This window comes from Triturus cristatus, chromosome 1_1 (assembly GCF_964204655.1).
Source record: "Triturus cristatus chromosome 1_1, aTriCri1.1, whole genome shotgun sequence".
Lineage (NCBI taxonomy): Eukaryota > Metazoa > Chordata > Amphibia > Caudata > Salamandridae > Triturus > Triturus cristatus.
The window spans coordinates 1,267,807,837-1,268,096,194 of record NC_140579.1 but is presented as its reverse complement, the minus strand read 5'-3'; positions in this window follow the sequence as shown (position 1 = coordinate 1,268,096,194).

Here is a 288,358-nt window from a genome sequence, read left to right as displayed (position 1 = left end):
AGTCTGTGGGTTCTCTATCGGTTTCATTCTCCTGCATGATGTCAGCCCCACAAACACATTGCAACAAAGTAGAAGAATTCCAACTGACTTCTGCTGTGCACCTTCCAGAACAATTTCGAATTTTGAACTTGGTCTCCATGACAACCAGCATGCATGTAGGCCTTAATACTTGTCCCCTATGTAATTTGGAGCATCACACACAGGTACGGTGCGTTTCGGGGCCCTAGGGCACCCCAAATGCATGGCAACGGCCCGTACATGCATGCCTACGCTCTCCATCACTATGGGTCTGCACGCGTATGCGTACCCGTAGTGGTACGGACCGTACACACGCATGTACGCTCACTATCACTATGGGTCTGCACGCGTATGCGTACTCCTAGTGATAGTGAGCGTACATGCGAGTGTACGGTCCGTAACACTACGGGTACGCATACGCGTGCAGACCCATAGTGATAGTGAGCGTACATGCGTGTGTACGGTCCGTAACACTACGGGTACGCATACGCGTGCAGACCCATAGTGATAGTGAGCGTAGATGCGAGTGTACGGTCCGTACCCCTACGGGTACGCATACGCGTGCAGACCCATAGTGATAGGGCCGTACACACGCATCTACGCTCACTATCACTATGGGTCTGCACGCGTATGCGTACCCGTAGTGCTACGGACCGTACACACGCATCTACGCTCACTATCACTATGGGTCTGCACGCGTATGCGTACCCGTAGTGTTACGGACCGTACACACGCATGTACGCTCACTATCACTATGGGTCTGCACGCGTATGCGTACTCCTAGTGATAGTGAGCGTACATGCGAGTGTACGGTCCGTAACACTACGGGTACGCATACGCGTGCAGACCCATAGTGATAGTGAGCGTACATGCGTGTGTACGGTCCGTAACACTACGGGTACGCATACGCGTGCAGACCCATAGTGATAGTGAGCGTAGATGCGAGTGTACGGTCCGTACCACTACGGGTACGCATACGCGTGCAGACCCATAGTGATAGGGCCGTACACACGCATCTACGCTCACTATCACTATGGGTCTGCACGCGTATGCGTACCCGTAGTGGTACGGACCGTACACACGCATCTACGCTCACTATCACTATGGGTCTGCACGCGTATGCGTACCCGTAGTGTTACGGACCGTACACACGCATGTACGCTCACTATCACTATGGGTCTGCACGCGTATGCGTACTCCTAGTGATAGTGAGCGTACATGCGAGTGTACGGTCCGTAACACTACGGGTACGCATACGCGTGCAGACCCATAGTGATAGTGAGCGTAGATGCGAGTGTACGGTCCGTACCACTACGGGTACGCATACGCGTGCAGACCCATAGTGATAGGGCCGTACACACGCATCTACGCTCACTATCACTATGGGTCTGCACGCGTATGCGTACCCGTAGTGCTACGGACCGTACAAATGCCTGTACGCTCGCCATCACGATGGGTACACATACGGCAGCACTCCCACAGTGATTTGGGAACATGCACAGGCCCTCTCAGCAGCAGTACGGCAGTTTTTACACATCACTGTGGTGATAGGCGACACACATGTAGGAATAGGGCGGACATACTTGTCCATGGATGGACATACTTGTCCAGGAATGGACATCAAGGCATCGTCTGTGCATTACTACATGTGTGGGGCACAGGTGTCACAGGCTGTGATGTGGAACATGCCTCCTGAGTGGAGAAGGCACCAGATGTATGATGAGATGTGTACATGTGTACTGTGTGAGGGTGCAATGTGTGCCAGGCATGCCCTTGACTCCTTTGACATGTGTGCATGTGGGACTGCGCACTTGGGGTGAACGTCACTGGCATGGCACGGACACCAACACACGGAAGTGTCCCATGATGCCCGGTACAGGGGTCATGACACATGACTTGTCACTACCCACAGTGCACAATGTGACTATGTCATATATGTGTCCGGGATTTACATCAGGTTGATGTTGTAGCACCCTCAAAAGCTGCAGCCGTTGCAGCAACCAACATGTGGCTGTGTGTAGATTGTCATTGCACACTGTTCCCAACACCATGCCACATGTGTTATCGGATGTGAGGTGCACATGTATGCATGGGACACGGAGTAGCGTGACAAGGCCATGTCAGCAAACTCACAAGGAATGTGTGGTGAGTCATGACATGTGCACCTTCATGGCAAGGTGTGTGGGCTGGACTAGTGTAATGTCATGTGACCTGTGGCTCCAGTGTTCCGCTACCAGTCTCTGCAATCGGCATCACACTTCTGCTGATGTGTGGGTGTATGTCACTCCTGTCTTGCGTCGGGCAGTGCACTTGCACTGGGACACAGCTATTTCCATGGCGTGGCATGGGGAGGTTCTCAATCACCGTGTGTAGCTGGGTCTTGGAAGGAGTGTCACCTTGCATCCATACGTGTCCTGGGCATGTAGCACATGCCTGACTCCCTATGTGGCATGTGTGTATTGCCAGATTTACATGTGCTCAGTAGACATGAGTTGTTCTCGTAGTGCACTCACTCTTCCTTGTCACTTCCAAATTACTGCAGAGCGCCTCCTGTTGCCCGAAGAATTCCAGACTTGGCTACCATGCAGGAGAATGACAGGATCCGGCTCTACCGCTTCACCCAACCGTTGATTCTGGAGCTGACGGCGAGACTGGCACCACACCTGCAACCGCAGCACAGGTATCCTACGGCACTGACACCCCAGCTGAAGGTAATGGCTGCCCTACATTTTCTGGCCACGGGTACCTTCCAAAATACCATAGCTCATGTTGGTGGCATGTCCCAGAGCATGTTCAGCGGTGTGCTGCATGATTTCTTGGAGGCCATGTTGATTCACCTGGATGACTTCATCAAGTTCCCAACCCCTGAACAGATGACTGAGGTCAAGCGTGGATTCTATGCCCTGGGAGGGATGCCCCATGTCATTGGGTCCATAGATGGGACACATGTAGGTTTGGTACCACCACACGCACGGGAGGTGGCGTACCGCAATCGGAAGCACTACCACTCCATCAATGCCCTTGTGGTGTGTCTGTCCAATATGGTGATTTCACATGTCTGTGCTCGTTTCCCAGGATCAGCACACGATGCCTACATCATGAGGCGTAGCGGGATGCCTGATATGATGATGCAGCTGCGCAACGAACGGGCATGTGTTGTTGGTGGGTACAGTCTGTCTGTCCTGTATTCTGTATAGCCGACCAGCACGACCGCTACACCAGTTCTAACGATGTCCATGTGCTTCCCATGTAGGGGACGCTGGCTATCCCAACATGCCTTGGCTGCTGACACCTCTCCGCAACCCCATCACGCCGGCCCAGCTCCGCTATAACACCGCCCATGGCCGGACAAGGCGAGTGATAGAGAGGACGTTTGGCATGCTGAAGAGCCGATTCCGGTGCCTCCACAAGACCGGCGGTGCACTCCCTTATGCCCCGGCGAAGGTCTGCAAGATCTTCATGGTCTGCTGCATGCTGCACAACATGGCAGTTGAAAGAGCTGTGCCACTCATCCTGAATCAACATGACGAGGACCATCCACCCGTGGAGGACGAAGGGCTTGGCAATGGGGCTAGTGATGTGGAGGATGTGGAGCCGCAAGAGGACATCCGGACTCGGCTCATACGCGACTTCTTTGCTTAGTGGTGAGTACCAGGGTCTGAGTGTGCACGCATTGGTCCCCGTGTGGCATGCGTTGTGATGTGTGTCTCCACCTGCATGTATGGCACGTGGGTCAGAGGTGTGTGTGGGTGTGTCACTGGAGTGATGGTGGCAGTGATGGTAGTATTTCCCCAGTCATAATTGTGACCTAGCATGTTGTCATCCATACATGTGTCGAGTAACTGCACATGCAAGTGGCTGTGCTTTTTGTGGCTGACTTCTTGTGTGTCTCTCTTCCCCAGGTACCTGCGCATGCCGTTTGCTGGTTGCATTGTTGTGGCACTGCTATTCCTCATGGACATGACATCGTGGGCTGACTCAGCGTTACAGGCACGGACACGTTTGGAAGTCTCCATGGGGTAAGGGATGCATCTGGGGTGTATTGGGTGTGGCAGTTGTTCACGATGTGTGCACACTGCCCCGGTCGGGGTTTGGTTCCTCTGCAGACATGTGGCATCCCCATGGGACACGACATGCAGCTGGGTACACCTGAATAGATGGGCTGCCTGGTTGTCAGTCATCAGTGATGGGATAGTGGATTGTGATGATGGCATCAATGTGTGTGACACTGCCCTCGGACACATACGGTTAACATTGTCTTGACATGGCGTGGGACTTCCACATCAGCGGATGTATGGTGTATGGCAGGCTCTCCGTGAGCAGCTGTGGGTGTTTAGCTGTTAGCCGACGCTTGTGTGCCAGTTCCATGGCTATCACGCATTTGTGCTGCAGAAGGGGGGTGCCAGTGTTGGAGCCACATGTTACTCCACATGATGTGTTCATGTGTACTTCAAGTTGCCTCTGCAATCCCAAAAACATGACTAATAAAGGTGTCCCTATGCCTCCAAGGTGCCTCTTCTCAGTCAATGCTGGTGTGTTGGCACGGTGCATCCTGCATGTCTGGCATGGTATTCCCTGATTGTGGCTATGTGTCAATGTGTCGAGTGGCAAGATGCAAGCTGTGTGTGTGTGCTGAGACTGTGTATTGGGCATGATGTCCATGACTGTGTGGGTATTGTGACATGTGCCATCCCCATGCATCCAACGTTGTCCATGACCCCATTCTCTGCATCCACCGGACTCAAGCTTGCAGGACATGGTTCTGCCACCTGTCTACACATACCTGGGTGCCCCCCAGGACACGGGCCAGGATCCCTGACCTCTGCGCATGACTGTTGCTGTACTCAATGTGTCTGTCAGCACGGTTGTTCGGCCACCCCCTCAGCTGGTTCTGACCATCACGGGTGTGTATGGTGCTCCATGTCTGTCTTGCCTAATAAACTGTGACCCATGTGTCCTGTGCCAGACTCAGGCACCAGGGTGTGGATGGTTGAAGTGAACAGATGACTCAGGCATGTTTAGACTGTACAAGACACATGTTAGGTAATAATGCTACCAGCAGGCATCTACTCTTAATAGTGTAATTTATTATTGGGGGGGGGGGGACAAAGTGAGGGGCTTTCCGGGATTAAGGAATCCAAAGTTCAGTAGGGGAGTTGGTGTCCTTGCCATTGGAAATCCTCAGAGTCCATGCCACAGTCTTTGTCAACATTGGTCAGCCAGTGACCAGCAGGGCCATGTGGCAGAGAATGTCTCTTGATGCTGTGATGCTGTTGCTCCAGTGGGCCAGGTGCCAGGCCAGGTGTCCTGGGAGATGGTGATGTAGCAGCCACCCTCACGGTCCTTTCCGTGGACGACCCGGCTTCCTGCGGGGAACCTCAGCAGCAGGCCGTGACGACGTCTGGGATGCTCCGTCGGATGTTTCCTCCTCCTCCTCATGATCCCTCCCTGTGGGTGGTGATGTTCTCCGCCTTCTGGCACAGGGAGGGTCGGCCATGGTGTCGGCCATCCGACGGAGTTCAGCGTGAATCCCCTGGGACGCCGTCACTTGCTCAGCCTGTCTGTCCTCCATCCTCCGTTGGTGTACCTGTAGACAGGCTATTAGCTCCGCATGTTGCTGGGCCTGCTGGACCTTGATCCCCTCGAGGACGGACACAACCTGGGCCATGCCCGTGGTGTCCTGCCGGTATGAGTCCAGGATGTTACGGACATGGGAAAATACCGGATCCCCAGCCAACTGGTCAGGCTCGCGCCTCCGCCGTCCTCCACTCCCACCACCCCTGCCCACTTGCGTCTGGCCTGCACTTGTGGGAACATCGGGTCTCCGGGACCCCTGAGGGGTGGCATTGGCGTTGTCGACTGCCTCCTCCTGGGTGCCCGGGACACCGTGTCCCTCCTGGCGAGCCTGGCTGCATTGTGGTGTTGGGGCAGGGATCCTGGGTGTCTCCTGGGATGTGGCAGGAGTGGGGGTGGTGGTTGGCACGGTTGTACCTGATGCAGGTGCTGCAGGTGGTTGGACACCAGAGGGGCCAGGTCAGTCGGGGTCGTCCGCAGAGTGGTGAGAGTGGTCGCTGCCGGTGGGATCGGTCTCCTGCAGATCCGGGTCCTGTGAGTGTTCCCCCCCAGTGTTGGGGGGTGCAGCACGACGTTGACCTGTGTGTGAGAGAGAAAATGTTAATTTTGATCCATGCAACATCCATGTTTCATCCGTTACAAAGTTGGCACATTTCCTCTTGGAATTAGGATCTGTCTTGCATTCCACTCACAGTGCACTTGTGCATGGGTGTGTCCCTTGGGCACCAATTTGGCCCCTTTAACTATGTGTGGCACAGTCTTACTTGCTGCGTCAAGTGTGACTGCAGTCAGCAGTGGAGTGTGCATGTGTGGCGAGCCATGCATTTGCGCCTTCCTTGTAGCACTGTACATGTGCACATGGAGTGGATCCACACACTTATATGATGCAGGTGGCTGTCCTTGTGCTCGTGTACAGGTTGTGACATGGCCCTGCGTTTTGCCATGATGAAGAGGGGGGGTTCTGGCACTGGCCACTCTTGTCTACATGCACGCAGTCCACCTGCTGACGAGCAGACATTCCCACACACCAAAGGACTGATTTGCTCTCCCTGTGTCTCCCTCCTTCTCTGTCCCCCTCTCCCTCCCTCTCTGTCCCCCTCTCCCTCCCTCTGTGTGTCAGCCTCCTCCCTCTGTCCATCTTCCTGTGTCTCCCTCCCTCTCTGTCCCCCTCTCCCTCCCTCTCTGTCCCCCTCTCCCTCACTCTGTGTGTCAGCCTCCTCCCTCTGTCCGTCTCCCTCCCTCTCAGTCCCCCTCTCCCTCCCTCTGTGTCCCCCTCTCCCTCCCTCCGTGTGTCACCCTCTGTCACCTTGGCCCAGCTTCCTGGGCACACACTGTTAGCAGATCTTTGAGTGGCCCTTGGCCTGTTGATGTGAGTTTGTTTCTGATCTCCAGGCACCCATTTTGTCTGCTGTGTGTCTGTGCGCTGCTGCTGTGGTGGTGTGTGCTGCCACTCTTTCACAATGTTGGCTGTTCATTAGCTGCTGTCATGTGCAAAACAGTGCCTTCACCCCCATGTGTTGATGCAAGGCGTCCGCCATTTGCTGGCAAGTCATTCCTGTGTTGGGACACAGTGTTTGTCTGGCTGTGACCTAGGCCATATGGGCAGAGGGCATTGTTGTCTGCTTTGGAGTCGCACTATGTGATTCTTGGTGCCCAGCCTCCCGCCATCCGGGTTACCGTGTCATGTGTTGTTGTCTTCTGTGGCCTGTGACTTGACATTGTCCAGCTGGGTGCATGGGGCATGGTGGCAGCAGTGGCATGTGCCTGCTCATGGAGTGTGGTTGAGTCATGCGATGGCTTGTGGTGGTTGCGTGCCTGTTATTAATTTTGGTTGTGGTTGCAGTTCCCCCCATGTGAGGTGCGTTGTTTGTGTACTCACCCGGGTCTCGGAGTCCTTCTACTCCTTCAACTGCCTCCACCGGCAGTATGGCCATCACCCTCTCCTCCCAGGGATGGTACTGTACGGGTCTGCGGGAGGGCCCTCCTCCGGTGGCGTTGGCCTGGTCGTGTTCCTCCTGCCTCTTGGCTCTGACCCTCCTCCGCAGATTGTACCACCTGTTCTGGCAATCCTGCTTGGTCCTCCTGGTGTCCGCAACAGCATTCACAGCATCGACGATGGTCTGCCACATGGCTGTTTTGGCTGCCTGGCTGGTGCTTCTGACCAATGTTCCAAAGATCTGTGGCTCGACTCTGAGGATTTGATCAACAAGGACCTCCAACTCTCGGTGACTGAACTTTGGATTCTTGGTAGTGGGCATGGTGAGGGGTGTGGGTGGGGATGGTGTGGGTGTGGGGGGTGTGTGGATGTTGGGGGGGTGTGGATGGTTGTGTGTGTGTGTGAATGTGATGAGAGGGTGTTTGTGAGGGTGGTCGTGTGAAGGTGTGCAAGTGTAAGATGTGGTGTAGCTTGTAGTCTGGTTCTGTGGTGTCTGGCAGCAGTGAGTCTGTTGCAAAGGCTCATGGTTTGTGTGTGTGGGCCCTTTTCATTGGTCCATGGGTGGGTGTGGCAGTGTTTGAATTTTGGGTGGGTGTGTTATAAGGAGTGGTGGTGTATTGGTCCTCTGTTTGTTTTTGACAGTTGCAGGTCAGTGATTGTGTTATTTTAGTGGTTGTTGGCCATGTTTAGTGGCTGTGTGCCTTTCGAATGGTGTATTCTTGTGTTGTTTTGTTTTGTCCTTGTTGTGTACATGCGTTTTGAGCGTGTGTACGGTGTGTACATGGGCCATTTGGTTGTACGATTATGTCCTTGTGTGTGGCTTTGTACGACTCGTACATGCGGTTGTGATGTTGGGGCATGGGGTGCGCTCCGTACTTAGGAGGTTGTGTTGGGGGTGCGCCAGGAACGTACTGGGGTTTAGGTACACGGGGGGTATGACACGTACTGGGGTGGGGGTGGGGCGCGAACGTACTGGGGTGTACATAGACGGTGGTACGACACGTACAGGGGTGGGGGGGTGTACATTGACGGTGGTACGACACGTACAGGGGTGGGGGGGTGTACATTGACGGTGGTACGACACGTACTGGGGTGGGGGTACGACTGGAACGTACTGGGGTGTAGGTACACGGGGGGTATGACACGTACTGGGGTGGGGGTGGGGCTCGAACGTACTGGGGTGTAGGTTCACGGTGGTACGACACGTACTGGGGTGGGGGTACGACTGGAACGTACTGGGGTGTACATAGACGGTGGTACGACACGTACAGGGGTGGGGGGGTGTACATTGATGGTGGTACGACACGTACTGGGGTGGGGGTACGACTGGAACGTACTGGGGTGTGGGTAGACGGGGCTATGACACGTACTGGGGTGGGGGTGGGGCTCGAACGTACTGGGGTGTAGGTTCACGGTGGTACGACACGTACTGGGGTGGGGGTACGACTGGAACGTACTGGGGTGTACATAGACGGTGGTACGACACGTACAGGGGTGGGGGGGTGTACATTGACGGTGGTACGACACGTACTGGGGTGGGGGTACGACTGGAACGTACTGGGGTGTGGGTAGACGGGGCTATGACACGTACTGGGGTGGGGGTGTGGCTCGAACGTACTGGGGTGTAGGTACACGGGGGGTATGACACGTACTGGGGTGGGGGTGGGGCTCGAACGTACTGGGGTGTAGGTTCACGGTGGTACGACACGTACTGGGGTGGGGGGGTGTACATTGACGGTGGTACGACACGTACTGGGGTGGGGGGGTGTACATTGACGGTGGTACGACACGTACTGGGGTGGGGGTACGACTGGAACGTACTGGGGTGTACATGGACGGTGGTACGACACGTACAGGGGTGGGGGGTGTACATTGACGGTGGTACGACACGTACTGGGGTGGGGGGGTGTACATTGACGGTGGTACGACACGTACTGGGGTGGGGGTACGACTCGAACGTACTGGGGTGTAGGTTCACGGTGGTACGACACGTCCAGGGGTGGGGGTACGACTGGAACGTACTGGGGTGTAGGTACACGGGGGGTACGACACGTACTGGGGTGGGGGGGTGTACATTGACGGTGGTACGACACGTACTGGGGTGGGGGGGTGTACATTGACGGTGGTACGACACGTACAGGGGTGGGGGGGTGTACATTGACGGTGGTACGACACGTACTGGGGTGGGGGTACGACTGGAACGTACTGGGGTGTGGGTAGACGGGGCTATGACACGTACTGGGGTGGGGCTCGAATGTACTGGGGTGTAGGTTCACGGTGGTACGACACGTACTGGGGTGGGGGGTGTACATTGACGGTGGTACGACACGTACTGGGGTGGGGGTACGACTGGAACGTACTGGGGTGTGGGTAGACGGGGCTATGACACGTACTGGGGTGGGGGTGGGGCTCGAACGTACTGGGGTGTAGGTTCACGGTGGTACGACACGTACTGGGGTGGGGGTACGACTGGAACGTACTGGGGTGTACATAGACGGTGGTACGACACGTGCAGGGGTGGGGGGGTGTACATTGACGGTGGTACGACACGTACTGGGGTGGGGGTACGACTGGAACGTACTGGGGTGTGGGTAGACGGGGCTATGACATGTACTGGGGTGGGGGTGTGGCTCGAACGTACTGGGGTGTAGGTACACGGGGGGGTATGACACGTACTGGGGTGGGGGTGGGGCTCGAACGTACTGGGGTGTAGGTTCACGGTGGTACGACACGTACTGGGGTGGGGGGTGTACATTGACGGTGGTACGACACGTACTGGGGTGGGGGGGTGTACATTGACGGTGGTATGACACGTACTGGGGTGGGGGTACGACTGGAACGTACTGGGGTGTACATGGACGGTGGTACGACACGTACAGGGGTGGGGGGTGTACATTGACGGTGGTACGACACGTACTGGGGTGGGGGGGTGTACATTGACGGTGGTACGACACGTACTGGGGTGGGGGTACGACTCGAACGTACTGGGGTGTAGGTTCACGGTGGTACGACACGTCCAGGGGTGGGGGTACGACTGGAACGTACTGGGGTGTAGGTACACGGGGGTACGACACGTACTGGGGTGGGGGGGTGTACATTGACGGTGGTACGACACGTACTGGGGTGGGGGGGTGTACATTGACGGTGGTACGACACGTACTGGGGTGGGGGTACGACTGGAACGTACTGGGGTGTACATGGACGGTGGTACGACACGTACAGGGGTGGGGGGTGTACATTGACGGTGGTACGACACGTACTGGGGTGGGGGGGTGTACATTGACGGTGGTACGACACGTACTGGGGTGGGGGTACGACTCGAACGTACTGGGGTGTAGGTTCACGGTGGTACGACACGTCCAGGGGTGGGGGTACGACTGGAACGTACTGGGGTGTACATAGACGGTGGTACGACACGTACTGGGGTGGGGGGGTGTACATTGATGGTGGTACGACACGTACTGGGGTGGGGGTACGACTGGAACGTACTGGGGTGTACATGGACGGTGGTACGACACGTACAGGGGTGGGGGGTGTACATTGACGGTGGTACGACACGTACTGGGGTGGGGGGGTGTACATTGACGGTGGTACGACACGTACTGGGGTGGGGGTACGACTCGAACGTACTGGGGTGTAGGTTCACGGTGGTACGACACGTCCAGGGGTGGGGGTACGACTGGAACGTACTGGGGTGTAGGTACACGGGGGGTATGACACGTACTGGGGTGGGGGTGGGGCTCGAACGTACTGGGGTGTAGGTTCACGGTGGTACGACACGTACTGGGGTGGTGGTACGACTGGAACGTACTGGGGTGTAGGTACACGGGGGGTATGACACGTACTGGGGTGGGGGTGGGGCTCGAACGTACTGGGGTGTAGGTTCACGGTGGTATGACACGTACTGGGGTGGGGGTACGACTGGAACGTACTGGGGTGTACATAGACGGTGGTACGACACGTACAGGGGTGGGGGGGTGTACATTGACGGTGGTACGACACGTACTGGGGTGGGGGTACGACTGGAACGTACTGGGGTGTACATAGACGGTGGTACGACACGTACAGGGGTGGGGGGGTGTACATTGACGGTGGTACGACACGTACTGGGGTGGGGGTACGACTGGAACGTACTGGGGTGTGGGTAGACGGGGCTATGACACGTACTGGGGTGGGGGTGTGGCTCAAACGTACTGGGGTGTAGGTACACGGGGGTACGACACGTACTGGGGTGGGGGTACGACTGGAACGTACTGGGGTGTGGGTGGACGGGGCTATGACACGTACTGGGGTGGGGGTGTGGCTCGAACGTACTGGGGTGTAGGTACACGGGGGTACGACACGTACTGGGGTGGGGGTACGACTGGAACGTACTGGGGTGTAGGTAGACGGGGCTATGACACGTACTGGGGTGGGGGTTCGACTGGAACGTACTGGGGTGTACCTAGACGGGTGGGGGTATACATATACGGGGGGTACGTGTCGGACGTACGGGGGCTGGGGGGAGTGTTGGGCGCGTATGCGGGCACATGTCTCCATGGTTGCTGTAGGAGTTCGGTGCGGACGGTGTTTTTTCCATACGGTTGTAACCTCGGACGCACGGGATGGATCGTGATTCCTCGGTCGGACTTGGATTTTCACGTTTGTAAGGTAAATCGTCCGAGGACGTGTCGGACACATTTTCTGACCCGAGGACGTGTGGGGAATGATTCCCAGTGCGGTTCGTATGGACTTTTTACCATGCGAATCGTGATTGCCAGTTCGTACGGCACTTGTACGATTCGTACGGTAAAAAGACCCGATACGAGTCGCACGGGGGAATTTTTTACCGGATCGTGATCGGCACCAGTGTCTTTTCCAAACCAGCAGTTTTAGATATTTTTTTTTCTAAACAATCTAGTTTTGATCTCAACTTACCCGTTAAAATAATAGCGATTCCTTCAAGTAGTATTTTATCGATGGTTTCCATTTTGACAATTTCTTCATTTTCCAATTTTAATAATTCTTCGTTGAATATTGAACACTCACGCAGTGTTGGCATTAAGCAAATCACTGACTTATTTTTAGCAATTTCCACGTACACTTTTGCAGCAACTGCATTTTCATTTGGAAAGACATTGCAAAGTAATCGACTCTCCAAAGCTTCTTTCCCTTTTTTTGAAAGAATTCCAATTCTTATATCTTGAAGAATACTTCCATATTCAGCATCATTTGCCTGTCGCATATTTGTTGTCAGTTCTTTGTATTCAAAATTACTCCAAATGTTCACATTACCAACACTGCCTAGAGACTTTCTGGTATCTTCATGGGCAAGTGTTTTAAATACCGGTTGTCCTTTTACCGGTGTCAGTTGCAGTAGATCTCCAAAAACTATGACGTGTTTTCCTCCAAATAACACGTCATAGTCTGTTTTAAGAATTTGCTGCATTCTTAAATGCACAAAGGCAAGCATCAAGTTTGAGACCATGCTCACCTCATCAATAATGAGAAGTTTCATTTTCTTCAGGACTCTTGAAACTTCACAACAAGCTTCTCCAGATAGCTTGTGGTATTCCAATTTGTTCTCATGCTCTACTGGCAGCATTAGTAAACGATGTAAAGTAATTCCTTTAATGTGATGTGCTGCCAACCCAGTTGGAGCAGTGACAACACAAGACAAATGCGACTCAGTTTTTTTTTGCAGATAACTTGTAATTACTTTAATTAAGAAACTCTTTCCTGTTCCAGCTTGACCACTCACATACATTCGGATAGGTTGAAATGATGTACATGAGCAGTCTTTCTTTTCACGAAGTAATCCATGGTCAATCTGCTCTTTCACTTGTTGATATATTTGTTTCTGTTCAACATTTAGTTGCTCTTCCAAGCTTCCTAACTGTATTGCATTTTCTTGTGCTTGATACATTGCTGTTTCCACCTCATTCATGGCAATCGCTGCTTCATTTTCAACAATTGGTTGTCCAAGTGGATCTTGACTCAGTGCAGCAGAACTTTGACTATCTTGAGAACTGTCTCTAGCAATCTCAGCTGCAATTGTAGCTTCTTGATCAATTTCATCATTCAACATTTTCACATAATTTGCGAAAGCACTGCATTGTATGCTATCTTTATAAGCATTAAATGAATCTTCATAGCTGGGAAAGTCTCCAAGTAATTCCAGTTCAGAACGCCATGGTTTGAACATTTGCAAAAGGGCTAAAAATAAAATTCCCTTTTGTCAACAGTGTCGCAAATCAGTTTTCTGTGATTAATTAAATTTCCTTTCCTTTGCTTCACCAGACATCCTTCAGAACCAATCACTCCATATTTTCCATCGTTGATGTTCTCTGTAATATTCCGTTTAAAAGTGTAGTTTTGCAGCACTTCATAGAGACACATGTTCTCAAGATGATGACTTCTCTTTGGATAGTATGTGTCCAACATATTGGTTTTCAAAATATCTGTACTTTCAGGGTAATTTTCTGCTAAATATTCAATTTCTTGAACAGATTTCAGTACCCGATTTCGCATTCCTGCAAGACCTAGATGCACCCAAATGATTCTTCTACTTTTGGAATATAGACTTGCAGATGATAACCGATCTGAACATTCATATGCTCCAATTTCACGATGCGATAACATTTTCAAACTGAAACTGTATAATTTCTTACTTAGACTCTTCTCGTGCGAAATCTCTTCCCACATTTCTAACAATTCAGTCTTTTCTGATTTAGTAATGCAAGACGTTACATATCGAGCAACAGCAATAGAATTGTCCGCAACATACTGAATATCCATGTTAGCGTTCCACATGGATAAAATAACTGGGTTGTAGTCATTTATGTATTTCGATTCTTTGCTTCTTCTTAAGTTGTAGGTGTTTTTCGGAGACTTTCTTGTGATGGTATGTCGTACAGCTGACATGAAACTGTCCACTCTTCCTTTGGCTAATACAGGACGTGGAAATCCAAAACGACATTTGGTATAGAACTTATCCTTTGACTTGTACTTTCGTCGACAGTATTTTCCACACCTATGGCTTTGAAATCGTAAGACTTGTTCTTTTAAGTTTTTGTCTTCTCTGCTATTTGGTACAGCACATGTAGCATAATCTTCAATGAAAGACAAAACACTTTCATCTGAATCTGTTCCAAATTTGGGGGCATCCTTGACCCATAGCAACATATGTATGTGAGGAGCACCTCTTGCTTGATACTCCTTTCTCCAAAAGAAATCCACAACTTCTCCAAGAGGAGGATTCTTTTTATTGCAGATGAAAGACATCATAGCTTCAAATCTATGATTGAAATATCTGCATACATTGACAGGATCCAAAGAGCACAATTCTCCAGGTGTCTTGTATTCAATATTATTTATATTGGAATTTGCCTCTCGAAGAAATTCAAGTAAATCATCCCAAGCATACTCAGCACAGCTTATTGTAACAAACCATGTAGGAGTTCCCAAGTTCCGTAGCATGCATTTCAGTTCTCCATGTCGACGGTACCAATATTCATTAGTCCCACGCTGACATGCCATCAGATTAATCAACTGAGATTCTATATGATCATCTCTCTGATGCACTTTATCCATAAAATCCTTTGCAGTTACATTTTGCAGATGCATTCCAGTTTTTAAAATGTGATTTACTGCATATGAAAGTTCAGACAAGTCACTTTCAAACAGAAGATGAAACATATAAGGGATACATTGTCGAAATATTGGATCTTCTGCACATAATCTTGTTGTCCGATATTCAGATGCAGGAATCTGCACAGGACGTTTATCATATCGTCCACATTTTCCTGTTGGAAACAACTGCGGGAAACAACGAGCTTCCAAACTCTCTTCCCATACACTCATGGGACTTCCTCTTGCTTTTTTCATTTGAAACAACTCAATTGTATTCCCCATCACCTCTTTGGAATGAAGTGGATGTACACTGTAATGTTCATAGATCTCTTCACATCTGGACATGTCCACTTTTTCAATTTGTCCACTTAATGTTTCACTATCTTCTGCTAAATATATTTCTTCTTCTCCAACAAACACATTTCTATAGTACTCATTATTTTTTATCAGATACAATGATGCCTTTTGCACTTTTCTAACATCCACTAACTCTTGCCAGATTTTCTTATTCTTAGTAGGAACACCATTAACTAGAATGACTAGTGGCTCATTTTCTGCATGATCTACACCAATAGTTTCAACATTTTTCCTTAAATCTAATGGTAAATACACAACTCTTCCTTTCAATCTTCTTTGCAATTCTGATGGAGGTAATTTACTTGTTTTGGGCTCCATACGAACAATAGCCTGAAACGGGTGAACACATTGTATGAGAATAGACTCGTACGTATTTAAATCTATCAGCTCTGGAGGAATAGTAACCAACCCTAGATTATTATGAACAGCTCTAGCAGGCATTTTATTCTCATCTAATTTATTATAACAATATTTGCAAATACGCTGCTCACATCCCAAATCAAAACAATCCTCTACCAACAAATAAGTTGCAAATTCCATCCACTTATCATTATCTTCTATTTCACTTTTTAAATACAGATTGACACCCCTAGTCTGATTTTTATAGTGACTTCGCCGACAACAAATACAAGAAACATTTGGTCTTTCACCTGAAATTACCTTAAACTTTGTCATTTTATCCTGAAATTTTTCTGTAATGACAGGTTCTACATTGTCTTCAACAGTTTCTTCACTCTCTTGCTGAGGCCCAAAGTAACAAAACTCAATATCCTCACAGACCTGCTTCACATCTGAAACTGACCCACGCAAAAGAGCACTGTTCAACTCACTTAACTTTAGTGCTGGACTTTTTGCATAATACAACCTTCTCACTAACTTCCGCATTTGAGTATGATGTACTGCCAGCATTCTGAAATGGTGAAAAACACTTTCACAAACTTTCCTAGAAAGACAAGCCAGAGAATGACCTTGCAAACCAGTATGTTTTCTCACTCTGCAAGGGTCTAGTCCTTGCAACAGCTTAATCTTTTGTTTTACACTTTTTTTAGTATAGACTCGTAAAAAACTACATAATTTTTCAATAGATTCCTGTCGTACACTACAAACACTACTGCAATCCCAAGTGTACACAGGGTTTTTAGCACGTCTCCCTGAAACTTCATCAGCTATCACTTCTTCTGCATTTCTTTCAACCATTTTCTCTTTCTCCATTGGACAACCATCACTAACCTCATAACCTCTACCACTGGTGTCAACTGCGTACAATAATTTTTCACTTAGTGAATAACTCTCTTCATTAAAAAAAGGCTCTGAACTAGAACTGTGTTCCCATTCTCCCAAAAAAATCACAATTTTTTTTATTTTTTATTAATAACTCTTTTCCTCCTACTTTTAGCCTTCATTACATATATTGATTTATCTAGTGATCGAATTCTGTTCAACACTAAAATAAACAGTTTCCTTTTTACTTCAAAAGCCTTTTCCACAATGCTTTCAATATGCTTCTTCTTTTTATAAAATAAAGCTCTCTTTTTATATTTCTTTACATCTTTCAGCAAATTATGCACTACTCTCTTGTAAAATATTTTTTTGCGTAATTCCTTATACTGATTTTGTCTTCTTTTACCATACTTTATCTCCTTTGACTGAACGTTTGCTTTTTTACTTTTCCTCTTATTTTGCTTTTTTTTCTTACTCAAAAAAATATTTGAAGTTGCAGCATTCTCTACATTCTGTTTGCTCCTACAAACATTTTTAATAAATTGCTTTGTGATTGTTAGAATTGGGAATCTCTAGTTGGCGCAGGTATGCACTTGCGACAAGCAGGGACTCTCAATTCTAAGTCAGGATAAGGGGATCACCCTTTCAAATAACCCCTGCTCACCCTTTAGGTAGTGTGGCGCAAGCAGTCAAGACTATTCTCAGGGCGTCATAGGTTAAGCATTTGTGACCACATACAGTAATACAATGACACACCACAAATGGACACCAGTCAAGGTTATATCAAAAATAGTTCTCTTTATATAAGGCTTAGCAAAAGACCAGAATAACGATTCAAATGACCACAGTATTATTTTAAAGTTCAATGTTCTTGTAAAAAAGCTTAAAATGCAAAAATAGGCTTCTTTTACTCAATTCAATTTACTCAAAAACAAGGAAAGTACGAGTCAAACAATCGGTGCGGACTCTGGGGTCCGTGACGCGCAAGCTGCGGTGTGAACAGAACAAAGTACCTTAAGTTTGTGGGGTCCGCGACGGACAGTGCGGGACAAGTTGATGGGTCCGGGTCGTAGTTCGGCAGCGTATTCAGGTGCAGGTCGGGTCGCGGCGTCGGGACGCGGCGTTGGTACACGACCTTCAGGGATACGTGCGGATGGCCCGGATCAGCTTGCAGAGTCCATGGCGTTCGGCGTTCGAGCAGTACCTTCGGTGCAGATGGGCGGCGACACTTCTCGGCGCCGTACAGCGTACGGGGAGGATCAGCGTACTGCGGCTTCTCGGCTCTGAGTACGGCACGGTGCAGTACGTTAGCAGCGTACGGACCGTACCTGCGGGATGATGGAACTTGGGTCCGGCGTACAGGGTTCGGCAGCCAGTGATGTACATCTCGAATCGGCGGGGAAGGTTAGGTGCAATGCGGCCGGGAGGGATACGGCGCGTACTAACGCTTTTCGATCAGCGTAGACGCACGGTGCCGGGCGGCAAAGACACGGCTTCACGGCGGATGGTGTACGAGGTGTACTGGGGCCAAATCCACCGGGAGACAAGCACAGATCGTCCAGGCAACTCAATTTTTGAAGGCAGATGAGTCCAATGGTCCTGGGACTCAGTTCAGGGGGCAAGCTCTTCTTCCAAGCCCTTGGAGATAGTTGAAAAACAAAGTGCAAAATCTCTTTCAGTCTTTTCCTCTCATTTCTCAGCAAGGCACCAACTGCAGGCCAATCCCTCAGGTCAGGGAAAGTTACTCCTCCTTCAGCTTCTTCCAGGTCCTTCTAGTCAGGCAGAGTTCCTTCGTGGTTCAATCAGGATCTGATTTCTTAGGAGCAGGGCTCCTACATTTATACTAAGTTTCTTTTGTCTTTACAGGCCAGGGGGGCCTTTGCATAATCCCAGTCCAGTTCTTTTCAGTGAGGAGCACTTTGTTGTTGGGACTCTGGCTTCTTCTTTCAGCAGGCAGGGCAGAGACATCAGACGCTCCCCAGGGGGTGGAGCCAGCAATGTGGAGGCAGAGCACTGCCCTATTCAGAGTCAAGGTGCACTCCTCCCACCCATCCTGGTGTAATCTTTCTATTCACCACCTGGCAGCCCCAGCCTGTCTCCTGGAACTTCCCAGCCCTGTCACTCAAGCTACACACAAAGAAAACAGCCCTCCCCTCCAGAGGCGGACTGAAATGGTTAGGCACGCAAAGGCTAACTTTCTAAAAGTAGCATTTGCAAACCCAGGATATTAAAATAACCTTTACTAAAAGATGTATTTTATTATTCTGAGTTCAGGCATACTAAACATGAATTTCTACCATGCTTCCTGAGCCTGCTAGGATTATAGAGTGTTATAATCTAGCAGCCCATTCTGGCCTATGGAGAGCACGTAGCCTTGCAATAGTGAAAAACGAAAATGGCTCTAATTCACTATTAGGACATGCCACACAACTCAGGGCATGTCCTACCTTATCCTTACAATGCACCCTGCCCTAGGGCCTACCATAGGGGTGACTAATATGAAGGTAAGGGAAGGTTTAGGGACTGGCAAGTGGGGACACTTTCCCAGTCAGCATGACAGTACCAGACTGCATGCAGGTTCTGCAGTGGCAGACCTTAGATACATTTTACCAGGCTGCTTCTGTGGGTGGCACAACCAGTACTGCAAGCCCACTAGCAGCATTTGGATATACAAGCCCTTGGCACCCCTGGTGCACTCTACTAGGGACTGATAGTAAACCAAATAGCCAAACATGGAAGTCAATTCACATAATACATTTTACCATAGGGAGAGCATATGCACCTTAGCACTGATCAGCAGTGGTAAGGTGCCCAGAGTCATAAAACAGCCAACGTCGGGTCAGAAAAAATACAGGAGGAAGGCAAAAAGTTTAGGGATGACCCTGCAAAAAGGGCCAAGTCCAACAGTGATCTTACCAGAAGATTTTTTCCTTTTAGCCACATTATATTTTTCATTCAATACTTGTGGTTGATGTTTCTTCAAATAATCCTCCTATCTCTGTTCTTTTCTTTTTCTGGCATACTTTCTCGATTTTAACGTTGAAAAACAGTATCTGCAAAAAAGAGTCACAAATAAATGTATATTAATAACTTTCAAATTTACAATATTCCATTACTGTACAAACACATTTTATATAAAAACAGACTAAAAAACGATAGCCCTGAACCACAAGTGTGACGATGATTAAACCACTACATACATAATGCATACTACTTTGAAGCAGTTCATGCCCTAAAGCCTACCTCACAAAAAGACTACATGCTAACTAACTGAATGATTACAGTACTAAAAAGAGACACACTGGGTGAGTAACAGGGTGTTTGCTAGAAGTGTATGAATACTAACTGGGGAATTGAAGCTGCGAAAGACAACTGTGTAGCTCATTAGAGAACTGAATGCATACTGGATAGGCATTTAAAGCAGTCCATGTGCTAAGGCCCGGCTCACTGCATGAGTACTTGGGTACTGACTGAATGATTAGACTACAGCAAGGAGACTGCCTGGATGAATTTAAAAGTGGTAGACTTTTCGCACAGGGAATGAATTAGTACTTGGTACTAAAAAGGTCACTAAAAGACTGCAAAGGGAGTGACAAGATGTTTGCTGGACTATATGGATATTGACTAGGGAATTGAAAGTATAAAAGTGAAATCTCTAGGTGGTTAAAAGACTGCATGCATAGTGCATAGGGGTTTGAAGCAGTCCATGTGCTAAGTCCTGGCTCAGTGCATGAATAGACAGTAACTGAATCATTAGAGTACTGGAAAGAGAGTGTCTTGGTGAATTTATAAATGTTTGGGTTTTGGCACAGTGAATGAATTACTACATGGTGCTGAATGGGTCACTATAAGACTACAAAGAGAGTGATAGGGTGTTTCCTGGAAGTGTATGGAAACTGTCTAGAGATTTGAAGGTGTGAAAAACAACTGTGTAGGTGGTTAGAGAACTACATGCATACTGCATGGACATTTGAAGCAGTCTATTTGGTAATGAATGGTTTACAACTTAAGTACTTAGAAACTGACTAAATCATCAGACTACTTCTAGGACAGTGCCTGGGTAAAAATATTAAAATTTCTGTTCTGGGGCAGTAAAGACAATACTACATGGTACTGTACTTTAATGTCAAGGCATGACTCATTTAATCAGCACATAAGCAAAGACTGGCTTCTAATGCTACTAAAACTTTACAACATGACAGGTTTCAAAACAGTTTTCGGTCAGCAAAAGCACGATGTTACCAAACGCTTCTCTGACAGTGGTTCCCAAATGTACACATACTCACAGTGTGATTCTAGACAAGCCCACTATCCCTAGGAGTTTACCAAACCTCATTCACTACACTGGAACTGGTAAAGGAACTGCACACAATCTACATATTACACGACTGCACTTTAGTGTCAATGCCTGACTCATTTAATCAACACATAATCAACGTATAAGCAATGACTGGCTTCTAATGCTACTAAAACTTGACAACATGACAGGTTTAAAAACAGTTTTCTGTCAGCAAATTCACGATGTTACCAAACGCTTTTCTCACAGTGGTTCCCAAATGCACACAGACTCACTGTGTGATTCTAGACAAACAACACTATCCCTTGCACTACATCAAAACACATTTCTTCATCTAGAAGTAGTACTATATTTTAGTATAGAAACATAACATAACTCATTTCACAAATTCATAAACAATGCCTGGTTTCTAATTCTACCAAAATATAAAAACTGCACAGTTATCCCTCTACAAACACATGAAAAACACAAATGCTTATCACAGAATGGTTTCTACATGCACACACACTGTCAATAAGATTGTAGAGAAAAAAAAATACTCCCTACACTTTAGCAGAAAAAATACATTAGTCTGACTAAAATAAAAATAGTCTACATACATCCCCTCACAATTAAATAACTCACCTTTCAAGATGTTTTGTAGATTAAGAAGCATATCAGTCAGACACCAGATATCAGTCACACATCAGATTTTCTTATACAGAATCTCTGCACTGTGCACCTGTCAGCAAAACCAAAGAATGGCAAAGTTTCCCTCTCATTTTCCACACATATACATGTAAACATCAAATCACATTCCTTCCCACATAAATTCAAAAGCAAACACACATTTCTATTGGTTAAACATTTCAACCCTTTCCAAATGACATAAACTTCAACCCTTCCCCAATCTGCCTTCTGCCCGTTACCATAGAAACAGGTCATGGAAAACTGTACTGAGCACACAGGTCACAAGTTCAGCACACACAATGTTGCTAATCAAAACAGCAAGTGTGCTTGACTTCTCAACATATCAGCTTATCATATATAATGTTCCTTACAATCTGTTTTTGTTAACCAATAAGTATCAAGCGTTTAAAAAACAGAAATAAGCACCCTACCTTTCAGTGTAGAAGGTTGTCAAACAACCAATGATTTCTTGTCTTTTTTCAAAATTGCATCTTAGCCACCATTTTAGAAACATCTTACTTTCCAAACTGCCATTTCATTTACAGAGACCAACAGAGTGCATCCAGACCTCCTTACAAGATGCTTACAGTGTGGATTGTGGGACACAGCTATATTTTCTGGAGCCAAAGGTATGCAGAAAACAAAGGCATTCACAAAGACCTAGGTTTGCCAAATGTAGACATTAAATGGATTGGACAGAGAGGGTTAAAGTGGCACCAATGATGCCATTGGTGAAATCCTTCATGCAAATCCAACACCCTGACCTCATAATAGTGAACTGTGGTGGCAATGACCTAGGCACATTGACTGGGGTAGGTCTGGAAATGCTTATGAAGGACACCTTTGCACAACTGATTTCACTTTTCCCTAAAACTGCCTTTGTGTATTCTAACATATGCCAAAGGCAGAAATGGAACTGGTCCGATCATTTTTGTCCACAGATTGAGAAAGCTAGGAAACATGTGAATAAATCTGTTTCTTCTTTTCTCCGAGACTACAGAATGGGGTCCATTTACAATAACAATCTGCGCTTTCATATGCTAGAGATGTATAGGAGAGATGGAGTACACTTTTCTGATGAAGGAAACAGAGTCTTCCTCAACAACTTTAGACTCTGTATAGGTACTTACTTATAAGTACCAAAAACTCTCAATGAACACAACGGCTCTTTTTAGAGCCACTCAAGAACTAAACACTTAAGCTTAATCTTTATCTCCCAACAATTTCATTTTTTTTCCCTTGGATCCGCGCACCCACCGCGAGAGGATCCGTGCATCCAACGCGATAGGATGCACGCACCGTGCACGCATTTTGCCGCTTTAAAAAAAAAAAAAAAGGGGGGCCCAGGGGGTCCTTCTGGGACCCCCTAAGCACCTCTAGAGGGTCAGAGTATTTCTGCCCCCTTTATATGTTTTACGCACTTATTCCCCTTGCTTCTTCAGCCTCGCTTCTACCGAGGCAGAAAATGGCTGCCAACAGTTCCTGGTTTCGAATGTAGAGAGACGCTCGACAGCCAATTAGCATTCAGCGCGCGATCGGGAGGGTGTGCGCTCCGTTCGGGGAGGGTTTGCTTACGGTGCGGGTACGGTCCGCGGATCCTCCGCGGCCATAGATATCACTAACTTTTTTACCCTAATTTTCTCAGGAACTACTGAACAGATTCACACCAAATATGCAAAAGGCACGAGTCCGAACTGAGGACTACCTCTTTGCCAAATTTGGTGTCATTCCGTTCAGCGGTTCGGGCTGTAGCTGCAACAACAGATCCTATGGGAAATTGCATGGGGAAAACGCGTTTTGGGACCCCCCTTTTTTCTCGGCCCCTGCTTGACGAATCACCACGAAACTTTCAGGGAAGGAGCGGAGCTGGCCAAAAGTTTGGAGAATTTCGCGAAGATTCGTCAATCGGCGCCAAAGAAATTCCCAATAGAATGTTGCGGATTTCCTATGGAAAATAGGTCCTAACTATAACTATCTACTGGCGACCGCCAGTAGATAATATATATTCACAGAGAAAACCATAGGTTTCAGGGGTGTTATAGTTAGCTGGACATTTCACTCATACAAAACCATAGAAATTCCTTTGTTATAGTTAGTTCAGCTAACTATAACTCGCGCGCCCGCAATGCACTGCTGATGATGTCACATATTACATCATTCATGACATGGTCAGTGGCATCACTGATGACATCACTGATGACATCTCAAATGACATCACTGATGACATCATCCAGTGAATGTGGTTTAGTTTGAAATTGAAATATGTATTATATATATACCAATCTGTATTGAAGATTGAGTGGATATATAACTGTCTGGATGGAGGATTTAGTAGCTGCCTGACTGTCTGTTTAAGTGAGTAATTAAAAGTGTCTCACTTAATACATGGATTAGTAACTAAACTATGTGAATGTGTGCATCACAGTCTCTGTTGTTGCATAACATGCTGCATCAGTTGGTCACTAACTACATGAGTGTGTATATTAGTTATTGATTAGTTGGGTGAGTATTTGTATGGGACACTGAGTTTGTGTGTGGTTGTATGGGGCGTGTGTAACTCTATGCATAGATGTGTGAATGGTTGACTGACTAGGTGTATAGTTTTAAGAGTGCAAGTGGAAACAGTTGTTTGGGTGACTGAGTGTATTTATTTGTGTGTTGGTGAGCGAATATATGTTTTAGTTGTACATCTTCAACAAAGTAAAAAAATAAAAGGCATTGTATGTGAGAGTTGGTGTATATAAATAAGTATATATAAGAGTCAGTGATTGGGAGAGTAACTATATGAATGAGTGTATAATTGTAATGCTGATTTTTTAACATATTAACTATGAGTTACTATGTGTTTGAATAAATGAGGTGTTGTGTGTATAATTGTGTAAGTGAGTAAATGTAAGTGTGATTCATTTTTTTCATGAGTGAGTAGGATGACTGCATACCCGACTAAGATGACTGCTGATGTATCAATGTCTATATATGTGTATAAGTGCATTTGATAGTGTTCTATTAATTAGTGACTGCATGTATAAGTGATTCTGTTGTTAAACGGGTAGTTGTGTGTGTAGACTTAGGAATCACTGAGTGGGTATGTAGTAACTGGTATTGGTGTGTCAATGGTTTCAAATATGGTACTCTGTATTTTACAGTGAGTGATGAAAGGTTATACTAGTGTATGATGAGGTGTATCAGATTGTCACGTGGATGATGTCATCAGTGATGTCATCAGTGATGTCATTTGAGATGTCATCAGTGATGTCACTGACCATGTCATGAATGATGTAATATGTGACATCATCAGCAGTGCATTGCAGGCGCGCAAGTAATAGTTAGCAGAACTAACTATAATGGAGGAATTTCTGTGGTTTTGTATGAGTGAAATGTCCAGCTAACTATAACACCCCTGTTGGAAAACGAGGCAGCATCTGTGAGGCCTGCACAAATAACATGACTACATTTGTCCTTCACTGGGAACCATCACCCAATTGTAGCGCCTGACTCTCAGAGGGTAGCGTTGCAGAGCAGTCTGAGGCTTACTCAAGGGAGGTGGTGTGGGCTAGTAATCACCATTTGCAGGTGCAAAAAATATAACACTCAATAATTGATTGTCCAGTCTGTACTTTGCTTTATAAAAGTAAGAGTACATTTATTAAACACACACACTACTCAATACTATGCACCAATTTACAAATATACATAAGCTGTTGGAATTACTTTGTGACATTGCATAACATATCCACCCCTCCCGCAAAGGGGGGGTGGGGTCTAGTACCACCACTCCCATGTATGCACATCAACTTGCGCCCAATGCAGATAGTTGAACAAAACCTGGAGCGAGGGCCCTGCGCACTGGCACCATCCCAGTGGCGACCCACCCCATTACCTCAACAAGCATTAAAAAGGGGTAAGCTTGGTGACACATGACCCTGACTGAGCATTTCCTACCGACCATAAAGTATGCACCTCTATATCTTAAGGGCTAGCAGTCTGGGGACTTCACCTAAGCGCAGCAGCAGGAATTCATGTTTACGCACACTTTAGAATGACAGTACTCATCACCTTGGTTGATCATTTGAATGCATTTCAATTACAGCCCCTAAGGGCATCACAGGATTGCGCATATACAGCCAGACACCCTAGCAGGACTGTCTGGCAACATAGCCCCCCTTGGCTTATGACATCTCCTTACACATGTGACTTACAGTCCCTTCAAAAGAAGTACTCCTGGCAACTACACTTCTCCTGCAGTGCGCCTCTTCACTTTAAAAGGAATCACAGGTAAAAGCATGGGATTACGTAAATACAGCCAGACCCCCTAGCAGGAAGGTCCAGCAACATAACTCCATTTAGCTTAACATCACCTTACACAGGTACTTCACTTTACACGTGTGACTTTCAGTCCACCTAAAAAGAAATAACCAATAGTAAATGCATTTCGGTGCAATTACACCACTTCACCTCCAGTGGATGCCCTTCTCCAGACATCCCCAACTCAGCCCTTCACTCCATGATGCACTTCATAGTACACCCTCAGCTGTAGAACATAAGTTACAGCCTAGAAGGTGTTAAAGGCTGACTGAGCCCATGAGGGGTTATTCTTTCAGATGCCCTATGAAGCTTATGGTTGGACTGTTCTTCTTTATGCTGGGGGAGGCTGCGGTGCTCCTGCAGCCCCCCTGCACCCCTTTTCACACATGAGGGTGACCCCCTCCTCTGGGGGCCACCAGGCACCAAAATGGCAGATTTGCTCGTGCTGGGGGGGGGGGGGAAGACTGCGCTTCTCCAGCAGCTCCTCCAGCACCTTTTCACAAGTGAGGGTGACCCCCCTCCTCTGGGGGCCACAAAGCACCAAGACGGCAGATTTCCGAATGCCTGGCGAGGCATTATGGGGCGCTGCATGCTCCTCTTTACCAGCCCCAGCCACTGGGAACACTCTCCTCCGCCCTCGGGGTCTCTGATTCAGCGGGGTGCTGTCTTCACTGGCTCCCTGCGCCAGCCTTTCGCCTGGCTCTCCGCCGTGGCCTCTCTTCTCTCTGCGCAGAGACCACACCCCAGAGAGAGCTTCTCTTCCTGTGCAAGCACTTTTTAAAAGTTGAGTAGGGGGCTGGCAGGAAGTCTCTGTTGGTCCTATCAAACAGCGACACATCATGTCCCTGCCCCTGCTCCCTCCTTCTTGTCCAGCCTCTGGGTTTGTTCAAAATGGCGTTGTCTAGTGTCTCTGGCCACATGTCTCTGAAGCCTCATCCCCCACGCTGCCTTCCCTCCTTGGTGCAGCCTGGTGCCTGGCACCCAGTGACAGCTGCTAATGGATGAGCCTGTAGCCCCACCCATCTTCTCTTCGTGGAGAGGAGGCCCTAGCTTGTGGAAGAAAGGTTATCAATCCATCCAGCTGAGGTCAGCCCTCAGCCTGGCTCTGGTTATGGCTGGCTCAGAGAAATATGACAGTTCTGGATGACCCAAAAGCAGTGCAAATATGACTTTGGACTCTGCAGAATACTTCTTTTCACATTTGCCACATTGGACTTAAGTGCGTGTCTGGAATCTGTAGGCCTAATGGAAGTTAATCTAGCCCCTGGCTCATTCCCATAGAGGAATAATGAAGTGAAAAAACAGTAAGACACACTGACTTTTCCTGGCATGCTTCATTCCAGTGTATAAAGCCTATTCCATGTCACCACCCAATACTGCATAAGTCCTGCCACACCATTCACTTTGTAGTTGCTCTTGGACTGCGCACGCTAGGAATCTCCCCTGCGCAGCCCGTACACGTGTGCACACGCATGTACACATGTGTCTGCATGTAACCAGCTTGGTGTCCCTTACTCCAGCTGCTGAACAGTGGCCTGGTCAAGCCAGGGGAACACCAGTAAAATCCCCATGCAGTCTCTTACATCCTGAGTTCACTGTTGGGGACTCCCAAATTATGAGGCTCCCCCACAGTAAAAGTTCAAAAATTAGGTGCTCAAAAAGCAAAAAAATCCGGGTGGCCCTTAGTGTCAGAACCACCTTCTAACAACCCCTGAAACCTATGTTTTTTTCTGTGAATTTCTAAGATTTTGAAATGCTAATTTCGAACTATAACATCTCTGAAACCTATTGTTGCTTCAGTGAATTTCAAAGGTTTTTTAAATGCTAATTTTTAAGTGTAATAGTAGTTATACCTATTTTTGGTACTGATTTTCTACAGTTTTTTTAACTGTTTATTTATAAATATTTTATTCATTAAATAACATTATATATTTCTCTGAAAATTGCAAAAAAAAAAAAAAATTAAAACAGAAATATTGTTTCATTGTTTGGTTTTATTTTTTTATTTTAATATATTTATATTATTTTCTTTTTACATTTTTTTTTCCAAACTTTTTTTGGAGTTGCGCACCCAAAGCGTACACATCACGGTGGGTGCGCGGATTCTACCCGCCATTTTAGAAACGTCATAAAGGATCTGCGTACGGTGTGCGACGGCTGCGTGTTTTTCCGTTACATCATTGTGGACTAAACACGAGGAGGCCAGAGAGGGAGAGGCAAGTTCACAATAATTTTTATTGGATCCCAAGGGTACACAAAGCGCAATAGTTAGATATGTCTTTAGCTCCTTAACGTCAGGGACCCAGGGGGAAGTTGCACGTGTGAATCTTCCTGTTCTTCTGTCAGGTGAAGGCCGTTTCCTCCCAAGCACGAAAGAAGAAAAAAAAGAAAGAAAAAAAACGATGTTTAGAACGGGACCTCGTTTTGTTTCAGCAGTGCACTGGGAAAAGGGAGTGAGGAAGAATCACCCGGACCGCCACCATGTGGAGTGTGGAACCGGGTAAGGGTTCCTGGAGTTAACGGAGCCCTCCCTCCACCCTTGATGGGCCGGCTGGCGAGGTACTAATGGGCTTTTTGGTAGTAAACCACCCACGAACCCTGGTACGTACCTTGGGGAGCCACTCACCTCCTGGGGTATGGTTGGTGTTGTCGCGGTACCGGAAAAGATCCGGTTCCTTCTCTTGTGGCTGTCCCTGGTTCCCTCGCTTTGCGGCCGCTTCTTCTTCGTGATGGTGCCTCCAGGCTCTGTTGCGTCTCTCCTGGTCAGGCGCTTCGATCTTGGACGCTCTTCGTTGTGCGGCAACTGAGCTCCTCCGATAGCTGTCGAGGTCTGTGACGTCCTCTTCAGTCTGGACCTCCGGCGTAGCAGCAGCCTCTCCTTAGGTCCCGTACCGGTCTCAAAAAGCGTCTCTTCCTCGTACGTCACCCTGGTGCGATCAGGTGACGAGGTCACATGGGAGATCACGTCATCGGAGAGATGACCGGAATTAAAGGGGCCGCTGGCTTCCCAGTACTGCGATGTTCCTGGGGACTGTGAACAAAAAACAGGAGAAAGGTAAGGGGATATTTGTCCGTCGTCTTCTCCCTGAAGGGGCGTCTCGTGACAATCATATACATCTAATATTACGTGATGTGCGCGATTGGTATGCGACCAGTCCGCGCCATATGCACATTATAGTACGCAATGCTTGCGCGGTGGCGGGTTTCGCGTGACGTCATATACGTGCTGGGGCGCGCTGGGTGCACGACTCCCACAAATTTTTTTTATGTTCTAAAATGATATGTATGTGTGTTTAATATACATATTAGGGCAAGAGACTATCTAAGATATTGATAAAAATAATATATTTGTACTTACAATAAACTTATATTATTTTTGTGACCTAAAAAAAAAAGATTTAATTGGTTCATAACATTTCCCACTGTAACTATTGAAGGACCACACCCATTTTAATCATTCTTGTTGGAGCATCTTTAGAGAGACATCGCTTTTCCTACAAGAACCCTTTGTGTTTGTTTTTTTTGGTGTTTTTCAAAAAATATCAAACAAAATGGCATCTGGACAGCAGCAGCAGGAGGAAGTATCTTCTGAAGAAGAATTCTTGCAGGAGGCACCACGTCCACAGAGGCCGGAATCTGTTGTGTGGAAATTATTCACTTTTCCACCTGGAGAGAAGAAAGTAAATGCGAGAAAGGTGACGTGCAAAATTTGTGACCGAGTCCTGTCAAGAGGCAGTGAAAAAAAATACTCGTGGCACTGCTCTATGCACAAGCATCTCCGGATAACACATCCTCTCAATCTTTCTCGGGAGGAAATGAGGCGAGCTGCTTTGAACCCCTCACCTGCTGTGGCAAGTACATGTGGAGCGTCCTCAGGAACACCTGCAATGGGCATTAGGTCAGAATTTGCCTTTCTCGAGCAACACTGCGTGAAGTGTAAGAAACTTATATGCTTCGGTGAGCAGTCGGTGGATGCAGTTTGTGCTGCACAACGCAAGCATCGTTGTTAATTTTTTTGTTTTTGGAATGATAAGTAATTCCAAATGTTTCCTGTTTTATTTGTTCTTTTTTTTGTTCATTTTTTGAAAAAAAAAAAATACAAAATTGTTCAAAAAAATAAAAAAAAATACAACATAAAAAAGAAGAAAAAAAAAGTTCTTATCAGAACTACCATATCTGGTTAAAGAAAGAACTATAATTGCAAGGTAATGTGCAAAGGTTTGGTTGAATATATGTATACAGCATGATTGACTGAAAGAATGCATTAGTAGTGTATGGTGAATTTATAGGTGAAGATTTATGAGGAAGTACTGCAGCGTGACACTGCAAGCTCTTTAGCTGCACTGCGGCACTTCCGAAGCACGGGGATGTGACATATGTACATGAATATGTTGCAACTCTGTGCTTCCCTCTGCACTGCTGCACAAACTGCAGCCATGCAGTGACACAGGCACCCTTGCACCATGGTGCAAGGATGTCTGTGTCGGGTGGAGATTGTTTTTGTGCAGGAAGGGACACTTTCCTGCACAAAAACAATCAGTAAAGGCATTTTCCTCTTTCAATGTACGCTGTGGAATGCAGCATGCATTGAAAGAGGAAAAAATGAGGAGAAATGAAAACAATTCTCCTTGTTGCGCCTTGCTACACCAACTCTAGGATGGCGCAGCATTCACACACATCTCCAGATTTACGATTTCTCATAAATCTGGAGATGTGTCTTGTTCTATGGGTGTTGCGTGGGAACACCCACAGCAACACCTATGGGACGCCCCTTCAACGCAAAGTTCTGTGAATGAAGGGGTCATACTTACAAGGAGAGGAAAAACCACACAGGGTGGCTTTTCCTCTCCTTGTAAATACGACCCCTTCATTCACAGAACTGGCGCCATCACTACGTTACAAAAAGTGACGTACTGGTGGTGCAGGGTGCTTGTAAATCTGGCCCATAAGTGCTTAGGTATTGGCAGACTGATACAATGAAGAATTGCACGAGACTGACAGGAGGTATCCTACGCTGCATGGGTACTACTTCAGTATTTAATGGAGTGGACTAATAGTATGTATCTGCTTAGAGATTGGTAGGGATTATGCACAGAATATTTTATGTGTACTTGTGTTGGTGCCTAGGTCATTTTATAAGTATACCACTAGTAACTGGAATGATGACAGTGCTGCAAACAGAGTGAACACATAATTTATAAGTACTTACGTATTGGTGGAGTGATAGGATAAGTAGATAGTGGTAGATAAGTGATTAAAGAAGTGCATGGGACATACTGGACGATTCATACACTGCATGAGTACTAACTGGGTATTTAGAAGAGTGTATCAATAGTATGTAGCTAGTTAGAGGTCTGCTTGGATAGTGCACAAAATATTATAGATGTACTTGTGTTAGTAGCTCGGCCATTCCATAAGTTCATGACTAGTAACTAGAATAATTACAGTTTTACAGAGTGTATAGTGAATTTATAAGTGCTTAGGTATTGGTGGAGTAATATGATAAGTAGATAGTGCTGGATGGGTGATTGGAGAAATGCATGGGACAGACAGGAGGATTCCTACACTGCATAGGTACTAACTGGGTATTTAGAAGAGCGTATCAATAGTTTGTAGCTGGTTAGAGGTGTGCATGCATAGTGTACAAAATATTGTACCTGCAGTTGTGTTTTTGACTACGCCATTCCTTAAGTATACGACTAATAACTGGAGTAATTTCAGTGTTGCAAAGAAAGTGCGTGCTGAATTTATAAGTGCTTAGGTATTGGTGGAGTGATAGGATACGTAGATAGTGCTGGATGGGTGAATGGAGACGTGCATGGGACAGACATATGGATTCCTAGACTGCATAGGTACTAACTGGGTATTTAGAAGAGCGTATCAATAGTATGTAGCTGGTTAGAGGTCTGCATGCATAGTGTACAAAATATTGTACCTGCACTTATGTTAGTGGCTAGGCCATTCCTTAAGTATATGACTAATAACTGGAGTAATTTCAGTGCTGCAAAGAGAGTGCATGCTAAATTTATTAGTTCTTAGGTATTGGCAGAGTGATAGGATACGTAGATAGTGCTGGATGGTTGAATGGAGAAGTGCATGGGACAGACAGAAGGATTCCTAGACTGCATAGGTACTAACTGAGTATTTAAAAGACTGTATCAAAGCTATGTAGCTGATTAGAGGTCTGCATGCATAGTGCACAGAATATTGTAGCTGTACTAGTATTGGTATGTCTATGGTTTCGAGAATAGTAGTCTGTATTTTAGGGTGTGAGGAGGTGCATCAGATGATCACGTAGATGATGTCATCAGTGATGTCATTTGCGATGTCATCAGTGATGTCACTGACCATGTCATGAATGATGTAATATGTGACGTCATCAGCAGTGCATTACTTTAATCCAAAAAGCTGGCGGCCATATTGGCCTGCTCACGATGCGACAATTCACGAATTGATACAATAAAGAAAAGAAAACAAGTATTAATATGCACATAATGTCATTTCAGCATATCTTGCCCCGTGACCGCCATACCTGTATGTTCGTCAACGTGACTTATTCATCATAAACATACTTAGAATTGCAAACATCAACATAAACAATGGACTACACATTACTTTAACCCCTTCAGTGCCCATGACGAGCTGGACTCGTCATGGGCTGCGGTGGCGCTGTGCCCATGACGAGTCCAGCTCGTCATGAACTCCGCCCGCTAATGGAAGGCACGGCACTGGGCGGGGAAAGGGGCGGGCATGCAAGGGGTTAAAGTGAAAGGCTATCCGCCATATTAATCTGAGCACGTTGCTTATTATAATGGTTCTTACATGAAAGAAAAGGAAAAAAAGGGGTGTTAATATACACACACTATCCCTAAATAAAGTTCTAGCGATGATAGTATCATTCCATTCACAGCTCATTTGTGATGTCATGAGTGATGTCATGAGTGATGTAACTGACCATGTCATGAATGATGTAATGTCTGAGGTTATTAGCAGTACATCGCTGGGGCGTAAGTTATAGTTAGCTCAGGTAACTATAACTGCTGAATTTCACTGATTGTGTATGAGTGAAATCCGAGTCTAACTATACAGTCCCTGTAATCTTTGTTTTTTTCAGCAAATTTCTAGGGTTTTTTTTAACGTTAAGTAAGATGCATATCACAATGGATGGTGGGGGGTTGGAAGCAGGGCCTGGCATTGTGCTGCCCCCACCCAAGCTTGCTGCTCCTGCCTTCCCTCCTCCTAGCCATCCATTGTCCAAGTCCATGTCCCTGCTCCCTTATTACAGCCCTGTGTGGCCGTTGTTCTGCCACTGGCCTTTCTGCCTTCTCTGAACAGTTAGCTTGCTGCCCCATCCACCTCCTCCCTATCCTCTGTTGTCTGAATCCAGGGACCAGCCTCCTCCCTCCTGCCATGCATGGTCTGATGTGCTGCCACTGCCCTCCATTTAGCATGATGTACCAGTCCACTCCTCCTGCCCTCCATTGCCCAATTCTATGCCCCATCATTGACCTCCTGCTTAGCCTCTGTGCTTAGCTTGCTGCCCCTATTCTCCTTCCCCCTGCCCTCCGATATCTTTGTGCATGCACCTGCTCCATCCTTATTGCCCACCATATTCCATGGACCTGCCACTCCTATCTACTCTGAGTGTTCTGTTGAGCTGCCACTCCCCTCCCACCTGCCTAGCATTGTCAGATGACTGTAACCCGTCCCTGCCACCTCCACCCTGCCTGTCCACATTCCATGACCCTATCCCCTTCCTCCTGTCCTCCATGGTCCATTTTACTGCCACACCCTTCTGCCCTCCCTGGTCTGTTGTGCTGCAGCTGCTCCTCCTGCCTGCCCCGCGTGGTCTGTTGTGAGGCCCCTTCCGGTGAACTCTCTTGTCTGTGCCCAGGTCCTGACCCTCCCTTCTATCCTCCATGGTCCTTTGTGCATGCCCCTGCACCCTCCTTCTTGCCCATCATAGCCATTGTGCTGCCACTAACCATCCCGCTTGCCATGCATGGTCTTCTGTGCTGCCACGGCCCCTCCCACCTTCCCTTTGTAGTCAGCTAGCTGCCCCTGACCTCCTCCCACCTTCCCTCCATGGTCTGAGTGTATGCCATCATAGTCTCACTATTGCTCTCCATGGTGTGTCTTGCTTCTAGTGCCCATCCCGCCTGACCTCCATGGTCATCTTGCTGCTCCTGCCCTGCCCCCTTGCCCCCAGCCCTCTGTTTCCATGTGCAGACACCTATTCCCTCCTCCTGGCTTGTCTGTTCTATTGTAATGCCCCTGACCCGTTCCTCCTGCCCTTTATGGTCTGTTATGCTGCAGCTTTCTCTCCTGTCTGTCCATTATGGTCAGCTAGCTACCATTGCCTCTTTCCCCTCTGTTCTCTGTTGTCCACGTGCATGGTCCTGTCCCCTCCCTATTGCTTTCTATGGATTGTTGTGCTGCACTCCCGTCCCGCATGCCCTTTGTGGTGTATTGTGCTGCTGCAAACCCTGATGCCTGCCCTGTAGGGTCAGTGTGGTGCACCTCTCCATGTCCCTCATGACCTCTGTTATGCAAGTCCATGTCCCTACCCCAATTCCTCCTGCCTTCCATGATCCAATGTACCATACTTGCGAACATTTTGAACTTGGTAAGAGGGAGATTTTGAAAAAAAAACGGGGTATTGATTTTCCCCTTTGATTTACATTGAAAAAGAGGAGATTGTAGACAGGAGACAGATCAAATAAAGCCCATTTGAGCATTAAAACATTGGACGTTTCCTGGCTGAATCGGGTCTGTTGGCATGTATGGTTGTACTACCACTGCCTCTTCCTTCTGCCCACAATGGTCTATTATATTGCCACAGCCTCTCTTGCCAGTCCTGTATTGTTGGTTTGTTGCCCCTGCCCCCCTGCCCCCCTTTCCACTGCCCTCCATAGTCTGTTGTGCTGCCACTGCCCTTCCTGCCTGCCCAGTGTGGTCAAATTGTTGCCTCTACACCCGCCTACTTGCCTTCAATTTTCAGAGTCCGTGCCCCTGGCCTCTGCAGTATCCTAATGAACAACTAGATTGCTAACATTCTATATTTATTACAGAAGTGTGGAACGCCTGACATCATCTTGTAATCAAAACTGTAATACCTAGAGCATTTCCTTTAGAAATTACATTTATACACAGCAATCTAAGTTAAGGGTGTTGGTGAAGGGAAAGTTTCATATGTTCTCACGAATAGATGAGGCACAGGATTTACTGAAAGAAATTTCTGTTCTAAAGTGAGTTTGTGCCGCCATGTTTTTTTTGCATGTTGAGCGGAGCGGAGCACTGTTCTCCATTCTTTTTTCGTTTATAACAATTTGGGGGGAGGGCCAGATGATCTGGGGTGCAGGAACAGGGCACCTATCTTAGCGAAGGAGGGAGGGTATGTGGCTAGCGGGGTCCTAGGGGAGGACAACATTCCTGGGTTGGGTTGTAGGGGTGGGATTGAGGCTGGGGTAGAATTAGGATTACTAAAAAATGAACAGGAAAAATTTGAACTGATTATGATTAGAATTGTTTTTTATGGAAATTTTGCGAGCTATGGAGGAAATCAAATAAAATGGGGCCAAAAATGCAGAATATAAAAATTGTCACTTGTAATGTTAATGGGTTACTTAATCCCCGGAAAAGTGGGGCTATCTTAAATGGGATAAGTACTCTCTCGCCTGAAATTATATTTTTACAGGAGACACATTTTAGGACAAATACTCCTAGGATGTTACTTCCAAAGAAATATCAGTTAGCATATTTTTCTTCTGCTAATGCAGCTGTGCGTGGAGTAGGTATTGTGTTATCCAATGTCTATGACTGGCAGGTCAAGGAGGTGCGACGAGATGGGAAAGGCAGATGGCTATGGGTTCAAGTTAAGTTACAGGAAATAGTTCTTGATTTGCTAAATGATTACGGTCCTATCGAGGATGATACTGAAGCTCTGGGTCAAATATATCAGTTAGTGGCACAAATGGAAGGGATATTAATTCTAGGAGGGGATTTAAATTTTATTCAGAAGTTGTCTTTAGACACATCTAATAAAACATAGCGACAACTTAAGCCCCAATCGGCAAAAATAATAAATAATCTCATAAAAGATTTCTCGTTAGTAGATCCCTGGAGACAGAGCCATCCCAGTCTTTTACAATATACTTGGTATTCAGCAAGATATAGATCAGCCTCCCGACTCGATTATTTTTTAGTAGATAAATCTGTTGCCAATGGTCCGGCAGAAATAGTGGTCAACTCCTTTTCAGATCATTCTCTTGTTTCATTTACGTTGAGGTTAGATATAGCCAGATGGCAATTTGATAAATCTTTATTACACGATATTATTTGGATGACAGAAACCAAAGGGTTTATTAAGGAGTTTTTTCAGTTTAATTTAGATACTGCACCTTTGTTTATGGTCTGGGAGGCATTTAAATCCACTCTTAGAGGTCGAATTATATCTTATAAGGCAAGGATAGGTAACCAAAGGAATTGTGCAATTACAGACTGCCGTTTAAGATGCTAGATTAAAAGCAACCTTAACGGATACTCCAGAATTTATTAGAAAAGAACAACTTCAAGAATTAGTTAGAGCTAAGGAAAATCTAAAGGATTTTTTTTTATTAGAGGAAATAGCAGGGAGTAAGGCTTATCAACAAAAAATATATGAGGAAAGTCAACAGATTGGTAGGTTTCTGGCTTGGGCCACGAAATCTCAGAAAGCTGCACAAATAATTAGCCAAATCAAAAATACAACAACCGGTATATTAGTAGACGATAAGTCAATAATCGCTGAGGTTTTTTTTAGCATATTTTAATCAAATTTACGGAGAGGTACAGGCTATACATCAGGAAGAATTTTTGAATTATTTTGAAGCAATAGAGCTACCATTATTGTCACAACAACTTCAGGAAAGATTAAATGCTAAAATAGACATTGTCGAAATTCAATCTGTATTAAAAAGTATGCCCAATGCAAAGGCTAGTGGAGCGGATGGGTTTCCCGTGGAAATAAATAAGGCATTTCAAGAAGAATTATTACCCTTTTTGGTTGAACTTTTTAATAAGATTAAAGAAGGTATAGATATTCCACTAAGTTTTAAGGAATCGATATTAGTAGTTTTCCTTAAAAAAGATAAAAGACCCTACTAATCTTAGTTTCTACCGTCCGATTAGCCTGTTAAATACAGATTATAAACTGCTTATGAAAACATGGGCGAGAAGGATAGCCCCCTGTGCAGAACAATTGGTGCATATTGACCAAAATGGTTTTATTCCGGGACGTGTTTGGCATCTAATACATATTATTTAGCTCAAGCTATTGATTATTTTTCTATTAATAAATCTAACATGGTAATAATGATGATGGATGCCAAAAAGGCTTTTGATTTGGTTGATTGGATGGCTTTATTTTTTATTTTGGAAAAATTTGGTTTTCCGTTAAAAGATATATATAGCCATGCAGAGGCTAAACTCATTATTAACGGTTTAGAAGCAGGAAGAATTAAGATTAAACGTGGCACACGTCAGGGATGTCCATTATCCCCTCTCCTGTTTTCACTGTTTATTGAGCCTCTTGCTATAAAAATCCGTGCAAATCTGACGATTTTGCCTCCAATTGAGGGGATGTCAAAAATTAAGCTTTATGCTGATGATATTATTCTATATTTAAAAGCCGGGGCTCCTAATATACAGAATGGTTTAGATGAGATTCAGAGGTTCACTCAGGTCGGTGGATATGAAATCAATCAAGCGAAAACGGAAATGTTAACTTTCAATGTGATTCCCTCGGATATTCCATTATCCATTCAGTTAAAACCATCGTGTCCAGTAAGATACTTGGGGTTATACGTTACAAGTGACTTTGGGCAATTATTTATATTAAACTATACTAGTACACTGATGAAAGTAAAAAAATTATTAGATAAATGGTCCCTGCTGCAATTAACTTTAATTGGGAGGATATCGATGATTAAAATGTCAGTGCTCCCATTGTTTTTGTTTCTTTTTATTAATCTTCCTTTGAAAATTCCGATTCATTATTTTAAGGAATTAGATCAAATAATTAGAAAATTTGTCTGGAGTGGTAAACATCCTCGGATTAAAATGGCTATATTACAATTAGATGTTACATCAGGCGGATTGGCACTCCCACATTTTTCAACTTATTACCAGGCTTCGCTAGTTAACTTACTTTCTCAAATGGGTCAGGATAAATCGGTTTTTGATAATTTTTTGAGAAACAAAATGCTGAATGAGAGTGCTATAAGACTACCTGTGTTTTTACGCCTCGCAAAACTTCCCAAGAAGTCCAGATATAAGGTAATATTGACTCTAGTTGAAAGAATACAGTTATTTTTTAAATCTCGAGCTATTCTGGCATTCCATGCATATACCGTTATTCAGGACTCCGAAGTAGGTGGTCTGAAACTCTCTAAAGGGCTTTATCGGATCCGGCAAGAATCAGGTTTTAGACAGCTCGGGGATTTTTATAATCATGAAACATTAATTTCTTGGGATATAGTTCAAATGAGAATCACTACAATGACCACTGCTCTTTCTCTGAGTTTCTACAATTAGTAAATTTTCTTAAAATTAATTATTCAATGCTCGGCGAATCCATATATCAAATTGTTAAACAAATGACAAACAGAATGGTGGGGGTTGGCAACTGGTATCGCCTACTCCATGAAAAGGCACATTCTGATGAGATTATCACAAATGAGTTACAAAAAATTTATTCTGAGACAGGTTGCAGGTTTAATGTTAAAGAATGGCAACAGCTTCGCGAATTAGCAAATAAATCACTAAGAGGCGCAAATTTTAAGGGAATTAATTTTTTTCAAGATGGTTATTGTATTATACACCTCAGAGATTATCTAACATGTTTTCAACATGCCCCAATCGATGTTTCAGATGTAGTAAACAGGGTGAGGACAGATGGGTACATATTTTCTATGAATGTAATGATTTACAACAATTTTGGCATGGGGTTTTTGCTGAGATGGCTCAGATTTTATCTGTAACAATTGAGCCATCCGTCACCCTGGTGCTATTCGGTTCCTCAGGATAAAAGGTTTATCAAAAAACCAGCAGTATTTTGTATTGATTTCAATTGCTGTAGCCAGGTCATTGGTTCTGCAGAATTGGAGAACCGTTAAACAACCGTCCTTAGAGCATTGGTTTAATAAGATGGTTCGGACCTTCAGATTCGAGGAGGCCTATGCTAAACGTGTAGGAGCAACTGCGAAATTTAGGAGGATCTGGGAAAAAATTTCTCCTAAATAATACAATTTTTTTTAAATTACATAACGACTTTAGGAAATGTTGTATTATTTACAAACTACTAGAGATATTTGTCGTTCCTAGAATCATATGGACTCGTTATTATTTTGTTTTTCTTAATTATGATCATGATCAGATCAGTCATAATATAAGATCTAGGGATTATTATCAGATAATTCATAACTGGTAATTTGTTGTTTTATACCAGACAGATTGTATTTTATTATAATTGATTATGTAAAAGTTTTTCTCTTGAATTATAATTAACTTCCATTGATTTTATTAGAATCCTTTGCTATTCTGTTGAAAGGAATGTTATTCTCTTCTAATTATTTGATTACATGTGTTTTATTGGAGTTATTAATTGGATGAGTACATCTATTTTTGTTTTTTCCTGTTCTCAATAAAAATATTTTAAAAAAATAATAAATTACATATATGAGAAGGTCTTATTTGCATCAAACTTATGGTTAGTGCTCTAAAAAGCTAAAATGAGGACATATTTTTTGAGTTTTCAAATAGCGGCAAAGCACTTTTAAATTATTTGTTATCTTTATGTTTTTTTATCCAGTTGACCACTTGATTAAATGTTGCACTTAGGGGAGAGGATGTGGTGTTCCTTCCAGAGCTGCAGACGTTGCAACTGGGGAACCAGGTTGGAGTTTCTGCTTCAGCTAGACATTCTGTGATTCTGGTCAAATCACTTAATCTCTCCATGTCTACAACCAAAATGAATGTGTTCTTGTGTGATGTAACCAATGCTCATGTAAAGCACTACAATACCTGACAAGTCTGCACTACATAAAACTGCAAAAACACAAAAAATAAAAAGTGTTTTGCACACTTCTGTCATTGGGCTACATGTGGGCTATATCTGGGTGATATTTGTGCTACATTTGGGCTCTTTTGTCTCTGGTGGCCATCTTGGGAGACTTATTTGTTATGAAGTTTCCTAATTTCCTCATTTACTGCAGTCTCCTCAGTAGGAAATACTTTCAGTTTTTTTACTTTGGTTCCATCAAGAAGGCATTCAGATGTGTCACACATTTGCCATAAATTCTGAATGTTAGCACTCATTAGATCACTGTAGTAAAGCTACTGCTCACCAGGGAAGTCTGCTGCTGGTATTCAAATTGCATGTTTCAGTCTGCATGTCAGAATTGTTTAATGGAATAGAAGAGGATTTGAGAAGTCACTCAAAATGTGCCCTAATTTTTCTTTCTGCATCACTAATCATACTTTTTAGAGTTACCACTTTATTACAATCAAGATGGCTTCAGGTGTGCAATACGTTTGTCATAAGTAGGACTGTTAGCGCTCTAGTTGTTCTTTAGAACACTCTGGGAAGCTGCAGTAGAACACAAAGGAATCAACTGACAGTCTCTGCCCTTGTTGGATGTACATGTTTTACTGAGAATGTCTGACTTCATTCTCACATGACTGAGAAAGATAATGTGAATTTACATAAAATACGCTCTCAGTTTAGCTTATAGATCACCTTCCAAACCTCTTTGGGAAAAGTATGAGAAAATAGTTTTCTCTCAAACTTATTCATGATATCCCAGCAGAAGGCTTTTTCACATGGTAAAATCACCTTGGAACACGCCACAATTCCTAAAATGAGTATGGTACCATCAACAAATGATTTATAATGTAACTAAAGTCTTAAAACCTTCTATTAACTGCAATGCTTTTTAATGAGGTGCTATCATGTATATTGGTCCCAAGATGGCTTCCAACACTTCTTGGATGAAGTGCTGACAGCCAATTAGATCTCACGATGAGATGTGTGGTTAGGCTCCGCCCAGATATATATGTGATTTTACTTTTGATTTTCTCAGAAACTACTGAATGGATTTACACCATTTAACCAAAAGGCATGACTCTGAACCAAGGGCTACCTTTTTGCCAAATTTGGTGTAATTCCGTTCAGCAGTTCGGGCTGTAGCTGCGACTAAAGGTTCCTATGAAAAATTGCATGGGGAAAACACGTTTTGGGACCCCCCTTTTTTCTCGGCCCCCGCTTGACAAATCACCCAGAGACAATTAGGATAGGAGCGGACCGGAGCTGGGCAAAAGTTTTGAAAATTTCGCGAAGATTCGTCAACCGGCGCCAAAGTTATTGGGAATAGAATGCTGCGGATTTCCTGTGGAAAATAGGTCCTAACTATAACTTCTTACTGGCGACCACCAGTAGGTAATATATCTATCTATCTATCTATATATATATATATATATATATATATATATATATATATATATATATATATATATATATACATATACATATATAAGAAACGAAGGATGCCATCGATTGGACCGCACACCAAGGTAGGTTAAGCACAGTTTTAATGCAGGTAGCAGCGTGGATACAAGAAAGTCAGGAAACATTTGCTGAAGCTACCTGACGCGTTTCGGGCTGGACGCCCTTGTTCACAGGTCTTCAGGTTAACAGTTCAAAAATCAAAGCGCCCTTTTTAAACACAGAAAGTTCCGCCTTCTCAAGTGGAGTGCATCATGGGCTTCGCAGTGCTGCACACCCTAGTGGGTCTAACTGGGAACCCGCTTCCTGCATTTTCTCCCCCATGTGGGTTGCCTCTCTGATCAACCTCGCGTCGACACTGCAAAATCCTTCCCCACATCACAGGCCCTCCTTGCAAGCCGATCACTCCTCTGCGTCGGCTCAAGTCCGCTTTCGCGGCTGTGCAGGTATATATATATATATATATATATATATATATATATATATATATATATATATATTCCTTCCACTCCTTTCTCTTGCACTCGTTATCGCTGCAAACAGGAGCCCAGACCACGGTTCAGTGCTTCAAAGGAATCTTTATTCGTCCGCTCTCAGGTAGTTAGACAGCCATTACGCGTTTCGAGCCCGTGGGCCCTTGATCACTTGACGCTGTTATCACTCACACCTGGGCTTTTTAAATTTTTTTTTCAAAAGTGCATTTTTTTCTTTTTAAAGCGACAAGGTGCTTACTAGAGTTACCAAAGGGATAGTGCAATATACAGGTAATAGACATAGAAGATATATTCATATCTTTTGTGTTTGACATACATAAATACCACAATGTTAATATTTAAAATTCACTTCATTGTTGACAATAAATATATAAATAAATATATAAATATAATTTCATATATGTACAATTGTGTAAATAAAGGGGAAAACGCTTTTGATAAAATGTCATCTAAAAGCAGCCAATAATAAATTCGTGCGAAGAGTTTTTTTCCCGCTGAAACATGTTATTGTATTCAATAATCATTTTAGTTGTAATGACATAGTGTCTTAGTTTCAATAGATATTGGCAATTCAGTTTATAACATTAAGGTTATTAGAGAACCCAATTATGTCAAACCTGGAGATGTTTTTTGCTAAAACCCATAATACATGTTGTTTTTTTGGTAACATTTGGCGTGTGAAAGTGTCAAGTGCTTATTGTGTTTTTTCCTACCTCGTCCCTACCCAAAACGTGTGACAGTGATAAAGAACAGAGAGGCAGTTTGCAGATTACTTCTATATAAAATATACTATAGATATTTAGTAATTTGCAACTTATTTTTAAAATAGATTTAAAGGGCGCATATTTTGGAAAAGTTGGGTCTAAAGGCAAGTGTATAGATCCTCCGTGCTATTTAGGCCTACAGGTTGTTTGCTGTCCAGTTGAAGAATGTATCTAGTTTCCAATAATCTTAGGGCTTTCTCCCTGTTGCCTCCTCTCTTGTTGTGTGGCACATTGTCAATCAAAAAGTATTTTAAACCTTTGGGATCTCCATTATGGGATTCTTCAAAGTGCCGTGCCACAGGGTATGTGTGATCTTTGTTCTTGATGGCTCTCATGTGTTGAAGTATACGTTTGTGGCCTTGGAGAACTGTGCTCCCAACATATTGAAGGCCACAAGGACACTCCAGCACGTAGATCACAAATTCTGTCTTGCATGTCAGAAATCTGTGTATGGGGAATTCTTTGTCACTAAAAGGTGTTTTATAGGACCGTTTGTTTTCTCCATATTGACATGCTTTACATACCGTGCATTTAAAAAAACCCGTGCGTTGTTCTAGCCAGGTGGTTTTTTTACATACGAAAGGGTCATTATGGACCAACTCGTCCCTCATCGAGGGTCCTTTGCTGTATGTGATTGCTGGTTTACTCGCTAGACAATGGCCAATGATGGGATCACCTAGTATGAGTGGCCAATTGTCTTTAATGATTTTACTGATGGCCCTCGATTGTTTGTTGTATTCCAATATAAAACGGAATGTTTCTAAATTGGAAGCAGTTTCATTGGTGGGACTAGCATTAATGCTGTTATTATCTGTCTGTGGTGTCAAAAGACAGTCCCTACTGATTTTGCTGCATCTTTTTATGGCCATATCTATAGTTTTTCTGGAGTATCCCCTCTCAAGAAATCGTTTGGTGCTTGCCACCTGGGCACTAAACAAATCGTTTTCATTGCTACTTATACGCTTCAATCTTAACATCTCCCCATACGGTATACTCTGTATAAGATGTCTAGGGTGGGAGCTAGTGGCGTGTAGTATGGCATTTCCCGCAGTTTTCTTGCGGTGAAGTTTAGTGGCAATTGACCCATCTTTTATGTATACCTCAACATCAAGAAATTCTGCCCTTTGCTCACTGATATTGGCTGTGAATTCCAGATTTAAGTTATTGGAATTAAGTTTATTGACGAACATCTCTGCCTCTGACCGGGTCCCCTTCCAGACGATAAAGAGGTCGTCAATATATCTAAGCCAAAGTTTTACATGTGTGTTTATAGTTTGTTCATGTTCTTTATGGAGGACCAACTCCTCCCACCAGCCCATGTGTAAACATGCATAGCTAGGGGAGAAGCTGGCCCCCATCGCAACGCCCCGTAGTTGTTGGTATAGAGTATTTCTATACATGAAAATGTTGTTGTTGAGACAGAACTCAGTCATGTCTTTGAGCATTTTGTTATGATTTGAATAATGTGAGGGTCTTTGGTTGAGGTAATGTAATAATGCCCTGATGCCATCTTGATGATTAATAGACGTATAAAGTGAGGAGACATCTAAAGTAATTAATAAATAGTCATCATTCCAACTGAAGTCTTTGATTTTGGATAAAAAGTCACCAGTGTCACGTATATATGATGGTAGCTGATGCACAAAGTTCTGGAGAAAAAAGTCAACATATTTGGATGTTCTTTCTAGCAGGCTGTTCCTCGCCGAAATAATAGGTCTCCCTGGTGGATTCGTGGGATCCTTGTGTATTTTGGGGATGAAGTATATAATTGGGGTTGTTGGATGGTCATTGCGGAGATAGAGGTATTCATCCTGTGTGAGCAATCCTGCATTTTTCCAAGTGATCAGCTTCATCCTGTAAGTGTTGTAAGTGTTCCTCAGGGTTAACTGATCACTTTTGCGGTAGCATACTTTGTCTTGTAGTTGTTTCATGGCTTCATCATCGTACTCGGATTTTTTCCATAGGACTAGATTACCACCCTTGTCTGAATTTCGAATGACAACATCAGAATTGTTTTTTAATCTTTTCATCAATATGTGATATTGAATCTCAGTCTTATTCTTCTTGGTTCTGGCAATTCTTCGTGTCCTGTGATTGAGTTTTTTTATTTGACTGACCACATGTTCATGGAAGATTTCGATTCCATCTCGAGGCATAATGGGATTAAAGGTTGAAGTAGGTTTAAATCCCGTTTCAATCATTTGGGTGATAGGCACTTGTCGTTCCTTCTCATATTGTGTAGATGTCATGTTTTCATCAAGCAAAGCTTGCATTGTATTGAGCATGGATACATCTGCATTGGTGGCATCAATGGATGGTGATTTTGATGGCCCAGATATTTGTTTTAAACTGTCTTCTGTCCCTGATGTTTTCTGTGACATGAAGTGTTTTTTCAGTTTTAGTTTGCGTATACTGCGATAGATATCCATGCGTGTTGAGTCATAGTCAAAAGTACTCTCAGGGCAATAAGATAGTCCTAGCGAAAGTAATTGTTCTTCAGCTTTGGTCAAATCAATGTTCGCCAAATTGATTATTGTTGGACTTATTGCCGGTTTTGTCGTCTCCAATTTCTGCGGGTCATCCCCCTCTTTCTGGGAGCGTTTGCGTTTTGCTGCTCGCCTCTCTCTGCGTTTGATGGTTGGTGTTTTACGTAAGCATTTACTTGATTTCTGGGGCGCAGTGTTTCTCTGCGTTCTCTGCATAAAAAATCCACTTCATCAACCAGAGAGATTTGGGTGTGTGCTGGTCTCGTAGTGCGCCCGCCAGCTTCAGGTTCCGATTCACTTTCTATGGCGGAGCTAAGATCCGAATTGGAGAAAGTTGCTGTTCTGTTAGCACTGGTTCCTATGTTTGCTTGTGTTGTGCCATATTTAGATGCCTTGATGGAGTCGAATTTCCTTGCAAATGTGAAGATGCGGCCGCATTCGTAATCCATGCGGTCTCTGTGAAACTTGAACGCCTTTCTTTCACGGATGATTTCCTCCTCTTTTTTCAGTCTTTTTGTCATCTCCTCTTTTAATTTGCTTAATTCTTCATTTTGTCCCATTGTATTGAGTTCTCCATTGAGTAAAACAATTTCTTCTTGTAACTTTATGCGGTCTTTTTCGGCATATTTTACCAAAATCGTGACTAATTTTCTAGAGGATTCTAAGTTGGTCTCGGCCCACTCCCTCATCATTTCAGGGTCGGGGTTCTCATAACTGGGAGCTGTTAAAATCCGTAGGCCTCTCGGTATTCTCCCAACATCCAAATAGCGCTGCAATGATTTCGCCTCCCACCATTTACTTTGCTCTGATTTCATTTTCTTCTCCAAGATTTTTACTTTTTCTTTCAAGCTGGTATTTTTAATGCTGTCAGTTGCATGCTGGGAGATTGAGTGCATGGTGGGTGCTTTCAAATCATCAAAGATATCTGCTGCTGCTGCCTCTCTGTCTTTGAGCGCGTCTGCTGACATGATAGATGTTGCCTTCGAGCTTGGACTAATTAAATACTATTAGTTAGGCGGGTAGCGTACACTTGACAATGCTCCTTATGGTTTAATTGCCCTTTCCGCTTAGCCGCCTCGCACACCTCTGACCCAGCGTTTTGTGAACAAATACGGGCCGCTATATCGCTATCACTCGCTGGTATGCTGGATTGTCACATCAGCCGATGTGAGTTCTCCTACCTGCGAGAGTTTCCGCGATCGCGTGTCCGCTTCTGCTGTTGCTGGGGGGCCGCTGTTCTTTAATCCTCCCGGATTACTTCGTTTTCGGCTTGGAAGGCCACGTCTCCCTTGAGAACAGCTTAGCCGCTTGCACAGAGGGGGTCCAGGTTACGCCGGAGGAGACAAAACCGGCAGCTTTATATTCCTTCCACTCCTTTCTCTTGCACTCGTTATCGCTGCAAACAGGAGCCCAGACCACGGTTCAGTGCTTCAAAGGAATCTTTATTCGTCCGCTCTCAGGTAGTTAGACAGCCATTACGCGTTTCGAGCCCGTGGGGCCTTGATCACATGACGCTGTTATCACTCACACCTGGGCTTTTTAAACATTTTTTTCAAAAGTGCATTTTTTTCTTTTTAAAGTGACAAGGTGCTTACTAGAGTTACCAAAGGGATAGTGCAATATACAGGTAATAGACATAGAAGATATATTCATATCTTTTGTGTTTGACATACATAAATACCACAATGTTAATATTTAAAATTCACTTCATTGTTGACAATAAATATATAAATAAATATATAAATATAATTTCATATAAGTACAATTGTGTAAAAAAAGGGGAAAACGCTTTTGATAAAATGTCATCTAAAAGCAGCCAATAATAAATTCGTGCGAAGAGTTTTTTTCCCGCTGAAACATGTTATTGTATTCAATAATCATTTTAGTTGTAATGACATAGTGTCTTAGTTTCAATAGATATTGGCAATTCAGTTTATAACATTAATGTTATTAGAGAACCCAATTATGTCAAACCTGGAGATGTTTTTTGCTAAAACCCATAATACATGTTGTTTTTTTGGTAACATTTGGCGTGTGAAAGTGTCAAGTGCTTATTGTGTTTTTTCCTACCTCGTCCCTACCCAAAACGTGTGACAGTGATAAAGAACAGAGAGGCAGTTTGCAGATTACTTCTATATAAAATATACTATAGATATTTAGTAATTTGCAACTTATTTTTAAAATAGATTTAAAGGGCGCATATTTTGGAAAAGTTGGGTCTAAAGGCAAGTGTATAGATCCTCCGTGCTATTTAGGCCTACAGGTTGTTTGCTGTCCAGTTGAAGAATGTATCTAGTTTCCAATAATCTTAGGGCTTTCTCCCTGTTGCCTCCTCTCTTGTTGTGTGGCACATTGTCAATCAAAAAGTATTTTAAACCTTTGGGATCTCCATTATGGGATTCTTCAAAGTGCCGTGCCACAGGGTATGTGTGATCTTTGTTCTTGATGGCTCTCATGTGTTGAAGTATACGTTTGTGGCCTTGGAGAACTGTGCTCCCAACATATTGAAGGCCACAATATATATATATATTATCTACTGGCGGTCGCCAGTAGATAGTTATAGTTAGGACCTGTTTTCCATAGGAAATCCGCAACATTCTATTGGGAATATCTTTGGCGCCGAGTGACGAATCTTCGCAAAATTTTCCAAATGTTTGGCCATCTCCGCTCCGCTCCTACCCTGAAAGTTTCGCGGTGATTCGTCAAGCGGGGGCTGAGAAAAAAGGGGGTCCCAAAACGCGTTTTCCCCATGCAATTTCCCATAGGATCTGTTGTCGCAGCTACAGCCCGAACCGCTGAACGGAATGACACCAAATTTGGCACAGAGGTAGTCCTCAGTTCGGACTCGTGCCTTTTGCATATATGGTGTGAATCTGTTCAGTAGTTCCTGAGAAAATTAGGGTAAAAAAGTTAGTGATATCTATGGCCGCAGAGGATCCGCGGACCGTACCCGCACCGTAAGCGCACCCTCCCCGAACCGAGCGCGCACCCTCCCGACCGCGCTCTGAATGCTAATTGGCGATCGAGTGTGTCTCTACATTCGAAACCAGGAACTGGTGGCGGCCATTTTCTGCCTCGGTAGAAGCGAGGCTGATTAAGTAAGGGGAATAAGTGTGTAAAACATATAAAGGGGGCAGAGTGGAAATACTCTGACCCTCTAGAGGTGCTTAGGAGGTCCCAGAAGGACCCCCAGGGGCCCCCCTTTTTTTTTTTTTTTTTAAACGGCGAAATGCGCGCATGGTGCGCGCATCCTATCGCATTGGATGCACGGATCCTCTCGCGGTGGGTTCGCGGATCCAAGGGAAAAAAAGTGAAATTGTTGGGAGATAAAGATTAAGCTTAAGTGTTTTGTTCTTGAGTGGCTCTAAAAAGAGCCGTTGTGTTCATTGAGAGTTTTTGGTACTTATAAGTAAGTACCTATACAGAGTCTAAAGTTGTTGAGGAAGACTCTGTTTCCTTCATCAGTAAAGTGTACTCCATCTCTCCTATACATCTCTTGCATATGAAAGCGCGGATTGTTATTGTAAATGGACCCCATTCTGTAGTCTCGGAGAAAAGCAGAAACAGATTTATTCACATGCTTCCTAGCTTTCTCAATCTGTGGACAAAAATGATCGGACCAGTTCCATTTCTGCCTTTGGCATATGTTAGAATACACACAGGCAGTTTTAGGGAAAAGTGAAATCAGTTGTGCAAAGGTGTCCATCATAAGCATTTCCAGACCTACCCCAGTCAAAGTGCCTAGGTCATTGCCACCACAGTGCACTATTATGAGGTCAGGGTGTTGGATTTGCATGAAGGATTTCACCAATGGCATCAATTGGTGCCACTTTAACCCTCTCTGTCCAATCCATTTAATGTCTACATTTGGCAAACCTAGGTCTTTGTGAATGCCTTTGTTTTCTGCATACCTTTGGCTCCAGAAAATGTAGCATCTTGTAAGGAGGTCTGGATGCACTCAGATGGTCTCTCAAAATGAAATGGCAGTTTGGAAAGTAAGATGTTTCTAAAATGGTGGCTAAGATGCAATTTTGAAAAAAGACAAGAACTCATTGGTTGTTTGACAACCTTCTACACTGAAAGGTAGGGTGCATATTTCTGTTTTTTAAACACATGATTCTTATTGGTTAACAAAAACTGATTGTAAGGAACATTATATATCATAAACTGATATGTTGAGAAGTCAAGCACACTTGCTGTTTTGATTAGCAACATTGTGTGTGCTGAACTTGTGACCTGTGTGCTCAGTACTGTGTTCCATGACCTGTTTCTATGGTAACGGGCAGAAGGCAGATTGGGGGAAGGGTTGAAGTTTATGTCATTTGGAAAGGGTTGAAATGTTTAACCAATAGAAATGTGTGTTTGCTTTTGAATGTATGTGGGAAGGAATGTTATTTGATGTTTACATGTATATGTGTGGAAAATGAGAGGGAAACTTCTTTGGCTCTGCTGACAGGTGCACAGTGCAGAGATTCTGTATAAGAAAATCTGGTGTGTGTGACTGATATACTTCTTAATCTACAAATCAACTTGAAAGGAGAGTTATTTAATTGTGAGGGGATGTATGTAGACTATTTTTATTTTAATCAGACTAATGTATTTCTTCTGCTAAAGTGTAGGGAGTACTTTTTTTTCTCTACAATGTTATTGACAGTGTGTGTGCATGTAGAAACCATTTTGTGATAAGGATTTGTTTTTTTCATGTGTTTGTAGACAGATAACTATGCAGTTTTTATATTTTGGTAGAATTAGAAACCAGTCATTGTTTATGAATTTGTGAAATGAGTTATGTTTCTGCAGTAAAATGTAATACTCCTTGTAGATGAAGAAATGTGTTTTGGTATAGTGCAAGGGATAGTGTTGTTTGTCTAGAATCACACTGTGAGTCTGTGTGCATTTGGGAACCACTGTGAGAGAAGCATTTGGTAACATCGTGTATTTGCTGACCGATAACTGTTTTAAAACATGTCATGTTGTCAAGTTTTAGTAGCATTAGAAGCCAGTCTTTGCTTATGCGTTGATTAAATGAGTCAGGCATTGACACTAAAGTGCACTTTTGAAATATGCACATTGTGTGCAGTTCTCTTACCACTTCCAGTGTAGTGAATGAGTTTTGGTAAACTCCTAGGGATAGTGGTGCTTGTCTAGAATCACACTGAGTCTGTGTGCATTTGGGAACCACTGTGAGAGAAGCATTTGGTAACATTGTGTATTTGCTGACAGATAACTGTTTTAAAACATGTCATGTTGTCAAGTTTTAGTAGCATTAGAAGTCAGTCTTTGCTTATGCGTTGATTAAATTAGTCAGGCATTGACATTAAAGTGCAGTCGTGAAATATGTAGATTGTGTGCAGTTCCCTTATCTCTTCCACTGCAGCGAATGAGTTTTGGTAAACTCTTAGGGATAGTGGTGCTTGTCTAGAATCACACTGTGAGTCTGTGTACATTTGGGAACCTCTGTGAGAGAAGCGTTTGGTAACATTGTGTATTTGCTGACAGATAACTGTTTTAAAACATGTCATGTTCTCAAGTTTTAGTAGCATTAGAAGACAGTTATGGGTTATGCTTCCATTAAATGAGTTAGGTATTGACAGTAAAGTGTAGTCGTGAAATATGTAGATTGTGTGCAGTTCCCTTACCACTTCCAGTGTAGTGAATGAGTTTTGGTAAACTCCTAGGGATAGTGGTGCTTGTCTAGAATCACACTGTTAGTCTGTGTACATTTAGGAACCACTGTGAGAGAAGCGTTTGGTTAGATCGTGTATTTGCTGAATGATAACTGTTATAAAACCTGTCATGTTGTCAAATTTTAGTAGCATTAGAAGACCGTCTTTGCTTATGTGTTGATAAAATGAGTCATGATTTGACACAAAAGTGCAGTACCATGTAGTATTGTCTTCACTGCACCAGAGCTGAAAATTTAAAATTTTTACCCAGGCACTGTCCTAGAAGTAGTCTGATGATTTAGTCAGTTTCTAAGTACTTATGTTGTGAACCAACCATTACCAAATAGACTGCTTCAAATGTCTATGCAGTATGCATGTAGTTCTCTAACCACCCATACAGTTGTTTTCACACCTTCAATTCCCTAGTCAGTATCCATACACTTCTAGGAAACACCCTGTCAGTCCCTTTGCAGTCTTCTAGTGACCCATTCAGCACCATTCACTGTGCCAAAACGCAAACATTTATAAATTCACTAAGACACTCTGGGGCAGATTTATGATAACTGGCGCATCCCTGCATATCAGCAGGGATGTGCCAGTTATTATGCACCACCATGGATGCGCCGCATTTATAATGCGGCGCACCATGGGGCAAAAACGGCACAGATGCGTGACGCATCTGTGCCGTAAAAGTGGCGCATTGCTGGAGTTGCGTCGCAAGCGCGACGCAGCTCCAGCAATGCTCTGGGGGGCCCTATCTGTACAATGCTGCGTCAATCCTTACGCCTGCTTCAAGCAGGCGCAGGGTTTTGACGCAGCATGGGCCTAAAAGTGACTGAGTGAAATCTTGTAGATTTCACTCAGCCACTTTTAGGAGGCGTTCCTGCGCCGGAACAAAAGTGACGCAACGGCGGCGCAAAAGTGGCGCAAGTGCAACATAAATCTGCCCCTCTGTTTACAGTACTGTAATGATTCAGTCACTGTCTAAGTATTCATGCACTGAGCCAGGCCTTAGCACATGGAGTGCCTCACACCCCTATGCACTACGCATGTAGTTTTCTAACCACCTACAGACTTGTCTTTTACACTTTCAATTCTCTAGTCAGTATCCATATAGTCCAGCAAACATCCTGTCACTCCCTTTGCACTCTTCTAGTGACCCATTCAGTACCAAGTACTAATCCATTCCCTGTGCGAAAACCCAACCACTTTTAAATTCATCCAGGCAGTCTCCTTGCTGTAGTCTAATCCTTCAGTCAGTACCGAAGTACTCATGCAGTGAGCCGGGCCTTAGCACATGGACTGCTTTAAATGCGTATGCAGTATGCATTCAGTTCTCTAATCAGCTACACAGTTGTCTTTTGCACCTTCAATTCCCCAGTTAGTATTCATATACTTCTAGCAAACACCCTGGTACTCACCCAGTTTGTCTCCTTTTAGTAGTGTAATCATTCAGTCACTTAGCATGTAGTCTTTTAGTGAGGTAGGCTTTAGGGCATGAACTGCTAGTAGTATGCACTATGTATGTAGTGTTTTAATCATCGTCACACTTGTGGCTCAGGGTATAGTTTATTAGTCTGTTTTTATATAAAATGTGTTTGTACAGTAATGGAATACTGTAAATTTGAAAGTTATTAATATACATTTATTTGTGATTCTTTTTTGCAGATACTGTTTTTCAACGTTAAAATTGAGAAATTATGCCAGAAAAAAAAGAAAAAGAAAAGAACAGAGACAGGAGGATTATTTGAAGAAACATCAACCACAAGTATTGAATTGAATGAACAAGATAATCTGGCTAAAAGAAAAAAAAATTCTGGTAAGATCACGAAGCAATTTATTAAAAATGTTTGTAGGAGCAAACAGAATGTAGAGAATGCTGCAACTTCAGAAATTTTTTTTAAGTAAGAAAAAAAATCAAAATAAGAGGAAAAGTAGAAAAGCAAATGTTCAGTCAAAGGAGATAAAGTATGGTAAAAGAAGACAAAATCAGTATAAGGAATTACGCAAAAAAATATTTTACAAGAGAGTAGTGCATAATTTGCTGAAAGATGTGAAGAAATATAAAAAGAGAGCTTTATTTTATAAAAAAGAAGAAGCATATTGAAAGCATTGTGGAAAAGGCTTTTGAAGTAAAAAGGAAACTGTTTATTTTACTGTTAAACAGAATTCGATCACTAGATAAACCAATATTTGTAATGAAGGCCAAAAGTAGGAGGAAAAGAGTTATTAATAAAAAAAAAAATTGTGATGAAGAGAGTTATTCACTAAGTGAAAAATTATTGTATGCAGTTGACACCAGTGGTACAGGTTATGAGGTTAGTGATGGTTGTCCAATGGAGAAAGAGAAAATGATTGAAAGAAATGCAGAAGAAGTGATAGCTGATGAAGTTTTAGGTAGAAGTGCTAAAAACCCTGTGTACACTTGGGATTGCAGTAGTGTTTGTAGTGTACGACAGGAATCTATTGAAAAATTATATAGTTTTTTACGAGTCTATACTAAACAAAGTGTAAAACAAAAGATTAAGCTGTTGCAAGGACTAGACCCTTGCAGAGTGAGAAAACATACTGGTTTGCAAGGTCATTCTCTGGCTTGTCTTTCTAGGAAAGTTTGTGAAAGTGTTTTTCACCATTTCAGAATGCTGGCAGTCCATCATACTCAAATGCGGAAGTTAGTGAGAAGGTTGTATTATGCAAAAAGTCCAGCACTAAAGTTAAGTGAGTTGAATAGTGCTCTTTTACGTGGGTCAGTTTCAGATGTGAAGCAGGTTTGTGAGGATATTAAGTTTTGTTACTTTGAGAGTGAAGAAACTGACACATTCGTAGAACAAAATGTTGAAGACAATGTAGAACCTGTAATTACAGAAAAATTTGAGGATAAAATCACAAAGTTTAAGGTAATTTCAGGTGAAAGACCAAATGTTTCTTGTATTTGTTGTCGGCGAAATCACTATAAAAATCAGACTAGGGGTGTCAATCTGTATTTAAAAAGTGAAATAGAAGATAATGATAAGTGGATGGAATTTGCAACTTATTTGTTGGTAGAGGATTGTTTTGATTTGGGATGTGAGCAGCGTATTTGCAAATATTGTTATAATGAATTAGATGAGAATAAAATGCCTGCTAGAGCTGTTCATAATAATCTAGAGTTGGTTGCTATTCCTCCAGAGCTGATTGATTTAAATACGTATGAGTCTACTCTGATACAATGTGTTCACCCGTTTCAGGCTATTGTTCGTATGGAGCCCAAAACAAGTAAATTACCTCCATCAGAGTTGCAAAGAGGATTGAAAGGAAGAGTTGTGTATTTACCATTAGATTTAAGGAAAAATGTTGAAACTATTGGTGTAGATCATGCAGAAAATGAGCCACTAGTCATTCTAGTTAATGGTGTTCCTACTAAGAATAAGAAAGAGTTAGTGGATGTTAGAAAAGTGCAAAAGGCATCATTGTATCTGATAAAAAATAATGAGTACTATAGAAATGTGTTTGTTGGAGAAGAAGAAATAGATTTAGCAGAAGATAGTGAAACATTAAGTGGACAAATTGAAAAAGTGGACATGTCCAGATGTAAAGAGATCTATGAACATTACAGTGTACATCCACTTCATTCCAAAGAGGTGATGGGGAATACAATTGAGTTGTTTCAAATGAAAAAAGCAACAGGAAGTCCCATGAGTGTATGGGAAGAGAGCTTGGAAGCTCTTTGTTTCCCGCAGTTGTTTCCAACAGGAAAAGGTGGACGATATGATGAACGTCCTGTGCAGATTCCTGCATCTGAATATCGGACAACAAGATTATATGCAGAAGATCCAAGATTTCGACAATGTATCCCTTATATGTTTCATCTTTTGTTTGAAAGTGACTTGTCTGGACTTTCATATGCAGTAAATCACATTTTAAAAACTGGAATGCATCTGCAAAATGTAACTACAAAGGATTTTATGGATAAAGTGCATCAGAGAGATGATCATTTAGAATCTCAGTTGATTAATCTGATGGCATGTCAGCGTGGGACTAATGAATATTGGTACCGTTGACATGGAGAACTGAAATGTATGCTACGGAACTTGGTAACTCCTACGTGGTTTCTTACCCTAAGCTGTGCTGAGTACGCTTGGGATGATTTACTTGAATTTCTTCGAGAGGCAAATTCCAATATAAAAAATATTGAATACAAGACACCTGGAGAATTGTGCTCCTTGGATCCTGTCAATGTATGCAGATATTTCAATCATAGATTTGAAGCTATGATGTCTTTCATCTGCAATAAAAAGAATCCTCCTCTTGGAGAAGTTGTGGATTTCTTTTGGAGAAAGGAGAATCAAGCAAGAGGTGCTCCTCACATACATATGTTGTTATGGGTCAAGGACGCCCCCAAATTTGGAACAGATTCAGATTAAACTGTTTTGTCTTTCATTGAAGATTATGCTACATGTGCTCTTCCAAATAGCAGAGAAGAGAAAAACTTAAAACAACAAGTCTTACGATTTCAAAGCCACAGGTGTGGAAAATACTGTCGACGAAAGTACAAGTCAAAGGATAAGTTCTATACCAAATGTCGATTTGGATTTCCACGTCCTGTATTAGCCAAAGGAAGAGTGAACAGTTTCATGTCAGCTGTACGACATACCATCACAAGAAAGTCTCCGAAAAACACCTACAACTTAAGAAGAAGCGAAGAATCGAAATACATAAATGACTACAATCCAGTTATTTTATCCATGTGGAACGCTAACATGGATATTCAGTTTGTTGCGGACAATTCCATTGCTGTTGCTCGATATGTAACGTCTTACATTACTAAATCAGAAAAGACTGAATTGAAAGAAATGTGGGAAGAGATTTCTCACGAGAAGAGTCTAAGTAAGAAATTATACAGTTTCAGTTTGAAGATGTAATCGCATCGTGAAATTGGAGCATATGAATGTTCAGATCGGTTATCATCTGCAAGTCTATATTCCGAAAGTAGAAGAATCATTTGGGTGAGTCTAGGTCTTGCAGGAATGCGGAATCGGGTACTGAAATCTGTTCAAGAAATTGAATATTTAGCAGAAAATGACCCTGAAAGTACAGATATTTTGAAAACCAATATGTTGGACACATACTATCCAACGAGAAGTCATCATCTTGAGAACATGTGTCTCTATGAAGTGCTGCAAAACTACACTTTTAAACGGAATATTACAGAGAACATCAACGATGGAAAATATGGAGTGATTGGTTCTGAAGGATGTCTGGTGAAACAAAGGAAAGGAAATTTAATTAATCACAGAAAACTGAGTTGCGACACTGCTGACAAAAGGTCTTATCAGCGCCCGTTAATAAGGTTATGGATAGTAGGCTCTGTATGAAATCTCCATAAGTGGCTCAATCATCTATAAGGAGTTATTTTTTTAAGTACCATCAAAACCAGTCTGACAAATACATAAGTAATATCACCGAAAAGGAAAAGGGTGAGTTTAGTGGGGATACTAGTGATGGTAAGGTGTCCTTAATCTCACCGCTATCATCGTGTAAAAAGGGGGAAAAGAGTTGTGATTTGATCTGTTTAAAGATGCCTGAAAACCTGAATATTATAATTGATAGTCAACGTAGTCAGGATAGGAATACAACTGATGAAGGGATAGGAGTAGGAGTGGGAAAGGTGCCGTTATCTTTGTCCCAGCCGACATCATCTTTAGCTGGCCAGCAAAGGGCGCAGGTTCAGGCACAGATTCACGTGTGCGTCCCTATTGCTGACCAGGTAGAAATTCAAACAGATGATGACCTTCATATCATCAGTCATGCGAAGAGTAATAGATCACCAGATGGATGTAGAAAAGGATTGGAAGTAAGGTGTGATATGTCTTCTTGTAAGACATTGAATGATAAAAAAAATATCGAAGATGTTATTGTGTTCGATTCGGAAGTCGAGGAAGGAATGTCTGGTTCAACATGGCACACAAACACACAATGGATTCACATGCGGCACAGTGGCCGTCGTGGAGACTGACATGCCACAAAACCTACACAGCCATGGACATCATGCACAATACAGAATCTAATCCCTGACAAACAGCTTGCATCTTGCTACTCTACACATAGACTCACATTCACCATCTCTGAGAACAATGCCAGACATGCCGCATGCACAGTGGCAACAGACCACCATTGAGAGAGATGAGGCACCTTGGAGGCAGAGGGACACCTTTATTACTCATGTGTGTCGGAATGCTAATGCAACTCTGTCAACACATACACAGGTCATGTGGATGAACACGTGGGACCAACACTGGCACCCCCCTTACCACCACAGATGCTGGAAATCCATGGCACTGGCACACAAGTGACGGGTTACAGCTAAACACCCCCTGCTGCTCACGGAGAGCCTGCTATACACCATTGAGCCCCTAATGGGGAATTCACACACCATGTCAACCCGGTGCAATCCGTATGTTTCCGAGGCCAGTGTTACACACATTGATGGCTCCATCACAATCCCATTACAGATGACTGTCACCAAGTCTGACCATCAATTCAGGCGAATTCTGCTCCAGGTCATGTGCCCCATGGTGATTCTACATGTATGCTAAGTAACCAAACATGAACAAGACCAGTGCACACACATTCAAAACAAATACCACTCCCAAAAAGCCGTGCTGCATCCCTTACCCGAAGGATATTTTCACATGTTACTGTGTTCATTAGGAATAGCAGGAGCACAACGATGCCACCAGCAGACAGCATGCGCAAGTACCTGTGGATGGGAGACACACCAGAAGTCAGCCAAAAGAAGTACATCCGCATGCATGTGCATGTACTCGACACGTATTAGGTTGTCAACATGCTAGGTGACAATGATGACTCTGGAAAAACATTCTTCTATTGCACCATCACTCGAGTGACACATCCAAACACACCTCAGACTCACTTGGAAGACATGCAGATGGACACACACATTGCAACACATGCCACACACAGCCCAATGCGTGCACACTCAGACACTGGAACTCACCACTAAGCAAAGAAGTTGCGTATGAGCCGACTCCGCATGTCCTCTGCCGCATCCTCCTCCTCCACATCACTTGCCTCGTGCCCAAGCCCTTCATCCTCCACGGGTCCTCCATGGTCCTGCTCATCTGGATCCAGGATGAGTGGCACAGCTTTCTCCACTGCCATGTTGTGCAGCATGCAGCACACGAGGAATATCTTGCAGACCTTCACCGGTGCATATGGGAGTGCGCCACCGGTCTTGTGAAGGCAACGGAATCGGCTCTTCAGGAGGCCAAACGTCCTCTCTATCACTCGCCTGGTCCGCCTATGGGCGTTGTTGTAGCGGTGATCGGCAGCCGTGCGGGGGTTGCGGAGAGGCGTGATCAGCCATGGCATGTTGGGATAGCCTGCGTCCCCTACATGGAAACATCATGGACAAGAGTGGGTCAGGAGAAGCAGTAAGACAGGAAGATGACGTTAAATACAGGACTGCCAGAGTATACCCACCAACAATACATGCTCGTTCGTTGCGCAGCTGCAGCATCATTTCAGGCACCCTGCTACGCCTCATGATGTATGCATCGTGTGCTGATCCTGGAAAACGAGCACAGACATGTGAAATCACCATGTTGGCAAGACACACCGCAAGGGCATTAATGGAGTGGTAATGCTTGCGGTTACAGAAGGCTACCTCCTGTGCCTGTGGTGGTACCAAAGCCACATGTGTTCCATCTATGGACCCAATGACATGGGGCATCCCTCCCAGGGCATAGAACTCACGCTTGACAGCTGTCAACTGCTCAGGAGTTGGGAATTTTATGAACTCATCAAGGTGCTCCAACATGGCCTCTAAAAAATCATGCAGAACACGGCTTAACATGGTTTGGGACATCCCACCGACATGGGCAATGGTATGTTGAAAGGTACCCGTGGCCAAGAAATGTAGGGCTGCCATCACCTTCACCTTGGGTGTCAGTGCACCAGGATACATGTGTAGCGGTTGGAGGTGTGCTGCCAGCCGTGTCGTCAAGTCCTCAATCAAACGTTGGGGGAAACGGTAGCGGCGTATACAGTCATTTTCCCGCATGTCAGCCAAGTCCGGAATTGCTCGAGGGAGAGGCGGAGCCCTGCAGTGAATTAGAAGGGACAACGAAGAGTGGGTACAGTACACCACCAATGTCAATGTACTGAGCACATGGTCAACAGGCCATACACATATGCTACATACAGAGTCAGGTCTGTGCAATATGCCCTGGACACGTATGCCAGCCATGTGACACTCCTACCAAGAGACAGCTCCTAACGTTTATTCTCAACCTCATAATGCCATGCCATGAAACTAGCTGTGGGCCAGTGTAAGTGAGCAGGCAGACGCATTGCAGGAGTTACAGACAACCAAATATGTGCAGAGGAAGGATGTTTATTGTACAGACAGGTTGCGGAACACTAGAGGCACAGGTCACATGTAATAGAAAAAGGACAGACCACACACCTTGCCATGAAGGATTACATTTCAAGAATGATCCCACATACATTGAGAGGATGCAGATATGTCCTTGTTTTGAAACTCCGTGTCGATGCATACGTCGGATTCCACATGTGGCCTGGTATGCGTAACACTGTGCCATGGCCATCTACACACAGACACATGTTGGTTGCAGCAACTGCAGATGCATTTGACCAAACACCTACAGCAAGCTAATGGGAACACACGACACATATATGACATAGTCACATCGTGCAACGCGGGTAGTCACATGTCAGGTGTGAAAACCCCTGTAGCTGGCATCAGGGGACAGTTGCGTGTGTTGTTGACTGTGCCATGGCAGTGACGCTTTTCACAAGTGTTCTGTACTACATGCACACATGTCAAAGGAGTGAAGGGGATGTCTGGCACATAGTCCACCATCACACATGACATCTGTACACATCTCATCATACATCTATTGCCTTCACAACTCAGGAGTAATGTGCCACATTACAGCCTGACACACCTGTGCCCCACACATGTAGTACTGCACAGACAATGCCTTGATGTCCAGCCTTGGACAAGTATGTCAGCTCTATTCCTTTCTGTGTGCTGCCTGTCACCACTGTCAGGTGTGAAATGCACCGTACATGCGCTCTGAGGGCGTGTGTACGTTCCCCATCACTATGGGAGTGCTGCTGTAGGCCTACCCATAGTGAAACGGCCCGTACACACGTGTGTACGGGGCGTATCACTATGGGTACGCATACGCGAGCAAAGCCATAGTGAAACGGCCCGTACACGCGCGTGTACGGGGCGTATCACTATGGGTACGCATACACGAGCAAAGCCATAGTGAAACGGCTCGTACACGCGCGTGTACGGGGCGTATCACTATGGGTACGCATACGCGAGCAAAGCCATAGTGAAACGGCTCGTACACGCGCGTGTACGGGGCGTATCACTATGGGTACGCATACGCGAGCAAAGCCATAGTGAAACGGCTCGTACACGCGCGTGTACGGGCCGTTTCACTATGGCTTTGCTCGCGTATGCGTACCCATAGTGATACGCCCCGTACACGCGCTTGTACAGGCTGTTTCTATGCATTTGGGGTGCCCTAGGGCCCTGGAACTCACCGTACCTGTGTGTGAATGTCCAAATTACATAGGGGACACATGAGGGACAAGTATAAAGCCCTACATGCATGCTGGTTGTCATGGAGACCGAGTTTAAAGTTTGTATTTTTTTGATCAGGTGCCCAGCTAAAGTCGGTTTGAAAGAATCTACATTGTTGCAAAGTGGTTGTTGAGTTGACATCATGCTCAATAAAAAAAAGAGCAAAGCCACTGACTGTGGTAGGTTTAAAGGGATTGGAGGAAACATAGGATGCAAATGTGAGTGACCAATCACTCTGTACTCCTGTGAATGAAACAGGGCAGCAAGGTAGATATAAGGCAGCCAGGTCCCATGAGAGAGCACTTGCCTGCACATCCTTTGATTCAACTACACTGCTGCTGCTCGTGAATCCTCTGGCACCATGTCCAGGTCTGTGGAGAGGGCCCAGCCTTTCACCCAGGAGGAGAACCAAGCCCTGCTGGATGTGATCCTCCCACAGTACCCCATGCTGTATGGTCGACCAGGGGTTCAGGTGAGTGCTGAGTCCACTAGCAGAGACTGTGCCCCTTTTTCGTGACTGTGACTTCTGCCATTGTGTCCAGGTGTAACACACATGCAATGTACTGTAGGGTGGGTCCCGGGTGGGGGAATGCCTAATGTCTCCCAGCCAGAGCATGCTGTGGTGCATGTCTGCTCTCCTCACTTGCATTGTGTGTACTGTGACAATCACTGCATGTGGCATTACACATTCTGCCTGTCTAATCCTCCTGGGAATGTTGTTACTACAGTCCTTATGTGAATCCGTGGTCCCCCCAGTGTGACAGGTGGCAGTACCCACAGATGTGTGTTTGTTTAGTGTACATGTGCTGAGAGTGTACAAAGGATGTGTTTGTCCCCTGGATATTGGTGTGTGTGTGTAAGTCCCCTGTCATGTGGGTGAGTGCATATGTGGAGTGTAGCACCCCAGCTGCATGAGGGATGGATATACCCTGCCCATCTGATGTGAGCAGGGAGCAGTGCTGTGTGTCTGCGGTGATGGGCCAGCCCCACACCTGTGACAGCTCCCAGTCTAGTGGCACATGTGCAGAGTGAGGTGTGTAGCTGCAGTTGGCAATGGCAGGTGATTGTCCTGTGGCTGTGTGTGTCTGTGTACTCTGCTGAGGGCGCCTCAGTGGCCTGTGGCATGTGACTGCTTTGAGGTGCTGCACATAATCCTGTCGCTTGTGATGCACAGTGTGAGCCTGGATGATTGATTGTGTCGTACCCCTCATGCCACCTGTGTACTCTACAATGCCACCTAGTGCTTTTTGCCTTCCACAGAGGAAAGTGTCCCTATGACACAGGTGTAATGAGTTTGATGCATTCTATGCCCTGTTAAAACCAGCCAAATTGTTCTAATGTGTGTCTCTGTGACATGTCGCAGGTGTATTGATGTTGACTCACTTTTTCATCCTCACAGATAGGCGCTTGTGCCAAGGAGCAGATCTGGAAGGACGCCGTCAGTGCCGTGAGACCGACGGATGGTCGGAAGCGGCGCCTAGCCCAGGTGAGGAAACGCTGGCAGGATATCCGGTGCTGGACGCGGAGGATCGCACGGGTCCTGCTGGGGGACTCACCTGTGAGCCAAAAGAACCATGGGCGCCGCCGTCTGACCCACATCCACAAGCGTGTGCTGGCGGTCGTCTTCCCTGACATGGACAGGCGCTTACGGGAAAAGCAGCAGCAGGAAGGGGGTAGGTACATGTGTGTTTGTTGTGTGTCACCAGCATTTGTAAGTGCACAGTTGCATGGATACACTGCCAAGGTTTACATGTGCAGTGCAGTTACTGGTCCCCAAAGTGTAGCGGTGCTGTCCTTCCTCCCTTGCCCTCCTTGACATGTGTACCCTGGTCTGTGTGTAGTCACACTTGCGCAAGGTTATCTAGGCTGGCAGTTTATCGATGTGCCCAATGCTTGCAGCTTCATGTGTGGGGGTGGTGTGTAACAGGTTTTGGGACCTTGCCTGTGCCCTGTCCAGTTCAGTACTTGTGGGGTCCATGTCAGTTGTCACTGATGCTGAGTCCAGACATAGGAGTGTGTCTCTAAATTGTATTGCTTTACAGCATGCATGTCCTATTTTGTGGCCTGTGACATGATGTGCATGAGTGTGAGATATGCAGAGTGCAGGGATGGTGGCTTGTGTTGCAGTCAGTACCATTCAGGACCATGGAGTAGTGTGGCCACTACTGTCCCCTGGGGCATCTTTTCCTAGGTATCATGTGTGTAATCCAAAAATCTCGACAATCTCTGTGTCTACAGCATAGGTTGTGCTCTGTGCCATTGTACCCTGGCACCATTTGTGTCTACGTAAACTCTGCTACATGTGTCCACTGTACAGGCTGACCAAATGTCCCTTGTTCATACTCACGGGGGCCAGTGCCTGTGTGTCTTGGTAAAATGATCTGATGATGGCCATTTGTAGATGATGTATTTGTACCGGCGCACCAGGGGTATCTTGTGTCCAATCAGGATTTCTTGCAGGCCATGTGTTTTTATTCCAGACTAAGAGATGTAAGTGCTTCCTGTGTCTCAATAAATTGTCTCATGTAGGGGGTGGTTGATGCGGGCAAGGCCTACATGTCTAGACCTGAAGTCTCCTTGCTAGGTCTGGCCAGTGTGTGATGTTTGTCTGGACATACACTCAAGGTGCAGTCACCCATTAATGTTGGGCATGTTTTGAAGTATTGCCTTTGCAGCATGTGCCTACAGTTAATAGACATGGTTCCTGCTCATCCCTTTTTACGCCAACGCTGTGTGCTGCAGATGCTGTGCTGGATTGTCCCCAGTGCCTGGCTCCTCTGTCCAAATCCATATCATGTTATTTGCTATTGTGTCATGCTCTCCATAGTTGGTCAGTGGCATGGTGGGTCAACCAACTGTGTGTTGCAGGGCCTACATATGTGCCTTGTATTGTAGATGTTACTCATGTTGCTTTTCAGGCTATGCACTGTGACCTATGTGGATTTGACTCATGTGACATATGTATACAGGTGTCTGATTATTTCCTGTCTCTTCACCTTGCTCACAGCATCGTCGGGGGACACCGAGGGAGACACTGGCACGGACCGTGAGGAGGGAGCGAGCACCAGTGCCAGCAGTGCAGAGTTGTCTGGCACATCGAGTGGCACGGAGGCCGACGGGAGTGCAGCGGAGGACCTGTCCAGTCAATCCACCACCGACTATGATGCAGACGGGTCCGAGGCTGAGCACTCCGAGGGGGCGGTGGCTGGTCCCACAGCTGACACCAGCACTCCATCACTACCCGCCCCCTCCATTCCGATCACCGGCCTCCCACTTGCTCGTGTCCCTTCCCGCCGTGCTCGGTCAGCACGTGTCTCCTTCTTGCCAGGCACCGCACCCCCTGCCCCTGTCTCCACTGCTGCCACCAATGCCGAGTCTGTGGACATCCTGCGGCAGTTGCGGGTTGGTCAGACTGCGACGCTTAATGTCCTCCATGGCCACAGCCAAGTGCTCAACCAGATGGAGGCATACTTGGAGGGCATTTCAGCCGCGCAGTCTGACCAACGCAACTTGCTGAGGTCCATAGACTCGACACTGACTGCAGCAGTGGGTCTCCTGCAGCGCTACGTCTCACCCCCTACCCCTGCCCCATCCACACTTCCCACTCCCATGCCTATCCCACGTACACCCAGACGTCAGCATGCACGCACCCCACCAGACACAGGCACCACACCAGCAGGGCAGGGCAAGCGCACACCTCCTGGCACGCACACACAGGGTGAGGTAGGCACAACCACTGGGTCGGGGGGCAAACGTAAGTCACGCAGCCAGAGTGGGAGTCCGCATTCCGCAAAATCCACTCCCTCCAAATCCACTCCCCTCAGCTCTCCTGGCCACGAATCCAGCAAAGATTCCTTCATGGCCGCTCTGTACCTGAGCCCAACAGTGACACCACCCCACAAGCGGGCAAAGGAGTCCCCGGTCAGGGTAGTTGAGTGCCCCCCCTGTCCACACCCTCCCCCAGTGGCACTGTGACCCATTCCTCCGCCCCCCCCCTCCTTGGGGCCTGTGGTTCCTTCGGGTGAAGGGGATACGCTGGGGGACCTTGCTGACGTGTGCAGCGCCATCCTCACCACCTCCTTTGGCGCTGCCCCACCCCCTGTGGTGGAGTCCTCCGTCCCTGCACCCACAACGCCTGCCCTTGCCCCTCCTGTCCCTGCGGTGCCTGGTCCTTCCCCCCCACATGATGCCCCCCCCCCTGTGGAAGACAGGGTGGTCTGAACTGTGCAGGCAAGTTAGGGGACACGCGGCCCACTGTGTCCCCCATCCAGCTGTGACTTATGGACTGCCCTATGGGCTTTGTAAATATTGAACTTTATCCACACAAACATTTTTTGATAATGCTGAATAAAGCCTTTTTTTTCCCTTAGAACACTACTGCTTTTCTGGTATTGCTGTTGGTGGGGCTGCTACATGATTTTGGGTGGTGATCATGTGTTGGGTGTGTGGGAAATGTAGTAGTGTGCTGGTCATAGGGGGGGCCCTGGTATCTGTGTGCCATCACAAGGTGTTAGCTAAGTTTCTTTGTTCATGTAAGCAGTTACTGCATGGTGAAATTGTCCCAAGGTGTGTTCCTTCCTCTGTGTACCCTGACATCTTCCCTGCAGGGTTTTTCCAATATGTTGTGCTGAGCTGTGTCTACATTAGCTGGGTGTGTGACGGACCCCTTCAACTTTGGCCATGCATGCAGAGCGATGTCTCCACCTGCATCATTCGTTGCATCCTTGGTGATCATTGTACTTGTGTATGTAGTCTGTTGACATGACTTCATGTGGACATGTTCCCTTTTAGGCAGTATGCATGTGTGTACTCCCAGCTTCGCACACATGTGTTGCATGTACTGCAGGGTCTTTGTGCACCTGACTGACAATTGTGGCCATTGGATCTGTGGGTACTCTACCCTTTTTCTTTCCTTGGGCACTGCTGGGGGCCTCTGCACCCACCCCTCCTGTGTCTGGGCACTGCTGGGAGGACTCTGCACACACCCCTCCTGCGTCTGGGCACTGCTGGGAGGACTCTGCACCCACCCCTCCTGCGTCTGGGCACTGCGGGGAGGACTCTGCACCCACCCCTCCTGCGTCTGCACCCACCCCTCCTGCGTTTGGGCACTGCTGGGAGGACTCTGCACACACCCCTCCTGTGTCTGGGCACTGCTGGGAGTGATAGGCACACACCCCTCCTGTGTCTGGGCACTGCTGGGGGGACTCTGCACACACCCCTCCTGCGTCTGGGCACTGCTGGGAGGACTCTGCACCCACCCCTCCTGCGTCTGGGCACTGCTGGGAGGACTCTGCACACACCCCTCCTGTGTCTGGGCACTGCTGGGAGTGATAGGCACCCACCCCTCCTGTGTCTGGGTACTGCTGGGGGGACTCTACACCCACCCCTCCTGTGTCTGGGCACTGCTGCGAGTGATAGGCACCCACCCCTCCTGCGTCTGGGCACTGCTGGGAATGATAGGCACACACCTATCCTGTGTCTGGGCACTGCTGGGGGGACTCTGCACCCACCCCTCCTGCGTCTGGGCACTGCTTGGAGGACTCTGCACCCACCCCTCCTGTGTCTGGGCACTGCTGGGAGGACTCTGCACCCACCCCTCCTGCGTCTGGGCACTGCTGGGAGGACTCTGCACACACCCCTCCTGTGTCTGGGCACTGCTGGGAGTAATAGGCACACACCCCTCCTGTGTCTGGGCACTGCTGGGGGGACTCTGCACACACCCCTCCTGCGTCTGGGCACTGCTGGGAGGACTCTGCACCCACCCCTCCTGCGTCTGGGCACTGCTGGGAGGACTCTGCACACACCCCTCCTGTGTCTGGGCACTGCTGGGGGGACTCTACACCCACCCCTCCTGTGTCTGGGCACTGCTGGGAGTGATAGGCACCCACCCCTCCTGCGTCTGGGCACTGCTGGGAATGATAGGCACACACCCATCCTGTGTCTGGGCACTGCTGGGGGGACTCTACACCCACCCCTCCTGCATCTGGGCACTGCTGGGAGGACTCTGCACACACCCCTCCTGTGTCTGGGCACTGCTGGGAGGACTCTGCACACACCCCTCCTGCGTCTGGGCACTGCTGGGAATGATAGGCACACACCCCTCCTGTGTCTGGGCACTGCTGGGTGGACTCTACACCCACCCCTCCTGTGTCTGGGCACTGCTGTGGGGACTCTGCACCCACCCCTCCTGTGTCTGGGCACTGCTGGGGGGACTCTGCACCCACCCCTCCTATGTCTGGGCACTGCTGGGAGTGATAGGCACCCACCCCTCCTGCGTCTGGGCACTGCTAGGAATGATTGGCACACACCCCTCCTGTGTCTGGGCACTGCTGGGGGGACTCTACACCCACCCCTCCTGTGTCTGGGCACTGCTGTGGGGACTCTGCACCCACCCCTCCTGTGTCTGGGCACTGCTGGGGTGACTCTTCACCCACCCCTCCTATGTCTGGGCACTGCTGGGAGTGATAGGCACCCACCCCTCCTGCATCTGGGCACTGCTGGGAATGATAGGCACACACCCCTCCTGTGTCTGGGCACTGCTGGGGGGACTCTACACCCACTCCTCCTGCGTCTGGGCACTGCTGGGAGGACTCTGCACCCACCCCTCCTGTGTCTGGGCACTGCTGGGAATGATAGGCACCCACCCCTCCTGTGTCTGGGCACTGATGGGGGGACTTTACACCCACCCCTCCTGTGTCTGGGCACTGCTGGGAGTGATAGGCACCCACCCCTCCTGCGTCTGGGCACTGCTGGGAATGATAGGCACACACCCCTCCTGTGTCTGGGCACTGCTGGGGGGACTCTACACCCACCCCTCCTGCGTCCGGGCACTGCTGGGAGGACTCTGCACCCACCCCTCCTGTGTCTGGGCACTGCTGGGAATGATAGGCACCCACCCCTCCTGTGTCTGGGCACTGCTGGGGGGACTCTACACCCACCCCTCCTGTGTCTGGGCACTTCTGGGAGTGATAGGCACCCACCCCTCCTGCGTCTGGGCACTGCTGGGAATTATAGGCACACACCCCTCCTGTGTCTGGGCACTGCTGGGGGGACTCTACACCCACCCCTCCTGCGTCTGGGCACTGCTGGGAGGACTCTGCACCCACCCCTCCTGTGTCTGGGCACTGCTGGGATTGATAGGCACCCACCCCTCCTGTGTCTGGGCACTGCTGGGGGTGATAGGTACCCACCCCTCCTGCGTCTGGGCACTGCTGGGAATGATAGGCACACACCCCTCCTGTGTCTGGGCACTGCTGGGGGGACTCTACACCCACCCCTCCTGTGTCTGTGCACTGCTAGGGGGACTCTACACCCACCCCTTCTGTGTCTGGGCACTGCTGGGAGTGATAGGCACCCACCCCTCCTGCGTCTGGGCACTGGTGGGAATGATAGGCACACACCCCTCCTGTGTCTGGGCACTGCTGGTGGGACTCTACACCCACCCCTCCTGCGTCTGTGCACTGCTGGGAGGACTCTGCACACACCCCTCCTGTGTCTGGGCACTGCTGGGAGGACGCTGCACACACCCCTCCTGCGACTGTGACTTCTGCCATTGTGTCTAGGTGTAACACACATGCAATGTACTGTAGGGTGGGTCCCGGGTGGGGGAATGCCTAATGTCTCCCAGCCGGAGCATGCTGTGGTGCATGTCTGCTCTCCTCACTTGCATTGTGTGTACTGTGACAATCACTGCATGTGGCATTACACATTCTGCCTGTCTAATCCTCCTGGGAATGTTGTTACTACAGTCCTTATGTGAATCGGTGGTCCCCCCAGTGTGACAGGTGGCAGTACCCACAGATGTGTGTTTGTTTAGTGTACATGTGCTGAGAGTGTACAAAGGATGTGTTTGTCCCCTGGACATTGGTGTGTGTGTGTAAGTCCCCTGTCATGTGGGTGAGTGCATATGTGGAGTGTAGCACCCCAGCTGCATGAGGGATGGATATACCCTGCCCATCTGATGTGAGCAGGGAGCAGTGCTGTGTGTCTGCGGTGATGGGCCAGCCCCACACCTGTGACAGCTCCCAGTCTAGTGGCACATGTGCAGAGTGAGGTGTGTAGCTGCAGTTGGCAATGGCAGGTGATTGTCCTGTGGCTGTGTGTGTCTGTGTACTCTGCTGAGGGCGCCTCAGTGGCCTGTGGCATGTGACTGCTTTGAGGTGCTGCACATAATCCTGGTGTCGCTTGTGATGCACAGTGTGAGCCTGGATGATTGATTGTGTCGTACCCCTCATGCCACCTGTGTACTCTACAATGCCACCTAGTGCTTTTTGCCTTCCACAGAGGAAAGTGTCCCTATGACACAGGTGTAATGAGTTTGATGCATTCTATGCCCTGTTAAAACCAGCCAAATTGTTCTAATGTGTGTCTCTGTGACATGTCGCAGGTGTATTGATGTTGTCTCACTTTTTCATCCTCACAGATAGGCGCTTGTGCCAAGGAGCAGATCTGGTAGGACGCCGTCAGTGCCGTGAGACAGACGGATGGTCGGAAGCGGCGCCTAGCCCAGGTGAGGAAACGCTGGCAGGATATCCGGTGCTGGACGCGGAGGATCGCACGGGTCCTGCTGGGGGACTCACCTGTGAGCCAAAAGAACCATGGGCGCTGCCGTCTGACCCACATCCACAAGCGTGTGCTGGCGGTTGTCTTCCCTGACATGGACAGGCGCTTACGGGAAAAGCAGCAGCAGGAAGGGGGTAGGTACATGTGTGTTTGTTGTGTGTTACCAGCATTTGTAAGTGCACAGTTGCATGGATACACTGCCAGGGTTTACATGTGCAGTGCAGTTACTGGTCCCCAAAGTGTAGCGGTGCTGTCCTTCCTCCCTTCCCCTCCTTGACATGTGTACCCTGGTCTGTGTGTAGTCACACTTGCGCAAGGTTATCTAGGCTGGCAGTTTATCGATGTGCCCAATGCTTGCAGCTTCATGTGTGGGGGTGGTGTGTAACAGGTTTTGGGACCTTGCCTGTGCCCTGTCCAGTTCAGTACTTGTGGGGTCCATGTCAGTTGTCACTGATGCTGAGTCCAGACATAGGAGTGTGTCTCTAAAGTGTATTACTTTACAGCATGCATGTCCTATTTTGTGGCCTGTGACATGATGTGCATGAGTGTGAGATATGCAGAGTGCAGGGATGGTGGCTTGTGTTGCGGTCAGTACCATTCAGGACCATGGAGTAGTGTGGCCACTACTGTCCCCTGGGGCATCTTTTCCTAGGTATCATGTGTGTAATCCAAAAATCTCGACAATCTCTGTGTCTACAGCATAGGTTGTGCTCTGTGCCATTGTACCCTGGCACCATTTGTGTCTACGTAAACTCTGCTACATGTGTCCACTGTACAGGCTGACCAAATGTCCCTTGTTCATACTCACGGGGGCCAGTGCCTGTGTGTCTTGGTAAAATGATCTGATGATGGCCATTTGTAGATGATGTATTTGTACCGGCGCACCAGGGGTATCTTGTGTCCAATCAGGATTTCTTGCAGGCCATGTGTTTTTATTCCAGACTAAGAGATGTAAGTGCTTCCTGTGTCTCAATAAATTGTCTCGTGTAGGGGGTGGTTGGTGCGGGCAAGGCCTACATGTCTAGACCTGAAGTCTCCTTGCTAGGTCTGGCCAGTGTGTGATGTTTGTCTGGACATACACTCAAGGTGCAGTCACCCATTAATGTTGGGCATGTTTTGAAGTATTGCCTTTGCAGTATGTGCCTACAGTTAATAGACATGGTTCCTGCTCATCCCTTTTTACGCCAACGCTGTGTGCTGCAGATGCTGTGCTGGATTGTCCCCAGTGCCTGGCTCCTCTGTCCAAATCCATATCATGTTATTTGCTATTGTGTCATGCTCTCCATAGTTGGTCAGTGGCATGGTGGGTCAACCAACTGTGTGTTGCAGGGCCTACATATGTGCCTTGTATTGTAGATGTTACTCATGTTGCTTTTCAGGCTATGCACTGTGACCTTTGTGGATTTGACTCATGTGACATATGTATACAGGTGTCTGATTATTTCCTGTCTCTTCACCTTGCTCACAGCATCGTCGGGGGACACGGAGGGAGATACTGGCACGGACCGTGAGGAGGGAGCGAGCACCGGTGCCAGCAGTGCAGAGTTGTCTGGCACATCGAGTGGCACGGAGGCTGACGGGAGTGCAGCGGAGGACCTGTCCAGTCAATCCACCACCGACTGTGACGCAGACGGGTCCGAGGCTGAGCACTCCGAGGGGGCGGTGGCTGGTCCCACAGCTGACACCAGCACTCCATCACTACCCGCCCCCTCCATTCCGATCACCGGCCTCCCACTTGCTCGTGTCCCTTCCCGCCGTGCTCGGTCAGCACGTGTCTCCTTCTTGCCAGGCACCACACCCCCTGCCCCTGTCTCCACTGCTGCCACCAATGCCGAGTCTGTGGACATCCTGCGGCAGTTGCGAGTTGGTCAGACTGCGACGCTTAATGTCCTCCATGGCCACAGCCAAGTGCTCAACCAGATGGAGGCATACTTGGAGGGCATTTCAGCCGCGCAGTCTGACCAACGCAACTTGCTGAGGTCCATAGACTCGACACTGACTGCAGCAGTGGGTCTCCTGCAGCGCTACGTCCCACCCCCTACCCCTGCCCCATCCACACTTCCCACTCCCATGCCTGTCCCACGTACACCCAGACGTCAGCATGCACGCACCCCACCAGACACAGGCACCACACCAGCAGGGCAGGGCAAGCTCACACCTCCTGGCACGCAAACACAGGGTGAGGTAGGCACACCCACTGGGTCGGGGGGCAAACGTAAGTCACGCAGCCAGAGTGGGAGTCCGCATTCCGCAAAATCCACTCCCTCCAAATCCACTCCCCTCAGCTCTCCTGGCCACGAATCCAGCAAAGATTCCTTCATGGCCGCTCTGTCCCTGAGCCCAACAGTGACACCACCCCACAAGCGGGCAAAGGAGTCCCCGGTCAGGGTAGTTGAGTGCCCCCCCTGTCCACACCCTCCCCCAGTGGCACTGCGACCCATTCCTCCGCCCCCCCCCTCCTTGGGGCCTGTGGTTCCTTCGGGTGAAGGGGATACGCTGGGGGACCTTGCTGACGTGTGCAGCGCCATCCTCACCACCTCCTTTGGCGCTGCCCCACCCCCTGTGGTGGAGTCCTCCGTCCCTGCACCCACAACGCCTGCCCTTGCCCCTCCTGTCCCTGCGGTGCCTGGTCCTTCCCCCCCACATGATGCCCCCCCCTGTGGAAGACAGGGTGGTCTGAACTTTGCAGGCAAGTTAGGGGACACGCGTCCCACTGTGTCCCCCATCCAGCTGTGACTTATGGACTGCCCTATGGGCTTTGTAAATATTGAACTTTATCCACACAAACATTTTTTGATAATGCTGAATAAAGCCTTTTTTTTTCCTTAGAACACTACTGCTTTTCTGGTATTGCTGTTGGTGGGGCTGCTACATGATTTTGGGTGGTGATCATGTGTTGGGTGTGTGGGAAATGTAGTAGTGTGCTGGTCATAGGGGGGGGGGGCTGGTATCTGTGTGCCATCACAAGGTGTTAGCTAAGTTTCTTTGTTCATGTAAGCAGTTACTGCATGGTGAAATTGTCCCAAGGTGTGTTCCTTCCTCTGTGTACCCTGAGATCTTCCCTGCAGGGTTTTTCCAATATGTTGTGCTGAGCTGTGTCTACATTAGCTGGGTGTGTGACGGACCCCTTCAACTTTGGCCATGCATGCAGAGCGATGTCTCCACCTGCATCATTCGTTGTATCCTTGGTGATCACTGTACTTGTGTATGTAGTCTGTTGACATGACTTCATGTGGACATGTTCCCTTTTAGGCAGTATGCATGTGTGTACTCCCAGCCTCGCACACATGTGTTACATGTACTGCAGGGTCTTTCTGCACCTGACAATTGTGGCCATTGGATCTGTGGGTACTCCACCCTTTTTCTTTCCATGGGCACTGCTGGGGCCTCTGCACACACCCCTCCTGCATCTGGGCACTGCTGGGAGGACTCTGCACCCACCCCTCCTGCATCTGGGCACTGCTGGGAGGACTCTGCACCCACCCCTCCTGCGTCTGGGCACTGCTGGGAGGACTCTGCACACACCCCTCCTGTGTCTGGGCACTGCTGGGAGTGATAGGCACACACCCCTCCTGTGTCTGGGCACTGCTGGGGGGACTCTGCACACACCCCTCCTGCATCTGGGCACTGCTGGGAGGACTCTGCACCCACCCCTCCTGCGTCTGGGCACTGCTGGGAGGACTCTGCACACACCCCTCCTGTGTCTGGGCACTGCTGGGAGTGATAGGCACCCAACCCTCCTGTGTCTGGGAACTGCTGGGGGGACTCTACACCCACCCCTCCTGTGTCTGGGCACTGCTGGGAGTGATAGGCACCCACCCCTCCTGCGTCTGGGCACTGCTGGGAATGATAGGCACACACCCATCCTGTGTCTGGGCACTGCTGGGGGGACTGTACACCCACCCCTCCTGCGTCTGGGCACTGCTGGGAGGACTCTGCACACACCCCTCCTGTGTCTGGGCACTGCTGGGAGGACTCTGCACACACCCCTCCTGCGTCTGGGCACTGCTGGGAATGATAGGCACACACCCCTCCTGTGTCTGGGCACTGCTGGGGGGACTCTACACCCACCCCTCCTGTGTCTGGGCACTGCTGTGGGGACTCTGCACCCACCCCTTTTGTGTCTGGGCACTGCTGGGGGGACTCTGCACCCACCCCTCCTATGTCTGGGCACTGCTGGGAGTGATAGGCACCCACCCCTCCTGCGTCTGGGCACTGCTGGGAATGATAGGCACACACCCCTCCTGTGTCTGGGCACTGATGGGGGACTCTACACCCACCCCTCCTGTGTCTGGGCACTGCTGTGGGGACTCTGCACCCACCCCTCCTGTGTCTGGGCACTGCTGGGTGACTTTGCACCCACCCCTCCTATGTCTGGGCACTGCTGGGAGTGATAGGCACCCACCCCTCCTGCGTCTGGGCACTGCTGGGAATGATAGGCACACACCTCTCCTGTGTCTGGGCACTGCTGGGGGGACTCTACACCCACCCCTCCTGCGTCTGGGCACTGCTGGGAGGACTCTGCACCCACCCCTCCTGTGTTTGGGCACTGCTGGGAATGATAGGCACCCACCCCTCCTGTGTCTGGGCACTGCTGGGGGGACTCTGCACACAACCCTCCTGCGTCTGGGCACTGCTGGGAGGACTCTGCACCCACCCCTCCTGCGTCTGGGCACTGCTGGGAGGACTCTGCACCCACCCCTCCTGCGTCTGGGCACTGCTGGGAGGACTCTGCACACACCCCTCCTGTGTCTGGGCACTGCTGGGAGTGCTAGGCACACACCCCTCCTGCATCTGGGCACTGCTGGGAGGACTCTGCACACACCCCTCCTGTGTCTGGGCACTGCTGGGAGTGATATGCACCCACCCCTCCTGCGTCTGGGCACTGCTGGGAGGACTCTGCACCCACCCCTCCTGCGTCTGGGCACTGCTGGGGGGACTCTGCACACACCCCTCCTGCATCTGGGCACTGCTGGGAGGACTCTGCACCCACCCCTCCTGCGTCTGGGCACTGCTGGGAGGACTCTGCACACACCCCTCCTGTGTCTGGGCACTGCTGGGAGTGATAGGCACCCACCCCTCCTGTGTCTGGGCACTGCTGGGGGGACTCTACACCCACCCCTCCTGTGTCTGGGCACTGCTGGGAGTGATAGGCACCCACCCCTCCTGCGTCTGGGCACTGCTGGGAATGATAGGCACACACCCATCCTGTGTCTGGGCACTGCTGGGGGGACTCTACACCCACCCCTCCTGCGTCTGGGCACTGCTGGGAGGACTCTGCACACACCCCTCCTGTGTCTGGGCACTGCTGGGAGGACTCTGCACTCACCCCTCCTGCGTCTGGGCACTGCTGGGAGTGATAGGCACCCACCCCTCCTGCGTCTGGGCACTGCTGGGAATGATAGGCACACACCCATCCTGTGTCTGGGCACTGCTGGGGGGACTCTACACCCACCCCTCCTGCGTCTGGGCACTGCTGGGAGGACTCTGCACACACCCCTCCTGTGTCTGGGCACTCCTGGGGGGACTCTACACCCACCCCTCCTGTGTCTGGGCACTGCTGTGGGGACTCTGCACCCACCCCTTTTGTGTCTGGGCACTGCTGGGGGGACTCTGCACCCACCCCTCCTATGTCTGGGCACTGCTGGGAGTGATAGGCACCCACCCCTCCTGCGTCTGGGCACTGCTGGGAATGATAGGCACACACCCCTCCTGTGTCTGGGCACTGCTGGGGGACTCTACACCCACCCCTCCTGTGTCTGGGCACTGCTCTGGGGACTCTGCACCCACCCCTCCTGTGTCTGGGCACTGCTGGGTGACTCTGCACCCACCCCTCCTATGTCTGGGCACTGCTGGGAGTGATAGGCACCCACCCCTCCTGCGTCTGGGCACTGCTGGGAATGATAGGCACACACCCCTCCTGTGTCTGGGCACTGCTGGGGGGACTCTACACCCACCCCTCCTGCGTCTGGGCACTGCTGGGAGGACTCTGCACCCACCCCTCCTGTGTCAGGGCACTGCTGGGAATGATAGGCACCCACCCCTCCTGTGTCAGGGCACTGCTGGGGGGACTCTACACCCACCCCTCTTGTGTCTGGGCACTGCTGGGAGTGATAGGCACCCACCCCTCCTGCATCTGGGCACTGCTGGGAATGATAGGCACACACCCCTCCAGTGTCTGGGCACTGCTGGGGGGACTCTACACCCACCCCTCCTGCGTCTGGGCACTGCTGGGACGACTCTGCACCCTCCCCTCCTGTGTCTGGGCACTGCTGGGAATGATAGGCACACACCCCTCCAGTGTCTGGGCACTGCTGGGGGACTCTACACCCACCCCTCCTGCGTCTGGGCACTGCTGGGAGGACTCTGCACCCACCCCTCCTGTGTCTGGGCACTGCTGGGAATGATAGGCACCCACCCCTCCAGCATCTGGGCACTGCTGGGAATGATAGGCACACACCCCTCCTGTGTCTGGGCACTGCTGGGGGGACTCTACACCCACCCCTCCTGCGTCTGGGCACTGCTGGGAGGACTCTGCACCCACCCCTCCTGTGTCTGGGCACTGCTGGGAATGATAGGCACCCACCCCTCCTGTGTCTGGGCACTGCTGGGGGGACTCTACACCCACCCCTTCTGTGTCTGGGCACTGCTGGGAGTGATAGGCACCCACCCCTCCTGCGTCTGGGCACTGCTGGGAATGATAGGCACACACCCCTCCTGTGTCTGGACACTGCTGGGGGGACTCTACACCCACCCCTCCTGCGTCTGGGCACTGCTGGGAGGACTCTGCACACACCCCTCCTGTGTCTGGGCACTGCTGGGAGGACTCTGCACACACCCCTCCTGCGTCTGGGCACTGCAGGGAATGATAGGCACACACCCCTCCTGTGTCTGGGTACTGCTGGGGGGACTCTATACCCACCCCTCCTGCGTCTGGGCACTGCTGGGAGGACTCTGCGAACACCCCTCCTGTGTCTGGGCACTGCTGGGAGGACTCTGCACACACCCCTCCTGCGTCTGGGCACTGCTGGGAGGACTCTGCACACACCCCTCCTGTGTCTGGGCACTGCTGGGGGGACTCTGCACCCACCCCTCCTGCATCTTGGCACTGCTGGGGGGACTCTGCACACACCCCTCCTGTGTCTGGGCACTGCTGGGAGTGATAGGCACACACCCCTCCTGTGTCTGGGCACTGCTGGGGGGACTCTGCACACACCCCTCCTGCGTCTGGGCACTGCTGGGAGGACTCTGCACCCACCCCTCCTGCGTCCGGGCACTGCTGGGAGGACTCTGCACACACCCCTCCTGCGTCTGGGCACTGCAGGGAATGATAGGCACACACCCCTCCTGTGTCTGGGTACTGCTGGGGGGACTCTACACCCACCCCTCCTGCGTCTGGGCACTGCTGGGAGGACTCTGCACACACCCCTCCTGTGTCTGGGCACTGCTGGGAGGACTCTGCACACACCCCTCCTGTGTCTGGGCACTGCTGGGAGGACTCTGCACACACCCCTCCTGTGTCTGGGCACTGCTGGGAGGACTCTGCACACACCCCTCCTGCGTCTGGGCACTGCTGGGAGGACTCTGCACACACCCCTCCTGTGTCTGGGCACTGCTGGGGGGACTCTGCACCCACCCCTCCTGCGTCTGGGCACTGCTGGGAGGACTCTGCACCCACCCCTCCTGTGTCTGGGCACTGCTGGGAGTGATAGGCACCCACCCCTCCTGTGTCTGGGCACTGCTGGGGGGACTCTACACCCACCCCTCCTGTGTCTGGGCACTGCTGGGAGTGATAGGCACCCACCCCTCCTGCGTCTGGGCACTGCTGGGAATGATAGGCACATACCCATCCTGTGTCTGGGCACTGCAGGGGGGACTCTACACCCACCCCTCCTGCGTCTGGGCACTGCTGGAAGGACTCTGCACACACCCCTCCTGTGTCTGGGCACTGCTGGGAGGACTCTGCACACACCCCTCCTACGTCTGGGCACTGCTGGGAATGATAGGCACACACCCCTCCTGTGTCTGGGCACTGCTGGGGGACTCTACACCCACCCCTCCTTTGTCTGGGCACTGCTGTGGGGACTCTGCACCCACCCCTCCTGTGTCTGGGCACTGCTGAGGGGGACTACGCACCCACCCCTCCTATGTCTGGGCACTGCTGGGAGTGATAGGCACCCACCCCTCCTGCGTCTGGGCACTGCTGGGAATGATAGGCACATACCCCTCCTGTGTCTGGGCACTGCTGGGGGGACTCTGCACCCACCCCTCCTGCGTCTGGGCACTGCTGGGAGGACTCTGCACCCACCCCTCCTGTGTCTGGGCACTGCTGGGAATGATAGGCACCCACCCCTCCTGTGTCTGGGCACTGCTGGGGGGACTCTACACCCACCCCTCTTGTGTCTGGGCACTGCTGGGAGTGATAGGCACCCACCCCTCCTGCGTCTGGGCACTGCTGGGAATAAGAGGCACACACCCCTCCTGTGTCTGGGCACTGCTGGGGGGACTCTACACCCACCCCTCCTGCGTCTGGGCACTGCTGGGAGGACTCTGCACCCACCCCTCCTGTGTCTGGGCACTGCTGGGAATGATAGGCACCCACCCCTCCTGTGTCTGGGCACTGCTGGGGGGACTCTACACCCACCCCTCCTGTGTCTGGGCACTGCTGGGAGTGATAGGCACCCACCCCTCCTGCATCTGGGCACTGCTGGGAATGATAGGCACACACCCCTCCTGTGTCTGGGCACTGCTGGGGGGACTCTACACCCACCCCTCCTGCGTATGGGCACTGCTGGGAGGACTCTGCACCCACCCCTCCTGTGTTTGGGCACTGCTGGGAATGATAGGCACCCACCCCTCCTGTGTCTGGGCACTGCTGGGGGGACTCTACACCCACCCCTTCTGTGTCTGGGCACTGCTGGGAGTGATAGGCACCCACCCCTCCTGCATCTGGGCACTACTGGGAATGATAGGCACACACCCCTCCTGTGTCTGGGCACTGCTGGGGGGACTCTACACCCACCCCTCCTGCGTCTGGGCACTGCTGGGAGGACTCTGCACACACCCCTCCTGTGTCTGGGCACTGCTGGGAGGACTCTGCACACACCCCTCCTGCGTCTGGGCACTGCTGGGAATGATAGGCACACACCCCTCCTGTGTCTGGGCACTGCTGGGGGGACTGTACACCCACCCCTCCTGCGTCTGGGCACTGCTGGGGGGACTCTGCACACACCCCTCCTGTGTCTGGGCACTGCTGGGAGTGATAGGAACACACCCCTCCTGTGTCTGGGCACTGCTGGGGGGACTCTGCACACACCCCTCCTGCGTCTGGGCACTGCTGGGAGGACTCTGCACCCACCCCTCCTGCGTCTGGGCACTGCTGGGAGGACTCTGCACACACCCCTCCTGTGTCTGGGCACTGCTGGGAGTGATAGGCACCCACCCCTCCTGTGTCTGGGCACTGCTTGGGGGACTCTACACCCACCCCTCCTGTGTCTGGGCACTGCTGGGAGTGATAGGCACCCACCCTTCCTGCGTCTGGGCACTGCTGGGAATGATAGGCACACACCCATCCTGTGTCTGGGCACTGCTGGGGGGACTCTACACCCACCCCTCCTGCGTCTGGGCAATGCTGGGAGGACTCTGCACACACCCCTCCTGTGTCTGGGCACTGCTGGGAGGACTCTGCACACACCCCTCCTACGTCTGGGCACTGCTGGGAATGATAGGCACACACCCCTCCTGTGTCTGGGCACTGATGGGGGACTCTACACCCACCCCTCCTGTGTCTGGGCACTGCTGTGGGGACTCTGCACCCACCCCTCCTGTGTCTGGGCACTGCTGGGGGGACTCTGCACCCACCCCTCCTATATCTGGGCACTGCTGGGAGTGATAGGCACCCACCCCTCCTGCGTCTGGGCACTGCTGGGAATGATAGGCACACACCCCTCCTGTGTCTGGGCACTGCTGGGGGGACTCTACACCCACCCCTCCTGTGTCTGGGCACTGCTGTGGGGACTCTGCACCCACCCCTCCTGTGTCTGGGCACTGCTGGGGTGACTCTGCACCCACCCCTCCTATGTCTGGGCACTGCTGGGAGTGATCGGCACCCACCCCTCCTGCATCTGGGCACTGCTGGGAATGATAGGCACACACCCCTCCTGTGTCTGGGCACTGCTGGGGGGACTCTACACCCACCCCTCCTGCGTCTGGGCACTGATGGGAGGACTCTGCACCCACCCCTCCTGTGTCTGGGCACTGCTGGGAATGATAGGCACCCACCCCTCCTGTGTCTGGGCACTGCTGGGGGGACTCTACACCCACCCCTCTTGTGTCTGGGCACTGCTGGGAGTGATAGGCACCCACCCCTCCTGCGTCTGGGCACTGCTGGGAATGATAGGCACACACCCCTCCTGTGTCTGGGCACTGCTGGAGGGACTCTACACCCACCCCTCCTGCGTCTGGGCACTGCTGGGAGGACTCTGCACCCACCCCTCCTGTGTCTGGGCACTGCTGGGAATGATAGGCACCCACCCCTCCTGTGTCTGGGCACTGCTGTGGGGACTCTGCACCCACCCCTCCTGTGTCTGGGCACTGCTGAGGGGACTACGCACCCACCCCTCCTATGTCTGGGCACTGCTGGGAGTGATAGGCACCCACCCCTCCTGCATCTGGGCACTGCTGGGAATGATAGGCACACACCCCTCCTGTGTCTGGGCACTGCTGGGGGGACTCTACACCCACCCCTCCTGTGTATGGGCACTGCTGTGGGGACTCTGCACCCACCCCTCCTGTGTCTGGGCACTGCTGGGGTGACTCTGCACCCACCCCTCCTATGTCTGGGCACTGCTGGGAGTGATAGGCACCCACCCCTCCTGCGTCTGGGCACTGCTGGGAATGATAGGCACATACCCCTCCTGTGTCTGGGCACTGCTGGGGGGACTCTGCACCCACCCCTCCTGCGTCTGGGCACTGCTGGGAGGACTCTGCACCCACCCCTCCTGTGTCTGGGCACTGCTGGGAATGATAGGCACCCACCCCTCCTGTGTCTGGGCACTGCTGGGGGGACTCTACACCCACCCCTCTTGTGTCTGGGCACTGCTGGGAGTGATAGGCACCCACCCCTCCTGCGTCTGGGCACTGCTGGGAATAAGAGGCACACACCCCTCCTGTGTCTGGGCACTGCTGGGGGGACTCTACACCCACCCCTCCTGCGTCTGGGCACTGCTGGGAGGACTCTGCACCCACCCCTCCTGTGTCTGGGCACTGCTGGGAATGATAGGCACCCACCCCTCCTGTGTCTGGGCACTGCTGGGGGGACTCTACACCCACCCCTCCTGTGTCTGGGCACTGCTGGGAGTGATAGGCACCCACCCCGCCTGCGTCTGGGCACTGCTGGGAATGATAGGCACACACCCCTCCTGTGTCTGGGCACTGCTGGGGGGACTCTACACCCACCCCTCCTGCGTATGGGCACTGCTGGGAGGACTCTGCACCCACCCCTCCTGTGTCTGGGCACTGCTGGGAATGATAGGCACCCACCCCTCCTGTGTCTGGGCACTGCTGGGGGGACTCTACACCCACCCCTTCTGTGTCTGGGCACTGCTGGGAGTGATAGGCACCCACCCCTCCTGCATCTGGGCACTACTGGGAATGATAGGCACACACCCCTCCTGTGTCTGGGCACTGCTGGGGGGACTCTACACCCACCCCTCCTGCGTCTGGGCACTGCTGGGAGGACTCTGCACACACCCCTCCTGTGTCTGGGCACTGCTGGGAGGACTCTGCACACACCCCTCCTGCGTCTGGGCACTGCTGGGAATGATAGGCACACACCCCTCCTGTGTCTGGGCACTGCTGGGGGGACTGTACACCCACCCCTCCTGCGTCTGGGCACTGCTAGGGGGACTCTGCACACACCCCTCCTGTGTCTGGGCACTGCTGGGAGTGATAGGCACACACCCCTCCTGTGTCTGGGCACTGCTGGGGGGACTCTGCACACACCCCTCCTGCGTCTGGGCACTGCTGGGAGGACTCTGCACCCACCCCTCCTGCGTCTGGGCACTGCTGGGAGGACTCTGCACACACCCCTCCTGTGTCTGGGCACTGCTGGGAGTGATAGGCACCCACCCCTCCTGTGTCTGGGCACTGATGGGGGACTCTACACCCACCCCTCCTGTGTCTGGGCACTGCTGTGGGGACTCTGCACCCACCCCTCCTGTGTCTGGGCACTGCTGGGGGGACTCTGCACCCACCCCTCCTATATCTGGGCACTGCTGGGAGTGATAGGCACCCACCCCTCCTGCGTCTGGGCACTGCTGGGAATGATAGGCACACACCCCTCCTGTGTTTGGGCACTGCTGGGGGGACTCTACACCCACCCCTCCTGTGTCTGGGCACTGCTGTGGGGACTCTGCACCCACCCCTCCTGTGTCTGGGCACTGCTGGGGTGACTCTGCACCCACCCCTCCTATGTCTGGGCACTGCTGGGAGTGATCGGCACCCACCCCTCCTGCATCTGGGCACTGCTGGGAATGATAGGCACACACCCCTCCTGTGTCTGGGCACTGCTGGGGGGACTCTACACCCACCCCTCCTGCGTCTGGGCACTGATGGGAGGACTCTGCACCCACCCCTCCTGTGTCTGGGCACTGCTGGGAATGATAGGCACCCACCCCTCCTGTGTCTGGGCACTGCTGGGGGGACTCTACACCCACCCCTCTTGTGTCTGGGCACTGCTGGGAGTGATAGGCACCCACCCCTCCTGCGTCTGGGCACTGCTGGGAATGATAGGCACACACCCCTCCTGTGTCTGGGCACTGCTGGAGGGACTCTACACCCACCCCTCCTGCGTCTGGGCACTGCTGGGAGGACTCTGCACCCACCCCTCTTGTGTCTGGGCACTGCTGGGAATGATAGGCACCCACCCCTCCTGTGTCTGGGCACTGCTGTGGGGACTCTGCACCCACCCCTCCTGTGTCTGGGCACTGCTGAGGGGACTACGCACCCACCCCTCCTATGTCTGGGCACTGCTGGGAGTGATAGGCACCCACCCCTCCTGCATCTGGGCACTGCTGGGAATGATAGGCACACACCCCTCCTGTGTCTGGGCACTGCTGGGGGGACTCTACACCCACCCCTCCTGTGTATGGGCACTGCTGTGGGGACTCTGCACCCACCCCTCCTGTGTCTGGGCACTGCTGGGGTGACTCTGCACCCACCCCTCCTATGTCTGGGCACTGCTGGGAGTGATAGGCACCCACCCCTCCTGCGTCTGGGCACTGCTGGGAATGATAGGCACATACCCCTCCTGTGTCTGGGCACTGCTGGGGGGACTCTGCACCCACCCCTCCTGCGTCTGGGCACTGCTGGGAGGACTCTGCACCCACCCCTCCTGTGTCTGGGCACTGCTGGGAATGATAGGCACCCACCCCTCCTGTGTCTGGGCACTGCTGGGGGGACTCTACACCCACCCCTCTTGTGTCTGGGCACTGCTGGGAGTGATAGGCACCCACCCCTCCTGCGTCTGGGCACTGCTGGGAATAAGAGGCACACACCCCTCCTGTGTCTGGGCACTGCTGGGGGGACTCTACACCCACCCCTCCTGCGTCTGGGCACTGCTGGGAGGACTCTGCACCCACCCCTCCTGTGTCTGGGCACTGCTGGGAATGATAGGCACCCACCCCTCCTGTGTCTGGGCACTGCTGGGGGGACTCTACACCCACCCCTCCTGTGTCTGGGCACTGCTGGGAGTGATAGGCACCCACCCCGCCTGCGTCTGGGCACTGCTGGGAATGATAGGCACACACCCCTCCTGTGTCTGGGCACTGCTGGGGGGACTCTACACCCACCCCTCCTGCGTATGGGCACTGCTGGGAGGACTCTGCACCCACCCCTCCTGTGTCTGGGCACTGCTGGGAATGATAGGCACCCACCCCTCCTGTGTCTGGGCACTGCTGGGGGGACTCTACACCCACCCCTTCTGTGTCTGGGCACTGCTGGGAGTGATAGGCACCCACCCCTCCTGCATCTGGGCACTACTGGGAATGATAGGCACACACCCCTCCTGTGTCTGGGCACTGCTGGGGGGACTCTACACCCACCCCTCCTGCGTCTGGGCACTGCTGGGAGGACTCTGCACACACCCCTCCTGTGTCTGGGCACTGCTGGGAGGACTCTGCACACACCCCTCCTGCGTCTGGGCACTGCTGGGAATGATAGGCACACACCCCTCCTGTGTCTGGGCACTGCTGGGGGGACTGTACACCCACCCCTCCTGCGTCTGGGCACTGCTAGGGGGACTCTGCACACACCCCTCCTGTGTCTGGGCACTGCTGGGAGTGATAGGCACACACCCCTCCTGTGTCTGGGCACTGCTGGGGGGACTCTGCACACACCCCTCCTGTGTCTGGGCACTGCTGGGAGGACTCTGCACCCACCCCTCCTGCGTCTGGGCACTGCTGGGAGGACTCTGCACACACCCCTCCTGTGTCTGGGCACTGCTGGGAGTGATAGGCACCCACCCCTCCTGTGTCTGGGCACTGCTTGGGGGACTCTACACCCACCCCTCCTGTGTCTGGGCACTGCTGGGAGTGATAGGCACCCACCCTTCCTGCGTCTGGGCACTGCTGGGAATGATAGGCACACACCCATCCTGTGTCTGGGCACTGCTGGGGGGACTCTACACCCACCCCTCCTGCGTCTGGGCAATGCTGGGAGGACTCTGCACACACCCCTCCTGTGTCTGGGCACTGCTGGGAGGACTCTGCACACACCCCTCCTACGTCTGGGCACTGCTGGGAATGATAGGCACACACCCCTCCTGTGTCTGGGCACTGCTGGGGGACTCTACACCCACCCCTCCTGTGTCTGGGCACTGCTGTGGGGACTCTGCACCCACCCCTCCTGCGTCTGGGCACTGCTGGGGGGACTCTGCACCCACCCCTCCTATATCTGGGCACTGCTGGGAGTGATAGGCACCCACCCCTCCTGCGTCTGGGCACTGCTGGGAATGATAGGCACACACCCCTCCTGTGTCTGGGCACTGCTGGGGGGACTCTACACCCACCCCTCCTGTGTCTGGGCACTGCTGTGGGGACTCTGCACCCACCCCTCCTGTGTCTGGGCACTGCTGGGGTGACTCTGCACCCACCCCTCCTATGTCTGGGCACTGCTGGGAGTGATCGGCACCCACCCCTCCTGCGTCTGGGCACTGCTGGGAATGATAGGCACACACCCCTCCTGTGTCTGGGCACTGCTGGGGGGACTCTACACCCACCCCTCCTGCGTCTGGGCACTGATGGGAGGACTCTGCACCCACCCCTCCTGTGTCTGGGCACTGCTGGGAATGATAGGCACCCACCCCTCCTGTGTCTGGGCACTGCTGGGGGGACTCTACACCCACCTCTCTTGTGTCTGGGCACTGCTGGGAGTGATAGGCACCCACCCCTCCTGCGTCTGGGCACTGCTGGGAATGATAGGCACACACCCCTCCTGTGTCTGGGCACTGCTGGGCGGACTCTACACCCACCCCTCCTGCGTCTGGGCACTGCTGGGAGGACTCTGCACCCACCCCTCCTGTGTCTGGGCACTGCTGGGGGGACTCTACACCCACCCCTCCTGTGTCTGGGCACTGCTGGGAGTGATAGGCACCCACCCCTCCTGCGTCTGGGCACTGCTGGGAATTAAAGGCACACACCCCTCCTGTGTCTGGGCACTGCTGGGGGGACTCTACACCCACCCCTCCTGCGTCTGGGCACTGCTGGGAATGATAGGCACCCACCCCTCCTGTGTCTGGGCACTGCTGGGGGGACTCTACACCCACCCCTGCTGTGTCTGGGCACTGCTGGGAGTGATAGGCACCCACCTCTCCTGCGTCTGGGCACTGCTGGGAACGATAGGCACACACCCCTCCTGTGTCTGGGCACTGCTGGGGGACTCTACACCCACCCCTCCTACGTCTGGGCACTGCTGGGAGGACTCTGCACACACCCCTCCTGTGTCTGGGCACTGCTGGGAGGACTCTGCACACACCCCTCCTGCGTCTGGGCACTGCTGGGAATGATAGGCACACACCCCTCCTGTGTCTGGGCACTGCTGGGAGGACTCTGCACACACCCCTCCTGCGTCTGGGCACTGCTGGGAATGATAGGCACCCACCCCTCCTGTGTCTGGGCACTGCTGGGGGGACTCTACACCCACCCCTGCTGTGTCTGGGCACTGCTGGGAGTGATAGGCACCCACCCCTCCTGCGTCTGGGCACTGCTGGGAACGATAGGCACACACCCCTCCTGTGTCTGGGCACTGCTGGGGGACTCTACACCCACCCCTCCTGCGTCTGGGCACTGCTGGGAGGACTCTGCACACACCCCTCCTGCGTCTGGGCACTGCTGGGAATGATAGGCACACACCCCTCCTGTGTCTTGGCACTGCTGGGGGGACTCTACACCCACCCCTCCTGCGTCTGGGCACTGCTGGGGGACTCTGCACACACCCCTCCTGTGTCTGGGCACTGCTGGGAGTGATAGGCACACACCCCTCCTGTGTCTGGGCACTGCTGGGGGGACTCTGCACACACCCCTCCTGCGTCTGGGCACTGCTGGGAGGACTCTGCACCCACCCCTCCTGCGTCTGGGCACTGCTGGGAGGACTCTGCACACACCCCTCCTGTGTCTGGGCACTGCTGGGAGTGATAGGCACCCACCCCTCCTGTGTCTGGGCACTGCTGGGGGGAATCTACACCCACCCCTCCTGTGTCTGGGCACTGCTGGGAGTGATAGGCACCCACCCCTCCTGCATCTGGGCACTGCTGAGAATGATAGGCACACACCCATCCTGTGTCTGGGCACTGCTGGGGGGACTCTACACCCACCCCTCCTGCATCTGGGCACTGCTGGGAGGACTCTGCACACACCCCTCCTGTGTCTGGGCACTGCTGGGAGGACTCTGCACACACCCCTCCTACGTCTGGGCACTGCTGGGAAGGATAGGCACACACCCCTCCTGTGTCTGGGCACTGCTGGGAATGATAGGCACCCACCCCTCCTGTGTCTGGGCACTGCTGTGGGGACTCTGCACCCACCCCTCCTGTGTCTGGGCACTGCTGAGGGGACTACGCACCCACCCCTCCTATGTCTGGGCACTGCTGGGAGTGATAGGCACCCACCCCTCCTGCATCTGGGCACTACTGGGAATGATAGGCACACACCCCTCCTGTGTCTGGGCACTGCTGGGGGGACTCTACACCCACCCCTCCTGTGTATGGGCACTGCTGTGGGGACTCTGCACCCACCCCTCCTGTGTCTGGGCACTGCTGGGGTGACTCTGCACCCACCCCTCCTATGTCTGGGCACTGCTGGGAGTGATAGGCACCCACCCCTCCTGGGTCTGGGCACTGCTGGGAATGATAGGCACATACCCCTCCTGTGTCTGGGCACTGCTGGGGGGACTCTGCACCCACCCCTCCTGCGTCTGGGCACTGCTGGGAGGACTCTGCACCCACCCCTCCTGTGTCTGGGCACTGCTGGGAATGATAGGCACCCACCCCTCCTGTGTCTGGGCACTGCTGGGGGGACTCTACACCCACCCCTCTTGTGTCTGGGCACTGCTGGGAGTGATAGGCACCCACCCCTCCTGCGTCTGGGCACTGCTGGGAATAAGAGGCACACACCCCTCCTGTGTCTGGGCACTGCTGGGGGGACTCTACACCCACCCCTCCTGCGTCTGGGCACTGCTGGGAGGACTCTGCACCCACCCCTCCTGTGTCTGGGCACTGCTGGGAATGATAGGCACCCACCCCTCCTGTGTCTGGGCACTGCTGGGGGGACTCTACACCCACCCCTCCTGTGTCTGGGCACTGCTGGGAGTGATAGGCACCCACCCCGCCTGCGTCTGGGCACTGCTGGGAATGATAGGCACACACCCCTCCTGTGTCTGGGCACTGCTGGGGGGACTCTACACCCACCCCTCCTGCGTATGGGCACTGCTGGGAGGACTCTGCACCCACCCCTCCTGTGTCTGGGCACTGCTGGGAATGATAGGCACCCACCCCTCCTGTGTCTGGGCACTGCTGGGGGGACTCTACACCCACCCCTTCTGTGTCTGGGCACTGCTGGGAGTGATAGGCACCCACCCCTCCTGCATCTGGGCACTACTGGGAATGATAGGCACACACCCCTCCTGTGTCTGGGCACTGCTGGGGGGACTCTACACCCACCCCTCCTGCGTCTGGGCACTGCTGGGAGGACTCTGCACACACCCCTCCTGTGTCTGGGCACTGCTGGGAGGACTCTGCACACACCCCTCCTGCGTCTGGGCACTGCTGGGAATGATAGGCACACACCCCTCCTGTGTCTGGGCACTGCTGGGGGGACTGTACACCCACCCCTCCTGCGTCTGGGCACTGCAGGGGGGACTCTGCACACACCCCTCCTGTGTCTGGGCACTGCTGGGAGTGATAGGCACACACCCCTCCTGTGTCTGGGCACTGCTGGGGGGACTCTGCACACACCCCTCCTGCGTCTGGGCACTGCTGGGAGGACTCTGCACCCACCCCTCCTGCGTCTGGGCACTGCTGGGAGGACTCTGCACACACCCCTCCTGTGTCTGGGCACTGCTGGGAGTGATAGGCACCCACCCCTCCTGTGTCTGGGCACTGATGGGGGACTCTACACCCACCCCTCCTGTGTCTGGGCACTGCTGGGAGTGATAGGCACCCACCCTTCCTGCGTCTGGGCACTGCTGGGAATGATAGGCACACACCCATCCTGTGTCTGGGCACTGCTGGGGGGACTCTACACCCACCCCTCCTGCGTCTGGGCAATGCTGGGAGGACTCTGCACACACCCCTCCTGTGTCTGGGCACTGCTGGGAGGACTCTGCACACACCCCTCCTACGTCTGGGCACTGCTGGGAATGATAGGCACACACCCCTCCTGTGTCTGGGCACTGCTGGGGGACTCTACACCCACCCCTCCTGTGTCTGGGCACTGCTGTGGGGACTCTGCACCCACCCCTCCTGCGTCTGGGCACTGCTGGGGGGACTCTGCACCCACCCCTCCTATATCTGGGCACTGCTGGGAGTGATAGGCACCCACCCCTCCTGCGTCTGGGCACTGCTGGGAATGATAGGCACACACCCCTCCTGTGTCTGGGCACTGCTGGGGGGACTCTACACCCACCCCTCCTGTGTCTGGGCACTGCTGTGGGGACTCTGCACCCACCCCTCCTGTGTCTGGGCACTGCTGGGGTGACTCTGCACCCACCCCTCCTATGTCTGGGCACTGCTGGGAGTGATCGGCACCCACCCCTCCTGCGTCTGGGCACTGCTGGGAATGATAGGCACACACCCCTCCTGTGTCTGGGCACTGCTGGGGGGACTCTACACCCACCCCTCCTGCGTCTGGGCACTGATGGGAGGACTCTGCACCCACCCCTCCTGTGTCTGGGCACTGCTGGGAATGATAGGCACCCACCCCTCCTGTGTCTGGGCACTGCTGGGGGGACTCTACACCCACCTCTCTTGTGTCTGGGCACTGCTGGGAGTGATAGGCACCCACCCCTCCTGCGTCTGGGCACTGCTGGGAATGATAGGCACACACCCCTCCTGTGTCTGGGCACTGCTGGGGGGACTCTACACCCACCCCTCCTGCATCTGGGCACTGCTGGGAGGACTCTGCACCCACCCCTCCTGTGTCTGGGCACTGCTGGGAATGATAGGCACCCACCCCTCCTGTGTCTGGGCACTGCTGGGGGGACTCTACACCCACCCCTCCTGTGTCTGGGCACTGCTGGGAGTGATAGGCACCCACCCCTCCTGCGTCTGGGCACTGCTGGGAATTAAAGGCACACACCCCTCCTGTGTCTGGGCACTGCTGGGGGGACTCTACACCCACCCCTCCTGCGTCTGGACACTGCTGGGAGGACTCTGCACCCACCCCTCCGGTGTCTGGGCACTGCTGGGAATGATAGGCACCCACCCCTCCTGTGTCTCGGCACTGCTGGGGGGACTCTACACCCACCCCTTCTGTGTCTGGGCACTGCTGGGAGTGATAGGCACCCACCACTCCTGCATCTGGGCACTGCTGGGAATTATAGGCACACACCCCTCCTGTGTCTGGGCACTGCTGGGGGGACTCTACACCCACCCCTCCTGCGTCTGGGCACTGCTGGGAGGACTCTGCACACACCCCTCCTGCGTCTGGGCACTGCTGGGAATGATAGGCACCCACCCCTCCTGTGTCTGGGCACTGCTGGGGGGACTCTACACCCACCCCTGCTGTGTCTGGGCACTGCTGGGAGTGATAGGCACCCACCCCTCCTGCGTCTGGGCACTGCTGGGAACAATAGGCACACACCCCTCCTGTGTCTGGGCACTGCTGCGGGACTCTACACCCACCCCTCCTGCGTCTGGGCACTGCTGGGAGGACTCTGCACACACCCCTCCTGTGTCTGGGCACTGCTGGGAGGACTCTGCACACACCCCTCCTGCGTCTGGGCACTGCTGGGAATGATAGGCACACACCCCTCCTGTGTCTTGGCACTGCTGGGGGGACTCTACACCCACCCCTCCTGCGTCTGGGCACTGCTGGGGGACTCTGCACACACCCCTCCTGTGTCTGGGCACTGCTGGGAGTGATAGGCACACACCCCTCCTGTGTCTGGGCACTGCTGGGGGGACTCTGCACACACCCCTCCTGCGTCTGGGCACTGCTGGGAGGACTCTGCACCCACCCCTCCTGCGTCTGGGCACTGCTGGGAGGACTCTGCACACACCCCTCCTGTGTCTGGGCACTGCTGGGAGTGATAGGCACCCACCCCTCCTGTGTCTGGGCACTGCTGGGGGGAATCTACACCCACCCCTCCTGTGTCTGGGCACTGCTGGGAGTGATAGGCACCCACCCCTCCTGCATCTGGGCACTGCTGAGAATGATAGGCACACACCCATCCTGTGTCTGGGCACTGCTGGGGGGACTCTACACCCACCCCTCCTTCATCTGGGCACTGCTGGGAGGACTCTGCACACACCCCTCCTGTGTCTGGGCACTGCTGGGAGGACTCTGCACACACCCCTCCTACGTCTGGGCACTGCTGGGAATGATAGGCACTCACCCCTCCTGTGTCTGGGCACTGCTGGGGGACTCTACACCCACCCCTCCTGTGTCTGGGCACTGCTGTGGGGACTCTGCACCCACCCCTCCTGTGTCTCGGCACTGCTGGGGGGACTCTGCAACCACCCCTCCTATGTCTTTGCACTGCTGGGAGTGATAGGCACCCACCCCTCCTGCGTCTGGGCACTGCTGGGAATGATAGGCACACACCCCTCCTGTGTCTGGGCACTGCTGGGGGGACTCTACACCCACCCCTCCTGTGTCTGGGCACTGCTGTGGGGACTCTGCACCCACCCCTCCTGTGTCTGGGCACTGCTGGGGTGACTCTGCACCCACCCCTCCTATGTCTGGGCACTGCTGGGAGTGATAGGCACCCACCCCTCCTGCGTCTGGGCACTGCTGGGAATGATAGGCACACACCCCTCCTGTGTCTGGGCACTGCTGGGGGGACTCTACACCCACCCCTCCTACGTCTGGGCACTGCTGGGAGGACTCTGCACCCACCCCTCCTGTGTCTGGGCACTGCTGGGAATGATAGGCACCCACCCCTCCTGTGTCTGGGCACTGCTGGGGGGACTCTACACCCACCCCTCTTGTGTCTGGGCACTGCTGGGAGTGATAGGCACCCACCCCTCCTGCGTCTGGGCACTGCTGGGAATGATAGGCACACACCCCTCCTGTGTCTGGGCACTGCTGGGGGGACTCTACACCCACCCCTCCTGCGTCTGGGCACTGCTGGGAGGACTCTGCACCCACCCCTCCTGTGTCTGGGCTCTGCACCCACCCCTCCTGTGTCTGGGCACTGCTGGGAATGATAGGCACACACCCCTCCAGTGTCTGGGCACTGCTGGGGGGACTCTACACCCACCCATCCTGCGTCTGGGCACTGCTGGGAGGACTCTGCACCCACCCCTACTGTGTCTGGGCACTGCTGGGAATGATAGGCACCCACCCCTCCTGTGTCTGGGCACTGCTGGGGGGACTCTACACATACCCCTCCTGTGTCTGGGCACTGCTGGGAGTGATAGGCATCCACCCCTCCTGCATCTGGGCACTGCTCGGAATGATAGGCACACACCCCTCCTGTGTCTGGGCACTGCTGGGGGGACTCTACACCCACCCCTCCTGCGTCTGGGCACTGCTGGGAGGACTCTGCACCCACCCCTCCTGTGTCTGGGCACTGCTGGGAATGATAGGCACCCACCCCTCCTGTGTCTGGGCACTGCTGGGGGGACTCTACACCCACCCCTTCTGTGTCTGGGCACTGCTGGGAGTGATAGGCACCCACCCCTCCTGCGTCTGGGCACTGCTGGGAATGATAGGCACACACCCCTCCTGTGTCTGGGCACTGCTGGGGGGACTCTACACCAACCCCTCCTGCGTCTGGGCACTGCTGGGAGGACTCTGCACACACCCCTCCTGTGTCTGGGCACTGCTGGGAGGACTCTGCACACACCCCTCCTGCGTCTGGGCACTGCAGGGAATGATAGGCACACACCCCTCCTGTGTCTGGGTACTGCTGGGGGGACTCTACACCCACCCCTCCTGCATCTGGGCACTGCTGGGAGGACTCTGCACACACCCCTCCTGTGTCTGGGCACTGCTGGGAGGACTCTGCACACACCCCTCCTGCGTCTGGGCACTGCTGGGAGGACTCTGCACACACCCCTCCTGTGTCTGGGCACTGCTGGGGGGACTCTGCACCCACCCCTCCTGCGTCTGGGCACTGCTGGGGGGACTCTGCACACACCCCTCCAGTGTCTGGGCACTGCTGGGAGTGATAGGCACACACCCCTCCTGTGTCTGGGCACTGCTGGGGGGACTCTGCACACACCCCTCCTGCGTCTGGGCACTGCTGGGAGGACTCTGCACCCACCCCTCCTGCGTCTGGGCACTGCTGGGAGGACTCTGCACACACCCCTCCTGTGTCTGGGCACTGCTGGGAGTGATAGGCACCCACCCCTCCTGTGTCTGGGCACTGCTGGGGGGACTCTACACCCACCCCTCCTGTGTCTGGGCACTGCTGGGAGTGATAGGCACCCACCCCTCCTGCGTCTGGGCACTGCTGGGAACGATAGGCACACACCCCTCCTGTGTCTGGGCACTGCTGGGGGACTCTACACCCACCCCTCCTGCGTCTGGGCACTGCTGGGAGGACTCTGCACACACCCCTCCTGTGTCTGGGCACTGCTGGGAATGATAGGCACCCACCCCTCCTGTGTCTGGGCACTGCTGGGGGGACTCTACACCCACCCCTCCTGTGTCTGGGCACTGCTGGGAGTGATAGGCACCCACCCCTCCTGCGTCTGGGCACTGCTGGGAATGATAGGCACCCACCCCTCCTGTGTCTGGGCACTGCTGGGGGGACTCTACACCCACCTCTCTTGTGTCTGGGCACTGCTGGGAGTGATAGGCACCCACCCCTCCTGCATCTGGGCACTGCTGGGAATGATAGGCACACACCCCTCCTGTGTCTGGGCACTGCTGGGGGGACTCTACACCCACCCCTCCTGCGTCTGGGCACTGCTGGGAGGACTCTGCACCCACCCCTCCTGTGTCTGGGCACTGCTGGGAATGATAGGCACCCACCCCTCCTGGTTCTGGGCACTGCTGGGGGGACTCTACACCCACCCCTCCTGTGTCTGGGCACTGCTGGGAGTGATAGGCACCCACCCCTCCTGCGTCTGGGCACTGCTGGGAATTAAAGGCACACACCCCTCCTGTGTCTGGGCACTGCTGGGGGGACTCTACACCCACCCCTCCTGCGTCTGGGCACTGCTGGGAATGATAGGCACCCACCCCTCCTGTGTCTGGGCACTGCTGGGGGGACTCTACACCCACCCCTGCTGTGTCTGGGCACTGCTGGGAGTGATAGGCACCCACCCCTCCTGCGTCTGGGCACTGCTGGGAACGATAGGCACACACCCCTCCTGTGTCTGGGCACTGCTGGGGGACTCTACACCCACCCCTCCTGCGTCTGGGCACTGCTGGGAGGACTCTGCACACACCCCTCCTGTGTCTGGGCACTGCTGGGAGGACTCTGCACACACCCCTCCTGCGTCTGGGCACTGCTGGGAATGATAGGCACACACCCCTCCTGTGTCTGGGCACTGCTGGGAGGACTCTGCACACACCCCTCCTGCGTCTGGGCACTGCTGGGAATGATAGGCACCCACCCCTCCTGTGTCTGGGCACTGCTGGGGGGACTCTACACCCACCCCTGCTGTGTCTGGGCACTGCTGGGAGTGATAGGCACCCACCCCTCCTGCGTCTGGGCACTGCTGGGAACGATAGGCACACACCCCTCCTGTGTCTGGGCACTGCTGGGGGACTCTACACCCACCCCTCCTGCGTCTGGTCACTGCTGGGAGGACTCTGCACACACCCCTCCTGTGTCTGGGCACTGCTGGGAGGACTCTGCCCACACCCCTCCTGCGTCTGGGCACTGCTGGGAATGATAGGCACACACCCCTCCTGTGTCTTGGCACTGCTGGGGGGACTCTACACCCACCCCTCCTGCGTCTGGGCACTGCTGGGGGACTCTGCACACACCCCTCCTGTGTCTGGGCACTGCTGGGAGTGATAGGCACACACCCCTCCTGTGTCTGGGCACTGCTGGGGGGACTCTGCACACACCCCTCCTGCGTCTGGGCACTGCTGGGAGGACTCTGCACCCACCCCTCCTGCGTCTGGGCACTGCTGGGAGGACTCTGCACACACCCCTCCTATGTCTGGGCACTGCTGGGAGTGATAGGCACCCACCCCTCCTGTGTCTGGGCACTGCTGGGGGGAATCTACACCCACCCCTCCTGTGTCTGGGCACTGCTGGGAGTGATAGGCACCCACCCCTCCTGCATCTGGGCACTGCTGAGAATGATAGGCACACACCCATCCTGTGTCTGGGCACTGCTGGGGGGACTCTACACCCACCCCTCCTGCATCTGGGCACTGCTGGGAGGACTCTGCACACACCCCTCCTGTGTCTGGGCACTGCTGGGAGGACTCTGCACACACCCCTCCTACGTCTGGGCACTGCTGGGAATGATAGGCACACACCCCTCCTGTGTCTGGGCACTGCTGGGAATGATAGGCACCCACCCCTCCTGTGTCTGGGCACTGCTGTGGGGACTCTGCACCCACCCCTCCTGTGTCTGGGCACTGCTGAGGGGACTACGCACCCACCCCTCCTATGTCTGGGCACTGCTGGGAGTGATAGGCACCCACCCCTCCTGCATCTGGGCACTACTGGGAATGATAGGCACACACCCCTCCTGTGTCTGGGCACTGCTGGGGGGACTCTACACCCACCCCTCCTGTGTATGGGCACTGCTGTGGGGACTCTGCACCCACCCCTCCTGTGTCTGGGCACTGCTGGGGTGACTCTGCACCCACCCCTCCTATGTCTGGGCACTGCTGGGAGTGATAGGCACCCACCCCTCCTGCGTCTGGGCACTGCTGGGAATGATAGGCACATACCCCTCCTGTGTCTGGGCACTGCTGGGGGGACTCTGCACCCACCCCTCCTGCGTCTGGGCACTGCTGGGAGGACTCTGCACCCACCCCTCCTGTGTCTGGGCACTGCTGGGAATGATAGGCACCCACCCCTCCTGTGTCTGGGCACTGCTGGGGGGACTCTACACCCACCCCTCTTGTGTCTGGGCACTGCTGGGAGTGATAGGCACCCACCCCTCCTGCGTCTGGGCACTGCTGGGAATAAGAGGCACACACCCCTCCTGTGTCTGGGCACTGCTGGGGGGACTCTACACCCACCCCTCCTGCGTCTGGGCACTGCTGGGAGGACTCTGCACCCACCCCTCCTGTGTCTGGGCACTGCTGGGAATGATAGGCACCCACCCCTCCTGTGTCTGGGCACTGCTGGGGGGACTCTACACCCACCCCTCCTGTGTCTGGGCACTGCTGGGAGTGATAGGCACCCACCCCGCCTGCGTCTGGGCACTGCTGGGAATGATAGGCACACACCCCTCCCGTGTCTGGGCACTGCTGGGGGGACTCTACACCCACCCCTCCTGCGTATGGGCACTGCTGGGAGGACTCTGCACCCACCCCTCCTGTGTCTGGGCACTGCTGGGAATGATAGGCACCCACCCCTCCTGTGTCTGGGCACTGCTGGGGGGACTCTACACCCACCCCTTCTGTGTCTGGGCACTGCTGGGAGTGATAGGCACCCACCCCTCCTGCATCTGGGCACTACTGGGAATGATAGGCACACACCCCTCCTGTGTCTGGGCACTGCTGGGGGGACTCTACACCCACCCCTCCTGCGTCTGGGCACTGCTGGGAGGACTCTGCACACACCCCTCCTGTGTCTGGGCACTGCTGGGAGGACTCTGCACACACCCCTCCTGCGTCTGGGCACTGCTGGGAATGATAGGCACACACCCCTCCTGTGTCTGGGCACTGCTGGGGGGACTGTACACCCACCCCTCCTGCGTCTGGGCACTGCTGGGGGGACTCTGCACACACCCCTCCTGTGTCTGGGCACTGCTGGGAGTGATAGGCACACACCCCTCCTGTGTCTGGGCACTGCTGGGGGGACTCTGCACACACCCCTCCTGCGTCTGGGCACTGCTGGGAGGACTCTGCACCCACCCCTCCTGCGTCTGGGCACTGCTGGGAGGACTCTGCACACACCCCTCCTGTGTCTGGGCACTGCTGGGAGTGATAGGCACCCACCCCTCCTGTGTCTGGGCACTGCTTGGGGGACTCTACACCCACCCCTCCTGTGTCTGGGCACTGCTGGGAGTGATAGGCACCCACCCTTCCTGCGTCTGGGCACTGCTGGGAATGATAGGCACACACCCATCCTGTGTCTGGGCACTGCTGGGGGGACTCTACACCCACCCCTCCTGCGTCTGGGCAATGCTGGGAGGACTCTGCACACACCCCTCCTGTGTCTGGGCACTGCTGGGAGGACTCTGCACACACCCCTCCTACGTCTGGGCACTGCTGGGAATGATAGGCACACACCCCTCCTGTGTCTGGGCACTGCTGGGGGACTCTACACCCACCCCTCCTGTGTCTGGGCACTGCTGTGGGGACTCTGCACCCACCCCTCCTGCGTCTGGGCACTGCTGGGGGGACTCTGCACCCACCCCTCCTATATCTGGGCACTGCTGGGAGTGATAGGCACCCACCCCTCCTGCGTCTGGGCACTGCTGGGAATGATAGGCACACACCCCTCCTGTGTCTGGGCACTGCTGGGGGGACTCTACACCCACCCCTCCTGTGTCTGGGCACTGCTGTGGGGACTCTGCACCCACCCCTCCTGTGTCTGGGCACTGCTGGGGTGACTCTGCACCCACCCCTCCTATGTCTGGGCACTGCTGGGAGTGATCGGCACCCACCCCTCCTGCGTCTGGGCACTGCTGGGAATGATAGGCACACACCCCTCCTGTGTCTGGGCACTGCTGGGGGGACTCTACACCCACCCCTCCTGCGTCTGGGCACTGATGGGAGGACTCTGCACCCACCCCTCCTGTGTCTGGGCACTGCTGGGAATGATAGGCACCCACCCCTCCTGTGTCTGGGCACTGCTGGGGGGACTCTACACCCACCTCTCTTGTGTCTGGGCACTGCTGGGAGTGATAGGCACCCACCCCTCCTGCGTCTGGGCACTGCTGGGAATGATAGGCACACACCCCTCCTGTGTCTGGGCACTGCTGGGGGGACTCTACACCCACCCCTCCTGCATCTGGGCACTGCTGGGAGGACTCTGCACCCACCCCTCCTGTGTCTGGGCACTGCTGGGAATGATAGGCACCCACCCCTCCTGTGTCTGGGCACTGCTGGGGGGACTCTACACCCACCCCTCCTGTGTCTGGGCACTGCTGGGAGTGATAGGCACCCACCCCTCCTGCGTCTGGGCACTGCTGGGAATTAAAGGCACACACCCCTCCTGTGTCTGGGCACTGCTGGGGGGACTCTACACCCACCCCTCCTGCGTCTGGACACTGCTGGGAGGACTCTGCACCCACCCCTCCGGTGTCTGGGCACTGCTGGGAATGATAGGCACCCACCCCTCCTGTGTCTCGGCACTGCTGGGGGGACTCTACACCCACCCCTTCTGTGTCTGGGCACTGCTGGGAGTGATAGGCACCCACCCCTCCTGCATCTGGGCACTGCTGGGAATTATAGGCACACACCCCTCCTGTGTCTGGGCACTGCTGGGGGGACTCTACACCCACCCCTCCTGCGTCTGGGCACTGCTGGGAGGACTCTGCACACACCCCTCCTGCGTCTGGGCACTGCTGGGAATGATAGGCACCCACCCCTCCTGTGTCTGGGCACTGCTGGGGGGACTCTACACCCACCCCTGCTGTGTCTGGGCACTGCTGGGAGTGATAGGCACCCACCCCTCCTGCGTCTGGGCACTGCTGGGAACGATAGGCACACACCCCTCCTGTGTCTGGGCACTGCTGGGGGACTCTACACCCACCCCTCCTGCGTCTGGGCACTGCTGGGAGGACTCTGCACACACCCCTCCTGTGTCTGGGCACTGCTGGGAGGACTCTGCACACACCCCTCCTGCGTCTGGGCACTGCTGGGAATGATAGGCACACACCCCTCCTGTGTCTTGGCACTGCTGGGGGGACTCTACACCCACCCCTCCTGCGTCTGGGCACTGCTGGGGGACTCTGCACACACCCCTCCTGTGTCTGGGCACTGCTGGGAGTGATAGGCACACACCCCTCCTGTGTCTGGGCACTGCTGGGGGGACTCTGCACACACCCCTCCTGCGTCTGGGCACTGCTGGGAGGACTCTGCACCCACCCCTCCTGCGTCTGGGCACTGCTGGGAGGACTCTGCACACACCCCTCCTGTGTCTGGGCACTGCTGGGAGTGATAGGCACCCACCCCTCCTGTGTCTGGGCACTGCTGGGGGGAATCTACACCCACCCCTCCTGTGTCTGGGCACTGCTGGGAGTGATAGGCACCCACCCCTCCTGCATCTGGGCACTGCTGAGAATGATAGGCACACACCCATCCTGTGTCTGGGCACTGCTGGGGGGACTCTACACCCACCCCTCCTGCATCTGGGCACTGCTGGGAGGACTCTGCACACACCCCTCCTGTGTCTGGGCACTGCTGGGAGGACTCTGCACACACCCCTCCTACGTCTGGGCACTGCTGGGAATGATAGGCACACACCCCTCCTGTGTCTGGGCACTGCTGGGGGACTCTACACCCACCCCTCCTGTGTCTGGGCACTGCTGTGGGGACTCTGCACCCACCCCTCCTGTGTCTCGGCACTGCTGTGGGGACTCTGCAACCACCCCTCCTATGTCTTTGCACTGCTGGGAGTGATAGGCACCCACCCCTCCTGCGTCTGGGCACTGCTGGGAATGATAGGCACACACCCCTCCTGTGTCTGGGCACTGCTGGGGGGACTCTACACCCACCCCTCCTGTGTCTGGGCACTGCTGTGGGGACTCTGCACCCACCCCTCCTGTGTCTGGGCACTGCTGGGGTGACTCTGCACCCACCCCTCCTATGTCTGGGCACTGCTGGGAGTGATAGGCACCCACCCCTCCTGCGTCTGGGCACTGCTGGGAATGATAGGCACACACCCCTCCTGTGTCTGGGCACTGCTGGGGGGACTCTACACCCACCCCTCCTACGTCTGGGCACTGCTGGGAATGATAGGCACCCACCCCTCCTGTGTCTGGGCACTGCTGGGGGGACTCTACACCCACCCCTCCTGCGTCTGGGCACTGCTGGGAGGACTCTGCACCCACCCCTCCTGTGTCTGGGCACTGCTGGGAATGATAGGCACACACCCCTCTTGTGTCTGGGCACTGCTGGGAGTGATAGGCACCCACCCCTCCTGCGTCTGGGCACTGCTGGGAATGATAGGCACACACCCCTCCTGTGTCTGGGCACTGCTGGGGGGACTCTACACCCACCCCTCCTGCGTCTGGGCACTGCTGGGAGGACTCTGCACCCACCCCTCCTGTGTCTGGGCACTGCTGGGAATGATAGGCACACACCCCTCCAGTGTCTGGGCACTGCTGGGGGGACTCTACACCCACCCATCCTGCGTCTGGGCACTGCTGGGAGGACTCTGCACCCACCCCTACTGTGTCTGGGCACTGCTGGGAATGATAGGCACCCACCCCTCCTGTGTCTGGGCACTGCTGGGGGGACTCTACACATACCCCTCCTGTGTCTGGGCACTGCTGGGAGTGATAGGCATCCACCCCTCCTGCATCTGGGCACTGCTCGGAATGATAGGCACACACCCCTCCTGTGTCTGGGCACTGCTGGGGGGACTCTACACCCACCCCTCCTGCGTCTGGGCACTGCTGGGAGGACTCTGCACCCACCCCTCCTGTGTCTGGGCACTGCTGGGAATGATAGGCACCCACCCCTCCTGTGTCTGGGCACTGCTGGGGGGACTCTACACCCACCCCTTCTGTGTCTGGGCACTGCTGGGAGTGATAGGCACCCACCCCTCCTGCGTCTGGGCACTGCTGGGAATGATAGGCACACACCCCTCCTGTGTCTGGGCACTGCTGGGGGGACTCTACACCAACCCCTCCTGCGTCTGGGCACTGCTGGGAGGACTCTGCACACACCCCTCCTGTGTCTGGGCACTGCTGGGAGGACTCTGCACACACCCCTCCTGCGTCTGGGCACTGCAGGGAATGATAGGCACACACCCCTCCTGTGTCTGGGTACTGCTGGGGGGACTCTACACCCACCCCTCCTGCATCTGGGCACTGCTGGGAGGACTCTGCACACACCCCTCCTGTGTCTGGGCACTGCTGGGAGGACTCTGCACACACCCCTCCTGCGTCTGGGCACTGCTGGGAGGACTCTGCACACACCCCTCCTGTGTCTGGGCACTGCTGGGGGGACTCTGCACCCACCCCTCCTGCGTCTGGGCACTGCTGGGGGGACTCTGCACACACCCCTCCTGTGTCTGGGCACTGCTGGGAGTGATAGGCACACACCCCTCCTGTGTCTGGGCACTGCTGGGGGGACTCTGCACACACCCCTCCTGCGTCTGGGCACTGCTGGGAGGACTCTGCACCCACCCCTCCTGCGTCTGGGCACTGCTGGGAGGACTCTGCACACACCCCTCCTGTGTCTGGGCACTGCTGGGAGTGATAGGCACCCACCCCTCCTGTGTCTGGGCACTGCTGGGGGGACTCTACACCCACCCCTCCTGTGTCTGGGCACTGCTGGGAGTGATAGGCACCCACCCCTCCTGCGTCTGGGCACTGCTGGGAACGATAGGCACACACCCCTCCTGTGTCTGGGCACTGCTGGGGGACTCTACACCCACCCCTCCTGCGTCTGGGCACTGCTGGGAGGACTCTGCACACACCCCTCCTGTGTCTGGGCACTGCTGGGAGGACTCTGCACACACCCCTCCTGCGTCTGGGCACTGCTGGGAATGATAGGCACACACCCCTCCTGTGTCTGGGCACTGCTGGGGGGACTCTACACCCACCCCTCCTGCGTCTGGGCACTGCTGGGGGACTCTGCACACACCCCTCCTGTGTCTGGGCACTGCTGGGAGTGATAGGCACACACCCCTCCTGTGTCTGGGCACTGCTGGGGGGACTCTGCACACACCCCTCCTGCGTCTGGGCACTGCTGGGAGGACTCTGCACCCACCCCTCCTGCGTCTGGGCACTGCTGGGAGGACTCTGCACACACCCCTCCTGTGTCTGGGCACTGCTGGGAGTGATAGGCACCCACCCCTCCTGTGTCTGGGCACTGCTGGGGGGACTCTACACCCACCCCTCCTGTGTCTGGGCACTGCTGGGAGTGATAGGCACCCACCCCTCCTGCGTCTGGGCACTGCTGAGAATGATAGGCACACACCCATCCTGTGTCTGGGCACTGCTGGGGGGACTCTACACCCACCCCTCCTGCATCTGGGCACTGCTGGGAGGACTCTGCAACCACCCCTCCTGTGTCTGGGCACTGCTGGGAGGACTCTGCACACACCCCTCCTACGTCTGGGCACTGCTGGGAATGATAGGCACACACCCCTCCTGTGTCTGGGCACTGCTGGGGGACTCTACACCCACCCCTCCTGTGTCTGGGCACTGCTGTGGGGACTCTGCACCCACCCCTCCTGTGTCTCGGCACTGCTGGGGGGACTCTGCAACCACCCCTCCTATGTCTTTGCACTGCTGGGAGTGATAGGCACCCACCCCTCCTGCGTCTGGGCACTGCTGGGAATGATAGGCACACACCCCTCCTGTGTCTGGGCACTGCTGGGGGGACTCTACACCCACCCCTCCTGTGTCTGGGCACTGCTGTGGGGACTCTGCACCCACCCCTCCTGTGTCTGGGCACTGCTGGGGTGACTCTGCACCCACCCCTCCTATGTCTGGGCACTGCTGGGAGTGATAGGCACCCACCCCTCCTGCGTCTGGGCACTGCTGGGAATGATAGGCACACACCCCTCCTGTGTCTGGGCACTGCTGGGGGGACTCTACACCCACCCCTCCTACGTCTGGGCACTGCTGGGAGGACTCTGCACCCACCCCTCCTGTGTCTGGGCACTGCTGGGAATGATAGGCACCCACCCCTCCTGTGTCTGGGCACTGCTGGGGGGACTCTACACCCACCCCTCTTGTGTCTGGGCACTGCTGGGAGTGATAGGCACCCACCCCTCCTGCGTCTGGGCACTGCTGGGAATGATAGGCACACACCCCTCCTGTGTCTGGGCACTGCTGGGGGGACTCTACACCCACCCCTCCTGCGTCTGGGCACTGCTGGGAGGACTCTGCACCCACCCCTCCTGTGTCTGGGCACTGCTGGGAATGATAGGCACACACCCCTCCAGTGTCTGGGCACTGCTGGGGGGACTCTACACCCACCCATCCTGCGTCTGGGCACTGCTGGGAGGACTCTGCACCCACCCCTACTGTGTCTGGGCACTGCTGGGAATGATAGGCACCCACCCCTCCTGTGTCTGGGCACTGCTGGGGGGACTCTACACATACCCCTCCTGTGTCTGGGCACTGCTGGGAGTGATAGGCATCCACCCCTCCTGCATCTGGGCACTGCTGGGAATGATAGGCACACACCCCTCCTGTGTCTGGGCACTGCTGGGGGGACTCTACACCCACCCCTCCTGCGTCTGGGCACTGCTGGGAGGACTCTGCACCCACCCCTCCTGTGTCTGGGCACTGCTGGGAATGATAGGCACCCACCCCTCCTGTGTCTGGGCACTGCTGGGGGGACTCTACACCCACCCCTTCTGTGTCTGGGCACTGCTGGGAGTGATAGGCACCCACCCCTCCTGCGTCTGGGCACTGCTGGGAATGATAGGCACACACCCCTCCTGTGTCTGGGCACTGCTGGGGGGACTCTACACCAACCCCTCCTGCGTCTGGGCACTGCTGGGAGGACTCTGCACACACCCCTCCTGTGTCTGGGCACTGCTGGGAGGACTCTGCACACACCCCTCCTGCGTCTGGGCACTGCAGGGAATGATAGGCACACACCCCTCCTGTGTCTGGGTACTGCTGAGGGGACTCTACACCCACCCCTCCTGCATCTGAGCACTGCTGGGAGGACTCTGCACACACCCCTCCTGTGTCTGGGCACTGCTGGGAGGACTCTGCACACACCCCTCCTGCGTCTGGGCACTGCTGGGAGGACTCTGCACACACCCCTCCTGTGTCTGGGCACTGCTGGGGGGACTCTGCACCCACCCCTCCTGCGTCTGGGCACTGCTGGGGGGACTCTGCACACACCCCTCCTGTGTCTGGGCACTGCTGGGAGTGATAGGCACACACCCCTCCTGTGTCTGGGCACTGCTGGGGGGACTCTGCACACACCCCTCCTGCGTCTGGGCACTGCTGGGAGGACTCTGCACCCACCCCTCCTGCGTCTGGGCACTGCTGGGAGGACTCTGCACACACCCCTCCTGTGTCTGGGCACTGCTGGGAGTGATAGGCACCCACCCCTCCTGTGTCTGGGCACTGCTGGGGGGACTCTACACCCACCCCTCCTGTGTCTGGGCACTGCTGGGAGTGACAGGCACCCACCCCTCCTGCGTCTGGGCACTGCTGGGAATGATAGGCACACACCCATCCTGTGTCTGGGCACTGCTGGGGGGACTCTACACCCACCCCTCCTGCGTCTGGGCACTGCTGGGAGGACTCTGCACACACCCCTCCTGTGTCTGGGCACTGCTGGGACGACTCTGCACACACCCCTCCTACGTCTGGGCACTGCTGGGAATGATAGGCACACACCCCTCCTGTGTCTGGGCACTGCTGGGGGGACTCTGCACCCACCCCTCCTGCATCTGGGCACTGCTGGGGGGACTCTGCACACACCCCTCCTGTGTCTGGGCACTGCTGGGAGTGATAGGCACACACCCCTCCTGTGTCTGGGCACTGCTGGGGGGACTCTGCACACACCCCTCCTGCGTCTGGGCACTGCTGGGAGGACTCTGCACCCACCCCTCCTGCGTCTGGGCACTGCTGGGAGGACTCTGCACACACCCCTCCTGTGTCTGGGCACTGCTGGGAGTGATAGGCACCCACCCCTCCTGTGTCTGGGCACTGCTGGGGGGACTCTACACCCACCCCTCCTGTGTCTGGGCACTGCTGGAAGTGATAGGCACCCACCCCTCCTGCGTCTGGGCACTGCTGGGAATGATAGGCACACACCCATCCTGTGTCTGGGCACTGCTGGGGGAACTCTACACCCACCCCTCCTGCGTCTGGGCACTGCTGGGAGGACTCTGCACACACCCCTCCTGTGTCTGGGCACTGCTGGGACGACTCTGCACACACCCCTCCTACATCTGGGCACTGCTGGGAATGATAGGCACACACCCCTCCTGTGTCTGGGCACTGCTGGGGGACTCTACACGCACCCCTCCTGTGTCTGGGCACTGCTGTGGGGACTCGGCACCCACCCCTCCTGTGTCTGGGCACTGCTGAGGGGACTACGCACCCACCCCTCCTATGTCTGGGCACTGCTGGGAGTGATAGGCACCCACCCCTCCTGCGTCTGGGCACTGCTGGGAATGATAGGCACACACCCCTCCTGTGTCTGAGCACTGCTGGGGGGACTCTACACCCACCCCTCCTGTGTATGGGCACTGCTGTGGGGACTCTGCACCCACCCCTCCTGTGTCTGGGCACTGCTGGGGTGACTCTGCACCCACCCCTCCTATGTCTGGGCACTGCTGGGAGTGATAGGCGCCCACCCCTCCTGCGTCTGGGCACTGCTGGGAATGATAGGCACACACCCCTCCTGTGTCTGGGCACTGCTGGGGGGACTCTGCACCCACCCCTCCTGCGTCTGGGCACTGCTGGGAGGACTCTGCTCCCACCCCTCCTGTGTCTGGGCACTGCTGGGAATGATAGGCACCCACCCCTCCTGTGTCTGGGCACTGCTGGGGGGACTCTACACCCACCCCTCTTGTGTCTGGGCACTGCTGGGAGTGATAGGCACCCACCCCTCCTGCATCTGGGCACTGCTGGGAATGAGAGGCACACACCCCTCCTGTGTCTGGGCACTGCTGGGGGGACTCTACACCCACCCCTCCCGCGTCTGGGCACTGCTGGGAGGACTCTGCACCCACCCCTCCTGTGTCTGGGCACTGCTGGGAATGATAGGCACCCACCCCTCCTGTGTCTGGGCACTGCTGGGGGGACTCTACACCCACCCCTTCTGTGTCTGGGCACTGCTGGGAGTGATAGGCACCCACCCCTCCTGCGTCTGGGCACTGCTGGGAATGATAGGCACACACCCCTCCTGTGTCTGGGCACTGCTGGGGGGACTCTACACCCACCCCTCCTGCGTCTGGGCACTGCTGGGAGGACTCTGTACACACCCCTCCTGTGTCTGGGCACTGCTGGGAGGACTCTGCACACACCCCTCCTGCGTCTGGGCACTGCTGGGAATGATAGGCACACACCCCTCCTGTGTCTGGGCACTGCTGGGGGGACTCTACACCCACCCCTCCTGCGTCTGGGCACTGCTGGGGGGACTCTGCACACACCCCTCCTGTGTATGGGCACTGCTGGGAGTGATAGGCACACACCCCTCCTGTGTCTGGGCACTGCTGGGGGGACTCTGCACACACCCCTCCTGCATCTGGGCACTGCTGGGAGGACTCTGCACCCACCCCTTCTACGTCTGGGCACTGCTGGGAGGACTCTGCACACACCCCTCCTGTGTCTGGGCACTGCTGGGAGTGATAGGCACCCACCCCTCCTGTGTCTGGGCACTGCTGGGGGGACTCTACAACCACCCCTCCTGTGTCTGGGCACTGCTGGGAGTGATAGGCACCCACCCCTCCTGCGTCTGGGCACTGCTGGGAATGATAGGCACACACCCATCCTGTGTCTGGGCACTGCTGGGGGGACTCTACACCCACCACTCCTGCGTCTGGGCACTGCTGGGAGGACTCTGCACACACCCCTCCTGTGTCTGGGCACTGCTGGGAGGACTCTGCACACACCCCTCCTACGTCTGGGCACTGCTGGGAATGATAGGCACACACCCCTCCTGTGTCTGGGCACTGCTGGGGGACTCTACACCCACCCCTCCTGTGTCTGGGCACTGCTGTGGGGACTCTGCACCCACCCCTCCTGTGTCTGGGCACTGCTGGGGGGACTCTACACCCACCCCTCCTGTGTCTGGGCACTGCTGGGAGTGATAGGCACCCACCCCTCCTGCGTCTGGGCACTGCTGAGAATGATAGGCACACACCCATCCTGCATCTGGGCACTGCTGGGAGGACTCTGCACACACCCCTCCTGTGTCTGGGCACTGCTGGGAGGACTCTGCACACACCCCTCCTACGTCTGGGCACTGCTGGGAATGATAGGCACACACCCCTCCTGTGTCTGGGCACTGCTGGGGGACTCTACACCCACCCCTCCTGTGTCTGGGCACTGCTGTGGGGACTCTGCACCCACCCCTCCTGTGTCTGGGCACTGCTGGGGGGACTCTGCACCCACCCCTCCTATGTCTTTGCACTGCTGGGAGTGATAGGCACCCACCCCTCCTGCGTCTGGGCACTGCTGGGAATGATAGGCACACACCCCTCCTGTGCTTGGGCACTGCTGGGGGGACTCTACACCCACCCCTCCTGTGTCTGGGCACTGCTGTGGGGACTCTGCACCCACCCCTCCCGTGTCTGGGCACTGCTGGGGTGACTCTGCACCCACCCCTCCTATGTCTGGGCACTGCTGGGAGTGATAGGCACCCACCCCTCCTGCGTCTGGGCACTGCTGGGAATGATAGGCACACACCCCTCCTGTGTCTGGGCACTGCTGGAGGGACTCTACACCCACCCCTCCTGCGTCTGGGCACTGCTGGGAGGACTCTGCACCCACCCCTCCTGTGTCTGGGCACTGCTGGGAATGATAGGCACCCACCCCTCCTGTGTCTGGGCACTGCTGGGGGGACTCTACACCCACCCCTCTTGTGTCTGGGCACTGCTGTGAGTGATAGGCACCCACCCCTCCTGCGTCTGGGCACTGCTGGGAATGATAGGCACACACCCCTCCTGTGTCTGGGCACTGCTGGGGGGACTCTACACCCACCCCTCCTGCGTCTGGGCACTGCTGGGAGGACTCTGCACCCACCCCTCCTGTGTCTGGGCACTGCTGGGAATGATAGGCACACACCCCTCCAGTGTCTGGGCACTGCTGGGGGGACTCTACACCCACCCATCCTGCGTCTGGGCACTGCTGGGAGGACTCTGCACCCACCCCTCCTGTGTCTGGGCACTGCTGGGAATGATAGGCACCCACCCCTCCTGTGTCTGGGCACTGCTGGGGGGACTCTACACCCACCCCTCCTGTGTCTGGGCACTGCTGGGAGTGATAGGCACCCACCCCTCCTGCATCTGGGCACTGCTGGGAATGATAGGCACACACCCCTCCTGTGTCTGGGCACTGCTGGGGGGACTCTACACCCACCCCTCCTGCGTCTGGGCACTGCTGGGAGGACTCTGCACCCACCCCTCCTGTGTCTGGGCACTGCTGGGAATGATAGGCACCCACCCCTCCTGTGTCTGGGCACTGCTGGGGGGACTCTACACCCACCCCTTCTGTGTCTGGGCACTGCTGGGAGTGATAGGCACCCACCCCTCCTGCGTCTGGGCACTGCTGGGAATGATAGGCACACACCCCTCCTGTGTCTGGGCACTGCTGGGGGGACTCTACACCAACCCCTCCTGCGTCTGGGCACTGCTGGGAGGACTCTGCACACACCCCTCCTGTGTCTGGGCACTGCTGGGAGGACTCTGCACACACCCCTCCTGCGTCTGGGCACTGCAGGGAATGATAGGCACACACCCCTCCTGTGTCTGGGTACTGCTGGGGGGACTCTACACCCACCCCTCCTGTGTCTGGGCACTGCTGGGAGGACTCTGCACACACCCCTCCTGTGTCTGGGCACTGCTGGGAGGACTCTGCACACACCCCTCCTGCGTCTGGGCACTGCTGGGAGGACTCTGCACACACCCCTCCTGTGTCTGGGCACTACTGGGGGGACTCTGCACCCACCCCTCCTGCGTCTGGGCACTGCTGGGGGGACTCTGCACACACCCCTCCTGTGTCTGGGCACTGCTGGGAGTGATAGGCACACACCCCTCCTGTGTCTGGGCACTGCTGGGGGGACTCTGCACACACCCCTCCTGCATCTGGGCACTGCTGGGAGGACTCTGCACCCACCCCTCCTGCGTCTGGGCACTGCTGGGAGGACTCTGCACACACCCCTCCTGTGTCTGGGCACTGCTGGGAGTGATAGGCACCCACCCCTCCTGTGTCTGGGCACTGCTGGGGGGACTCTACACCCACCCCTCCTGTGTCTGGGCACTGCTGGGAGTGATAGGCACCCACCCCTCCTGAGTCTGGGCACTGCTGGGAATGATAGGCACACACCCATCCTGTGTCTGGGCACTGCTGGGGGTACTCTACACCCACCCCTCCTGCGTCTGGGCACTGCTGGGAGGACTCTGCACACACCCCTCCTGTGTCTGGGCACTGCTGGGACGACTCTGCACACACCCCTCCTACGTCTGGGCACTGCTGGGAATGATAGGCACACCCCTCCTGTGTCTGGGCACTGCTGGGGGACTCTACACCCACCCCTCCTGTGTCTGGGCACTGCTGTGGGGACTCGGCACCCACCCCTCCTGTGTCTGGGCACTGCTGAGGGGACTACGCACCCACCCCTCCTATGTCTAAGCACTGCTGGGAGTGATAGGCACCCACCCCTCCTGCGTCTGGGCACTGCTGGGAATGATAGGCACACACCCCTCCTGTGTCTGGGCACTGCTGGGGGGACTCTACACCCACCCCTCCTGTGTATGGGCACTGCTGTGGGGACTCTGCACCCACCCCTCCTGTGTCTGGGCACTGCTGGGGTGACTCTGCACCCACCCCTCCTATGTCTGGGCACTGCTGGGAGTGATAGGCACCCACCCCTCCTGCGTCTGGGCACTGCTGGGAATGATAGGCACACACCCCTCCTGTGTCTGGGCACTGCTGGGGGGACTCTGCACCCACCCCTCCTGCGTCTGGGCACTGCTGGGAGGACTTTGCACCCACCCCTCCTGTGTCTGGGCACTTCTGGGAATGATAGGCACCCACCCCTCCTGTGTCTGGGCACTGCTGGGGGGACTCTACACCCACCCCTCTTGTGTCTGGGCACTGCTGGGAGTGATAGGCACCCACCCCTCCTGCGTCTGGGCACTGCTGGGAATGAGAGGCACACACCCCTCCTGTGTCTGGGCACTGCTGGGGAGACTCTACACCCACCCCTCCCGCGTCTGGGCACTGCTGGGAGGACTCTGCACCCACCCCTCCTGTGTCTGGGCACTGCTGGGAATGATAGGCACCCACCCCTCCTGTGTCTGGGCACTGCTGGGGGGACTCTACACCCACCCCTTCTGTGTCTGGGCACTGCTGGGAGTGATAGGCACCCACCCCTCCTGCGTCTGGGCACTGCTGGGAATGATAGGCACACACCCCTCCTGTGTCTGGGCACTGCTGGGGGGACTCTACACCCACCCCTCCTGCGTCTGGGCACTGCTGGGAGGACTCTGCACACACCCCTCCTGTGTCTGGGCACTGCTGGGAGGACTCTGCACACACCCCTCCTGCGTCTGGGCACTGCTGGGAATGATAGGCACACACCCCTCCTGTGTCTGGGCACTGCTGGGGGGACTCTACACCCACCCCTCCTGCGTCTGGGCACTGCTGGGGGGACTCTGCACACACCCCTCCTGTGTATGGGCACTGCTGGGAGTGATAGGCACACACCCCTCCTGTGTCTGGGCACTGCTGGGGGGACTCTGCACACACCCCTCCTGCGTCTGGGCACTGCTGGGAGGACTCTGCACCCACCCCTCCTGCGTCTGGGCACTGCTGGGAGGACTCTGCACACACCCCTCCTGTGTCTGGGCACTGCTGGGAGTGATAGGCACCCACCCCTCCTGTGTCTGGGCACTGCTGGGGGGACTCTACACCCACCCCTCCTGTGTCTGGGCACTGCTGGGAGTGATAGGCACCCACCCCTCCTGCGTCTGGGCACTGCTGGGAATGATAGGCACACACCCATCCTGTGTCTGGGCACTGCTGGGGGGACTCTACACCCACCCCTCCTGCGTCTGGGCACTGCTGGGAGGGCTCTGCACACACCCCTCCTGTGTCTGGGCACTGCTGGGAGGACTCTGCACACACCCCTCCTACGTCTGGGCACTGCTGGGAATGATAGGCACACACCCCTCCTGTGTCTGGGCACTGCTGGGGGACTCTACACCCACCCCTCCTGTGTCTGGGCACTGCTGTGGGGACTCTGCACCCACCCCTCCTGTGTCTGGGCACTGCTGGGGGGGACTCTGCACCCACCCCTCCTATGTCTGGGCACTGCTGGGAGTGATAGGCACCCACCCCTCCTGTGTCTGGGCACTGCTGGGAATGATAGGCACACACCCCTCCTGTGTCTGGGCACTGCTGGGGGGACTCTACACCCACCCCTCCTGTGTCTGGGCACTGCTGTGGGGACTCTGCACCCACCCCTCCTGTGTCTGGGCACTGCTGGGGTGACTCTGCACCCACCCCTCCTATGTCTGGGCACTGCTGGGAGTGATAGGCACCCACCCCTCCTGCGTCTGGGCACTGCTGGGAATGATAGGCACACACCCCTCGTGTGTCTGGGCACTGCTGGGGGGACTCAACACCCACCCCTCCTGCGTCTGGGCACTGCTGGAAGGACTCTGCACCCACCCCTCCTGTGTCTGGGCACTGCTGGGAATGATAGGCACCCACCCCTCCTGTGTCTGGGCACTGCTGGGGGGACTCTACACCCACCACTCTTGTGTCTGGGCACTGCTGGGAGTGATAGGCACCCACCCCTCCTGCGTCTGGGCACTGCTGGGAATGATAGGCACACACCCCTCCTGTGTCTGGGCACTGCTGGGGGGACTCTACACCCACCCCTCCTGCGTCTGGGCACTTCTGGGAGGACTCTGCACCCACCCCTCCTGTGTCTGGGCACTGCTGGGAATGATAGGCACCCACCCCTCCTGTGTCTGGGCACTGCTGGGGGTACTCTACACCCACCCCTCCTGTGTCTGGGCACTGCTGGGAGTGATAGGCACCCACCCCTCCTGCGTCTGGGCACTGCTGGGAATTATAGGCACACACCCCTCCTGTGTCTGGGCACTGCTGGGGGGACTCTACACCCACCCCTCCTGCATCTGGGCACTGCTGGGAGGACTCTGCACCCACCCCTCCGGTGTCTGGGCACTGCTGGGAATGATAGGCACCCACCCCTCCTGTGTCTGGGCACTGCTGGGGGGACTCTACACCCACCCCTTCTGTGTCTGGGCACTGCTGGGAGTGATAGGCACCCACCCCTCCTGCGTCTGGGCACTGCTGGGAATGATAGGCACACACCCCTCCTGTGTCTGGGCACTGCTGGGGGACTCTACACCCACCCCTCCTGCGTCTGGGCACTGCTGGGAGGACTCTGCACACACCCCTCCTGTGTCTGGGCACTGCTGGGAATGATAGGCACCCACCCCTCCTGTGTCTGGGCACTGCTGGGGGGACTCTACACCCACCCCTTCTGTGTCTGGGCACTGCTGGGAGTGATAGGCACCCACCCCTCCTGCGTCTGGGCACTGCTGGGAACGATAGGCACACACCCCTCCTGTGTCTGGGCACTGCTGGGGGGACTCTACACCCACCCTCCTGCGTCTGGGCACTGCTGGGAGGACTCTGCACACACCCCTCCTGTGTCTGGGCACTGCTGGGAGGACTCTGCACACACCCCTCCTGCGTCTGGGCACTGCTGGGAATGATAGGCACACACCCCTCCTGTGTCTAGGCACTGCTGGGGGGACTCTACACCCACCCCTCCTGCGTCTGGGCACTGCTGGGGGGACTTTGCACACACCCCTCCTGTGTCTGGGCACTGCTGGGAGTGATAGGCACACACCCCTCCTGTGTCTGGGAACTGCTGGGGGGACTCTGCACACACCCCTCCTGCGTCTGGGCACTGCTGGGAGGACTCTGCACCCACCCCTCCTGCGTCTGGGCACTGCTGGGAGGACTCTGCACACACCCCTCCTGTGTCTGGGCACTGCTGGGAGTGATAGGCACCCACCCCTCCTGTGTCTGGGCACTGCTGGGGGGACTCTACACCCGCCCCTCCTGTGTCTGGGCACTGCTGGGAGTGATAGGCACCCACCCCTCCTGCGTCTGGGCACTGCTGAGAATGATAGGCACACACCCATCCTGTGTCTGGGCACTGCTGGGGGGACTCTACACCCACCCCTCCTGCATCTGGGCACTGCTGGGAGGACTCTGCACACACCCCTCCTGTGTCTGGGCACTGCTGGGAGGACTCTGCACACACCCCTCCTACGTCTGGGCACTGCTGGGAATGATAGGCACACACCCCTCCTGTGTCTGGGCACTGCTGGGGGACTCTACACCCACCCCTCCTGTGTCTGGGCACTGCTGTGGGGACTCTGCACCCACCCCTCCTGTGTCTGGGCACTGCTGGGGGGACTCTGCACCCACCCCTCCTATGTCTTTGCACTGCTGGGAGTGATAGGCACCCACCCCTCCTGCGTCTGGGCACTGCTGGGAATGATAGGCACACACCCCTCCTGTGTCTGGGCACTGCTGGGGGGACTCTACACCCACCCCTCCTGTGTCTGGGCACTGCTGTGGGGACTCTGCACCCACCCCTCCTGTGTCTGGGCACTGCTGGGGGGACTCTGCACCCACCCCTCCTATGTCTGGGCACTGCTGGGAGTGATAGGCACCCACCCCTCCTGCGTCTGGGCACTGCTGGGAATGATAGGCACACACCCCTCCTGTGTCTGGGCACTGCTGGGGGGACTCTACACCCACCCCTCCTGTGTCTGGGCACTGCTGTGGGGACTCTGCACCCACCCCTCCTGTGTCTGGGCACTGCTGGGGTGACTCTGCACCCACCCCTCCTATGTCTGGGCACTGCTGGGAGTGATAGGCACCCACCCCTCCTGCGTCTGGGCACTGCTGGGAATGATAGGCACACACCCCTCCTGTGTCTGGGCACTGGTGGGGGGACTCTACACCCACCCCTCCTGCGTCTGGGCACTGCTGGGAGGACTCTGCACCCACCCCTCCTGTGTCTGGGCACTGCTGGGAATGATAGGCACCCACCCATCCTGTGTCTGGGCACTGCTGGGGGGACTCTACACCCACCTCTCTTGTGTCTGGGCACTGCTGGGAGTGATAGGCACCCACCCCTCCTGCGTCTGGGCACTGCTGGGAATGATAGGCACACACCCCTCCTGTGTCTGGGCACTGCTGGGGGGACTCTACACCCACCCCTCCTGCGTCTGGGCACTGCTGGGAGGACTCTGCACCCACCCCTCCTGTGTCTGGGCACTGCTGGGAATGATAGGCACCCACCCCTCCTGTGTCTGGGCACTGCTGGGGGGACTCTACACCCACCCCTCCTGTGTCTGGGCACTGCTGGGAGTGATAGGCACCCACCCCTCCTGCGTCTGGGCACTGCTGGGAATTATAGGCACACACCCCTCCTGTGTCTGGGCACTGCTGGGGGGACTCTGCACCCACCCCTCCTGTGTCTGGGCTCTGCTGGGGTGACTCTGCACCCACCCCTCCTATGTCTGGGCACTGCTGGGAGGACTCTGCACACACCCCTCCTGTGTCTGGGCACTGCTGGGAGTGATAGGCACCCACCCCTCCTGTGTCTGGGCACTGCTGGGGGGACTCTACACCCACCCCTCCTGTGTCTGGGCACTGCTGGGAGTGATAGGCACCCACCCCTCCTGCGTCTGGGCACTGTTGAGAATGATAGGCACACACCCATCCTGTGTCTGGGCACTGCTGGGGGGACTCTACACCCACCCCTCCTGCATCTGGGCACTGCTGGGAGGACTCTGCACACACCCCTCCTGTGTCTGGGCACTGCTGGGAGGACTCTGCACACACCCCTCCTACGTCTGGGCACTGCTGGGAATGATAGGCACACACCCCTCCTGTGTCTGGGCACTGCTGGGGGACTCTACACCCACCCCTCCTGTGTCTGGGCACTGCTGTGGGGACTCTGCACCCACCCCTCCTGTGTCTGGGCACTGCTGGGGGGACTCTGCACCCACCCCTCCTATGTCTTTGCACTGCTGGGAGTGATAGGCACCCACCCCTCCTGCGTCTGGGCACTGCTGGGAATGATAGGCACACACCCCTCCTGTGTCTGGGCACTGCTGGGGGGACTCTACACCCACCCCTCCTGTGTCTGGGCACTGCTGTGGGGACTCTGCACCCACCCCTCCTGTGTCTGGGCACTGCTGGGGTGACTCTGCACCCACCCCTCCTATGTCTGGGCACTGCTGGGAGTGATAGGCACCCACCCCTCCTGCGTCTGGGCACTGCTGGGAATGATAGGCACACACCCCTCCTGTGTCTGGGCACTGCTGGGGGGACTCTACACCCACCCCTCCTGTGTCTGGGCACTGCTGGGAATGATAGGCACCCACCCCTCCTGTGTCTGGGCACTGCTGGGGGGACTCTACACCCACCCCTCTTATGTCTGGGCACTGCTGGGAGTGATAGGCACCCACCCCTCCTGCGTCTGGGCACTGCTGGGAATGATAGGCACACACCCCTCCTGTGTCTGGGCACTGCTGGGGGGACTCTACACCCACCCCTCCTGCGTCTGGGCACTGCTGGGAGGACTCTGCACCCACCCCTCCTGTGTCTGGGCACTGCTGGGAATGATAGGCACACACCCCTCCAGTGTCTGGGCACTGCTGGGGGGACTCTACACCCACCCATCCTGCGTCTGGGCACTGCTGGGAGGACTCTGCACCCACCCCTACTGTGTCTGGGCACTGCTGGGAATGATAGGCACCCACCCCTCCTGTGTCTGGGCACTGCTGGGGGGACTCTACACATACCCCTCCTGTGTCTGGGCACTGCTGGGGGGACTCTGCACACACCCCTCCTGCGCCTGGGCACTGCTGGGAGGACTCTGCACCCACCCCTCCTGCGTCTGGGCACTGCTGGGAGGACTCTGCACACACCCCTCCTGTGTCTGGGCACTGCTGGGAGTGATAGGCACCCACCCCTCCTGTGTCTGGGCACTGCTGGGGGGAATCTACACCCACCCCTCCTGTGTCTTGGCACTGCTGGGAGTGATAGGCACCCACCCCTCCTGCATCTGGGCACTGCTGAGAATGATAGGCACACACCCATCCTGTGTCTGGGCACTGCTGGGGGGACTCTACACCCACCCCTCCTTCATCTGGGCACTGCTGGGAGGACTCTGCACACACCCCTCCTGTGTCTGGGCACTGCTGGGAGGACTCTGCACACACCCCTCCTACGTCTGGGCACTGCTGGGAATGATAGGCACACACCCCTCCTGTGTCTGGGCACTGCTGGGGGACTCTACACCCACCCCTCCTGTGTCTGGGCACTGCTGTGGGGACTCTGCACCCACCCCTCCTGTGTCTCGGCACTGCTGGGGGGACTCTGCAACCACCCCTCCTATGTCTTTGCACTGCTGGGAGTGATAGGCACCCACCCCTCCTGCGTCTGGGCACTGCTGGGAATGATAGGCACACACCCCTCCTGTGTCTGGGCACTGCTGGGGGGACTCTACACCCACCCCTCCTGTGTCTGGGCACTGCTGTGGGGACTCTGCACCCACCCCTCCTGTGTCTGGGCACTGCTGGGGTGACTCTGCACCCACCCCTCCTATGTCTGGGCACTGCTGGGAGTGATAGGCACCCACCCCTCCTGCGTCTGGGCACTGCTGGGAATGATAGGCACACACCCCTCTTGTGTCTGGGCACTGCTGGGGGGACTCTACACCCACCCCTCCTACGTCTGGGCACTGCTGGGTGGACTCTGCACCCACCCCTCCTGTGTCTGGGCACTGCTGGGAATGATAGGCACCCACCCCTCCTGTGTCTGGGCACTGCTGGGGGGACTCTACACCCACCCCTCTTGTGTCTGGGCACTGCTGGGAGTGATAGGCACCCACCCCTCCTGCGTCTGGGCACTGCTGGGAATGATAGGCACACACCCCTCCTGTGTCTGGGCACTGCTGGGGGACTCTACACCCACCCCTCCTGCGTCTGGGCACTGCTGGGAGGACTCTGCACCCACCCCTCCTGTGTCTGGGCACTGCTGGGAATGATAGGCACACACCCCTCCAGTGTCTGGGCACTGCTGGGGGGACTCTACACCCACCCATCCTGCGTCTGGGCACTGCTGGGAGGACTCTGCACCCACCCCTACTGTGTCTGGGCACTGCTGGGAATGATAGGCACCCACCCCTCCTGTGTCTGGGCACTGCTGGGGGGACTCTACACATACCCCTCCTGTGTCTGGGCACTGCTGGGAGTGATAGGCATCCACCCCTCCTGCATCTGGGCACTGCTCGGAATGATAGGCACACACCCCTCCTGTGTCTGGGCACTGCTGGGGGGACTCTACACCCACCCCTCCTGCGTCTGGGCACTGCTGGGAGGACTCTGCACCCACCCCTCCTGTGTCTGGGCACTGCTGGGAATGATAGGCACCCACCCCTCCTGTGTCTGGGCACTGCTGGGGGGACTCTACACCCACCCCTTCTGTGTCTGGGCACTGCTGGGAGTGATAGGCACCCACCCCTCCTGCGTCTGGGCACTGCTGGGAATGATAGGCACACACCCCTCCTGTGTCTGGGCACTGCTGGGGGGACTCTACACCAACCCCTCCTGCGTCTGGGCACTGCTGGGAGGACTCTGCACACACCCCTCCTGTGTCTGGGCACTGCTGGGAGGACTCTGCACACACCCCTCCTGCGTCTGGGCACTGCAGGGAATGATAGGCACACACCCCTCCTGTGTCTGGGTACTGCTGGGGGGACTCTACACCCACCCCTCCTGCATCTGGGCACTGCTGGGAGGACTCTGCACACACCCCTCCTGTGTCTGGGCACTGCTGGGAGGACTCTGCACACACCCCTCCTGCGTCTGGGCACTGCTGGGAGGACTCTGCACACACCCCTCCTGTGTCTGGGCACTGCTGGGGGGACTCTGCACCCACCCCTCCTGCGTCTGGGCACTGCTGGGGGGACTCTGCACACACCCCTCCTGTGTCTGGGCACTGCTGGGAGTGATAGGCACACAGCCCTCCTGTGTCTGGGCACTGCTGGGGGGACTCTGCACACACCCCTCCTGCGTCTGGGCACTGCTGGGAGGACTCTGCACCCACCCCTCCTGCGTCTGGGCACTGCTGGGAGGACTCTGCACACACCCCTCCTGTGTCTGGGCACTGCTGGGAGTGATAGGCACCCACCCCTCCTGTGTCTGGGCACTGCTGGGGGGACTCTACACCCACCCCTCCTGTGTCTGGGCACTGCTGGGAGTGATAGGCACCCACCCCTCCTGCGTCTGGGCACTGCTGGGAACGATAGGCACACACCCCTCCTGTGTCTGGGCACTGCTGGGGGACTCTACACCCACCCCTCCTGCGTCTGGGCACTGCTGGGAGGACTCTGCACACACCCCTCCTGTGTCTGGGCACTGCTGGGAATGATAGGCACCCACCCCTCCTGTGTCTGGGCACTTCTGGGGGGACTCTACACCCACCCCTCCTGTGTCTGGGCACTGCTGGGAGTGATAGGCACCCACCCCTCCTGCGTCTGGGCACTGCTGGGAATGATAGGCACCCACCCCTCCTGTGTCTGGGCACTGCTGGGGGGACTCTACACCCACCTCTCTTGTGTCTGGGCACTGCTGGGAGTGATAGGCACCCACCCCTCCTGCGTCTGGGCACTGCTGGGAATGATAGGCACACACCCCTCCTGTGTCTGGGCACTGCTGGGGGGACTCTACACCCACCCCTCCTGCGTCTGGGCACTGCTGGGAGGACTCTGCACCCACCCCTCCTGTGTCTGGGCACTGCTGGGAATGATAGGCACCCACCCCTCCTGTGTCTGGGCACTGCTGGGGGGACTCTACACCCACCCCTCCTGTGTCTGGGCACTGCTGGGAGTGATAGGCACCCACCCCTCCTGCGTCTGGGCACTGCTGGGAATTAAAGGCACACACCCCTCCTGTGTCTGGGCACTGCTGGGGGGACTCTACACCCACCCCTCCTGCGTCTGGGCACTGCTGGGAATGATAGGCACCCACCCCTCCTGTGTCTGGGCACTGCTGGGGGGACTCTACACCCACCCCTGCTGTGTCTGGGCACTGCTGGGAGTGATAGGCACCCACCCCTCCTGCGTCTGGGCACTGCTGGGAACGATAGGCACACACCCCTCCTGTGTCTGGGCACTGCTGGGGGACTCTACACCCACCCCTCCTGCGTCTGGGCACTGCTGGGAGGACTCTGCACACACCCCTCCTGTGTCTGGGCACTGCTGGGAGGACTCTGCACACACCCCTCCTGCGTCTGGGCACTGCTGGGAATGATAGGCACACACCCCTCCTGTGTCTGGGCACTGCTGGGAGGACTCTGCACACACCCCTCCTGCGTCTGGGCACTGCTGGGAATGATAGGCACCCACCCCTCCTGTGTCTGGGCACTGCTGGGGGGACTCTACACCCACCCCTGCTGTGTCTGGGCACTGCTGGGAGTGATAGGCACCCACCCCTCCTGCGTCTGGGCACTGCTGGGAACGATAGGCACACACCCCTCCTGTGTCTGGGCACTGCTGGGGGACTCTACACCCACCCCTCCTGCGTCTGGGCACTGCTGGGAGGACTCTGCACACACCCCTCCTGTGTCTGGGCACTGCTGGGAGGACTCTGCACACACCCCTCCTGCGTCTGGGCACTGCTGGGAATGATAGGCACACACCCCTCCTGTGTCTTGGCACTGCTGGGGGGACTCTACACCCACCCCTCCTGCGTCTGGGCACTGCTGGGGGACTCTGCACACACCCCTCCTGTGTCTGGGCACTGCTGGGGGTGATAGGCACACACCCCTCCTGTGTCTGGGCACTGCTGGGGGGACTCTGCACACACCCCTCCTGCGTCTGGGCACTGCTGGGAGGACTCTGCACCCACCCCTCCTGCGTCTGGGCACTGCTGGGAGGACTCTGCACACACCCCTCCTATGTCTGGGCACTGCTGGGAGTGATAGGCACCCACCCCTCCTGTGTCTGGGCACTGCTGGGGGGAATCTACACCCACCCCTCCTGTGTCTGGGCACTGCTGGGAGTGATAGGCACCCACACCTCCTGCATCTGGGCACTGCTGAGAATGATAGGCACACACCCATCCTGTGTCTGGGCACTGCTGGGGGGACTCTACACCCACCCCTCCTGCATCTGGGCACTGCTGGGAGGACTCTGCACACACCCCTCCTGTGTCTGGGCACTGCTGGGAGGACTCTGCACACACCCCTCCTACGTCTGGGCACTGCTGGGAATGATAGGCACACACCCCTCCTGTGTCTGGGCACTGCTGGGAATGATAGGCACCCACCCCTCCTGTGTCTGGGCACTGCTGTGGGGACTCTGCACCCACCCCTCCTGTGTCTGGGCACTGCTGAGGGGACTACGCACCCACCCCTCCTATGTCTGGGCACTGCTGGGAGTGATAGGCACCCACCCCTCCTGCATCTGGGCACTACTGGGAATGATAGGCACACACCCCTCCTGTGTCTGGGCACTGCTGGGGGGACTCTACACCCACCCCTCCTGTGTATGGGCACTGCTGTGGGGACTCTGCACCCACCCCTCCTGTGTCTGGGCACTGCTGGGGTGACTCTGCACCCACCCCTCCTATGTCTGGGCACTGCTGGGAGTGATAGGCACCCACCCCTCCTGCGTCTGGGCACTGCTGGGAATGATAGGCACATACCCCTCCTGTGTCTGGGCACTGCTGGGGGGACTCTGCACCCACCCCTCCTGCGTCTGGGCACTGCTGGGAGGACTCTGCACCCACCCCTCCTGTGTCTGGGCACTGCTGGGAATGATAGGCACCCACCCCTCCTGTGTCTGGGCACTGCTGGGGGGACTCTACACCCACCCCTCTTGTGTCTGGGCACTGCTGGGAGTGATAGGCACCCACCCCTCCTGCGTCTGGGCACTGCTGGGAATAAGAGGCACACACCCCTCCTGTGTCTGGGCACTGCTGGGGGGACTCTACACCCACCCCTCCTGCGTCTGGGCACTGCTGGGAGGACTCTGCACCCACCCCTCCTGTGTCTGGGCACTGCTGGGAATGATAGGCACCCACCCCTCCTGTGTCTGGGCACTGCTGGGGGGACTCTACACCCACCCCTCCTGTGTCTGGGCACTGCTGGGAGTGATAGGCACCCACCCCGCCTGCGTCTGGGCACTGCTGGGAATGATAGGCACACACCCCTCCTGTGTCTGGGCACTGCTGGGGGGACTCTACACCCACCCCTCCTGCGTATGGGCACTGCTGGGAGGACTCTGCACCCACCCCTCCTGTGTCTGGGCACTGCTGGGAATGATAGGCACCCACCCCTCCTGTGTCTGGGCACTGCTGGGGGGACTCTACACCCACCCCTTCTGTGTCTGGGCACTGCTGGGAGTGATAGGCACCCACCCCTCCTGCATCTGGGCACTACTGGGAATGATAGGCACACACCCCTCCTGTGTCTGGGCACTGCTGGGGGGACTCTACACCCACCCCTCCTGCGTCTGGGCACTGCTGGGAGGACTCTGCACACACCCCTCCTGTGTCTGGGCACTGCTGGGAGGACTCTGCACACACCCCTCCTGCGTCTGGGCACTGCTGGGAATGATAGGCACACACCCCTCCTGTGTCTGGGCACTGCTGGGGGGACTGTACACCCACCCCTCCTGCGTCTGGGCACTGCTGGGGGGACTCTGCACACACCCCTCCTGTGTCTGGGCACTGCTGGGAGTGATAGGCACACACCCCTCCTGTGTCTGGGCACTGCTGGGGGGACTCTGCACACACCCCTCCTGCGTCTGGGCACTGCTGGGAGGACTCTGCACCCACCCCTCCTGCGTCTGGGCACTGCTGGGAGGACTCTGCACACACCCCTCCTGTGTCTGGGCACTGCTGGGAGTGATAGGCACCCACCCCTCCTGTGTCTGGGCACTGCTTGGGGGACTCTACACCCACCCCTCCTGTGTCTGGGCACTGCTGGGAGTGATAGGCACCCACCCTTCCTGCGTCTGGGCACTGCTGGGAATGATAGGCACACACCCATCCTGTGTCTGGGCACTGCTGGGGGGACTCTACACCCACCCCTCCTGCGTCTGGGCAATGCTGGGAGGACTCTGCACACACCCCTCCTGTGTCTGGGCACTGCTGGGAGGACTCTGCACACACCCCTCCTACGTCTGGGCACTGCTGGGAATGATAGGCACACACCCCTCCTGTGTCTGGGCACTGCTGGGGGACTCTACACCCACCCCTCCTGTGTCTGGGCACTGCTGTGGGGACTCTGCACCCACCCCTCCTGCGTCTGGGCACTGCTGGGGGGACTCTGCACCCACCCCTCCTATATCTGGGCACTGCTGGGAGTGATAGGCACCCACCCCTCCTGCGTCTGGGCACTGCTGGGAATGATAGGCACACACCCCTCCTGTGTCTGGGCACTGCTGGGGGGACTCTACACCCACCCCTCCTGTGTCTGGGCACTGCTGTGGGGACTCTGCACCCACCCCTCCTGTGTCTGGGCACTGCTGGGGTGACTCTGCACCCACCCCTCCTATGTCTGGGCACTGCTGGGAGTGATCGGCACCCACCCCTCCTGCGTCTGGGCACTGCTGGGAATGATAGGCACACACCCCTCCTGTGTCTGGGCACTGCTGGGGGGACTCTACACCCACCCCTCCTGCGTCTGGGCACTGATGGGAGGACTCTGCACCCACCCCTCCTGTGTCTGGGCACTGCTGGGAATGATAGGCACCCACCCCTCCTGTGTCTGGGCACTGCTGGGGGGACTCTACACCCACCTCTCTTGTGTCTGGGCACTGCTGGGAGTGATAGGCACCCACCCCTCCTGCGTCTGGGCACTGCTGGGAATGATAGGCACACACCCCTCCTGTGTCTGGGCACTGCTGGGGGGACTCTACACCCACCCCTCCTGCATCTGGGCACTGCTGGGAGGACTCTGCACCCACCCCTCCTGTGTCTGGGCACTGCTGGGAATGATAGGCACCCACCCCTCCTGTGTCTGGGCACTGCTGGGGGGACTCTACACCCACCCCTCCTGTGTCTGGGCACTGCTGGGAGTGATAGGCACCCACCCCTCCTGCGTCTGGGCACTGCTGGGAATTAAAGGCACACACCCCTCCTGTGTCTGGGCACTGCTGGGGGGACTCTACACCCACCCGTCCTGCGTCTGGACACTGCTGGGAGGACTCTGCACCCACCCCTCCGGTGTCTGGGCACTGCTGGGAATGATAGGCACCCACCCCTCCTGTGTCTCGGCACTGCTGGGGGGACTCTACACCCACCCCTTCTGTGTCTGGGCACTGCTGGGAGTGATAGGCACCCACCCCTCCTGCATCTGGGCACTGCTGGGAATTATAGGCACACACCCCTCCTGTGTCTGGGCACTGCTGGGGGGACTCTACACCCACCCCTCCTGCGTCTGGGCACTGCTGGGAGGACTCTGCACACACCCCTCCTGCGTCTGGGCACTGCTGGGAATGATAGGCACCCACCCCTCCTGTGTCTGGGCACTGCTGGGGGGACTCTACACCCACCCCTGCTGTGTCTGGGCACTGCTGGGAGTGATAGGCACCCACCCCTCCTGCGTCTGGGCACTGCTGGGAATGATAGGCACACACCCCTCCTGTGTCTGGGCACTGCTGGGGGGACTCTACACCCACCCCTCCTGTGTCTGGGCACTGCTGTGGGGACTCTGCACCCACCCCTCCTGTGTCTGGGCACTGCTGGGGGGACTCTGCACCCACCCCTCCTATGTCTGGGCACTGCTGGGAGTGATAGGCACCCACCCCTCCTGCGTCTGGGCACTGCTGGGAATGATAGGCACACACCCCTCCTGTGTCTGGGCACTGCTGGGGGGACTCTACACCCACCCCTCCTGTGTCTGGGCACTGCTGTGGGGACTCTGCACCCACCCCTCCTGTGTCTGGGCACTGCTGGGGTGACTCTGCACCCACCCCTCCTATGTCTGGGCACTGCTGGGAGTGATAGGCACCCACCCCTCCTGCGTCTGGGCACTGCTGGGAATGATAGGCACACACCCCTCCTGTGTCTGGGCACTGGTGGGGGGACTCTACACCCACCCCTCCTGCGTCTGGGCACTGCTGGGAGGACTCTGCACCCACCCCTCCTGTGTCTGGGCACTGCTGGGAATGATAGGCACCCACCCATCCTGTGTCTGGGCACTGCTGGGGGGACTCTACACCCACCTCTCTTGTGTCTGGGCACTGCTGGGAGTGATAGGCACCCACCCCTCCTGCGTCTGGGCACTGCTGGGAATGATAGGCACACACCCCTCCTGTGTCTGGGCACTGCTGGGGGGACTCTACACCCACCCCTCCTGCGTCTGGGCACTGCTGGGAGGACTCTGCACCCACCCCTCCTGTGTCTGGGCACTGCTGGGAATGATAGGCACCCACCCCTCCTGTGTCTGGGCACTGCTGGGGGGACTCTACACCCACCCCTCCTGTGTCTGGGCACTGCTGGGAGTGATAGGCACCCACCCCTCCTGCGTCTGGGCACTGCTGGGAATTATAGGCACACACCCCTCCTGTGTCTGGGCACTGCTGGGGGGACTCTGCACCCACCCCTCCTGTGTCTGGGCTCTGCTGGGGTGACTCTGCACCCACCCCTCCTATGTCTGGGCACTGCTGGGAGGACTCTGCACACACCCCTCCTGTGTCTGGGCACTGCTGGGAGTGATAGGCACCCACCCCTCCTGTGTCTGGGCACTGCTGGGGGGACTCTACACCCACCCCTCCTGTGTCTGGGCACTGCTGGGAGTGATAGGCACCCACCCCTCCTGCGTCTGGGCACTGTTGAGAATGATAGGCACACACCCATCCTGTGTCTGGGCACTGCTGGGGGGACTCTACACCCACCCCTCCTGCATCTGGGCACTGCTGGGAGGACTCTGCACACACCCCTCCTGTGTCTGGGCACTGCTGGGAGGACTCTGCACACACCCCTCCTACGTCTGGGCACTGCTGGGAATGATAGGCACACATCCCTCCTGTGTCTGGGCACTGCTGGGGGACTCTACACCCACCCCTCCTGTGTCTGGGCACTGCTGTGGGGACTCTGCACCCACCCCTCCTGTGTCTGGGCACTGCTGGGGGGACTCTGCACCCACCCCTCCTATGTCTTTGCACTGCTGGGAGTGATAGGCACCCACCCCTCCTGCGTCTGGGCACTGCTGGGAATGATAGGCACACACCCCTCCTGTGTCTGGGCACTGCTGGGGGGACTCTACACCCACCCCTCCTGTGTCTGGGCACTGCTGTGGGGACTCTGCACCCACCCCTCCTGTGTCTGGGCACTGCTGGGGTGACTCTGCACCCACCCCTCCTATGTCTGGGCACTGCTGGGAGTGATAGGCACCCACCCCTCCTGCGTCTGGGCACTGCTGGGAATGATAGGCACACACCCCTCCTGTGTCTGGGCACTGCTGGGGGGACTCTACACCCACCCCTCCTGTGTCTGGGCACTGCTGGGAATGATAGGCACCCACCCCTCCTGTGTCTGGGCACTGCTGGGGGGACTCTACACCCACCCCTCTTATGTCTGGGCACTGCTGGGAGTGATAGGCACCCACCCCTCCTGCGTCTGGGCACTGCTGGGAATGATAGGCACACACCCCTCCTGTGTCTGGGCACTGCTGGGGGGACTCTACACCCACCCCTCCTGCGTCTGGGCACTGCTGGGAGGACTCTGCACCCACCCCTCCTGTGTCTGGGCACTGCTGGGAATGATAGGCACACACCCCTCCAGTGTCTGGGCACTGCTGGGGGGACTCTACACCCACCCATCCTGCGTCTGGGCACTGCTGGGAGGACTCTGCACCCACCCCTACTGTGTCTGGGCACTGCTGGGAATGATAGGCACCCACCCCTCCTGTGTCTGGGCACTGCTGGGGGGACTCTACACATACCCCTCCTGTGTCTGGGCACTGCTGGGGGGACTCTGCACACACCCCTCCTGCGCCTGGGCACTGCTGGGAGGACTCTGCACCCACCCCTCCTGCGTCTGGGCACTGCTGGGAGGACTCTGCACACACCCCTCCTGTGTCTGGGCACTGCTGGGAGTGATAGGCACCCACCCCTCCTGTGTCTGGGCACTGCTGGGGGGAATCTACACCCACCCCTCCTGTGTCTTGGCACTGCTGGGAGTGATAGGCACCCACCCCTCCTGCATCTGGGCACTGCTGAGAATGATAGGCACACACCCATCCTGTGTCTGGGCACTGCTGGGGGGACTCTACACCCACCCCTCCTTCATCTGGGCACTGCTGGGAGGACTCTGCACACACCCCTCCTGTGTCTGGGCACTGCTGGGAGGACTCTGCACACACCCCTCCTACGTCTGGGCACTGCTGGGAATGATAGGCACACACCCCTCCTGTGTCTGGGCACTGCTGGGGGACTCTACACCCACCCCTCCTGTGTCTGGGCACTGCTGTGGGGACTCTGCACCCACCCCTCCTGTGTCTCGGCACTGCTGGGGGGACTCTGCAACCACCCCTCCTATGTCTTTGCACTGCTGGGAGTGATAGGCACCCACCCCTCCTGCGTCTGGGCACTGCTGGGAATGATAGGCACACACCCCTCCTGTGTCTGGGCACTGCTGGGGGGACTCTACACCCACCCCTCCTGTGTCTGGGCACTGCTGTGGGGACTCTGCACCCACCCCTCCTGTGTCTGGGCACTGCTGGGGTGACTCTGCACCCACCCCTCCTATGTCTGGGCACTGCTGGGAGTGATAGGCACCCACCCCTCCTGCGTCTGGGCACTGCTGGGAATGATAGGCACACACCCCTCCTGTGTCTGGGCACTGCTGGGGGGACTCTACACCCACCCCTCCTACGTCTGGGCACTGCTGGGAGGACTCTGCACCCACCCCTCCTGTGTCTGGGCACTGCTGGGAATGATAGGCACCCACCCCTCCTGTGTCTGGGCACTGCTGGGGGGACTCTACACCCACCCCTCTTGTGTCTGGGCACTGCTGGGAGTGATAGGCACCCACCCCTCCTGCGTCTGGGCACTGCTGGGAATGATAGGCACACACCCCTCCTGTGTCTGGGCACTGCTGGGGGACTCTACACCCACCCCTCCTGCGTCTGGGCACTGCTGGGAGGACTCTGCACCCACCCCTCCTGTGTCTGGGCACTGCTGGGAATGATAGGCACACACCCCTCCAGTGTCTGGGCACTGCTGGGGGGACTCTACACCCACCCATCCTGCGTCTGGGCACTGCTGGGAGGACTCTGCACCCACCCCTACTGTGTCTGGGCACTGCTGGGAATGATAGGCACCCACCCCTCCTGTGTCTGGGCACTGCTGGGGGGACTCTACACATACCCCTCCTGTGTCTGGGCACTGCTGGGAGTGATAGGCATCCACCCCTCCTGCATCTGGGCACTGCTCGGAATGATAGGCACACACCCCTCCTGTGTCTGGGCACTGCTGGGGGGACTCTACACCCACCCCTCCTGCGTCTGGGCACTGCTGGGAGGACTCTGCACCCACCCCTCCTGTGTCTGGGCACTGCTGGGAATGATAGGCACCCACCCCTCCTGTGTCTGGGCACTGCTGGGGGGACTCTACACCCACCCCTTCTGTGTCTGGGCACTGCTGGGAGTGATAGGCACCCACCCCTCCTGCGTCTGGGCACTGCTGGGAATGATAGGCACACACCCCTCCTGTGTCTGGGCACTGCTGGGGGGACTCTACACCAACCCCTCCTGCGTCTGGGCACTGCTGGGAGGACTCTGCACACACCCCTCCTGTGTCTGGGCACTGCTGGGAGGACTCTGCACACACCCCTCCTGCGTCTGGGCACTGCAGGGAATGATAGGCACACACCCCTCCTGTGTCTGGGTACTGCTGGGGGGACTCTACACCCACCCCTCCTGCATCTGGGCACTGCTGGGAGGACTCTGCACACACCCCTCCTGTGTCTGGGCACTGCTGGGAGGACTCTGCACACACCCCTCCTGCGTCTGGGCACTGCTGGGAGGACTCTGCACACACCCCTCCTGTGTCTGGGCACTGCTGGGGGGACTCTGCACCCACCCCTCCTGCGTCTGGGCACTGCTGGGGGGACTCTGCACACACCCCTCCTGTGTCTGGGCACTGCTGGGAGTGATAGGCACACACCCCTCCTGTGTCTGGGCACTGCTGGGGGGACTCTGCACACACCCCTCCTGCGTCTGGGCACTGCTGGGAGGACTCTGCACCCACCCCTCCTGCGTCTGGGCACTGCTGGGAGGACTCTGCACACACCCCTCCTGTGTCTGGGCACTGCTGGGAGTGATAGGCACCCACCCCTCCTGTGTCTGGGCACTGCTGGGGGGACTCTACACCCACCCCTCCTGTGTCTGGGCACTGCTGGGAGTGATAGGCACCCACCCCTCCTGCGTCTGGGCACTGCTGGGAACGATAGGCACACACCCCTCCTGTGTCTGGGCACTGCTGGGGGACTCTACACCCACCCCTCCTGCGTCTGGGCACTGCTGGGAGGACTCTGCACACACCCCTCCTGTGTCTGGGCACTGCTGGGAATGATAGGCACCCACCCCTCCTGTGTCTGGGCACTTCTGGGGGGACTCTACACCCACCCCTCCTGTGTCTGGGCACTGCTGGGAGTGATAGGCACCCACCCCTCCTGCGTCTGGGCACTGCTGGGAATGATAGGCACCCACCCCTCCTGTGTCTGGGCACTGCTGGGGGGACTCTACACCCACCTCTCTTGTGTCTGGGCACTGCTGGGAGTGATAGGCACCCACCCCTCCTGCGTCTGGGCACTGCTGGGAATGATAGGCACACACCCCTCCTGTGTCTGGGCACTGCTGGGGGGACTCTACACCCACCCCTCCTGCGTCTGGGCACTGCTGGGAGGACTCTGCACCCACCCCTCCTGTGTCTGGGCACTGCTGGGAATGATAGGCACCCACCCCTCCTGTGTCTGGGCACTGCTGGGGGGACTCTACACCCACCCCTCCTGTGTCTGGGCACTGCTGGGAGTGATAGGCACCCACCCCTCCTGCGTCTGGGCACTGCTGGGAATTAAAGGCACACACCCCTCCTGTGTCTGGGCACTGCTGGGGGGACTCTACACCCACCCCTCCTGCGTCTGGGCACTGCTGGGAATGATAGGCACCCACCCCTCCTGTGTCTGGGCACTGCTGGGGGGACTCTACACCCACCCCTGCTGTGTCTGGGCACTGCTGGGAGTGATAGGCACCCACCCCTCCTGCGTCTGGGCACTGCTGGGAACGATAGGCACACACCCCTCCTGTGTCTGGGCACTGCTGGGGGACTCTACACCCACCCCTCCTGCGTCTGGGCACTGCTGGGAGGACTCTGCACACACCCCTCCTGTGTCTGGGCACTGCTGGGAGGACTCTGCACACACCCCTCCTGCGTCTGGGCACTGCTGGGAATGATAGGCACACACCCCTCCTGTGTCTGGGCACTGCTGGGAGGACTCTGCACACACCCCTCCTGCGTCTGGGCACTGCTGGGAATGATAGGCACCCACCCCTCCTGTGTCTGGGCACTGCTGGGGGGACTCTACACCCACCCCTGCTGTGTCTGGGCACTGCTGGGAGTGATAGGCACCCACCCCTCCTGCGTCTGGGCACTGCTGGGAACGATAGGCACACACCCCTCCTGTGTCTGGGCACTGCTGGGGGACTCTACACCCACCCCTCCTGCGTCTGGGCACTGCTGGGAGGACTCTGCACACACCCCTCCTGTGTCTGGGCACTGCTGGGAGGACTCTGCACACACCCCTCCTGCGTCTGGGCACTGCTGGGAATGATAGGCACACACCCCTCCTGTGTCTTGGCACTGCTGGGGGGACTCTACACCCACCCCTCCTGCGTCTGGGCACTGCTGGGGGACTCTGCACACACCCCTCCTGTGTCTGGGCACTGCTGGGGGTGATAGGCACACACCCCTCCTGTGTCTGGGCACTGCTGGGGGGACTCTGCACACACCCCTCCTGCGTCTGGGCACTGCTGGGAGGACTCTGCACCCACCCCTCCTGCGTCTGGGCACTGCTGGGAGGACTCTGCACACACCCCTCCTATGTCTGGGCACTGCTGGGAGTGATAGGCACCCACCCCTCCTGTGTCTGGGCACTGCTGGGGGGAATCTACACCCACCCCTCCTGTGTCTGGGCACTGCTGGGAGTGATAGGCACCCACACCTCCTGCATCTGGGCACTGCTGAGAATGATAGGCACACACCCATCCTGTGTCTGGGCACTGCTGGGGGGACTCTACACCCACCCCTCCTGCATCTGGGCACTGCTGGGAGGACTCTGCACACACCCCTCCTGTGTCTGGGCACTGCTGGGAGGACTCTGCACACACCCCTCCTACGTCTGGGCACTGCTGGGAATGATAGGCAAACACCCCTCCTGTGTCTGGGCACTGCTGGGAATGATAGGCACCCACCCCTCCTGTGTCTGGGCACTGCTGTGGGGACTCTGCACCCACCCCTCCTGTGTCTGGGCACTGCTGAGGGGACTACGCACCCACCCCTCCTATGTCTGGGCACTGCTGGGAGTGATAGGCACCCACCCCTCCTGCATCTGGGCACTACTGGGAATGATAGGCACACACCCCTCCTGTGTCTGGGCACTGCTGGGGGGACTCTACACCCACCCCTCCTGTGTATGGGCACTGCTGTGGGGACTCTGCACCCACCCCTCCTGTGTCTGGGCACTGCTGGGGTGACTCTGCACCCACCCCTCCTATGTCTGGGCACTGCTGGGAGTGATAGGCACCCACCCCTCCTGCGTCTGGGCACTGCTGGGAATGATAGGCACATACCCCTCCTGTGTCTGGGCACTGCTGGGGGGACTCTGCACCCACCCCTCCTGCGTCTGGGCACTGCTGGGAGGACTCTGCACCCACCCCTCCTGTGTCTGGGCACTGCTGGGAATGATAGGCACCCACCCCTCCTGTGTCTGGGCACTGCTGGGGGGACTCTACACCCACCCCTCTTGTGTCTGGGCACTGCTGGGAGTGATAGGCACCCACCCCTCCTGCGTCTGGGCACTGCTGGGAATAAGAGGCACACACCCCTCCTGTGTCTGGGCACTGCTGGGGGGACTCTACACCCACCCCTCCTGCGTCTGGGCACTGCTGGGAGGACTCTGCACCCACCCCTCCTGTGTCTGGGCACTGCTGGGAATGATAGGCACCCACCCCTCCTGTGTCTGGGCACTGCTGGGGGGACTCTACACCCACCCCTCCTGTGTCTGGGCACTGCTGGGAGTGATAGGCACCCACCCCGCCTGCGTCTGGGCACTGCTGGGAATGATAGGCACACACCCCTCCTGTGTCTGGGCACTGCTGGGGGGACTCTACACCCACCCCTCCTGCGTATGGGCACTGCTGGGAGGACTCTGCACCCACCCCTCCTGTGTCTGGGCACTGCTGGGAATGATAGGCACCCACCCCTCCTGTGTCTGGGCACTGCTGGGGGGACTCTACACCCACCCCTTCTGTGTCTGGGCACTGCTGGGAGTGATAGGCACCCACCCCTCCTGCATCTGGGCACTACTGGGAATGATAGGCACACACCCCTCCTGTGTCTGGGCACTGCTGGGGGGACTCTACACCCACCCCTCCTGCGTCTGGGCACTGCTGGGAGGACTCTGCACACACCCCTCCTGTGTCTGGGCACTGCTGGGAGGACTCTGCACACACCCCTCCTGCGTCTGGGCACTGCTGGGAATGATAGGCACACACCCCTCCTGTGTCTGGGCACTGCTGGGGGGACTGTACACCCACCCCTCCTGCGTCTGGGCACTGCTGGGGGGACTCTGCACACACCCCTCCTGTGTCTGGGCACTGCTGGGAGTGATAGGCACACACCCCTCCTGTGTCTGGGCACTGCTGGGGGGACTCTGCACACACCCCTCCTGCGTCTGGGCACTGCTGGGAGGACTCTGCACCCACCCCTCCTGCGTCTGGGCACTGCTGGGAGGACTCTGCACACACCCCTCCTGTGTCTGGGCACTGCTGGGAGTGATAGGCACCCACCCCTCCTGTGTCTGGGCACTGCTTGGGGGACTCTACACCCACCCCTCCTGTGTCTGGGCACTGCTGGGAGTGATAGGCACCCACCCTTCCTGCGTCTGGGCACTGCTGGGAATGATAGGCACACACCCATCCTGTGTCTGGGCACTGCTGGGGGGACTCTACACCCACCCCTCCTGCGTCTGGGCAATGCTGGGAGGACTCTGCACACACCCCTCCTGTGTCTGGGCACTGCTGGGAGGACTCTGCACACACCCCTCCTACGTCTGGGCACTGCTGGGAATGATAGGCACACACCCCTCCTGTGTCTGGGCACTGCTGGGGGACTCTACACCCACCCCTCCTGTGTCTGGGCACTGCTGTGGGGACTCTGCACCCACCCCTCCTGCGTCTGGGCACTGCTGGGGGGACTCTGCACCCACCCCTCCTATATCTGGGCACTGCTGGGAGTGATAGGCACCCACCCCTCCTGCGTCTGGGCACTGCTGGGAATGATAGGCACACACCCCTCCTGTGTCTGGGCACTGCTGGGGGGACTCTACACCCACCCCTCCTGTGTCTGGGCACTGCTGTGGGGACTCTGCACCCACCCCTCCTGTGTCTGGGCACTGCTGGGGTGACTCTGCACCCACCCCTCCTATGTCTGGGCACTGCTGGGAGTGATCGGCACCCACCCCTCCTGCGTCTGGGCACTGCTGGGAATGATAGGCACACACCCCTCCTGTGTCTGGGCACTGCTGGGGGGACTCTACACCCACCCCTCCTGCGTCTGGGCACTGATGGGAGGACTCTGCACCCACCCCTCCTGTGTCTGGGCACTGCTGGGAATGATAGGCACCCACCCCTCCTGTGTCTGGGCACTGCTGGGGGGACTCTACACCCACCTCTCTTGTGTCTGGGCACTGCTGGGAGTGATAGGCACCCACCCCTCCTGCGTCTGGGCACTGCTGGGAATGATAGGCACACACCCCTCCTGTGTCTGGGCACTGCTGGGGGGACTCTACACCCACCCCTCCTGCATCTGGGCACTGCTGGGAGGACTCTGCACCCACCCCTCCTGTGTCTGGGCACTGCTGGGAATGATAGGCACCCACCCCTCCTGTGTCTGGGCACTGCTGGGGGGACTCTACACCCACCCCTCCTGTGTCTGGGCACTGCTGGGAGTGATAGGCACCCACCCCTCCTGCGTCTGGGCACTGCTGGGAATTAAAGGCACACACCCCTCCTGTGTCTGGGCACTGCTGGGGGGACTCTACACCCACCCCTCCTGCGTCTGGACACTGCTGGGAGGACTCTGCACCCACCCCTCCGGTGTCTGGGCACTGCTGGGAATGATAGGCACCCACCCCTCCTGTGTCTCGGCACTGCTGGGGGGACTCTACACCCACCCCTTCTGTGTCTGGGCACTGCTGGGAGTGATAGGCACCCACCCCTCCTGCATCTGGGCACTGCTGGGAATTATAGGCACACACCCCTCCTGTGTCTGGGCACTGCTGGGGGGACTCTACACCCACCCCTCCTGCGTCTGGGCACTGCTGGGAGGACTCTGCACACACCCCTCCTGCGTCTGGGCACTGCTGGGAATGATAGGCACCCACCCCTCCTGTGTCTGGGCACTGCTGGGGGGACTCTACACCCACCCCTGCTGTGTCTGGGCACTGCTGGGAGTGATAGGCACCCACCCCTCCTGCGTCTGGGCACTGCTGGGAACGATAGGCACACACCCCTCCTGTGTCTGGGCACTGCTGGGGGACTCTACACCCACCCCTCCTGCGTCTGGGCACTGCTGGGAGGACTCTGCACACACCCCTCCTGTGTCTGGGCACTGCTGGGAGGACTCTGCACACACCCCTCCTGCGTCTGGGCACTGCTGGGAATGATAGGCACACACCCCTCCTGTGTCTTGGCACTGCTGGGGGGACTCTACACCCACCCCTCCTGCGTCTGGGCACTGCTGGGGGACTCTGCACACACCCCTCCTGTGTCTGGGCACTGCTGGGAGTGATAGGCACACACCCCTCCTGTGTCTGGGCACTGCTGGGGGGACTCTACACCCACCCCTCTTGTGTCTGGGCACTGCTGGGAGTGATAGGCACCCACCCCTCCTGTGTCTTGGCACTGCTGGGGGGACTCTACACCCACCCCTCCTGCGTCTGGGCACTGCTGGGGGACTCTGCACACACCCCTCCTGTGTCTGGGCACTGCTGGGGGTGATAGGCACACACCCCTCCTGTGTCTGGGCACTGCTGGGGGGACTCTGCACACACCCCTCCTGCGTCTGGGCACTGCTGGGAGGACTCTGCACCCACCCCTCCTGCGTCTGGGCACTGCTGGGAGGACTCTGCACACACCCCTCCTATGTCTGGGCACTGCTGGGAGTGATAGGCACCCACCCCTCCTGTGTCTGGGCACTGCTGGGGGGAATCTACACCCACCCCTCCTGTGTCTGGGCACTGCTGGGAGTGATAGGCACCCACACCTCCTGCATCTGGGCACTGCTGAGAATGATAGGCACACACCCATCCTGTGTCTGGGCACTGCTGGGGGGACTCTACACCCACCCCTCCTGCATCTGGGCACTGCTGGGAGGACTCTGCACACACCCCTCCTGTGTCTGGGCACTGCTGGGAGGACTCTGCACACACCCCTCCTACGTCTGGGCACTGCTGGGAATGATAGGCACACACCCCTCCTGTGTCTGGGCACTGCTGGGAATGATAGGCACCCACCCCTCCTGTGTCTGGGCACTGCTGTGGGGACTCTGCACCCACCCCTCCTGTGTCTGGGCACTGCTGAGGGGACTACGCACCCACCCCTCCTATGTCTGGGCACTGCTGGGAGTGATAGGCACCCACCCCTCCTGCATCTGGGCACTACTGGGAATGATAGGCACACACCCCTCCTGTGTCTGGGCACTGCTGGGGGGACTCTACACCCACCCCTCCTGTGTATGGGCACTGCTGTGGGGACTCTGCACCCACCCCTCCTGTGTCTGGGCACTGCTGGGGTGACTCTGCACCCACCCCTCCTATGTCTGGGCACTGCTGGGAGTGATAGGCACCCACCCCTCCTGCGTCTGGGCACTGCTGGGAATGATAGGCACATACCCCTCCTGTGTCTGGGCACTGCTGGGGGGACTCTGCACCCACCCCTCCTGCGTCTGGGCACTGCTGGGAGGACTCTGCACCCACCCCTCCTGTGTCTGGGCACTGCTGGGAATGATAGGCACCCACCCCTCCTGTGTCTGGGCACTGCTGGGGGGACTCTACACCCACCCCTCTTGTGTCTGGGCACTGCTGGGAGTGATAGGCACCCACCCCTCCTGCGTCTGGGCACTGCTGGGAATAAGAGGCACACACCCCTCCTGTGTCTGGGCACTGCTGGGGGGACTCTACACCCACCCCTCCTGCGTCTGGGCACTGCTGGGAGGACTCTGCACCCACCCCTCCTGTGTCTGGGCACTGCTGGGAATGATAGGCACCCACCCCTCCTGTGTCTGGGCACTGCTGGGGGGACTCTACACCCACCCCTCCTGTGTCTGGGCACTGCTGGGAGTGATAGGCACCCACCCCGCCTGCGTCTGGGCACTGCTGGGAATGATAGGCACACACCCCTCCTGTGTCTGGGCACTGCTGGGGGGACTCTACACCCACCCCTCCTGCGTATGGGCACTGCTGGGAGGACTCTGCACCCACCCCTCCTGTGTCTGGGCACTGCTGGGAAGGATAGGCACCCACCCCTCCTGTGTCTGGGCACTGCTGGGGGGACTCTACACCCACCCCTTCTGTGTCTGGGCACTGCTGGGAGTGATAGGCACCCACCCCTCCTGCATCTGGGCACTACTGGGAATGATAGGCACACACCCCTCCTGTGTCTGGGCACTGCTGGGGGGACTCTACACCCACCCCTCCTGCGTCTGGGCACTGCTGGGAGGACTCTGCACACACCCCTCCTGTGTCTGGGCACTGCTGGGAGGACTCTGCACACACCCCTCCTGCGTCTGGGCACTGCTGGGAATGATAGGCACACACCCCTCCTGTGTCTGGGCACTGCTGGGGGGACTGTACACCCACCCCTCCTGCGTCTGGGCACTGCTGGGGGGACTCTGCACACACCCCTCCTGTGTCTGGGCACTGCTGGGAGTGATAGGCACACACCCCTCCTGTGTCTGGGCACTGCTGGGGGGACTCTGCACACACCCCTCCTGCGTCTGGGCACTGCTGGGAGGACTCTGCACCCACCCCTCCTGCGTCTGGGCACTGCTGGGAGGACTCTGCACACACCCCTCCTGTGTCTGGGCACTGCTGGGAGTGATAGGCACCCACCCCTCCTGTGTCTGGGCACTGCTTGGGGGACTCTACACCCACCCCTCCTGTGTCTGGGCACTGCTGGGAGTGATAGGCACCCACCCTTCCTGCGTCTGGGCACTGCTGGGAATGATAGGCACACACCCATCCTGTGTCTGGGCACTGCTGGGGGGACTCTACACCCACCCCTCCTGCGTCTGGGCAATGCTGGGAGGACTCTGCACACACCCCTCCTGTGTCTGGGCACTGCTGGGAGGACTCTGCACACACCCCTCCTACGTCTGGGCACTGCTGGGAATGATAGGCACACACCCCTCCTGTGTCTGGGCACTGCTGGGGGACTCTACACCCACCCCTCCTGTGTCTGGGCACTGCTGTGGGGACTCTGCACCCACCCCTCCTGCGTCTGGGCACTGCTGGGGGGACTCTGCACCCACCCCTCCTATATCTGGGCACTGCTGGGAGTGATAGGCACCCACCCCTCCTGCGTCTGGGCACTGCTGGGAATGATAGGCACACACCCCTCCTGTGTCTGGGCACTGCTGGGGGGACTCTACACCCACCCCTCCTGTGTCTGGGCACTGCTGTGGGGACTCTGCACCCACCCCTCCTGTGTCTGGGCACTGCTGGGGTGACTCTGCACCCACCCCTCCTATGTCTGGGCACTGCTGGGAGTGATCGGCACCCACCCCTCCTGCGTCTGGGCACTGCTGGGAATGATAGGCACACACCCCTCCTGTGTCTGGGCACTGCTGGGGGGACTCTACACCCACCCCTCCTGCGTCTGGGCACTGATGGGAGGACTCTGCACCCACCCCTCCTGTGTCTGGGCACTGCTGGGAATGATAGGCACCCACCCCTCCTGTGTCTGGGCACTGCTGGGGGGACTCTACACCCACCTCTCTTGTGTCTGGGCACTGCTGGGAGTGATAGGCACCCACCCCTCCTGCGTCTGGGCACTGCTGGGAATGATAGGCACACACCCCTCCTGTGTCTGGGCACTGCTGGGGGGACTCTACACCCACCCCTCCTGCATCTGGGCACTGCTGGGAGGACTCTGCACCCACCCCTCCTGTGTCTGGGCACTGCTGGGAATGATAGGCACCCACCCCTCCTGTGTCTGGGCACTGCTGGGGGGACTCTACACCCACCCCTCCTGTGTCTGGGCACTGCTGGGAGTGATAGGCACCCACCCCTCCTGCGTCTGGGCACTGCTGGGAATTAAAGGCACACACCCCTCCTGTGTCTGGGCACTGCTGGGGGGACTCTACACCCACCCCTCCTGCGTCTGGACACTGCTGGGAGGACTCTGCACCCACCCCTCCGGTGTCTGGGCACTGCTGGGAATGATAGGCACCCACCCCTCCTGTGTCTCGGCACTGCTGGGGGGACTCTACACCCACCCCTTCTGTGTCTGGGCACTGCTGGGAGTGATAGGCACCCACCCCTCCTGCATCTGGGCACTGCTGGGAATTATAGGCACACACCCCTCCTGTGTCTGGGCACTGCTGGGGGGACTCTACACCCACCCCTCCTGCGTCTGGGCACTGCTGGGAGGACTCTGCACACACCCCTCCTGCGTCTGGGCACTGCTGGGAATGATAGGCACCCACCCCTCCTGTGTCTGGGCACTGCTGGGGGGACTCTACACCCACCCCTGCTGTGTCTGGGCACTGCTGGGAGTGATAGGCACCCACCCCTCCTGTGTCTGGGCACTGCTGGGAACGATAGGCACACACCCCTCCTGTGTCTGGGCACTGCTGGGGGACTCTACACCCACCCCTCCTGCGTCTGGGCACTGCTGGGAGGACTCTGCACACACCCCTCCTGTGTCTGGGCACTGCTGGGAGGACTCTGCACACACCCCTCCTGCGTCTGGGCACTGCTGGGAATGATAGGCACACACCCCTCCTGTGTCTTGGCACTGCTGGGGGGACTCTACACCCACCCCTCCTGCGTCTGGGCACTGCTGGGGGACTCTACACACACCCCTCCTGTGTCTGGGCACTGCTGGGAGTGATAGGCACACACCCCTCCTGTGTCTGGGCACTGCTGGGGGGACTCTGCACACACCCCTCCTGCGTCTGGGCACTGCTGGGAGGACTCTGCACCCACCCCTCCTGCGTCTGGGCACTGCTGGGAGGACTCTGCACACACCCCTCCTGTGTCTGGGCACTGCTGGGAGTGATAGGCACCCACCCCTCCTGTGTCTGGGCACTGCTGGGGGGAATCTACACCCACCCCTCCTGTGTCTGGGCACTGCTGGGAGTGATAGGCACCCACCCCTCCTGCATCTGGGCACTGCTGAGAATGATAGGCACACACCCATCCTGTGTCTGGGCACTGCTGGGGGGACTCTACACCCACCCCTCCTGCATCTGGGCACTGCTGGGAGGACTCTGCACACACCCCTCCTGTGTCTGGGCACTGCTGGGAGGACTCTGCACACACCCCTCCTACGTCTGGGCACTGCTGGGAATGATAGGCACACACCCCTCCTGTGTCTGGGCACTGCTGGGGGACTCTACACCCACCCCTCCTGTGTCTGGGCACTGCTGTGGGGACTCTGCACCCACCCCTCCTGTGTCTCGGCACTGCTGTGGGGACTCTGCAACCACCCCTCCTATGTCTTTGCACTGCTGGGAGTGATAGGCACCCACCCCTCCTGCGTCTGGGCACTGCTGGGAATGATAGGCACACACCCCTCCTGTGTCTGGGCACTGCTGGGGGGACTCTACACCCACCCCTCCTGTGTCTGGGCACTGCTGTGGGGACTCTGCACCCACCCCTCCTGTGTCTGGGCACTGCTGGGGTGACTCTGCACCCACCCCTCCTATGTCTGGGCACTGCTGGGAGTGATAGGCACCCACCCCTCCTGCGTCTGGGCACTGCTGGGAATGATAGGCACACACCCCTCCTGTGTCTGGGCACTGCTGAAGGGACTCTACACCCACCCCTCCTACGTCTGGGCACTGCTGGGAATGATAGGCACCCACCCCTCCTGTGTCTGGGCACTGCTGGGGGGACTCTACACCCACCCCTCCTGCGTCTGGGCACTGCTGGGAGGACTCTGCACCCACCCCTCCTGTGTCTGGGCACTGCTGGGAATGATAGGCACACACCCCTCTTGTGTCTGGGCACTGCTGGGAGTGATAGGCACCCACCCCTCCTGCGTCTGGGCACTGCTGGGAATGATAGGCACACACCCCTCCTGTGTCTGGGCACTGCTGGGGGGACTCTACACCCACCCCTCCTGCGTCTGGGCACTGCTGGGAGGACTCTGCACCCACCCCTCCTGTGTCTGGGCACTGCTGGGAATGATAGGCACACACCCCTCCAGTGTCTAGGCACTGCTGGGGGGACTCTACACCCACCCATCCTGCGTCTGGGCACTGCTGGGAGGACTCTGCACCCACCCCTACTGTGTCTGGGCACTGCTGGGAATGATAGGCACCCACCCCTCCTGTGTCTGGGCACTGCTGGGGGGACTCTACACATACCCCTCCTGTGTCTGGGCACTGCTGGGAGTGATAGGCATCCACCCCTCCTGCATCTGGGCACTGCTCGGAATGATAGGCACACACCCCTCCTGTGTCTGGGCACTGCTGGGGGGACTCTACACCCACCCCTCCTGCGTCTGGGCACTGCTGGGAGGACTCTGCACCCACCCCTCCTGTGTCTGGGCACTGCTGTGAATGATAGGCACCCACCCCTCCTGTGTCTGGGCACTGCTGGGGGGACTCTACACCCACCCCTTCTGTGTCTGGGCACTGCTGGGAGTGATAGGCACCCACCCCTCCTGCGTCTGGGCACTGCTGGGAATGATAGGCACACACCCCTCCTGTGTCTGGGCACTGCTGGGGGGACTCTACACCAACCCCTCCTGCGTCTGGGCACTGCTGGGAGGACTCTGCACACACCCCTCCTGTGTCTGGGCACTGCTGGGAGGACTCTGCACACACCCCTCCTGCGTCTGGGCACTGCAGGGAATGATAGGCACACACCCCTCCTGTGTCTGGGTACTGCTGGGGGGACTCTACACCCACCCCTCCTGCATCTGGGCACTGCTGGGAGGACTCTGCACACACCCCTCCTGTGTCTGGGCACTGCTGGGAGGACTCTGCACACACCCCTCCTGCGTCTGGGCACTGCTGGGAGGACTCTGCACACACCCCTCCTGTGTCTGGGCACTGCTGGGGGGACTCTGCACCCACCCCTCCTGCGTCTGGGCACTGCTGGGGGGACTCTGCACACACCCCTCCTGTGTCTGGGCACTGCTGGGAGTGATAGGCACACACCCCTCCTGTGTCTGGGCACTGCTGGGGGGACTCTGCACACACCCCTCCTGCGTCTGGGCACTGCTGGGAGGACTCTGCACCCACCCCTCCTGCGTCTGGGCACTGCTGGGAGGACTCTGCACACACCCCTCCTGTGTCTGGGCACTGCTGGGAGTGATAGGCACCCACCCCTCCTGTGTCTGGGCACTGCTGGGGGGACTCTACACCCACCCCTCCTGTGTCTGGGCACTGCTGGGAGTGATAGGCACCCACCCCTCCTGCGTCTGGGCACTGCTGGGAACGATAGGCACACACCCCTCCTGTGTCTGGGCACTGCTGGGGGACTCTACACCCACCCCTCCTGCGTCTGGGCACTGCTGGGAGGACTCTGCACACACCCCTCCTGTGTCTGGGCACTGCTGGGAGGACTCTGCACACACCCCTCCTGCGTCTGGGCACTGCTGGGAATGATAGGCACACACCCCTCCTGTGTCTGGGCACTGCTGGGGGGACTCTACACCCACCCCTCCTGCGTCTGGGCACTGCTGGGGGACTCTGCACACACCCCTCCTGTGTCTGGGCACTGCTGGGAGTGATAGGCACACACCCCTCCTGTGTCTGGGCACTGCTGGGGGGACTCTGCACACACCCCTCCTGCGTCTGGGCACTGCTGGGAGGACTCTGCACCCACCCCTCCTGCGTCTGGGCACTGCTGGGAGGACTCTGCACACACCCCTCCTGTGTCTGGGCACTGCTGGGAGTGATAGGCACCCACCCCTCCTGTGTCTGGGCACTGCTGGGGGGACTCTACACCCACCCCTCCTGTGTCTGGGCACTGCTGGGAGTGATAGGCACCCACCCCTCCTGCGTCTGGGCACTGCTGAGAATGATAGGCACACACCCATCCTGTGTCTGGGCACTGCTGGGGGGACTCTACACCCACCCCTCCTGCATCTGGGCACTGCTGGGAGGACTCTGCACACACCCCTCCTGTGTCTGGGCACTGCTGGGAGGACTCTGCACACACCCCTCCTACGTCTGGGCACTGCTGGGAATGATAGGCACACACCCCTCCTGTGTCTGGGCACTGCTGGGGGACTCTACACCCACCCCTCCTGTGTCTGGGCACTGCTGTGGGGACTCTGCACCCACCCCTCCTGTGTCTCGGCACTGCTGGGGGGACTCTGCAACCACCCCTCCTATGTCTTTGCACTGCTGGGAGTGATAGGCACCCACCCCTCCTGCGTCTGGGCACTGCTGGGAATGATAGGCACACACCCCTCCTGTGTCTGGGCACTGCTGGGGGGACTCTACACCCACCCCTCCTGTGTCTGGGCACTGCTGTGGGGACTCTGCACCCACCCCTCCTGTGTCTGGGCACTGCTGGGGTGACTCTGCACCCACCCCTCCTATGTCTGGGCACTGCTGGGAGTGATAGGCACCCACCCCTCCTGCGTCTGGGCACTGCTGGGAATGATAGGCACACACCCCTCCTGTGTCTGGGCACTGCTGGGGGGACTCTACACCCACCCCTCCTACGTCTGGGCACTGCTGGGAGGACTCTGCACCCACCCCTCCTGTGTCTGGGCACTGCTGGGAATGATAGGCACCCACCCCTCCTGTGTCTGGGCACTGCTGGGGGGACTCTACACCCACCCCTCTTGTGTCTGGGCACTGCTGGGAGTGATAGGCACCCACCCCTCCTGCGTCTGGGCACTGCTGGGAATGATAGGCACACACCCCTCCTGTGTCTGGGCACTGCTGGGGGGACTCTACACCCACCCCTCCTGCGTCTGGGCACTGCTGGGAGGACTCTGCACCCACCCCTCCTGTGTCTGGGCACTGCTGGGAATGAAAGGCACACACCCCTCCAGTGTCTGGGCACTGCTGGGGGGACTCTACACCCACCCATCCTGCGTCTGGGCACTGCTGGGAGGACTCTGCACCCACCCCTACTGTGTCTGGGCACTGCTGGGAATGATAGGCACCCACCCCTCCTGTGTCTGGGCACTGCTGGGGGGACTCTACACATACCCCTCCTGTGTCTGGGCACTGCTGGGAGTGATAGGCATCCACCCCTCCTGCATCTGGGCACTGCTGGGAATGATAGGCACACACCCCTCCTGTGTCTGGGCACTGCTGGGGGGACTCTACACCCACCCCTCCTGCGTCTGGGCACTGCTGGGAGGACTCTGCACCCACCCCTCCTGTGTCTGGGCACTGCTGGGAATGATAGGCACCCACCCCTCCTGTGTCTGGGCACTGCTGGGGGGACTCTACACCCACCCCTTCTGTGTCTGGGCACTGCTGGGAGTGATAGGCACCCACCCCTCCTGCGTCTGGGCACTGCTGGGAATGATAGGCACACACCCCTCCTGTGTCTGGGCACTGCTGGGGGGACTCTACACCAACCCCTCCTGCGTCTGGGCACTGCTGGGAGGACTCTGCACACACCCCTCCTGTGTCTGGGCACTGCTGGGAGGACTCTGCACACACCCCTCCTGCGTCTGGGCACTGCAGGGAATGATAGGCACACACCCCTCCTGTGTCTGGGTACTGCTGAGGGGACTCTACACCCACCCCTCCTGCATCTGGGCACTGCTGGGAGGACTCTGCACACACCCCTCCTGTGTCTGGGCACTGCTGGGAGGACTCTGCACACACCCCTCCTGCGTCTGGGCACTGCTGGGAGGACTCTGCACACACCCCTCCTGTGTCTGGGCACTGCTGGGGGGACTCTGCACCCACCCCTCCTGCGTCTGGGCACTGCTGGGGGGACTCTGCACACACCCCTCCTGTGTCTGGGCACTGCTGGGAGTGATAGGCACACACCCCTCCTGTGTCTGGGCACTGCTGGGGGGACTCTGCACACACCCCTCCTGCGTCTGGGCACTGCTGGGAGAACTCTGCACCCACCCCTCCTGCGTCTGGGCACTGCTGGGAGGACTCTGCACACACCCCTCCTGTGTCTGGGCACTGCTGGGAGTGATAGGCACCCACCCCTCCTGTGTCTGGGCACTGCTGGGGGGACTCTACACCCACCCCTCCTGTGTCTGGGCACTGCTGGGAGTGATAGGCACCCACCCCTCCTGCGTCTGGGCACTGCTGGGAATGATAGGCACACACCCATCCTGTGTCTGGGCACTGCTGGGGGGACTCTACACCCACCCCTCCTGCGTCTGGGCACTGCTGGGAGGACTCTGCACACACCCCTCCTGTGTCTGGGCACTGCTGGGACGACTCTGCACACACCCCTCCTACGTCTGGGCACTGCTGGGAATGATAGGCACACACCCCTCCTGTGTCTGGGCACTGCTGGGGGGACTCTGCACCCACCCCTCCTGCATCTGGGCACTGCTGGGGGGACTCTGCACACACCCCTCCTGTGTCTGGGCACTGCTGGGAGTGATAGGCACACACCCCTCCTGTGTCTGGGCACTGCTGGGGGGACTCTGCACACACCCCTCCTGCGTCTGGGCACTGCTGGGAGGACTCTGCACCCACCCCTCCTGCGTCTGGGCACTGCTGGGAGGACTCTGCACACACCCCTCCTGTGTCTAGGCACTGCTGGGAGTGATAGGCACCCACCCCTCCTGTGTCTGGGCACTGCTGGGGGGACTCTACACCCACCCCTCCTGTGTCTGGGCACTGCTGGAAGTGATAGGCACCCACCCCTCCTGCGTCTGGGCACTGCTGGGAATGATAGGCACACACCCATCCTGTGTCTGGGCACTGCTGGGGGAACTCTACACCCACCCTTCCTGCGTCTGGGCACTGCTGGGAGGACTCTGCACACACCCCTCCTGTGTCTGGGCACTGCTGGGACGACTCTGCACACACCCCTCCTACATCTGGGCACTGCTGGGAATGATAGGCACACACCCCTCCTGTGTCTGGGCACTGCTGGGGGACTCTACACGCACCCCTCCTGTGTCTGGGCACTGCTGTGGGGACTCGGCACCCACCCCTCCTGTGTCTGGGCACTGCTGAGGGGACTACGCACCCACCACTCCTATGTCTGGGCACTGCTGGGAGTGATAGGCACCCACCCCTCCTGCGTCTGGGCACTGCTGGGAATGATAGGCACACACCCCTCCTGTGTCTGAGCACTGCTGGGGGGACTCTACACCCACCCCTCCTGTGTATGGGCACTGCTGTGGGGACTCTGCACCCACCCCTCCTGTGTCTGGGCACTGCTGGGGTGACTCTGCACCCACCCCTCCTATGTCTGGGCACTGCTGGGAGTGATAGGCGCCCACCCCTCCTGCGTCTGGGCACTGCTGGGAATGATAGGCACACACCCCTCCTGTGTCTGGGCACTGCTGGGGGGACTCTGCACCCACCCCTCCTGCATCTGGGCACTGCTGGGAGGACTCTGCTCCCACCCCTCCTGTGTCTGGGCACTGCTGGGAATGATAGGCACCCACCCCTCCTGTGTCTGGGCACTGCTGGGGGGACTCTACACCCACCCCTCTTGTGTCTGGGCACTGCTGGGAGTGATAGGCACCCACCCCTCCTGCATCTGGGCACTGCTGGGAATGAGAGGCACACACCCCTCCTGTGTCTGGGCACTGCTGGGGGGACTCTACACCCACCCCTCCCGCGTCTGGGCACTGCTGGGAGGACTCTGCACCCACCCCTCCTGTGTCTGGGCACTGCTGGGAATGATAGGCACCCACCCCTCCTGTGTCTGGGCACTGCTGGGGGGACTCTACACCCACCCCTTCTGTGTCTGGGCACTGCTGGGAGTGATAGGCACCCACCCCTCCTGCGTCTGGGCACTGCTGGGAATGATAGGCACACACCCCTCCTGTGTCTGGGCACTGCTGGGGGGACTCTACACCCACCCCTCCTGCGTCTGGGCACTGCTGGGAGGACTCTGTACACACCCCTCCTGTGTCTGGGCACTGCTGGGAGGACTCTGCACACACCCCTCCTGCGTCTGGGCACTGCTGGGAATGATAGGCACACACCCCTCCTGTGTCTGGGCACTGCTGGGGGGACTCTACACCCACCCCTCCTGCGTCTGGGCACTGCTGGGGGGACTCTGCACACACCCCTCCTGTGTATGGGCACTGCTGGGAGTGATAGGCACACACCCCTCCTGTGTCTGGGCACTGCTGGGGGGACTCTGCACACACCCCTCCTGCATCTGGGCACTGCTGGGAGGACTCTGCACCCACCCCTTCTACGTCTGGGCACTGCTGGGAGGACTCTGCACACACCCCTCCTGTGTCTGGGCACTGCTGGGAGTGATAGGCACCCACCCCTCCTGTGTCTGGGCACTGCTGGGGGGACTCTACAACCACCCCTCCTGTGTCTGGGCACTGCTGGGAGTGATAGGCACCCACCCCTCCTGCGTCTGGGCACTGCTGGGAATGATAGGCACACACCCATCCTGTGTCTGGGCACTGCTGGGGGGACTCTACACCCACCACTCCTGCGTCTGGGCACTGCTGGGAGGACTCTGCACACACCCCTCCTGTGTCTGGGCACTGCTGGGAGGACTCTGCACACACCCCTCCTACGTCTGGGCACTGCTGGGAATGATAGGCACACACCCCTCCTGTGTCTGGGCACTGCTGGGGGACTCTACACCCACCCCTCCTGTGTCTGGGCACTGCTGTGGGGACTCTGCACCCACCCCTCCTGTGTCTGGGCACTGCTGGGGGGACTCTACACCCACCCCTCCTGTGTCTGGGCACTGCTGGGAGTGATAGGCACCCACCCCTCCTGCGTCTGGGCACTGCTGAGAATGATAGGCACACACCCCTCCTGCATCTGGGCACTGCTGGGAGGACTCTGCACACACCCCTCCTGTGTCTGGGCACTGCTGGGAGGACTCTGCACACACCCCTCCTACGTCTGGGCACTGCTGGGAATGATAGGCACACACCCCTCCTGTGTCTGGGCACTGCTGGGGGACTCTACACCCACCCCTCCTGTGTCTGGGCACTGCTGTGGGGACTCTGCACCCACCCCTCCTGTGTCTGGGCACTGCTGGGGGGACTCTGCACCCACCCCTCCTATGTCTTTGCACTGCTGGGAGTGATAGGCACCCACCCCTCCTGCGTCTGGGCACTGCTGGGAATGATAGGCACACACCCCTCCTGTGCTTGGGCACTGCTGGGGGGACTCTACACCCACCCCTCCTGTGTCTGGGCACTGCTGTGGGGACTCTGCACCCACCCCTCCCGTGTCTGGGCACTGCTGGGGTGACTCTGCACCCACCCCTCCTATGTCTGGGCACTGCTGGGAGTGATAGGCACCCACCCCTCCTGCGTCTGGGCACTGCTGGGAATGATAGGCACACACCCCTCCTGTGTCTGGGCACTGCTGGAGGGACTCTACACCCACCCCTCCTGCGTCTGGGCACTGCTGGGAGGACTCTGCACCCACCCCTCCTGTGTCTGGGCACTGCTGGGAATGATAGGCACCCACCCCTCCTGTGTCTGGGCACTGCTGGGGGGACTCTACACCCACCCCTCTTGTGTCTGGGCACTGCTGTGAGTGATAGGCACCCACCCCTCCTGCGTCTGGGCACTGCTGGGAATGATAGGCACACACCCCTCCTGTGTCTGGGCACTGCTGGGGGGACTCTACACCCACCCCTCCTGCGTCTGGGCACTGCTGGGAGGACTCTGCACCCACCCCTCCTGTGTCTGGGCACTGCTGGGAATGATAGGCACACACCCCTCCAGTGTCTGGGCACTGCTGGGGGGACTCTACACCCACCCATCCTGCGTCTGGGCACTGCTGGGAGGACTCTGCACCCACCCCTCCTGTGTCTGGGCACTGCTGGGAATGATAGGCACCCACCCCTCCTGTGTCTGGGCACTGCTGGGGGGACTCTACACCCACCCCTCCTGTGTCTGGGCACTGCTGGGAGTGATAGGCACCCACCCCTCCTGCATCTGGGCACTGCTGGGAATGATAGGCACACACCCCTCCTGTGTCTGGGCACTGCTGGGGGGACTCTACACCCACCCCTCCTGCGTCTGGGCACTGCTGGGAGGACTCTGCACCCACCCCTCCTGTGTCTGGGCACTGCTGGGAATGATAGGCACCCACCCCTCCTGTGTCTGGGCACTGCTGGGGGGACTCTACACCCACCCCTTCTGTGTCTGGGCACTGCTGGGAGTGATAGGCACCCACCCCTCCTGCGTCTGGGCACTGCTGGGAATGATAGGCACACACCCCTCCTGTGTCTGGGCACTGCTGGGGGGACTCTACACCAACCCCTCCTGCGTCTGGGCACTGCTGGGAGGACTCTGCACACACCCCTCCTGTGTCTGGGCACTGCTGGGAGGACTCTGCACACACCCCTCCTGCGTCTGGGCACTGCAGGGAATGATAGGCACACACCCCTCCTGTGTCTGGGTACTGCTGGGGGGACTCTACACCCACCCCTCCTGTGTCTGGGCACTGCTGGGAGGACTCTGCACACACCCCTCCTGTGTCTGGGCACTGCTGGGAGGACTCTGCACACACCCCTCCTGCGTCTGGGCACTGCTGGGAGGACTCTGCACACACCCCTCCTGTGTCTGGGCACTACTGGGGGGACTCTGCACCCACCCCTCCTGCGTCTGGGCACTGCTGGGGGGACTCTGCACACACCCCTCCTGTGTCTGGGCACTGCTGGGAGTGATAGGCACACACCCCTCCTGTGTCTGGGCACTGCTGGGGGGACTCTGCACACACCCCTCCTGCATCTGGGCACTGCTGGGAGGACTCTGCACCCACCCCTCCTGCGTCTGGGCACTGCTGGGAGGACTCTGCACACACCCCTCCTGTGTCTGGGCACTGCTGGGAGTGATAGGCACCCACCCCTCCTTTGAAGATAATCCATTGCCGCAACTTCATATAATGTTCATACTTTGATTCACTCTTATTATTTTATATTGTGTTTATTGAATAGACTTTTTTTGCTATTGTGTTTGTACACCTATTGATATTTGTTTAAAAGTTTGTTCTCTTTTAAAACTTATGTACATTTTTAGAAATTGAATTGTGTTTAAGTTTTTCATTAATTTAAACACACTATATGATTTTACATTGCTAATAATAAATAAAAAAATGTTTTAACCTTCATTATTGTATGGTACACTGGCTTTCATTAACAGCTTTTCTAATGTTTTCAGCTTTATATCTCTTGACCTAGTGGCTTATGTTTATATCTAATGTAATTGCCTAGGAATATACCCTTCATTGTGTTTGTTACCCTGTCCTAGGAATTTACCTAAATATTTACAGGGGGTCCTTGATATTTTCAAAAGACCCACCCCTCCTGTGTCTGGGCACTGCTGGGGGGACTCTACACCCACCCCTCCTGTGTCTGGGCACTGCTGGGAGTGATAGGCACCCACCCCTCCTGAGTCTGGGCACTGCTGGGAATGATAGGCACACACCCATCCTGTGTCTGGGCACTGCTGGGGGTACTCTACACCCACCCCTCCTGCGTCTGGGCACTGCTGGGAGGACTCTGCACACACCCCTCCTGTGTCTGGGCACTGCTGGGACGACTCTGCACACACCCCTCCTACGTCTGGGCACTGCTGGGAATGATAGGCACACCCCTCCTGTGTCTGGGCACTGCTGGGGGACTCTACACCCACCCCTCCTGTGTCTGGGCACTGCTGGGGGGACTCTACACCCACCCCTCCTGCGTCTGGGCACTGCTGGGGGACTCTGCACACACCCCTCCTGTGTCTGGGCACTGCTGGGAGTGATAGGCACACACCCCTCCTGTGTCTGGGCACTGCTGGGGGGACTCTACACCCACCCCTCCTGTGTATGGGCACTGCTGTGGGGACTCTGCACCCACCCCTCCTGTGTCTGGGCACTGCTGGGGTGACTCTGCACCCACCCCTCCTATGTCTGGGCACTGCTGGGAGTGATAGGCACCCACCCCTCCTGCGTCTGGGCACTGCTGGGAATGATAGGCACACACCCCTCCTGTGTCTGGGCACTGCTGGGGGGACTCTGCACCCACCCCTCCTGCGTCTGGGCACTGCTGGGAGGACTTTGCACCCACCCCTCCTGTGTCTGGGCACTGCTGGGAATGATAGGCACCCACCCCTCCTGTGTCTGGGCACTGCTGGGGGGACTCTACACCCACCCCTCTTGTGTCTGGGCACTGCTGGGAGTGATAGGCACCCACCCCTCCTGCGTCTGGGCACTGCTGGGAATGAGAGGCACACACCCCTCCTGTGTCTGGGCACTGCTGGGGAGACTCTACACCCACCCCTCCCGCGTCTGGGCACTGCTGGGAGGACTCTGCACCCACCCCTCCTGTGTCTGGGCACTGCTGGGAATGATAGGCACCCACCCCTCCTGTGTCTGGGCACTGCTGGGGGGACTCTACACCCACCCCTTCTGTGTCTGGGCACTGCTGGGAGTGATAGGCACCCACCCCTCCTGCGTCTGGGCACTGCTGGGAATGATAGGCACACACCCCTCCTGTGTCTGGGCACTGCTGGGGGGACTCTACACCCACCCCTCCTGCGTCTGGGCACTGCTGGGAGGACTCTGCACACACCCCTCCTGTGTCTGGGCACTGCTGGGAGGACTCTGCACACACCCCTCCTGCGTCTGGGCACTGCTGGGAATGATAGGCACACACCCCTCCTGTGTCTGGGCACTGCTGGGGGGACTCTACACCCACCCCTCCTGCATCTGGGCACTGCTGGGGGGACTCTGCACACACCCCTCCTGTGTATGGGCACTGCTGGGAGTGATAGGCACACACCCCTCCTGTGTCTGGGCACTGCTGGGGGGACTCTGCACACACCCCTCCTGCGTCTGGGCACTGCTGGGAGGACTCTGCACCCACCCCTCCTGCGTCTGGGCACTGCTGGGAATGATAGGCACACCCCTCCTGTGTCTGGGCACTGCTGGGGGACTCTACACCCACCCCTCCTGTGTCTGGGCACTGCTGTGGGGACTCGGCACCCACCCCTCCTGTGTCTGGGCACTGCTGAGGGGACTACGCACCCACCCCTCCTATGTCTAAGCACTGCTGGGAGTGATAGGCACCCACCCCTCCTGCGTCTGGGCACTGCTGGGAATGATAGGCACACACCCCTCCTGTGTCTGGGCACTGCTGGGGGGACTCTACACCCACCCCTCCTGTGTATGGGCACTGCTGTGGGGACTCTGCACCCACCCCTCCTGTGTCTGGGCACTGCTGGGGTGACTCTGCACCCACCCCTCCTATGTCTGGGCACTGCTGGGAGTGATAGGCACCCACCCCTCCTGCGTCTGGGCACTGCTGGGAATGATAGGCACACACCCCTCCTGTGTCTGGGCACTGCTGGGGGGACTCTGCACCCACCCCTCCTGCGTCTGGGCACTGCTGGGAGGACTTTGCACCCACCCCTCCTGTGTCTGGGCACTGCTGGGAATGATAGGCACCCACCCCTCCTGTGTCTGGGCACTGCTGGGGGGACTCTACACCCACCCCTCTTGTGTCTGGGCACTGCTGGGAGTGATAGGCACCCACCCCTCCTGCGTCTGGGCACTGCTGGGAATGAGAGGCACACACCCCTCCTGTGTCTGGGCACTGCTGGGGAGACTCTACACCCACCCCTCCCGCGTCTGGGCACTGCTGGGAGGACTCTGCACCCACCCCTCCTGTGTCTGGGCACTGCTGGGAATGATAGGCACCCACCCCTCCTGTGTCTGGGCACTGCTGGGGGGACTCTACACCCACCCCTTCTGTGTCTGGGCACTGCTGGGAGTGATAGGCACCCACCCCTCCTGCGTCTGGGCACTGCTGGGAATGATAGGCACACACCCCTCCTGTGTCTGGGCACTGCTGGGGGGACTCTACACCCACCCCTCCTGCGTCTGGGCACTGCTGGGAGGACTCTGCACACACCCCTCCTGTGTCTGGGCACTGCTGGGAGGACTCTGCACACACCCCTCCTGCGTCTGGGCACTGCTGGGAATGATAGGCACACACCCCTCCTGTGTCTGGGCACTGCTGGGGGGACTCTACACCCACCCCTCCTGCATCTGGGCACTGCTGGGGGGACTCTGCACACACCCCTCCTGTGTATGGGCACTGCTGGGAGTGATAGGCACACACCCCTCCTGTGTCTGGGCACTGCTGGGGGGACTCTGCACACACCCCTCCTGCGTCTGGGCACTGCTGGGAGGACTCTGCACCCACCCCTCCTGCGTCTGGGCACTGCTGGGAGGACTCTGCACACACCCCTCCTGTGTCTGGGCACTGCTGGGAGTGATAGGCACCCACCCCTCCTGTGTCTGGGCACTGCTGGGGGGACTCTACACCCACCCCTCCTGTGTCTGGGCACTGCTGGGAGTGATAGGCACCCACCCCTCCTGCGTCTGGGCACTGCTGGGAATGATAGGCACACACCCATCCTGTGTCTGGGCACTGCTGGGGGGACTCTACACCCACCCCTCCTGCGTCTGGGCACTGCTGGGAGGGCTCTGCACACACCCCTCCTGTGTCTGGGCACTGCTGGGAGGACTCTGCACACACCCCTCCTACGTCTGGGCACTGCTGGGAATGATAGGCACACACCCCTCCTGTGTCTGGGCACTGCTGGGGGACTCTACACCCACCCCTCCTGTGTCTGGGCACTGCTGTGGGGACTCTGCACCCACCCCTCCTGTGTCTGGGCACTGCTGGGGGGACTCTGCACCCACCCCTCCTATGTCTGGGCACTGCTGGGAGTGATAGGCACCCACCCCTCCTGTGTCTGGGCACTGCTGGGAATGATAGGCACACACCCCTCCTGTGTCTGGGCACTGCTGGGGGGACTCTACACCCACCCCTCCTGTGTCTGGGCACTGCTGTGGGGACTCTGCACCCACCCCTCCTGTGTCTGGGCACTGCTGGGGTGACTCTGCACCCACCCCTCCTATGTCTGGGCACTGCTGGGAGTGATAGGCACCCACCCCTCCTGCGTCTGGGCACTGCTGGGAATGATAGGCACACACCCCTCCTGTGTCTGGGCACTGCTGGGGGGACTCAACACCCACCCCTCCTGCGTCTGGGCACTGCTGGAAGGACTCTGCACCCACCCCTCCTGTGTCTGGGCACTGCTGGGAATGATAGGCACCCACCCCTCCTGTGTCTGGGCACTGCTGGGGGGACTCTACACCCACCTCTCTTGTGTCTGGGCACTGCTGGGAGTGATAGGCACCCACCCCTCCTGCGTCTGGGCACTGCTGGGAATGATAGGCACACACCCCTCCTGTGTCTGGGCACTGCTGGGGGGACTCTACACCCACCCCTCCTGCGTCTGGGCACTTCTGGGAGGACTCTGCACCCACCCCTCCTGTGTCTGGGCACTGCTGGGAATGATAGGCACCCACCCCTCCTGTGTCTGGGCACTGCTGGGGGTACTCTACACCCACCCCTCCTGTGTCTGGGCACTGCTGGGAGTGATAGGCACCCACCCCTCCTGCGTCTGGGCACTGCTGGGAATTATAGGCACACACCCCTCCTGTGTCTGGGCACTGCTGGGGGGACTCTACACCCACCCCTCCTGCATCTGGGCACTGCTGGGAGGACTCTGCACCCACCCCTCCGGTGTCTGGGCACTGCTGGGAATGATAGGCACCCACCCCTCCTGTGTCTGGGCACTGCTGGGGGGACTCTACACCCACCCCTTCTGTGTCTGGGCACTGCTGGGAGTGATAGGCACCCACCCCTCCTGCATCTGGGCACTGCTGGGAATGATAGGCACACACCCCTCCTGTGTCTGGGCACTGCTGGGGGACTCTACACCCACCCCTCCTGCATCTGGGCACTGCTGGGAGGACTCTGCACACACCCCTCCTGTGTCTGGGCACTGCTGGGAATAATAGGCACCCACCCCTCCTGTGTCTGGGCACTGCTGGGGGGACTCTACACCCACCCCTTCTGTGTCTGGGCACTGCTGGGAGTGATAGGCACCCACCCCTCCTGCGTCTGGGCACTGCTGGGAACGATAGGCACACACCCCTCCTGTGTCTGGGCACTGCTGGGGGGACTCTACACCCACCCTCCTGCGTCTGGGCACTGCTGGGAGGACTCTGCACACACCCCTCCTGTGTCTGGGCACTGCTGGGAGGACTCTGCACACACCCCTCCTGCGTCTGGGCACTGCTGGGAATGATAGGCACACACCCCTCCTGTGTCTAGGCACTGCTGGGGGGACTCTACACCCACCCCTCCTGCGTCTGGGCACTGCTGGGGGGACTCTGCACACACCCCTCCTGTGTCTGGGCACTGCTGGGAGTGATAGGCACACACCCCTCCTGTGTCTGGGAACTGCTGGGGGGACTCTGCACACACCCCTCCTGCGTCTGGGCACTGCTGGGAGGACTCTGCACCCACCCCTCCTGCGTCTGGGCACTGCTGGGAGGACTCTGCACACACCCCTCCTGTGTCTGGGCACTGCTGGGAGTGATAGGCACCCACCCCTCCTGTGTCTGGGCACTGCTGGGGGGACTCTACACCCGCCCCTCCTGTGTCTGGGCACTGCTGGGAGTGATAGGCACCCACCCCTCCTGCGTCTGGGCACTGCTGAGAATGATAGGCACACACCCATCCTGTGTCTGGGCACTGCTGGGGGGACTCTACACCCACCCCTCCTGCATCTGGGCACTGCTGGGAGGACTCTGCACACACCCCTCCTGTGTCTGGGCACTGCTGGGAGGACTCTGCACACACCCCTCCTACGTCTGGGCACTGCTGGGAATGATAGGCACACACCCCTCCTGTGTCTGGGCACTGCTGGGGGACTCTACACCCACCCCTCCTGTGTCTGGGCACTGCTGTGGGGACTCTGCACCCACCCCTCCTGTGTCTGGGCACTGCTGGGGGGACTCTGCACCCACCCCTCCTATGTCTTTGCACTGCTGGGAGTGATAGGCACCCACCCCTCCTGCGTCTGGGCACTGCTGGGAATGATAGGCACACACCCCTCCTGTGTCTGGGCACTGCTGGGGGGACTCTACACCCACCCCTCCTGTGTCTGGGCACTGCTGTGGGGACTCTGCACCCACCCCTCCTGTGTCTGGGCACTGCTGGGGGGACTCTGCACCCACCCCTCCTATGTCTGGGCACTGCTGGGAGTGATAGGCACCCACCCCTCCTGCGTCTGGGCACTGCTGGGAATGATAGGCACACACCCCTCCTGTGTCTGGGCACTGCTGGGGGGACTCTACACCCACCCCTCCTGTGTCTGGGCACTGCTGTGGGGACTCTGCACCCACCCCACCTGTGTCTGGGCACTGCTGGGGTGACTCTGCACCCACCCCTCCTATGTCTGGGCACTGCTGGGAGTGATAGGCACCCACCCCTCCTGCGTCTGGGCACTGCTGGGAATGATAGGCACACACCCCTCCTGTGTCTGGGCACTGGTGGGGGGACTCTACACCCACCCCTCCTGCGTCTGGGCACTGCTGGGAGGACTCTGCACCCACCCCTCCTGTGTCTGGGCACTGCTGGGAATGATAGGCACCCACCCATCCTGTGTCTGGGCACTGCTGGGGGGACTCTACACCCACCTCTCTTGTGTCTGGGCACTGCTGGGAGTGATAGGCACCCACCCCTCCTGCGTCTGGGCACTGCTGGGAATGATAGGCACACACCCCTCCTGTGTCTGGGCACTGCTGGGGGGACTCTACACCCACCCCTCCTGCGTCTGGGCACTGCTGGGAGGACTCTGCACCCACCCCTCCTGTGTCTGGGCACTGCTGGGAATGATAGGCACCCACCCCTCCTGTGTCTGGGCACTGCTGGGGGGACTCTACACCCACCCCTCCTGTGTCTGGGCACTGCTGGGAGAGATAGGCACCCACCCCTCCTGCGTCTGGGCACTGCTGGGAATTATAGGCACACACCCCTCCTGTGTCTGGGCACTGCTGGGGGGACTCTGCACCCACCCCTCCTGTGTCTGGGCTCTGCTGGGGTGACTCTGCACCCACCCCTCCTATGTCTGGGCACTGCTGGGAGGACTCTGCACACACCCCTCCTGTGTCTGGGCACTGCTGGGAGTGATAGGCACCCACCCCTCCTGTGTCTGGGCACTGCTGGGGGGACTCTACTCCCACCCCTCCTGTGTCTGGGCACTGCTGGGAGTGATAGGCACCCACCCCTCCTGCGTCTGGGCACTGTTGAGAATGATAGGCACACACCCATCCTGTGTCTGGGCACTGCTGGGGGGACTCTACACCCACCCCTCCTGCATCTGGGCACTGCTGGGAGGACTCTGCACACACCCCTCCTGTGTCTGGGCACTGCTGGGAGGACTCTGCACACACCCCTCCTACGTCTCGGCACTGCTGGGAATGATAGGCACACACCCCTCCTGTGTCTGGGCACTGCTGGGGGACTCTACACCCACCCCTCCTGTGTCTGGGCACTGCTGTGGGGACTCTGCACCCACCCCTCCTGTGTCTGGGCACTGCTGGGGGGACTCTGCACCCACCCCTCCTATGTCTTTGCACTGCTGGGAGTGATAGGCACCCACCCCTCCTGCGTCTGGGCACTGCTGGGAATGATAGGCACACACCCCTCCTGTGTCTGGGCACTGCTGGGGGGACTCTACACCCACCCCTCCTGTGTCTGGGCACTGCTGTGGGGACTCTGCACCCACCCCTCCTGTGTCTGGGCACTGCTGGGGTGACTCTGCACCCACCCCTCCTATGTCTGGGCACTGCTGGGAGTGATAGGCACCCACCCCTCCTGCGTCTGGGCACTGCTGGGAATGATAGGCACACACCCCTCCTGTGTCTGGGCACTGCTGGGGGGACTCTACACCCACCCCTCCTGTGTCTGGGCACTGCTGGGAATGATAGGCACCCACCCCTCCTGTGTCTGGGCACTGCTGGGGGGACTCTACACCCACCCCTCTTATGTCTGGGCACTGCTGGGAGTGATAGGCACCCACCCCTCCTGCGTCTGGGCACTGCTGGGAATGATAGGCACACACCCCTCCTGTGTCTGGGCACTGCTGGGCGGACTCTACACCCACCCCTCCTGCGTCTGGGCACTGCTGGGAGGACTCTGCACACACCCCTCCTGTGTCTGGGCACTGCTGGGACGACTCTGCACACACCCCTCCTACGTCTGGGCACTGCTGGGAATGATAGGCACACACCCCTCCTGTGTCTGGGCACTGCTGGGGGGACTCTGCACCCACCCCTCCTGCATCTGGGCACTGCTGGGGGGACTCTGCACACACCCCTCCTGTGTCTGGGCACTGCTGGGAGTGATAGGCACACACCCCTCCTGTGTCTGGGCACTGCTGGGGGGACTCTGCACACACCCCTCCTGCGTCTGGGCACTGCTGGGAGGACTCTGCACCCACCCCTCCTGCGTCTGGGCACTGCTGGGAGGACTCTGCACACACCCCTCCTGTGTCTGGGCACTGCTGGGAGTGATAGGCACCCACCCCTCCTGTGTCTGGGCACTGCTGGGGGGACTCTACACCCACCCCTCCTGTGTCTGGGCACTGCTGGAAGTGATAGGCACCCACCCCTCCTGCGTCTGGGCACTGCTGGGAATGATAGGCACACACCCATCCTGTGTCTGGGCACTGCTGGGGGAACTCTACACCCACCCCTCCTGCGTCTGGGCACTGCTGGGAGGACTCTGCACACACCCCTCCTGTGTCTGGGCACTGCTGGGACGACTCTGCACACACCCCTCCTACATCTGGGCACTGCTGGGAATGATAGGCACACACCCCTCCTGTGTCTGGGCACTGCTGGGGGACTCTACACGCACCCCTCCTGTGTCTGGGCACTGCTGTGGGGACTCGGCACCCACCCCTCCTGTGTCTGGGCACTGCTGAGGGGACTACGCACCCACCCCTCCTATGTCTGGGCACTGCTGGGAGTGATAGGCACCCACCCCTCCTGCGTCTGGGCACTGCTGGGAATGATAGGCACACACCCCTCCTGTGTCTGAGCACTGCTTGGGGGACTCTACACCCACCCCTCCTGTGTATGGGCACTGCTGTGGGGACTCTGCACCAACCCCTCCTGTGTCTGGGCACTGCTGGGGTGACTCTGCACCCACCCCTCCTATGTCTGGGCACTGCTGGGAGTGATAGGCGCCCACCCCTCCTGCGTCTGGGCACTGCTGGGAATGATAGGCACACACCCCTCCTGTGTCTGGGCACTGCTGGGGGGACTCTGCACCCACCCCTCCTGCGTCTGGGCACTGCTGGGAGGACTCTGCTCCCACCCCTCCTGTGTCTGAGCACTGCTGGGAATGATAGGCACCCACCCCTCCTGTGTCTGGGCACTGCTGGGGGGACTCTACACCCACCCCTCTTGTGTCTGGGCACTGCTGGGAGTGATAGGCACCCACCCCTCCTGCATCTGGGCACTGCTGGGAATGAGAGGCACACACCCCTCCTGTGTCTGGGCACTGCTGGGGGGACTCTACACCCACCCCTCCCGCGTCTGGGCACTGCTGGGAGGACTCTGCACCCACCCCTCCTGTGTCTGGGCACTGCTGGGAATGATAGGCACCCACCCCTCCTGTGTCTGGGCACTGCTGGGGGGACTCTACACCCACCCCTTCTGTGTCTGGGCACTGCTGGGAGTGATAGGCACCCACCCCTCCTGCGTCTGGGCACTGCTGGGAATGATAGGCACACACCCCTCCTGTGTCTGGGCACTGCTGGGGGGACTCTACACCCACCCCTCCTGCGTCTGGGCACTGCTGGGAGGACTCTGTACACACCCCTCCTGTGTCTGGGCACTGCTGGGAGGACTCTGCACACACCCCTCCTGCGTCTGGGCACTGCTGGGAATGATAGGCACACACCCCTCCTGTGTCTGGGCACTGCTGGGGGGACTCTACACCCACCCCTCCTGCGTCTGGGCACTGCTGGGGGGACTCTGCACACACCCCTCCTGTGTATGGGCACTGCTGGGAGTGATAGGCACACACCCCTCCTGTGTCTGGGCACTGCTGGGGGGACTCTGCACACACCCCTCCTGCATCTGGGCACTGCTGGGAGGACTCTGCACCCACCCCTTCTACGTCTGGGCACTGCTGGGAGGACTCTGCACACACCCCTCCTGTGTCTGGGCACTGCTGGGAGTGATAGGCACCCACCCCTCCTGTGTCTGGGCACTGCTGGGGGGACTCTACAACCACCCCTCCTGTGTCTGGGCACTGCTGGGAGTGATAGGCACCCACCCCTCCTGCGTCTGGGCACTGCTGGGAATGATAGGCACACACCCATCCTGTGTCTGGGCACTGCTGGGGGGACTCTACACCCACCACTCCTGCGTCTGGGCACTGCTGGGAGGACTCTGCACACACCCCTCCTGTGTCTGGGCACTGCTGGGAGGACTCTGCACACACCCCTCCTACGTCTGGGCACTGCTGGGAATGATAGGCACACACCCCTCCTGTGTCTGGGCACTGCTGGGGGACTCTACACCCACCCCTCCTGTGTCTGGGCACTGCTGTGGGGACTCTGCACCCACCCCTCCTGTGTCTGGGCACTGCTGGGGGGACTCTACACCCACCCCTCCTGTGTCTGGGCACTGCTGGGAGTGATAGGCACCCACCCCTCCTGCGTCTGGGCACTGCTGAGAATGATAGGCACACACCCCTCCTGCATCTGGGCACTGCTGGGAGGACTCTGCACACACCCCTCCTGTGTCTGGGCACTGCTGGGAGGACTCTGCACACACCCCTCCTACGTCTGGGCACTGCTGGGAATGATAGGCACACACCCCTCCTGTGTCTGGGCACTGCTGGGGGACTCTACACCCACCCCTCCTGTGTCTGGGCACTGCTGTGGGGACTCTGCACCCACCCCTCCTGTGTCTGGGCACTGCTGGGGGGACTCTGCACCCACCCCTCCTATGTCTTTGCACTGCTGGGAGTGATAGGCACCCACCCCTCCTGCGTCTGGGCACTGCTGGGAATGATAGGCACACACCCCTCCTGTGCTTGGGCACTGCTGGGGGGACTCTACACCCACCCCTCCTGTGTCTGGGCACTGCTGTGGGGACTCTGCACCCACCCCTCCCGTGTCTGGGCACTGCTGGGGTGACTCTGCACCCACCCCTCCTATGTCTGGGCACTGCTGGGAGTGATAGGCACCCACCCCTCCTGCGTCTGGGCACTGCTGGGAATGATAGGCACACACCCCTCCTGTGTCTGGGCACTGCTGGAGGGACTCTACACCCACCCCTCCTGCGTCTGGGCACTGCTGGGAGGACTCTGCACCCACCCCTCCTGTGTCTGGGCACTGCTGGGAATGATAGGCACCCACCCCTCCTGTGTCTGGGCACTGCTGGGGGGACTCTACACCCACCCCTCTTGTGTCTGGGCACTGCTGTGAGTGATAGGCACCCACCCCTCCTGCGTCTGGGCACTGCTGGGAATGATAGGCACACACCCCTCCTGTGTCTGGGCACTGCTGGGGGGACTCTACACCCACCCCTCCTGCGTCTGGGCACTGCTGGGAGGACTCTGCACCCACCCCTCCTGTGTCTGGGCACTGCTGGGAATGATAGGCACACACCCCTCCAGTGTCTGGGCACTGCTGGGGGGACTCTACACCCACCCATCCTGCGTCTGGGCACTGCTGGGAGGACTCTGCACCCACCCCTCCTGTGTCTGGGCACTGCTGGGAATGATAGGCACCCACCCCTCCTGTGTCTGGGCACTGCTGGGGGGACTCTACACCCACCCCTCCTGTGTCTGGGCACTGCTGGGAGTGATAGGCACCCACCCCTCCTGCATCTGGGCACTGCTGGGAATGATAGGCACACACCCCTCCTGTGTCTGGGCACTGCTGGGGGGACTCTACACCCACCCCTCCTGCGTCTGGGCACTGCTGGGAGGACTCTGCACCCACCCCTCCTGTGTCTGGGCACTGCTGGGAATGATAGGCACCCACCCCTCCTGTGTCTGGGCACTGCTGGGGGGACTCTACACCCACCCCTTCTGTGTCTGGGCACTGCTGGGAGTGATAGGCACCCACCCCTCCTGCGTCTGGGCACTGCTGGGAATGATAGGCACACACCCCTCCTGTGTCTGGGCACTGCTGGGGGGACTCTACACCAACCCCTCCTGCGTCTGGGCACTGCTGGGAGGACTCTGCACACACCCCTCCTGTGTCTGGGCACTGCTGGGAGGACTCTGCACACACCCCTCCTGCGTCTGGGCACTGCAGGGAATGATAGGCACACACCCCTCCTGTGTCTGGGTACTGCTGGGGGGACTCTACACCCACCCCTCCTGTGTCTGGGCACTGCTGGGAGGACTCTGCACACACCCCTCCTGTGTCTGGGCACTGCTGGGAGGACTCTGCACACACCCCTCCTGCGTCTGGGCACTGCTGGGAGGACTCTGCACACACCCCTCCTGTGTCTGGGCACTACTGGGGGGACTCTGCACCCACCCCTCCTGCGTCTGGGCACTGCTGGGGGGACTCTGCACACACCCCTCCTGTGTCTGGGCACTGCTGGGAGTGATAGGCACACACCCCTCCTGTGTCTGGGCACTGCTGGGGGGACTCTGCACACACCCCTCCTGCATCTGGGCACTGCTGGGAGGACTCTGCACCCACCCCTCCTGCGTCTGGGCACTGCTGGGAGGACTCTGCACACACCCCTCCTGTGTCTGGGCACTGCTGGGAGTGATAGGCACCCACCCCTCCTGTGTCTGGGCACTGCTGGGGGGACTCTACACCCACCCCTCCTGTGTCTGGGCACTGCTGGGAGTGATAGGCACCCACCCCTCCTGAGTCTGGGCACTGCTGGGAATGATAGGCACACACCCATCCTGTGTCTGGGCACTGCTGGGGGTACTCTACACCCACCCCTCCTGCGTCTGGGCACTGCTGGGAGGACTCTGCACACACCCCTCCTGTGTCTGGGCACTGCTGGGACGACTCTGCACACACCCCTCCTACGTCTGGGCACTGCTGGGAATGATAGGCACACCCCTCCTGTGTCTGGGCACTGCTGGGGGACTCTACACCCACCCCTCCTGTGTCTGGGCACTGCTGTGGGGACTCGGCACCCACCCCTCCTGTGTCTGGGCACTGCTGAGGGGACTACGCACCCACCCCTCCTATGTCTAAGCACTGCTGGGAGTGATAGGCACCCACCCCTCCTGCGTCTGGGCACTGCTGGGAATGATAGGCACACACCCCTCCTGTGTCTGGGCACTGCTGGGGGGACTCTACACCCACCCCTCCTGTGTATGGGCACTGCTGTGGGGACTCTGCACCCACCCCTCCTGTGTCTGGGCACTGCTGGGGTGACTCTGCACCCACCCCTCCTATGTCTGGGCACTGCTGGGAGTGATAGGCACCCACCCCTCCTGCGTCTGGGCACTGCTGGGAATGATAGGCACACACCCCTCCTGTGTCTGGGCACTGCTGGGGGGACTCTGCACCCACCCCTCCTGCGTCTGGGCACTGCTGGGAGGACTTTGCACCCACCCCTCCTGTGTCTGGGCACTGCTGGGAATGATAGGCACCCACCCCTCCTGTGTCTGGGCACTGCTGGGGGGACTCTACACCCACCCCTCTTGTGTCTGGGCACTGCTGGGAGTGATAGGCACCCACCCCTCCTGCGTCTGGGCACTGCTGGGAATGAGAGGCACACACCCCTCCTGTGTCTGGGCACTGCTGGGGAGACTCTACACCCACCCCTCCCGCGTCTGGGCACTGCTGGGAGGACTCTGCACCCACCCCTCCTGTGTCTGGGCACTGCTGGGAATGATAGGCACCCACCCCTCCTGTGTCTGGGCACTGCTGGGGGGACTCTACACCCACCCCTTCTGTGTCTGGGCACTGCTGGGAGTGATAGGCACCCACCCCTCCTGCGTCTGGGCACTGCTGGGAATGATAGGCACACACCCCTCCTGTGTCTGGGCACTGCTGGGGGGACTCTACACCCACCCCTCCTGCGTCTGGGCACTGCTGGGAGGACTCTGCACACACCCCTCCTGTGTCTGGGCACTGCTGGGAGGACTCTGCACACACCCCTCCTGCGTCTGGGCACTGCTGGGAATGATAGGCACACACCCCTCCTGTGTCTGGGCACTGCTGGGGGGACTCTACACCCACCCCTCCTGCGTCTGGGCACTGCTGGGGGGACTCTGCACACACCCCTCCTGTGTATGGGCACTGCTGGGAGTGATAGGCACACACCCCTCCTGTGTCTGGGCACTGCTGGGGGGACTCTGCACACACCCCTCCTGCGTCTGGGCACTGCTGGGAGGACTCTGCACCCACCCCTCCTGCGTCTGGGCACTGCTGGGAGGACTCTGCACACACCCCTCCTGTGTCTGGGCACTGCTGGGAGTGATAGGCACCCACCCCTCCTGTGTCTGGGCACTGCTGGGGGGACTCTACACCCACCCCTCCTGTGTCTGGGCACTGCTGAGAGTGATAGGCACCCACCCCTCCTGCGTCTGGGCACTGCTGGGAATGATAGGCACACACCCATCCTGTGTCTGGGCACTGCTGGGGGGACTCTACACCCACCCCTCCTGCGTCTGGGCACTGCTGGGAGGGCTCTGCACACACCCCTCCTGTGTCTGGGCACTGCTGGGAGGACTCTGCACACACCCCTCCTACGTCTGGGCACTGCTGGGAATGATAGGCACACACCCCTCCTGTGTCTGGGCACTGCTGGGGGACTCTACACCCACCCCTCCTGTGTCTGGGCACTGCTGTGGGGACTCTGCACCCACCCCTCCTGTGTCTGGGCACTGCTGGGGGGACTCTGCACCCACCCCTCCTATGTCTGGGCACTGCTGGGAGTGATAGGCACCCACCCCTCCTGTGTCTGGGCACTGCTGGAAATGATAGGCACACACCCCTACTGTGTCTGGGCACTGCTGGGGGGACTCTACACCCACCCCTCCTGTGTCTGGGCACTGCTGTGGGGACTCTGCACCCACCCCTCCTGTGTCTGGGCACTGCTGGGGTGACTCTGCACCCACCCCTCCTATGTCTGGGCACTGCTGGGAGTGATAGGCACCCACCCCTCCTGCGTCTGGGCACTGCTGGGAATGATAGGCACACACCCCTCCTGTGTCTGGGCACTGCTGGGGGGACTCAACACCCACCCCTCCTGCGTCTGGGCACTGCTGGAAGGACTCTGCACCCACCCCTCCTGTGTCTGGGCACTGCTGGGAATGATAGGCACCCACCCCTCCTGTGTCTGGGCACTGCTGGGGGGACTCTACACCCACCTCTCTTGTGTCTGGGCACTGCTGGGAGTGATAGGCACCCACCCCTCCTGCGTCTGGGCACTGCTGGGAATGATAGGCACACACCCCTCCTGTGTCTGGGCACTGCTGGGGGGACTCTACACCCACCCCTCCTGCGTCTGGGCACTTCTGGGAGGACTCTGCACCCACCCCTCCTGTGTCTGGGCACTGCTGGGAATGATAGGCACCCACCCCTCCTGTGTCTGGGCACTGCTGGGGGTACTCTACACCCACCCCTCCTGTGTCTGGGCACTGCTGGGAGTGATAGGCACCCACCCCTCCTGCGTCTGGGCACTGCTGGGAATTATAGGCACACACCCCTCCTGTGTCTGGGCACTGCTGGGGGGACTCTACACCCACCCCTCCTGCATCTGGGCACTGCTGGGAGGACTCTGCACCCACCCCTCCGGTGTCTGGGCACTGCTGGGAATGATAGGCACCCACCCCTCCTGTGTCTGGGCACTGCTGGGGGGACTCTACACCCACCCCTTCTGTGTCTGGGCACTGCTGGGAGTGATAGGCACCCACCCCTCCTGCGTCTGGGCACTGCTGGGAATGATAGGCACACACCCCTCCTGTGTCTGGGCACTGCTGGGGGACTCTACACCCACCCCTCCTGCGTCTGGGCACTGCTGGGAGGACTCTGCACACACCCCTCCTGTGTCTGGGCACTGCTGGGAATGATAGGCACCCACCCCTCCTGTGTCTGGGCACTGCTGGGGGGACTCTACACCCACCCCTTCTGTGTCTGGGCACTGCTGGGAGTGATAGGCACCCACCCCTCCTGCGTCTGGGCACTGCTGGGAACGATAGGCACACACCCCTCCTGTGTCTGGGCACTGCTGGGGGGACTCTACACCCACCCTCCTGCGTCTGGGCACTGCTGGGAGGACTCTGCACACACCCCTCCTGTGTCTGGGCACTGCTGGGAGGACTCTGCACACACCCCTCCTGCGTCTGGGCACTGCTGGGAATGATAGGCACACACCCCTCCTGTGTCTAGGCACTGCTGGGGGGACTCTACACCCACCCCTCCTGCGTCTGGGCACTGCTGGGGGGACTCTGCACACACCCCTCCTGTGTCTGGGCACTGCTGGGAGTGATAGGCACACACCCCTCCTGTGTCTGGGAACTGCTGGGGGACTCTGCACACACCCCTCCTGCGTCTGGGCACTGCTGGGAGGACTCTGCACCCACCCCTCCTGCGTCTGGGCACTGCTGGGAGGACTCTGCACACACCCCTCCTGTGTCTGGGCACTGCTGGGAGTGATAGGCACCCACCCCTCCTGTGTCTGGGCACTGCTGGGGGGACTCTACACCCGCCCCTCCTGTGTCTGGGCACTGCTGGGAGTGATAGGCACCCACCCCTCCTGCGTCTGGGCACTGCTGAGAATGATAGGCACACACCCATCCTGTGTCTGGGCACTGCTGGGGGGACTCTACACCCACCCCTCCTGCATCTGGGCACTGCTGGGAGGACTCTGCACACACCCCTCCTGTGTCTGGGCACTGCTGGGAGGACTCTGCACACACCCCTCCTACGTCTGGGCACTGCTGGGAATGATAGGCACACACCCCTCCTGTGTCTGGGCACTGCTGGGGGACTACACCCACCCCTCCTGTGTCTGGGCACTGCTGTGGGGACTCTGCACCCACCCCTCCTGTGTCTGGGCACTGCTGGGGGGACTCTGCACCCACCCCTCCTATGTCTTTGCACTGCTGGGAGTGATAGGCACCCACCCCTCCTGCGTCTGGGCACTGCTGGGAATGATAGGCACACACCCCTCCTGTGTCTGGGCACTGCTGGGGGGACTCTACACCCACCCCTCCTGTGTCTGGGCACTGCTGTGGGGACTCTGCACCCACCCCTCCTGTGTCTGGGCACTGCTGGGGGGACTCTGCACCCACCCCTCCTATGTCTGGGCACTGCTGGGAGTGATAGGCACCCACCCCTCCTGCGTCTGGGCACTGCTGGGAATGATAGGCACACACCCCTCCTGTGTCTGGGCACTGCTGGGGGGACTCTACACCCACCCCTCCTGTGTCTGGGCACTGCTGTGGGGACTCTGCACCCACCCCACCTGTGTCTGGGCACTGCTGGGGTGACTCTGCACCCACCCCTCCTATGTCTGGGCACTGCTGGGAGTGATAGGCACCCACCCCTCCTGCGTCTGGGCACTGCTGGGAATGATAGGCACACACCCCTCCTGTGTCTGGGCACTGGTGGGGGGACTCTACACCCACCCCTCCTGCGTCTGGGCACTGCTGGGAGGACTCTGCACCCACCCCTCCTGTGTCTGGGCACTGCTGGGAATGATAGGCACCCACCCATCCTGTGTCTGGGCACTGCTGGGGGGACTCTACACCCACCTCTCTTGTGTCTGGGCACTGCTGGGAGTGATAGGCACCCACCCCTCCTGCGTCTGGGCACTGCTGGGAATGATAGGCACACACCCCTCCTGTGTCTGGGCACTGCTGGGGGGACTCTACACCCACCCCTCCTGCGTCTGGGCACTGCTGGGAGGACTCTGCACCCACCCCTCCTGTGTCTGGGCACTGCTGGGAATGATAGGCACCCACCCCTCCTGTGTCTGGGCACTGCTGGGGGGACTCTACACCCACCCCTCCTGTGTCTGGGCACTGCTGGGAGTGATAGGCACCCACCCCTCCTGCGTCTGGGCACTGCTGGGAATTATAGGCACACACCCCTCCTGTGTCTGGGCACTGCTGGGGGGACTCTGCACCCACCCCTCCTGTGTCTGGGCTCTGCTGGGGTGACTCTGCACCCACCCCTCCTATGTCTGGGCACTGCTGGGAGGACTCTGCACACACCCCTCCTGTGTCTGGGCACTGCTGGGAGTGATAGGCACCCACCCCTCCTGTGTCTGGGCACTGCTGGGGGGACTCTACACCCACCCCTCCTGTGTCTGGGCACTGCTGGGAGTGATAGGCACCCACCCCTCCTGCGTCTGGGCACTGTTGAGAATGATAGGCACACACCCATCCTGTGTCTGGGCACTGCTGGGGGGACTCTACACCCACCCCTCCTGCATCTGGGCACTGCTGGGAGGACTCTGCACACACCCCTCCTGTGTCTGGGCACTGCTGGGAGGACTCTGCACACACCCCTCCTACGTCTGGGCACTGCTGGGAATGATAGGCACACACCCCTCCTGTGTCTGGGCACTGCTGGGGGACTCTACACCCACCCCTCCTGTGTCTGGGCACTGCTGTGGGGACTCTGCACCCACCCCTCCTGTGTCTGGGCACTGCTGGGGGGACTCTGCACCCACCCCTCCTATGTCTTTGCACTGCTGGGAGTGATAGGCACCCACCCCTCCTGCGTCTGGGCACTGCTGGGAATGATAGGCACACACCCCTCCTGTGTCTGGGCACTGCTGGGGGGACTCTACACCCACCCCTCCTGTGTCTGGGCACTGCTGTGGGGACTCTGCACCCACCCCTCCTGTGTCTGGGCACTGCTGGGGTGACTCTGCACCCACCCCTCCTATGTCTGGGCACTGCTGGGAGTGATAGGCACCCACCCCTCCTGCGTCTGGGCACTGCTGGGAATGATAGGCACACACCCCTCCTGTGTCTGGGCACTGCTGGGGGGACTCTACACCCACCCCTCCTGTGTCTGGGCACTGCTGGGAATGATAGGCACCCACCCCTCCTGTGTCTGGGCACTGCTGGGGGGACTCTACACCCACCCCTCTTATGTCTGGGCACTGCTGGGAGTGATAGGCACCCACCCCTCCTGCGTCTGGGCACTGCTGGGAATGATAGGCACACACCCCTCCTGTGTCTGGGCACTGCTGGGGGGACTCTACACCCACCCCTCCTGCGTCTGGGCACTGCTGGGAGGACTCTGCACCCACCCCTCCTGTGTCTGGGCACTGCTGGGAATGATAGGCACACACCCCTCCAGTGTCTGGGCACTGCTGGGGGGACTCTACACCCACCCATCCTGCGTCTGGGCACTGCTGGGAGGACTCTGCACCCACCCCTACTGTGTCTGGGCACTGCTGGGAATGATAGGCACCCACCCCTCCTGTGTCTGGGCACTGCTGGGGGGACTCTACACATACCCCTCCTGTGTCTGGGCACTGCTGGGAGTGATAGGCATCCACCCCTCCTGCATCTGGGCACTGCTGGGAATGATAGGCACACACCCCTCCTGTGTCTGGGCACTGCTGGGGGGACTCTACACCCACCCCTCCTGCGTCTGGGCACTGCTGGGAGGACTCTGCACCCACCCCTCCTGTGTCTGGGCACTGCTGGGAATGATAGGCACCCACCCCTCCTGTGTCTGGGCACTGCTGGGGGGACTCTACACCCACCCCTTCTGTGTCTGGGCACTGCTGGGAGTGATAGGCACCCACCCCTCCTGCGTCTGGGCACTGCTGGGAATGATAGGCACACACCCCTCCTGTGTCTGGGCACTGCTGGGGGGACTCTACACCAACCCCTCCTGCGTCTGGGCACTGCTGGGAGGACTCTGCACACACCCCTCCTGTGTCTGGGCACTGCTGGGAGGACTCTGCACACACCCCTCCTGCGTCTGGGCACTGCAGGGAATGATAGGCACACACCCCTCCTGTGTCTGGGTACTGCTGGGGGGACTCTACACCCACCCCTCCTGCGTCTGGGCACTGCTGGGAGGACTCTGCACACACCCCTCCTGTGTCTGGGCACTGCTGGGAGGACTCTGCACACACCCCTCCTGCGTCTGGGCACTGCTGGGAGGACTCTGCACACACCCCTCCTGTGTCTGGGCACTGCTGGGGGGACTCTGCACCCACCCCTCCTGCGTCTGGGCACTGCTGGGGGGACTCTGCACACACCCCTCCTGTGTCTGGGCACTGCTGGGAGTGATAGGCACACACCCCTCCTGTGTCTGGGCACTGCTGGGGGGACTCTGCACACACCCCTCCTGCGTCTGGGCACTGCTGGGAGGACTCTGCACCCACCCCTCCTGCGTCTGGGCACTGCTGGGAGGACTCTGCACACACCCCTCCTGTGTCTGGGCACTGCTGGGAGTGATAGGCACCCACCCCTCCTGTGTCTGGGCACTGCTGGGGGGACTCTACACCCACCCCTCCTGTGTCTGGGCACTGCTGGGAGTGAAAGGCACCCACCCCTCCTGCGTCTGGGCACTGCTGGGAATGATAGGCACACACCCATCCTGTGTCTGGGCACTGCTGGGGGGACTCTACACGCACCCCTCCTGTGTCTGGGCACTGCTGTGGGGACTCGGCACCCACCCCTCCTGTGTCTGGGCACTGCTGAGGGGACTACGCATCCACCCCTCCTATGTCTGGGCACTGCTGGGAATGATAGGCACACACCCCTCCTGTGTCTGAGCACTGCTGGGGGGACTCTACACCCACCCCTCCTGTGTATGGGCACTGCTGTGGGGACTCTGCACCCACCCCTCCTGTGTCTGGGCACTGCTGGGGTGACTCTGCACCCACCCCTCCTATGTCTGGGCACTGCTGGGAGTGATAGGCGCCCACCCCTCCTGCGTCTGGGCACTGCTGGGAATGATAGGCACACACCCCTCCTGTGTCTGGGCACTGCTGGGGGGACTCTGCACCCACCCCTCCTGCATCTGGGCACTGCTGGGAGGACTCTGCTCCCACCCCTCCTGTGTCTGGGCACTGCTGGGAATGATAGGCACCCACCCCTCCTGTGTCTGGGCACTGCTGGGGGGACTCTACACCCACCCCTCTTGTGTCTGGGCACTGCTGGGAGTGATAGGCACCCACCCCTCCTGCGTCTGGGCACTGCTGTGAATGAGAGGCACACACCCCTCCTGTGTCTGGGCACTGCTGGGGGGACTCTACACCCACCCCTCCCGCGTCTGGGCACTGCTGGGAGGACTCTGCACCCACCCCTCCTGTGTCTGGGCACTGCTGGGAATGATAGGCACCCACCCCTCCTGTGTCTGGGCACTGCTGGGGGGACTCTACACCCACCCCTTCTGTGTCTGGGCACTGCTGGGAGTGATAGGCACCCACCCCTCCTGCGTCTGGGCACTGCTGGGAATGATAGGCACACACCCCTCCTGTGTCTGGGCACTGCTGGGGGGACTCTACACCCACCCCTCCTGCGTCTGGGCACTGCTGGGAGGACTCTGTACACACCCCTCCTGTGTCTGGGCACTGCTGGGAGGACTCTGCACACACCCCTCCTGCGTCTGGGCACTGCTGGGAATGATAGGCACACACCCCTCCTGTGTCTGGGCACTGCTGGGGGGACTCTACACCCACCCCTCCTGCGTCTGGGCACTGCTGGGGGGACTCTGCACACACCCCTCCTGTGTATGGGCACTGCTGGGAGTGATAGGCACACACCCCTCCTGTGTCTGGGCACTGCTGGGGGGACTCTGCACACACCCCTCCTGCATCTGGGCACTGCTGGGAGGACTCTGCACCCACCCCTCCTGCGTCTGGGCACTGCTGGGAGGACTCTGCACACACCCCTCCTGTGTCTGGGCACTGCTGGGAGTGATAGGCACCCACCCCTCCTGTGTCTGGGCACTGCTGGGGGGACTCTACACCCACCCCTCCTGTGTCTGGGCACTGCTGGGAGTGATAGGCACCCACCCCTCCTGCGTCTGGGCACTGCTGGGAATGATAGGCACACACCCATCCTGTGTCTGGGCACTGCTGGGGGGACTCTACACCCACCCCTCCTGCGTCTGGGCACTGCTGGGAGGACTCTGCACACACCCCTCCTGTGTCTGGGCACTGCTGGGAGGAGTCTGCACACACCCCTCCTGTGTCTGGGCACTGCTGGGGGACTCTACACCCACCCCTCCTGTGTCTGGGCACTGCTGTGGGGACTCTGCACCCACCCCTCCTGTGTCTGGGCACTGCTGGGGGGACTCTACACCCACCCCTCCTGTGTCTGGGCACTGCTGGGAGTGATAGGCACCCACCCCTCCTGCGTCTGGGCACTGCTGAGAATGATAGGCACACACCCATCCTGTGTCTGGGCACTGCTGGGGGGACTTTACACCCACCCCTCCTGCATCTGGGCACTGCTGGGAGGACTCTGCACACACCCCTCCTGTGTCTGGGCACTGCTGGGAGGACTCTGCACACACCCCTCCTACGTCTGGGCATTGCTGGGAATGATAGGCACACACCCCTCCTGTGTCTGGGCACTGCTGGGGGACTCTACACCCACCCCTCCTGTGTCTGGGCACTGCTGTGGGGACTCTGCACCCACCCCTCCTGTGTCTGGGCACTGCTGGGGGGACTCTGCACCCACCCCTCCTATGTCTTTGCACTGCTGAGAGTGATAGGCACCCACCCCTCCTGCGTCTGGGCACTGCTGGGAATGATAGGCACACACCCCTCCTGTGTCTGGGCACTGCTGGGGGGACTCTACACCCACCCCTCCTGTGTCTGGGCACTGCTGTGGGGACTCTGCACCCACCCCTCCTGTGTCTGGGCACTGCTGGGGTGACTCTGCACCCACCCCTCCTATGTCTGGGCACTGCTGGGAGTGATAGGCACCCACCCCTCCTGCGTCTGGGCACTGCTGGGAATGATAGGCACACACCCCTCCTGTGTCTGGGCACTGCTGGGGGGACTCTACACCCACCCCTCCTGCGTCTGGGCACTGCTGGGAGGACTCTGCACCCACCCCTCCTGTGTCTGGGCACTGCTGGGAATGATAGGCACCCACCCCTTCTGTGTCTGGGCACTGCTGGGGGGACTCTACACCCACCCCTCTTGTGTCTGGGCACTGCTGGGAGTGATAGGCACCCACCCCTCCTGCGTCTGGGCACTGCTGGGAATGATAGGCACACACCCCTCCTGTGTCTGGGCACTGCTGGGGGGACTCTACACCCACCCCTCCTGCGTCTGGGCACTGCTGGGAGGACTCTGCACCCACCCCTCCTGTGTCTGGGCACTGCTGGGAATGATAGGCACACCCCTCCAGTGTCTGGGCACTGCTGGGGGGACTCTACACCCACCCATCCTGCGTCTGGGCACTGCTGGGAGGACTCTGCACCCACCCCTCCTGTGTCTGGGCACTGCTGGGAATGATAGGCACCCACCCCTCCTGTGTCTGGGCACTGCTGGGGGGACTCTACACCCACCCCTCCTGTGTCTGGGCACTGCTGGGAGTGATAGGCACCCACCCCTCCTGCATCTGGGCACTGCTGGGAATGATAGGCACACACCCCTCCTGTGTCTGGGCACTGCTGGGGGGACTCTACACCCACCCCTCCTGCGTCTGGGCACTGCTGGGAGGACTCTGCACCCACCCCTCCTGTGTCTGGGCACTGCTGGGAATGATAGGCACCCACCCCTCCTGTGTCTGGGCACTGCTGGGGGGACTCTACACCCACCCCTTCTGTGTCTGGGCACTGCTGGGAGTGATAGGCACCCACCCCTCCTGCGTCTGGGCACTGCTGGGAATGATAGGCACACACCCCTCCTGTGTCTGGGCACTGCTGGGGGGACTCTACACCAACCCCTCCTGCGTCTGGGCACTGCTGGGAGGACTCTGCACACACCCCTCCTGTGTCTGGGCACTGCTGGGAGGACTCTGCACACACCCCTCCTGCGTCTGGGCACTGCAGGGAATGATAGGCACACACCCCTCCTGTGTCTGGGTACTGCTGGGGGGACTCTACACCCACCCCTCCTGTGTCTGGGCACTGCTGGGAGGACTCTGCACACACCCCTCCTGTGTCTGGGCACTTCTGGGAGGACTCTGCACACACCCCTCCTGCGTCTGGGCACTGCTGGGAGGACTCTGCACACACCCCTCCTGTGTCTGGGCACTGCTGGGGGGACTCTGCACCCACCCCTCCTGCGTCTGGCACTGCTGGGGGGACTCTGCACACACCCCTCCTGTGTCTGGGCACTGCTGGGAGTGATAGGCACACACCCCTCCTGTGTCTGGGCACTGCTGGGGGGACTCTGCACACACCCCTCCTGCATCTGGGCACTGCTGGGAGGACTCTGCACCCACCCCTCCTGCGTCTGGGCACTGCTGGGAGGACTCTGCACACACCCCTCCTGTGTCTGGGCACTGCTGGGAGTGATAGGCACCCACCCCTCCTGTGTCTGGGCACTGCTGGGGGGACTCTACACCCACCCCTCCTGTGTCTGGGCACTGCTGGGAGTGATAGGCACCCACCCCTCCTGCGTCTGGGCACTGCTGGGAATGATAGGCACACACCCATCCTGTGTCTGGGCACTGCTGGGGGTACTCTACACCCACCCCTCCTGCGTCTGGGCACTGCTGGGAGGACTCTGCACACACCCCTCCTGTGTCTGGGCACTGCTGGGATGACTCTGCACACACCCCTCCTACGTCTGGGCACTGCTGGGAATGATAGGCACACACCCCTCCTGTGTCTGGGCACTGCTGGGGGACTCTACACCCACCCCTCCTGTGTCTGGGCACTGCTGTGGGGACTCGGCACCCACCCCTCCTGTGTCTGGGCACTGCTGAGGGGACTACGCACCCACCCCTCCTATGTCTAAGCACTGCTGGGAGTGATAGGCACCCACCCCTCCTGCGTCTGGGCACTGCTGGGAATGATAGGCACACACCCCTCCTGTGCCTGGGCACTGCTGGGGGGACTCTACACCCACCCCTCCTGTGTATGGGCACTGCTGTGGGGACTCTGCACCCACCCCTCCTGTGTCTGGGCACTGCTGGGGGGACTCTGCACCCACCCCTCCTATGTCTGGGCACTGCTGGGAGTGATAGGCACCCACCCCTCCTGCGTCTGGGCACTGCTGGGAATGATAGGCACACACCCCTCCTGTGTCTAGGCACTGCTGGGGGGACTCTGCACCCACCCCTCCTGCGTCTGGGCACTGCTGGGAGGACTTTGCACCCACCCCTCCTGTGTCTGGGCACTGCTGGGAGGACTCTGCACACACCCCTCCTGCGTCTGGGCACTGCAGGGAATGATAGGCACACACCCCTCCTGTGTCTGGGTACTGCTGGGGGGACTCTACACCCACCCCTCCTGTGTCTGGGCACTGCTGGGAGGACTCTGCACACACCCCTCCTGTGTCTGGGCACTTCTGGGAGGACTCTGCACACACCCCTCCTGCGTCTGGGCACTGCTGGGAGGACTCTGCACACACCCCTCCTGTGTCTGGGCACTGCTGGGGGGACTCTGCACCCACCCCTCCTGCGTCTGGCACTGCTGGGGGGACTCTGCACACACCCCTCCTGTGTCTGGGCACTGCTGGGAGTGATAGGCACACACCCCTCCTGTGTCTGGGCACTGCTGGGGGGACTCTGCACACACCCCTCCTGCATCTGGGCACTGCTGGGAGGACTCTGCACCCACCCCTCCTGCGTCTGGGCACTGCTGGGAGAACTCTGCACACACCCCTCCTGTGTCTGGGCACTGCTGGGAGTGATAGGCACCCACCCCTCCTGTGTCTGGGCACTGCTGGGGGGACTCTACACCCACCCCTCCTGTGTCTGGGCACTGCTGGGAGTGATAGGCACCCACCCCTCCTGCGTCTGGGCACTGCTGGGAATGATAGGCACACACCCATCCTGTGTCTGGGCACTGCTGGGGGTACTCTACACCCACCCCTCCTGCGTCTGGGCACTGCTGGGAGGACTCTGCACACACCCCTCCTGTGTCTGGGCACTGCTGGGATGACTCTGCACACACCCCTCCTACGTCTGGGCACTGCTGGGAATGATAGGCACACACCCCTCCTGTGTCTGGGCACTGCTGGGGGACTCTACACCCACCCCTCCTGTGTCTGGGCACTGCTGTGGGGACTCGGCACCCACCCCTCCTGTGTCTGGGCACTGCTGAGGGGACTACGCACCCACCCCTCCTATGTCTAAGCACTGCTGGGAGTGATAGGCACCCACCCCTCCTGCGTCTGGGCACTGCTGGGAATGATAGGCACACACCCCTCCTGTGTCTGGGCACTGCTGGGGGGACTCTACACCCACCCCTCCTGTGTATGGGCACTGCTGTGGGGACTCTGCACCCACCCCTCCTGTGTCTGGGCACTGCTGGGGTGACTCTGCACCCACCCCTCCTATGTCTGGGCACTGCTGGGAGTGATAGGCACCCACCCCTCCTGCGTCTGGGCACTGCTGGGAATGATAGGCACACACCCCTCCTGTGTCTAGGCACTGCTGGGGGGACTCTGCAACCACCCCTCCTGCGTCTGGGCACTGCTGGGAGGACTTTGCACCCACCCCTCCTGTGTCTGGGCACTGCTGGGAATGATAGGCACCCACCCCTCCTGTGTCTGGGCACTGCTGGGGGGACTCTACACCCACCCCTCTTGTGTCTGGGCACTGCTGGGAGTGATAGGCACCCACCCCTCCTATGTCTGGGCACTGCTGGGAATGAGAGGCACACACCCCTCCTGTGTCTGGGCACTGCTGGGGGGACTCTACACCCACCCCTCCCGCGTCTGGGCACTGCTGGGAGGACTCTGCACCCACCCCTCCTGTGTCTGGGCACTGCTGGGAATGATAGGCACCCACCCCTCCTGTGTCTGGGCACTGCTGGGGGGACTCTACACCCACCCCTTCTGTGTCTGGGCACTGCTGGGAGTGATAGGCACCCACCCCTCCTGCATCTGGGCACTGCTGGGAATGATAGGCACACACCCCTCCTGTGTCTGGGCACTGCTGGGGGGACTCTACACCCACCCCTCCTGCGTCTGGGCACTGCTGGGAGGACTCTGCACACACCCCTCCTGTGTCTGGGCACTGCTGGGAGGACTCTCCACACACCCCTCCTGCGTCTGGGCACTGCTGGGAATGATAGGCACACACCCCTCCTGTGTCTGGGCACTGCTGGGGGGACTCTACACCCACCCCTCCTGCGTCTGGCCACTGCTGGGGGGACTCTGCACACACCCCTCCTGTGTATGGGCACTGCTGGGAGTGATAGGCACACACCCCTCCTGTGTCTGGGCACTGCTGGGGGGACTCTGCACACACCCCTCCTGCATCTGGGCACTGCTGGGAGGACTCTGCACCCACCCCTCCTGCGTCTGGGCACTGCTGGGAGGACTCTGCACACACCCCTCCTGTGTCTGGGCACTGCTGGGAGTGATAGGCACCCACCCCTCCTGTGTCTGGGCACTGCTGGGGGGACTCTACACCCACCCCTCCTGTGTCTGGGCACTGCTGGGAGTGATAGGCACCCACCCCTCCTGCGTCTGGGCACTGCTGGGAATGATAGGCACACACCCATCCTGCGTCTGGGCACTGCTGGGGGGGACTCTACACCCACCCCTCCTGCGTCTGGGCACTGCTGGGAGGACTCTGCACACACCCCTCCTGTGTCTGGGCACTGCTGGGAGGACTCTGCACACACCCCTCCTACGTCTGGGCACTGCTGGGAATGATAGGCACACACCCCTCCTGTGTCTGGGCACTGCTGGGGGACTCTACACCCACCCCTCCTGTGTCTGGGCACTGCTGTGGGGACTCGGCACCCACCCCTCCTGTGTCTGGGCACTGCTGAGGGGACTACGCACCCACCCCTCCTATGTCTAAGCACTGCTGGGAGTGATAGGCACCCACCCCTCCTGCGTCTGGGCACTGCTGGGAATGATAGGCACACACCCCTCCTGTGTCTGGGCACTGCTGGGGGGACTCTACACCCACCCCTCCTGTGTATGGGCACTGCTGTGGGGACTCTGCACCCACCCCTCCTGTGTCTGGGCACTGCTGGGGTGACTCTGCACCCACCCCTCCTATGTCTGGGCACTGCTGGGAGTGATAGGCACCCACCCCTCCTGCGTCTGGGCACTGCTGGGAATGATAGGCACACACCCCTCCTGTGTCTGGGCACTGCTGGGGGGACTCTGCACCCACCCCTCCTGCGTCTGGGCACTGCTGGGAGGACTTTGCACCCACCCCTCCTGTGTCTGGGCACTGCTGGGAATGATAGGCACCCACCCCTCCTGTGTCTGGGCACTGCTGGGGGGACTCTACACCCACCCCTCTTGTGTCTGGGCACTGCTGGGAGTGATAGGCACCCACCCCTCCTACGTCTGTGCACTGCTGGGAATGAGAGGCACACACCCCTCCTGTGTCTGGGCACTGCTGGGGGGACTCTACACCCACCCCTCCCGCGTCTGGGCACTGCTGGAAGGACTCTGCACCCACCCCTCCTGTGTCTGGGCACTGCTGGGAATGATAGGCACCCACCCCTCCTGTGTCTGGGCACTGCTGGGGGGACTCTACACCCACCCCTTCTGTGTCTGGGCACTGCTGGGAGTGATAGGCACCCACCCCTCCTGCATCTGGGCACTGCTGGGAATGATAGGCACACACCCCTCCTGTGTCTGGGCACTGCTGGGGGGACTCTACACCCACCCCTCCTGCGTCTGGGCACTGCTGGGAGGACTCTGCACACACCCCTCCTGTGTCTGGGCACTGCTGGGAGGACTCTCCACACACCCCTCCTGCGTCTGGGCACTGCTGGGAATGATAGGCACACACCCCTCCTGTGTCTGGGCACTGCTGGGGGGACTCTACACCCACCCCTCCTGCGTCTGGCCACTGCTGGGGGGACTCTGCACACACCCCTCCTGTGTATGGGCACTGCTGGGAGTGATAGGCACACACCCCTCCTGTGTCTGGGCACTGCTGGGGGGACTCTGCACACACCCCTTTTGCGTCTGGGCACTGCTGGGAGGACTCTGCACCCACCCCTCCTGCGTCTGGGCACTGCTGGGAGGACTCTGCACACACCCCTCCTGTGTCTGGGCACTGCTGGGAGTGATAGGCACCCACCCCTCCTGTGTCTGGGCACTGCTGGGGGGACTCTACACCCACCCCTCCTGTGTCTGGGCACTGCTGGGAGTGATAGGCACCCACCCCTCCTGCGTCTGGGCACTGCTGGGAATGATAGGCACACACCCATCCTGTGTCTGGGCACTGCTGGGGGGGACTCTACACCCACCCCTCCTGCGTCTGGGCACTGCTGGGAGGACTCTGCACACACCCCTCCTGTGTCTGGGCACTGCTGGGAGGACTCTGCACACACCCCTCCTACGTCTGGGCACTGCTGGGAATGATAGGCACACACCCCTCCTGTGTCTGGGCACTGCTGGGGGACTCTACACCCACCCCTCCTGTGTCTGGGCACTGCTGTGGGGACTCTGCACCCACCCCTCCTGTGTCTGGGCACTGCTGGGGGGACTCTGCACCCACCCCTCCTATGTCTGGGCACTGCTGGGAGTGATGGGCACCCACCCCTCCTGTGTCTGGGCACTGCTGGGAATGATAGGCACACACCCCTCCTGTGTCTGGGCACTGCTGGGGGGACTCTACACCCACCCCTCCTGCGTCTGGGCACTGCTGGGAGGACTCTGCACCCACCCCTCCTGTGTCTGGGCACTGCTGGGAATGATAGGCACCACCCCCCTCCTGTGTCTGGGCACTGCTGGGGGGACTCTACACCCACCCCTCCTGTGTCTGGGCACTGCTGGGAGTGATAGGCACCCACCCCTCCTGCATCTGGGCACTGCTGGGAATGATAGGCACACACCCCTCCTGTGTCTGGGCACTGCTGGGGGGACTCTACACCCACCCCTCCTGCGTCTGGGCACTGCTGGGAGGACTCTGCACCCACCCCTCCTGTGTCTGGGCACTGCTGGGAATGATAGGCACCCACCCCTCCTGTGTCTGGGCACTGCTGGGGGGACTCTACACCCACCCCTTCTGTGTCTGGGCACTGCTGGGAGTGATAGGCACCCACCCCTCCTGCGTCTGGGCACTGCTGGGAATGATAGGCACACACCCCTCCTGTGTCTGGGCACTGCTGGGGGGACTCTACACCAACCCCTCCTGCGTCTGGGCACTGCTGGGAGGACTCTGCACACACCCCTCCTGTGTCTGGGCACTGCTGGGAGGACTCTGCACACACCCCTCCTGCGTCTGGGCACTGCAGGGAATGATAGGCACACACCCCTCCTGTGTCTGGGTACTGCTGGGGGGACTCTACACCCACCCCTCCTGTGTCTGGGCACTGCTGGGAGGACTCTGCACACACCCCTCCTGTGTCTGGGCACTGCTGGGAGGACTCTGCACACACCCCTCCTGCGTCTGGGCACTGCTGGGAGGACTCTGCACACACCCCTCCTGTGTCTGGGCACTGCTGGGGGGACTCTGCACCCACCCCTCCTGCGTCTGGGCACTGCTGGGGGGACTCTGCACACACCCCTCCTGTGTCTGGGCACTGCTGGGAGTGATAGGCACACACCCCTCCTGTGTCTGGGCACTGCTGGGGGGACTCTGCACACACCCCTCCTGCATCTGGGCACTGCTGGGAGGACTCTGCACCCACCCCTCCTGCGTCTGGGCACTGCTGGGAGGACTCTGCACACACCCCTCCTGTGTCTGGGCACTGCTGGGAATGATAGGCACCCACCCCTCCTGTGTCTGGGCACTGCTGGGGGGACTCTACACCCACCCCTCCTGTGTCTGGGCACTGCTGGGAGTGATAGGCACCCACCCCTCCTGCGTCTGGGCACTGCTGGGAATGATAGTGTTGGACCCGGCCTCGTGGCGTGGTCCTTAACCCCCTGGATTGTGCCCGTTCCCCGCCCCGGCCTTCACGGGCCACCCGTCTGAACTGCACCAAGGCCCTTCACCCGGAGCTGCACGTGGTCGCATACTCCTCGTGGCTCCGCCATCTTGTTGGCATCCACGTCACCCCGTGCACCAACCCGGCCTCGACCCCAGCGAAGCCCGACATCGAGGCACCACGAACTAGCCAGGGGGTGCCGCAGGAACCATTCATCGCCCCCGGCGGAGGACAGTATCGATGGGACCCCCAACTGTCCTCCCCTCTCGAGGTGTGATCGCCCGGCAACTCCCATGGGCCTGGCGCCTCTCCTGCTGGGCGTCTGGCCACCTCCACCCGGCCACTCCGCCCCCTCGGGCGCATAGGTCCGGACATCAAAGGGCTCCAGACCTATATCTGGGGCAACCCCACCACAGCTCGGCAGTTGTATCCCGGAGTCGAGAGCCCTGCTGATTGAATCGCGGCTGACCCTACGGAGAAGAACTCTTGTCGGAACCATCACGAGCCCTGCTGACTGCGTCGCGGCTCCCTCTTGTGAACTCTTTCTGAACCACCTGGAACATCGGAGCCCTGCTGACGCTGTCGCGGCCCAACCTCGCTGGAACCTTCCTCGGAGCCCTGCTGACGACGTCGCGGCTCGAGCTGAACAGAGACCATCTTGAGAGCCCTGCTGATTGAATCGCGGCTCTCCACGAACTGTACGCCAGAGCCCTGCTGACGCCGTCGCGGCTCGACCCCTCCGAGATCAGAGGTCCTCCAGCGTGAGGATAAGAACTGGGCCCCAGGTACCCTCGTACCACATTCCTGCCAAAGACTGTCCCGCTACCCCTACCCTTCCAAAGAGACATTGAGACTTTTGGTGGATCCCTCGATCCCTTCGTGTAAATATTGAGCTCGTAACCTTTTATTGATGATAAAGAATTGCTTGTCTTGAGACAACCTCCTTGAGTCCGGTGTGGTGGTGTTACTGTGCTAGTACGGGATAGGAGAAGGATCTCTCAGGAGACTTCTCGGCAGCGCTCGGCTACTTCGTGCAGTGAGAGGGCCCCCCCTTGGTGGTCTCACCGACTCCTCGGGGTCCGCCTTCCAACATTTGGTGGCCAGCGACGGGATCCGAGCCGAACGCAGTACGTACCAGCCAGTACCCACTAGCTACCCATCCAAACAAATAGCATCATGAGCAACCAGGAAAACAACGCGACAATGGAGTTCCAGCCCGAACGGCTGGAGGAATATACGCACAAAGAATTAAAACAGTTCTGCAGAGACAAAGGCATTGCAACCACCAGCCTCGGTACCAAGGAAGAGATGCAGAAAGCTCTGAGGGCATGGTTGGAGGCTGGGGCAGGCCCCTCCCAGGAAGAAGGGCCCTTGCCCCTGACGGAGACCACAGCAACCGCACTGACCCCGGCAACCGGAGGAAGAAAGAGCCTAGAAACCGGCCTCTCCGAGGAAGAAATACGAGAGCGGGAAAAGGTCCGGAGCCACGAACTAGAGCTCGCCCGACTGCGGCTGGACGGCGAACTCCAGCTGGCAGAAAAGAAACTGGCCCTCGAGCAGCTACGCCTTCAAGAAGAAATAGAAGAGAAGAGACGACACCGGGAGTTGGAGGAAAAGAAAATAACTCTTGAGCACGAGCGCAGTCTCAAGGAGCTCGAGATCAAGGCCAAGAACGGAGGGACCGACACCCCCAGTACTAGAGACACTCTACCGCCCCCCGAGGCCAAGGTGCATATCCCGAAGGAGGTCGTCAAGGAGTATTACAAGAATGACGATGTCCAACAATGGTTCAAGGCCTACGAGGTGGCCATGACCTCCCATCGGGTGCCCCGAAAAGACTGGGGCGCAGGCCTGTGGGGGTGATTCCTGAGTGAAGGGCGGGACACGCTGCTCCAGCTACCGGAGGAGGTGATGACCTCCTACGATCACATGAAGGAGGCCCTGCTCACCCGATACGGACTAACAGCGGAGATGTACCGCCAGCGGTTCCGAGACTGCAAGAAAATCCCGGGTACCACATGGGTGGAATATGTGGACTTTTTCAGTCGGGCCCTAGAAGGGTGGATCAAAGGCAGCAAAGTAACCACCTACGGACAACTGGTCGACCTCATCGTCTGGGAACACCTTTCCAATAATTGCTTCGTGGAACTGAGACAGCACCTCCTCGACAGCAAAATGACCGACCCGCGCAAACTTGCCGTCGAGGCCGATCGATGGGTCAACTCCCGGGTCCCCCGGAGCTCAATGGGGGAGTACCAGAGGAATCCCAACGGACCCCCACGCCAGCGCGGTGGGGGGGGAGGGCCGAACAGGAACCGAGACCCTCCCGCTGGGGCCCCCAGGAGCCCCCCTCGAGGGCCACCGCAGCCACATCTCTCCCCGAGCCTAGCGCGAAGGGTGGGCCCGGCCCGACCCGGACCACGGCCACCAGTGACCTGCTATGGCTGCCAACAAACCGGACACTTTGCCAGCGACCCGGCCTGCCCCCTGAACCGAAGAAACGGGGCCGGCGGGCCCCCGCCCCGGCAGCTGACAGCCGCCGCCTTGGGGGGAGAGGAGGAAGAAGAGGCCCTCGACCGAGAAAACACTGAGTGGGAGCCGGCAGCCATGTCCCTGGTCTGCCTGGGTAGCCGAGAGATGGTACCCTGCACCCCCATCCCAACCAACACCCAGAAGTACCGGCAGCAGGTCACGGTCAACGGACAACGGGCCGAAGCCCTTCGCGACACCGGCGCCAGTATCACCGCTGTCCGCTGCCACCTGGTGACCCCGGAACAGATTCTACCGAATGTGCTGTGCCCTGTGCGGACGGCCGACAACAGTGAAAGCCTATGCCAGATGGCCCTGGTCCCCTTCGAGTGGGGAGGGGTGACGGGCCTGCTGAAGGTGACGGTGCGCGACGACGCCCCGGTCGACTGCCTCCTGGGGAACGACTTGGAGAGTTCCCCCTGGGCTCAAGTAGAACGACGAGAGCACCTCCGAATGTTGGGACTGGCTGATTGGGCCTGCGCCATCACCCGGTCCATGACCGCCCAGGCCCCCCGCTCCTCCTCGACCTCCGGGACGGCCCGACCCGAGGGGCTCACACCCCCTCCCGCCAGCAGCGAGGAGGAGGCGGACACCGACCCCGGGCCCAGCGAATCCTCCCCCGAAGAGATGGCTTCTCCGAGCGCCCTACCAGAACTGACGCAATGGCAACATGAAGGGGGCCCCACCCGAGAGCAGTTCCAGCAAGAGCAACAGTCCTGTCCCTCTCTCGAAGGGGTCCGACAGCAGGCGACCACGCAAGCCAACGGTGACCAGACCGGCACCCACTGGATCTACTGGGCCGAGGGCCTGTTGTACAGTGAACAGAAAGTGGCAGAACTCGGGGCCGGCCGCGTGTTGGTGGTCCCCCTCCGCTTCCGGGAGTTCCTTCTCAACCTGGCCCATGATGTGCCCTCGCCGGACACTTGGGGCAAGACAAAACGTACAGTCGTCTGGTGACCCACTTCTACTGGCCTCGGATGCGGAGAGATGTGGACAACCACTGCCGGTCCTGCCAGACCTGCCAAGCCAGCGGAAAGACGGGGGGTCGGGTCAAGGCCCCCCTCCAGCCCTTTCCCGCCGTCAGCACCCCGTTTGAACGAGTCGGAATCGACATTGTGGGACCCCTGGACCCCCAAACCGCCCTGGGCCACCGCTTCATCCTGGTCCTCGTGGACCACGCCACCAGGTACCCGGAGGCGGTCCCGCTCAGAACTATAACGGCCCCTGTGGTAGGCCGGGCCTTGATGGGGATCTTCTCCCGAGTGGGATTCCCCAGCGAAGTGGTGAGCGACCGTGGCACGAACTTTATCTCCAGGTACATGCGGTCCCTGTGGCAACAATGCGGGGTCACATACAAGTTCACGACCCCATATCACCCTCAGGGGAACGGGCTGGTTGAGCGGTTCAACCGAACATTGAAAGGGATGATCCAGGGCCTGGAAGAACCCCTCAGGCGGAAATGGGATGTCCTGCTGCCCTGCCTCCTGTTTGCCTATCGGGAGGTCCCGCAGAAGTCCCTGGGGTTCAGCCCGTTTGAACTATTGTATGGGCACCCGGTCCGCGGACCACTCAGCCTGGTCAAGGAGGGCTGGGAGATGAAGCCCCGAGGCGCCCCTCCTGACGTCTACCGATACCTCCTGACCCTCCGAAACCAGACCCGCAAGTTCCGAGCCATAGCCGAAGCCAACCTCGAGGCCAGCCAGGAGGACATGAAGCGGTGGTACGATCGCAACACTTCTACGGTAGAATTCGAGCCAGGTCAGAAAGTATGGGTCATGGCCCCGGTCGAACCCGGCGCCCTCCAGGACAAGTGGACCGGGCCCTTCAAGGTGGTGGAGAAGAAAAGTCCCGTCACCTACCTGGTCGATCTGGAGTCCCCCCGGAACCCCCTCCGGGTCCTACATGCGAACAGGCTAAAACCCCACTTCGCCCGGACCGAACTGAGCCTGCTGCTGGCGACCGACGAGGGGAGCGAGGACGACTCCGAGCCCTTGCCCGACCTCTTGCAGTCCAACATCCATGATGGATCGATCGAAGGTGTCCAACTCGCCTCGTCCCTGACCCTGGAGCAGCGCAACGACTGCCAGCGATTACTGCGGGACTACGCAGCCCTCTTCTCTCTCACCCCGGGGGTGACCCACTGGTGCGTCCACGACGTCGACACCGGGGAGAACCCCCCCCATACGACACAGAGCCTACCGGGTGCCTGACCGAGTGCGGGCCTGCATCCAGGCCGAAGTAGCGAAGATGCTGGCCCTGGGGGTCATCGAGCCTTCCGACAGCCCGTGGGCCAGCCCTGTCGTCCTGGTGCCCAAGGCCGCAGCTCCCGGTCACCCCCCGGAGTTGCGATTCTGCGTGGACTACCGAGCACTGAATGGAGTAACAAAGACGGACGCACACCCGATACCCCGGGCCGACGAACTGATCGACCGCCTAGGGGCCGCTCGCTACTTGAGCACGCTGGACCTCACCGCCGGGTACTGGCAAATCCAGCTCACCCCCGGCGCCCAAGAAAGATCCGCCTTTTCGACTCCGGATGGGCATTACCACTTTCGGGTGATGCCCTTCGGAATGAAGAACGCCCCGGCCACCTTCCAAAGACTGGTGAACAAGGTTTTGGCCGGGCTTGAGGCCTTCAGCGCGGCCTACTTAGATGACATTGCCGTGTACAGCAGCCACTGGGCCGAGCACCTCCTCCACCTGGAGGCCGTCCTGGCCGCCCTCCAGCGGGCCGGGCTCACAATCAAGGCCAGCAAATGCCAAATCGGCCACGGATCCGTGACCTACCTGGGCCATCAAGTGGGGAGCGGGCAGGTGGCCCCCCTCCAAGCGAAGATAGATGCCATCCAGACCTGGGAACCCCCCACTACCCAGACCGCTGTCCGGGCCTTCCTGGGTCTCACCGGATACTACCGGCGGTTTATCCGGGACTATGGGAGCATTGTTGGCCCCCTCACAGAGTTAACGTCCAAAAAGCAGCCCAAGAAGGTACACTGGACACCCCGCTGCCAAACAGCCTTCGACACCCTAAAGACAGCCATGTGTACTGCCCCGGTGCTGCAGGCCCCGGACTATCAGAAGGAGTTCGTGGTACAGACGGACGCCTCCGAGTATGGGATCGGGGCCGTCCTATCCCAAGCCGACGAAAAGGGGCTCGACCGACCAGTGGCCTTCATCAGCCGACGACTACTGCCCCGAGAGCAACGCTGGAGCACTATTGAGCGCGAGGCCTTCGCTGTGGTGTGGGCCCTCAAGAAGCTCCGGCCCTACCTCTTTGGCACCCACTTCCGGGTCCAGACCGACCACCGGCCCTTGCAATGGTTGATGCAAATGCGGGGCGAGAACCCCAAGCTGCTGCGGTGGTCCATCTCGCTACAAGGGATGGACTTTGACGTCGAACACCGGCCCGGCAATGACCACGCCAACGCCGACGGCCTGTCCCGCTTCTTCCGCCTTGACGAGGAGAATCCCCAAGGAGATGGGTGACTCTCCATGCCTTCGGCTGGGGGGGACGCCTGTTGGACCCGGCCTCGTGGCGTGGTCCTTAACCCCCTGGATTGTGCCCGTTCCCCGCCCCGGCCTTCACGGGCCACCCGTCTGAACTGCACCAAGGCCCTTCACCCGGAGCTGCACGTGGTCGCATACTCCTCGTGGCTCCGCCATCTTGTTGGCATCCACGTCACCCCGTGCACCAACCCGGCCTCGACCCCAGCGAAGCCCGACATCGAGGCACCACGAACTAGCCAGGGGTTGCCGCAGGAACCATTCATCGCCCCCGGCGGAGGACAGTATCGATGGGACCCCCAACTGTCCTCCCCTCTCGAGGTGTGATCGCCCGGCAACTCCCATGGGCCTGGCGCCTCTCCTGCTGGGCGTCTGGCCACCTCCACCCGGCCACTCCGCCCCCTCGGGCGCATAGGTCCGGACATCAAAGGGCTCCAGACCTATATCTGGGGCAACCCCACCACAGCTCGGCAGTTGTATCCCGGAGTCGAGAGCCCTGCTGATTGAATCGCGGCTGACCCTACGGAGAAGAACTCTTGTCGGAACCATCACGAGCCCTGCTGACTGCGTCGCGGCTCCCTCTTGTGAACTCTTTCTGAACCACCTGGAACATCGGAGCCCTGCTGACGCTGTCGCGGCCCAACCTCGCTGGAACCTTCCTCGGAGCCCTGCTGACGACGTCGCGGCTCGAGCTGAACAGAGACCATCTTGAGAGCCCTGCTGATTGAATCGCGGCTCTCCACGAACTGTACGCCAGAGCCCTGCTGACGCCGTCGCGGCTCGACCCCTCCGAGATCAGAGGTCCTCCAGCGTGAGGATAAGAACTGGGCCCCAGGTACCCTCGTACCACATTCCTGCCAAAGACTGTCCCGCTACCCCTACCCTTCCAAAGAGACATTGAGACTTTTGGTGGATCCCTCGATCCCTTCGTGTAAATATTGAGCTCGTAACCTTTTATTGATGATAAAGAATTGCTTGTCTTGAGACAACCTCCTTGAGTCCGGTGTGGTGGTGTTACTGTGCTAGTACGGGATAGGAGAAGGATCTCTCAGGAGACTTCTCGGCAGCGCTCGGCTACTTCGTGCAGTGAGAGGGCCCCCCCTTGGTGGTCTCACCGACTCCTCGGGGTCCGCCTTCCAACAGATAGGCACACACCCATCCTGTGTCTGGGCACTGCTGGGGGTACTCTACACCCACCCCTCCTGCGTCTGGGCACTGCTGGGAGGACTCTGCACACACCCCTCCTGTGTCTGGGCACTGCTGGGACGACTCTGCACACACCCCTCCTACGTCTGGGCACTGCTGGGAATGATAGGCACACACCCCTCCTGTGTCTGGGCACTGCTGGGGGACTCTACACCCACCCCTCCTGTGTCTGGGCACTGCTGTGGGGACTCGGCACCCACCCCTCCTGTGTCTGGGCACTGCTGAGGGGACTACGCACCCACCCCTCCTATGTCTAAGCACTGCTGGGAGTGATAGGCACCCACCTCTCCTGCGTCTGGGCACTGCTGGGAATGATAGGCACACACCCCTCCTGTGTCTGGGCACTGCTGGGGGGACTCTACACCCACCCCTCCTGTGTATGGGCACTGCTGTGGGGACTCTGCACCCACCCCTCCTGTGTCTGGGCACTGCTGGGGTGACTCTGCACCCACCCCTCCTATGTCTGGGCACTGCTGGGAGTGATAGGCACCCACCCCTCCTGCGTCTGGGCACTGCTGGGAATGATAGGCACACACCCCTCCTGTGTCTGGGCACTGCTGGGGGGACTCTGCACCCACCCCTCCTGCGTCTGGGCACTGCTGGGAGGACTTTGCACCCACCCCTCCTGTGTCTGGGCACTGCTGGGAATGATAGGCACCCACCCCTCCTGTGTCTGGGCACTGCTGGGGGGACTCTACACCCACCCCTCTTGTGTCTGGGCACTGCTGGGAGTGATAGGCACCCACCCCTCCTGCGTCTGGGCACTGCTGGGAATGAGAGGCACACACCCCTCCTGTGTCTGGGCACTGCTGGGGGGACTCTACACCCACCCCTCCCGCGTCTGGGCACTGCTGGGAGGACTCTGCACCCACCCCTCCTGTGTATGGGCACTGCTGGGAGTGATAGGCACACACCCCTCCTGTGTCTGGGCACTGCTGGGGGGACTCTGCACACACCCCTCCTGCGTCTGGGCACTGCTGGGAGGACTCTGCACCCACCCCTCCTGCGTCTGGGCACTGCTGGGAGGACTCTGCACACACCCCTCCTGTGTCTGGGCACTGCTGGGAGTGATAGGCACCCACCCCTCCTGTGTCTGGGCACTGCTGGGGGGACTCTACACCCACCCCACCTGTGTCTGGACACTGCTGGGAGTGATAGGCACCCACCCCTCCTGCGTCTGGGCACTGCTGGGAATGATAGGCACACACCCATCCTGTGTCTGGGCACTGCTGGGGGGACTCTACACCCACCCCTCCTGCGTCTGGGCACTGCTGGGAGGACTCTGCACACACCCCTCCTGTGTCTGTGCACTGCTGGGAGGACTCTGCACACACCCCTCCTACGTCTGGGCACTGCTGGGAATGATAGGCACACACCTCTCCTGTGTCTGGGCACTGCTGGGGGACTCTACACCCACCCCTCCTGTGTCTGGGCACTGCTGTGGGGACTCTGCACCCACCCCTCCTGTGTCTGGGCACTGCTGGGGGGACTCTGCACCCACCCCTCCTATGTCTGGGCACTGCTGGGAGTGATAGGCACCCACCCCTCCTGTGTCTGGGCACTGCTGGGAATGATAGGCACACACCCCTCCTGTGTCTGGGCACTGCTGGGGGGACTCTACACCCACCCCTCCTGTGTCTGTGCACTGCTGTGGGGACTCTGCACCCACCCCTCCTGTGTCTGGGCACTGCTGGGGTGACTCTGCACCCACCCCTCCTATGTCTGGGCACTGCTGGGAGTGATAGGCACCCACCCCTCCTGCGTCTGGGCACTGCTGGGAATGATAGGCACACACCCCTCCTGTGTCTGGGCACTGCTGGGGGGACTCTACACCCACCCCTCCTGCGTCTGGGCACTGCTGGGAGGACTCTGCACCCACCCCTCCTGTGTCTGGGCACTGCTGGGAATGATAGGCACCCACCCCTCCTGTGTCTGGGCACTGCTGGGGGGACTCTACACCCACCTCTCTTGTGTCTAGGCACTGCTGGGAGTGATAGGCACCCACCCCTCCTGCGTCTGGGCACTGCTGGGAATGATAGGCACACACCCCTCCTGTGTCTGGGCACTGCTGGGGGGACTCTACACCCACCCCTCCTGCGTCTGGGCACTTCTGGGAGGACTCTGCACCCACCCCTCCTGTGTCTGGGCACTGCTGGGAATGATAGGCACCCACCCCTCCTGTGTCTGGGCACTGCTGGGGGTACTCTACACCCACCCCTCCTGTGTCTGGGCACTGCTGGGAGTGATAGGCACCCACCCCTCCTGCGTCTGGGCACTGCTGGGAATGATAGGCACACACCCCTCCTGTGTCTGGGCACTGCTGGGGGGACTCTACACCCACCCCTCCTGCGTCTGGGCACTGCTGGGAGGACTCTGCACACACCCCTCCTGTGTCTGGGCACTGCTGGGAATGATAGGCACCCACCCCTCCTGTGTCTGGGCACTGCTGGGGGGACTCTACACCCACCCCTTCTGTGTCTGGGCACTGCTGGGAGTGATAGGCACCCACCCCTCCTGCGTCTGGGCACTGCTGGGAACGATAGGCACACACCCCTCCTGTGTCTGGGCACTGCTGGGGGGACTCTACACCCACCCTCCTGCATCTGGGCACTGCTGGGAGGACTCTGCACACACCCCTCCTGTGTCTGGGCACTGCTGGGAGGACTCTGCACACACCCCTCCTGCGTCTGGGCACTGCTGGGAATGATAGGCACACACCCCTCCTGTGTCTGGGCACTGCTGGGGGGACTCTACACCCACCCCTCCTGCGTCTGGGCACTGCTGGGGGGACTCTGCACACACCCCTCCTGTGTCTGGGCACTGCTGGGAGTGATAGGCACACACCCCTCCTGTGTCTGGGAACTGCTGGGGGGACTCTGCACACACCCCTCCTGCGTCTGGGCACTGCTGGGAGGACTCTGCACCCACCCCTCCTGCGTCTGGGCACTGCTGGGAGGACTCTGCACACACCCCTCCTGTGTCTGGGCACTGCTGGGAGTGATAGGCACCCACCCCTCCTGTGTCTGGGCACTGCTGGGGGGACTCTACGCCCGCCCCTCCTGTGTCTGGGGACTGCTGGGAGTGATAGGCACCCACCCCTCCTGCGTCTGGGCACTGCTGAGAATGATAGGCACACACCCATCCTGTGTCTGGGCACTGCTGGGGGGACTCTACACCCACCCCTCCTGCATCTGGGCACTGCTGGGAGGACTCTGCACACACCCCTCCTGTGTCTGGGCACTGCTGGGAGGACTCTGCACACACCCCTCCTACGTCTGGGCACTGCTGGGAATGATAGGCACACACCCCTCCTGTGTCTGGGCACTGCTGGGGGACTCTACACCCACCCCTCCTGTGTCTGGGCACTGCTGTGGGGACTCTGCACCCACCCCTCCTGTGTCTGGGCACTGCTGGGGGGACTCTGCACCCACCCCTCCTATGTCTTTGCACTGCTGGGAGTGATAGGCACCCACCCCTCCTGCGTCTGGGCACTGCTGGGAATGATAGGCACACACCCCTCCTGTGTCTGGGCACTGCTGGGGGGACTCTACACCCACCCCTCCTGTGTCTGGGCACTGCTGTGGGGACTCTGCACCCACCCCTCCTGTGTCTGGGCACTGCTGGGGGGACTCTGCACCCACCCCTCCTATGTCTGGGCACTGCTGGGAGTGATAGGCACCCACCCCTCCTGCGTCTGGGCACTGCTGGGAATGATAGGCACACACCCCTCCTGTGTCTGGGCACTGCTGGGGGGACTCTACACCCACCCCTCCTGTGTCTGGGCACTGCTGTGGGGACTCTGCACCCACCCCTCCTGTGTCTGGGCACTGCTGGGGTGACTCTGCACCCACCCCTCCTATGTCTGGGCACTGCTGGGAGTGATAGGCACCCACCCCTCCTGCGTCTGGGCACTGCTGGGAATGATAGGCACACACCCCTCCTGTGTCTGGGCACTGCTGGGGGGACTCTACACCCACCCCTCCTGTGTCTGGGCACTGCTGGGAGGACTCTGCACCCACCCCTCCTGTGTCTGGGCACTGCTGGGAATGATAGGCACCCACCCATCCTGTGTCTGGGCACTGCTGGGGGGACTCTACACCCACCTCTCTTGTGTCTGGGCACTGCTGGGAGTGATAGGCACCCACCCCTCCTGCGTCTGGGCACTGCTGGGAATGATAGGCACACACCCCTCCTGTGTCTGGGCACTGCTGGGGGGACTCTACACCCACCCCTCCTGCGTCTGGGCACTGCTGGGAGGACTCTGCACCCACCCCTCCTGTGTCTGGGCACTGCTGGGAATGATAGGCACCCACCCCTCCTGTGTCTGGGCACTGCTGGGGGGACTCTACACCCACCCCTCCTGTGTCTGGGCACTGCTGGGAGTGATAGGCACCCACCCCTCCTGCGTCTGGGCACTGCTGGGAATTATAGGCACACACCCCTCCTGTGTCTGGGCACTGCTGGGGGGACTCTGCACCCACCCCTCCTGTGTCTGGGCACTGCTGGGGTGACTCTGCACCCACCCCTCCTATGTCTGGCCACTGCTGGGAGTGATAGGCACCCACCCCTCCTGCGTCTGGGCACTGCTGGGAATGATAGGCACACACCCCTCCTGTGTCTGGGCACTGCTGGGGGACTCTACACCCACCCCTCCTGCGTCTGGGCACTGCTGGGAGGACTCTGCACCCACCCCTCCGGTGTCTGGGCACTGCTGGGAATGATAGGCACCCACCCCTCCTGTGTCTGGGCACTGCTGGGGGGACTCTACACCCACCCCTTCTGTGTCTGGGCACTGCTGGGAGTGATAGGCACCCACCCCTCCTGCGTCTGGGCACTGCTGGGGGACTCTGCACACACCCCTCCTGTGTCTGGGCACTGCTGGGAGTGATAGGCACACACCCCTCCTGTGTCTGGGCACTGCTGGGGGGACTCTGCACACACCCCTCCTGCGTCTGGGCACTGCTGGGAGGACTCTGCACCCACCCCTCCTGCGTCTGGGCACTGCTGGGAGGACTCTGCACACACCCCTCCTGTGTCTGGGCACTGCTGGGAGTGATAGGCACCCACCCCTCCTGTGTCTGGGCACTGCTGGGGGGACTCTACACCCACCCCTCCTGTGTCTGGGCACTGCTGGGAGTGATAGGCACCCACCCCTCCTGCGTCTGGGCACTGCTGAGAATGATAGGCACACACCCATCCTGTGTCTGGGCACTGCTGGGGGGACTCTACACCCACCCCTCCTGCATCTGGGCACTGCTGGGAGGACTCTGCACACACCCCTCCTGTGTCTGGGCACTGCTGGGAGGACTCTGCACACACCCCTCCTACGTCTGGGCACTGCTGGGAATGATAGGCACACACCCCTCCTGTGTCTGGGCACTGCTGGGGGACTCTACACCCACCCCTCCTGTGTCTGGGCACTGCTGTGGGGACTCTGCACCCACCCCTCCTGTGTCTGGGCACTGCTGGGGGGACTCTGCACCCACCCCTCCTATGTCTTTGCACTGCTGGGAGTGATAGGCACCCACCCCTCCTGCGTCTGGGCACTGCTGGGAATGATAGGCACACATACCTCCTGTGTCTGGGCACTGCTGGGGGGACTCTACACCCACCCCTCCTCTGTCTGGGCACTGCTGTGGGGACTCTGCACCAACCCCTCCAGTGTCTGGGCACTGCTGGGGTGACTCTGCACCCACCCCTCCTATGTCTGGGCACTGCTGGGAGTGATAGGCACCCACCCCTCCTGCGTCTGGGCACTGCTGGGAATGATAGGCACACACCCCTCCTGTGTCTGGGCACTGCTGGGGGACTCTACACCCACCCCTCCTGTGTCTGGGCACTGCTGTGGGGACTCTGCACCCACCCCTCCTGTGTCTGGGCACTGCTGGGGGGACTCTGCACCCACCCCTCCTATGTCTTTGCACTGCTGGGAGTGATAGGCACCCACCCCTCCTGCGTCTGGGCACTGCTGGGAATGATAGGCACACACCCCTCCTGTGTCTGGGCACTGCTGGGGGGACTCTACACCCACCCCTCCTGTGTCTGGGCACTGCTGTGGGGACTCTGCACCCACCCCTCCTGTGTCTGGGCACTGCTGGGGGGACTCTGCACCCACCCCTCCTATGTCTGGGCACTGCTGGGAGTGATAGGCACCCACCCCTCCTGCGTCTGGGCACTGCTGGGAATGATAGGCACACACCCCTCCTGTGTCTGGGCACTGCTGGGGGGACTCTACACCCACCCCTCCTGTGTCTGGGCACTGCTGTGGGGACTCTGCACCCACCCCTCCTGTGTCTGGGCACTGCTGGGGTGACTCTGCACCCACCCCTCCTATGTCTGGGCACTGCTGGGAGTGATAGGCACCCACCCCTCCTGCGTCTGGGCACTGCTGGGAATGATAGGCACACACCCCTCCTGTGTCTGGGCACTGCTGGGGGGACTCTACACCCACCCCTCCTGTGTCTGGGCACTGCTGGGAGGACTCTGCACCCACCCCTCCTGTGTCTGGGCACTGCTGGGAATGATAGGCACCCACCCATCCTGTGTCTGGGCACTGCTGGGGGGACTCTACACCCACCTCTCTTGTGTCTGGGCACTGCTGGGAGTGATAGGCACCCACCCCTCCTGCATCTGGGCACTGCTGGGAATGATAGGCACACACCCCTCCTGTGTCTGGGCACTGCTGGGGGGACTCTACACCCACCCCTCCTGCGTCTGGGCACTGCTGGGAGGACTCTGCACCCACCCCTCCTGTGTCTGGGCACTGCTGGGAATGATAGGCACCCACCCCTCCTGTGTCTGGGCACTGCTGGGGGGACTCTACACCCACCCCTCCTGTGTCTGGGCACTGCTGGGAGTGATAGGCACCCACCCCTCCTGCGTCTGGGCACTGCTGGGAATTATAGGCACACACCCCTCCTGTGTCTGGGCACTGCTGGGGGGACTCTGCACCCACCCCTCCTGTGTCTGGGCACTGCTGGGGTGACTCTGCACCCACCCCTCCTATGTCTGGCCACTGCTGGGAGTGATAGGCACCCACCCCTCCTGCGTCTGGGCACTGCTGGGAATGATAGGCACACACCCCTCCTGTGTCTGGGCACTGCTGGGGGACTCTACACCCACCCCTCCTGCGTCTGGGCACTGCTGGGAGGACTCTGCACCCACCCCTCCGGTGTCTGGGCACTGCTGGGAATGATAGGCACCCACCCCTCCTGTGTCTGGGCACTGCTGGGGGGACTCTACACCCACCCCTTCTGTGTCTGGGCACTGCTGGGAGTGATAGGCACCCACCCCTCCTGCGTCTGGGCACTGCTGGGAATGATAGGCACACACCCCTCCTGTGTCTAGGCACTGCTGGGGGGACTCTACACCCACCCCTCCTGTGTCTGGGCACTGCTGGGAGGACTCTGCACACACCCCTCCTGTGTCTGGGCACTGCTGGGAATGATAGGCACCCACCCCTCCTGTGTCTGGGCACTGCTGGGGGGACTCTACACCCACCCCTTCTGTGTCTGGGCACTGCTGGGAGTGATAGGCACCCACCCCTCCTGCGTCTGGGCACTGCTGGGAACGATAGGCACACACCCCTCCTGTGTCTGGGCACTGCTGGGGGGACTCTACACCCACCCCTCCTGCGTCTGGGCACTGCTGGGAGGACTCTGCACACACCCCTCCTGAGTCTGGGCACTGCTGGGAGGACTCTGCACACACCCCTCCTGCGTCTGGGCACTGCTGGGAATGATAGGCACACACCCCTCCTGTGTCTGGGCACTGCTGGGGGGACTCTACACCCACCCCTCCTGCGTCTGGGCACTGCTGGGGGACTCTGCACACACCCCTCCTGTGTCTGGGCACTGCTGGGAGTGATAGGCACACACCCCTCCTGTGTCTGGGCACTGCTGGGGGGACTCTGCACACACCCCTCCTGCGTCTGGGCACTGCTGGGAGGACTCTGCACCCACCCCTCCTGCGTCTGGGCACTGCTGGGAGGACTCTGCACACACCCCTCCTGTGTCTGGGCACTGCTGGGAGTGATAGGCACCCACCCCTCCTGTGTCTGGGCACTGCTGGGGGGACTCTACACCCACCCCTCCTGTGTCTGGGCACTGCTGGGAGTGATAGGCACCCACCCCTCCTGCGTCTGGGCACTGCTGAGAATGATAGGCACACACCCATCCTGTGTCTGGGCACTGCTGGGGGGACTCTACACCCACCCCTCCTGCATCTGGGCACTGCTGGGAGGACTCTGCACACACCCCTCCTGTGTCTGGGCACTGCTGGGAGGACTCTGCACACACCCCTCCTACGTCTGGGCACTGCTGGGAATGATAGGCACACACCCCTCCTGTGTCTGGGCACTGCTGGGGGACTCTACACCCACCCCTCCTGTGTCTGGGCACTGCTGTGGGGACTCTGCACCCACCCCTCCTGTGTCTGGGCACTGCTGGGGGGACTCTGCACCCACCCCTCCTATGTCTTTGCACTGCTGGGAGTGATAGGCACCCACCCCTCCTGCGTCTGGGCACTGCTGGGAATGATAGGCACACATACCTCCTGTGTCTGGGCACTGCTGGGGGGACTCTACACCCACCCCTCCTCTGTCTGGGCACTGCTGTGGGGACTCTGCACCAACCCCTCCAGTGTCTGGGCACTGCTGGGGTGACTCTGCACCCACCCCTCCTATGTCTGGGCACTGCTGGGAGTGATAGGCACCCACCCCTCCTGCGTCTGGGCACTGCTGGGAATGATAGGCACACACCCCTCCTGTGTCTGGGCACTGCTGGGGGGACTCTACACCCACCCCTCCTGCGTCTGGGCACTGCTGGGAGGACTCTGCACCCACCCCTCCTGTGTCTGGGCACTGCTGGGAATGATAGGCACCCACCCCTCCTGTGTCTGGGCACTGCTGGGGGACTCTACACCCACCCCTCTTGTGTCTGGGCACTGCTGGGAGTGATAGGCACCCACCCCTCCTGCGTCTGGGCACCGCTGGGAATGATAGGCACACACCCCTCCTGTGTCTGGGCACTGCTGGGGGGACTCTACACCAACCCCTCCTGCGTCTGGGCACTGCTGGGAGGACTCTGCACCCACCCCTCCTGTGTCTGGGCACTGCTGGGAATGATAGGCACACACCCCTCCAGTGTCTGGGCACTGCTGGGGGGACTCTACACCCACCCCTCCTGTGTCTGGGCACTGCTGGGAGGACTCTGCACCCACCCCTCCTGTGTCTGGGCACTGCTGGGAATGATAGGCACCCACCCCTCCTGTGTCTGGGCACTGCTGGGGGGACTCTACACCCACCCCTCCTGTGTCTGGGCACTGCTGGGAGTGATAGGCACCCACCCCTCCTGCATCTGGGCACTGCTGGGAATGATAGGCACACACCCCTCCTGTGTCTGGGCACTGCTAGGGGGACTCTACACCCACCCCTCCTGCGTCTGGGCACTGCTGGGAGGACTCTGCACCCACCCCTCCTGTGTCTGGGCACTGCTGGGAATGATAGGCACCCACCCCTCCTGTGTCTGGGCACTGCTGGGGGGACTCTACACCCACCCCTTCTGTGTCTGGGCACTGCTGGGAGTGATAGGCACCCACCCCTCCTGCGTCTGGGCACTGCTGGGAATGATAGGCACACACCCCTCCTGTGTCTGGGCACTGCTGGGGGGACTCTACACCCACCCCTCCTGCGTCTGGGCACTGCTGGGAGGACTCTGCACACACCCCTCCTGTGTCTGGGCACTGCTGGGAGGACTCTGCACACACCCCTCCTGCGTCTGGGCACTGCAGGGAATGATAGGCACACACCCCTCCTGTGTCTGGGTACTGCTGGGGGGGACTCTACACCCACCCCTCCTGCGTCTGGGCACTGCTGGGAGGACTCTACACACACCCCTCCTGTGTCTGGGCACTGCTGGGAGGACTCTGCACACACCCCTCCTGCGTCTGGGCACTGCTGGGAGGACTCTGCACACACCCCTCCTGTGTCTGGGCACTGCTGGGGGGACTCTGCACCCACCCCTCCTGCGTCTGGGCACTGCTTGGGGGACTCTGCACACACCCCTCCTGTGTCTGGGCACTGCTGGGAGTGATAGGCACACACCCCTCCTGTGTCTGGGCACTGCTGGGGGGACTCTGCACACACCCCTCCTGCGTCTGGGCACTGCTGGGAGGACTCTGCACCCACCCCTCCTGCGTCTGGGCACTGCTGGGAGGACTCTGCACACACCCCTCCTGAGTCTGGGCACTGCTGGGAGTGATAGGCACCCACCCCTCCTGTGTCTGGGCACTGCTGGGGGGACTCTACACCCACCCCTCCTGTGTCTGGGCACTGCTGGGAGTGATAGGCACCCACCCCTCCTGCGTCTGGGCACTGCTGGGAATGATAGGCACACACCCATCCTGTGTCTGGGCACTGCTGGGGTGACTCTACACCCAACCCTCCTGCATCTGGGCACTGCTGGGAGGACTCTGCACACACCCCTCCTGTGTCTGGGCACTGCTGGGAGGACTCTGCACACACCCCTCCTACGTCTGGGCACTGCTGGGAATGATAGGCACACACCCCTCCTGTGTCTGGGCACTGCTGGGGGACTCTACACCCACCCCTCCTGTGTCTGGGCACTGCTGTGGGGACTCTGCACCCACCCCTCCTGTGTCTGGGCACTGCTGAGGGGACTACGCACCCACCCCTCCTATGTCTGGGCACTGCTGGGAGTGATAGGCACCCACCCCTCCTGCGTCTGGGCACTGCTGGGAATAATAGGCACACACACCTCCTGTGTCTGGGCACTGCTGGGGGGGACTCTACACCCACGCCTCCTGTGTATGGGCACTGCTGTGGGGACTCTGCACCCACCCCTCCTGTGTTTGGGCACTGCTGGGGTGACTCTGCACCCAACCCTCCTTTGTCTGGGCACTGCTGGGAGTGATAGGCACCCACCCCTCTTGCGTCTGGGCACTGCTGGGAATGATAGGCACACACCCCTCCTGTGTCTGGGCACTGCTGGGGGGACTCTGCACCCACCCCTCCTGCGTCTGGGCACTGCTGGGAGGACTCTGCACCCACCCCTCCTGTGTCTGGGCACTGCTGGGAATGATAGGCACCCACCCCTCCTGTGTCTGGGCACTGCTGGGGGGACTCTACACCCACCCCTCTTGTGTCTGGGCACTGCTGGGAGTGATAGGCACCCACCCCTCCTGCGTCTGGGCACTGCTGGGAATGAGAGGCACACACCCCTCCTGTGTCTGGGCACTGCTGGGGGGACTCTACACCCACCCCTCCCGCGTCTGGGCACTGCTGGGAGGACTCTGCACCCACCCCTCCTGTGTCTGGGCACTGCTGGGAATGATAGGCACCCACCCCTCCTGTATCTGGGCACTGCTGGGGGGACTCTACACCCACCCCTCCTGTGTCTGGGCACTGCTGGGAGTGATAGGCACCCACCCCTCCTGCGTCTGGGCACTGCTGGGAATGATAGGCACACACCCCTCCTGTGTCTGGGCACTGCTGGGGGGACTCTACACCCACCCCTCCTGCGTCTGGGCACTGCTGGGAGGACTCTGCACCCACCCCTCCTGTGTCTGGGCACTGCTGGGAATGATAGGCACCCACCCCTCCTGTGTCTGGGCACTGCTGGGGGGACTCTACACCCACCCCTTCTGTGTCTGGGCACTGCTGGGAGTGATAGGCACCCACCCCTCCTGCGTCTGGGCACTGCTGGGAATGATAGGCACACACCCCTCCTGTGTCTGGGCACTGCTGGGGGGACTCTACACCCACCCCTCCTGCGTCTGGGCACTGCTGGGAGGACTCTGCACACACCCCTCCTGTGTCTGGGCACTGCTGGGAGGACTCTGCACACACCCCTCCTGCGTCTGGGCACTGCTGAGAATGATAGGCACACACCCCTCCTGTGTCTGGGCACTGCTGGGGGACTCTACACCCACCCCTCCTGCATCTGGGCACTGCTGGGGGGACTCTGCACACACCCCTCCTGTGTCTGGGCACTGCTGGGAGTGATAGGCACACACCCCTCCTGTGTCTGGGCACTGCTGGGGGGACTCTGCACACACCCCTCCTGCATCTGGGCACTGCTGGGAGGACTCTGCACCCACCCCTCCTGCGTCTGGGCACTGCTGGGAGGACTCTGCACACACCCCTCCTGTGTCTGGGCACTGCTGGGAGTGATAGGCACCCACCCCTCCTGTGTCTGGGCACTGCTGGGGGGACTCTACACCCACCCCTCCTGTGTCTGGGCACTGCTGGGAGTGATAGGCACCCACCCCTCCTGCGTCTGGGCACTGCTTGGAATGATAGGCACACACCCATCCTGTGTCTGGGCACTGCTGGGGGGACTCTACACCCACCCCTCCTGAGTCTGGGCACTGTTGGGAGGACTCTGCACACACCCCTCCTGTGTCTGGGCACTGCTGGGAGGACTCTGCACACACCCCTCCTACGTCTGGGCACTGCTGGGAATGATAGGCACACACCCCTCCTGTGTCTGGGCACTGCTGGGGGACTCTACACCCACCCCTCCTGTGTCTGGGCACTGCTGTGGGGACTCTGCACCCACCCCTCCTGTGTCTGGGCACTGCTGGGGGGACTCTGCACCCACCCCTCCTATGTCTGGGCACTGCTGGGAGTGATAGGCACCCACCCCTCCTGCGCCTGGGCACTGAGGGATTGATAGGCACACACCCCTCCTGTGTCTGGGAACTGCTGGGGGGACTCTACACCCACCCCTCCTGTGTCTGGGCACTGCTGTGGGGACTCTGCACCCACCCCTCCTGTGTCTGGGCACTGCTGGGGTGACTCTGCACCCACCCCTCCTATGTCTGGGCACTGCTGGGAGTGATAGGCACCCACCACTCCTGCGTCTGGGCACTTCTGGGAATGATAGGCACACACCCCTCCTGTGTCTGGGAACTGCTGGGGGGACTCTACACCCACCCCTCCTGCGTCTGGGCACTGCTGGGAGGACTCTGCACCCACCCCTCCTGTGTCTGGGCACTGCTGGGAATGATAGGCACCCACCCCTCCTGTGTCTGTGCACTGCTAGGGGGACTCTACACCCACCTCTCTTGTGTCTGGGCACTGCTGGGAGTGATAGGCACCCACCCCTCCTGCGTCTGGGCACTGCTGGGAATGATAGGCACACACCCCTCCTGTGTCTGGGCACTGCTGGGGGGACTCTACACCCACCCCTCCTGCGTCTGGGCACTGCTGGGAGGACTCTACACCCACCCCTCCTGCGTCTGGGCACTGCTGGGGGGACTCTGCACACACCCCTCCTGTGTCTGGGCACTGCTGAGAGTGATAGGCACACACCCCTCCTGTGTCTGGGCACTGCTGGGGGGACTCTGCACACACCCCTCCTACGTCTGGGCACTGCTGGGAGGACTCTGCACCCACCCCTCCTGCATCTGGGCACTGCTGGGAGGACTCTGCACACACCCCTCCTGTGTCTGGGCACTGCTGGGAGTGATAGGCACCCACCCCTCCTGTGTCTGGGCACTGCTGGGGGGACTCTACACCCACCCCTCCTGTGTCTGGGCACTGCTGGGAGTGATAGGCACCCACCCCTCCTGCGTCTGGGCACTGCTTGGAATGATAGGCACACACCCATCCTGTGTCTGGGCACTGCTGGGGGGACTCTACACCCACCCCTCCTGAGTCTGGGCACTGCTGGGAGGACTCTGCACACACCCCTCCTGTTTCTGGGCACTGCTGGGAGGACTCTGCACACACCCCTCCTACGTCTGGGCACTGCTGGGAATGATAGGCACACACCCCTCCTGTGTCTGGGCACTGCTGGGGGACTATACACCCACCCCTCCTGTGTCTGGGCACTGCTGTGGGGACTCTGCACCCACCCCTCCTGTGTCTGGGCACTGCTGGGGGGACTCTGCACCCACCCCTCCTATGTCTGGGCACTGCTGGGAGTGATAGGCACCCACCCCTCCTGCGTCTGGGCACTGCTGGGAATGATAGGCACACGCCCCTCCTGTGTCTGGGCATTGCTGGGGGGACTCTACACCCACCCCTCCTGTGTCTGGGCACTGCTGTGGGGACTCTGCACCCACCCCTCCTGTGTCTGGGCACTGCTGGGGTGACTCTGCACCCACCCCTCCTATGTCTGGGCACTGCTGGGAGTGATAGGCACCCACCACTCCTGCGTCTGGGCACTGCTGGGAATGATAGGTACACACCCCTCCTGTGTCTGGGCACTGCTGGGGGGACTCTACACCCACCCCTCCTGCGTCTGGACACTGCTGGGAGGACTCTGCACCCACCCCTCCTCTGTCTGGGCACTGCTGGGAATGATAGGCAGCCACCCCTCCTGTGTCTGGGCACTGCTGGGGGGACTCTACACCCACCTCTCTTGTGTCTGGGCACTGCTGTGAGTGATAGGCACCCACCCCTCCTGCGTCTGGGCACTGCTGGGAATGATAGGCACACACCCCTCCTGTGTCTGGGCACTGCAGGGGGGACTCTACACCCACCCCTCCTGCGTCTGGGCACTGCTGGGAGGACTCTGCACCCACCCCTCCTGTGTCTGGGCACTGCTGGGAATGATAGGCACCCACCCCTCCTGTGTCTGGGCACTGCTGGGGGGACTCTACACCCACCCCTCCTGTGTCTGGGCACTGCTGGGAGTGATAGGCACCCACCCCTCCTACGTCTGGGCACTGCTGGGAATTATAGGCACACACCCCTCCTGTGTCTGGGCACCGTGGGGGGACTCTACACCCACCCCTCCTGCGTCTGGGCACTGCTGGGAGGACTCTGCACCCACCCCTCTGGTGTCTGGGCACTGCTGGGAATGATAGGCACCCACCCCTCCTGTGTCTGGGCACTGCTGGGGGGACTCTACACCCACCCCTTCTGTGTCTGGGCACTGCTGGGAGTGATAGGCACCCACCCCTCCTGCGTCTGGGCACTGCTGGGAATGATAGGCACACACCCCTCTGGTGTCTGGGCACTGCTGGGGGGACTCTACACCCACCCCTCCTGCGTCTGGGCACTGCTGGGAGGACTCTGCACACACCCCTCCTGTGTCTGGGCACTGCTGGGAATGATAGGCACCCACCCCTCCTGTGTCTGGGCACTGCTGGGGGGACTCTACACCCACCCCTTCTGTGTCTGGGCACTGCTGGGAGTGATAGGCACCCACCCCTCCTGCATCTGGGCACTGCTGGGAACGATAGGCACACACCCCTCCTGTGTCTGGGCACTGCTGGGGGGACTCTACACCCACCCCTCCTGCGTCTGGGCACTGCTGGGAGGACTCTGCACACACCCCTCCTGTGTCTGGGCACTGCTGGGAGGACTCTGCACACACCCCTCCTGCATCTGGGCACTGCTGGGAATGATAGGCACACACCCCTCCTGTGTCTGGGCACTGCTGGGAGGACTCTACACCCACCCCTCCTGCGTCTGGGCACTGCTGGGGGGACTCTGCACACACCCCTCCTGTGTCTGGGCACTGCTGGGAGTGATAGGCACACACCCCTCCTGTGTCTGGGCACTGCTGGGGGGACTCTGCACACACCCCTCCTGCATCTGGGCACTGCTGGGAGGACTCTGCACCCACCCCTCCTGCGTCTGGGCACTGCTGGGAGGACTCTGCACACACCCCTCCTGTGTCTGGGCACTGCTGGGAGTGATAGGCACCCACCCCTCCTGTGTCTGGGCACTGCTGGGGGGACTCTGCACACACCCCTCCTGCGTCTGGGCACTGCTGGGAGGACTCTGCACCCACCCCTCCTGCGTCTGGGCACTGCTGGGAGGACTCTGCACACACCCCTCCTGTGTCTGGGCACTGCTGGGAGTGATAGGCACCCACCCCTCCTGTGTCTGGGCACTGCTGGGGGGACTCTACACCCACCCCTCCTGCGTCTGGGCACTGCTGGGAGGACTCTGCACCCACCCCTCCTGTGTCTGGGCACTGCTGGGAATGATAGGCACCCACCCCTCCTGTGTCTGGGCACTGCTGGGGGGACTCTACACCCACCCCTTCTGTGTCTGGGCACTGCTGGGAGTGATAGGCACCCACCCCTCCTGCGTCTGGGCACTGCTGGGAATGATAGGCACACACCCCTCCTGTGTCTGGGCACTGCTGGGGGGACTCTACACCCACCCCTCCTGCGTCTGGGCACTGCTGGGAGGACTCTGCACACACCCCTCCTGTGTCTGGGCACTGCTGGGAGGACTCTGCACACACCCCTCCTGCGTCTGGGCACTGCTGAGAATGATAGGCACACACCCCTCCTGTGTCTGGGCACTGCTGGGGGACTCTACACCCACCCCTCCTGCATCTGGGCACTGCTGGGGGGACTCTGCACACACCCCTCCTGTGTCTGGGCACTGCTGGGAGTGATAGGCACACACCCCTCCTGTGTCTGGGCACTGCTGGGGGGACTCTGCACACACCCCTCCTGCATCTGGGCACTGCTGGGAGGACTCTGCACCCACCCCTCCTGCGTCTGGGCACTGCTGGGAGGACTCTGCACACACCCCTCCTGTGTCTGGGCACTGCTGGGAGTGATAGGCACCCACCCCTCCTGTGTCTGGGCACTGCTGGGGGGACTCTACACCCACCCCTCCTGTGTCTGGGCACTGCTGGGAGTGATAGGCACCCACCCCTCCTGCGTCTGGGCACTGCTTGGAATGATAGGCACACACCCATCCTGTGTCTGGGCACTGCTGGGGGGACTCTACACCCACCCCTCCTGAGTCTGGGCACTGTTGGGAGGACTCTGCACACACCCCTCCTGTGTCTGGGCACTGCTGGGAGGACTCTGCACACACCCCTCCTACGTCTGGGCACTGCTGGGAATGATAGGCACACACCCCTCCTGTGTCTGGGCACTGCTGGGGGACTCTACACCCACCCCTCCTGTGTCTGGGCACTGCTGTGGGGACTCTGCACCCACCCCTCCTGTGTCTGGGCACTGCTGGGGGGACTCTGCACCCACCCCTCCTATGTCTGGGCACTGCTGGGAGTGATAGGCACCCACCCCTCCTGCGCCTGGGCACTGAGGGAATGATAGGCACACACCCCTCCTGTGTCTGGGAACTGCTGGGGGGACTCTACACCCACCCCTCCTGTGTCTGGGCACTGCTGTGGGGACTCTGCACCCACCCCTCCTGTGTCTGGGCACTGCTGGGGTGACTCTGCACCCACCCCTCCTATGTCTGGGCACTGCTGGGAGTGATAGGCACCCACCACTCCTGCGTCTGGGCACTGCTGGGAATGATAGGCACACACCCCTCCTGTGTCTGGGAACTGCTGGGGGGACTCTACACCCACCCCTCCTGCGTCTGGGCACTGCTGGGAGGACTCTGCACCCACCCCTCCTGTGTCTGGGCACTGCTGGGAATGATAGGCACCCACCCCTCCTGTGTCTGGGCACTGCTAGGGGGACTCTACACCCACCTCTCTTGTGTCTGGGCACTGCTGGGAGTGATAGGCACCCACCCCTCCTGCGTCTGGGCACTGCTGGGAATGATAGGCACACACCCCTCCTGTGTCTGGGCACTGCTGGGGGGACTCTACACCCACCCCTCCTGCGTCTGGGCACTGCTGGGAGGACTCTACACCCACCCCTCCTGCGTCTGGGCACTGCTGGGGGGACTCTGCACACACCCCTCCTGTGTCTGGGCACTGCTGAGAGTGATAGGCACACACCCCTCCTGTGTCTGGGCACTGCTGGGGGGACTCTGCACACACCCCTCCTACGTCTGCGCACTGCTGGGAGGACTCTGCACCCACCCCTCCTGCATCTGGGCACTGCAGGGAGGACTCTGCACACACCCCTCCTGTGTCTGGGCACTGCTGGGAGTGATAGGCACCCACCCCTCCTGTGTCTGGGCACTGCTGGGGGGACTCTACACCCACCCCTCCTGTGTCTGGGCACTGCTGGGAGTGATAGGCACCCACCCCTCCTGCGTCTGGGCACTGCTTGGAATGATAGGCACACACCCATCCTGTGTCTGGGCACTGCTGGGGGGACTCTACACCCACCCCTCCTGAGTCTGGGCACTGCTGGGAGGACTCTGCACACACCCCTCCTGTTTCTGGGCACTGCTGGGAGGACTCTGCACACACCCCTCCTACGTCTGGGCACTGCTGGGAATGATAGGCACACACCCCTCCTGTGTCTGGGCACTGCTGGGGGACTATACACCCACCCCTCCTGTGTCTGGGCACTGCTGTGGGGACTCTGCACCCACCCCTCCTGTGTCTGGGCACTGCTGGGGGGACTCTGCACCCACCCCTCCTATGTCTGGGCACTGCTGGGAGTGATAGGCACCCACCCCTCCTGCGTCTGGGCACTGCTGGGAATGATAGGCACACACCCCTCCTGTGTCTGGGCATTGCTGGGGGGACTCTACACCCACCCCTCCTGTGTCTGGGCACTGCTGTGGGGACTCTGCACCCACCCCTCCTGTGTCTGGGCACTGCTGGGGTGACTCTGCACCCACCCCTCCTATGTCTGGGCACTGCTGGGAGTGATAGGCACCCACCACTCCTGCGTCTGGGCACTGCTGGGAATGATAGGTACACACCCCTCCTGTGTCTGGGCACTGCTGGGGGGACTCTACACCCACCCCTCCTGCGTCTGGACACTGCTGGGAGGACTCTGCACCCACCCCTCCTGTGTCTGGGCACTGCTGGGAATGATAGGCACCCACCCCTCCTGTGTCTGGGCACTGCTGGGGGGACTCTACACCCACCTCTCTTGTGTCTGGGCACTGCTGTGAGTGATAGGCACCCACCCCTCCTGCGTCTGGGCACTGCTGGGAATGATAGGCACACACCCCTCCTGTGTCTGGGCACTGCAGGGGGGACTCTACACCCACCCCTCCTGCGTCTGGGCACTGCTGGGAGGACTCTGCACCCACCCCTCCTGTGTCTGGGCACTGCTGGGAATGATAGGCACCCACCCCTCCTGTGTCTGGGCACTGCTGGGGGGACTCTACACCCACCCCTCCTGTGTCTGGGCACTGCTGGGAGTGATAGGCACCCACCCCTCCTACGTCTGGGCACTGCTGGGAATTATAGGCACACACCCCTCCTGTGTCTGGGCACCGTGGGGGGACTCTACACCCACCCCTCCTGCGTCTGGGCACTGCTGGGAGGACTCTGCACCCACCCCTCTGGTGTCTGGGCACTGCTGGGAATGATAGGCACCCACCCCTCCTGTGTCTGGGCACTGCTGGGGGGACTCTACACCCACCCCTTCTGTGTCTGGGCACTGCTGGGAGTGATAGGCACCCACCCCTCCTGCGTCTGGGCACTGCTGGGAATGATAGGCACACACCCCTCTGGTGTCTGGGCACTGCTGGGGGGACTCTACACCCACCCCTCCTGCGTCTGGGCACTGCTGGGAGGACTCTGCACACACCCCTCCTGTGTCTGGGCACTGCTGGGAATGATAGGCACCCACCCCTCCTGTGTCTGGGCACTGCTGGGGGGACTCTACACCCACCCCTTCTGTGTCTGGGCACTGCTGGGAGTGATAGGCACCCACCCCTCCTGCATCTGGGCACTGCTGGGAACGATAGGCACACACCCCTCCTGTGTCTGGGCACTGCTGGGGGGACTCTACACCCACCCCTCCTGCGTCTGGGCACTGCTGGGAGGACTCTGCACACACCCCTCCTGTGTCTGGGCACTGCTGGGAGGACTCTGCACACACCCCTCCTGCATCTGGGCACTGCTGGGAATGATAGGCACACACCCCTCCTGTGTCTGGGCACTGCTGGGAGGACTCTACACCCACCCCTCCTGCGTCTGGGCACTGCTGGGGGGACTCTGCACACACCCCTCCTGTGTCTGGGCACTGCTGGGAGTGATAGGCACACACCCCTCCTGTGTCTGGGCACTGCTGGGGGGACTCTGCACACACCCCTCCTGCATCTGGGCACTGCTGGGAGGACTCTGCACCCACCCCTCCTACGTCTGGGCACTGCTGGGAGGACTCTGCACACACCCCTCCTGTGTCTGGGCACTGCTGGGAGTGATAGGCACCCACCCCTCCTGTGTCTGGGCACTGCTGGGGGGACTCTACACCCACCCCTCCTGTGTCTGGGCACTGCTGGGAGTGATAGGCACCCACCCCTCCTGCGTCTGGGCACTGCTGAGAATGATAGGCACAAACCAATCCTGTGTCTGGGCACTGCTGGGGGGACTCTACACCCACCCCTCCTGCATCTGGGCACTGCTGGGAGGACTCTGCACACACCCCTCCTGTGTCTGGGCACTGCTGGGAGGACTCTGCACACCCCTCCTGTGTCTGGGCACTGCTGGGAGTGATAGGCACACACCCCTCCTGTGTCTGGGCACTGCTGGGGGGACTCTGCACACACCCCTCCTGCATCTGGGCACTGCTGGGAGGACTCTGCACCCACCCCTCCTGCGTCTGGGCACTGCTGGGAGGACTCTGCACACACCCCTCCTGTGTCTGGGCACTGCTGGGAGTGATAGGCACCCACCTCTCCTGTGTCTGGGCACTGCTGGGGAGACTCTACACCCACCCCTCCTGTATCTGGGCACTGCTGGGAGTGATAGGCACCCACCCCTCCTGGGTCTGGGCACTGCTGGGAATGATAGGCACACACCCATCCTGTGTCTGGGCACTGCTGGGGGGACTCTACACCCACCCCTCCTGCGTCTGGGCACTGCTGGGAGGACTCTGCACACACCCCTCCTGTGTCTGGGCACTGCTGGGAGGACTCTGCACACACCCCTCCTGCGTCTGGGCACTGCTGGGAATGATAGGCACACACCCCTCCTGTGTCTGGGCACTGCTGGGGGGACTCTACACCCACCCCTCCTGTGTCTGGGCACTGCTGTGGGGACTCTGCACCCACCCCTTTTGTGTCTGGGCACTGCTGGGGGGACTCTGCACCCACCCCACCTATGTCTGGGCACTGCTGGGAGTGATAGGCACCCACCCCTCCTTCGTCTGGGCACTGCTGGGAATGATAGGCACACACCCCTCCTGTGTCTGGGCACTGCTGGGGGACTCTACACCCACCCCTCCTGTGTCTGGGCACTGCTGTGGGGACTCTGCACCCACCCCTCCTGTGTCTGGGCACTGCTGGGTGACTCTGCACCGACCCCTCCTATGTCTGGGCACTGCTGGGAGTGATAGGCACCCACCCCTCCTGCGTCTGGGCACTGCTGGGAATGATAGGCACCCACCCCTCCTGTGTCTGGGCACTGCTGGGGGGACTCTACACCCACCCCTCCTGCGTCTGGGCACTGCTGGGAGGACTCTGCACACACCCCTCCTGTGTCTGGGCACTGCTGGGAGGACTCTGCACACACCCCTCCTGCATCTGGGCACTGCTGGGAATGATAGGCACACACCCCTCCTGTGTCTGGGCACTGCTGGGAGGACTCTACACCCACCCCTCCTGCGTCTGGGCACTGCTGGGGGGACTCTGCACACACCCCTCCTGTGTCTGGGCACTGCTGGGAGTGATAGGCACACACCCCTCCTGTGTCTGGGCACTGCTGGGGGGACTCTGCACACACCCCTCCTGCGTCTGGGCACTGCTGGGAGGACTCTGCACCCACCCCTCCTACGTCTGGGCACTGCTGGGAGGACTCTGCACACACCCCTCCTGTGTCTGGGCACTGCTGGGAGTGATAGGCACCCACCCCTCCTGTGTCTGGGCACTGCTGGGGGGACTCTACACCCACCCCTCCTGTGTCTGGGCACTGCTGGGAGTGATAGGCACCCACCCCTCCTGCGTCTGGGCACTGCTGAGAATGATAGGCACAAACCAATCCTGTGTCTGGGCACTGCTGGGGGGACTCTACACCCACCCCTCCTGCATCTGGGCACTGCTGGGAGGACTCTGCACACACCCCTCCTGTGTCTGGGCACTGCTGGGAGGACTCTGCACACCCCTCCTGTGTCTGGGCACTGCTGGGAGTGATAGGCACACACCCCTCCTGTGTCTGGGCACTGCTGGGGGGACTCTGCACACACCCCTCCTGCATCTGGGCACTGCTGGGAGGACTCTTCACCCACCCCTCCTGCGTCTGGGCACTGCTGGGAGGACTCTGCACACACCCCTCCTGTGTCTGGGCACTGCTGGGAGTGATAGGCACCCACCTCTCCTGTGTCTGGGCACTGCTGGGGAGACTCTACACCCACCCCTCCTGTATCTGGGCACTGCTGGGAGTGATAGGCACCCACCCCTCCTGGGTCTGGGCACTGCTGGGAATGATAGGCACACACCCATCCTGTGTCTGGGCACTGCTGGGGGGACTCTACACCCACCCCTCCTGCGTCTGGGCACTGCTGGGAGGACTCTGCACACACCCCTCCTGTGTCTGGGCACTGCTGGGAGGACTCTGCACACACCCCTCCTGCGTCTGGGCACTGCTGGGAATGATAGGCACACACCCCTCCTGTGTCTGGGCACTGCTGGGGGGACTCTACACCCACCCCTCCTGTGTCTGGGCACTGCTGTGGGGACTCTGCACCCACCCCTTTTGTGTCTGGGCACTGCTGGGGGGACTCTGCACCCACCCCACCTATGTCTGGGCACTGCTGGGAGTGATAGGCACCCACCCCTCCTTCGTCTGGGCACTGCTGGGAATGATAGGCACACACCCCTCCTGTGTCTGGGCACTGCTGGGGGACTCTACACCCACCCCTCCTGTGTCTGGGCACTGCTGTGGGGACTCTGCACCCACCCCTCCTGTGTCTGGGCACTGCTGGGTGACTCTGCACCCACCCCTCCTATGTCTGGGCACTGCTGGGAGTGATAGGCACCCACCCCTCCTGCGTCTGGGCACTGCTGGGAATGATAGGCACCCACCCCTCCTGTGTCAGGGCACTGCTGGGGGGACTCTACACCCACCCCTCTTGTGTCTGGGCACTGCTGGGAGTGATAGGCACCCACCCCTCCTGCATCTGGGCACTGCTGGGAATGATAGGCACACACCCCTCCAGTGTCTGGGCACTGCTGGGGGGACTCTACAGCCACCCCTCCTGCGTCTGGGCACTGCTGGGAGGACTCTGCACCCACCCCTCCTGTGTCTGGGCACTGCTGGGAATGATAGGCACCCACCCCTCCTGTGTCTGGGCACTGCTGGGGGGACTCTACACCCACCCCTCCTGTGTCTGGGCACTGCTGGGAGTGATAGGCACCCACCCCTCCTGCATCTGGACACTGCTGGGAATGATAGGCACACACCCCTCCTGTGTCTGGGCACTGCTGGGGGGACTCTACACCCACCCCTCCTGCGTCTGGGCACTGCTGGGAGGACTCTGCACCCACCCCTCCTGTGTCTGGGCACTGCTGGGAATGATAGGCACCCACCCCTCCTGTGTCTGGGCACTGCTGGGGGGACTCTACACCCACCCCTTCTGTGTCTGGGCACTGCTGGGAGTGATAGGCACCCACCCCTCCTGCGTCTGGGCACTGCTGGGAATGATAGGCACTGTTAGACGGACCGGGAGGGTCGGCCGAGGACAAGGGGAGAGGTCTCCGGGGAGAGCCGTCTCCAGCGATCGTACAGACGAATAACTTCCCCCCCACAGAGGTACACCACACAATGATAAGGTTTAAAGTTCTTTATAAGCAATCTTTAGGTACAATAGAATGGTACAAGGAGGTCAGGACTCAGGGGTCCCCTCGATTCTAGTCTCTTGGTTGGGAAAGGGGGTAGCGGGACAGTCTTGTTACCAATCAGGTAGATGCGATGGTATGATGGATAGCTCACAATCCTCGAGCTCGGCGTTCGAGATGGACGGACCGCGGCAGCGCCAGCAGGTCCCGGTGAAGGTGGTAGTTACAACGGTCTGCGGCAGCCCCAGCAGGTCCCGGCGAGGATATTAGCTACAACGGTCCGCGCCAGCAGGTCCCGACGAGGATGGTAGTTACAACGGTCCGCGGCAGCGCCAGCAGGTCCCGACGAGGATGGTAGTTACAACGGTCCGCGGCAGCACCAGCAGGTCCCGACGAGGATGGTAGTTACAACGGTCCGCGGCAGCGCCAGCAGGTCCCGACGAGGACGAAGGATGCATAAGGTTGCGGCAGCGCCAGCAGGCAGGATGATAGTTCACAAGGCAGGACTACGGCAGCGCCAGTAGTCCGTCAAGGATGAGTTCTTCACGGTGTCTCTCGACTCCAGGATACAACTGCCTTCCTGCTCAGGAGCTGCCCCAGTTATAGGTCTGGCGCCCTTTGATGTCCGGACCCTCGCACTTGGAGGTCGGGAGGTCCGGGATGAGGGAGTCCAGACACCCAGCAGGGGGGTGGAGCCAGCGCCCGGGGGAGCTGGGGGCGATCGGCACCTGGCGGGGGAGAGCCATCGACACTTCTTTCTCCCATTGACCTGCCAAGTGGTCCGTTCACCTCCTGGGTGGATGGTGGTGCCGGGATGTCGGGGCCTGGCCAGGCCCAGGGTTAGGGTCGAGCTGAGGCCATGCGGCCTCGTGGTGCAGTGTCCAAGATGGCAGCCGGGCCGGGCGAGGGAGCCGGTAGTGGTTCGGCCCCATGAGACAGAGATGTCCGGGGGCAGGAATCCCGTCTTGGGACGGGGTGCGGGTCGCTTCTGTGGGTAACACCTGGGGGGGCCGGGGCTCGGGCCCTGTCATGCGGGGAGGGAGCAAGCTCTTCATGTGGCCTGTCCAACATGCGTCCCCCCCAGCTGAAGGCGGGGAGAGTCACCCATCCTCTTGGGGATTCTCCTCGTCGAGGCGGAAAAAGCGTGACAGGCCATCCGCGTTGGCGTGGTCTTGGCCCGGTCGGTGTTCCACAGTGAAGTCCATCCCCTGCAGGGAGATGGACCAACGCAATAGTTTGGGGTTTTCCCCCCGCATCTGCATTAGCCATTGCAGGGGCCGATGATCTGTTTGCACCCGGAAGTGGGTACCGAAGAGATAGGGCCGGAGCTTTTTGAGGGCCCACACCACTGCGAAGGCCTCCCTCTCGATGGTGCTCCAGCGCTGTTCTCGGGCCAGGAGGCGTCTGCTGATGAAGGCCACTGGTTGGTCAAGTCCCTCGGAGTTCAACTGGGAGAGGACCGCCCCGATGCCATGGTCGGAGGCATCTGTTTGTACGATGAATTCCCGACTGTAGTCGGGGGCCTGGAGCACAGGGGCAGTGCACATGGCGGCTTTCAGCTTCTCGAAGGCCGCTTGACAGTCTGGGGTCCAGTTGACCTTCTTCGGGTGGTTTTTGGATGTGAGTCCCGTGAGGGGCCCCACAATGCTGCCATAGTCCCTCACGAACCGCCGGTAGTAGCCGGTGAGCCCCAAGAAGGCTCGGACCTCGGTCTGCGTGACTGGAGGCTGCCAGGACTGGATGGCAGCGATCTTGAGTTGTAGAGGGGCCACCAGACCGCTTCCCACCTGGTGTCCGAGATAGGTCACGGACCCCTGACCAATTTGGCACTTGCCGGCCTTGATTGTAAGGCCGGCTCGTTGGAGGGCCTGCAGGACCTCTCGGAGGTGGTGGAGGTGGTCGGACCAGTGGCGGCTGTACACAGCGATATCGTCCAGGTAGGCGGCGCTGAACTCCTCGAGTCCCGCCAAGACCTGGTTCACTAGTCGCTGAAAAGTAGCTGGGGCATTCTTCATGCCGAATGGCATGACTTTGAAGTGGTAGTGGCCATCGGGGGTAGAAAAGGCGGATCGTTCTTGGGCCCGGGGTGTGAGACCGATCTGCCAGTAGCCCGCTGTCAGGTCGAAGATGCTGAGGTAGCGGGCAGCCCCCATGCGGTCGATCAGTTCATCCGCTCGGGGGATGGGATGAGCGTCAGTTCTGGTGACAGCATTCAAGCCCCGATAGTCGACGCAGAATCGGAGCTCAGGAGTGGTGCCGGGGGCAGCAGCTTTGGGGACCAGCACGACCGGGCTGGCCCAGGGGCTGTCCGAGGGCTCGATGACCCCGAGAGTGAGCATCTTTGATACCTCCTCTTGGATGCAGGCCCGTACCCGATCTGGTACGCGGTACGCCCGGTGTCTGATAGGGGGACTGTCCCCAGTGTCCACGTCATGCAAGCACCAGGGGGTGACCCCTGGGGTGAGGGAAAACAAGGTCGCAAACTGCAGCAGGAGGTCCCGGCAGCCTTGGCGCTGTTCCGGGGTGAGGGCATCTGAGAGTCGGACCCCGTCCACGGAACCATCTTTCTCACGAGTCTTCAGGAGATCAGGGAGAGGCTCGGAGTCTTCTTCCGCTCCACTGTCTGTAGCCATCAGGAGGCTGAGCTCCGAGCGCACAAAGTGGGGTTTGAGTCTGTTGGTGTGGAGGACCCGGAGGGGGTTCCGTGGAGATTCCACATCGATGAGATAGGTGACGGGGCTCTTGCGCTCGACCACTTTGAAGGGCCCCGTCCACTTGTCCTGCAAGGCACATGGCTCGGTGGGGGACATCACCCACACTTGTTGGCCAGGTTCGAATTTGATGGAGGAGGCATTTTGAGCGTACCATTTTTTCATGTCCTCCTGACTGGCCTCAAGGTTCGCTTTCGCCTTTTCTCTGAATCGCCTGGTCTGATTGCGTAGGGTCAGGAGGTACTTGAAGACGTCTGGAGGGGTCTTTAGGGGGGCCATCTCCCAACCTTCTTTGACTAGGCTGAGGGGCCCTCGCACAGGGTGCCCGTACAAGAGTTCGAAGGGGCTAAAGCCGAGGGACTTCTGGGGGACTTCTCGATATGCGAAGAGGAGGCACGGAAGTAGCACATCCCACTGGCGACGGAGGGGCTCTTCCAACCCCCCAATCATTCCCTTGAGCGTGCGGTTGAACCGCTCGACTAGTCCGTTTCCTTGAGGGTGATAGGGGGTCGTGAATCGGTAGGTGACCCCGCACTGTTGCCAGAGGGACTTCATATATTTCGAAATAAAGTTTGTGCCTCTGTCGCTGACGACTTCTCGGGGGAAGCCCACCCGGGAGAAGATCCCAATTAAGGCCCGGCCGACCACCGGGGCTGTTACAGTTCGCAGGGGCACAGCCTCGGGGTAGCGGGTGGCGTGGTCCACCAGTACCAGGATGAACCGATGTCCTTGTGCTGTACGGGGGTCCAGGGGCCCCACAATGTCTATTCCCACCCTCTCGAACGGGGTGGTGACAACTGGGAAGGGTTGCAGAGGTGCTTTGAGTTTGGGCCGCTCTTCCCGCTGGCCTGGCACGTGGGGCAGGACCGGCAGTGGTTGAGGACGTCGTTTCTCATCTTTGGCCAGAAAAAGTGGGTCACCAGGCGACTGTAGGTTTTGTCCTGGCCCAAGTGTCCAGCCAGAGGGACATCGTGGGCCAAATTTAACAGGAAGTCTCTAAAACGGAGGGGCACCACCAGCACTCGACTGGCCCCTAACTCTGCGATTCTCTGTTCACTGTACAATAGGTCGTTGTCCCAATAGATCCAATGGGCTCCGGTGGTGTCCCCTGCGCTCTGGGCGAGGGCTTGCTGGCGGAGTCCCTCGAGGGAGGGACAGGTCTTCTGTTCTTGACAGAACTGTTCCTGGGTGGGCCCCCCTTCTTGACGCCACTGAGCCAGGTCGGGAAGGTCCTGGGGCTGAGCGAGCCCTTCGGGGGTTTGCTCTGGGGGGTCGGTATGGTCGGTGTCCTCTACTGGAGCGATCGGGGGAGGAGGTGCTGGCCATTCTGGTTCTTCTGATCGGGGGATGGCCCGGGCGGCCATGGACCGGGTGGTTACGCACGCCCAGTCCGGGAGGCCCAACATCCCCAGGTGCTCTCTTCTTTCTACGGCGGCCCACGGGGAACTCTCAAGATCATTCCCCAGGAGACAGTCCACGGGGGCATCATCTCGGACCGTCACCTTCAACATGCCGGAGACTCCTCCCCATTCGAAGGGGACGCAGGCCATCCGACATAGACTCTCCGAGTTGTCGGCTGAACGGACGGGGCAGAGAATGTTCGGCAGGATCTGCTCTGGTTTTACCAGGTGACAGCGGACGGCCGTCACACTGGCCCCCGTGTCACGTAGTGCTTCGGCCCGGCGTCCATTAATGTTCACCCACTGACTATATTTCCTGGTGTTGGCGGGTAGGGGAGCCCGCGGGACCATGTCTCTTCCCCCTAGGCACGCTAGAACCATGGCGGCCGGTTCCCACTCTTGTCGTACCTGTTCGCATTCTTCCTGTTCTTCGGAGATATGTTCTCCCCCCAGGGCGGCGGCAGCTACCTGGCGGGGTCTCGGAGTTTGGTTCTGTGGACAGTTCGGGTCATTGGCGTAGTGGCCGACTCGCTGGCATCGGTGACACGTGACATTGGCTCGGAACCCCGGGCGCATCGGGGGGTTGCCCCGGCTGGCCGGGGGCGGGGTGCTGGCAGCGGGAGCGGCCGGGACGGTGTCTCATCCTCGTCCCTGACCTCCTCCTCCTCCTCGGGGACGGTGCTGACCTTGATTGTTCCGGTTCTGTTCGTGCGGCCCTCTCCGGCCTACTCGGGTGCTTTCCCACCGGTCAGCTTCGGCGGCGAGTTGCCGTGGGTCAGTCAATTTACTGTCGAGGAGGTGCTGCCTGAGCTCGATGAAGCAGTTGTTAGAGAGGTGCTCCCACACCATGAGATTAAAAAGTTGCTCGTAGGTCGTTACGTGGCTTCCCTTGATCCAACCCTCGAAGGCTCGGCTGAAATAGTTGACATATTCCACCCAAGTTGTACCCGGGATCCGGGTGCAGTCTCGGAACCTCTGGCGGTACATTTCGGGTGTGAGCCCATATCGGGTGAGGAGGGCAGCCTTCATGTGATCATAGGATGACATCAGATGGTCTGGGAGCTGTAACAGGGCATCGCGGCCTTCATTGACGAACCTCCCCCATAGACCGGCTCCCCAGTCCCTTCGATCGATCCGGTGGGAGGTCATGGCGATCTCGTAGGCCTTGAACCACTGTTGTATGTCGTCCTCTCGGACATACTCTCGAACGACATCCTTGGGGATGTGGACTTTCTTTTCTGTCGCTCCTGGGGTGCGCGGTTGCTCGGGCACCTCCAGTTCTTTGTTCTGCTTCCGTAGGTCTATTTCTGCCAGTTTGCGCTCGTGCTCGTACGCTAATCTCTTTTCTTCGAGCTCTCTCTGCCTCAGTTTTTCTTCCCGTTCTTCTCGGAGCCGCAGATGTTCTAGGTTCAGTTTTTGTTCGGCTAATTTTAGTTCACCGTCCATTTTGAGCCGTGCCATTTCTAACTCATGTATTCTGTTTTTTTCTCTCTCTTGGATCTCTTCCTGCGAGAGGCCCGTTCTTCGCTCCTCGGGAGCCGTGGTGTTCCTCTCTGATGCTGCAATGTTTTGGTCCGGGGGTCTGGCGGCCCCGGTTTCTGCCCACGACTCAATGGCGTGCTTGAAATCGTCTTTAGTACTCAGACCGGTGGTAGCAATGCCTAGTTCAATGCAGAATTGTTTCAACTCACGATGGCTGTACTCTTCCAATTTCTCCATTTGGAATTTCTCGGTGGATCCGCTCTCTTTGGTTGTCATTGTGGTTTCGTCGTGGGGTGAGTTACTCTCTGTACGATTACGCGTTGATTCGGATCGCGCCGCTGGCCACCAATGTTAGACGGACCGGGAGGGTCGGCCGAGGACAAGGGGAGAGGTCTCCGGGGAGAGCCGTCTCCAGCGATCGTACAGACGAATAACTTCCCCCCCACAGAGGTACACCACACAATGATAAGGTTTAACGTTCTTTATAAGCAATCTTTAGGTACGATAGGATGGTACAAGGAGGTCAGGACTCAGGGGTCCCCTCGATTCTAGTCTCTTGGTTGGGAAAGGGGGTAGCGGGACAGTCTTGTTACCAATCAGGTAGATGCGATGGTATGATAGATAGCTCACAATCCTCGAGCTCGGCGTTCGAGATGGACGGACCGCGGCAGCGCCAGCAGGTCCCGGTGAAGGTGGTAGTTACAACGGTCCGCGGCAGCGCCAGCAGGTCTCGGCGAGGATGGTAGCTACAATGGTCCGCGGCAGCGCCAGCAGGTCCCGACGAGGATGGTAGTTACAACGGTCCGCGGCAGCGCCAGCAGGTCCCGACGAGGATGGTAGTTACAACGGTCCGCGGCAGCGCCAGCAGGTCCCGACGAGGATGGTAGTTACAACGGTCCGCGGCAGCGCCAGCAGGTCCCGACGAGGACGAAGGATGCAGAAGGTTGCGGCAGCGCCAGCAGGCAGGATGATAGTTCACAAGGCAGGACTACGGCAGCGCCAGTAGTCCGTCAAGGATGAGTTCTTCACGGTGTCTCTCGACTCCAGGATACAACTGCCTTCCTGCTCTGGAGCTGCCCCAGTTATAGGTCTGGCGCCCTTTGATGTCCGGACCCTCGCACTTGGAGGTCGGGAGGTCCGGGATGAGGGAGTCCAGACACCCAGCAGGGGGGTGGAGCCAGCGCCCGGTGGAGCTGGGGGCGATCGGCACCTGGCGGGGGAGAGCCAACGACACTTCTTTCTCCCATTGACCTGCCAAGTGGTCCATTCACCTCCTGGGTGGATGGTGGTGCCGGGATGTCGGGGCCTGGCCAGGCCCAGGGTTAGGGTCGAGCTGAGGCCATGCGGCCTCATGGTGCAGTGTCCAAGATGGCGGCCGGGCCGGGCGAGGGAGCCGGTAGTGGTTCGGCCCCATGATACAGAGATGTCCGGGGGCAGGAATCCCGTCTTGGGACGGGGTGCGGGTCGCTTCTGTGGGTAACACCTGGGGGGCCGGGGCTCGGGCCCTGTCATGCGGGGAGGGAGCAAGCCCTTCATGTGGCCTGTCCAACAGGCACACACCCCTCCTGTGTCTGGGCACTGCTGGGGGGACTCTACACCCACCCCTCCTGCGTCTGGGCACTGCTGGGAGGACTCTGCACACACCCCTCCTGTGTCTGGGCACTGCTGGGAGGACTCTGCACACACCCCTCCTGCGTCTGGGCACTGCAGGGAATGATAGGCACACACCCCTCCTGTGTCTGGGTACTGCTGGGGGGACTCTACACCCACCCCTCCTGCGTCTGGGCACTGCTAGGAGGACTCTGCACCCACCCCTCCTGTGTCTGGGCACTGCTGGGAGGACTCTGCACACACCCCTCCTGCGTCTGGGCACTGCTGGGAGGACTCTGCACACACCCCTCCTGTGTCTGGGCACTGCTGGGGGGACTCTGCACCCACCCCTCCTGCATCTGGGCACTGCTGGGGGGACTCTGCACACACCCCTCCTGTGTCTGGGCACTGCTGGGAGTGATAGGCACACACCCCTCCTGTGTCTGGGCACTGCTGGGGGGACTCTGTACACACCCCTCCTGCATCTGGGCACTGCTGGGAGGACTCTGCACCCACCCCTCCTGCGTCTGGGCACTGCTGGGAGGACTCTGCACACACCCCTCCTGTGTCTGGGCACTGCTGGGAGTGATAGGCACCCACCCCTCCTGTGTCTGGGCACTGCTGGGGGGACTCTACACCCACCCCTCCTGTGTCTGGGCACTGCTGGAAGTGATAGGCACCCACCCCTCCTGCGTCTGGGCACTGCTGGGAATGATAGGCACACACCCATCCTGTGTCTGGGCACTGCTGGGGGGACTCTACACCCACCCCTCCTGCGTCTGGGCACTGCTGGGAGGACTCTGCACACACCTCTCCTGTGTCTGGGCACTGCTGGGAGGACTCTGCACACACCCCTCCTACGTCTGGGCACTGCTGGGAATGATAGGCACACACCCCTCCTGTGTCTGGGCACTGCTGGGGGACTCTACACCCACCCCTCCTGTGTCTAGGCACTGCTGTGGGGACTCTGCACCCACCCCTCCTGTGTCTGGGCACTGCTGAGGGGACTACGCACCCACCCCTCCTATGTCTGGGCACTGCTGGGAGTGATAGGCACCCACCCCTTCTGCGTCTGGGCACTGCTGGGAATGATAGGCACACACCCCTCCTGTGTCTGGGCACTGCTGGGGGGACTCTACACCCACCCCTCCTGTGTATGGGCACTGCTGTGGGGACTCTGCACCCACCCCTCCTGTGTCTGGGCACTGCTGGGGTGACTCTGCACCCACCCCTCCTATGTCTGGGCACTGCTGGGAGTGATAGGCACCCACCCCTCCTGCGTCTGGGCACTGCTGGGAATGATAGGCACACACCCCTCCTGTGTCTGGGCACTGCTGGGGGGACTCTGCACCCACCCCTCCTGCATCTGGGCACTGCTAGGAGGACTCTGCACCCACCCCTCCTGTGTCTGGGCACTGCTGGGAATGATAGGCACCCACCCCTCCTGTGTCTGGGCACTGCTGGGGGGACTCTACACCCACCCCTCTTGTGTCTGGGCACTGCTGGGAGTGATAGGCACCCACCCCTCCTGCGTCTGGGCACTGCTGGGAATGAGAGGCACACACCCCTCCTGTGTCTGGGCACTGCTGGGGGGACTCTACACCCACCCCTCCTGCGTCTGGGCACTGCTGGGAGGACTCTGCACCCACCCCTCCTGTGTCTGGGCACTGCTGGGAATGATAGGCACCCACCCCTCCTGTGTCTGGGCACTGCTGGGGGGACTCTACACCCACCCCTCCTGTGTCTGGGCACTGCTGGGAGTGATAGGCACCCACCCCTCCTGCGTCTGGGCACTGCTGGGAATGATAGGCACACACCCCTCCTGTGTCTGGGCACTGCTGGGGGGACTCTACACCCACCCCTCCTGCGTCTGGGCACTGCTGGGAGGACTCTGCACCCACCCCTCCTGTGTCTGGGCACTGCTGGGAATGATAGGCACCCACCCCTCCTGTGTCTGGGCACTGCTGGGGGGACTCTACACCCACCCCTTCTGTGTCTGGGCACTGCTGGGAGTGATAGGCACCCACCCCTCCTTCGTCTGGGCACTACTGGGAATGATAGGCACACACCCCTCCTGTGTCTGGGCACTGCTCGGGAGACTCTACACCCACCCCTCCTGCGTCTGGGCACTGCTGGGGGGACTCTGCACACACCCCTCCTGTGTCTGGGCACTGCTGGGGGGACTCTGCACACACCCCTCCTGCGTCTGGGCACTGCTGGGAGGACTCTGCACCCACCCCTCCTGCGTCTGGGCACTGCTGGGAGGACTCTGCACACACCCCTCCTGTGTCTGGGTACTGCTGGGGGCACTCTACACCCACCCCTCCTGCGTCTGGGCACTGCTGGGAGGACTCTGCACACACCCCTCCTGTGTCTGGGCACTGCTGGGAGGACTCTGCACACACCCCTCCTGCGTCTGGGCACTGCTGGGAATGATAGGCACACACCCCTCCTGTGTCTGGGCACTGCTGGGGGGACTCTACACCCACCCCTCCTGCGTCTGGGCACTGCTGGGGGACTCTGCACACACCCCTCCTGTGTCTGGGCACTGCTGGGAGTGATAGGCACACACCCCTCCTGTGTCTGGGCACTGCTGGGGGGACTCTGCACACACCCCTCCTGCGTCTGGGCACTGCTGGGAGGACTCTGCACCCACCCCTCCTGCGTCTGGGCACTGCTGGGAGGACTCTGCACACACCCCTCCTGTGTCTGGGCACTGCTGGGAGTGATAGGCACCCACCCCTCCTGTGTCTGGGCACTGCTGGGGGGACTCTACACCCACCCCTCCTGTGTCTGGGCACTGCTGGGAGTGATAGGCACCCACCCCTCCTGCGTCTGGGCACTGCTTGGAATGATAGACACACACCCATGCTGTGTCTGGGCACTGCTGGGGGGACTCTACACCCACCCCTCCTGAGTCTGGGCACTGCTGGGAGGACTCTGCACACACCCCTCCTGTGTCTGGGCACTGCTGGGAGGACTCTGCACACACCCCTCCTACGTCTGGGCACTGCTGGGAATGATAGGCACACACCCATCCTGTGTCTGGGCACTGCTGGGGGACTCTACACCCACCCCTCCTGTGTCTGGGCACTGCTGTGGGGACTCTGCACCCACCCCTCCTGTGTCTGGGCACTGCTGGGGGGACTCTGCACCCACCCCTCCTATGTCTGGGCACTGCTGGGAGTGATAGGCACCCACCCCTCCTGCATCTGGGCACTGCTGGGAATGATAGGCACACACCCCTCCTGTGTCTGGGCACTGCTGGGGGGACTCTACACCCACCCCTCCTGTGTCTGGGCACTGCTGTGGGGACTCTGCACCCACCCCTCCTGTGTCTGGGCACTGCTGGGGTGACTCTGCACCCACCCCTCCTATGTCTGGGCACTGCTGGGAGTGATAGGCACCCACCACTCCTGCGTCTGGGCACTGCTGGGAATGATAGGCACACACCCCTCCTGTGTCTGGGAACTGCTGGGGGGACTCTACACCCACCCCTCCTGCGTCTGGGCACTGCTGGGAGGACTCTGCACCCACCCCTCCTGTGTCTGGGCACTGCTGGGAATGATAGGCACCCACCCCTCCTGTGTCTGGGCACTGCTAGGGGGACTCTACACCCACCTCTCTTGTGTCTGGGCACTGCTGGGAGTGATAGGCACCCACCCCTCCTGCGTCTGGGCACTGCTGGGAATGATAGGCACACACCCCTCCTGTGTCTGGGCACTGCTGGGGGGACTCTACACCCACCCCTCCTGCGTCTGGGCACTGCTGGGAGGACTCTACACCCACCCCTCCTGCGTCTGGGCACTGCTGGGGGGACTCTGCACACACCCCTCCTGTGTCTGGGCACTGCTGGGAGTGATAGGCACACACCCCTCCTGTGTCTGGGCACTGCTGGGGGGACTCTGCACACACCCCTCCTACGTCTGGGCACTGCTGGGAGGACTCTGCACCCACCCCTCCTGCGTCTGGGCACTGCTGGGAGGACTCTGCACACACCCCTCCAGTGTCTGGGCACTGCTGGGAGTGATAGGCACCCACCCCTCCTGTGTCTGGGCACTGCTGGGGGGACTCTACACCCACCCCTCCTGTGTCTGGGCACTGCTGGGAGTGATAGGCACCCACCCCTCCTGCGTCTGGGCACTGCTTGGAATGATAGGCACACACCCATCCTGTGTCTGGGCACTGCTGGGGGGACTCTACACCCACCCCTCCTGAGTCTGGGCACTGCTGGGAGGACTCTGCACACACCCCTCCTGTGTCTGGGCACTGCTGGGAGGACTCTGCACACACCCCTCCTACGTCTGGGCACTGCTGGGAATGATAGGCACACACCCCTCCTGTGTCTGGGCACTGCTGGGGGACTATACACCCACCCCTCCTGTGTCTGGGCACTGCTGTGGGGACTCTGCACCCACCCCTCCTGTGTCTGGGCACTGCTGGGGGGACTCTGCACCCACCCCTCCTATGTCTGGGCACTGCTGGGAGTGATAGGCACCCACCCCTCCTGCGTCTGGGCACTGCTGGGAATGATAGGCACACACCCCTCCTGTGTCTGGGCACTGCTGGGGGGACTCTACACCCACCCCTCCTGTGTCTGGGCACTGCTGTGGGGACTCTGCACCCACCCCTCCTGTGTCTGGGCACTGCTGGGGTGACTCTGCACCCACCCCTCCTATGTCTGGGCACTGCTGGGAGTGATAGGCACCCACCACTCCTGCGTCTGGGCACTGCTGGGAATGATAGGCACACACCCCTCCTGTGTCTGGGCACTGCTGGGGGGACTCTACACCCACCCCTCCTGCGTCTGGACACTGCTGGGAGGACTCTGCACCCACCCCTCCTGTGTCTGGGCACTGCTGGGAATGATAGGCACCCACCCCTCCTGTGTCTGGGCACTGCTGGGGGGACTCTACACCCACCTCTCTTGTGTCTGGGCACTGCTGGGAGTGATAGGCACCCACCCCTCCTGCGTCTGGGCACTGCTGGGAATGATAGGCACACACCCCTCCTGTGTCTGGGCACTGCTGGGGGGACTCTACACCCACCCCTCCTGCGTCTGGGCACTGCTGGGAGGACTCTGCACCCACCCCTCCTGTGTCTGGGCACTGCTCAGAATGATAGGCACCCACCCCTCCTGTGTCTGGGCACTGCTGGGGGGACTCTACACCCACCTCTCTTGTGTCTGGGCACTGCTGGGAGTGATAGGCACCCACCCCTCCTGCGTCTGGGCACTGCTGGGAATGATAGGCACACACCCCTCCTGCGTCTGGGCACTGCTGGGAGGACTCTGCACACACCCCTCCTGTGTCTGGGCACTGCTGGGAGTGATAGGCACCCACCCCTCCTGTGTCTGGGCACTGCTGGGGGGACTCTACACCCACCCCTCCTGTGTCTGGGCACTGCTGGGAGTGATAGGCACCCACCCCTCCTGCGTCTGGGCACTGCTTGGAATGATAGGCACACACCCATCCTGTGTCTGGGCACTGCTGGGGGGACTCTACACCCACCCCTCCTGAGTCTGGGCACTGCTGGGAGGACTCTGCACACACCCCTCCTGTGTCTGGGCACTGCTGGGAGGACTCTGCACACACCCCTCCTACGTCTGGGCACTGCTGGGAATGATAGGCACACACCCCTCCTGTGTCTGGGCACTGCTGGGGGACTATACACCCACCCCTCCTGTGTCTGGGCACTGCTGTGGGGACTCTGCACCCACCCCTCCTGTGTCTGGGCACTGCTGGGGGGACTCTGCACCCACCCCTCCTATGTCTGGGCACTGCTGGGAGTGATAGGCACCCACCCCTCCTTCGTCTGGGCACTGCTGGGAATGATAGGCACACACCCCTCCTGTGTCTGGGCACTGCTGGGGGGACTCTACACCCACCCCTCCTGTGTCTGGGCACTGCTGTGGGGACTCTGCACCCACCCCTCCTGTGTCTGGGCACTGCTGGGGTGACTCTGCACCCACCCCTCCTATGTCTGGGCACTGCTGGGAGTGATAGGCACCCACCACTCCTGCGTCTGGGCACTGCTGGGAATGATAGGCACACACCCCTCCTGTGTCTGGGCACTGCTGGGGGGACTCTACACCCACCCCTACTGCGTCTGGACACTGCTGGGAGGACTCTGCACCCACCCCTCCTGTGTCTGGGCACTGCTGGGAATGATAGGCACCCACCCCTCCTGTGTCTGGGCACTGCTGGGGGGACTCTACACCCACCTCTCTTGTGTCTGGGCACTGCTGGGAGTGATAGGCACCCACCCCTCCTGCGTCTGGGCACTGCTGGGAATGATAGGCACACACCCCTCCTGTGTCTGGGCACTGCTGGGGGGACTCTACACCCACCCCTCCTGCGTCTGGGCACTGCTGGGAGGACTCTGCACCCACCCCTCCTGTGTCTGGGCACTGCTGGGAATGATAGGCACCCACCCCTCCTGTGTCTGGGCACTGCTGGGGGGACTCTACACCCACCCCTCCTGTGTCTGGGCACTGCTGGGAGTGATAGGCACCCACCCCTCCTGCGTCTGGGCACTGCTGGGAATTATAGGCACACACCCCTCCTGTGTCTGGGCACTGCTGGGGGGACTCTACACCCACCCCTCCTGCATCTGGGCACTGCTGGGAGGACTCTGCACCCACCCCTCTGGTGTCTGGGCACTGCTGGGAATGATAGGCACCCACCCCTCCTGTGTCTGGGCACTGCTGGGGGGACTCTACACCCACCCCTTCTGTGTCTGGGCACTGCTGGGAGTGATAGGCACCCACCCCTCCTGCGTCTGGGCACTGCTGGGAATGATAGGCACACACCCCTCCGGTGTCTGGGCACTGCTGGGGGGACTCTACACCCACCCCTCCTGCGTCTGGGCACTGCTGGGAGGACTCTGCACACACCCCTCCTGTGTCTGGGCACTGCTGGGAATGATAGGCACCCACCCCTCCTGTGTCTGGGCACTGCTGGGGGGACTCTACACCCACCCCTTCTGTGTCTGGGCACTTCTGGGAGTGATAGGCACCCACCCCTCCTGCGTCTGGGCACTGCTGGGAACGATAGGCACACACCCCTCCTGTGTCTGGGCACTGCTGGGGGGACTCTACACCCACCCCTCCTGCGTCTGGGCACTGCTGGGAGGACTCTGCACACACCCCTCCTGTGTCTGGGCACTGCTGGGAGGACTCTGCACACACCCCTCCTGCGTCTGGGCACTGCTGGGAATGATAGGCACACACCCCTCCTGTGTCTGGGCACTGCTGGGGGGACTCTACACCCACCCCTCCTGCGTCTGGGCACTGCTGGGGGGACTCTGCACACACCCCTCCTGTGTCTGGGCACTGCTGGGAGTGATAGGCACACACCCCTCCTGTGTCTGGGCACTGCTGGGGGGACTCTACACACACCCCTCCTGCGTCTGGGCACTGCTGGGAGGACTCTGCACCCACCCCTCCTACGTCTGGGCACTGCTGGGAGGACTCTGCACACACCCCTCCAGTGTCTGGGCACTGCTGGGAGTGATAGGCACCCACCCCTCCTGTGTCTGGGCACTGCTGGGGGGACTCTACACCCACCCCTCCTGTGTCTGGGCACTGCTGGGAGTGATAGGCACCCACCCCTCCTGCTTCTGGGCACTGCTGAGAATGATAGGCACAAACCAATCCTGTGTCTGGGCACTGCTGGGGGGACTCTACACCCACCCCTCCTGCATCTGGGCACTGCTGGGAGGACTCTGCACACACCCTTCCTGTGTCTGGGCACTGCTGGGAGGACTCTGCACACACCCCTCCTGTGTCTGGGCACTGCTGGGAGTGATAGGCACACACCCCTCCTGTGTCTGGGCACTGCTGGGGGGACTCTGCACACACCCCTCCTGCATCTGGGCACTGCTGGGAGGACTCTGTACCCACCCCTCCTGCGTCTGGGCACTGCTGGGAGGACTCTGCACACACCCCTCCTTTGTCTGGGCACTGCTGGGAGTGATAGGCACCCACCTCTCCTGTGTCTGGGCACTGCTGGGGAGACTCTACACCCACCCCTCCTGTGTCTGGGCACTGCTGGGAGTGATAGGCACCCACCCCTCCTGCGTCTGGGCACTGCTGGGAATGATAGGCACACACCCATCCTGTGTCTGGGCACTGCTGGGGGGACTCTACACCCACCCCTCCTGCATCTGGGCACTGCTGGGAGGACTCTGCACACACCCCTCCTGTGTCTGGGCACTGCTGGGAGGACTCTGCACACACTCCTCCTGCGTCTGGGCACTGCTGGGAATGATAGGCACACACCCCTCCTGTGTCTGGGCACTGCTGGGGGGACTCTACACCCACCCCTCCTGTGTCTGGGCACTGCTGTGGGGACTCTGCACCCACCCCTTTTGTGTCTGGGCACTGCTGGGGGGACTCTGCACCCACCCCACCTATGTCTGGGCACTGCTGGGAGTGATAGGCACCCACCCCTCCTTCGTCTGGGCACTGCTGGGAATGATAGGCACACACCCCTCCTGTGTCTGGGCACTGCTGGGGGACTCTACACCCACCCCTCCTGTGTCTGGGCACTGCTGTGGGGACTCTGCACCCACCCCTCCTGTGTCTGGGCACTGCTGGGTGACTCTGCACCCACCCCTCCTATGTCTGGGCACTGCTGGGAGTGATAGGCACCCACCCCTCCTGCGTCTGGGCACTGCTGGGAATGATAGGCACCCACCCCTCCTGTGTCAGGGCACTGCTGGGGGGACTCTACACCCACCCCTCTTGTGTCTGGGCACTGCTGGGAGTGATAGGCACCCACCCCTCCTGCATCTGGGCACTGCTGGGAATGATAGGCACACACCCCTCCTGTGTCTGGGCACTGCTGGGGGGACTCTACACCCACCCCTCCTGCGTCTGGGCACTGCTGGGAGGACTCTGCACCCACCCCTCCTGTGTCTGGGCACTGCTGGGAATGATAGGCACCCACCCCTCCTGTGTCTGGGCACTGCTGGGGGGACTCTACACCCACCCCTCCTGTGTCTGGGCACTGCTGGGAGTGATAGGCACCCACCCCTCCTGCGTCTGGGCACTGCTGAGAATGATAGGCACAAACCAATCCTGTGTCTGGGCACTGCTGGGGGGACTCTACACCCACCCCTCCTGCATCTGGGCACTGCTGGGAGGACTCTGCACACACCCTTCCTGTGTCTGGGCACTGCTGGGAGGACTCTGCACACACCCCTCCTGTGTCTGGGCACTGCTGGGAGTGATAGGCACACACCCCTCCTGTGTCTGGGCACTGCTGGGGGGACTCTACACCCACCCCTCCTGCGTCTGGGCACTGCTGGGAGGACTCTGCACCCACCCCTCCTGTGTCTGGGCACTGCTGGGAATGATAGGCACCCACCCCTCCTGTGTCTGGGCACTGCTGGGGGGACTCTACACCCACCCCTCCTGTGTCTGGGCACTGCTGGGAGTGATAGGCACCCACCCCTCCTGCGTCTGGGCACTGCTGGGAATTATAGGCACACACCCCTCCTGTGTCTGGGCACTGCTGGGGGGACTCTACACCCACCCCTCCTGCATCTGGGCACTGCTGGGAGGACTCTGCACCCACCCCTCTGGTGTCTGGGCACTGCTGGGAATGATAGGCACCCACCCCTCCTGTGTCTGGGCACTGCTGGGGGGACTCTACACCCACCCCTTCTGTGTCTGGGCACTGCTGGGAGTGATAGGCACCCACCCCTCCTGCGTCTGGGCACTGCTGGGAATGATAGGCACACACCCCTCCGGTGTCTGGGCACTGCTGGGGGGACTCTACACCCACCCCTCCTGCGTCTGGGCACTGCTGGGAGGACTCTGCACACACCCCTCCTGTGTCTGGGCACTGCTGGGAATGATAGGCACCCACCCCTCCTGTGTCTGGGCACTGCTGGGGGGACTCTACACCCACCCCTTCTGTGTCTGGGCACTTCTGGGAGTGATAGGCACCCACCCCTCCTGCGTCTGGGCACTGCTGGGAACGATAGGCACACACCCCTCCTGTGTCTGGGCACTGCTGGGGGGACTCTACACCCACCCCTCCTGCGTCTGGGCACTGCTGGGAGGACTCTGCACACACCCCTCCTGTGTCTGGGCACTGCTGGGAGGACTCTGCACACACCCCTCCTGCGTCTGGGCACTGCTGGGAATGATAGGCACACACCCCTCCTGTGTCTGGGCACTGCTGGGGGGACTCTACACCCACCCCTCCTGCGTCTGGGCACTGCTGGGGGGACTCTGCACACACCCCTCCTGTGTCTGGGCACTGCTGGGAGTGATAGGCACACACCCCTCCTGTGTCTGGGCACTGCTGGGGGGACTCTACACACACCCCTCCTGCGTCTGGGCACTGCTGGGAGGACTCTGCACCCACCCCTCCTACGTCTGGGCACTGCTGGGAGGACTCTGCACACACCCCTCCAGTGTCTGGGCACTGCTGGGAGTGATAGGCACCCACCCCTCCTGTGTCTGGGCACTGCTGGGGGGACTCTACACCCACCCCTCCTGTGTCTGGGCACTGCTGGGAGTGATAGGCACCCACCCCTCCTGCTTCTGGGCACTGCTGAGAATGATAGGCACAAACCAATCCTGTGTCTGGGCACTGCTGGGGGGACTCTACACCCACCCCTCCTGCATCTGGGCACTGCTGGGAGGACTCTGCACACACCCTTCCTGTGTCTGGGCACTGCTGGGAGGACTCTGCACACACCCCTCCTGTGTCTGGGCACTGCTGGGAGTGATAGGCACACACCCCTCCTGTGTCTGGGCACTGCTGGGGGGACTCTGCACACACCCCTCCTGCATCTGGGCACTGCTGGGAGGACTCTGTACCCACCCCTCCTGCGTCTGGGCACTGCTGGGAGGACTCTGCACACACCCCTCCTTTGTCTGGGCACTGCTGGGAGTGATAGGCACCCACCTCTCCTGTGTCTGGGCACTGCTGGGGAGACTCTACACCCACCCCTCCTGTGTCTGGGCACTGCTGGGAGTGATAGGCACCCACCCCTCCTGCGTCTGGGCACTGCTGGGAATGATAGGCACACACCCATCCTGTGTCTGGGCACTGCTGGGGGGACTCTACACCCACCCCTCCTGCATCTGGGCACTGCTGGGAGGACTCTGCACACACCCCTCCTGTGTCTGGGCACTGCTGGGAGGACTCTGCACACACTCCTCCTGCGTCTGGGCACTGCTGGGAATGATAGGCACACACCCCTCCTGTGTCTGGGCACTGCTGGGGGGACTCTACACCCACCCCTCCTGTGTCTGGGCACTGCTGTGGGGACTCTGCACCCACCCCTTTTGTGTCTGGGCACTGCTGGGGGGACTCTGCACCCACCCCACCTATGTCTGGGCACTGCTGGGAGTGATAGGCACCCACCCCTCCTTCGTCTGGGCACTGCTGGGAATGATAGGCACACACCCCTCCTGTGTCTGGGCACTGCTGGGGGACTCTACACCCACCCCTCCTGTGTCTGGGCACTGCTGTGGGGACTCTGCACCCACCCCTCCTGTGTCTGGGCACTGCTGGGTGACTCTGCACCCACCCCTCCTATGTCTGGGCACTGCTGGGAGTGATAGGCACCCACCCCTCCTGCGTCTGGGCACTGCTGGGAATGATAGGCACCCACCCCTCCTGTGTCAGGGCACTGCTGGGGGGACTCTACACCCACCCCTCTTGTGTCTGGGCACTGCTGGGAGTGATAGGCACCCACCCCTCCTGCATCTGGGCACTGCTGGGAATGATAGGCACACACCCCTCCTGTGTCTGGGCACTGCTGGGGGGACTCTACACCCACCCCTCCTGCGTCTGGGCACTGCTGGGAGGACTCTGCACCCACCCCTCCTGTGTCTGGGCACTGCTGGGAATGATAGGCACCCACCCCTCCTGTGTCTGGGCACTGCTGGGGGGACTCTACACCCACCCCTCCTGTGTCTGGGCACTGCTGGGAGTGATAGGCACCCACCCCTCCTGCGTCTGGGCACTGCTGAGAATGATAGGCACAAACCAATCCTGTGTCTGGGCACTGCTGGGGGGACTCTACACCCACCCCTCCTGCATCTGGGCACTGCTGGGAGGACTCTGCACACACCCTTCCTGTGTCTGGGCACTGCTGGGAGGACTCTGCACACACCCCTCCTGTGTCTGGGCACTGCTGGGAGTGATAGGCACACACCCCTCCTGTGTCTGGGCACTGCTGGGGGGACTCTGCACACACCCCTCCTGCATCTGGGCACTGCTGGGAGGACTCTGTACCCACCCCTCCTGCGTCTGGGCACTGCTGGGAGGACTCTGCACACACCCCTCCTTTGTCTGGGCACTGCTGGGAGTGATAGGCACCCACCTCTCCTGTGTCTGGGCACTGCTGGGGAGACTCTACACCCACCCCTCCTGTGTCTGGGCACTGCTGGGAGTGATAGGCACCCACCCCTCCTGCGTCTGGGCACTGCTGGGAATGATAGGCACACACCCATCCTGTGTCTGGGCACTGCTGGGGGGACTCTACACCCACCCCTCCTGCATCTGGGCACTGCTGGGAGGACTCTGCACACACCCCTCCTGTGTCTGGGCACTGCTGGGAGGACTCTGCACACACTCCTCCTGCGTCTGGGCACTGCTGGGAATGATAGGCACACACCCCGGCCTGTGTCTGGGCACTGCTGGGGGGACTCTACACCCACCCCTCCTGTGTCTGGGCACTGCTGTGGGGACTCTGCACCCACCCCTTTTGTGTCTGGGCACTGCTGGGGGGACTCTGCACCCACCCCACCTATGTCTGGGCACTGCTGGGAGTGATAGGCACCCACCCCTCCTTCGTCTGGGCACTGCTGGGAATGATAGGCACACACCCCTCCTGTGTCTGGGCACTGCTGGGGGACTCTACACCCACCCCTCCTGTGTCTGGGCACTGCTGTGGGGACTCTGCACCCACCCCTCCTGTGTCTGGGCACTGCTGGGTGACTCTGCACCCACCCCTCCTATGTCTGGGCACTGCTGGGAGTGATAGGCACCCACCCCTCCTGCGTCTGGGCACTGCTGGGAATGATAGGCACCCACCCCTCCTGTGTCAGGGCACTGCTGGGGGGACTCTACACCCACCCCTCTTGTGTCTGGGCACTGCTGGGAGTGATAGGCACCCACCCCTCCTGCATCTGGGCACTGCTGGTAATGATAGGCACACACCCCTCCAGTGTCTGGGCACTGCTGGGGGGACTCTACACCCACCCCTCCTGCGTCTGGGCACTGCTGGGAGGACTCTGCACCCACCCCTCCTGTGTCTGGGCACTGCTGGGAATGATAGGCACCCACCCCTCCTGTGTCTGGGCACTGCTGGGGGGACTCTACACCCACCCCTCCTGTGTCTGGGCACTGCTGGGAGTGATAGGCACCCACCCCTCCTGCATCTGGGCACTGCTGGGAATGATAGGCACACACCCCTCCTGTGTCTGGGCACTGCTGGGGGGACTCTACACCCACCCCTCCTGCGTCTGGGCACTGCTGGGAGGACTCTGCACCCACCCCTCCTGTGTCTGGGCACTGCTGGGAATGATAGGCACCCACCCCTCCTGTGTCTGGGCACTGCTGGGGGGACTCTACACCCACCCCTTCTGTGTCTGGGCACTGCTGGGAGTGATAGACACCCACCCCTCCTGCGTCTGGGCACTGCTGGGAATGATAGGCACTGTTAGACGGACCGGGAGGGTCGGCCGAGGACAAGGGGAGAGGTCTCCGGGGAGAGCGTCTCCAGCGATCGTACAGACGAATAACTTCCCCCCCACAGAGGTACACCACACAATGATAAGGTTTAAAGTTCTTTATAAGCAATCTTTAGGTACAATAGAATGGTACAAGGAGGTCAGGACTCAGGGGTCCCCTCGATTCTAGTCTCTTGGTTGGGAAAGGGGGTAGCGGGACAGTCTTGTTACCAATCAGGTAGATGCGATGGTATGATGGATAGCTCACAATCCTCGAGCTCGGCGTTCGAGATGGACGGACCGCGGCAGCGCCAGCAGGTCCCGGTGAAGGTGGTAGTTACAACGGTCCGCGGGAGCCCCAGCAGGTCCCGGCGAGGATGGTAGCTACAACGGTCCGCGGCAGCACCAGCAGGTCCCGACGAGGATGGTAGTTACAACGGTCCGCGGCAGCGCCAGCAGGTCCCAACGAGGATGGTAGTTACAACGGTCCGCGGCAGCACCAGCAGGTCCCGACGAGGATGGTAGTTACAACGGTCCGCGGCAGCGCCAGCAGGTCCCGACGAGGACGAAGGATGCAGAAGGTTGCGGCAGCGCCAGCAGGCAGGATGATAGTTCACAAGGCAGGACTACGGCAGCGCCAGTAGTCCGTCAAGGATGAGTTCTTCACGGTGTCTCTCGACTCCAGGATACAACTGCCTTCCTGCTCTGGAGCTGCCCCAGTTATAGGTCTGGCGCCCTTTGATGTCCGGACCCTCGCACTTGGAGGTCGGGAGGTCCGGGATGAGGGAGTCCAGACACCCAGCAGGGGGGTGGAGCCAGCGCCCGGGGGAGCTGGGGGCGATCGGCACCTGGCGGGGGAGAGCCATCGACACTTCTTTCTCCCATTGACCTGCCAAGTGGTCCGTTCACCTCCTGGGTGGATGGTGGTGCCGGGATGTCGGGGCCTGGCCAGGCCCAGGGTTAGGGTCGAGCTGAGGTCATGCGGCCTCGTGGTGCAGTGTCCAAGATGGCAGCCGGGCCGGGCGAGGGAGCCGGTAGTGGTTCGGCCCCATGAGACAGAGATGTCCGGGGGCAGGAATCCCGTCTTGGGACGGGGTGCGGGTCGCTTCTGTGGGTAACACCTGGGGGGGCCGGGGCTCGGGCCCTGTCATGCGGGGAGGGAGCAAGCTCTTCATGTGGCCTGTCCAACATGCGTCCCCCCCAGCTGAAGGCGGGGAGAGTCACCCATCCTCTTGGGGATTCTCCTCGTCGAGGCGGAAAAAGCGTGACAGGCCATCCGCGTTGGCGTGGTCTTGGCCCGGTCGGTGTTCCACAGTGAAGTCCATCCCCTGCAGGGAGATGGACCAACGCAATAGTTTGGGGTTTTCCCCCCGCATCTGCATTAGCCATTGCAGGGGCCGATGATCTGTTTGCACCCGGAAGTGGGTACCGAAGAGATAGGGCCGGAGCTTTTTGAGGGCCCACACCACTGCGAAGGCCTCCCTCTCGATGGTGCTCCAGCGCTGTTCTCGGGCCAGGAGGCGTCTGCTGATGAAGGCCACTGGTTGGTCAAGTCCCTCGGAGTTCAACTGGGAGAGGACCGCCCCGATGCCATGGTCGGAGGCATCTGTTTGTACGATGAATTCCCGACTGTAGTCGGGGGCCTGGAGCACAGGGGCAGTGCACATGGCGGCTTTCAGCTTCTCGAAGGCCGCTTGACAGTCTGGGGTCCAGTTGACCTTCTTCGGGTGGTTTTTGGATGTGAGTCCCGTGAGGGGCCCCACAATGCTGCCATAGTCCCTCACGAACCGCCGGTAGTAGCCGGTGAGCCCCAAGAAGGCTCGGACCTCGGTCTGCGTGACTGGAGGCTGCCAGGACTGGATGGCAGCGATCTTGAGTTGTAGAGGGGCCACCAGACCGCTTCCCACCTGGTGTCCGAGATAGGTCACGGACCCCTGACCAATTTGGCACTTGCCGGCCTTGATTGTAAGGCCGGCTCGTTGGAGGGCCTGCAGGACCTCTCGGAGGTGGTGGAGGTGGTCGGACCAGTGGCGGCTGTACACAGCGATATCGTCCAGGTAGGCGGCGCTGAACTCCTCGAGTCCCGCCAAGACCTGGTTCACTAGTCGCTGAAAAGTAGCTGGGGCATTCTTCATGCCGAATGGCATGACTTTGAAGTGGTAGTGGCCATCGGGGGTAGAAAAGGCGGATCGTTCTTGGGCCCGGGGTGTGAGACCGATCTGCCAGTAGCCCGCTGTCAGGTCGAAGATGCTGAGGTAGCGGGCAGCCCCCATGCGGTCGATCAGTTCATCCGCTCGGGGGATGGGATGAGCGTCAGTTCTGGTGACAGCATTCAAGCCCCGATAGTCGACGCAGAATCGGAGCTCAGGAGTGGTGCCGGGGGCAGCAGCTTTGGGGACCAGCACGACCGGGCTGGCCCAGGGGCTGTCCGAGGGCTCGATGACCCCGAGCGTGAGCATCTTTGATACCTCCTCTTGGATGCAGGCCCGTACCCGATCTGGTACGCGGTACGCCCGGTGTCTGATAGGGGGACTGTCCCCAGTGTCCACGTCGTGCAAGCACCAGGGGGTGACCCCTGGGGTGAGGGAAAACAAGGTCGCAAACTGCAGCAGGAGGTCCCGGCAGCCTTGGCGCTGTTCCGGGGTGAGGGCATCTGAGAGTCGGACCCCGTCCACGGAACCATCTTTCTCACGAGTCTTCAGGAGATCAGGGAGAGGCTCGGAGTCTTCTTCCGCTCCACTGTCTGTAGCCATCAGGAGGCTGAGCTCCGAGCGCACAAAGTGGGGTTTGAGTCTGTTGGTGTGGAGGACCCGGAAGGGGTTCCGTGGAGATTCCACATCGATGAGATAGGTGACGGGGCTCTTGCGCTCGACCACTTTGAAGGGCCCCGTCCACTTGTCCTGCAAGGCACATGGCTCGGTGGGGGACATCACCCACACTTGTTGGCCAGGTTCGAATTTGATGGAGGAGGCATTTTGATCGTACCATTTTTTCATGTCCTCCTGACTGGCCTCAAGGTTCGCTTTCGCCTTTTCTCTGAATCGCCTGGTCTGATTGCGTAGGGTCAGGAGGTACTTGAAGACGTCTGGAGGGGTCTTTAGGGGGGCCATCTCCCAACCTTCTTTGACTAGGCTGAGGGGCCCTCGCACAGGGTGCCCGTACAAGAGTTCGAAAGGGCTAAAGCCGAGGGACTTCTGGGGGACTTCTCGATATGCGAAGAGGAGGCACGGAAGTAGCACATCCCACTGGCGACGGAGGGGCTCTTCCAACCCCCCAATCATTCCCTTGAGCGTGCGGTTGAACCGCTCGACTAGTCCGTTTCCTTGAGGGTGATAGGGGGTCGTGAATCGGTAGGTGACCCCGCACTGTTGCCAGAGGGACTTCATATATTTCGAAATAAAGTTTGTGCCTCTGTCGCTGACGACTTCTCGGGGGAAGCCCACCCGGGAGAAGATCCCCATTAAGGCCCGGCCGACCACCGGGGCTGTTACAGTTCGCAGGGGCACAGCCTCGGGGTAGCGGGTGGCGTGGTTCACCAGTACCAGGATGAACCGATGTCCTTGTGCTGTACGGGGGTCCAGGGGCCCCACAATGTCTATTCCCACCCTCTTGAACGGGGTGGTGACAACTGGGAAGGGTTGCAGAGGTGCTTTGAGTTTGCGGCCGCTCTTCCCGCTGGCCTGGCACGTGGGGCAGGACCGGCAGTGGTTGAGGACGTCGTTTCTCATCTTTGGCCAGAAAAAGTGGGTCACCAGGCGACTGTAGGTTTTGTCCTGGCCCAGGTGTCCAGCCAGAGGGACATCGTGGGCCAAATTTAACAGGAAGTCTCTAAAACGGAGGGGCACCACCAGCACTCGACTGGCCCCTAACTCTGCGATTCTCTGTTCACTGTACAATAGGTCGTTGTCCCAATAGATCCAATGGGCTCCGGTGGTGTCCCCTGCGCTCTGGGCGAGGGCTTGCTGGCGGAGTCCCTCGAGGGAGGGACAGGTCTTCTGTTCTTGACGGAACTGTTCCTGGGTGGGCCCCCCTTCTTGACGCCACTGAGCCAGGTCGGGAAGGTCTTGGGGCTGTGCGAGCCCTTCGGGGGTTTGCTCTGGGGGGTCGGTATGGTCGGTGTCCTCTACTGGAGCGATCGGGGGAGGAGGTGCTGGCCATTCTGGTTCTTCTGATCGGGGGATGGCCCGGGCGGCCATGGACCGGGTGGTTACGCACGCCCAGTCCGGGAGGCCCAACATCCCCAGGTGCTCTCTTCTTTCTACGGCGGCCCACGGGGAACTCTCAAGATCATTCCCCAGGAGACAGTCCACGGGGGCATCATCTCGGACCGTCACCTTCAACATGCCGGAGACTCCTCCCCATTCGAAGGGGACGCAGGCCATCCGACATAGACTCTCCGAGTTGTCGGCTGAACGGACGGGGCAGAGAATGTTCGGCAGGATCTGCTCTGGTTTTACCAGGTGACAGCGGACGGCTGTCACACTGGCCCCCGTGTCACGTAGTGCTTCGGCCCGGCGTCCATTAATGTTCACCCACTGACTATATTTCCTGGTGTTGGCGGGTAGGGGAGCCCGCGGGACCATGTCTCTTCCCCCTAGGCACGCTAGAACCATGGCGGCCGGTTCCCACTCTTGTCGTACCTGTTCGCATTCTTCCTGTTCTTCGGAGATTTGTTCTCCCCCCAGGGCAGCGGCAGCTACCTGGCGGGGTCTCGGAGTTTGGTTCTGTGGACAGTTCGGGTCATTGGCGTAGTGGCCGACTCGCTGGCATCGGTGACACGTGACATTGGCTCGGAACCCCGGGCGCATCGGGGGGTTGCCCCGGCTGGCCGGGGGCGGGGTGCTGGCAGCGGGAGCGGCCGGGACGGTGTCTCTTCCTCGTCCCTGACCTCCTCCTCCTCCTCGGGGACGGTGCTGACCTTGATTGTTCCGGTTCTGTTCGTGCGGCCCTCTCCGGCCTACTCGGGTGCTTTCCCACCGGTCAGCTTCGGCGGCGAGTTGCCGTGGGTCAGTCAATTTACTGTCGAGGAGGTGCTGCCTGAGCTCGATGAAGCAGTTGTTAGAGAGGTGCTCCCACACCATGAGATTAAAAAGTTGCTCGTAGGTCGTTACGTGGCTTCCCTTGATCCAACCCTCGAAGGCTCGGCTGAAATAGTTGACATATTCCACCCAAGTTGTACCCGGGATCCGGGTGCAGTCTCGGAACCTCTGGCGGTACATTTCGGGTGTGAGCCCATATCGGGTGAGGAGGGCAGCCTTCATGTGATCATAGGATGACATCAGATGGTCTGGGAGCTGTAACAGGGCATCGCGGCCTTCATTGACGAACCTCCCCTATAGACCGGCTCCCCAGTCACTTCGATCGATCCGGTGGGAGGTCATGGCGATCTCGTAGGCCTTGAACCACTGTTGTATGTCGTCCTCTCGGACATACTCTCGAACGACATCCTTGGGGATGTGGACTTTCTTTTCTGTCGCTCCCGGGGTGCGCGGTTGCTCGGGCACCTCCAGTTCTTTGTTCTGCTTCCGTAGGTCTATTTCTGCCAGTTTGCGCTCGTGCTCGTACGCTAATCTCTTTTCTTCGAGCTCTCTCTGCCTCAGTTTTTCTTCCCGTTCTTCTCGGAGCCGCAGATGTTCTAGGTTCAGTTTTTGTTCGGCTAATTTTAGTTCACCGTCCATTTTGAGCCGTGCCATTTCTAACTCATGTATTCTGTTTTTTTCTCTCTCTTGGATCTCTTCCTGCGAGAGGCCCATTCTTCGCTCCTCGGGAGCCGTGGTGTTCCTCTCTGATGCTGCAATGTTTTGGTCCGGGGGTCTGGTGGCCCCGGTTTCTGCCCACGACTCAATGGCGTGCTTGAAATCGTCTTTAGTACTCAGACCGGTGGTAGCAATGCCTAGTTCAATGCAGAATTGTTTCAACTCACGATGGCTGTACTCTTCCAATTTCTCCATTTGGAATTTCTCGGTGGATCCGCTCTCTTTGGTTGTCATTGTGGTTTCGTCGTGGGGTGAGTTACTCTCTGTACGATTACGCGTTGATTCGGATCGCGCCGCTGGCCACCAATGTTAGACGGACCGGGAGGGTCGGCCGAGGACAAGGGGAGAGGTCTCCGGGGAGAGCCGTCTCCAGCGATCGTACAGACGAATAACTTCCCCCCCACAGAGGTACACCACACAATGATAAGGTTTAACGTTCTTTATAAGCAATGTTTAGGTACGATAGGATGGTACAAGGAGGTCAGGACTCAGGGGTCCCCTCGATTCTAGTCTCTTGGTTGGGAAAGGGGGTAGCGGGACAGTCTTGTTACCAATCAGGTAGATGCGATGGTATGATAGATAGCTCACAATCCTCGAGCTCGGCGTTCGAGATGGACGGACCGCGGCAGCGCCAGCAGGTCCCGGTGAAGGTGGTAGTTACAACGGTCCGCGGCAGCGCCAGCAGGTCCCGGCGAGGATGGTAGCTACAATGGTCCGCGGCAGCGCCAGCAGGTCCCGACGAGGATGGTAGTTACAACGGTCCGCGGCAGCGCCAGCAGGTCCCGACGAGGATGGTAGTTACAACGGTCCGCGGCAGCGCCAGCAGGTCCCGACGAGGATGGTAGTTACAACGGTCCGCGGCAGCGCCAGCAGGTCCCGACGAGGACGAAGGATGCAGAAGGTTGCGGCAGCACCAGCAGGCAGGATGATAGTTCACAAGGCAGGACTACGGCAGCGCCAGTAGTCCGTCAAGGATGAGTTCTTCACGGTGTCTCTCGACTCCAGGATACAACTGCCTTCCTGCTCTGGAGCTGCCCCAGTTATAGGTCTGGCGCCCTTTGATGTCCGGACCCTCGCACTTGGAGGTCGGGAGGTCCGGGATGAGGGAGTCCAGACACCCAGCAGGGGGGTGGAGCCAGCGCCCAGTGGAGCTGCGGGCGATCGGCACCTGGCGGGGGAGAGCCATCGACACTTCTTTCTCCCATTGACCTGCCAAGTGGTCCGTTCACCTCCTGGGTGGATGGTGGTGCCGGGATGTCGGGGCCTGGCCAGGCCCAGGGTTAGGGTCGAGTTGAGGCCATGCGGCCTCGTGGTGCAGTGTCCAAGATGGCGGCCGGGCCGGGCGAGGGAGCCGGTAGTGGTTCGGCCCCATGATACAGAGATGTCCGGGGGCAGGAATCCCGTCTTGGGACGGGGTGCGGGTCGCTTCTGTGGGTAACACCTGGGGGGCCGGGGCTCGGGCCCTGTCATGCGGGGAGGGAGCAAGCCCTTCATGTGGCCTGTCCAACAGGCACACACCCCTCCTGTGTCTGGGCACTGCTGGGGGGACTCTACACCCACCCCTCCTGTGTCTGGGCACTGCTGGGAGGACTCTGCACACACCCCTCCTGTGTCTGGGCACTGCTGGGAGGACTCTGCACACCCCCTCCTGCGTCTGGGCACTGCAGGGAATGATAGGCACACACCCCTCCTGTGTCTGGGTACTGCTGGGGGGACTCTACACCCACCCCTCCTGCGTCTGGGCACTGCTGGGAGGACTCTGCACACACCCCTCCTGTGTCTGGGCACTGCTGGGAGGACTCTGCACACACCCCTCCTGCGTCTGGGCACTGCTGGGAGGACTCTGCACACACCCCTCCTGTGTCTGGGCACTGCTGGGGGGACTCTGCACCCACCCCTCCTGTGTCTGGGCACTGCTGGGGGGACTCTGCACACACCCCTCCTGTGTCTGGGCACTGCTGGGAGTGATAGGCACACACCCCTCCTGTGTCTGGGCACTGCTGGGGGGACTCTGCACACACCCCTCCTGTGTCTGGGCACTGCTGGGAGGACTCTGCACCCACCCCTCCTGCGTCTGGGCACTGCTGGGAGGACTCTGCACACACCCCTCCTGTGTCTGGGCACTGCTGGGAGTGATAGGCACCCACCCCTCCTGTGTCTGGGCACTGCTGGGGGGACTCTACACCCACCCCTCCTGTGTCTGGGCACTGCTGGAAGTGATAGGCACCCACCCCTCCTGCGTCTGGGCACTGCTGGGAATGATAGGCACACACCCATCCTGTGTCTGGGCACTGCTGGGGGGACTCTACACCCACCCCTCCTGCGTCTGGGCACTGCTGGAAGGACTCTGCACACACCTCTCCTGTGTCTGGGCACTGCTGGGAGGACTCTGCACACACCCCTCCTACGTCTGGGCACTGCTGGGAATGATAGGCACACACCCCTCCTGTGTCTGGGCACTGCTGGGGGACTCTACACCCACCCCTCCTGTGTCTGGGCACTGCTGTGGGGACTCTGCACCCACCCCTCCTGTGTCTGGGCACTGCTGAGGGGACTACGCACCCACCCCTCCTATGTCTGGGCACTGCTGGGAGTGATAGGCACCCACCCCTCCTGCGTCTGGGCACTGCTGGGAATGATAGGCACACACCCCTCCTGTGTCTGGGCACTGCTGGGGGGACTCTACACCCACCCCTCCTGTGTATGGGCACTGCTGTGGGGACTCTGCACCCACCCCTCCTGTGTCTGGGCACTGCTGGGGTGACTCTGCACCCACCCCTCCTATGTCTGGGCACTGCTGGGAGTGATAGGCACCCACCCCTCCTGCGTCTGGGCACTGCTGGGAATGATAGGCACACACCCCTCCTGTGTCTGGGCACTGCTGGGGGGACTCTGCACCCACCCCTCCTGCGTCTGGGCACTGCTAGGAGGACTCTGCACCCACCCCTCCTGTGTCTGGGCACTGCTGGGAATGATAGGTACCCACCCCTCCTGTGTCTGGGCACTGCTGGGGGGACTCTACACCCACCCCTCTTGTGTCTGGGCACTGCTGGGAGTGATAGGCACCCACCCCTCCTGCGTATGGGCACTGCTGGGAATGAGAGGCACACACCCCTCCTGTGTCTGGGCACTGCTGGGGGGACTCTACACCCACCCCTCCTGCGTCTGGGCACTGCTGGGAGGACTCTGCACCCACCCCTCCTGTGTCTGGGCACTGCTGGGAATGATAGGCACCCACCCCTCCTGTGTCTGGGCACTGCTGGGGGGACTCTACACCCACCCCTCCTGTGTCTGGGCACTGCTGGGAGTGATAGGCACCCACCCCTCCTGCGTCTGGGCACTGCTGGGAATGAGAGGCACACACCCCTCCTGTGTCTTGGCACTGCTGGGGGGACTCTACACCCACCCCTCCTGCGTCTGGGCACTGCTGGGAGGACTCTGCACCCACCCCTCCTGCGTCTGGGCACTGCTGGGAGGACTCTGCACCCACCCCTCCTGTGTCTGGGCACTGCTGGGAATGATAGGCACCCACCCCTCCTGTGTCTGGGCACTGCTGGGGGGACTCTACACCCACCCCTTCTGTGTCTGGGCACTGCTGGGAGTGATAGGCACCCACCCCTCCTGCGTCTGGGCACTACTGGGAATGATAGGCACACACCCCTACTGTGTCTGGGCACTGCTGGGGGGACTCTACACCCACCCCTCCTGCGTCTGGGCACTGCTGGGAGGACTCTGCACACACCCCTCCTGTGTCTGGGCACTGCTGGGAGGACTCTGCACACACCCCTCCTGCGTCTGGGCACTGCTGGGAATGATAGGCACCCACCCCTCCTGTGTCTGGGCACTGCTGGGGGGACTCTACACCCACCCCTTCTGTGTCTGGGCACTGCTGGGAGTGATAGGCACCCACCCCTCCTGCGTCTGGGCACTACTGGGAATGATAGGCACACACCCCTCCTGTGTCTGGGCACTGCTGGGGGGACTCTACACCCACCCCTCCTGCGTCTGGGCACTGCTGGGAGGACTCTGCACACACCCCTCCTGTGTCTGGGCACTGCTGGGAGGACTCTGCACACACCCCTCCTGCGTCTGGGCACTGCTGGGAATGATAGGCACACACCCCTCCTGTGTCTGGGCACTGCTCGGGGGACTCTACACCCACCCCTTCTGTGTCTGGGCACTGCTGGGAGTGATAGGCACCCACCCCTCCTGCGTCTGGGCACTGCTGGGAATGATAGGCACACACCCATCCTGTGTCTGGGCACTGCTGGGGGGACTCTACACCCACCCCTCCTGCGTCTGGGCACTGCTGGGAGGACTCTGCACACACCCCTCCTGTGTCTGGGCACTGCTGGGAGGACTCTGCAGACACCCCTCCTACGTCTGGGCACTGCTGGGAATGATAGGCACACACCCCTCCTGTGTCTGGGCACTGCTGGGGGACTCTACACCCACCCCTCCTGTGTCTGGGCACTGCTGTGGGGACTCTGCACCCACCCCTCCTGTGTATGGGCACTGCTGGGGGGACTCTGCACCCACCCCTCCTATATCTGGGCACTGCTGGGAGTGATAGGCACCCACCCCTCCTGCGTCTGGGCACTGCTGGGAATGATAGGCACACACCCCTCCTGTGTCTGGGCACTGCTGGGGGGACTCTACACCCACCCCTCCTGTGTCTGGGCACTGCTGTGGGGACTCTGCACCCACCCCTCCTGTGTCTGGGCACTGCTGGGGTGACTCTGCACCCACCCCTCCTATGTCTGGGCACTGCTGGGAGTGATCGGCACCCACCCCTCCTGCGTCTGGGCACTGCTGGGAATGATAGGCACACACCCCTCCTGTGTCTGGGCACTGCTGGGGGGACTCTACACCCACCCCTCCTGCGTCTGGGCACTGCTGGGAGGACTCTGCACCCACCCCTCCTGTGTCTGGGCACTGCTGGGAATGATAGGCACCCACCCCTCCTGTGTCTGGGCACTGCTGGGGGGACTCTACACCCACCTCTCTTGTGTCTGGGCACTGCTGGGAGTGATAGGCACCTACCCCTCCTGCGTCTGGGCACTGCTGGGAATGATAGGCACACACCCCTCCTGTGTCTGGGCACTGCTGGGGGGACTATACACCCACCCCTCCTGCGTCTGGGCACTGCTGGGAGGACTCTGCACCCACCCCTCCTGTGTCTGGGCACTGCTGGGAATGATAGGCACCCACCCCTCCTGTGTCTGGGCACTGCTGGGGGGACTCTACACCCACCCCTCCTGTGTCTGGGCACTGCTGGGAGTGATAGGCACCCACCCCTCCTGCGTCTGGGCACTGCTGGGAATTATAGGCACACACCCCTCCTGTGTCTGGGCACTGCTGGGGGGACTCTACACCCACCCCTCCGGTGTCTGGGCACTGCTGGGAATGATAGGCACCCACCCCTCCTGTGTCTCGGCACTGCTGGGGCGACTCTGCACCCACCCCTCCTATGTCTTTGCACTGCTGGGAGTGATAGGCACCCACCCCTCCTGCGTCTGGGCACTGCTGGGAATGATAGGCACACACCCCTCCTGTGTCTGGGCACTGCTGGGGGGACTCTACACCCACCCCTCCTGTGTCTGGGCACTGCTGTGGGGACTCTGCACCCACCCCTCCTGTGTCTGGGCACTGCTGGGGTGACTCTGCACCCACCCCTCCTATGTCTGGGCACTGCTGGGAGTGATAGGCACCCACCCCTCCTGCGTCTGGGCACTGCTGGGAATGATAGGCACACACCCCTCCTGTGTATGGGCACTGCTGGGGGGACTCTACACCCACCCCTCCTGCGTCTGGGCACTGCTGGGAGGACTCTGCACCCACCCCTCCTGTGTCTGGGCACTGCTGGGAATGATAGGCACCCACCCCTCCTGTGTCTGGGCACTGCTGGGGGGACTCCACACCCACGCCTCTTGTGTCTGGGCACTGCTGGGAGTGATAGGCACCCACCCCTCCTGCGTCTGGGCACTGCTGGGAATGATAGGCACACACCCCTCCTGTGTCTGGGCACTGCTGGGGGGACTCTACACCCACCCCTCCTGCGTCTGGGCACTGCTGGGAGGACTCTGCACCCACCCCTCCTGTGTCTGGGCACTGCTGGGAATGATAGGCACACACCCCTCCAGTGTCTGGGCACTGCTGGAGGGACTCTACACCCACCCCTCCTGCGTCTGGGCACTGCTGGGAGGACTCTGCACCCACCCCTCCTGTGTCTGGGCACTGCTGGGAATGATAGGCACCCACCCCTCCTGTGTCTGGGCACTGCTGGGGGACTCTACACCCACCCCTCCTGTGTCTGGGCACTGCTGGGAGTGATAGGCACCCACCCCTCCTGCATCTGGGCACTGCTGGGAATGATAGGCACACACCCCTCCTGTGTCTGGGCACTGCTGGGGGGACTCTACACCCACCCCTCCTGCGTCTGGGCACTACTGGGAGGACTCTGCACCCACCCCTCCTGTGTCTGGGCACTGCTGGGAATGATAGGCACCCACCCCTCCTGTGTCTGGGCACTGCTGGGGGGACTCTACACCCACCCCTTCTGTGTCTGGGCACTGCTGGGAGTGATAGGCACCCACCCCTCCTGCGTCTGGGCACTGCTGGGAATGATAGGCACACACCCCTCCTGTGTCTGGGCACTGCTGGGGGGACTCTACACCAACCCCTCCTGCGTCTGGGCACTGCTGGGAGGACTCTGCACACACCCCTCCTGTGTCTGGGCACTGCTGGGAGGACTCTGCACACACCCCTCCTGCGTCTGGGCACTGCAGGGAATGATAGGCACACACCCCTCCTGTGTCTGGGTACTGCTGGGGGGACTCTACACCCACCCCTCCTGCGTCTGGGCACTGCTGGGAGGACTCTGCACACACCCCTCCTGTGTCTGGGCACTGCTGGGAGGACTCTGCACACACCCCTCCTGCGTCTGGGCACTGCTGGGAGGACTCTGCACACACCCCTCCTGTGTCTGGGCACTGCTGGGGGGACTCTGCACCCACCCCTCCTGCGTCTGGGCACTGCTGGGGGGACTCTGCACACACCCCTCCTGTGTCTGGGCACTGCTGGGAGTGATAGGCACACACCCCTCCTGTGTCTGGGCACTGCTGGGGGGACTCTGCACACACCCCTCCTGCGTCTGGGCACTGCTGGGAGGACTCTGCACCCACCCCTCCTGCGTCTGGGCACTGCTGGGAGGACTCTGCACACATCCCTCCTGTGTCTGGGCACTGCTGGGAGTGATAGGCACCCACCCCTCCTGTGTCTGGGCACTGCTGGGGGGACTCTACACCCACCCCTCCTGTTTCTGGGCACTGCTGGGAGTGATAGTCACCCACCCCTCCTGCGTCTGGGCACTGCTGGGAATGATAGGCACACACCCATCCTGTGTCTGGGCACTGCTGGGGGGACTCTACACCCACCCCTCCTGCTTCTGGGCACTGCTGGGAGGACTCTGCACACACCCCTCCTGTGTCTGGGCACTGCTGGGAGGACTCTGCACACAGCCCTCCTACGTCTGGGCACTGCTGGGAATGATAGGCACACACCCCTCCTGTGTCTGGGCACTGCTGGGGGACTCTACACCCACCCGTCCTGTGTCTGGGCACTGCTGTGGGGACTCTGCACCCACCCCTCCTGTGTCTGGGCACTGCTGAGGGGACTACGCACCCACTCCTCCTATGTCTGGGCACTGCTGGGAGTGATAGGCACCCACCCCTCCTGCGTCTGGGCACTGCTGGGAATGATAGGCACACACCCCTCCTGTGTCTGGGCACTGCTGGGGGGACTCTACACCCACCCCTCCTGTGTATGGGCACTGCTGTGGGGACTCTGCACCCACCCCTCCTGTGTCTGGGCACTGCTGGGGTGACTCTGCACCCACCCCTCCTATGTCTGGGCACTGCTGGGAGTGATAGGCACCCACCCCTCCTGCGTCTGGGCACTGCTGGGAATGATAGGCACACACCCCTCCTGTGTCTGGGCACTGCTGGGGGGACTCTGCACCCACCCCTCCTGCGTCTGGGCACTGCTGGGAGGACTCTGCACCCACCCCTCCTGTGTCTGGGCACTGCTGGGAATGATAGGCACCCACCCCTCCTGTGTCTGGGCACTGCTGGGGGGACTCTACACCCACCCCTCTTGTGTCTGGGCACTGCTGGGAGTGATAGGCACCCACCCCTCCTGCGTCTGGGCACTGCTGGGAATGATAGGCACACACCCCTCCTGTGTCTGGGCACTGCTGGGGGGACTCTACACCCACCCCTCCTGCGTCTGGGCACTGCTGGGAGGACTCTGCACCCACCCCTCCTGTGTCTGGGCACTGCTGGGAATGATAGGCACCCACCCCTCCTGTGTCTGGGCACTGCTGGGGGGACTCTACACCCACCCCTTTTGTGTCTGGGCACTGCTGGGAGTGATAGGCACCCACCCCTCCTGCGTCTGGGCACTGCTGGGAATGATAGGCACACACCCCTCCTGTGTCTGGGCACTGCTGGGGGGACTCTACACCCACCCCTCCTGTGTCTGGGCACTGCTGGGAGGACTCTGCACACACCCCTCCTGTGTCTGGGCACTGCTGGGAGGACTCTGCACACACCCCTCCTGCGTCTGGGCACTGCTGGGAATGATAGGCACACACCCCTCCTGTGTCTGGGCACTGCTGGGGGGACTCTACACCCACCCCTCCTGCATCTGGGCACTGCTGGGGGGACTCTGCACACACCCCTCCTGTGTCTGGGCACTGCTGGGAGTGATAGGCACACACCCCTCCTGTGTCTGGGCACTGCTGGGGGGACTCTGCACACACCCCTCCTGCGTCTGGGCACTGCTGGGAGGACTCTGCACCCACCCCTCCTGCGTCTGGGCACTGCTGGGAGGACTCTGCAAACACCCCTCCTGTGTCTGGGCACTGCTGGGAGTGATAGGCACCCACCCCTCCTGTGTCTGGGCACTGCTGGGGGGACTCTACACCCACCCCTCCTGTGTCTGGGCACTGCTGGGAGTGATAGGCACCCACCCTTCCTGTGTCTGGGCACTGCTGGGAATGATAGGCACACACCCATCCTGTGTCTGGGCACTGCTGGGGGGACTCTACACCCACCCCTCCTGCGTCTGGGCACTGCTGGGAGGACTCTGCACACACCCCTCCTGTGTCTGGGCACTGCTGGGAGGACTCTGCACACACCCCTCCTACGTCTGGGCACTGCTGGGAATGATAGGCACACACCCCTCCTGTGTCTGGGCACTGCTGGGGGACTCTACACCCACCCCTCCTGTGTCTGGGCACTGCTGTGGGGACTCTGCACCCACCCCTCCTGTGTCTGGGCACTGCTGGGGGGACTCTGCACCCACCCCTCCTATGTCTGGGCACTGCTGGGAGCGATAGGCACCCACCCCTCCTGCGTCTGGGCACTGCTGGGAATGATAGGCACACACCCCTCCTGTGTCTGGGCACTGCTGGGGGACTCTACACCCACCCCTCCTGTGTCTGGGCACTGCTGTTGGGACTCTGCACCCACCCCTCCTGTGTCTGGGCACTGCTGGGGTGACTCTGAACCCACCCCTCCTATGTCTGGGCACTGCTGGGAGTGATAGGCACCCACCCCTCCTGCGTCTGGGCACTGCTGGGAATGATAGGCACACACCCCTCCTGTGTCTGGGCACTGCTGGGGGGACTCTACACCCACCCCTCCTGCGTCTGGGCACTGCTGGGAGGACTCTGCACCCACCCCTCCTGTGTCTGGGCACTGCTGGGAATGATAGGCACCCACCCCTCCTGTGTCTGGGCACTGCTGGGGGGACTCTACACCCACCCCTCCTGTGTCTGGGCACTGCTGGGAGTGATAGGCACCCACCCCTCCTGCGTCTGGGCACTGCTGGGAATTATAGGCACACACCCCTCCTGTGTCTGGGCACTGCTGGGGGGACTCTACACCCACCCCTCCTGCGTCTGGGCACTGCTGGGAGGACTCTGCACCCACCCCTCCGGTGTCTGGGCACTGCTGGGAATGATAGGCACCCACCCCTCCTGTGTCTGGGCACTGCTGGGGGGACTCTACACCCACCCCTTCTGTGTCTGGGCACTGCTGGGAGTGATAGGCACCCACCCCTCCTGCGTCTGGGCACTGCTGGGAATGATAGGCACACACCCCTCCTGTGTCTGGGCACTGCTGGGGGACTCTACACCCACCCCTCCTGCGTCTGGGCACTGCTGGGAGGACTCTGCACACACCCCTCCTGTGTCTGGGCACTGCTGGGAATGATAGGCACCCACCCCTCCTGTGTCTGGGCACTGCTGGGGGGACTCTACACCCACCCCTTCTGTGTCTGGGCACTGCTGGGAGTGATAGGCACCCACCCCTCCTGCGTCTGGGCACTGCTGGGAACGATAGGCACACACCCCTCCTGTGTCTGGGCACTGCTGGGGGGACTCTACACCCACCCCTCCTGCGTCTGGGCACTGCTGGGAGGACTCTGCACACACCCCTCCTGTGTCTGGGCACTGCTGGGAGGACTCTGCACACACCCCTCCTGCGTCTGGGCACTGCTGGGAATGATAGGCACACACCCCTCCTGTGTCTGGGCACTGCTGGGGGGACTCTACACCCACCCCTCCTGCATCTGGGCACTGCTGTGGGGACTCTGCACCCACCCCTCCTGTGTCTGGGCACTGCTGAGGGGACTACGCACCCACTCCTCCTATGTCTGGGCACTGCTGGGAGTGATAGGCACCCACCCCTCCTGCGTCTGGGCACTGCTGGGAATGATAGGCACACACCCCTCCTGTGTCTGGGCACTGCTGGGGGGACTCTACACCCACCCCTCCTGTGTATGGGCACTGCTGTGGGGACTCTGCACCCACCCCTCCTGTGTCTGGGCACTGCTGGGGTGACTCTGCACCCACCCCTCCTATGTCTGGGCACTGCTGGGAGTGATAGGCACCCACCCCTCCTGCGTCTGGGCACTGCTGGGAATGATAGGCACACACCCCTCCTGTGTCTGGGCACTGCTGGGGGGACTCTGCACCCACCCCTCCTGCGTCTGGGCACTGCTGGGAGGACTCTGCACCCACCCCTCCTGTGTCTGGGCACTGCTGGGAATGATAGGCACCCACCCCTCCTGTGTCTGGGCACTGCTGGGGGGACTCTACACCCACCCCTCTTGTGTCTGGGCACTGCTGGGAGTGATAGGCACCCACCCCTCCTGCGTCTGGGCACTGCTGGGAATGATAGGCACACACCCCTCCTGTGTCTGGGCACTGCTGGGGGGACTCTACACCCACCCCTCCTGCGTCTGGGCACTGCTGGGAGGACTCTGCACCCACCCCTCCTGTGTCTGGGCACTGCTGGGAATGATAGGCACCCACCCCTCCTGTGTCTGGGCACTGCTGGGGGGACTCTACACCCACCCCTTTTGTGTCTGGGCACTGCTGGGAGTGATAGGCACCCACCCCTCCTGCGTCTGGGCACTGCTGGGAATGATAGGCACACACCCCTCCTGTGTCTGGGCACTGCTGGGGGGACTCTACACCCACCCCTCCTGCGTCTGGGCACTGCTGGGAGGACTCTGCACACACCCCTCCTGTGTCTGGGCACTGCTGGGAGGACTCTGCACACACCCCTCCTGCGTCTGGGCACTGCTGGGAATGATAGGCACACACCCCTCCTGTGTCTGGGCACTGCTGGGGGGACTCTACACCCACCCCTCCTGCATCTGGGCACTGCTGGGGGGACTCTGCACACACCCCTCCTGTGTCTGGGCACTGCTGGGAGTGATAGGCACACACCCCTCCTGTGTCTGGGCACTGCTGGGGGGACTCTGCACACACCCCTCCTGCGTCTGGGCACTGCTGGGAGGACTCTGCACCCACCCCTCCTGCGTCTGGGCACTGCTGGGAGGACTCTGCAAACACCCCTCCTGTGTCTGGGCACTGCTGGGAGTGATAGGCACCCACCCCTCCTGTGTCTGGGCACTGCTGGGGGGACTCTACACCCACCCCTCCTGTGTCTGGGCACTGCTGGGAGTGATAGGCACCCACCCTTCCTGCGTCTGGGCACTGCTGGGAATGATAGGCACACACCCATCCTGTGTCTGGGCACTGCTGGGGGGACTCTACACCCACCCCTCCTGCATCTGGGCACTGCTGGGAGGACTCTGCACACACCCCTCCTGTGTCTGGGCACTGCTGGGAGGACTCTGCACACACCCCTCCTACGTCTGGGCACTGCTGGGAATGATAGGCACACACCCCTCCTGTGTCTGGGCACTGCTGGGGGACTCTACACCCACCCCTCCTGTGTCTGGGCACTGCTGTGGGGACTCTGCACCCACCCCTCCTGTGTCTGGGCACTGCTGGGGGGACTCTGCACCCACCCCTCCTATGTCTGGGCACTGCTGGGAGCGATAGGCACCCACCCCTCCTGCGTCTGGGCACTGCTGGGAATGATAGGCACACACCCCTCCTGTGTCTGGGCACTGCTGGGGGACTCTACACCCACCCCTCCTGTGTCTGGGCACTGCTGTTGGGACTCTGCACCCACCCCTCCTGTGTCTGGGCACTGCTGGGGTGACTCTGAACCCACCCCTCCTATGTCTGGGCACTGCTGGGAGTGATAGGCACCCACCCCTCCTGCGTCTGGGCACTGCTGGGAATGATAGGCACACACCCCTCCTGTGTCTGGGCACTGCTGGGGGGACTCTACACCCACCCCTCCTGCGTCTGGGCACTGCTGGGAGGACTCTGCACCCACCCCTCCTGTGTCTGGGCACTGCTGGGAATGATAGGCACCCACCCCTCCTGTGTCTGGGCACTGCTGGGGGGACTCTACACCCACCCCTCCTGTGTCTGGGCACTGCTGGGAGTGATAGGCACCCACCCCTCCTGCGTCTGGGCACTGCTGGGAATTATAGGCACACACCCCTCCTGTGTCTGGGCACTGCTGGGGGGACTCTACACCCACCCCTCCTGCGTCTGGGCACTGCTGGGAGGACTCTGCACCCACCCCTCCGGTGTCTGGGCACTGCTGGGAATGATAGGCACCCACCCCTCCTGTGTCTGGGCACTGCTGGGGGGACTCTACACCCACCCCTTCTGTGTCTGGGCACTGCTGGGAGTGATAGGCACCCACCCCTCCTGCGTCTGGGCACTGCTGGGAATGATAGGCACACACCCCTCCTGTGTCTGGGCACTGCTGGGGGACTCTACACCCACCCCTCCTGCGTCTGGGCACTGCTGGGAGGACTCTGCACACACCCCTCCTGTGTCTGGGCACTGCTGGGAATGATAGGCACCCACCCCTCCTGTGTCTGGGCACTGCTGGGGGGACTCTACACCCACCCCTTCTGTGTCTGGGCACTGCTGGGAGTGATAGGCACCCACCCCTCCTGCGTCTGGGCACTGCTGGGAACGATAGGCACACACCCCTCCTGTGTCTGGGCACTGCTGGGGGGACTCTACACCCACCCCTCCTGCGTCTGGGCACTGCTGGGAGGACTCTGCACACACCCCTCCTGTGTCTGGGCACTGCTGGGAGGACTCTGCACACACCCCTCCTGCGTCTGGGCACTGCTGGGAATGATAGGCACTCACCCCTCCTGTGTCTGGGCACTGCTGGGGGGACTCTACACCCACCCCTCCTGCATCTGGGCACTGCTGGGGGGACTCTGCACACACCCCTCCTGTGTCTGGGCACTGCTGGGAGGACTCTGCACCCACCCCTCCTGCGTCTGGGCACTGCTGGGAGGACTCTGCACACACCCCTCCTGTGTCTGGGCACTGCTGGGAGTGATAGGCACCCACCCCTCCTGTGTCTGGGCATTGCTGGGGGGACTCTACACCCACCCGTCCTGTGTCTGGGCACTGCTGGGAGTGATAGGCACCCACCCCTCCTGCGTCTGGGCACTGCTGAGAATGATAGGCACACACCCATCCTGTGTCTGGGCACTGCTGGGGGGACTCTACACCCACCCCTCCTGCATCTGGGCACTGCTGGGAGGACTCTGCACACACCCCTCCTGTGTCTGGGCACTGCTGGGAGGACTCTGCACACACCCCTCCTACGTCTGGGCACTGCTGGGAATGATAGGCACACACCCCTCCTGTGTCTGGGCACTGCTGGGGGACTCTACACCCACCCCTCCTGTGTCTGGGCACTGCTGTGGGGACTCTGCACCCACCCCTCCTGTGTCTGGGCACTGCTGGGGGGACTCTGCACCCACCCCTCCTATGTCTTTGCACTGCTGGGAGTGATAGGCACCCACCCCTCCTGCGTCTGGGCACTGCTGGGAATGATAGGCACACACCCCTCCTGTGTCTGGGCACTGCTGGGGGGACTCTACACCCACCCCTCCTGTGTCTGGGCACTGCTGTGGGGACTCTGCACCCACCCCTCCTGTGTCTGGGCACTGCTGGGGGGACTCTGCACACACCCCTCCTATGTCTGGGCACTGCTGGGAGTGATAGGCACCCACCCCTCCTGCGTCTGGGCACTGCTGGGAATGATAGGCACACACCCCTCCTGTGTCTGGGCACTGCTGGGGGGACTCTACACCCACCCCTCCTGTGTCTGGGCACTGCTGTGGGGACTCTGCACCCACCCCTCCTGTGTCTGGGCACTGCTGGGGTGACTCTGCACCCACCCCTCCTATGTCTGGGCACTGCTGGGAGTGATAGGCAGCCACCCCTCCTGCGTCTGGGCACTGCTGGGAATGATAGGCACACACCCCTCCTGTGTCTGGGCACTGCTGGGGGACTCTACACCCACCCCTCCTGCGTCTGGGCACTGCTGGGAGGAATCTGCACCCACCCCTCCTGTGTCTGGGCACTGCTGGGAATGATAGGCACCCACCCCTCCTGTGTCTGGGCACTGCTGGGGGGACTCTACACCCACCCCTTCTGTGTCTGGGCACTGCTGGGAGTGATAGGCACCCACCCCTCCTGCGTCTGGGCACTGCTGGGAATGATAGGGACACACCCCTCCTGTGTCTAGGCACTGCTGGGGGGACTCTACACCAACCCCTCCTGCGTCTGGGCACTGCTGGGAGGACTCTGCACACACCCCTCCTGTGTCTTGGCACTGCTGGGAATGATAGGCACCCACCCCTCCTGTGTCTGGGCACTGCTGGGGGGACTCTACACCCACCCCTTCTGTGTCTGGGCACTGCTGGGAGTGATAGGCACCCACCCCTCCTGCGTCTGGGCACTGCTGGGAACGATAGGCACACACCCCTCCTGTGTCTGGGCACTGCTGGGGGGACTCTACACCCACCCCTCCTGTGTCTGGGCACTGCTGGGAGGACTCTGCACACACCCCTCCTGTGTCTGGGCACTGCTGGGAGGACTCTGCACACACCCCTCCTGCGTCTGGGCACTGCTGGGAGTGATAGGCACACACCCCTCCTGTGTCTGGGCACTGCTGGGGGGACTCTGCACACACCCCTCCTGCGTCTGGGCACTGCTGGGAGGACTCTGCACCCACCCCTCCTGCGTCTGGGCACTGCTGGGAGGACTCTGCACACACCCCTCCTGTGTCTGGGCACTGCTGGGAGTGATAGGCACCCACCCCTCCTGTGTCTGGGCACTGCTGGGGGGACTCTACACCCACCCCTCCTGTGTCTGGGCACTGCTGGGAGTGATAGGCACCCACCCCTCCTGCGTCTGGGCACTGCTGAGAATGATAGGCACACACCCATCCTGTGTCTGGGCACTGCTGTGGGGACTCTACACCCACTCCTCCTGCATCTGGGCACTGCTGGGAGGACTCTGCACACACCCCTCCTGTGTCTGGGCACTGCTGGGAGGACTCTGCACACACCCCTCCTACGTCTGGGCACTGCTGGGAATGATAGGCACACACCCCTCCTGTGTCTGGGCACTGCTGGGGGACTCTACACCCACCCCTCCTGTGTCTGGGCACTGCTGTGGGGACTCTGCACCCACCCCTCCTGTGTCTGGGCAATGCTGGGGGGACTCTGCACCCACCCCTCCTATATCTGGGCACTGCTGGGAGTGATAGGCACCCACCCCTCCTGCGTCTGGGCACTGCTGGGAATGATAGGCACACACCCCTCCTGTGTCTGGGCACTGCTGGGGGGACTCTACACCCACCCCTCCTGTGTCTGGGCACTGCTGTGGGGACTCTGCACCCACCCCTCCTGTGTCTGGGCACTGCTGGGGTGACTCTGCACCCACCCCTCCTATGTCTGGGCACTGCTGGGAGTGATCGGCACCCACCCCTCCTGCGTCTGGGCACTGCTGGGAATGATAGGCACACACCCCTCCTGTGTCTGGGCACTGCTGGGGGGACTCTACACCCACCCCTCCTGCGTCTGGGCACTGCTGGGAGAACTCTGCACCCACCCCTCCTGTGTCTGGGCACTGCTGGGAATGATAGGCACCCACCCCTCCTGTGTCTGGGCACTGCTGGGGGGACTCTACACCCACCTCTCTTGTGTCTGGGCACTGCTGGGAGTGATAGGCACCCACCCCTCCTGCGTCTGGGCACTGCTGGGAATGATAGGCACACACCCCTCCTGTGTCTGGGCACTGCTGGGGGGACTCTACACCCACCCCTCCTGCGTCTGGGCACTGCTGGGAGGACTCTGCACCCACCCCTCCTGTGTCTGGGCACTGCTGGGAATGATAGGCACCCACCCCTCCTGTGTCTGGGCACTGCTGGGGGGACTCTACACCCACCCCTCCTGTGTCTGGGCACTGCTGGGAGTGATAGGCACCCACCCCTCCTGCGTCTGAGCACTGCTGGGAATTATAGGCACACACCCCTCCTGTGTCTGGGCATTGCTGGGGGGACTCTACACCCACCCCTCCTGCGTCTGGGCACTGCTGGGAGGACTCTGCACCCACCCCTCCGGTGTCTGGGCACTGCTGGGAATGATAGGCACCCACCCCTCCTGTGTCTCGGCACTGCTGGGGGGACTCTACACCCACCCCTTCTGTGTCTGGGCACTGCTGGGAGTGATAGGCACCCACCCCTCCTGCGTCTGGGTACTGCTGGGAATGATAGGCACACACCCCTCCTGTGTCTGGGCACTGCTGGGGGGACTCTACACCCACCCCTCCTGCGTCTGGGCACTGCTGGGAGGACTCTGCACACACCCCTCCTGTGTCTGGGCACTGCTGGGAATGATAGGCACCCACCCCTCCTGTGTCTGGGCACTGCTGGGGGGACTCTGCACACACCCCTCCTATGTCTGGGCACTGCTGGGAGTGATAGGCACCCACCCCTCCTGCATCTGGGCACTGCTGGGAATGATAGGCACACACCCCTCCTGTGTCTGGGCACTGCTGGGGGGACTCTACACCCACCCCTCCTGTGTCTGGGCACTGCTGTGGGGACTCTGCACCCACCCCTCCTGTGTCTGGGCACTGCTGGGGTGACTCTGCACCCACCCCTCCTATGTCTGGGCACTGCTGGGAGTGATAGGCAGCCACCCCTCCTGCGTCTGGGCACTGCTGGGAATGATAGGCACACACCCCTCCTGTGTCTGGGCACTGCTGGGGGACTCTACACCCACCCCTCCTGCGTCTGGGCACTGCTGGGAGGAATCTGCACCCACCCCTCCTGTGTCTGGGCACTGCTGGGAATGATAGGCACCCACCCCTCCTGTGTCTGGGCACTGCTGGGGGGACTCTACACCCACCCCTTCTGTGTCTGGGCACTGCTGGGAGTGATAGGCACCCACCCCTCCTGCGTCTGGGCACTGCTGGGAATGATAGGGACACACCCCTCCTGTGTCTAGGCACTGCTGGGGGGACTCTACACCAACCCCTCCTGCGTCTGGGCACTGCTGGGAGGACTCTGCACACACCCCTCCTGTGTCTTGGCACTGCTGGGAATGATAGGCACCCACCCCTCCTGTGTCTGGGCACTGCTGGGGGGACTCTACACCCACCCCTTCTGTGTCTGGGCACTGCTGGGAGTGATAGGCACCCACCCCTCCTGCGTCTGGGCACTGCTGGGAACGATAGGCACACACCCCTCCTGTGTCTGGGCACTGCTGGGGGGACTCTACACCCACCCCTCCTGTGTCTGGGCACTGCTGGGAGGACTCTGCACACACCCCTCCTGTGTCTGGGCACTGCTGGGAGGACTCTGCACACACCCCTCCTGCGTCTGGGCACTGCTGGGAGTGATAGGCACACACCCCTCCTGTGTCTGGGCACTGCTGGGGGGACTCTGCACACACCCCTCCTGCGTCTGGGCACTGCTGGGAGGACTCTGCACCCACCCCTCCTGCGTCTGGGCACTGCTGGGAGGACTCTGCACACACCCCTCCTGTGTCTGGGCACTGCTGGGAATGATAGGCACACACCCCTCCTGTGTCTGGGCACTGCTGGGGGGACTCTACACCCACCCCTCCTGCATCTGGGCACTGCTGGGGGGACTCTGCACACACCCCTCCTGTGTCTGGGCACTGCTGGGAGGACTCTGCACCCACCCCTCCTGCGTCTGGGCACTGCTGGGAGGACTCTGCACACACCCCTCCTGTGTCTGGGCACTGCTGGGAGTGATAGGCACCCACCCCTCCTGTGTCTGGGCATTGCTGGGGGGACTCTACACCCACCCGTCCTGTGTCTGGGCACTGCTGGGAGTGATAGGCACCCACCCCTCCTGCGTCTGGGCACTGCTGAGAATGATAGGCACACACCCATCCTGTGTCTGGGCACTGCTGGGGGGACTCTACACCCACCCCTCCTGCATCTGGGCACTGCTGGGAGGACTCTGCACACACCCCTCCTGTGTCTGGGCACTGCTGGGAGGACTCTGCACACACCCCTCCTACGTCTGGGCACTGCTGGGAATGATAGGCACACACCCCTCCTGTGTCTGGGCACTGCTGGGGGACTCTACACCCACCCCTCCTGTGTCTGGGCACTGCTGTGGGGACTCTGCACCCACCCCTCCTGTGTCTGGGCACTGCTGGGGGGACTCTGCACCCACCCCTCCTATGTCTTTGCACTGCTGGGAGTGATAGGCACCCACCCCTCCTGCGTCTGGGCACTGCTGGGAATGATAGGCACACACCCCTCCTGTGTCTGGGCACTGCTGGGGGGACTCTACACCCACCCCTCCTGTGTCTGGGCACTGCTGTGGGGACTCTGCACCCACCCCTCCTGTGTCTGGGCACTGCTGGGGGGACTCTGCACACACCCCTCCTATGTCTGGGCACTGCTGGGAGTGATAGGCACCCACCCCTCCTGCGTCTGGGCACTGCTGGGAATGATAGGCACACACCCCTCCTGTGTCTGGGCACTGCTGGGGGGACTCTACACCCACCCCTCCTGTGTCTGGGCACTGCTGTGGGGACTCTGCACCCACCCCTCCTGTGTCTGGGCACTGCTGGGGTGACTCTGCACCCACCCCTCCTATGTCTGGGCACTGCTGGGAGTGATAGGCAGCCACCCCTCCTGCGTCTGGGCACTGCTGGGAATGATAGGCACACACCCCTCCTGTGTCTGGGCACTGCTGGGGGACTCTACACCCACCCCTCCTGCGTCTGGGCACTGCTGGGAGGAATCTGCACCCACCCCTCCTGTGTCTGGGCACTGCTGGGAATGATAGGCACCCACCCCTCCTGTGTCTGGGCACTGCTGGGGGGACTCTACACCCACCCCTTCTGTGTCTGGGCACTGCTGGGAGTGATAGGCACCCACCCCTCCTGCGTCTGGGCACTGCTGGGAATGATAGGGACACACCCCTCCTGTGTCTAGGCACTGCTGGGGGGACTCTACACCAACCCCTCCTGCGTCTGGGCACTGCTGGGAGGACTCTGCACACACCCCTCCTGTGTCTTGGCACTGCTGGGAATGATAGGCACCCACCCCTCCTGTGTCTGGGCACTGCTGGGGGGACTCTACACCCACCCCTTCTGTGTCTGGGCACTGCTGGGAGTGATAGGCACCCATCCCTCCTGCGTCTGGGCACTGCTGGGAACGATAGGCACACACCCCTCCTGTGTCTGGGCACTGCTGGGGGGACTCTACACCCACCCCTCCTGTGTCTGGGCACTGCTGGGAGGACTCTGCACACACCCCTCCTGTGTCTGGGCACTGCTGGGAGGACTCTGCACACACCCCTCCTGCGTCTGGGCACTGCTGGGAGTGATAGGCACACACCCCTCCTGTGTCTGGGCACTGCTGGGGGGACTCTGCACACACCCCTCCTGCGTCTGGGCACTGCTGGGAGGACTCTGCACCCACCCCTCCTGCGTCTGGGCACTGCTGGGAGGACTCTGCACACACCCCTCCTGTGTCTGGGCACTGCTGGGAGTGATAGGCACCCACCCCTCCTGTGTCTGGGCACTGCTGGGGGGACTCTACACCCACCCCTCCTGTGTCTGGGCACTGCTGGGAGTGATAGGCACCCACCCCTCCTACGTCTGGGCACTGCTGAGAATGATAGGCACACACCCATCCTGTGTCTGGGCACTGCTGTGGGGACTCTACACCCACTCCTCCTGCATCTGGGCACTGCTGGGAGGACTCTGCACACACCCCTCCTGTGTCTGGGCACTGCTGGGAGGACTCTGCACACACCCCTCCTACGTCTGGGCACTGCTGGGAATGATAGGCACACACCCCTCCTGTGTCTGGGCACTGCTGGGGGACTCTACACCCACCCCTCCTGTGTCTGGGCACTGCTGTGGGGACTCTGCACCCACCCCTCCTGTGTCTGGGCAATGCTGGGGGGACTCTGCACCCACCCCTCCTATATCTGGGCACTGCTGGGAGTGATAGGCACCCACCCCTCCTGCGTCTGGGCACTGCTGGGAATGATAGGCACACACCCCTCCTGTGTCTGGGCACTGCTGGGGGGACTCTACACCCACCCCTCCTGTGTCTGGGCACTGCTGTGGGGACTCTGCACCCACCCCTCCTGTGTCTGGGCACTGCTGGGGTGACTCTGCACCCACCCCTCCTATGTCTGGGCACTGCTGGGAGTGATCGGCACCCACCCCTCCTGCGTCTGGGCACTGCTGGGAATGATAGGCACACACCCCTCCTGTGTCTGGGCACTGCTGGGGGGACTCTACACCCACCCCTCCTGCGTCTGGGCACTGCTGGGAGGACTCTGCACCCACCCCTCCTGTGTCTGGGCACTGCTGGGAATGATAGGCACCCACCCCTCCTGTGTCTGGGCACTGCTGGGGGGACTCTACACCCACCTCTCTTGTGTCTGGGCACTGCTGGGAGTGATAGGCACCCACCCCTCCTGCGTCTGGGCACTGCTGGGAATGATAGGCACACACCCCTCCTGTGTCTGGGCACTGCTGGGGGGACTCTACACCCACCCCTCCTGCGTCTGGGCACTGCTGGGAGGACTCTGCACCCACCCCTCCTGTGTCTGGGCACTGCTGGGAATGATAGGCACCCACCCCTCCTGTGTCTGGGCACTGCTGGGGGGACTCTACACCCACCCCTCCTGTGTCTGGGCACTGCTGGGAGTGATAGGCACCCACCCCTCCTGCGTCTGAGCACTGCTGGGAATTATAGGCACACACCCCTCCTGTGTCTGGGCATTGCTGGGGGGACTCTACACCCACCCCTCCTGCGTCTGGGCACTGCTGGGAGGACTCTGCACCCACCCCTCCGGTGTCTGGGCACTGCTGGGAATGATAGGCACCCACCCCTCCTGTGTCTCGGCACTGCTGGGGGGACTCTACACCCACCCCTTCTGTGTCTGGGCACTGCTGGGAGTGATAGGCACCCATCCCTCCTGCGTCTGGGCACTGCTGGGAACGATAGGCACACACCCCTCCTGTGTCTGGGCACTGCTGGGGGGACTCTACACCCACCCCTCCTGTGTCTGGGCACTGCTGGGAGGACTCTGCACACACCCCTCCTGTGTCTGGGCACTGCTGGGAGGACTCTGCACACACCCCTCCTGCGTCTGGGCACTGCTGGGAGTGATAGGCACACACCCCTCCTGTGTCTGGGCACTGCTGGGGGGACTCTGCACACACCCCTCCTGCGTCTGGGCACTGCTGGGAGGACTCTGCACCCACCCCTCCTGCGTCTGGGCACTGCTGGGAGGACTCTGCACACACCCCTCCTGTGTCTGGGCACTGCTGGGAGTGATAGGCACCCACCCCTCCTGTGTCTGGGCACTGCTGGGGGGACTCTACACCCACCCCTCCTGTGTCTGGGCACTGCTGGGAGTGATAGGCACCCACCCCTCCTGTGTCTGGGCACTGCTGAGAATGATAGGCACACACCCATCCTGTGTCTGGGCACTGCTGTGGGGACTCTACACCCACTCCTCCTGCATCTGGGCACTGCTGGGAGGACTCTGCACACACCCCTCCTGTGTCTGGGCACTGCTGGGAGGACTCTGCACACACCCCTCCTACGTCTGGGCACTGCTGGGAATGATAGGCACACACCCCTCCTGTGTCTGGGCACTGCTGGGGGACTCTACACCCACCCCTCCTGTGTCTGGGCACTGCTGTGGGGACTCTGCACCCACCCCTCCTGTGTCTGGGCAATGCTGGGGGGACTCTGCACCCACCCCTCCTATATCTGGGCACTGCTGGGAGTGATAGGCACCCACCCCTCCTGCGTCTGGGCACTGCCGGGAATGATAGGCACACACCCCTCCTGTGTCTGGGCACTGCTGGGGGGACTCTACACCCACCCCTCCTGTGTCTGGGCACTGCTGTGGGGACTCTGCACCCACCCCTCCTGTGTCTGGGCACTGCTGGGGTGACTCTGCACCCACCCCTCCTATGTCTGGGCACTGCTGGGAGTGATCGGCACCCACCCCTCCTGCGTCTGGGCACTGCTGGGAATGATAGGCACACACCCCTCCTGTGTCTGGGCACTGCTGGGGGGACTCTACACCCACCCCTCCTGCGTCTGGGCACTGCTGGGAGGACTCTGCACCCACCCCTCCTGTGTCTGGGCACTGCTGGGAATGATAGGCACCCACCCCTCCTGTGTCTGGGCACTGCTGGGGGGACTCTACACCCACCTCTCTTGTGTCTGGGCACTGCTGGGAGTGATAGGCACCCACCCCTCCTGCGTCTGGGCACTGCTGGGAATGATAGGCACACACCCCTCCTGTGTCTGGGCACTGCTGGGGGGACTCTACACCCACCCCTCCTGCGTCTGGGCACTGCTGGGAGGACTCTGCACCCACCCCTCCTGTGTCTGGGCACTGCTGGGAATGATAGGCACCCACCCCTCCTGTGTCTGGGCACTGCTGGGGGGACTCTACACCCACCCCTCCTGTGTCTGGGCACTGCTGGGAGTGATAGGCACCCACCCCTCCTGCGTCTGAGCACTGCTGGGAATTATAGGCACACACCCCTCCTGTGTCTGGGCATTGCTGGGGGGACTCTACACCCACCCCTCCTGCGTCTGGGCACTGCTGGGAGGACTCTGCACCCACCCCTCCTGCGTCTGGGTACTGCTGGGAATGATAGGCACACACCCCTCCTGTGTCTGGGCACTGCTGGGGGGACTCTACACCCACCCCTCCTGCGTCTGGGCACTGCTGGGAGGACTCTGCACACACCCCTCCTGTGTCTGGGCACTGCTGGGAATGATAGGCACCCACCCCTCCTGTGTCTGGGCACTGCTGGGGGGACTCTGCACACACCCCTCCTATGTCTGGGCACTGCTGGGAGTGATAGGCACCCACCCCTCCTGCGTCTGGGCACTGCTGGGAATGATAGGCACACACCCCTCCTGTGTCTGGGCACTGCTGGGGGGACTCTACACCCACCCCTCCTGTGTCTGGGCACTGCTGTGGGGACTCTGCACCCACCCCTCCTGTGTCTGGGCACTGCTGGGGTGACTCTGCACCCACCCCTCCTATGTCTGGGCACTGCTGGGAGTGATAGGCAGCCACCCCTCCTGCGTCTGGGCACTGCTGGGAATGATAGGCACACACCCCTCCTGTGTCTGGGCACTGCTGGGGGACTCTACACCCACCCCTCCTGCGTCTGGGCACTGCTGGGAGGAATCTGCACCCACCCCTCCTGTGTCTGGGCACTGCTGGGAATGATAGGCACCCACCCCTCCTGTGTCTGGGCACTGCTGGGGGGACTCTACACCCACCCCTTCTGTGTCTGGGCACTGCTGGGAGTGATAGGCACCCACCCCTCCTGCGTCTGGGCACTGCTGGGAATGATAGGGACACACCCCTCCTGTGTCTAGGCACTGCTGGGGGGACTCTACACCAACCCCTCCTGCGTCTGGGCACTGCTGGGAGGACTCTGCACACACCCCTCCTGTGTCTTGGCACTGCTGGGAATGATAGGCACCCACCCCTCCTGTGTCTGGGCACTGCTGGGGGGACTCTACACCCACCCCTTCTGTGTCTGGGCACTGCTGGGAGTGATAGGCACCCACCCCTCCTGCGTCTGGGCACTGCTGGGGGGACTCTACACCCACCCCTCCTGTGTCTGGGCACTGCTGGGAGGACTCTGCACACACCCCTCCTGTGTCTGGGCACTGCTGTGGGGACTCTGCACACACCCCTCCTGTGTCTGGGCACTGCTGGGAGTGATAGGCACCCACCCCTCCTGTGTCTGGGCACTGCTGGGGGGACTCTACACCCACCCCTCCTGTGTCTGGGCACTGCTGGGAGTGATAGGCACCCACCCCTCCTGCGTCTGGGCACTGCTGAGAATGATAGGCACACACCCATCCTGTGTCTGGGCACTGCTGTGGGGACTCTACACCCACTCCTCCTGCATCTGGGCACTGCTGGGAGGACTCTGCACACACCCCTCCTGTGTCTGGGCACTGCTGGGAGGACTCTGCACACACCCCTCCTACGTCTGGGCACTGCTGGGAATGATAGGCACACACCCCTCCTGTGTCTGGGCACTGCTGGGGGACTCTACACCCACCCCTCCTGTGTCTGGGCACTGCTGTGGGGACTCTGCACCCACCCCTCCTGTGTCTGGGCAATGCTGGGGGGACTCTGCACCCACCCCTCCTATATCTGGGCACTGCTGGGAGTGATAGGCACCCACCCCTCCTGCGTCTGGGCACTGCTGGGAATGATAGGCACACACCCCTCCTGTGTCTGGGCACTGCTGGGGGGACTCTACACCCACCCCTCCTGTGTCTGGGCACTGCTGTGGGGACTCTGCACCCACCCCTCCTGTGTCTGGGCACTGCTGGGGTGACTCTGCACCCACCCCTCCTATGTCTGGGCACTGCTGGGAGTGATCGGCACCCACCCCTCCTGCGTCTGGGCACTGCTGGGAATGATAGGCACACACCCCTCCTGTGTCTGGGCACTGCTGGGGGGACTCTACACCCACCCCTCCTGCGTCTGGGCACTGCTGGGAGGACTCTGCACCCACCCCTCCTGTGTCTGGGCACTGCTGGGAATGATAGGCACCCACCCCTCCTGTGTCTGGGCACTGCTGGGGGGACTCTACACCCACCTCTCTTGTGTCTGGGCACTGCTGGGAGTGATAGGCACCCACCCCTCCTGCGTCTGGGCACTGCTGGGAATGATAGGCACACACCCCTCCTGTGTCTGGGCACTGCTGGGGGGACTCTACACCCACCCCTCCTGCGTCTGGGCACTGCTGGGAGGACTCTGCACCCACCCCTCCTGTGTCTGGGCACTGCTGGGAATGATAGGCACCCACCCCTCCTGTGTCTGGGCACTGCTGGGGGGACTCTACACCCACCCCTCCTGTGTCTGGGCACTGCTGGGAGTGATAGGCACCCACCCCTCCTGCGTCTGAGCACTGCTGGGAATTATAGGCACACACCCCTCCTGTGTCTGGGCATTGCTGGGGGGACTCTACACCCACCCCTCCTGCGTCTGGGCACTGCTGGGAGGACTCTGCACCCACCCCTCCGGTGTCTGGGCACTGCTGGGAATGATAGGCACCCACCCCTCCTGTGTCTCGGCACTGCTGGGGGGACTCTACACCCACCCCTTCTGTGTCTGGGCACTGCTGGGAGTGATAGGCACCCACCCCTCCTGCGTCTGGGTACTGCTGGGAATGATAGGCACACACCCCTCCTGTGTCTGGGCACTGCTGGGGGGACTCTACACCCACCCCTCCTGCGTCTGGGCACTGCTGGGAGGACTCTGCACACACCCCTCCTGTGTCTGGGCACTGCTGGGAATGATAGGCACCCACCCCTCCTGTGTCTGGGCACTGCTGGGGGGACTCTACACCCACCCCTTCTGTTTCTGGGCACTGCTGGGAGTGATAGGCACCCACCCCTCCTGCGTCTGGGCACTGCTGGGAACAATAGGCACACACCCCTCCTGTGTCTGGGCACTGCTGGGGGGACTCTACACCCACCCCTCCTGCGTCTGGGCACTGCTGGGAGGACTCTGCACACACCCCTCCTGTGTCTGGGCACTGCTGGGAGGACTCTGCACACACCCCTCCTGCGTCTGGGCACTGCTGGGAATGATAGGCACACACCCCTCCTGTGTCTGGGCACTGCTGGGGGGACTCTACACCCACCCCTCCTGCGTCTGGGCACTGCTGGGAGGACTCTGCACACACCCCTCCTGTGTCTGGGCACTGCTGGGAGGACTCTGCACACACCCCTCCTGCGTCTGGGCACTGCTGGGAATGATAGGCACACACCCCTCCTGTGTCTGGGCACTGCTGGGGGGACTCTACACCCACCCCTCCTGCATCTGGGCACTGCTGGGGGGACTCTGCACACACCCCTCCTGTGTCTGGGCACTGCTGGGAGTGATAGGCACACACCCCTCCTGTGTCTGGGCACTGCTGGGGGGACTCTGCACACACCCCTCCTGCGTCTGGGCACTGCTGGGAGGACTCTGCACCCACCCCTCCTGCGTCTGGGCACTGCTGGGAGGACTCTGCACACACCCCTCCTGTGTCTGGGCACTGCTGGGAGTGATAGGCACCCACCCCTCCTGTGTCTGGGCACTGCTGGGGGGACTCTACACCCACCCCTCCTGTGTCTGGGCACTGCTGGGAGTGATAGGCACCCACCCCTCCTGCGTCTGGGCACTGCTGGGAATGATAGGCACACACCCATCCTGTGTCTGGGCACTGCTGGGGGGACTCTACACCCACCCCTCCTGCGTCTGGGCACTGCTGGGAGGACTCTGCACACACCCCTCCTGTGTCTGGGCACTGCTGGGAGGACTCTGCACACACCCCTCCTACGTCTGGGCACTGCTGGGAATGATAGGCACACACCCCTCCTGTGTCTGGGCACTGCTGGGGGACTCTACACCCACCCCTCCTGTGTCTGGGCACTGCTGTGGGGACTCTGCACCCACCCCTCCTGTGTCTGGGCACTGCTGGGGGGACTCCGCACCCACCCCTCCTATGTCTGGGCACTGCTGGGAGTGATAGGCACCCACCCCTCCTGCGTCTGGGCACTGCTGGGAATGATAGGCACACACCCCTCCTGTGTCTGGGCACTGCTGGGGGACTCTACACCCACCCCTCCTGTGTCTGGGCACTGCTGTTGGGACTCTGCACCCACCCCTCCTGTGTCTGGGCACTGCTGGGGTGACTCTGAACCCACCCCTCCTATGTCTGGGCACTGCTGGGAGTGATAGGCACCCACCCCTCCTGCGTCTGGGCACTGCTGGGAATGATAGGCACACACCCCTCCTGTGTCTGGGCACTGCTGGGGGGACTCTACACCCACCCCTCCTGCGTCTGGGCACTGCTGGGAGGACTCTGCACCCACCCCTCCTGTGTCTGGGCACTGCTGGGAATGATAGGCACCCACCCCTCCTGTGTCTGGGCACTGCTGGGGGGACTCTACACCCACCCCTCCTGTGTCTGGGCACTGCTGGGAGTGATAGGCACCCACCCCTCCTGCATCTGGGCACTGCTGGGAATTATAGGCACACACCCCTCCTGTGTCTGGGCACTGCTGGGGGGACTCTACACCCACCCCTCCTGCGTCTGGGCACTGCTGGGAGGACTCTGCACCCACCCCTCCGGTGTCTGGGCACTGCTGGGAATGATAGGCACCCACCCCTCCTGTGTCTGGGCACTGCTGGGGGGACTCTACACCCACCCCTTCTGTGTCTGGGCACTGCTGGGAGTGATAGGCACCCACCCCTCCTGCGTCTGGGCACTGCTGGGAATGATAGGCACACACCCCTCCTGTGTCTGGGCACTGCTGGGGGACTCTACACCCACCCCTCCTGCGTCTGGGCACTGCTGGGAGGACTCTGCACACACCCCTCCTGTGTCTGGGCACTGCTGGGAATGATAGGCACCCACCCCTCCTGTGTCTGGGCACTGCTGGGGGGACTCTACACCCACCCCTTCTGTGTCTGGGCACTGCTGGGAGTGATAGGCACCCACCCCTCCTGCGTCTGGGCACTGCTGGGAACGATAGGCACACACCCCTCCTGTGTCTGGGCACTGGTGGGGGGACTCTACACCCACCCCTCCTGCGTCTGGGCACTGCTGGGAGGACTCTGCACACACCCCTCCTGTGTCTGGGCACTGCTGGGAGGACTCTGCACACACCCCTCCTGCGTCTGGGCACTGCTGGGAATGATAGGCACACACCCCTCCTGTGTCTGGGCACTGCTGGGGGGACTCTACACCCACCCCTCCTGCGTCTGGGCACTGCTGGGGGGACTCTGCACACACCCCTCCTGTGTCTGGGCACTTCTGGGAGTGATAGGCACACACCCCTCCTGTGTCTGGGCACTGCTGGGGGGACTCTGCACACACCCCTCCTGCGTCTGGGCACTGCTGGGAGGACTCTGCACCCACCCCTCCTGCGTCTGGGCACTGCTGGGAGGACTCTGCACACACCCCTCCTGTGTCTGGGCACTGCTGGGAGTGATAGGCACCCACCCCTCCTGTGTCTGGGCACTGCTGGGGGGACTCTACACCCACCCCTCCTGTGTCTGGGCACTGCTGGGAGTGATAGGCACCCACCCCTCCTGCGTCTGGGCACTGCTGAGAATGATAGGCACACACCCATCCTGTGTCTGGGCACTGCTGGGGGGACTCTACACCCACCCCTCCTGCATCTGGGCACTGCTGGGAGGACTCTGCACACACCCCTCCTGTGTCTGGGCACTGCTGGGAGGACTCTGCACACACCCCTCCTACGTCTGGGCACTGCTGGGAATGATAGGCACACACCCCTCCTGTGTCTGGGCACTGCTGGGGGACTCTACACCCACCCCTCCTGTGTCTGGGCACTGCTGTGGGGACTCTGCACCCACCCCTCCTGTGTCTGGGCACTGCTGGGGGGACTCTGCACCCACCCCTCCTATGTCTTTGCACTGCTGGGAGTGATAGGCACCCACCCCTCCTGCGTCTGGGCACTGCTGGGAATGATAGGCACACACCCCTCCTGTGTCTGGGCACTGCTGGGGGGACTCTACACCCACCCCTCCTGTGTCTGGGCACTGCTGTGGGGACTCTGCACCCACCCCTCCTGTGTCTGGGCACTGCTGGGGGGACTCTGCACACACCCCTCCTATGTCTGGGCACTGCTGGGAGTGATAGGCACCCATCCCTCCTGCGTCTGGGCACTGCTGGGAATGATAGGCACACACCCCTCCTGTGTCTGGGCACTGCTGGGGGGACTCTACACCCACCCCTCCTGTGTCTGGGCACTGCTGTGGGGACTCTGCACCCACCCCTCCTGTGTCTGGGCACTGCTGGGGTGACTCTGCACCCACCCCTCCTATGTCTGGGCACTGCTGGGAGTGATCGGCACCCACCCCTCCTGCGTCTGGGCACTGCTGGGAATGATAGGCACACACCCCTCCTGTGTCTGGGCACTGCTGGGAGGAATCTGCACCCACCCCTCCTGTGTCTGGGCACTGCTGGGGGGACTCTACATCCACCCCTCCTGTGTCTGGGCACTGCTGGGAGGACTCTGCACACACCCCTCCTGCGTCTGGGCACTGCTGGGAATGATAGGCACACACCCCTCCTGTGTCTGGGCACTGCTGGGGGGACTCTACACCCACCCCTCCTGCGTCTGGGCACTGCTGGGAATGATAGGCACACACCCCTCCTGTGTCTGGGCACTGCTGGGAGGAATCTGCACCCACCCCTCCTGTGTCTGGGCACTGCTGGGAATGATAGGCACCCACCCCTCCTGTGTCTGGGCACTGCTGGGGGGACTCTACACCCACCTCTCTTGTGTCTGGGCACTGCTGGGAGTGATAGGCACCCACCCCTCCTGCGTCTGGGCACTGCTGGGAATGATAGGCACACACCCCTCCTGTGTCTGGGCACTGCTGGGGGGACTCTACACCCACCCCTCCTGTGTCTGGGCACTGCTGGGAGGACTCTGCACCCACCCCTCCTGTGTCTGGGCACTGCTGGGAATGATAGGCACCCACCCCTCCTGTGTCTGGGCACTGCTGGGGGGACTCTACACCCACCCCTCCTGTGTCTGGGCACTGCTGGGAGTGATAGGCACCCACCCCTCCTGCGTCTGGGCACTGCTGGGAATTATAGGCACACACCCCTCCTGTGTCTGGGCACTGCTGGGGGGACTCTGCACCCACCCCTCCTGTGTCTGGGCACTGCTGGGGTGACTCTGCACCCACCCCTCCTATGTCTGGGCACTGCTGGGAGTGATAGGCACCCACCCCTCCTGCGTCTGGGCACTGCTGGGAATGATAGGCACACACACCTCCTGTGTCTGGGCACTGCTGGGGGGACTCTACATCCACCCCTCCTGCGTCTGGGCACTGCTGGGAGGACTCTGCACCCACCCCTCCGGTGTCTGGGCACTGCTGGGAATGATAGGCACCCACCCCTCCTGTGTCTGGGCACTGCTGGGGGGACTCTACACCCACCCCTTCTGTGTCTGGGCACTGCTGGGAGTGATAGGCACCCACCCCTCCTGCGTCTGGGCACTGCTGGGAATGATAGGCACACACCCCTCCTGTGTCTAGGCACTGCTGGGGGGACTCTACACCCACCCCTCCTGCGTCGGGGCACTGCTGGGAGGACTCTGCACACACCCCTCCTGTGTCTTGGCACTGCTGGGAATGATAGGCACCCACCCCTCCTGTGTCTGGGCACTGCTGGGGGGACTCTACACCCACCCCTTCTGTGTCTGGGCACTGCTGGGAGTGATAGGCACCCACCCCTCCTGCGTCTGGGCACTGCTGGGAACGATAGGCACACACCCCTCCTGTGTCTGGGCACTGCTGGGGGGACTCTACACCCACCCCTCCTGTGTCTGGGCACTGCTGGGAGGACTCTGCACACACCCCTCCTGTGTCTGGGCACTGCTGGGAGGACTCTGCACACACCCCTCCTGCGTCTGGGCACTGCTGGGAATGATAGGCACACACCCCTCCTGTGTCTGGGCACTGCTGGGGGGACTCTACACCCACCCCTCCTGCGTCTGGGCACTGCTGGGGGACTCTGCACACACCCCTCCTGTGTCTGGGCACTGCTGGGAGTGATAGGCACACACCCCTCCTGTGTCTGGGCACTGCTGGGGAGACTCTGCACACACCCCTCCTGCGTCTGGGCACTGCTGGGAGGACTCTGCACCCACCCCTCCTGCGTCTGGGCACTGCTGGGAGGACTCTGCACACACCCCTCCTGTGTCTGGGCACTGCTGGGAGTGATAGGCACCCACCCCTCCTGTGTCTGGGCACTGCTGGGGGGACTCTACACCCACCCCTCCTGTGTCTGGGCACTGCTGGGAGTGATAGGCACCCACCCCTCCTGCGTCTGGGCACTGCTGAGAATGATAGGCACACACCCATCCTGTGTCTGGGCACTGCTGGGGGGACTCTACACCCACTCCTCCTGCATCTGGGCACTGCTGGGAGGACTCTGCACACACCCCTCCTGTGTCTGGGCACTGCTGGGAGGACTCTGCACACACCCCTCCTACGTCTGGGCACTGCTGGGAATGATAGGCACACACCCCTCCTGTGTCTGGGCACTGCTGGGGGACTCTACACCCACCCCTCCTGTGTCTGGGCACTGCTGTGGGGACTCTGCACCCACCCCTCCTGTGTCTGGGCAATGCTGGGGGGACTCTGCACCCACCCCTCCTATATCTGGGCACTGCTGGGAGTGATAGGCACCCACCCCTCCTGCGTCTGGGCACTGCTGGGAATGATAGGCACACACCCCTCCTGTGTCTGGGCACTGCTGGGGGGACTCTACACCCACCCCTCCTGTGTCTGGGCACTGCTGTGGGGACTCTGCACCCACCCCTCCTGTGTCTGGGCACTGCTGGGGTGACTCTGCACCCACCCCTCCTATGTCTGGGCACTGCTGGGAGTGATCGGCACCCACCCCTCCTGCGTCTGGGCACTGCTGGGAATGATAGGCACACACCCCTCCTGTGTCTGGGCACTGCTGGGGGGACTCTACACCCACCCCTCCTGCGTCTGGGCACTGCTGGGAGGACTCTGCACCCACCCCTCCTGTGTCTGGGCACTGCTGGGAATGATAGGCACCCACCCCTCCTGTGTCTGGGCACTGCTGGGGGGACTCTACACCCACCTCTCTTGTGTCTGGGCACTGCTGGGAGTGATAGGCACCCACCCCTCCTGCGTCTGGGCACTGCTGGGGGGACTCTACACCCACCCCTCCTGCGTCTGGGCACTGCTGGGAGGACTCTGCACCCACCCCTCCTGTGTCTGGGCACTGCTGGGAATGATAGGCACCCACCCCTCCTGTGTCTGGGCACTGCTGGGGGGACTCTACACCCACCCCTCCTGTGTCTGGGCACTGCTGGGAGTGATAGGCACCCACCCCTCCTGCGTCTGGGCACTGCTGGGAATTATAGGCACACACCCCTCCTGTGTCTGGGCACTGCTGGGGGGACTCTACACCCACCCCTCCTGCGTCTGGGCACTGCTGGGAGGACTCTGCACCCACCCCTCCGGTGTCTGGGCACTGCTGGGAATGATAGGCACCCACCCCTCCTGTGTCTCGGCACTGCTGGGGGGACTCTACACCCACCCCTTCTGTGTCTGGGCACTGCTGGGAGTGATAGGCACCCACCCCTCCTGCGTCTGGGTACTGCTGGGAATTATAGGCACACACCCCTCCTGTGTCTGGGCACTGCTGGGGGGACTCTACACCCACCCCTCCTGCGTCTGGGCACTGCTGGGAGGACTCTGCACACACCCCTCCTGTGTCTGGGCACTGCTGGGAATGATAGGCACCCACCCCTCCTGTGTCTGGGCACTGCTGGGGGGACTCTACACCCACCCCTTCTGTTTCTGGGCACTGCTGGGAGTGATAGGCACCCACCCCTCCTGCGTCTGGGCACTGCTGGGAACAATAGGCACACACCCCTCCTGTGTCTGGGCACTGCTGGGGGGACTCTACACCCACCCCTCCTGCGTCTGGGCACTGCTGGGAGGACTCTGCACACACCCCTCCTGTGTCTGGGCACTGCTGGGAGGACTCTGCACACACCCCTCCTGCGTCTGGGCACTGCTGGGAATGATAGGCACACACCCCTCCTGTGTCTGGGCGCTGCTGGGGGGACTCTACACCCACCCCTCCTGCGTCTGGGCACTGCTGGGGGACTCTGCACACACCCCTCCTGTGTCTGCGCACTGCTGGGAGTGATAGGCACACACCCCTCCTGTGTCTGGGCACTGCTGGGGGGACTCTACACCCACCCCTTCTGTGTCTGGGCACTGCTGGGAGTGATAGGCACCCACCCCTCCTGCGTCTGGGCACTGCTGGGAATGATAGGCACACACCCCTCCTGTGTCTGGGCACTGCTGGGGGACTCTACACCCACCCCTCCTGCGTCTGGGCACTGCTGGGAGGACTCTGCACCCACCCCTCCTGTGTCTGGGCACTGCTGGGAATGATAGGCACCCACCCCTCCTGTGTCTGGGCACTGCTGGGGGGACTCTACACCCACCCCTCCTGTGTCTGGGCACTGCTGGGAGTGATAGGCACCCACCCCTCCTGCGTCTGGGCACTGCTGGGAATTATAGGCAAACACCCCTCCTGTGTCTGGGCACTGCTGGGGGGACTCTACACCCACCCCTCCTGCGTCTGGGCACTGCTGGGAGGACTCTGCACCCACCCCTCCGGTGTCTGGGCACTGCTGGGAATGATAGGCACCCACCCCTCCTGTGTCTGGGCACTGCTGGGGGGACTCTACACCCACCCCTTCTGTGTCTGGGCACTGCTGGGAGTGATAGGCACCCACCCCTCCTGCGTCTGGGCACTGCTGGGAATGATAGGCACACACCCCTCCTGTGTCTGGGCACTGCTGGGGGACTCTACACCCACCCCTCCTGCATCTGGGCACTGCTGGGAGGACTCTGCACACACCCCTCCTGTGTCTGGGCACTGCTGGGAATGATAGGCACCCACCCCTCCTGTGTCTGGGCACTGCTGGGGGGACTCTACACCCACCCCTTCTGTGTCTGGGCACTGCTGGGAGTGATAGGCACCCACCCCTCCTGCGTCTGGGCACTGCTGGGAACGATAGGCACACACCCCTCCTGTGTCTGGGCACTGCTGGGGGGACTCTACACCCACCCCTCCTGCGTCTGGGCACTGCTGGGAGGACTCTGCACACACCCCTCCTGTGTCTGGGCACTGCTGGGAGGACTCTGCACACACCCCTCCTGCGTCTGGGCACTGCTGGGAATGATAGGCACACACCCCTCCTGTGTCTGGGCACTGCTGGGGGGACTCTACACCCACCCCTCCTGCGTCTGGGCACTGCTGGGGGGACTCTGCACACACCCCTCCTGTGTCTGGGCACTTCTGGGAGTGATAGGCACACACCCCTCCTGTGTCTGGGCACTGCTGGGGGGACTCTGCACACACCCCTCCTGCGTCTGGGCACTGCTGGGAGGACTCTGCACCCACCCCTCCTGCGTCTGGGCACTGCTGGGAGGACTCTGCACACACCCCTCCTGTGTCTGGGCACTGCTGGGAGTGATAGGCACCCACCCCTCCTGTGTCTGGGCACTGCTGGGGGGACTCTACACCCACCCCTCCTGTGTCTGGGCACTGCTGGGAGTGATAGGCACCCGCCCCTCCTGCGTCTGGGCACTGCTGAGAATGATAGGCACACACCCATCCTGTGTCTGGGCACTGCTGGGGGGACTCTACACCCACCCCTCCTGCATCTGGGCACTGCTGGGAGGACTCTGCACACACCCCTCCTGTGTCTGGGCACTGCTGGGAGGACTCTGCACACACCCCTCCTACGTCTGGGCACTGCTGGGAATGATAGGCACACACCCCTCCTGTGTCTGGGCACTGCTGGGGGACTCTACACCCACCCCTCCTGTGTCTGGGCACTGCTGTGGGGACTCTGCACCCACCCCTCCTGTGTCTGGGCACTGCTGGGGGGACTCTGCACCCACCCCTCCTATGTCTTTGCACTGCTGGGAGTGATAGGCACCCACCCCTCCTGCATCTGGGCACTGCTGGGAATGATAGGCACACACCCCTCCTGTGTCTGGGCACTGCTGGGGGGACTCTACACCCACCCCTCCTGTGTCTGGGCACTGCTGTGGGGACTCTGCACCCACCCCTCCTGTGTCTGGGCACTGCTGGGGGGACTCTGCACACACCCCTCCTATGTCTGGGCACTGCTGGGAGTGATAGGCACCCACCCCTCCTGCGTCTGGGCACTGCTGGGAATGATAGGCACACACCCCTCCTGTGTCTGGGCACTGCTGGGGGGACTCTACACCCACCCCTCCTGTGTCTGGGCACTGCTGTGGGGACTCTGCACCCACCCCTCCTGTGTCTGGGCACTGCTGGGGTGACTCTGCACCCACCCCTCCTATGTCTGGGCACTGCTGGGAGTGATAGGCACCCACCCCTCCTGCGTCTGGGCACTGCTGGGAATGATAGGCACACACCCCTCCTGTGTCTGGGCACTGCTGGGGGACTCTACACCCACCCATCCTGCGTCTGGGCACTGCTGGGAGGAATCTGCACCCACCCCTCCTGTGTCTGGGCACTGCTGGGAATGATAGGCACCCACCCCTCCTGTGTCTGGGCACTGCTGGGGGGACTCTACACCCACCTCTCTTGTGTCTGGGCACTGCTGGGAGTGATAGGCACCCACCCCTCCTGCGTCTGGGCACTGCTGGGAATGATAGGCACACACCCCTCCTGTGTCTGGGCACTGCTGGGGGGACTCTACACCCACCCCTCCTGTGTCTGGGCACTGCTGGGAGGACTCTGCACCCACCCCTCCTGTGTCTGGGCACTGCTGGGAATGATAGGCACCCACCCCTCCTGTGTCTGGGCACTGCTGGGGGGACTCTACACCCACCCCTCCTGTGTCTGGGCACTGCTGGGAGTGATAGGCACCCACCCCTCCTGCGTCTGGGCACTGCTGGGAATTATAGGCACACACCCCTCCTGTGTCTGGGCACTGCTGGGGGGACTCTGCACCCACCCCTCCTGTGTCTGGGCACTGCTGGGGTGACTCTGCACCCACCCCTCCTATGTCTGGGCACTGCTGGGAGTGATAGGCACCCACCCCTCCTGCGTCTGGGCACTGCTGGGAATGATAGGCACACACACCTCCTGTGTCTGGGCACTGCTGGGGGGACTCTACATCCACCCCTCCTGCGTCTGGGCACTGCTGGGAGGACTCTGCACCCACCCCTCCGGTGTCTGGGCACTGCTGGGAATGATAGGCACCCACCCCTCCTGTGTCTGGGCACTGCTGGGGGGACTCTACACCCACCCCTTCTGTGTCTGGGCACTGCTGGGAGTGATAGGCACCCACCCCTCCTGCGTCTGGGCACTGCTGGGAATGATAGGCACACACCCCTCCTGTGTCTAGGCACTGCTGGGGGGACTCTACACCCACCCCTCCTGTGTCTGGGCACTGCTGGGAGGACTCTGCACACACCCCTCCTGTGTCTTGGCACTGCTGGGAATGATAGGCACCCACCCCTCCTGTGTCTGGGCACTGCTGGGGGGACTCTACACCCACCCCTTCTGTGTCTGGGCACTGCTGGGAGTGATAGGCACCCACCCCTCCTGCGTCTGGACACTGCTGGGAATGATAGGCACACACCCCTCCTGCGTCTAGGCACTGCTGGGGGGACTCTACACCCACCCCTCCTGCGTCTGGGCACTGCTGGGAGGACTCTGCACACACCCCTCCTGTGTCTTGGCACTGCTGGGAATGATAGGCACCCACCCCTCCTGTGTCTGGGCACTGCTGGGGGGACTCTACACCCACCCCTTCTGTGTCTGGGCACTGCTGGGAGTGATAGGCACCCACCCCTCCTGCGTCTGGGCACTGCTGGGAACGATAGGCACACACCCCTCCTGTGTCTGGGCACTGCTGGGGGGACTCTACACCCACCCCTCCTGTGTCTGGGCACTGCTGGGAGGACTCTGCACACACCCCTCCTGTGTCTGGGCACTGCTGGGAGGACTCTGCACACACCCCTCCTGCGTCTGGGCACTGCTGGGAATGATAGGCACACACCCCTCCTGTGTCTGGGCACTGCTGGGTCGACTCTACACCCACCCCTCCTGCGTCTGGGCACTGCTGGGGGACTCTGCACACACCCCTCCTGTGTCTGGGCACTGCTGGGAGTGATAGGCACACACCCCTCCTGTGTCTGGGCACTGCTGGGGGGACTCTGCACACACCCCTCCTGCGTCTGGGCACTGCTGGGAGGACTCTGCACCCACCCCTCCTGCGTCTGGGCACTGCTGGGAGGACTCTGCACACACCCCTCCTGTGTCTGGGCACTGCTGGGAGAGATAGGCACCCACCCCTCCTGTGTCTGGGCACTGCTGGGGGGACTCTACACCCACCCCTCCTGTGTCTGGGCACTGCTGGGAGTGATAGGCACCCACCCCTCCTGCGTCTGGGCACTGCTGAGAATGATAGGCACACACCCATCCTGTGTCTGGGCACTGCTGGGGGGACTCTACACCCACTCCTCCTGCATCTGGGCACTGCTGGGAGGACTCTGCACACACCCCTCCTGTGTCTGGGCACTGCTGGGAGGACTCTGCACACACCCCTCCTACGTCTGGGCACTGCTGGGAATGATAGGCACACACCCCTCCTGTGTCTGGGCACTGCTGGGGGACTCTACACCCACCCCTCCTGTGTCTGGGCACTGCTGTGGGGACTCTGCACCCACCCCTCCTGTGTCTGGGCAATGCTGGGGGGACTCTGCACCCACCCCTCCTATATCTGGGCACTGCTGGGAGTGATAGGCACCCACCCCTCCTGCGTCTGGGCACTGCTGGGAATGATAGGCACACACCCCTCCTGTGTCTGGGCACTGCTGGGGGGACTCTACACCCACCCCTCCTGTGTCTGGGCACTGCTGTGGGGACTCTGCACCCACCCCTCCTGTGTCTGGGCACTGCTGGGGTGACTCTGCACCCACCCCTCCTATGTCTGGGCACTGCTGGGAGTGATCGGCACCCACCCCTCCTGCGTCTGGGCACTGCTGGGAATGATAGGCACACACCCCTCCTGTGTCTGGGCACTGCTGGGGGGACTCTACACCCACCCCTCCTGCGTCTGGGCACTGCTGGGAGGACTCTGCACCCACCCCTCCTGTGTCTGGGCACTGCTGGGAATGATAGGCACCCACCCCTCCTGTGTCTGGGCACTGCTGGGGGGACTCTACACCCACCTCTCTTGTGTCTGGGCACTGCTGGGAGTGATAGGCACCCACCCCTCCTGCGTCTGGGCACTGCTGGGAATGATAGGCACACACCCCTCCTGTGTCTGGGCACTGCTGGGGGGACTCTACACCCACCCCTCCTGCGTCTGGGCACTGCTGGGAGGACTCTGCACCCACCCCTCCTGTGTCTGGGCACTGCTGGGAATGATAGGCACCCACCCCTCCTGTGTCTGGGCACTGCTGGGGGGACTCTACACCCACCCCTCCTGTGTCTGGGCACTGCTGGGAGTGATAGGCACCCACCCCTCCTGCGTCTGGGCACTGCTGGGAATTATAGGCACACACCCCTCCTGTGTCTGGGCACTGCTGGGGGGACTCTACACCCACCCCTCCTGCGTCTGGGCACTGCTGGGAGGACTCTGCACCCACCCCTCCGGTGTCTGGGCACTGCTGGGAATGATAGGCACCCACCCCTCCTGTGTCTCGGCACTGCTGGGGGGACTCTACACCCACCCCTTCTGTGTCTGGGCACTGCTGGGAGTGATAGGCACCCACCCCTCCTGCGTCTGGGTACTGCTGGGAATGATAGGCACACACCCCTCCTGTGTCTGGGCACTGCTGGGGGGACTCTACACCCACCCCTCCTGCGTCTGGGCACTGCTGGGAGGACTCTGCACACACCCCTCCTGTGTCTGGGCACTGCTGGGAATGATAGGCACCCACCCCTCCTGTGTCTGGGCACTGCTGGGGGGACTCTACACCCACCCCTTCTGTTTCTGGGCACTGCTGGGAGTGATAGGCACCCACCCCTCCTGCGTCTGGGCACTGCTGGGAACAATAGGCACACACCCCTCCTGTGTCTGGGCACTGCTGGGGGGACTCTACACCCACCCCTCCTGCGTCTGGGCACTGCTGGGAGGACTCTGCACACACCCCTCCTGTGTCTGGGCACTGCTGGGAGGACTCTGCACACACCCCTCCTGCGTCTGGGCACTGCTGGGAATGATAGGCACACACCCCTCCTGTGTCTGGGCGCTGCTGGGGGGACTCTACACCCACCCCTCCTGCGTCTGGGCACTGCTGGGGGACTCTGCACACACCCCTCCTGTGTCTGCGCACTGCTGGGAGTGATAGGCACACACCCCTCCTGTGTCTGGGCACTGCTGGGGGGACTCTACACCCACCCCTTCTGTGTCTGGGCACTGCTGGGAGTGATAGGCACCCACCCCTCCTGCGTCTGGGCACTGCTGGGAATGATAGGCACACACCCCTCCTGTGTCTGGGCACTGCTGGGGGACTCTACACCCACCCCTCCTGCGTCTGGGCACTGCTGGGAGGACTCTGCACCCACCCCTCCTGTGTCTGGGCACTGCTGGGAATGATAGGCACCCACCCCTCCTGTGTCTGGGCACTGCTGGGGGGACTCTACACCCACCCCTCCTGTGTCTGGGCACTGCTGGGAGTGATAGGCACCCACCCCTCCTGCGTCTGGGCACTGCTGGGAATTATAGGCACACACCCCTCCTGTGTCTGGGCACTGCTGGGGGGACTCTACACCCACCCCTCCTGCGTCTGGGCACTGCTGGGAGGACTCTGCACCCACCCCTCCGGTGTCTGGGCACTGCTGGGAATGATAGGCACCCACCCCTCCTGTGTCTGGGCACTGCTGGGGGGACTCTACACCCACCCCTTCTGTGTCTGGGCACTGCTGGGAGTGATAGGCACCCACCCCTCCTGCGTCTGGGCACTGCTGGGAATGATAGGCACACACCCCTCCTGTGTCTGGGCACTGCTGGGGGACTCTACACCCACCCCTCCTGCGTCTGGGCACTGCTGGGAGGACTCTGCACACACCCCTCCTGTGTCTGGGCACTGCTGGGAATGATAGGCACCCACCCCTCCTGTGTCTGGGCACTGCTGGGGGGACTCTACACCCACCCCTTCTGTGTCTGGGCACTGCTGGGAGTGATAGGCACCCACCCCTCCTGCGTCTGGGCACTGCTGGGAACGATAGGCACACACCCCTCCTGTGTCTGGGCACTGCTGGGGGGACTCTACACCCACCCCTCCTGCATCTGGGCACTGCTGGGAGGACTCTGCACACACCCCTCCTGTGTCTGGGCACTGCTGGGAGGACTCTGCACACACCCCTCCTGCGTCTGGGCACTGCTGGGAATGATAGGCACACACCCCTCCTGTGTCTGGGCACTGCTGGGGGGACTCTACACCCACCCCTCCTGCGTCTGGGCACTGCTGGGGGGACTCTGCACACACCCCTCCTGTGTCTGGGCACTTCTGGGAGTGATAGGCACACACCCCTCCTGTGTCTGGGCACTGCTGGGGGGACTCTGCACACACCCCTCCTGCGTCTGGGCACTGCTGGGAGGACTCTGCACCCACCCCTCCTGCGTCTGGGCACTGCTGGGAGGACTCTGCACACACCCCTCCTGTGTCTGGGCACTGCTGGGAGTGATAGGCACCCACCCCTCCTGTGTCTGGGCACTGCTGGGGGGACTCTACACCCACCCCTCCTGTGTCTGGGCACTGCTGGGAGTGATAGGCACCCACCCCTCCTGCGTCTGGGCACTGCTGAGAATGATAGGCACACACCCATCCTGTGTCTGGGCACTGCTGGGGGGACTCTACACCCACCCCTCCTGCATCTGGGCACTGCTGGGAGGACTCTGCACACACCCCTCCTGTGTCTGGGCACTGCTGGGAGGACTCTGCACACACCCCTCCTACGTCTGGGCACTGCTGGGAATGATAGGCACACACCCCTCCTGTGTCTGGGCACTGCTGGGGGACTCTACACCCACCCCTCCTGTGTCTGGGCACTGCTGTGGGGACTCTGCACACACCCCTCCTGTGTCTGGGCACTGCTGGGGGGACTCTGCACCCACCCCTCCTATGTCTTTGCACTGCTGGGAGTGATAGGCACCCACCCCTCCTGCGTCTGGGCACTGCTGGGAATGATAGGCACACACCCCTCCTGTGTCTGGGCACTGCTGGGGGGACTCTACACCCACCCCTCCTGTGTCTGGGCACTGCTGTGGGGACTCTGCACCCACCCCTCCTGTGTCTGGGCACTGCTGGGGGGACTCTGCACACACCCCTCCTATGTCTGGGCACTGCTGGGAGTGATAGGCACCCACCCCTCCTGCGTCTGGGCACTGCTGGGAATGATAGGCACACACCCCTCCTGTGTCTGGGCACTGCTGGGGGGACTCTACACCCACCCCTCCTGTGTCTGGGCACTGCTGTGGGGACTCTGCACCCACCCCTCCTGTGTCTGGGCACTGCTGGGGTGACTCTGCACCCACCCCTCCTATGTCTGGGCACTGCTGGGAGTGATAGGCACCCACCCCTCCTGCGTCTGGGCACTGCTGGGAATGATAGGCACACACCCCTCCTGTGTCTGGGCACTGCTGGGGGACTCTACACCCACCCCTCCTGCGTCTGGGCACTGCTGGGAGGAATCTGCACCCACCCCTCCTGTGTCTGGGCACTGCTGGGAATGATAGGCACCCACCCCTCCTGTGTCTGGGCACTGCTGGGGGGACTCTACACCCACCTCTCTTGTGTCTGGGCACTGCTGGGAGTGATAGGCACCCACCCCTCCTGCGTCTGGGCACTGCTGGGAATGATAGGCACACACCCCTCCTGTGTCTGGGCACTGCTGGGGGGACTCTACACCCACCCCTCCTGTGTCTGGGCACTGCTGGGAGGACTCTGCACCCACCCCTCCTGTGTCTGGGCACTGCTGGGAATGATAGGCACCCACCCCTCCTGTGTCTGGGCACTGCTGGGGGGACTCTACACCCACCCCTCCTGTGTCTGGGCACTGCTGGGAGTGATAGGCACCCACCCCTCCTGCATCTGGGCACTGCTGGGAATTATAGGCACACACCCCTCCTGTGTCTGGGCACTGCTGGGGGGACTCTGCACCCACCCCTCCTGTGTCTGGGCACTGCTGGGGTGACTCTGCACCCACCCCTCCTATGTCTGGGCACTGCTGGGAGTGATAGGCACCCACCCCTCCTGCGTCTGGGCACTGCTGGGAATGATAGGCACACACACCTCCTGTGTCTGGGCACTGCTGGGGGGACTCTACATCCACCCCTCCTGCGTCTGGGCACTGCTGGGAGGACTCTGCACCCACCCCTCCGGTGTCTGGGCACTGCTGGGAATGATAGGCACCCACCCCTCCTGTGTCTGGGCACTGCTGGGGGGACTCTACACCCACCCCTTCTGTGTCTGGGCACTGCTGGGAGTGATAGGCACCCACCCCTCCTGCGTCTGGGCACTGCTGGGAATGATAGGCACACACCCCTCCTGTGTCTAGGCACTGCTGGGGGGACTCTACACCCACCCCTCCTGTGTCTGGGCACTGCTGGGAGGACTCTGCACACACCCCTCCTGTGTCTTGGCACTGCTGGGAATGATAGGCACCCACCCCTCCTGTGTCTGGGCACTGCTGGGGGGACTCTACACCCACCCCTTCTGTGTCTGGGCACTGCTGGGAGTGATAGGCACCCACCCCTCCTGCGTCTGGGCACTGCTGGGAACGATAGGCACACACCCCTCCTGCGTCTGGGCACTGCTGGGAGGACTCTGCACCCACCCCTCCTGCGTCTGGGCACTGCTGGGAGGACTCTGCACACACCCCTCCTGTGTCTGGGCACTGCTGGGAGTGATAGGCACCCACCCCTCCTGTGTCTGGGCACTGCTGGGGGGACTCTACACCCACCCCTCCTGTGTCTGGGCACTGCTGGGAGTGATAGGCACCCACCCCTCCTGCGTCTGGGAACTGCTGAGAATGATAGGCACACACCCATCCTGTGTCTGGGCACTGCTGGGGGGACTCTACACCCACCCCTCCTGCATCTGGGCACTGCTGGGAGGACTCTGCACACACCCCTCCTGTGTCTGGGCACTGCTGGGAGGACTCTGCACACACCCCTCCTACGTCTGGGCACTGCTGGGAATGATAGGCACACACCCCTCCTGTGTCTGGGCACTGCTGGGGGACTCTACACCCACCCCTCCTGTGTCTGGGCACTGCTGTGGGGACTCTGCACCCACCCCTCCTGTGTCTGGGCACTGCTGGGGGGACTCTGCACCCACCCCTCCTATGTCTTTGCACTGCTGGGAGTGATAGGCACCCACCCCTCCTGCGTCTGGGCACTGCTGGGAATGATAGGCACACACCCCTCCTGTGTCTGGGCACTGCTGGGGGGACTCTACACCCACCCCTCCTGTGTCTGGGCACTGCTGTGGGGACTCTGCACCCACCCCTCCTGTGTCTGGGCACTGCTGGGGGGACTCTGCACACACCCCTCCTATGTCTGGGCACTGCTGGGAGTGATAGGCACCCACCCCTCCTGCGTCTGGGCACTGCTGGGAATGATAGGCACACACCCCTCCTGTGTCTGGGCACTGCTGGGGGGACTCTACACCCACCCCTCCTGTGTCTGGGCACTGCTGTGGGGACTCTGCACCCACCCCTCCTGTGTCTGGGCACTGCTGGGGTGACTCTGCACCCACCCCTCCTATGTCTGGGCACTGCTGGGAGTGATAGGCACCCACCCCTCCTGCGTCTGGGCACTGCTGGGAATGATAGGCACACACCCCTCCTGTGTCTGGGCACTGCTGGGGGACTCTACACCCACCCCTCCTGCGTCTGGGCACTGCTGGGAGGAATCTGCACCCACCCCTCCTGTGTCTGGGCACTGCTGGGAATGATAGGCACCCACCCCTCCTGTGTCTGGGCACTGCTGGGGGGACTCTACACCCACCTCTCTTGTGTCTGGGCACTGCTGGGAGTGATAGGCACCCACCCCTCCTGCGTCTGGGCACTGCTGGGAATGATAGGCACACACCCCTCCTGTGTCTGGGCACTGCTGGGGGGACTCTACACCCACCCCTCCTGTGTCTGGGCACTGCTGGGAGGACTCTGCACCCACCCCTCCTGTGTCTGGGCACTGCTGGGAATGATAGGCACCCACCCCTCCTGTGTCTGGGCACTGCTGGGGGGACTCTACACCCACCCCTCCTGTGTCTGGGCACTGCTGGGAGTGATAGGCACCCACCCCTCCTGCGTCTGGGCACTGCTGGGAATTATAGGCACACACCCCTCCTGTGTCTGGGCACTGCTGGGGGGACTCTGCACCCACCCCTCCTGTGTCTGGGCACTGCTGGGGTGACTCTGCACCCACCCCTCCTATGTCTGGGCACTGCTGGGAGTGATAGGCACCCACCCCTCCTGCGTCTGGGCACTGCTGGGAATGATAGGCACACACACCTCCTGTGTCTGGGCACTGCTGGGGGGACTCTACATCCACCCCTCCTGCGTCTGGGCACTGCTGGGAGGACTCTGCACCCACCCCTCCGGTGTCTGGGCACTGCTGGGAATGATAGGCACCCACCCCTCCTGTGTCTGGGCACTGCTGGGGGGACTCTACACCCACCCCTTCTGTGTCTGGGCACTGCTGGGAGTGATAGGCACCCACCCCTCCTGCGTCTGGGCACTGCTGGGAATGATAGGCACACACCCCTCCTGTGTCTAGGCACTGCTGGGGGGACTCTACACCCACCCCTCCTGTGTCTGGGCGCTGCTGGGAGGACTCTGCACACACCCCTCCTGTGTCTTGGCACTGCTGGGAATGATAGGCACCCACCCCTCCTGTGTCTGGGCACTGCTGGGGGGACTCTACACCCACCCCTTCTGTGTCTGGGCACTGCTGGGAGTGATAGGCACCCACCCCTCCTGCGTCTGGGCACTGCTGGGAACGATAGGCACACACCCCTCCTGTGTCTGGGCACTGCTGGGGGGACTCTACACCCACCCCTCCTGTGTCTGGGCACTGCTGGGAGGACTCTGCACACACCCCTCCTGCGTCTGGGCACTGCTGGGAATGATAGGCACACACCCCTCCTGTGTCTGGGCACTGCTGGGGGGACTCTACACCCACCCCTCCTGCGTCTGGGCACTGCTGGGGGACTCTGCACACACCCCTCCTGTGTCTGGGCACTGCTGGGAGTGATAGGCACACACCCCTCTTGTGTCTGCGCACTGCTGGGGGGACTCTGCACACACCCCTCCTGCGTCTGGGCACTGCTGGGAGGACTCTGCACCCACCCCTCCTGCGTCTGGGCACTGCTGGGAGGACTCTGCACACACCCGTCCTGTGTCTGGGCATTGCTGGGAGTGATAGGCACCCACCCCTCCTGTGTCTGGGCACTGCTGGGGGGACTCTACACCCACCCCTCCTGTGTCTGGGCACTGCTGGGAGTGATAGGCACCCACCCCTCCTGCGTCTGGGCACTGCTGAGAATGATAGGCACACACCCATCCTGTGTCTGGGCACTGCTGGGGGGACTCTACACCCACTCCTCCTGCATCTGGGCACTGCTGGGAGGACTCTGCACACACCCCTCCTGTGTCTGGGCACTGCTGGGAGGACTCTGCACACACCCCTCCTACGTCTGGGCACTGCTGGGAATGATAGGCACACACCCCTCCTGTGTCTGGGCACTGCTGGGGGACTCTACACCCACCCCTCCTGTGTCTGGGCACTGCTGTGGGGACTCTGCACCCACCCCTCCTGTGTCTGGGCAATGCTGGGGGGACTCTGCACCCACCCCTCCTATATCTGGGCACTGCTGGGAGTGATAGGCACCCACCCCTCCTGCGTCTGGGCACTGCTGGGAATGATAGGCACACACCCCTCCTGTGTCTGGGCACTGCTGGGGGGACTCTACACCCACCCCTCCTGTGTCTGGGCACTGCTGTGGGGACTCTGCACCCACCCCTCCTGTGTCTGGGCACTGCTGGGGTGACTCTGCACCCACCCCTCCTATGTCTGGGCACTGCTGGGAGTGATCGGCACCCACCCCTCCTGCGTCTGGGCACTGCTGGGAATGATAGGCACACACCCCTCCTGTGTCTGGGCACTGCTGGGGGGACTCTACACCCACCTCTCTTGTGTCTGGGCACTGCTGGGAGGACTCTGCACCCACCCCTCCTGTGTCTGGGCACTGCTGGGAATGATAGGCACCCACCCCTCCTGTGTCTGGGCACTGCTGGGGGGACTCTACACCCACCTCTCTTGTGTCTGGGCACTGCTGGGAGTGATAGGCACCCACCCCTCCTGCGTCTGGGCACTGCTGGGAATGATAGGCACACACCCCTCCTGTGTCTGGGCACTGCTGGGGGGACTCTACACCCACCCCTCCTGCGTCTGGGCACTGCTGGGAGGACTCTGCACCCACCCCTCCTGTGTCTGGGCACTGCTGGGAATGATAGGCACCCACCCCTCCTGTGTCTGGGCACTGCTGGGGGGACTCTACACCCACCCCTCCTGTGTCTGGGCACTGCTGGGAGTGATAGGCACCCACCCCTCCTGCGTCTGGGCACTGCTGGGAATTATAGGCTGTTGGACCCGGCCTCGTAGAATGGCCCTCCGTGCCCCCGCACCACCGAAACCTGGTACATACAGCCCAAGCCCCCGGCCCCGCCGAACCTCCCCACCAGGACACACGCACCGACCCGGACATCCCCGTCCCTGGCCTCTCCCCTTTCGGCCACCCCGGGCCCGCGTGCCCACTTCATGCACCAAGATGGCCACCCGGCCCCAGCGCGACCCGGGCATAGAGGCGCCACTCCGGCTGGAGGACATCCCGCTTCCAGGGCATGAGAGAGGGAGGAGCAGTTTCTATCGCACCTCTGAACTCCCCCGGGACGATGGGTTTCGATCGGCCCTCCGGCCTCCCTGAGGGCTGGCTCCACGCCTGCTGGGTGTCTGGGACTCCTCCCGACCCGGCCCTGAAAGAATCAAAAGACTATAGCAGGAAATCCCGACAAGCGACCCCCAGGTGACAAGACCCCTGCCTGCACAGACTCCGGACATCAAAGAGGGGTCAAACTATAACAAGGGGTGCTCTGGGGCTGTCCGGCAGATTCGACGCTGGAACAACGAGAGCCTGCTGACGTGGTCGCGGCTCCTGGAACTGGAACTTGTACCTGAGCCCTGCTGAGTGACTCGCGGCTCCCTGAAGATCGTAAGACCTCCGAACTTGTACCTGAGCCCTGCTGAGTGACTCGCGGCTCCCTGAAGATCGTAAGACCTCCGAACTTGTACCTGAGCCCTGCTGAGTGACTCGCGGCTCCCTGAAGATCGTAAGACCTCCGAACTTGTACCTGAGCCCTGCTGAGTGACTCGCGGCTTCCACAGACTCCACCGGTCCCGCCGGACCCCACGACAACCAACCTACCCCCCAGCTCGAGGATTGTGAGCTGTGCGCCGGGTACGTCCCTCCTTTGAACCGTTACCAGAGACAGTCCCGCTACCCCCTACCTTTCCGAGACTCTTGAGCCCGTGCTCACCTTGTACATATTTGCAGTGATACCTGTTTGATAAAACTTGTTCTGCGAATACCCAGTGTGGTCCCTCTGTGTCGTGTGGTGCCAGAAGTACGATCCTAGTTGCGAGAGTCCTCCTCCTGGGGAATCTCCCGCCAGTGCCCGGCTACGATACTTTGAGGGTGGGTCTCAGGGTAGTCAGGACCCCTTTCCGGGCTCCTCTGAGGTCGCCGTCTAACATTGGTGGCAAGCGACGGGATTCGGGCCCATCACCTAGAGATCGTACAGTAAACGACGGACGCACGACCAACAAAGATGGCAGAAGGAAGCGCCATGAGCTCCGCAGAAACCAACGCCAACAGAGTGTTCCAGGTGGAGCATCTGGAAGAATACACACACAAAGAGCTAAAACAATTTTGCAAAGAACTTAAAATCGCTACCACTGGCCTCAACACTAAGGAAGACTTGCAGAAAGCACTGAAAACTTGGGTGGAGACCGGGGCCTCCCGCCCGGAAGGCACGGGGGAGCGCCCCGACGAAGCCGAACCCCCCCAAAGTGAAAGCAGTAGCAATCAGGTGCGAGGCATCGTACCAGACGGGGGCCTATCCCCGGAAGAGCTCGCGGACAGAGAGAGAAGCCGCAGTCATGAACTCGAGTTAGCCAAACTCAAAATCGAGGGCGAATTGAAGTTAGCGGAGAAGAAGCTAGCAGTAGAGCAAATGCGTGTACAAGGCGAACTGGAAGAAAAGAAGCTCCAACGGGAGCACGAAGGAAGAAAGCTCCAACTGGAGCACGAACGGAGCTTAAAGGAACTCGAGCTCAAGGCCCGAAATGAGGACGGGAGGCCCTCGGGGAACCGAGAGACGGCCCCCCCAGCGGAACAGAAGGTCCACATCCCCAAGGATGTGGTCAAAGAATATTATAAAAACGATGACATTCAGCAATGGTTTCGGGCCTACGAGGTCGCCATGACCTCCCATCGGATTCCACAGAAGGACTGGGGGGCGGGGTTGTGGGGACGGTTTCTGAGCGAAGGAAGGGACACCCTGCTCGACCTACCCCTCTCCCTCCAGACCTCCTACAGCCACATGAAAGAGGCTCTCCTCACAAGATACGGCCTCACCCCAGAAATGTACCGCCAACGGTTCCGGGACTGCAGGAAGATCCCGGGCACCACCTGGGTGGAGTATGTAAACTTTTTTAGTCGGGCCTTCGATGGGTGGGTCAAGGGCAGCAAAGTCACCACCCTTGCCGAACTCACTGACCTCATGTTATGGGAACATCTGGCTGCGAACTGCTTCGTAGAGCTACGTCAACATCTGCTGGATAGCAAGCTCACAGATCCCCGGAAGCTGGCCGTGGAGGCCGACCGCTGGACCAACACCCGGGTCTCCCGGGGCATGGTAGGAGAGTACCCCCGAACCAGTCAGGGACCACCCCGCCAGAGAGGGGGAGGGAACCCGGGAGGGCCGAGGGAGTCCCAGCCTAGCACCCCGAAGACACCACCTCCACCTTTCCCGGCGCCCCCCCCCACCAGTAACAGGGCCCCCTGGGAGACGGGGACACCGGGTGACCGTCACATGTTTCCGCTGCCAGAAACCCGGGCACTACGCCAATGACCCAGAGTGCCCCATGGCCACCCAAGTCACCCCTGCGAGACAGATAGCCAACGTGGCCCTAGGGGAGGAGGTTGAGGAAGCCGAGGAGTGGGAACCAGCCGCGATGGCCCTAGTATCCCTGGGAGATAGGGAAATGATCCCTGGTAGCCTCCTACCGTCCAACACACAGAAATATGGGCAGCTCGTCAAGATCAATGGCCACCAGGTAGAGGCCCTGCGGGACACCGGGGCCAGTATCACCGGTGTCCTCAGGCACCTAGTTCCCGAGGAGCAGATCCTCCCCAATGTCTTTTGCCCCGTGATATCTGCAGACAATAGGGAAAGTATGTGTCAGGTGGCCCTGGTACCATTTGAGTGGGGAGGGGTGATAGGTAAACTCAAGGTGGCCGTAAGAACCTCCCAGCCGGTCGACTGCCTCTTAGGGAACGACCTGGAGAGTTCTCCCTGGAAGCACGTAGAGCGCAAGGCCCACCTAGGAATGATGGGACTCCCGGAGTGGGTGTGTGCCACCACCCGATCTATGACAGCCCGACTCACTCCCCGGAGAGAAATCGAGAGCACCCCGGTCGAAGTAGCCAGCACCGTCCCCGCCGAGGGTCCTCCCGTTCCCCCATCGGAAGGGTCCGTCGCCAGCGACGAACCCGCACCATCCGACCCCGCCCCGGTCCCCGAGTTGGGGGATCTACCCGAGTTGGCCCATTGGCGCCACGAGGGCGGGCCCACCCGAGAAGAATTTTGCCAGGAACAAGCCACCTGTCCTTCCCTGGTCGGGCTGCGGCGCCAGGCCGAGGGCCAAGCCGCAGGTGACCAGACCGGAACGCACCGAATCTATTGGGAGAATAACGTCCTGTATAGTGAGCAGAAATCAGTGGAGCTGGGATCCGGACGGGTACTGGTGGTACCTCTCCGCTTCCGGGATTTCCTCCTGGGCTTAGCCCACGATGTCCCCCTCGCCGGTCACCTGGGTCAGGACAAGACCTACAGCCGTCTCGTGACCCATTTTTATTGGCCTAAGATGAAAGCAGCGGTAGAGGCCCACTGCAAGTCCTGCCCCACGTGCCAAGCCAGTGGGAAGAGTGGGGGGAAGCACAAGGCTCCCCTCCAACCCTTCCCGGTCGTCAGTACCCCCTTCGAACGAGTCGGGATCGACATCGTGGGGCCACTGGACCCCCCCACCTCCCAAGGTCACCGGTTCATCTTGGTCCTAGTGGACCACGCCACCCGCTACCCAGAGGCTATTCCCCTGCGCACCATTACGGCCCCCGTGGTGGGCCGGGCCCTGATGGGGATCTTCTCCAGGGTGGGTTTCCCTCGCGGGGTCGTGAGCGATCGCGGCACTAATTTTATATCCAGGTATATGACGTCCCTATGGCAACAATGTGGGGTGTCCTATAAGTTCACCACCCCGTACCATCCCCAAGGGAACGGCCTAGTAGAGAGGTTTAATAGGACTTTGAAAGGGATGATCGCTGGCCTAGAAGAGCCCCTCCGGCGTAAGTGGGACGTCCTGCTCCCCTGCCTCTTGTTCGCTTACCGGGAGGTCCCCCAGAAGTCCTTAGGGTTCAGCCCGTTTGAATTACTCTATGGGCACCCCGTCCGAGGTCCCCTCAGTTTAGTTAAGGAAGGGTGGGAGGCAGCACCCCAGACCACCCCCCGAGAGGTGTTCCAATATGTCCTGGCCCTCCGGAACCAGACCAGGAGGTTCCGAGAACTGGCCGAGGCCAACCTGGAGGCGAGTCAAGAAGAAATGAAGCGCTGGTACGACCAGAATGCTACTCTGGTCGAGTTCCAGCCGGGCCAGCAGGTGTGGGTCATGGCCCCCGTGAAGCCTGGCGCTCTCCAGGACCGATGGACTGGGCCCTACAAAGTGGTCGAGAAGAAGAGCCAAGTCACCTACTTGGTGGACGTCCAGTCGCCTCGGGATCCCCTCCGGGTCCTGCACGTGAACCGCCTCAAGCCTCACTTCCAGCGGACAGAACTGAGCCTCCTGCTGGCCACCGATGACGGGGCCGAAGATGAGTCGGATCCCCTCCCGGACCTCCTGTGTATCAAGGAGCAGGATGGCTCCGTGGAAGGAGTGAACCTCTCCCCAGCCCTCACTGCCCAGCAACAAGCGGACTGCCGCCAGCTCCTAAGACAATTTTCTGACCTCTTCTCCCTGACCCCCCGGGTCACCAACTGGTGTGTTCATGATGTGGACACCGGGGACAGCCCGCCGGTGAGACACCGAGCCTACCGGGTTCCTGACCGGGTCCGGTCCTGCATTCAAGCGGAAGTCTCGAAGATGTTGACCCTGGGGGTGATCGAGCCCTCTGACAGTCCCTGGGCCAGCCCCGTGGTCCTGGTCCCGAAGGCAGCGGCCCCCGGTGTCGCCCCCGAGCTCCGATTCTGCGTGGACTACCGGGGGCTCAATGACGTTACCCGAGCCGATGCCCACCCCATTCCACGAGCCGACGAACTCATTGACCGACTAGGGGCAGCCCGGTTCCTCAGCACATTCGACCTCACCTGCGGATACTGGCAGATTGCGCTCACCGAAGGGGCCAAAGAGCGGTCCGCTTTCTCCACCCCCGATGGGCACTACCGCTTCCGCGTAGTGCCCTTCGGGATGAAAAATGCCCCGGCCACTTTCCAGCGACTGGTGAATAGAGTCCTGGCCGGGCTAGAACAGTTCAGCGCGGCATACCTGGACGACATCGCTGTCTTCAGTTCAGAGTGGAGTGAGCACCTCCAGCACCTCCGAAGGGTGCTAATCGCCCTGCGCCAGGCAGGCCTCACAGTAAAAGCCAGCAAGTGCCAGATCGGGCAAGGATCCGTGGTCTACTTGGGGCACCAGGTCGGGAGTGGCCAGGTCGCCCCGCTACAGCCAAAGATCGACGCCATCCTGGCCTGGGAACCACCCATCACCCAGACGGAGGTCCGAGCCTTT